Genomic DNA, 240,211 nt, shown 5'->3' on the forward strand with positions numbered 1-240,211 from the left:
TGTGTTTAATATTAACAGCTGTTATATGTTACATTTTTAGCCACTGATTCATAAATTAAATTAAATCAAAAGTGTGGAAATTAAACTAGTGTGAAATATCTGTTATTTTCTACATAATACTTCAAAATATCCCACTTCCCTACTTTTACCTCATAGGGCTGTATAATGAGATTGTTCTTTTGAAAGTGAGAATTCTCTTTCTTTGGGTCACATACTCGTTCCAAAGAGGATGAACTTAGCAATTTGAGAAAACTCAAGTTACATGCCATGCGCAGTTATCCTCTCTGCTACTCCCCACCCTTATATCCTTTCTAGAAATCTCGTAGACCATTGTCTGGGAAACGGCCAATTGCAATTCCCCGCTCGTGTGACGTCGTTACCAGCAGGACTTCTAGTTTTTCATCTCATCCTCTCGGTGTGATCGCGGAATCCACACAATTACGGTAACAGGAAACGCGGGCGGGGGGTGAAGGATGAGTTATCGCCCCTCTTCCTCCCCCATCGCACGTACTGGTTGAGCTCAGAATAAGATGGAAGGGGGGCTATCCAGGAGTAGGATTTTTTCTTCTTTTTTGTAAGCGTTTTCATTCTACAATTTCACCCTTTTCATCGATAAACCGTGGAGAGGGGGACCAAAGAAATTGATATTCTTATGAATATCAATATTCTTATGAATATCACACTCAAATCAGAAAAAAAATACATTAATATACAGGGTGTACCAGTTAAAAGTAGCCCGGCTCCGATCAACAGTTACATGACAAGGATCATGAAAAGAAATGAAGATTGTGTACTGTTGACCTTGAGTACCTACCACGGTTCACGTTACAATAGACTATTCAATTTTACTGGTGCAATATAGCCCCCTCATTTGCATCGTAGACAGACAAATCGTTGAACCGAGCTACTTTTAACTGGGACACCCAGTACTTCAGGCAGTGGCGTACGCAAGGGGGGGTTACCGGGTTTAAACCCCCCCTTGAGCTTTTGAAATATTATGGGAAATGCTGTAGAAAAAAATTAAAAATGGTTAATTTATCACAGTCAAAGATCTGCGACAGTAATAATAATAATAATAATAATAATAATAATAATAATAATAATAATAATTTGAATTATTATTCCCATGCAGCATGAAGAAAAACACAAAATTCCAAACACAATCTAAGCGGCCGCAAAGTTCAATTTTGCAATTTTTTTTGCAAAAAGTCGCGCAGTGACTCTCGCGAGAATTGTGAAAATTCCTTGCTTCGTCGCAGTGTGCCGACCTTATTGCAAACGTTCTTCCCGGTACTGATTTCACATCCCCTTGTGAACTCTCAAGTGATGCTGAGTCTACATCCACATCATTAAATAATGTCGAAGAAGTGCTTTGTGAATCACCTAGAAGTGATAAATGTGTTGGAATGTCTATAAACTTACTTTTCAACGAAAACATAGACTCGTGGAATTTAGCAACATGTATTCTCGCGCTTCATCATCATCCTGGGCGAGTTACATAGGTAAAGGTAATGTAAATTCCCCCGTGCATATAGCACCGTGCCATGAAGGCACATGTAGTGGTATGGTGGGCCCCAAAGATTCTCGAACTATTTTGTATGTGATGTGATCAGCACCATGCTCCGGCAGCCTTCATCCCCCAGGGTTGCTCTCAGGTACCCATTGCTATGAGGCTGGGTGCGGAGACAAGGCTGGATAAATTCCAACCAATTTCGGGAATCGAACCCGGATATCCCACGAAGTTGTCAGACTAGACCAGCGCGGCTCCTTGAATGAGTTTCATATTTCGATTATTTCAATAAATTTAATATATTTGCTTGTTTTTATGGATTTTCTTCACACTTAAAATGTCTCACTTATCATATACAAATAACCGTTGACTAGACAATTATTTTGTAACAAAGAAACAAAAGAAATGTAATTTTGTTCTATTTGTTTCATAAATAGCAGCTGCATTAGTAGTAATTAAACTAATTAATTAATTAATTATAAAAATTATTAATTAATTAATTATTATTAATTAAAGTATAATAAAACAATGGTAATGTGAATTTGTAGAAAGTTTTCGAAATAACACCCCCCTTGATGAAATCCTGCGTACGCTACTGACTTCAGGCATGGGTGAGTCAATCGTCTCCCCTCCTGAGACATCTAAAAAGCTAATGAACCACGTTGATATTCAAAAATTGGACATTACCCCCTCCCCCGAGACGTCTAGAAAGTCCTTGTAAGACTTTTCGAACTATACCCTGTCCCGTTTATCTCTGGAGCAAGGCCGCGAATGGCGTCAGACAAGGGGGAGAAGTGGAGTGGGCAGAGGGAAGCAGTACACGCTGTTCGAAGGCTGGTAGCTGCAGTCGCTTTCCCCCTCCACGCAATCCCATTCCCTCTCACGTGTTCATTGGTGGGGTCGTCTCGCGTCACTACTTGCGCAGAGACTTGTTTTCGTTCGCTTGCTCCAGAGACAGACATACGGCCAGAAAATGCCGAAAAGATAACGATTTGAAGGGCATGAACCATGACATCTAACATTGGTATTATACTCTTAAATACCACACAAAAATGCATTTGGGCTAAAAGTGTGGTTCCTAGACTTTCCTTCTTTTTTTTAAAAAAAAATCAAGCTACCCGGTTATCCCGTTAACAGTGCTCGGGGAAGATTTTTTCAAAGTTTGAAATTTCTGAGTCAACCTGGTACAGTTCCTGCCAGCGAGTGGCCCCTTGTTGTTTCCAAAGGTATGTTGGGTGCAAGGATGATGATTGAACGTGCTGTTCCACGAGTCTTTCGAAAGAGCAAGAAAAATTAATGAGCTTTTCACGCTTTTAGGGGAAATGCGCGTGATATATCCAGGGCTCCTCTTGTGAGGAAGTGCTCATGTGATAGCTGCCTAGGTTTTCCAGCAAACCATAGTCCACCCAGTGGCGGGAAATGTAACAGGATAAGCCTTCTGAGGTATTGAGAACTAATCTATGTAATCTTATCTTCCTGCATGTGGCCTGAAGATGGTGAAAAGAAGCCCCCTTTCTCCTCGTGGCTGGAAATCGACGAATCAGCAATCGGTTCAATGTGTTCGTCTATCGTTGTTCATTTTCGTACCCCAAAGTGCCGAACGCCGCTCGCAGTATGAAGCAAACTTGAACCGGGACACCCTATGTTGCCAAACGTATTGTAAGTGCATGCTTTCCTCCCTCATGCAGTTGTAAACGCAAGGGTTGCTAAAAGATTCGGTTGCGATGGGAGAAAATACAGGTCAAAGGGCTCATTGTACTTCAACGTATAAACACAATATCAAACCATTGCTTGACAGTGTTCCCAAGTGTAACGATCAACATTCATATCGCAACTGATATTACCACCCACTCCAGCCACAATTTCCACTCGAAGGCGAGTGCAAGATAGATACTGCACATGCCGATATATTTGCATTTAGCATAATTTGTTTTGTTCTCACTATAATATACCGAAATCACACTGTGCTTTAAATGCCTTTGGTAAACCTTGAATGTCCCTCTCATACCATTGAGCATTTATTTGTCTAGATTTTCTTCCTTGTTGGGGGCCGCAGGGCAGCTACCCCCTGCTCCCCTGTCACTCGATAGAGAAACAGCGGAAGAAAGGGAAGAATAGAAAAACTGAGAAGAAAAAGAGAAAAGAATAGACATGGAGGAAGGATGAGGATAGGAAAGAGATAGACAAATAAAGGAAGAAAGATAAAGATACAGGGTCCGGCAGAGGAGTTAGACAGTTTTGAAATGTGAATCAATAACACTTAATTTTCAAAGGTACAGAAATATATTACTACAGAAATACAGGTTATTGTATGCCATTTTTATTTACCACGACAGTTCGTGTAAAAAAAAATGATGCCTTCAATTTACTTTTATACACATTCGAAGGCCTTTTTCCTTTCCTTTTAAATGACCTACGTAAGATCTTGAGTCAGCGCTTTGTCCGTTTGAACAATTGAAAGAAATTCAAATCAACAATCGGCGATCCGGTGAGAAGTTGGTGGCCTGCTTAACTATTTGTCAGCCCAGTAAGCACGAAGCCCTGGAATGTGCAACATCGAGCGTTTGTTGTGGAGGGATTCTTCAAGACTGGAGAATCTACTGAAAACGCAGCATCTTTTTCGACGACATTTTCATGTGGCACCCCATGGGCGTGTACCAAGCCGCAACACTATCCTCAGGTGGGTGCAGAACTTCGTCGGCTTCGGCGTATGCATAGGATAAATCAGCAAGGCATAGGGTTCCAACAAGATGGAGCAACAGCTCACACATCTAGCTCCTCTATGGCTGTTGTTCGTCAACTTTTTCCAGGACATGTCATTTCCCGGTTTGGTGATATACCCTGGACTCCTCGGTCACCAGACCTTGCAATCTGTGATTTTTTCTGTGGGATTCCTAAAAAACCAAACTGTATGTGAATAAACCTCGCACATTAGACGACCTGAAGCTTGCAATTAGAGAGGAAATTGCAAACATTGACGGTGAAATATTGCAACGTGCCGTCTGCAACTTCTGGGAGAGGCTTCGAATGTGTGTACACGTAAATGGAAGTCACTTGAAGGACATCATTTTTAAGTCATACAGAATTGACATGGCAATTAGCATACAATAACTTAAAATGGCATACAATAACCTGTATTTCTGTAGTAATAAATTTCTGTACCTTTGAAAATTAGGTGTGTTATTCACATTTCAAAACCGTCTAACTCCTCTGCCGGACCCTGTACAAGGAATTAATATTCATAAAAACCATCAAAGCAGATCCACTTGTAACCATTCCGCCAATTCAAATGAAATTCTCTGGTAATACCAGTGGCGTAGCGTGATTCTATGAAAGGTGTAAGGCTTCCTTAGATAAACCTGATATGAATATTGGATAAAGAAAACCCAAAGATATTTTAACTAAATAGAATCTATTTGAATGTAAGTCATGGATGGGCATACTCAATTTCAAACACAAAATGCACACACTCTATGTTAACAATAATAGCATATGTATGTATTACTTAATGAAAATTCTCATTTATAATGTAACTCGATCCGACGATCCTTTAGTCTGAACACCTCAATCACGTCGTCGTAAAATCGGGAGTTTCTGGTCAATTTCTTTAGCAGCTCCTTTTCAATGGATATCAGTCCCAAGTCAGATTTCCTTGCCTGAGTCTGTGTGCTGTGTTGAAATGTGTGAATCCTCTTCAGTGCAGAAAACTACTTTTCCACCGACGAGCTTGAGGCAGGAACAGTGAGGAAGAATTCTGTTAGTTTGTACACTTGTTCAACAGCTTCATTCAAATGGGTAGTACGCAAGTACTCATGAAGTTCAAACACACTCTTTACTCGATATTCGGCTTCAGAATAAATTACGTGTAGCTCAACTTTCAACTGGTAGCAATTGACAAATTTCGCATACAGCTTAGTTAAGGACACAAATTCTTCTTCTGGAAAGGCCATGTCATATTTTTTTCTTATTATTCTTTTTCTTTCACTAAAAAGCCATTTGTGGGAAATGCGTAGGATACAATTTGCAAATGCATTCGAGAATATTACTCATTATCACGGTTACGATATTTGCGCACATTTTGAAAAGCATATCAAGCAACTTAGTCAAAGGAAAAGGTAAAAGAAATCTGTAAATCATAACGCTAAGTATTACGCGTATGCTTTTAACATTACGGGCAACTGGGATGCACGCGCCTAACTTTGCGGGCGCTGCCGGATCTAGGATTGCCAGACATTCCTCTTTTATCTTTAACTTCGCTGCTTCTAATTAATGTAATATCCAACATTAAACCATCTCTTTGTGAACTTAATAGTTAGTTTACACATTTAAAATGACACCCGTTTTGTTAGCTACACCTCCCGTCAAGCATTGTTGAAACAACACGGGAGTCGATTTTCTTGGTTCTCTTCTGACCGTGGCAAACAGACGCAGCGGGGACAGAAATATCGTCAGTTAGCACCCACTCGTAATGCGTCTTACAGTGCGTGAGAATCGGGGCGCCCTGTCATTGGTTGAGAAGATACTACGTAAGCAAACACACCCGCCATGGGCGAGTCGAAATCATTTCTTCCATTCACCAGCACGTAAGTCCTTTCAAGAAGCCTTACAGAGAAACAACTCGAATCAAAACAAGTCCTCAATTGTTTCGTTAAAAGTTCTACTTGAAGTCTGATATTGCTATGTGTGTTCAAGCGATAAATACGGGAATGAAATAAGTTTTCTTCAATAATTTCAACTTGTAAGATGGACTTACAAGCCTTACATGGGCACTACGCCGCTGGGTGATACCCCTGCCCCCCATCAAAACTGACAAGTTGTCAATTAACATAAGACTCCTCTGACGTTTAAAATTAAGCAATTTCCACCATAAAAAACATCCAAAATAGCAAAGCTCATTAAATTTAGTCAAGGCCATCCGAACAATAACGAAGTTGTCACTCCGCCAGTGACTTTAGGCCATAATCGACAATTATGATTGAAGCACTGGTGATGTGCTTAACAAACTGAGTGTAGTTAGGTGCGAAAAAAGTGAGTAGCAGTGGCAAACCCAGGAATATTTTTTTTAAAGGTTTGAACATGAAGCCTAATACATTGTATACATTTCTCATTCATATTTAATTAATAAATATTGTATAAGTTTGTTCCTGCAATGTTCTCTGCCTTCCAGAAATTTTGTACAATCTCAGAAATTCTAAATTAATATGCAAAATTTGATTTAAGAAACAGATGTTGTGCGTCAACAGTGGCACAATTCGAACAGGATTTTTTTTTTAGGGCGAGCAATGGATATTAAGAACAACTCTTATTTGTTTACTGTGGGTGACCTTAGAAGAGGTATCAAGAGAAGAAGCTTCATTGTACGAGTCAAGGCCATCACAAATAACTTAATGACTGTGTTTATTACTGCTTTCCTTAATTTGTGGAATGTGGTTGAGTGGGTTCCCAGTAACATTTCATAAAATGTATTTATTTATTAAACACTACAGGCAAATGCCCAGTTACAGAGCTTTGAGGTATTGTATGAAAGTACAATCTCAAGTTGGGTCCATACAAGGATTTAAGGAACAGAAAAATTAACAAGATTACAGCGTTGTACAAATAAAGGTAAAGATACCAAACCACCAGGCACATACATGTTGACAAAACAAAAGTAATTAAGAATCGGAAAGAGAAAACATAAACAATGAGAAAAGAAACTGTAAGACGGAACAGAATAATCGTTACATAACAACAATATATATGTATATCATAAACTATACAACATATTTGGTTAAAATGCTATTATACAGGGTTCACATAATATGTTTGCTTTTAGGCCTAAATAGATCAACGTCAGGGGTATCATTAGAGACTATATTGTACAACACGCACATCCTCCTCATGGGATCCGATTCGGCCATCCTGGTTCTACTGCATGGAATTTGGAAGAGGTCATTTCTGGTTCTCAATTTTGATTATGGAACATAAAAGTTTATTTTTGCGAGAAGTGCGGAGAAGTCAGTTTTTCCATTGACAAGTTTCGAAAGGAAGTTTAACTGGTGCATCTGTCTTCTTTTTTCAAGGGACGGGACACTCAGCATGTTGCTAAGATGTCACATGAAGTGAATTTTGGATAAATGCCATATAGTTTATATACTAAATACCTTAAGAATTTATTTTGGAGTTTCTCTATTTTTTTTTTTTTTATTTATTTATTTTTTTTTTTTTTGAATAACGGGTCCCAGACGACTGAGGCATATTCAAGTTTTGATCTGACAAACGTATAGTAAAGTAGCAAAAAGGTTTCTTTTCCTTAAACTGGCTACCCATTCTCATCACAAATCGTAGGTTCCTGTGTGCTTCACTGAGGATGCATGCAGGGTGTGTCTAGAAATTTAAAGCTTTGTCAAATGTGACTCCAAGATCAGTTACAGTATTCTCTCTTAGGATTTCTACTTCGGAAATGCTATACGAGTATTGAATGGGACGTTTGTTACATGTGAATGATACTACTTTGCATTTCTTGAGATTGAGATTAACCTTGTTATTCTTGCACCATTCAAGTACTTCGTTAAGTTCATCTTGTAGTTTCGTACAGTCGTGATCGCTTTTAATGTGTTTGAAAATTTTGAAAATGATGTCTACCATAATCTGCAAGAGCATTATGGCTCAGAGGGTATCATTCAAAATTTTGAATTAACTTACTTGCTCGCAGATGGACATCACTAGGAAAAGAGCATCATCCTATCAGGTACATATCTAGAAATTTGGGAGGGTCAAAACCGAGTTTCTCAATAATAATAATAATAATAATAATAATAATGTTTAAATTAAAATAATATTAATATGTAAAGTAATTAATATTGTATCATTATTACACGAATAGGACTGCTTAAGAATAGATATATTATAACCACACATATTCATGATCTACCTTACGTATAGTTAATATTGCCCAAAATTGTATAACAACAACTTCCTCTGCCAAGAAAAGTTATATTAGAGAATTAAATATGCATTCAACAACAAAGGATGATGTTAGATCCAGTTGACAAAAAGTAAAATTCCTGATTAATATTTTACACATAGTATTGTTAGTAGTAGTATGCATAACTCTTCTTTGGTATGATCGTTCAAAGCCGTGTGATCCAAATTTAATCCTTGCCTTCCAGTAAGGAAATAAATACCCTTCGATTGTGCAAAAAATGCTAAATAAGTATATTTTCATTATTTCATTTTTAGTACGTGGTACTAAGTCTTTCGGAGCCCCCGGGGACCTCTACTAAATATGTCCTTGCATCCCATAATCTTAAAAAAATGTAAATTGTCTACGGTATGAATCCAGTAGGGAGATTCAGTTGCTCAGTCAGTCTCCTAGTGAACACAAAAACTATCCAACTTGGCACTTCATAAACTTTTACAACTAATATTCATTTTACACATGGTTTTGAAATGTTAACTTCACACCAAATATTTTCTAGGCTGCCCCAAGTCTTTTTCATATCCAAATAAGAGCTACGATAAATTTCCCACATCATCCACACCTGTTATACATTTTTCTCAATTTTTAGCTACACCATGACAAGGCAATTGATTTTCTTTTTACTGTTAAAACATTTTAGTGGCTCAAAAAGTCAGTAGGAAGAGGGCCAAATGTCTTAGGTGCCAGTAGAAGTCATGTATTCCACATCCCTATTCTGTAGCAAAGGATACCTACGAGTTTAATATGTAACCATTATTTTGAGGAAATATGTGAAGTTGACTTTTCTAACCATATTGCAGTTTTGTTGGCATATCTGTAGAAAGTTGAACCAGTTTTTATTTTCCAGTGTGTTATGAGGGTTTCTATTATGCCATCAATTTTCCATTAAGCTGCTCTATTTCCTTCTACTAGATTCCAACTGACCTTGTGATTCTGGGTGAACACTGAAAATCTGAAGGTCCAGTTCAACTCCCCAAACTGAAATGGTAAATTTGCTTGAATATATTAGTTACCATTGGCATTAGTAAATTAATAAGTGTGACTTTCCATTCAATGTTGGACGGGAACAACCAATGGGATGGATTTTGGGGCTGAAGCATCATCCACTCAAAGTCCAAAAGAGGAGTGTTTACTATCCTTTAAATAAATCCTCCAAAAAGTATTTTGAATTTGTGTGTATAGTGTTTTTTTAAAAAAAAAAATATATCAAGCAAAAAATGCAAAAGATCATGCACTAAATATTGGCAGTTTGATTGATTGGGTTGGTGTTTTAAGTCCACTTTATGCACATTAAGGCTAATCGGGACTGGACCTACAGTTTAAAGTGGGATCCGAACCACTATGTGCCTCCACCGAGTAACGAACCCGGGACCCCTTGATTACAAGGCGACGATGCTACCACTGCACCTATTGGCAGAATGAAGCCTCCCACTACCTTAAGAAAGAATCCTAACTGTGTTGAAGTAAAATATATTTCCAATTTTCTCTTCTACTTAGTTACGAGGAACGTCCAATATGCTCTAATACTGACCCCCTTCCCCCACTTGGACAAGTATAAGTTTAACATTCCTGGAAACCAGATGCCTCATAATGATTTTATGCAAAAATACATGTTCTAACATGTAATGTTAGTTTTCGCAGTTTGTCGAACTAGAGCATCTGTAGGAAGGTGGTGGAAATGGACAATTGTCAATCGTCAAGTACTTGAAAATAAAAACCATAAAACCGAAAGTAATAAATGAGGACGTGGTACAAACTTTAGGACAATCTACATAATATTCTATTATTACTGGATTCAGTAGCGTACGCAGGATTTTTTATCAAGGGGGGGAGGGGTTATTTCTAAAACTTTCTCCAAATTTACATTACCATTGTTTTTTATACTTTAATTAAATAATAATACTCATAATTAATTAATAATACTTATAATTAATTAATTAGCTAAATTACTACTAATAATCCTACTAATACCACTACTACTATTAAGTATTAGAGATCTACATAGTATTTATGAAATCAATAGGATGAAATTACTTTCTAGTCATTCGATTTTTATCAAATTCTGGAAGAATTTTTTTGTATCTGTTACAAAATAATTGTGTGGTCAACGAAGTGTGAAGAAAATCCATAAAAACAAGAAAATATATTAAAATAAATTGAAATAATCAAAGTATGAAACTCATCCAAGGAGCTGCGATGGTCTGGTCGGTAGAGTGTCTGACAACCCCGCGGGAGATCCGGGTTCGATTCCTAGAATAAGTTAGGCTTCTTCCCCCCGCCAAATGTCACCGATAATTCACATCTGGATTGTCTCGCTGTTTTTACCAACAAAACATTTTGCAATAGTTAAGCTTCTTGTCGTTTTAATAATTGTATAGTCAACAAGGTGAGACATTTTAAAGAGATACATTCAAACGTGCTGTGGTAAACAATGGGAAGGCGAACTGGTGACTGTATTCTTGTCCGCCTAGCAATTGTCTATACATTAGCCACTTACAACGAACCAAGGACCTTCTTTAGTGAATTCTCATTGTTCACACAAAAGAATACATGTTCATTGAACACTGGCGTACGTAGAGGGGTGGTGATGGGGTTACAGCCCCTACCGAAATTTTGATAAAATCAGAATTTTCAAATAAAAATCCGTTAAGAACTTTAAAAAATCAAAATGTGTAAATGCGAAATCTCATTTAAAGTGAGTCCCGATTACCATTGTTTGTCTTTGAATACAATTTTAATAGACTGAAAAGCTCAAAAAATATGAAATATTTTATTATGCATCCTGCCCTCCAAAACGAAACCATGTGCTTTCCATATTTACTATTCCAGCCTGAAAAATAAAATCCTGTGTATGCCAGTGTATTGAACATTGTTGAAACTGAGATACAAAACAACTTTTCTCTTTTTTAAATTATAGTTGCCCTCATATTTTACTTTCAAGAATTCATGTTAATTTTGAAACCATTCACTCTGAAAGACGCGTGTGTTTGGAATGCTGTGCTTTTCTCCGTGCTGCATGGAAATAATAATTCAAATTATTATTAGTAGTAGTAATAGTAATAGTATTGTCCCAGAACTTTTTCTGTGATAAATTGGCCATTTAATTTTTTTTTCCCACAGCATTTTTCATATTTCACAAACTCAAGGGGGGGGTTAAACCCCGTAACCCCCCCCCCCTTGCGTACCCCACTGACTAGATTGTATCTTGAGTTCAAATGCAGCAGATGACCATGCAGGTGGCCCACCAGTGACAGTGGCCACCCAAGAAAACAATGACAAGATTCATGGCATGGTGATGTCAGACAGAGAAGAGCCGTCAGGTATTTAGTGGAGTGTACAATATTATCAATGGGCACAGCACATAACATATTAACAAAACATTTCTGCATGACGGAGTGTCAAAGATGGTCCTCTGAAGCCTGATCAGAAATGGAACAGGGTGACATGTTCAGGAAAACGTTTAAGACACCAGATCCACAGAACTTTTTGTCCAGATAGGTGACCGTGGACAAACTCAAAGTTGAAATTGAAGAAAAAAGTAAGGACAGGATTGAAACACTGAACTGAATTTTCAAATTTTGCCATTTTGTTTGTATTTTTGTTATTGCTAATGGTGACACTGAGGATGAGTAATGAGTTTGAGTTGGTGTTTTAAGTCCACTTTATGCACAACAAGGCTAATGGGGACTGGACCTATGTTTTAAAGTGGGATTTGAACCACTATGTGCCTCCACCAGATATCAAACTTGGGACCCCTTGATTACAAGGCGACGATGATACCACTGCACCATCGGGGAGGCATATGAGTAATGATTACATGAAATAGATGAAGGGACATTCACAAAGAACACCCATGGACAGGCTGGGACTTGCATCTGGGAACTTTGGTGGCAACATCGAAAGCTAACAAATTAACATGCTACCTAGCAAAACTGAATTCAAATTGTTTCATTAAGTCAACCTTTTGCAGAAAATGCAGCTGTCATTTGATATATATTTACTTTCTTTGCTTGGAATTGGCAAACCCTTAAAGATTGAAAAGGAGTAAGCATGACAGAGGAGTAGGATATTTTCCTCACTGAGAATTTAGAATTGTACAACTTTGAGAAAAAAAAATGTTGAAAGCAGGAGAGGGATACTACCAGCCTAAATCAATCAATGAATCTTATAGCCGGCCCCTGTGGCAGAGCGGTTAGCACATCGCGCTACGACGCCAGGGGTCCCGGGTTCGAATCCTGGCCTGGGCATGGATATTTGTGAGTGTCCATTCATCAATTTCATCATTTCATCACTCATCCCCATCTTCGCAAATTAGCCAAAAGTGGCACAAAAGGCAAAGTAAAATAAAGCAAATCAAATCACAAAATGAATCTTATATTTTGGACCCAATAGCTTTTATGACGTTTTTTGTCCACGAGTTCTTTCTAGAATATACATAATTGTTTTACATTTAAATTATCATTATATCTTTTCCCTCCATTATTTCACAGAAGTTATATTAAGAATTATTTAGAGTAAAAATTAATAATTTCCCTTTACAATTGCATGTTACATTTTCTTAAGAATCTTAAACTATATCCCACTCGAACATCTGGATTGGCCACCAAACTTGTCAAGTTCAAAGGATATTGAACTTTTAAATTACATAAAGTTTCATATAATGTATTTCTCTCCTATATTTTGGACATTCCAGTATTACATGATGCACATCTGCACTTTCCCAGCAAAATTCACATGTCTCATAATTTATTACTCCAATTCTGAATAAATATTGTTTAGATCTCAATTTCTTTAACACAATGAAACCATGGTTCTTGTGGCTTGAATTGAGCAACTGATCTACATGATTCATCAACTGTTACTAGTTTAAGACGACACCAATCAAACCAGTCATTCAATTTTTCTTTCCTCATTCTAGGCATTAGATCAGTATAATACAATGATAACTGCATAATATTTGGAAGACACACCCCTTTCTTTGAACACTCAACAACATGGGAATTGCCTGTAATATTACTATGTGCCTTAACCCAAGTAAGCTCGATGGTTTTTCCAGTTTTTTGTATTGATTGGACTAACTGATTACAATTTATAATATAAGGGGTTCATTTATGAAGATTCTTGTGAGAGGATTGAAGCAGCTGTAATACACTTTGGGAGTCAGTCAGTATTAAGAACTTCGTCGAATTTAATTTTTGGACATACAATAAAGATGAATTCGACGAAGTTCTTAATACTGACTGCCAATTTAACACAATCACAGCAAATGAATTACATGCAGTTTCATAGCAACTGTCTTGCCCCTAAACATTGAATTGTTAATTGAAGAATTTGACAGCATTACTACTGTTGAAGGTATGTCCAAGAAGGAATCTGAGAATGGTGTGCACAGTAATTTTAAAGTTAATGTGATATCTACGCTGCCTATCAAACAAGATGTCACTCGACCCCATTTACAACTTGAATACCCTTCCAAGATATCCTATTAGTTCAAAGTACAATCCCTGATTAATTCAGTGCATTTAGGTTTCATTGGATTTCATTTTTGTTATTTAGCATAGCTTTCCTGTCACTTTTGACTAATCGCAACAATGAGTGATGATGATAAAACTGATGAAGGGACACTCACAACAAACACCCATGCCCAGACCAGGATTTGAACCTGGGACCCCTGGTGTTGTTGTGCTAACCACTCCACCATTGAGGTTGGCACATGCATTATGGTATTTTGACATACATAGGTTTTGCAGTTTTTTAAAATTATTCATAAACTAACAGTCTATTATTAAGTTACAAACTCACCCTGTTTTATTTTTGTTTGTGGCAACATCAAAAGTAAAAAAAAATGCAACCATAAGTTTCGAAAACTAGCATGAATATTCTAGTGAGAAAAAAAAAAGACAATACTTGACTAATAATAAACACTAACAATATCCAAATACCATTAAAGCAACAATTAATCCATTTTATACCAATTTATTTAACATTAAATTAAAAAAAACATTTATAACATAATTTTTAAATACTTTTAAGCCATTGTCTTCAAGATGGTTCCATTCTTACAAAATAGGTTTCCCTTTACTGACATTTTAAGTGACAGCAAGTGGACACAGCATCCTACCAGAGTCCAATTATATGAAACTTCATACAAAAATATATTACACAAGGACACACACACACAACTGCTGAAGAATGGCTACAGGAAAGCAGTTTGACACCCCTTGTTCTTTCAAATTTTAATAAGACTGTTCTGTATGTACAAATATTAGGTTGTCAATGGAATTTTAAGTCTGACCATTTACCTTTTCTTGCAACACATATAATGTTTATTTGTTTCCCATCCCCTAAGAACACAGGTGGGTTTAAAGGATTGAGATTGTTATTTAAAGGGCATGTCTGACATTATTTCTTAAAGCTACTTGTGAAAAATTAGTACTGACTGGATACAGAATACACAAGTGGTTCTGATAATTTGCAAATAAAAATTCGAAACATACTACTTGTGTGTTCTACATTTGGTTCACTTTATTCCTTATTTTTCAATATATTGATCAGTATTTTATATATTTCCGGTAGTAGACACTAGCTTTTCAAAGTATTGGGAGTTTCGCAAGGTATGTAAAATTTCAAACAACCCACCATTCTTGAATCCCACTAACATGTGAATTTTACAAAACATGAAATGATGAAAATTTTGCACCAAAAAATTATAATTTCTTTAACAAACAGCTATTTCAATATTCTGCTTATCGTATACATGTGTCTACTTTTGCAAAATCCTGGTGTGCTAGATTGGAACAAAAGTAATGCCTTCTCAAATTTTTGGCTGTTCATTGTGTAGCCACACTGCACACTCATGCTCTTAACTTTAAAAAAAGTAATAAATAAGAGACGTCACAATATTTTGTCCCTTTTGCACAAACATTCAAACGCAGGAAAAAAATACAGAGTATCCATAAAGTTAGCAAGCTATTTCCAAATACAAAAATTTCTATTTCAAGGTATAAAAGTTCATGGAATCTTTATAAACAACAAATGAGTTTTCTCGAACAAAAGAAAGTCCTCACCACACAACAATAAATTAATAATCCACTGCAAAATGGATCTCGGAATAATAGCAGGTGCAATCTAAAAAGTAAAAACTAAAATTCAATTACTCATTGTTTTTTTGAGCATTACTCAAATATTGGAAACTGTCAGATCTTTCAAAAATATTTCAATTGCATAAAGAAAATAGTTTATCAAATAATACTTTCCTCCGTAAATTTGCAATGATAGGAAAAACATAAAAATACGTGTCCACATCATGTTGCACACGAAAGGCACTGAACAGTTCGGCAGGCAAAATGGATAAGTCCTGCACATCAAAATATGAACAAACGAACATCACACTTATATAAACTCAACATCCCTGTCTTCGTCGGATTGTCCTCGCCTAGTATGGTGGTTGTGCTCATCTTCATCGTCATCTTCCTGCACATCGTCCACCTGGCCATGGACGTCAACATCAACGTTGATCTCCAACTGCATCCGAATGTCCAACACCATGAAACCGACCGTGATGAGCACGGGCAGCCGGATTCGGGATTCCCACGCCAGCTGCAGTAAGAACATCAGCCCTTTCTGGAATGGGCCATCCAATCCCAACAGGGATGATAAGGGTGACAGACTAGATGATTTTGTCCCTATCATGTTGATGCTGCCTTGCTACGTACTGGAAGTAAAGAGGAGGTAATATTAACTATGATGAAACTGTCAAACAAAACATTAGGGCTGAGATCGGCTGATATGAATAGTATCTCTTTCAGAAAGTATTCAGCTCATATTTCATCACTGATACAGGATGATTGATTGATTAGGATATTTAATGTATTTTTCTGCCTCAGCAAAATCACCTCTCTTCTCATACTTTCACCTTACTTCACCCTTCAATCTCTATATTTGGTCACATAGCCCCTTTCTTTTACTATTTTTATTATTATTATTTACTAACTCACATTAACGGCCGCAGTGGCTCAGTCGGTAACACGTCTGACTACCATGCTAAAGGTCCCAGGTTCGATCCCCGGCCGGCTCAAATCTGGGAACTTTTCTAACGTTGGAAACGGCCCCGGTGCCCACCCAGTGTTGAATAACATGGGTACCTGGGGGAAACCCTGGGGGGTAAAGGCGGTCAGGGGCGTGATGCTGATCACATCACCCCCACTCACAACCGGATCAAGAAAGTGTGGGGCGTTACCCCCACACCCCCTATACACCTTCATGGCGTGGGGCTAAGCACAGGGGAACACTTTACCTATTTTAACTCTCACATTTTAGAGAGACTAATATCCTTCAAGAAATAACACACTTTTTATTCACCCTGTCATAACACATTACACCTTGTTCTATTACTAACATACTGACAAATATATATGTATAAATTTTATTTTATTGCACTACTAGCAAAAAAAAAACCTTAACTGTAAACCAAGCTAGTTTCTGGTATGCCGAAACAACCTTGGTCCACACTATCCATAAGACGTTAATCAGTTGTGGGTTGTCGCCTCAAACATGTAGCTATAATTGAAAGCATCAATAAAGAAGGTGGAAAAGAAGATTGGGGGAACCGAAATTCTGCAGATCTGACGCCCTGGTTTATCTTAAAAGGTACCACGGCACTAGGCACCTACCCCTGAATGTATGCAGGTGGAGGTTGGGCATCTTCAGGGGTTCTCCCCTTTCTGTTGTGTCTTTTCTGCCACTTTTGGCTAATTGTGGCAATGAGAATCCGTGGTTATATGATGAAATTGAGGAAATTATTTTTGTTTTTAATTGCATTAAGGTTCAAATAAATATAATTTGCATATTTTACCAACATAAATTATTAGTGACATTTTAATCCAATCACATGTCTAGAACCGTACATTTTACATGTAAAGTGTCAGACGAAACTCTGGAACGCTCCGGATTCAAATCTGGGGAGCCCTGGCATGTGCTAACCACTCCACCACGGAGGTTGGCCCTGATACAAGTTGATACTTTCTGGAATGCAGGCATCTCATCTCACTGTACCTGCAATAATGAGGTGCAACATTTTTGCAGAGTCTAATTTTCATGTTTTTGATTGATTTATTCATTTCACTTCACATTTCTGCTGCTGGCCCCCGTGGCGGAGTGGTTAGCACATCACGCTACGATGCCAGGGGTCAAATCCTGGCCTGGGAATGGATGTTTGTGTGTGTCCATTCGTCAATTTCATCATATCATCACTCATCCCCATCAACGCAAATTAGCCAAAAGTGGCACAAAAAGCGAGTAAAATACAGCAAACAGTAAATCAAATCAATTCACATTTCTGCCATTTTTGACTACTCATGAAGATATGGATGAAAGAAAATGAGATATAAAATGGATGAAGGGACAATCAGACACACGTAAGGACAGTGGCGGCTCCTGGTTCGGAATGTTGTTGGTTGCAGCGAATATATATATAAATTTAATTTTTATATATTTATAATGTAATTATCTATATTCATAATTTTATGTATTTATATTCGGGCTGAGCCGATGACGATGTATCGGTATCGGAAAGTATCAGTTGTATTTTGTTCACTGGTACCGGCCCTTTCGCAGGATCCGCAAAATGCCACGTGATACTTTCAAGGTGGTATAATTAATAATTATCATGCAAAATTTGAAGTTTCCATGTGTTCGGCAACAATATTGTGCAGAATTGTGTTGTTGTTTTTTTATGTAAGAAGTACTTTAAGTTCAGATTCAACTGTTGAATATTTTAAAGGAAAACTCTGATAAATCGATGCTTCTTATTGGGCTCACCCAACAATATTAATCAGTATTATGACAATAAAAGTGATGAAAAGAGAAGAAAGTGAGACTAAATATCAAGAAGACAATTCAGTCTAATCTATCTCACTAATCAATAACTTTGATAAATGTCCTCGGTTAAATATGAAGTCTTGATTGGCACATCATTTTATGAATATACCTGTCAGAATTCAAATCAATGTAATAGAACAGTAGGAAGCTACGGATATATGTTGAAAAGGAATACCAGTTTACATATGCAGATGAATAGTGTTTATTCTCAAACAATTATAAATATTTTTATGCAAATTATATTGATAAAAATAAAAAAATAACAAGTTACAAAAGCATCAAATTATTCATTTGTTTAGAAGAACATTTATAACATATAAATGTTATTTATAAGAAGAAAATATTTCTTTATTATCTCCTTTTGAGATAGAGTAAGTCTTTGTTTTTATAATTTAGCATGCATCCATTCTACAACTGAGTATGTTCAATATGCCAATTTCTTCATCCAGGTTTTCTACAATCCTGATCTTCAGTTTCCAAAACTCGGCATCTGGTTAAATCACACCCAAATGTAGAACATATGTGTGTCGCTTTAGGTAACTTTCCTCAAAGCATTCATTTGAGGAATTAATTTATAAGCTCGCTTGTTAAGGAAGGTGAAAGCAGATACCTATTAACTGCTTTAATTGAACATGGCATATTTTATACATACAGTGATGGACAAAAGTAATCATACAGTGGAACTGAAAGGAAAAAAGGACGAATTGCAGCAGCTAGGGAAACAATAAGGAAGTCAAAACTGTTAATGCTTTACCATGTATGCACCAAACGATATATTGACAACAAAAATAAATATCAGATGCTGCTTGTAGAAAAATAAAATACAAAACCTTCTCAATACCCGCTTCTTTGGCTGGACAAAGGTATTCATACACCAACATAAAAGTTCACTTTGAAGAAAAGAAAGAAACAAATACCATGTCGTCATAATTTAGTATGCATTCCTCTGTTATGGAGAACAGCTGTCAGTCTCTTTTGCATAGAATGAACAAGAGGCGTGGTTATTTCAGATGTAATATTGTGCCACTCATGCAAAATGACCTCTTTCAGTCTATTCTTGCTTGTAATGTCATGTTTTCGGAGTCTGGTTTCCAAATGGCTTCAAAGATGTTCAATGGGGTTAAGGTTGGGGGACTGAGGTGGAGTTTTGAGTGTGTGGGGAGTATTATATAACAACCAAAGGCAGACAATCTCAGCTGTATGTTTAGGGTCGTTGTCCTGCTGGAAGTAAAAATCATTCCCAAGACCCAAATGATCGATACTCTGCTGCAAATTGTTCTTCAGAATATCCAACTAGACAAATCTATCCACAGTTCCCTCAATAAGGACGAGTTCTCCAACACCTGAGGCTGACATACAGCCCCAGACCATAATGCCACCACCTCCATGTTTACCTGTGGCCAAGAGATTTCGAGGCTCAAGCTCAATATTGGGCTTTCCCCACACCAAAATTCTACCATCACTATGGATAAAATTAAATATACTCTCGTCCGTAAACAACACTTTATCCCAGAAGTCCAAACTTTTACTCACATACTCCTTTGCAAATGTTAATCTTGCCTTCTTGTTCCTCTTACTGATGTATGGCTTCCTTCTAGGTGCCCTAGCTCTGTACCCTGCTCGTTTGAAAAGCCTTCTAATACTTCTTGAGGACACTTGTTTTCCCAGTTGTTCGTGAACATGTGCCGACACTGTTGACGATGTTAATTTTGGGGTTTTTCTTGATCATTCTCAACAGTCCTTGTTTCTCTCTCGAAGTAAGTTTCTGAGGACGCCCAACCCTTTCCCTATTTATCAGCACTTTTGTGTCTTTATATCGTTTGATGACACTTTGCATAGTCGCACGACTTCTCCCAACTATATCTGCGATTTCAGAATACGAGTTCTTATTGTGGTATAATGATATCATAATTCTCCTCTCTTCGATCATGGTTTCCTTCCCTTTGCGGCCCATTTGACTTCCTGCAGCATGCCAACACCAAACCAACCACTTCCTTACACAGGTGCAACTGCAGTAAACACATATCTGGCACTGAATGATGGAAACTGTTGTTTCACGAACTTTTTGGGGGGGTTTATAACCTGGCGTATGAATACTTATGACCATCCAGAAAGCAGTTTATCTAAGGATTACCCACATTTCTCATGACAATTTCAATTGTATGCACTCAATTGCTTTGCGTTTCTATTCTTCCCATTCCAATGGAGCATATGTGCTATAGACTTGACTTGCCTTTACGGTCTTCTTTGTATAATAACATGTTTCATACAGACAATGTCTTTGTATGAATACTTATGTCCATGACTGTATGAGTGCCATTCCACAACTTTTCAATCTTTTGAAAGATTATATCATAATCAAAGTTCATTCAAGATTCATAAAAGGCTTCTATATAGCTTAAGCATCCAAGTTGTTATAAAATTGCAAAGTTTAATGCTTTAAAAGCAACAATTATTGTACAAATATATTTCCATCCCATATTGCTATATCTGTACTTATCTTTGTTCCATTTTGAGATTCCTCCCAAAGTTACAGACAACTAGTATCAGAGTAACTAGTTCAAGCCAGATATTTTAGTATGTGTTATCTTCAATTGTTTTTGTTTTATATTTTTGTCAATAAGTGCTTAACAGCTTGAATGTTTGTGTAGTAAATGTACATATTTGCTCTGTTATAGCTATTTTACAATGTATATCACAATATACTTATCTAATGATTACAATTACCATTTTTTGAATGCTGATACAAAATAACATCATATTATACATTGATCAATTTTAAAGAGTTGCCAATGCAAATGTACACAATTTCAATAAATTTAATTATAAATTTGAATGCATCATATCTTTCTTGTCTGAAAGAACACATATGATTGAAGATATTTGTTTTTCATATTGTCAGTCAAAAAAACTGTTATGAATATGAATTCAAAATATTGCACAATTTGATAATTTTGTCATGATATACAAATTGGCTTTTTTAAACATCATATTTAATAAAATTAGTTTAAATAGTAATTTCAGACACTAAATTGCATTATATGAATAAATTTTGAACAATCATATGACTAAATTATTATAACTATTGCACGAATGTGGAACTCTGAACTTAGCCTAACCATTTTCAAATGTTATGACAATGTATTAATTTTATTGCCATAGTATTTTGAACAATTTTTAATTGTTAAAATTTTCAAGCATCGGTATTGGTATCTGTTGGAACATGGCTTAACAACACGAAATATCGCAACTATAACAATAGACATTTAGTCCCAGCGCCCACACTACAACATCAGGGAAGATAACTAGCACCAATACTCCTCGCTGCAGAGATCAGGCCGTGAGGCCGTTGCTTCGGCGCTGCAACGTCGACCTATACGTCTACTCATATACTGTGAAATCTTGCAGGTTGCTTCTTTTTTTTAACGGATCGCAATGGAATTAGCTATTTTGAAGCAATCAAGGGTAATATTATTTGTTTACATTCAATATATTTAATAGGAAAACAATGAAAAAAATACTAACAAAGAGCATGAAATCTCATGGTAAAATATGCGGTCGTTGTGCAACACTGCAACAATATCAGTAATCACCCCTGCGTAAGGACAACACACAACAGGAAGTTTATAATGGTCTTGAGTCCAGATGCAAGAGAGACTCTGGTCTGCAAAATGCAGTCCAGGGAGGGAGGTTGGCATTTGGTGTCTTGCCAAAAGGTCACCCCTCTAATTATCATGTAAATTACACAAAATGTTTTTATTTAACCCTTTCTGCCCTGACGGTTACATATGTGTACGTCATTGAAATCATTTTTTTGATGCCGCCCTCTTACAACTACGATGCCGGTGGTTGATTGATGACTTCTGAAGCAGTGTTTAGAACTTGTTTTGGAACCTTGCAGGTGCCGCCACCTCATCTTTGAAATTAGATAATATATATTGTGAGAGGTTGCAGACATGGCAGGTGCTAGTGCTGGTAAGTCCTCATTTATTATTATGAAAATAATGTATTTATGCAATATAATGTGTGTATATTCTAATTTCTATGTTTGCTAATATTCATATTTTTAGAATCTTTACATAGTTTTCGGTTTCATTGTTTCTGTTGTGTGTACTCGCACAGTATTTGTTGACATACACAATTGTGCACATTAGGTCTTTAGAGATGTCCTGTGCGCTTGTAAATAGAGTAAAGAATAACTTGATTTGCCCATTTCTTATATTGCCGGGTGCTAGTAAAACCTAGTAAACACTAATTTCATTGGATTTAGTGTCTGACATTTTCGATTCAAAGGAATATGGCCACATATACACAATACCAACCCACAAGAACAATCAGATATTATTTTGTAAATTGGGATTGTTCACATGTTGGACATAAAAATGACTATTGCATTATCCTATTCTTACTGCGTGGGAGAGTCTATTAATCCTTTGCATACCGTCCAAAAATAAAAATATAAAATATAGGAAGATAAAAGTGTGCGGAGAATATTCATTTTATATTTCTCTACTTGTAAGATAAAGGTAAAGTTCACTGTGCATGAAGGCACATTTGAAGGATGTGGAGGTAGGGCCCAACACATTCTCTATGTCGGCCATTTTGAAGGTGATGTGATCAGTACCATGCTCAGGCTACCTTTATTCCCCAGGGTTGCCCCCAGGTACCCATTCATTTGAGACTGGGTGAACCCCAAAGCCACTTATGCGGGAACAAAGCCAGAAAAATTCCAACCTTAGATCAACACTGCCGGAATCGAACTTAGGTCTCCAATGTGGTAGACGCCCTACCGACTAAACCACCACATTTTTCAACTGGAGATAAAATAAGTTATAAATAAAATACATTACATATATTATTTGGATACTAATGTGGGTTAAATTTTACTTACAAAGTAAATGTATTTTTATTCCAATTTGTTATGTAAAAATCAAAAGGACACCCTGCAGTAAACTTTAACCCTAATTTGTATCTGATACTGTGTAAGGAACAAAATAAGTAAATTACATATATTTTCTTATATTTTAGGCCTTTCACATGACAAAAAATGTTGTGCCTCCCTGATGGTGAAGTGGATGCGTCATTGCCTTGTAATTGAGGAGTCCCGGATTCGATACCCGGTGGAGGCACATAGTGGTTCGGATCCCACTTTAAACTGTAGGCCCAGTCGTGATTAGCCTTACTGTGCATAAAGTGGACTTAAAACACCAACTCAATCGACCAATAAAAAAAAACATCGTGCTAAACCAAAAAACTTTCTGAAAGAGAAGGAAATCGAATGCCTCTTGAAATGCTTGGAAAATGGCAATTTATCAGACATTGATGAAGATGCTCTGTATGAAGCTATATTGAAAGACAGTGAATTGGGTAACTACGATGAAGTCGATCTGGATGGCCACATAGTGATTGAGATTATTCGCAAATATATTAACTATATTGCAAGGCTTATAATACATATAAAACCTCACTCAGAATACTACTACAAAGAATTACCATTGAGACCTGTTGTACACAAAAGTGCACGTCTTGTATTTCATGAAATAGGCTATAATACTTTGAACAAAAACTTCATCATTTTGTGTTTCCTTACCCCCCAAAAAAAGTTTTTAATTATGGTAATTTTTTTTATGAAACCAAAAAAAATCAGGGCTGAAAGGGTTAATGCTTCACCAGGAATGTGTGGCATAAGTCAATTTCATAATTAAATGATAGCTATTACAACATTCCAACTCTTACATATTTCACCAAATATTTCAAGCAAAACTTGGGTAGACTAAAGTGGTGTAATTGAAATGGTATATCGAGTCTAGGTGTCTGGCATACAATGTCATTTCTCCCAGCCAAGCTCAATTTCTAAGACAAACAGTCGACGTACCTAAAAAATTGGGTGACAAGTCGAGTTCTGGATTTGTTGGGACAGTCCTGGTTTCTCAAGAGTATCTTTGAAATACTTACTTGTCCTGGTGTTTATCCCAGAAGCTAAATATGTAACACTTTCTGAGTAATTTGATTTTTATCATTGCCATCATCTGGTAAACAAATTATTAGGTCACAGTTCTTTTCAAGCAACATTGTGCAAGAATGTAACGTGGTTTCATTTTGCTCTCGCAATATAAATTAAAAATTGTCTATAACATTTCTAAATGTGGTACTACTTTGTTTCATTTATCACTTCTAATACTAAAGATTGCAAAGTTACTGATATCTGTGTGATTATGCAGCTGCTGAACTGAAAACACAAACCGTGAATGGTCAATGGTGAAGCAAAGTATAACTGGTGTGACCATTTTTTTTTACAGGAGAATCTGGCCAGGCTGCTCAAACATTAATGTATTTTTTTTTTTTTAGGTACCTTATGGTGTTCGGATGCCTAATGCATTTGTATGTGCCAAATTTGGTTTTGCAAGGGTGAAACAAATTTAGTGTATCTGTGTGATGGACACAAGCATTTGTTAATAGTATTATATTAAGTAATATTAGGATGACCAGACATCCTGATTTTTGCAGGACAGTACTTTTTCTCCGATGCATGAAACTGTTACCTACTTTTTTTAGTCATGTCCTATGCTTTTCGATGCCACTCCAAAAAAAAAACAAATATGTCCTTGTTTCACAACAGCACCCTGCAAAATATCCAAATGAATTTTTTACCATTACATTAGTAGCGAAAATATTGTATTATTAAAAATGTATGAAATTTTAACAAAATGTATAAAATTGGGGGAAATGTAGATGGTACATAGCTCAATGGCTAAAACTAAATAAATCTTAATATATATATGTTCCACTAACTAATTATAAAATTGAATGGGTAACATTATCGTATGAGTAAAACGGATTCCTTCAAATTTCCTTCAAATTTACAGGAGAAAGTACTTACGGAAATCATTTTCTTGAGCGTTTTGGAAGTTCCTGAATGTAGATTTGATCCATTTTAATGTGAATGCGTGTTGTTTTCTGCGAAAATCTCTGTCCGACACGCTGTTTCTGCTCACGCCATTTGCTTTTTGCATGAGAGTGCAATGTTCCGTGTGTTAAGACGATGCAACCCCGTAGCCAGTGTTTCAGCCTCGCCGTGTTTTCACTAGAACCACCTGTCGAGTTCGGAACAAGCAATTTTTCCCGAATGGGTGTCACTTATCGCACAACACTGTAGCAACATTGAGTTCCGACGTCACAGGAGAGTGCAGTTTTTATAATTTTTCTTTGCATTTATGCTAATGGAACCTAACCTAACAGGCCTAACCTAACCACGTAGGCATTCCTCGTCTGAGGTCAATATTCAAGGTTGCAAGGAAGAGAATTACGAAAGAAAGATGGTTCCGACCCGAATAGGTGTCACTTATCGCACAACATTGTAGCAACATTGAGTTCCGACGTCACAGGAGAGTGCAGTTTTTATAATTTTTCTTTGTATTTATGCTAATGGAACCTAACCTAACAGGCCTAACCTAACCACGTAGGCATTCCTCGTCTGACGTCAATATTCAAGGTTGCAAGATGGTTGTGCGTAAAGGAAGAGCATTAACAAATTTCGAAGGAAAGATGGTTCCGACCCGAATGAGTGTCACTTATCGCACAACACTCTAGCAACATTGTGTCACAGGAGAGACCTTTTTCATGTTACGCAATACAAAGGTAACGCGTCTCTTAGCGAAAATATTTTATTTTTCTTTGTATTTATCTAATGGAACCTAACCTAACAGGCCTAACCTAACCACGTAGGCATTCCTCGTCTGACGTCAATATTCAAGGTTGCAAGAGTGTTGTGCGTAAAGGAAGAGCATTAACGTATCGCACAACACTCTAGCAACATTGTGTTCTGACGTCACAGGAGAGACCTTTTTCATGTTAGGCAATACAAAGGTAACGCGTCTCTTAGCGAAAATATTATTTTTTCTTTGTATTTATGCTAATGGAACCTAACCTAACAGGCCTAACCTAACCACGTAGGCATTCCTCGTCTGACGTCAATATTCAAGGTTGCAAGAGTGTTGTGCGTAAAGTAAGAGCATTAACGAATTGCGAAACAAAGATGGTTCCGAATTGCTGTGTATGGACAATGAACGTGGTAAATCGCAAGGTTATTTTACAAGTTCTACACGTAAATGCGATGTATTAGCATAATTTCAAAAAGGGGCACGAAAGTAGATATTTTCCGGTGAACGAGGTTGCACCACTGCATAAATCGACAAAACACTCTCAGAACGCCCCCTAAACCTGTATGCTATGACGGCCATAATGTGTTACAGATTCGAAACAACAAGTAACAGTAAGTACTCGTAAATAGAGAAAATAAACATTATCTTAGTTAGAAATGCATTATTTCGCCTTAAGAAATGTTCCGCAACACGTTAGCAATGTAAAGAAGTCCGAAATATATGATTCGTAGGTGTTTTACTCATACGATAATAGTACCATTGAAGGTAATAAATTTCAATTTAAACTACTATTCATTACTCGAATTTTGCTATGATCGAAACATACCTCCCGTTTTTACTTCTGTTTCCATTGCATTGACAAATCACGAACAAGAAAATCATCGAACTGTCAAAAACTAGATACATGCCAACGAGTCTCACTTATCGGACACCACATTGAACACCCTTGTCTACTGACGTCACGAAAAATATTAGTTTTGTTAAAATAGGCATGCTAGGTTTAGAGCTCTTATCATAGTAATATCTTTCTATCAAGCCGCGAAAAACTGCAGTGCATTTATGCTAAGATAAGAGAACTAAAATTAACAGACCTAAGGTAAGAACGAACGTTTTTTATGTTGACGTCATTACACGACGGTGTTCAGTACGATGTGTAACAAGTGAGAGTCCATGCAAACAGTGAACGCAAGTGTAAGTTATATCATCTTTCCCTCTTTCGATCCAAATGGGGCTGTTCATTGCCAAACTTTTCCGGTGGCGGGTGTCCCTAAAGAATTCCGTTCTTCATTTGGTTGCCCTAAGTTTTACATTGGACGGTGATGGGATGGCTCTTTAAATATTATTTTCAACGAAAGTAAGAATTTCTCGTGTAAATCGACAATAAAAATGGGTTTAGTAAAGATTTAAATAGCGCTATTCACCGGATGTTTACATTTCTGTGCTTCCTTGGCGCGGGCGAGAACTTTACTTCCGGTTTTGAAAAGAATAACATGGAATTCAAAGGAGTAAAAGCAGTGTCTTCGGAAAAGGCGACAATGTTTGTGTGGCTTTTGGTTTCAACATGAGATAGGGAAAAAGCAATTGTTCTCAGGTATCTATGCATTATTTTCAGACAGACCCGATACGGAAAAATCAGTGGATTTCAGTAAACCGAAAAGATTGGACACGAGGGAGTAGGCTCTGCAGTCGGCACTTCATCAAATCAAATGCAAATATTTTACGTGTTTCGAAAATTATGGCTCTGTCCGAAAGGTACGAAGTACGTACTTGAAGCATGGTTTTGGCGGAAGTGACGTCACCTAGTACAGTTCGAAAGCGCCAAGAACAGAAGTACGCAAGTGCATAGATAGCAGTGCAGATGGAAGCTGACTCGGTCACGTGATATCCACACTCGTTGTTCGTTTGTTTCAAATCGCGGAGATAGAAAGCCAGCAACACAGGTTAAATATACGTTATGGGTCAGCAAGTTGTTGGTTAAAGTGCTTCTAATGTGTGGAAATGTATGTGCACGAACATTTGAAAATGCAACGTGATTTATATGGTGAAAAACAAGTGTTTTAAACGCAGGGAAAAAGAACGAGTACTCAGTTTTATCCAATGACCGTATTTGGCGCTGCAGTCGAAGAGCAATTCGAAAGACTTTCACTTCCAGTCCACGACTTCAAGACCGCACTCCAAGACCATACTCGGAGGATGCTCGCTTCAAGTACGGTCTTGCACCTTTGGGACACGGCCTGAAATTGTCTAACGCATATGTGTTGACTAAATTTAAAAGTTGGAACTATTTATAATCATATTATAACGCATTTCCCTTTTGGTTGTTGATAAGCGCCCCCTCCATGGGCGTCGGTAGGTCAGTCGACCCCCTCCTCCCCACTTGGAAATTGGCATCCTTCATTTCAAGTTGCAAAAAAGCAAAAAGTTTGTTATTTTTTTGTTAATAACAGAAATAAAGTTCACTTGGTTAGTATTCGAACAAAGTAATCAATGTAAAATATGAATTAGATCGAAAAAATGAGTGAAAAATACAGGAACCAGGTTATATTTTCATATTCTACCATTTAATCCAAAGAATAAATGGTTCAACAGTCTTCGGAATTCGAATTATAATTTCAGATGAGGTCACACAATATAAACTTTGTGAGCTATTTTTTCTAACTTCTATCTAAAGTCCTTTCTTGAACGACACTTGTAAAAGTTAATAACAAAATACGATAACTGTGCATTTCAGTATTGTAACTATGAAATGTAAAAGTATTAATGGAAAATAGTTGTGCTGATATTCACTCAGCTTGTGGATCTTATAGCATGATAATAATAAACAACAATAATAATAATAATAACATTTATTTAATTAGGTATATATTATTAGTGTATAACAATAATTTTAACTATAGTAATTAGTGTTATTTATTTTATTGTTGTAATCGAAGTATTTCAATGTTTATAATTATTGTAAGCTTCATTTCAACCTGGAGAAGTATTTTCAAAAAACGAAACTGTTGGTAGAAGATCAACATTGCCTTGGGAATTATTAGCCGGGAAATTGCCAATCTTTTCTAGGCACCTTTGTTTCTCTATATCACTCAAAAATTTCAAGTGATCCATTTTGTTTGCGATCTTTTATAAGAAAATAAGCTCGGTGACGATCTGCATTCCACTTGTTTACATTGGAACATTCGCCAAACCGGAAGTTCTTTCCCCGCCATCAATAATCGAATTGTCATAAGTTTCCGAGAATTACAGTCTCCTGAACCTAAGACTTAACATATTAAAGCGCAACGGCAAGGTAGCTCAAACGGGCTAAATATAGTATGTTTAGTACAAAGAGCACTAAACTTGACTTCATTTGGGTCGTCTCTAGCTGCCATGGGTCGATAATACAAAAATCTAGATTTTTACACCACGCTTTATGTTTTTTTTCTGGTTGCGGGAGTAGGATTCAGAGAAACTCTCAAAATTATAAATTCGAATTCGAGGTTTTTACCGCAGCGGGAAATTTCGATTTTTCAGTGTAAAATAGACTGTAAGCTTACTTCAAATAATAATAATAATATTTGCTACCGTATATCTTGCAGCCTGTAAGTCACAGAAAACAATATATTTGTTTTAAAATATCGCTACAATTTCACCATTCGAATTACATTAACTCTTTCCGGAAATCTCAGGGGGGAATTGTCCCCCCGGTCCCTTCCTGCGGGCGCCCTTGGAGAGTATATATTTCTCTGTGTCTAGGAGGGCAAGCGACACCAGCAGACGTCTGTTTAGAGAGACGACATTTGCAGCGTGAAGATATTTGAGTTTTCATTTCAATAGTTATAACAACAAAAATAATATACGAAAGCGAGTTTACAATAGTACATATTGTCTATAGAAAGAGAGTGAACTGCTACTCCATTTTCTGTGGCTATATTGGAAGTTCAAAATGTATCCCAGACTCGATTAGCCTGCATCTTTTTGTTTTTCTTTTTTTTAGAATAGTATCTATTTTCTACTGAGCGACGTTCAGCCTAGGGCTGCTCTACCACCTACCATTAAAAACAATCGATTTCAAATCACTACTTGCAATTTTTGTAAATGCTTTTTAGAGCTGCTCGCATATAGAAACAAACTCTTTTACGAAATTATGTATTTTTTAAATTTTATTACTAACTTTTTCATCATCTTTATTTTATTTTTACAGTATTAGCACATATTAGATACATACTGATGTTCCGTGTAGTTATAAAAGATGCAAGAAAATAATGCTAGCATAAACTGCTTGGAATGACTGGTTCTCAAACTGACGACACAGAATTTACTTGTAATTTCAGTAGACTTCAAGTGGCCTCCGTGATGATGGTGCAGTGGTAGCGGCGTCGCCTTGTAATCTGGAGGCACACAGTGGTTCGGATCCCACTTCAAACTGTAGGTCCAGTCCCGATTAACCTTACTGTGCACAAAGTGGACTTAAAACACCAAATCAAACAAGAAACAACAACAAATAAACAGTAGACTTTGAATCTAAAATACTTAATGAGTAATTTTCCAGAAGAGTGAGCACGTTCCTAGAACGCTTAGCGTAATATTTTCGTAGCTTCATATTTTGCGTCGCTTTCTCTGATACTGTATTTCTTTATAACCGCGACGAGGTTAAATTATGATTAGATAAAACTGATGCTGGGACTCGAACCCAGGATCTCCATGGGCCAACTACTCAACGCACTCAGCCACCGAAGCATTAACGTCGTGAACTTTATGGACAGGAATTTGTCACATTCGGAGTAGCACCGAACTTTCCATCTAGGGGTGCAGGATCGTCTTCAGTAGTACCGTGCGCAGGATTTTCGTAAAAGGTGGTTATGTATACTTAATTTTCGTAGTCAGCCCTCATTTTGCCACCTTTTCCTGCCTTTGAAGTTCTTTTTTTTAGGAATACTGGGACAAAGGGGGAGGGGTTATGACCAATGGCGTCCGCAGAGGGAGCGAGGGTGCACCTGTCACCGCTGCGATATTTTGGAAGACTTTATATAATTTACATGGTGAACGTGTAGCATGAAAACACCAACAGAGACGAGAGATGCCATGAATAACAGCAGATTAAGTGCCTAAGCGAATTATCCTAGTGCTGGCGATGATTTTTGAGAATTATCTTAATTGGGGGAAAGCATCACTATATATTTCTCTTGTTATGACCTCCTTGGACACGCCACTGGGTATAAGGGCACATTTAGCGCTATTTAGACAATAAATTGAGGTTTTCAAAAAACCTTTGGAGGGTTGGAGGGATGTTGTGAAAAGTGTGAAGGGGTGTGTTGGTGGTGTGTGGATAATTTATTGATACTCTGGATAATGTGGATAATTTACTGACACTTTTATTGATAATGTTCTGTGATATTCTGATTAACTGTGTACATGTTCTGGATTTCGTTAAACGTCGTATCATTGGCGATGATTTATTATTTTATTATGTAATATCTTAAAACTGCCAGGCTTGGAAATATGACTTCATAACCCTTGATAAAGCCCTCCTTGACCTTGTATTGATACAGAGTTGCCAACCTACGCGGGCCTTCATTATTTAAACAAAAAACTCTTTTTTAGTAATTTGGAAACAATTTCTGTAAAAAAAAGTAGTATTTTAATGGTGATATAGATTGCATTTTTCATGTAAAAATTTAAATTGGATCTCCTTTATTGACACAAAATACACCTATTGTGTAGGGGTTTATCCAGAAAATTCAACTTGATGGGGGAGGGAGAAGTTGCAAAGGTTTAATATACTATTAAAATACTTAACTTTAATACTTTCTGTAAACTTAGAACAAGGTGTTAGGGAGCAAATGAACAAATCACCAGGCTCTTAGCCAGAAGTTACTGATAAATGTTGTTGACATTATAACCTCATTTCTAATATATATATATATATATATATATATATATATATATATATATATATATAAACAGAATGGGGACTTCACGTCTTCGGACAACTTTATTTCTTATAATATATTTGTCTGCAAGTGCATTTTGAACGTTGAGTGGGTAAGGCCCCTGCTTCTGAAATATTGGGAGGGGGCAGAAAGGGTCTTGCACTCCCCTCAAGTCGGCGCCTTTGTCCACCTCTCTTTTGATGTCTAAAATAAAGCCATCAAGTCTACCAGACGTCCCACCCAATTGGAACGGTCCTATCTTTTAAGTGCCCGTTTCGACCTTTCTTCTGACTGCAGGCGGGACGTGAAAATTCCCCAGTTTTCTTTAGCTAGCAGCACATCTCTTTGTTATAATAATAAGTTAATCACTGCTGACATGTAGCATTAAACCGTTTCTTATTTTAATGATCCCCAAAACGGGGAGGTGAACTAAATTTGTAGTCCGTTATTCGAATTCTATATTTATTCATCATCAGAAGCGGCGCCAGAGAGGACAGGGGTCGAACACCTCTCCCGGTTGACCCCATCAAACAAGAAAAACTAAATAAATGCTTCTTTTTTATTGTTTGTTTATTTTCGAGCCCAAATATGCATTTTGGTGTGGTAATTAGGTGCCTACTAAATGTGACCGCCCCCTCGAGAACTATTCCTGCCCTCCATCTGCCTCCCCATCCTTCTTTTCTGGCGCCGTCACTGTCGTTCATAAATTTCATATAATCGATAATAATTTATTTTCATCGTCACGATCAACCTAAAGAAAGAGACAACCGACGTAAAATGAAAATAATACATATACAAAACTATTCAGAGCTACATGGGTTCACAGTTCGTGGTTGATTAAACTCATTTTCATCTTAAGATTCGTCAATTTGTTGCATCCACTGGCGTACGCAGAAGGGAACTGATTGGGTTACAACCCCTCCCGAAATCTTGATAAAATCAAAATTTTCAAATGAAAACAGTAAAGAACTTGGTAGTGTCTGCTGCCACGTTCTTTTTCTGCTGGAACCTCAAGAGAGATGCGCGTGGCAGCAAACTCGGTCTTTGTTTTATCGTGATTTAATCATGCTATGTATGCAATTACGTCTGTAACACATACTGTGAAGTTGTAGCGATTACTTTCACATAAATGTTTTAAGATTAGGTCCCTTAGCATTCTTCTAATAATAAACCTACATGCTCTCGTAGTTAGGTTAGGTTCCGTTAGCATTAAAATAATATCGCTAAATGCTATCTAAAGAAAAAGCTTCTAAATGACCTGTATATTCATTCCCATTAATCATAAACTTGCATTTTTCTCGTCTTCATCTGTTCTTAAGATTTGTAACATCCTCTTAGCAGACGAATTACGTGGCAGGAGCAAATTTGACGCTTATTCTTACTGCTGACACGTGCGTGGCAGCAGACTCGGCCAAAGAACTTTGCAAAAAACAAAGTAAAACCCCGCCTTAAAATGACCCCTGAATGCAATTTTGTTATCTTTGAACAACCTATAAGACGAAGATTAAACATTAAACAACAGTAACTTTAGTATGCAGTCCGCAGCACTGAGTTCAGTCTGGATATTCCATTACCATAAAATTCCAAGGTCGTCTCCTATCAGCACATTCCTATTCTAATCCTTCCTCACTGCTGTGACGTGGTCGTGTCTTCTCGTTCTGTTGGCACTTCCTTTTTGGCGCGTACTTTTTCAAGAAGGAAAAAATGGAAATAAGTTTTGTGGGGAAGCGTGTGCTTGTAACAGGAGCAGGACAAGGTAAGAAACATTTTATTGCAAGTACAATGAATATCGTGTTCAAGAAGAATAGGAACACATGAGCCGGCTATGGAGAGAGCGAGGGAGAGCAGTCAAATTAACCTTGAAGGGCAAATGTACAAGTGTAGCAAACTCATTATTCAGCTTGGTAGGTGTGTCTGTGGCTGGCTAGGCTAGTGACCATTGAAAATTTAACCCAGGTAATATCGCCGAAGTAATTCAGGATTGTTCCATATTTCTGTGTATAATAATCCTAAAAATAGCTTGACATTTTAAATCCATCTTAAAGTAAACTGTTAGTTCGCTCGCTCTCCCCCCCCCCCCATCACACACGCGTTCATACAAGTTTATAGAACAACTAGTGATATAAATTTCAATAGAGCATGCTAATTATAATTACACACACTTGATTTTTTAGAGACTTTGTAGAAAGCAAAATATAAAGTTACCTTCGACCATGCTTCGACCTTGATATCACAAAATAAGATTGGAATATAAATAAGAGCGTCAAATCCGTCAAATGGGAAACTATCTACAATATATAAATATAGTACACTTGGCATCACTTCACTAAATACACATGTTAAGACAATTAAGACATAATTGATACTGCAATGCATGATGATACTGGGTAACATAAAGTATAATATGTGTATTATAATAAAATTGATAATGGTTATGAGAACTCTTCACAGGGAGAAATTCTAATATCTCAATGCTTATCAGAGATGATCTTTTTTGGTATGTTTAGACTTTCCTTAATGACCCTTGCACTATGCAATTTATTTTCTGGTAGTATTTGTTAGATATTTTTTTCTTTTTCCGTTTTCTTAAAAGACTTCTATAGGAGGTTTGTAAGGTTTTTTTATTTACAGATTCACTACAGTTTAATGGGTTTCAGACTACCATGCAGACAAGACAAGTTTGATTCGTTGGAGACGTGTGGCATTTTACCATGATTGAAATTTCATGTCAGAACATCAACCAAGTTAGCAATGAATTCATATCTTGTCCACATATTTTCACACTCTGTGAATATTATATTACTGAATTGTCTCACAGATCTAAGGTTCTTGCTTCTTTTCAGTGTTGAGTTGTACAGTAAGATTGCTGTTTAATAGTTAAACCTTTCTTCATACAGGCATTGGACGTGCTTTGGCTAAGAAGCTAGCAAAATGTGGAGCAGAAGTAATAGCACTGTCAAGAACACAAAAGCATTTGGACAGTCTTGCTGCAGAAGAGAAGAGCATCAAAACTGTACAAGTTGATTTAGAGAACTGGGATGCCAGCAGAGCTGTCATTAAAGAAATCGGGCCAATTGACTGCTTGGTGAACAATGCTGCTGCAGCTATTTTGGAACCATTTATGGAAGTGAAGCCTGAAAATTTTGACAAGTAGGTGAAGAAAATTCTGAATTCTATTACATTGTGGCACAGTTGTGAGATATACCATCACAGAAATCTAGCAAAAAATGCAAGCTTGTTGTAAACTCAAATCTAGCTGTCTGCAGTGCTTCAAAGGCAGATTCATAAACCATATTTGCTCCAATCTGTTGTTCTTCCTATGCTAGTAATGGCTTGACTGCTCCTGTGCCAGTCAGAAATTAGGAAAACATTGTCTGCTAGATGGCAAGGAATAAGTAGAAACCAGAGAAGTATACACACACTGTTGCCACTTTGTAGTTTAAGCCTCAGTTCTTTGAATTGTCAAAGAAGTTCATTTTGCAAAGTCTTTATGTGGTAGGGGTTTGTGCTGTGGGATCCATAAGTATTACCAAGCAAATTGTCCATCACCACATTTACTCACCTTGTCTTATACAGTGAGAGCTTCAAGAACTGACACAAAACACCAAACAATCTGCTTACAACCTCTGAACCACTATAAGTAAAAATACAGTCCTTAAAAATACATAGGATGATGATAAAAAGCAACGAAAATAGTCATGGACAATTTGCTGAGAAGTACTTATGGATCCCATTGTACATCTGGCCTGGCTTGCCCCAATGTTGGTGTGGCAGAAGAAAGTAACAATGCTGTATGTTTTCTGCTAGGAAGGACAACAGGTTAGGCCAAGTCAGGTGGGGGATGTTTGTATGGTTCAACAGAGTGATAATAAGCAGGTGTGGGTGCTTGATGCAAATTATTTCCCACTTCCCCCTTCAGCTGGCATACAGTGTCATTGTTCTACCAAACCAATAGTATGGCTGGTTAAGGCAATCCTCATTGGGGTACAACAAAATTGAGAAACAGCCAGGGTTGGCCCAGCTGATCAAATAGTAGACTATAACCTGCCACAAAATTAGTTTGGTATTGAGAGCTGAAGGAACACGCATCAAGGTGTTGCCATATTGTGCGGTACGGCATGGTACGCAGTGCAGCCATCTGATGCTGTGTCGAGGAAAACGTGTTATGAAAAGGAACAACAATGATGAAATGTGTTATTGTTTTTCGAGAAAAACTGAATAACAATGATGAATGCATTATTGTTTTCTCTCTTCATTTCCATCTCCCTTACAAAATGAACGAATTAACGAAACGAGCATTGTTTACAGGTTACCTTTTCAATCCATTCTGAAAATATTAAATATATACACTTGCAATAACCATTTCTTTCCGAAGTCGCCGTTAAAGTCTGCCCATCTTTCAATTATACCGCAACTGAAGTGCACAAAAGTCCAGTTGGTGGGGCATCTGACTTTCACGCAGGAGACCCACGGTGGTTTTTTCAAATATCCCAAACAGCTCCGGGGTCGGCTCAGCCTAAGTGAGTACCTGGAGCAAAACTGGGGTAAAGGTGGTCGGTGAACCACATCACCTTCATAATATGGTCTAGGTTGAGGTCGAGAGTGTGTGGAGCCCTACCTCCACATCCCCATATGCCTCCATACTTTACATTATATGCATTTGTTTAAAATATGGCTAAAAGAAAGATAAGACAAGTCAGTTACACAAGATATATAACATAAGATAAAATTGTGCTTCGTAATTTCCCTGAGGAATCTACATCACCATGCAGAAATGTATGGTTTCTCCATCAGTGTTTTGAATTCATTATTTTTTTGTATGAGAATCCCAGAGATTTTATGATTGTCCTTAAAGATGTTTCCCCACTTTGAAAAAGTCTCGAATCTTTCAACGAAACGTGCAGTATCCCAACTGTGGAATGATCTTTCCTCCTATAATAAGAGTAAATATGGCAATGAGTAGCGTCTTGCTGAAAGGTATCTAAATTTGTCACACAATTACTGATATTCCTTTTCTTTCCTGGGGTTTCCAATATTGAAGCCTCGCATTGATTTATTTCCACCACATTATATTTTTTTCCCCTATGTTAACGATAGTGTTCTTAGACACGCTGACAGCAGCAGCAGCAGTCCTGTCCAGAACTATTTACAGAAATGATTGGGCCTCCCATTGTTTTTCTCTTGCTCAAAATATTTGCATGCAGAATAAACCATCTCCCGCATTTAGCCATTGAGAGAAATTCCTTTACCGAAGGCTTTCTTTCTTTAAGTGAATGGTCTCTTTGGTACATTGTCATCTTGAGTATTGTCTCCTGTGTTTGACATTCTTCTCACAAGCACACGGACACACACCAGCAGAACACAGAAAATTATGTACAAAAAAATAATACACTAAAACAACATGCTAGATACAACAAAGAATATGCTCAATTCAGTAAACACTAAACAAACGGATCGGTTAAAACATCACAGCAACGCAACGCAACAAACAAACAACAGGTCCTCTCCCAACAACATGAAAACTTATCTCAAGAACAATCGCCCGATAAGCGGCAACACCATGATAAACATATTCTGTTGCTAGGTAACCAGACCTTGGATGAAGCACTGGGAAGATTTTGATTGGCTCGGAAGCCAGCAATCCACCCTCCCACAGTGACGTAGACCCGGTTTCGCCACGTGCTTCACAAGCGTCAATACCAAACTAATTTCGTGGCAGGTAAAATGACTTACTTTCAGAAATCCAGGTTTGAATCCTGGTGAAGCCTGTATTTTTGTCTATAATTGCTTTTGGTGGGAGTTTAGCCTATAATTATTATGCTTCTCAAAGAAGCAGGATTGCAATCTAAGGGGAAAATTATAAAGATCTAGAGTCAGATGCCCATGTCCGTCCAACTTTTGGATGATATCCAACTATTTCTGTCTATATCATCTTTTGTACAGTGGGATCCACTAGTATTGCTCAGCAAATTGCCCATGACTATTTTCATTAATTTTTCTCTTACATCCTGTGTGTTTTTAAGCGATGGATTTTTATGTATGCTGGTGCAGAAGTTATGAACAGCTTGCTACCACTGCGCCATCAGGGAGGCACTCTGTACAAAGGAGTTTAAGTGTCCAAAGTTAAGCTTTTTACTGTCTTTGCATTTGTAATAAATACATACCACAGAACATAGTTCAAAGTTCTGGAATTTTGTAATGTTTATATTACTGTATCACACAAATTATGCCAAAATATATAATATTGATATAATATTATATATTTTCTAAATTATTGCAGAGGTGGTGTATATTTTGATGTTATGCACTGCTCCAATCCAGAAATTCAAAGGTAATTGCATGAATGAAAGTATGTATAGGTAGATACATTAACAAGGGAAGTGTGTTGCTTTATACAATGCAATTTATAAAATATTAATTTGTAAATAATATTTCATATTTGCTTGGTGGTTAAATATTTTATTTTTTTGTTCATGTTCTGATAAAGATTTGGAGATGATAAGTATTTTTTTTTCTTTTCTAGGTCATTCAATATCAATGTGAAGTCTGTTATTAATGTGAGTCAAGTTGTTGCTCAGGGCATGATCGAGCGAAAGACTGGTGGATCCATTGTTAATGTTTCATCACAGGTAAGCGGACGTTAAAAAAGAATACTACCACTAACTAACTAACTAACTCCCTAGCCTTCTTAAACCCGAAGGTTCATGGCTGCAGCAACACAGGCCTTCCATCTTTCCCTATCTTGAGCAAGTTCTATATACTCTTTTCCATTCCTACCGATTTCCCTTAGGTCCATCTCAACGTTGTCCCTCCATCTTCGTCTTGGCCTTCCTACAAGTCTCTTACCATCAGGTTTCCCAACAAGAATCCTGTAAACTCCTCTTTCCTCTCCCATTCGTGCCACATGGCCTGCCTACCTAAGTCTTCTTGATTTAATTATTCTAATAATATCTGGACATGAATACAAATTATGTAGTTCTAAATTATGTAACCTTCTCCACTCACCTGTCTCCTCATCCCTTTTAGGTCCAAAGATTTTCCTAAAGATTTTATTTTCAAATACTCTCAATTTATGTTCCTCTTTCAATGTAAGGGACCAAGTTTCACATCCATATAATACTACAGGCAAAATTACTGTGTTGTATATTTTAACTTTTAGTTTCTTAGATATTAAATGAGAAGACAAAAGTTTATGAAGAGAGAAGTAACATGCATTTCCTGAATTAAGCCTACTTTTTATTTCCTGTTTAATATAATTTTCATTTGTTAATATTACTCCTAAGTATTTTAATTTGGAAACTGGTTCAAACGAGTTGTTATCAATAATTAGATTTTGATTATTACCTAACACTTGTTTTCGGCCTGTAAGCATATATTTAGTTTTCTCTTTGTTAACTTCCAAACCTATCTCTTTAGCAGTTTTGAAAAATATTTTAGCATTATTTTTAATTGTATTCACATCATCCCCCAGTAAGTCTACATCATCTGCATATGCTAACAACTGAGTCACACCATTTAATTTTAGTCCTTCTTTAGTTTCTTTTACCTTCCTTACAGCATATTCTAAGGCAAAATTAAAGAGCAATGGAGATAATGCATCCCCTTGTTTTAACCCATCATGAATTGTAAATTTCTCAGACATATTAATACCCACACGAATTTTACTTTCTGTTTCACTGGTGCATATTTTTATCATACTAACAAGCTTCTTACGTATTCCAAATTCTACTAATATATTATATAATTTATCTCTTTTGACCGAATCATATGCTTTTTTGAAATCAATGAATAGCTGATGGACATTTTGATTATATTCCCACTTTTGTTCAAGTGTCTGTCTGATGTGAAAAATCTGATCTGTAGTTGATCTGTTACGTTTAAATCCACATTGATAATCACCTATAATTTCATTAGCATATGGCGTTAGTCTTTTTAAAAGAATGTTAGATAATATTTTATATGTTGTTGGGAGTAGAGAAATTCCACGATAATTATTGCAGTTCATTTTATCACCTTTTTTAAACACAGGAACAATTATGGATTCTTTCCACTGTTGAGGGATTTCTTTATTCCATATTAAACCACATGATAGATAATTACAATCACTAACAAATGGCAGGTATATACACATTATTGGAAATATACAGGGTGTTTTTGTGACCTTGATTAAAACATGCAGGGTGGATGGAGACTGACCCAAGTACCAGAAGCGTGCGGTAAGGAAAGGTGGGGCAAGCGCCGCTTGCGTTGTTTATTGAAACACTTTTGATATTTTAAGTTCATGTTTTTCAATGCCTTTATTCACATTAGAATGGCATTTATTTACTATAAGATATTTACATTGCAGAATTTTCATTTCCTCTATTTTCTGTTCTTTTGCCTTGAAACATAAACCGGCTACACCCTTGACGACGCTGGGCGATGCGGCATGACTGACCACGTTAGAAGAAGAGGACTGCTCACCTTTCTTCCTGCTTTTCGAGTGACTTATGCAGTTCTTGCATGGACACTGTCCATCCCCGTTTACGAAGAAAAAAGGCGGAGGGCAAGCAACAACAAGACCGCATCTGTCTTTCGCAAGGGTTTTGGAAAGAATTCGTCCACACTGGCCACAGGTGTTGCTAACTTCAAGAATTTTCTGTGCATCCGTAGCACCACCTAACGCGGTACAATTTCATGTTTGAAACTCTATAGTAATCAACAAATTACATTATGAAGTTAGCCAGTGATCACCAGTCGTATGCTATTTATAAGAAATAACTAAGAAACCGAAACCCTTCCATTTATTTAAGATCGAAACTTTATGCTAATAGGATGTTTATTTTCAGGGTTAAAAAAGAACGTAATTTAATTTACCGTTACCCTCAAATATCAAGTAAATCATTATTTTCTTCATGGTTGAAATTTACAAGTGTATATCGAGAGTCTGTTTTTCTTCTTTATAAACCGTGCAGCGAAGATTTGATTTTACGGTATATACAGCCAATGTGTGTAGGCCTATATTATATTTGAAATTGTTATAATTAACTGAAATGAAATATTAACCCATCGCTTGCCTATCACGAAAGGTCACGGCACGCCCCTGCCAAGTACCAATATGAGATAAGGAAACCCAGTCCGGAAATGTGTCATTAAAAAGTTATGAGCTAAAATTTGTTGGGGCTGCCTTTTTCAGTGGAATAAGACAATTGAAAGATGCAGCTTCTAGATTGAATACAGACTTTACTGCAGTGTATCATAGCACTCTATGATGAAAACCTTATGGTAGTTGTTCAAAATGGTAGCCCCCCACGTTGATGCAGGTATGACAGAGTTGCATTCGTTTTAACATCCCTGGATTCATTCTGACCGTTTCACAAGCAGCAAGGATTCTTGGCAGAAGAGAATGTAAGGGGTGTCGTAAAGTGCTAAGATACACTGTAGTAATGTTTGTATTAAATCTAGAAATCTAGAAAAAGGTCTGATACGGTCATAAAAGCTTTTTGCTTCGATCATTCCCATTCTATCATAATTTTCATATAAATAGCTCAAGACAAGTTATACAAAATTATTTTCAATCAGTAACTCCAATATCTGTGACAAATGCCTGATTCACAAAGTTTACAAAGAAAATGCAATAAAAAGTGATATAACGCTGGAAATGTGTAATCGTTTTGAGTTATATTTGTCAGTTTTAAATATTCTTGTGCTGGAATGTGTTGACTCCAAAAATTCATAATTTACAGTTGTTTTCTATTCATTTTACTTCATGATTAAGTACCCACAAAACTGAGTTGAAAATTACATTATTGCTGCAGTGACAGGCAGGGATGGCAACACTGGTTGGCAAAGTAACCCCACAATGTTGGATCAAACAACAACCAGTATCATTGTGTGTTTGGCTGTGGTAGCGGAAAGTTGAATTTCACTGCGACTCGAATGGAGTGGGGTGTATACAAGAACCGTGTGGCAGTAATCGCACTGCACAAAGTTGGCAAATCACCATCGGACATTTTCAACACCCTGAAAAAGCTGAATATCAGTAGGATGTTCGTGCATCGGACCATCGACAGATACTGTGACAGAGGGACAGTTGAGGACCGCCCCAGGAAAGGTAGACCTCGCAGCGTGAGGAGCCAGAAGGTCGTGAAAGCAGTGGTGGCACGGATTCGATGAAATCCTGTCAGGAAACAAGCAGTGATGGCTCGAGAGATGAACATTTCGAAAATGTCGATGTCGTGTGTGCTCCAAAGTGACCTAGGACTCCGCGCTTATCGGCGAAGTACTGGTCACTTTCTCACTCCACAGCTTAAGGTCCAGAGGGAGCAGAAAACAAAAAGACTCCATCAGCATTACGCAAATGTTGGCCACAGGAGGATCCTTTTCATGGACGAAGAAATCTTCACGATTGAAGAGTCTTACAATCGTCAAAATGACCGTGTTTATGCCTCGATATCCCAGGAAGCTCGTGAAAACAGATCCTCAGAGGCCATCATCCCCCCTCAGTGATGGTTTAGTGGGGGGTTTCGTTCAATGGCACAACTGACCTCCACTTCTGTGAACATGGTGTGAAAACGTCTGCAAAAGTGTACCAAGCGACAGTGTTGGAGCCACTTGTGAAACAATGAGCCGTGGAGCTTCCAGCAGGACTCAGCACCGGCCCACAAGGCAAAGACCACACAGGAGTGGCTTCAGAGGAATGTGCCTGACTTCATTGCTCCGGCTGATTGGCCCTCCAGCAGCCCCGACCTCAGCCCATTGGACTACGGTTGTGGTCCATTTTGGAGGGCATGGTCTGTAGGAAGAGGCATACAAACCTTGTGAGTATCAAGTGTTCTCTTGTGAAAGCAGTGGCGGACTTTCCCCTCGAGACCGTGCGTGCTGCAATCGATGACTGGCCTCAAGAGATTTCGGGCCTGTGTGAAGGCTAGAGGTGAACAGTGATTGGTGCTCTGTGCTGACAAGGCCTGTACCTTTGTAACATCCAAATATTAATACATTAGCTTGCTCACTGTGCCTGTAGTTCATTATTAACTTTGTAACAGAATTTATGATATGGCTAGGTAGTCTTTATCTGAACTGCAAAGCAGCACTTGCCTTTGAAATTTTATGTTAATGATTTATAAAACAAAAATGCTATTTTTATTTGTACTTTATTCTCAACATCAAGGTCCTCCTATTGTATTGCAGGATTATTATGATTGCTTCTCAAGACACTGACATAACAGGCCAAGTAGTGTTGCCACCTATGCGCAAGAGATAGTTTTAGCTGCTGTTGTTAAAATTGTGTAAAATCAGTTAGGTGTTCCTGGCCTGTAAAATGTTGCACTGTGCATTGCACACACCCAGTAGCGTACACAGGATTTCATCAAGGGCGGTGTTATTTCTAAAACTTTTTTTCCAAATTCACATTGCCATTGTTTTATTATAATAATAACCCTTAGCTCTACAGCCCGTGAGGGCCTTGGCTTACCTACCGACTGCTTTAATTAAATAATAATAATCACAATTAATTAATAATACTTATAATTAATTAATTAGCTGAATTAATACTAATAATACTACTAATACCACTATTAAGTAGTAGAGATTACATAAATATAGTATTTATGAAAACAATAGAACGAAATTACTTTCTAGTCATTCGATTTTTAGCAAATCCTGCGAGCATTTTTTTGTTTCTTTGTTACGAAATAATTGTCTGGTCAACGAGGTGAGACATTTCAAGGGTGAAGAAGATCCATAAATACAAGAAAATATATTGCAATAAATTGAAATAATCCTTGGAACTCATCCAAGGAGCTGCAGTGATCTGGTCGATAGAGCGTCTGACAAGTGATATCACGCGGGAGATCCGGATTCGATTCCCGAAATTGGTTGGAATTTTTCCGACTTTTTACCTGCATAAATGTCCCCGATAATTCACATCTGGATTAACTCGCTGTTCTTACCAACAAAACATTTTACAATAGTTAATCTTATTGTCGTTTGAATAATTGTCTAGTCAACAAGGTGAGACATTTTAAAGAGATACATTCAAACGAGCTGTGGTAAACAATATAATGGGAAGGCGAATTCGTGACTGTATTCTTGTCCGCCTAGCCTTTGTCTATACATTAGCCTCTTACAACGTACCAATAACTTTATTTAGTTAATTCTCATTGTTCACACACAAAAAAAAATACATGTTCGTTGAACACTGGAGTACGTAGAGGGATGGCCGATGGTGTTCCAGCCCCTACCGAAATTTTGAGAAAATCAGAATTTTCAAATAAAAATCCGTTAAGAACTTTAAAAAATCAAAATTTGTCTTTGAATACAATTTTAATAGACTAAAAAGCTCCAAAAATACGAAATATTTTATTATGCATCCTGCCCTCCAAAACGAAGCCATGTGCTATCCACATTTACCATTCCAGCCCCTCCTGAAAAAAAAATCCTGCGTACGGCAGTGTATTGAACATTGTTGCAACTGAGATACAAAACAACTTTTTTCTCTTTTAAATCATAGTTACCCTAACCTAACCTCAGAAACTCGTGTTTATTTTCAAGGCATCACTCTGAAAGACGCGTGTGTTTGGAATGCTGTGCTTTTCTCCATGCTACATGGAAATAATAATTCAAATTATTATTATTATTATTATTAGTAGTAGTAGTAGTAGTAGTAGAAGAAGTAATAGTAATATTATTGTCCCAGATCTTTGACTGTGAAAAATTGGCAATTTAATTTTTTTTCCACAGCATTTTTCATAATATTTCACAAGCTCAAGGGGGGGGGTGGTTTAAACCCCGTAACCCCCCCCCCTTGCGTACGCCTCTGCACACACCTAATGCTTTCTACAGCTACTTCCTAGAACAGATTAATAAATGTTTAGTTTTTTTCCTCAGGCATCCCAGGCTGCACTAGCTGACCACACAGTGTACTGTGGCACTAAAGGAGCTCTAGATATGGTGTCACGTGTTATGGCCTTGGAGTTGGGACCCCATAATGTAAGTTTCTGTCAACTTATTTCCAGTTGACTGCATCCTACTCATAGTTATACTAATGTTTAAAATGAAAACAGGGCTACCACATTGCCAAAGTGTTTAGTGCTCTTGTGTTTGTGAACAAAAGCATTTTTTTTATGGTTGAGCTGATACCAGTGCATATCGATGATTGTATCGGTATCAGCTGATACCAGTGGTATCAGTATTTGAAAGTGTCGGTTGAAATTAATTTACTGATACCAACCGTTACCTTTCTGTCATTCTGGTCTTTCACGGGTTCCACAAAAATGCCTCTCTTCTAATTATCCCGGAAATTATGAAAAATTTGAAGTTTCTTATTATTATGTACCAGTTTTGTGTGGAAAAAAACACAAGTTTGTGATGACAACATGTAATTTAATATTCTAATGTAATTTTTATATATTTTAAAGCAAAAATCTTGGTTAATTGATGCATATAATTACAAGTGGAATGGAATACGTACGCTCTATTGTTAATGAATATTTTAATAACTTTTAATTATTACGATTTTCAAGCATTGGTATCGTTATCAGTAGGGAGAGGAAGATGCATAAAATGACCATTAAATTAGTTAGTTTCAGGTTAAAAATTGAAATGAAAAGGAAATCAAACAAAATGCAATCTGGCTTTCAAAAAAAAAAAAAAAAAAAAAGGCATCAAATGATACCACATGCACATTCAATTAAAATATGAAAAGGAAACTACCGAATAATTTTAAAACAATTTAATTAAAAAGTTGTATACACTGAATGAATTGGTGTAAAATGCATTAATTCACCTTGGTGAAAAAACTCAAGAATATTACCGAAATGAAAGAAGAGACAAAATATGATGAAACAATACACCGAATATTGCGAAAAGTGACGGGAAAATGCCGAAAATCGGGGGAAATGACTGAGAACATGAAAATTGGCAAAAATGCACTTTAAAATTACCTTTTTTGGGTTCTAGACGAAGTGTAATATTGTGTATATTTAATGGGCATCGTGTCCGAGGTGTCAGAAAAAAGATGATATTTCATCAACTTCTGCTCCCTAGTTACCAGTGGTATCGTCGTTGCCTTGTAATCAAGGGGTCCCGGGTTCGATACCCGGTGGAGGCACAAGTGGTTCGGATCCCACTTTAAACTGTAGGTCCAGTCCAGATTAGCCATATAGTGCATAAAGTGGACTTAAAACACCAACTCAACAACAACAACAACTAGTTATCAGTGAGAATCAGTGAGAGTATCGTTATCAGTTCAGCCCTAAATTTTTTTATTATTCTTTTTAAGCAAACCATAAATTTCCTTGTTGCTCTTGAAAGGTGGAGAAAGTAACTTAATTTCATTACTCGTTATGTAGCATTGCATGAATAAGTAACTGTGGCAAATACAATTAACTTATTGCTTCCCAACAATGGCAACTGAAGTAGATAGATCAATTGCAGGACTGAATGCACATATAAAAATAAAATATTTATATTTTTCTTCTTCTGTATCCCAGATAAAAGTGAACTGTGTAAATCCAACGGTAGTTATGACTGAGATGGGCAAAATAGGATGGTCAAAACCAGAGAAGGCAGATCCTATGCGAGCCAAGATACCTTTAGGACGATTTGCAGGTATTCTTCAAGTTTGTTTCTGTAGAAGTTTTTATTTGGCATTCCCAACTTAGGGAGCTTTCGGACCGAAGTGACAAACTCGAACTGGGTTGTTTCCTTAACGACATGCATTCCGTCCCCTTGGTTTCTTGTTTACACATGCATGCTGAATGTTTTGCTTTAGACTGTCGCTTGTGGCTTTGGTGTGAAATCGTCATGTTGCTTCTCGAGCTAGTCTCAAAGCTCACACAACTTATATTTATTTTATATTGTTATTTACCTTTGTTTTTATTTGCGATTCATTGTTTCTTCTTTGTTGTTTTCTTCGCTGACACTGTTTTAAGAGTTAACATAAAAAGTTATGTAATCCCAGGATCAGAAAGGCATGGAAGATTATTTTTATTTTTTCAGGCAAATACTGATTTAAGACACTTTCGACAGTTTCACTTTTGCCCATATCAGAAATGGCCTGTTTAAAACATGCTGTGAACCTTCGAAACATACACATATGTTTTACTAAATATTGCAGAAAAAAATGTGAAATTTGTGGGTCAACCAGGATCCTTAGCATTTTGTGCCAGTGTTTTATCAATGAGCTACCAAGGAAACATTTGGCCTACCCAAATACATAACTTACATACCTGTGGAAATGTATAAATTTTGCATAGCTGGAATGTACATAATAAATGTTTTATATATCCTTTGCGTGCCAAATATGCTTTCCTTTCCTTTTTCGAATTGGAAATTTTATCAATGCAAGATCATTGCATAAAAATGAGTTGTTTTTGTTTGTTTGTTACTAACATGATTTTTTTTGCCAACACTTACATATTCATTAATTAATTTTAGAGTTAGAACTTATCACTCACCTTGTGATATTTGTCGTACTTGACATTCTGACATTTTGTTTGAGAGAAATGTTCTCTGAATGTTATTGGTTATAAAGCTTGGGAGCTACTGAATTTCTTATTGCAGACAGTAAAAAAAAATGTAATAAATTCATGTTCTTTGTCAAGGAAGAAGGTTGATAATATTCACTTCATTATGCCCAATGTATACTGCAGATGTTGGAGAGTATACACCACGTTAACAAAACTAAAAAGTTGCATTGGCTTAATTAATAAAAGCACCAATCTACACTTTATTTGATTTTTGTTATTTAGCATCACTTTTCTGCCACTTTTGGCTAATCGCAAGATGAGTAATATGATGAAATTGATGAAAGTACACTTATGCTCAGCCTGGGATTCAAACAGGCAGGCCCGTAGCCAGGATTTTATTTCGGTGGGGCTCATCTCTTGTCAGCACAGGCATCGCCAGATATTTGTAGAAGGGGCTGATCACTACATTAATAGAAATTATAATGACAATAATAATTATTACCATGGTTATAATTGTCATTTACAATAATAAAATATAAGTTATTATAAATAAACCAATTTTAATTCCAAATTTATTATTATAACAACATTCATAATTATTATACATATAAATGGAGAAACTTTGCTTGTCGATCCACTGTACGAGTGAATATCCATTATTTTTCTTACATTTTGTTCAGTTAGTGTACTGAAATTCATGGTTATTGTATTTTGTTAATTTAACTTTTACACATTGCTTTAAAAGTTAGGGCCAAATTTTACTTGAAGTTTATATTGAGTGACCTCGTACAACAAAGAAAACTATACATTTTGACTTTTGAGAGCTGTGGATCCATTTATTCCTTGGATTAAATGGTAGAATATAAAAATACAACCTGGTTCCTTTGTTACAATAAACTTCTTTCGATCTAATGTTTATTTCTGCTAAGGAAGTAAAATTAATTACCACTACACACTATTTAAATTAGATATTTGTAGGATTTAGGGGGGGCTTCAACCCCCTTAGCCCTCCCACTGGCTACGGGCCTGCAACCAGGGATCCCTGGCATTGTAGTATGTGCTTGCTAACCACTCCACCATAGAGGTGGACTTACCTGAGCAGAGTTTCCAATAGGTGGTCCCAGTTGAGTGATGTCAACAGAGCACTGCATATGTTTACATGCACGACCATGAAAATAGGCAGCTGGGGCGACCTCTCTCCGGGGCACTTTTGTGTCATCCCTGACCTTTCCAGTTTCAGTTTGTATTGTATGGATTACAACGACCAACATTATCTTTCTTTCCCTTAAACCCCGAACATACAGGGTTGTGCTCCCGACGTGGCAGAGTGCAAACTTCTGTCACATGTCTAAGTTCATGGCTGTGCATATAGGAAAGTTTTATCATGTTGTTGAAATTCGAAATGATGAGTTTTGAAACTTTGACAATTCCATTGTACTTTTCCTTGCAGAGGTGGAAGAAGTTGTGGACGCCATTTTGTTTCTTCTCAGTGACAAGGCTTCAATGATAAATGGAGTAACACTGCCAATAGATGGAGGATTTCTTGCCTGTTGAATCGATTTGACTCAAACCTCAGCAGATATTTCTTCTTTGTAATAGAAAATTCCTTTCTGAAGTACATTATCAATTTCAAAGCATGCTTCTACAAATTGCTGTGTAAATCAAAAAATGTTTTAGATTGAATATTTGTGTAGTGTATACCTCTGTAGACTGTAATGAAAATACATGGTCTCTTAATCTCAAAGCTCACCAGCCCAGAAGGAATTACAATAGAATTGTTTAGAAAGGTTAATATAAAATAACCAAAATAAATGGAAAGAAGTTGCTGTCACCACATAGGAGAAAAAAGTTTGAACAGTGTCAAAACAATTTTTTTCTGATTTTCCCTACTGCCTCAATTTTTGTACCTAATCTGTACCTACAATTTTTTTCACCCTTCCTTCAAAAAGCACATTAAGAATTTCAACAAATGGAAGATTTGAATTGAAGATGTCAACTTTGGTTAATACATGCAAAATCTGGGCCCAATTTAACTGGTTTTTTTATTATTTATCTTGCAGTCATGCTTAAATGTGTGAAAAATAAAACAAAAACTTTGTAATACTGTTATGTTAAATCCTTGCTTTTTTCCTTTTGTAGAACAGAAATTATTCAAAACAGTGTCAACTTCTTAAAGTGTATAACTAATTATTTTCATACAAGCAAATTTGTCTTTGTGAATAATAAAAATACCCTGAATTGTGAAAAAATGAGAAAAAGAAGTTTCAATGTTTTCTTTATATTACACCACATGGCAGCCAAACCATTTTCTGATATGTCATTTGACAGTATATATTTCCCATGTTTTATTACCTATGTCATATGTACCATAAGTATACTCTTCACTTTGTACCAACACAATAATAAATATTAAGAATGTATTCAAACTCAATTTTGCATGGGCAACCATGACTGGAATACTCCTATTTTTTGTTACTACAGTATGTAACATTCTTATTCGTACACACGGATTTTCAAAGAAAATGCTTTAATATCTGAAAGGAAATACACTCTTTTGAAATTGTTTCTTTACAATTCAATAACTAATATCATTAGGAACATAAAATATTACGCAAATTCTGTATAACCAATGACAATAATAAATTAAATGAAACTGAAAGAGAAACATGCCATTTTTTGTACAACTTTTCTATTCGTACACTTAATAATATATAGGTAAGAAAAAAGTATATTCAGCAAATTGACTGACAGTTCTAATACTTCGAAGCATATCCTTTGACTTTAATTACTGCTTGACACCTGTTCTTCATAGAATTAACTAGTTTCCGACATGTTTCAGAGCTTATTTTATTCCACTCGGCTTGCACAACAGTTTTCAACACTTGTTTGGACTTGACGCCTGCTTTATGGACTCGCCTCTTCAAAATTGCCCATAAATGCTCAATGGGATTTAAGTGTGGACTTTGAGCTGGTGTTTGTAGTAGTTTGGGCACATTCCATATTAGCCAATTCATGTTAACTCGCGCCTTATGCTTACTGTCATTGTCTTGTTGGAATCTGTAGATAGGCGACATGTCCATTTTTTGGGCACTCTGTTTTACATTGTTCTTCAATATGTCAAAATAGATATATGCATTCATGATACCATCAATAAACTGGATGGTACCAACACCTTTGGACGACATACAGCCCCAAATCATTAATGGCCCACCACCGTGTTTAACTATTGGAACTGTGTTAATGTGATCATTGTCTTTATTTGATTTTCTCCAGACCCTATTTATCCCATCTGACCCGTATATATTAATCTTGGACTCGTCTGACCATATGACACTATCCCAAAATTCCTGGCCCTTGTGGATGTGCTCTTTCGCGAATGAAAGTTTATTCCTGCGATTCACCTTATTTGCATACGGCCTCTTTCGTGGTATTCTGCCATGATATCCATGCTTCCACAAGGCACGTCGGAGAGTTTGATCGGACATCATCTTGCCAGCAACATTTTCTACTAACGGTTGTAACTGAGGAACACTTAGTCGGGAGTTTTCTCGCACTCTTTTTAAAATAAAGCGTTCGTCACGTTTATTCAACCGTCTCTCTTTTGGTTTTCTCGGCACATTCTGTGTTGAACCTTCCTCTCTAAATTTGTTTACTGTGTATTGAACTGAGGAGTGTGATTTATTGACTGTTGTCCTATTTTTCTTAACGAATAACCTCTAAGAGCCAAATTTATAATTCAAGTTCCTTCACCTTGCACATTAGATAGATAGACGATAGGCCTACAACAATACCTACGCCAGCATTCCGTCAGCATTGACGGTGAGCGCGCCTGCATGTTCAAACTTGTTACGAAGTTGCAAACTGCACGAATTCGCTCGAATAGTGGTGACGTTGTATGCGAGGTAGGTTGAAACTCTTGCCTGTACGAATAACAATGTTGCATGAAACAGCGCGTTTTTCTCTTTTCACACAAATTATATGCTCTGTTTATACACTTTGCGCATACATTTTTATTGACATTTGTTGGTGAAACCTTCATTAACATTAATTTCCAGGTACATATGAAAATGATTATATTTACTAGTAGATATGACATTTTTTCCTCGGAAATTCTATGTGTACGAATAACAATGTTACATACTGTATATGTTAGTTATGTGTGAAATGTTCCACTGACAAAGAAATAAAAAATATTTTTCATATTATATACACTGTGGGAATTATTTTTATTTTTGTTATAACTTTCGAACTGAATCAAATTGCAGTAGAAATATGCTTTTTCTAAACCTACAATATGTTGGCCTGAAAAAGAAATTACTTCTTCATTGAGTCTAGGACCTTCGTAAATTTATCTACGAGGAGCATTCAAAAAGTAAGTTCCGAAAGTGCCCCAAGATGGCACAAGTGGTCAGAGCAGGACGTGCTTGCGCAGGATTGGAGAAGTAACACGTAGCCATAACCTGGAGAACAGTTGTGTGGAGTCAGTGGTGAGAGAACTGTGGTACGGAAAACATGGCTGTGCGCATGCAGTCTCCCGCAGAGTGCGAGGTATGCGCGGTAATCAGGTTTCTCCATGCTAAGAACCTGTCTGCGTCAGATATCCTGTGATGGTGACGCCTAAATTGGTGGAAAGCAAGCCATGCTGCAGAACCGGCAGTTTACAATGTCCGAACTCTCATGTCAGTTTCCGCAGATCTCCCGTTCCCTGCTGCATGAGATCTGTCACCCAGTGAGTGCAGTTTCTCACGTGTGAGCACGATGGGTTCCTCGTGGACATTGGTGCAGCCTGCTGTGCATTTTCTACACCATCTTCGGACAATTCCTTCACTAATGTCATTCTGTCCATACACTTCACACATCTGCCGGTGGATCTCTGATGCAGACAGCATGTGCAGAGCCATGTTTCTCTCACCACAGACTCCACACAACTGCGCTTGCGCCAGGTTATGGTTACGTGTTCCTCCTCCACAAGCGCATCCGGCCCTGACTACTCCTGCCATCTTGGGGCACTTTCTGGACGTGCCTCGTATAATCATCTTACCGTGGAAAAGTGTCTTCCTCGCTTGATTTAGTTGTCTCATTCTCCCTTTGTCCCACAATTCCCACAGAAATAATCTGCATTTTTACACAATAGCGCCTCAATTTTGTTTTTCAGGGGACCAATATGAATGAACTTCAAATCTAGGAAAATTTTACAGCATTTTGCTCTATTGGCAAGACAATTCAATGGAAAGTCATTCAGATCATCTCGCACACAGAACATGGAAAGAAGAAAGACCGGTTTGACAACATACTATTGTTTCATGGCACAACAGCCTGGAGCACTAGTCAGGAGCAAATTACTGTTGTGCGACACTTACTGAAAGACATGATGGAATTCCTACAACTTAACAACCTACCCTGAAAAAAGAAATCTTGTATTCTGAATTGCCTCATTCTTTTTATATTTTTTTTACCATTACCAGACTGTCTGGCAAGAAAACAATATAAATTGTAGCGAATTTTAGGGTGTTTTAAGAATTCCTTAACAAGGGCAAGTTTCTTATTCCTATCTCAAATGACACAAGATGACTTTGGAAGTAGCTTAGTAAACAAAAATTCTTCACACCTTGAAAAAAGTGAAAATATGCATTCATATGTTAATTAAGCACCTTAATATAATTACATTTTTCATGGTATGAATTTCTATATGTTGGGAACATATTGCCATTAATAAAAGAAAAATGCAGTCATGAAAATTCTTTGTAGAAATTTCAGTGAAAAATGCAGGGTCGACCCAGACCCGAATCTGGGTCTTTAGCACACTGTGCCATTGTTTCATCACCTGAGCTGCCGAGCCAGCTCTGGATTTTCTTCGATTTCTTAGTTCCGCTCTGTATTTTTTGCTGAAATCTCTACGCAGTACATCACCTGTGTGTGCAAAATTTATAAGGTAATACGCAGCTCCATGCTGGAAAAGACTAGATACCGTCAGTGTTTCAAAGGCAACAGATCCCGTTACAGCAGCACTGACAGAAAATTCAACAAAAGTGAAAAATGAAGCGAATCCAGGGATGGGTTTTTGCTGAAATTCTAAGTAGTGCATCACCTGTGCCAAATTACAAGGGTTGGAGATTTAATAGTGGCAAATATTTATTTACAAATGATACAAAAGAGATATGTTTATTAAACTTTTACAGCCCTTAGATGTAGTCACCAGCATTGTGTATAACATGTTGCCAGCGATGTGGAAGTCGTAGTATACCTGTAGCAGCGCCAGCTCTGTTGATAGTTTGAATGGAGAAGTCTATTGCCTGAAGAATCTGTGGAACAGTTCAGTAAGCGAATGTCCATCTTAGGGATCAAATCGAAGTCAGCCTAAGTCAAGAGAGTACGGGGGGATGGTCAAGCATCTGCCAGCCCCATTGAGCTAACAAATAAGCTACATTCAACCGAGCATTGTCCTGCAAAATGATGGAAGGATTCAGCAGAAAGTGACACCTCTTCTTTCGCAATGCAGATTTCCCGCATGCCTCACAAAGACCTTGATGACACACTCGTGCTGTATGGCTGCGGGCACATTCAATCATCATCAAAGTCTGCTGTTCCAGTTTCGAAAACATTGTTGCGACTGCTCAACTTTACACCGCCAACGATACTCTATTCCTCTAGTCACTGCAAATGTGCCTAGTGTTTGAAGGAAGAGTCCATTTACTGGTAGGTAGGTTAGGTATCAAACTAACATGTGGTATCAGCAAGAAGCACCGGTTCAGTTTCATGGCATATATACAGCAGTGTTGCCACTATAAAATCTCTCCAACCCAAGTATAACACAATGAAAATCCTTGCCCTGCACATCAGTTGTCAGAAACTGCATGATGGAAAGAAAAAAATAAACACCCATTTCTTTTCTACACAATACTGTATTTTTCATTTTTTTGTTGATACACTAAACAGTTAATATACCGTACAGTTTCTCTGCATAAACAATATACCTGTGTACATAAGTGTGATGTATTGGCCCCGTTTCCCCCCCCCCCTCCCTGCTCAATTTTTTTTATACATTAAGTCAGTACTTAAAAACAACTGCGTTAGGAAACTTGACTAACAACAGTAGTCCCACTAAACAAATTGTAACAGTCTTCCACTTAAAAATTCATTGCACACAGGGTATGTGTTTCATGTTCTGTACAATTGTAATACAGCACAATGCCTTTCACAGACAACCAAGACTTCGTTTCACCTTTTCAATACTCACAACTTGGTGAAATTTTCATACAGCAATAATAATATAAGCTTTTTTTATGTATTTATATAAAAAAAGGGAAATAAATGGCCTGTCACATTGGACTAATACAGTAAATTAAAATTATATAGCAGACTGACCATGTACGACCTCCACCCTATTACACAAGCCCACCTAAGTCTACAATAGTCAAAAGTTTCTTTGCCACTTTTTGGCCTAGCAATTATTCGAAATGATACACTTTACTGTCTGAAAAGCACATTAAAATTACATCCACTTAAAAATCTATACATTTGATAAAGTGTGAATGGAATAAAAATCCGTAGCATTACTCTTTGCTGTGGTAACTCATGTTTTTTTACAATAATTATTTTCGTACTAGATATGTCAAAAGCTCAAGTGAAGTGACAATACACACATTTGTGATAACACTGGTGACAAGTCGGGAGAAAAAAAAAAGCACCGATTTTGAGAATTACACTTGTGAAGCTGCCTTTTCTTCCACAGTACACTTGTAACATACCACACTTGCGTATTGCGGTCTCATATTCGAAAGCACAGACAAAAGTGCATGTAATTTGCTTTTTCTCAACACGTTCTCACTGGTTATAAAGTACATACTGGCAAGCAAAGTTTTTTTTTTCCTTTATGAAATTTCACCTAATTTGTATTCTGTCACAGGCACATTGCATGAAATTGGTGGGATGAGAGCAAAGATATCTGCTTGTAAGTTTTCAACAGTATTTCTCAACAATAAAATTATGCCTCAATATTGTGAAGAATAAAGAAATTCTGGACTAGAATTTTTGTATACAAAATTTGCATTGCAAATTCTTACACCTAAGGCTTCAAAGAACTGCACAATGCTTCATTGACACAAATGATCTCATATTATAAATGTGCGAGGGGAGATTTAATAATATAACACAATGTCACTCATATCTTTTATCCTGCCAAACAGGCTATATATAAAGGTTTCAATACGGCTGCATGTTTGTTCCTGAAGATATAGACTTCCCAGTAACTCAACTAATTCATAATAGTTTGTTTTTTTATATATATAAACAGTTAATTATGAACAGAAGCACTTTATTTATATTTAACAGAATATTTTGACTATCTGTAATCACCAGTTTGTATTTTCTTGCTCAATATATGTCCCTTTTTTATCTGTTTAGGAGAACTGCAATGATGATGAATAATGATAAGTGGATGAAATAGAAGAGAAAATTAAGCCCTTGGTGTTACAAAACTCAAAAAATTTTGGTTGGCTAATTTAATTAATGTCATTTATTTCAACCCTGATGTCTGTCGACACGATGGGAAGGAAAAGAAATACGAGGATATATCTGAGACTTCTTTTAATATACAGTACCTGTATTCACTGGAGTAAAAGCACAGAAAAATTATTGAAATCTTGATCTAAATGTTGAACTACTTTGACTGGCAATACTAGAAAAGAAATAAAGTCAATTGAAAATATAGATTCAGGTTTAGAGGTGCCTTTTACTACTAAAATAAAAATTTACAGCCAAGCTGATATTGAACAAAACACAATCTAGAAGATATTGTAAAACTCCCACTTTCTAGGCCTGTTTTGCAAGGAACCATCTGAAATAATATCTTCCGAGATAAACAAGGAAGATGGTATGGTAAATTTATGCACCTTTCCGATCATTCGTACTGAGAATTCTTAAATCATATTCTTGTAAAATCTTCTCAACTCAACCCTTCACTTTTGAGTCTCCTAGGTTTATTTATTTCAGAGAAAGAGAGCTTGATAATATAAACGTACAGTTACCTCAAGTCATTATTGCGTTAGTTATTTGAGGTATAAAGACATTATGCATAATTTGTAACTTGGGTGTGATTCAAATTATATTGACAAAGGATACACATTACACTCTTGGCATTTAATTGCCACCAGGCTACCCTGATGGTCTAGTGGCAACACTGTCACCTTATAACGAAATAATTCCAGGTTCACTACATGGTCTAGGCACATTGCACAACAGTTCAGATCCTACAGTGTATGTCCAGTCCCGATTAGCCTATTTGAACATGATATGAACTTAAAACAAACAAACTTTATTGTCAAAATATTGAACAAATTATGTACCGTAAGTGTAACATAAATTAAAGTGAGATAGTATTCTCAAAAAACTCTTTACTAATTTCTTGATTATCTTTCTTACACAAATTAGTACAGATTGAGAGAGATGTAGGTAAGTATGAGTTGATATGCAAATTTGTAACTGTATAAATCAATTGTTATAAGTACATACTACCGTCCTAAGGAGTGCTCAAAGTGGAAGTCTCTAAGTGGTGGAATGATTGTGCAAATTTTCTTAACTGGGAGGTTTGCATTCCACCCCAACCCCCATTTCGAACAATTGTACTAACCAATAAATGAAGCTGAAGGTAACGGTTATTTTTCTTAATATCCCAATAAAGGCATGTTCTCCCTACAAACTGTTATGTACATTTTATAATTAGATCAATGAGGATTAGGTTAAATTGTTTTTAGCACCTTTTAAGCAGACAAAGAAACAAACTATATATCCTATTAATTCACTGAAATGGAAAGCAAGATTCTGTAACTTTCAGAACAAATTTCTTTCCAATACATATTTTTATTACAGGAAAAATGGAAAAATATTGAAAAAATAAAGCTTCTGTTAACTAAAATAAACGTTCAGGGAACTACTAGCACATATGACACATAAAATAATGTACAAAAAATGTCAATTTACTAAAAACAAAAATACTCACAGGAATTTTTTACAGCAGGTTATTCATTTGTCTTCTCATCCCACTCACATACACACACTACATAGACAGGACACATGTCCCTTTCAAGTGAAATGTACGTGGCATGTTACTGAACATTTCTAGACCATCCATAATTTTTTAGAAGCTATTACAAAGCTCCAAACACTAATACTATCTAACTACAAAAAAAACTGACATTGTATAAAGTCTCCCCCCTTTTTTTTTGTCAAGAAAAAGTTCTAGAACTAATAAATATTCTTTTCTTAAATTTGCACAGATATACATTCTAAATTATATCTTTACATACACCATATGATTAGCACTAGAATAACATTTTATTTTTTTGTAAATATATGCATTTCTACTTTAGCACTTCCCTTTTAAGCATGGCAAAAGGATTTTTTATTTAAATCTACAGTTCTAAATGATTATAATGAATTTTTAATTCATTTAATTACATTAATACGGCAGGTATCAAAGTACTGTCCAATGTATGTCTTAGTTCTTGTGGTCATGTATTTTTTTTTCTATTTACATAATTGTAAACCAATGTTGATACAACATTGAAATAATGAGATGATCCCTATGTTTATTTTGTATTATAAAACACATTGTTAGTTCTAGTTGTATTTCTATTAAATGTATTCCTCTTTACTAGTTTATCTATATAAAATGTTATATATCAATTAATATTTCTCTAATACTGCCATCCTTACACTATAAAATATGATGGCTAATAGCTTGTAAGTACACCGTTGGCGGGAGGTGGTGGAATCGTTATGTTCTCTGCATGTTTTCTCATGTGACGCAGCATGTTGCCCTTTTCGACAAAGGTTTTCCCACAGTCGCCGCAGCTGTATGGGCGATCACCCGAGTGGCTTCTTTTGTGACTCACCAGGTGGCCTTTGCACATGAAATCCTTCCCGCATATGTCGCAGTTGAAGGGACGTTCACGGGAATGAGAGCGTTGGTGGAACAGCAGGTTTCCTTTCAGCGGGAAGGATTTCCCGCACTCGGAGCAGCTGTATGGCCGTTCGCCGGTGTGGCAGCGCATGTGGTTCAAGAGATGCTCCTTCCGCGTGAACGGCTTGTTGCACACGCTGCAGCAGTGCGGGGTTTCGCCCGTGTGCTGTCGCAGGTGGTTAACCAGATGCTCCTTCCGAGTGAAGGTCTTGTTGCAGAATTCGCACCTGTGCGGGGATTCCCCCGTGTGAATCCTGACGTGATTCACCAGGTGTTCCTTCCGGGTGAAGGTTTTCGAACAAAAATGGCAACGGTGTGGTGACTCCCCGGTGTGCTGCCGGACGTGGTTCACAAGGTGCTCCTTGCGTGTGAAGGTTTTCGCGCAGTACTGGCATTTGTGTGGGGATTCCCCCGTATGCTGACGTGTGTGGTTTACGAGGTGGTCTTTACGAGTAAATGCCTTGGGGCAGTACTGGCATCGGAATGGGGTCTCGCCGGTATGTTGGCGCACATGATTGATTAAGTGCTCTTTTCGCGTGAACGACTTGGCACAGTAACCGCATCTGTGTGGAGATTCTCCAGTGTGCTGTCGCACATGATTCAGTAGGTGTTCCTTGCGAGTGAACGTCTTGCTGCAGAAGTCGCAACGATGGGGCGTCTCGCCGGTATGCCACATGATGTGATTCGTGAAATGCTCTTTTCTCGTGAAGGACTTCCCGCATATCTCGCAACGGAACGGGGTGTCGTTGGTATGGCTGCGCATGTGATTGTTGAGATGTTCCTTCCTTGTGTACTTTTTCCCGCATATCGTGCAGGTATGCGGAGTCTCGCCGGTGTGCCACATGACGTGGTTCATAAAATGCTCCTTCCGGGTGAATGACTTCTTGCAGATATCGCAACGATGCGGAGTTTCGCCCGTATGCTTCCTAACGTGATTCACCATGTGCTCTTTCCTGGTGAACGTCTTGGCACAGTACTGACACCTGTATGGGGTTTCTCCGGTATGGCATCTTGTGTGGTTGTCGAGATGCTCCTTCCGAGCGAACGACTTGCCGCACACCTGGCAGCCGTACGGCTTATCACCGGAATGCCTCTTCTGATGTCGTTCCAACCCGCTGGCGCTGGCAAAAACATGGAAACAAACATTGCAAGTATACAAACTACCCCCAAGGTGGCACTTCCCATGTCTTGCAAGTTCGGCATTACATGAAAAAGCCTTCCCGCAAACTTGGCAAGTGAATGGTTTCTTCTCAGTGTGGTAGCGCCTGTGCACAATGAGCTGGTATCTGAAGGGAAATATCTTACCGCATATGTCGCAGATATGGGTACCAGTCGCGACGACCGCTGTTGTGGATTCGGCTGGTTTGTTCTGACAGGCTGCAAGTGCTGGGTTGGCATTCAACGCTATCTCACTTTGTAGCTTACCAAATACCTCATGGTAAGCTAGCAACTGATTGATATCATCTACATTCACTTTGTACATGTTTTGAACCATTTCAACACCTAAGTTCTTTGCCAGTTCCTGATCCAATATGGGAGCTGCCTTAACAATCGACCCATCTGGATTTCTTGCTTCCATCAGACCTTTCATGTCATGAATTGGAAAACTGGAAAACAGAATAAAACACAAATTTAAAATAAAATTTACAAACTTTTATAGCACAATTTACTTCATTATTGCATTTTTTTTTTATTCTGCCACTTTTGGTTAAAGATGAAGAAGAAATTGATGAAGGAACTCGCAAAGGAATGTCCAAAGACAATGCTAAGATTCAAAACTGGAACCTTCAGTGGCAAGATCATGGAATATCTTGTTAACCAAAAATAGGAATTGTAGCTCTCCTGGCGACGTGATTCGAATAAGTGTTCTCAGGTTACCAGACAGGTTAAGTCTATGTTGGCTTCAAACACATTCGTCGTTTGGCCACATGGACGACCAGCATTACATAGTTTCTTGGAATTCCTTAACAACCACCATTCAAACAGCAAGTTTACTAACTAACTAACTAACTCTCTAGCCTTCTTAAACCCGAAGGTTCATGGCTGCAGCAACACAGGCCTTCAATCTTTCCCTATCTTGAGCAAGTTCTATATACTCTTTTTCATCCCTACCGATTTCCCTTAGGTCCATCTCAACGTTGTCCCTCCATCTTCGTCTTGGCCTTCCTACAGGTCTCTTACCATCAGGTTTCCAAACAAGAATCCTGTAAACTCCTCTTTCCTCTCCCATTCGTGCCACATGGCCTGCCCACCTAAGTCTTCTTGATTTAATTATTCTAATAAAATATCTGGACATGAATAGAAATTATGTAGTTCTTCTCCACTCACCTGTCTCCTCATCCCTTTTAGGTCCAAAGATTTTCCTAAGGATCTTATTTTCAAATACTCTCAATGTATGTTCCTCTTTCAATGTAAGGGACCAAGTTTCACATACATATAATACTACAGGCAAAATTACTGTTTTGTATATTTTAACTTTTAGTTTCTTAGATATTAAACGAGAAGACAAAAGTTTATGAAGAGAGAAGTAACATGCATTTTCTGAATTAAGCCTACTTTTTATTTCCTCTTTAATATAATTTTCATTTGTTAATATTACTCCTAAGTATTTGAATTTGGAAACTGGTTTACTATGGAGATAAAATAAGATGGCTGCCTCCCTATCGTGGATATCCTAATCTGCCACAAATCAGATGGAACACTCGGACATAGTGTATATAGAAAAACAACTCTCGCATACCTCTACGTTAATGCCCATAGTTTCCACAGTAACCATTTCGGATGAAGAAAATCTACATTCAGAATTCAACCATCTTAGAATCATGCTACAACAGAATGGGTACCACATCAGTGACATCAGCAGGACAATAACCAAGGCAGTGACATCTCAATGGAGACCAACCCTGGACAACAGTGTGGCACTTACAAGGGCCGATTCGACACCACCCAGACCAGCCGAACATGGGGACATGGTCCCTTCACCGCACAGCTCCCTTGCTACCAACAACATAGGAGAAGAACGTACCATTATAACAGTTTTACCTTTTATTGGGCACACCTCTGGGAAATTAAGTAGAATTCTCGCAAGACTATCCACAGACCACCAAAGACCAAGGCTCTTCTCCGCTCAGTCACGGATAACCTGGAGTTCTGGATTCCAGGAGTATACCATATACCATGCGAGTGTGGGACACCATATATAGGTCAAACAGGATGCACATCGCATTATACACGTGTAAATACGGTACATCCCAGTTTCTGTAATTATCAGGAAGCTCACTAACAAGTTCTTTGCAGTTATTTGCCTTATGATTTCTAAGGAAATTCTTTACATCTTTTTTGAAGGATCGTTTCATTCAAACATGAGAAGGGCTGGACTATGAGGCACATCATAATATTTAATAGTGTGCCTAGTCTTCGCAGTTAACCAGAAATTTTTGTAATGCAAGAGTAGCAGTCTGTTGAGCGGTTCATTCCTTCATTTTGTGATGAGCTTATTTCAACCACATTGCACATTAGTCATTATTGTCACCATCTTGAATGGAATACTGTTGCCATATTCAGAAACTGCAGAATTTAAGCTTTACAACGGTATATAACATGATAGGGTTCCGTAAACATGAAAAATCAATGCGAGTGTCACAAAATCATGGAATAACCCTGTATGGTTTCATGTTGGCTGCTCAAATTATTCCGTGCATAATGCGCACCATAGATTTTGGGGGCAAATATTTTGGTAAAAAGTTTGCATTATACATGAGTAAATACGGTAATATGTCCCTAAAAATCCATTTCTTGGTCCCACACTTGGACTTCTCCCCCTCAAACTTCGGCAGTGTAAGAGACAAACATGGAGAACGTTTCCATCAGGAAATATCTACCATGGAAAACCGGTACCTGAAGCCTAAGTGTGTTAGCCAACTACTTCTGGACTCTCAAGAGAGGTCTTCCTCAAGCTAAATGCAGCAGAAAATCCTCAAGAAGTACATTTTAGGCTAGAATACAGAATATGTAACATATTATATATGTATATTAGTTTTAATAAAGCAGTTAGTCCCCGATAGGAAAAACACATTAAACAGATTTAAAATCAGTGGAAAAATGTAATAACAATCGCATTCTATTTTTCATTTAACAGAGAAAAAGTTAAAATTTGTTGCCCACTGAAATATGTAAGCAAGTATTTCTACAGGCCAATGTACAACTGCAACTTATTGTACTACTCACGATTTATAATTATATAAACATTTTAATAGTTTCTGCCAGTTTTCACAAAATTAAGCAATTTCTCATCAGTACACATCATACATATTACATGTGGACCTCTCCTTACTTAGATTCTTCCCAGAATATTTGGATAGTGTGTGGCACAAATCTAAGTTATTTTGAGTCATGTTGTTGCTTTATTATTGATCGATGATTGAATTAGGTTATTTCATGTCACTTTTCTGCCACTTTTGGCTAATTCTGACAATGAGTCAGATGAAGGGACACTCGCAAAGAATATCCATGCCTAGGCTGTTATTTGAACCTGGGACCCCTGGCAACAAGGTTTTGCAAATACAATATAGTAACTTAGCTAGTTATTACATGCAAAATATGCATACCTGTGACCAAATGTGCCATTGAAATGAACCAATAAGATTTCTCACATGTCACATGTACTTCTTTGAACAAACTTCATTCTTGAAGTGAACAGGAAATAGCAATTTAGTAGCAACTTAACCCTTAGACGCCGAGGCTGATTTTCCAGGTATTTGCACTAACGCCGAGCGAGTTTTCAGCAGGAAATTTGAAATTCTGCATGCTTCAAAATTAAATTTTATATTTCCGGGACTAAGAATGTTAGAGGTACAAATGATACCTCGTTTTGTTCAGTATACTTTGGGCTATAATCCTGATGGAAGAAAAAACAATCCGTAATCAGTTAGAAGAAGAAAAAAGGGGAAGTAACTATTTTCTTACACAAAATTTGAAATTCATCAGACGACTTCCGCTGAGATAAGTTCATAACGTTCGAATCGTTAATCTGTCATACCCTCCGTCGCAACTTACTTAAGTAACCACGTGATGCAAGGGGCTAAAAATATCATGACTGACGGAAACAAGGCAAATCATTCAACAAAACTTCATTTGTAATCCTACGGCGCCCATTTTTGAAACAGCAAAGAGCAGTCTGCTGTTTTCCAATCCTTTGTTGCCAGCTGGAGGCTTTTGACTTTTATTCTCTGCCGCCTCCCGGAACCCCCTCCCACCACCCGCACTCGTGCTTTTGGCACCAGGAATGCAGGAAGGTCGTACTTCTATTGCCAAAAGTGTGTTTTGAAACACCAAAATTGAGAAAGAAGGGATGTTTTCGAAACCAATGAAAATGAATCACAAAAAAAATCACAACAAATAGTAACAATGAAATTAAACTTTACTAATTGCTAATTACATACCTCTAGATTCATGCAGAATTCAAAATATGCATCTCTGATCATTATCAAAGTTACAGTATGTTAAAAAAAAAAGTAACATACTACGAGAAAAAGCTGCTTGTAACACCCATGTCACGGCCTGTCCTTTAACCCTTAGACGACCATTTGTTCCCTATAGGGTCAGCAGGTATTTACGCCAACGACCGTTCATCCCTTATAGGGGACAAAATGCTTTTGGTTGTAGTAACAGACTTTTTGGACATACTGTGACTCTGTTTTTGTTCGGATATACATGTTGTTAGTTCTGCACGAGTCTTGACGTATGTGATAAACAATCAGTAAGGTTTAATTTAATTTGGGCTATATTGGGGGGGTGCAGCACTCCGAAAAACTCGTTGCATAATTTTATTATAGTTATTTTCTCAGATCTGGGATTTGTAATGGCACTTTTACCAAGGGAAGCACTAAAATAATCTTCGAGCTTCCCTTTTCACGTGTCAGTGCTAATGGGTTAGCTGGGGGTAGCCGGGTGCCGGGGTCTAGTTCGTAGAGAGGAAAAACTGCACCTGACAAAATATTTTAGGATGCCTTTGTTATTTCCCAAACAGGCTTCAGTGGGTAGCAATGATGACTTTGCAGTCCCCCTCTAGCAACCATGCTATTTTTAGCTTCACATCCAGGTCACTGGAGGAGAGGGGTGAGGGGGAGAGGGGATGCTGCTATCTTTTGTGGAGACAGAGCATGCGTTGGTGAGCACGTTTCAGGGTGTGAATTATTGTGTCTCAAGCCTTTCAAGTGGTTGGACGTGCGGACTTAGTGATTTGTCTTTTGTGCCAGTGGCGGACTTTCTGCTTTTTTTTTGTGGAGTCAGTTGAAGCTTTCTTCCCCCTCCAACACGATTAAAGGTGTGTAAGATGGCAAAAAGACCCGGTTTGTCACCAAGTGATATTGATGTAGAGTTGCGTGTCTGAGATACGGATTCACGAACATGCCTTCAGATTGTCCCTTATACGCAGTCTCTTGGAGGAGGGAATCCCCTCCGGCCTTCCCAAGTGACCCCAGGTCCTTCCGGAACCCCCAGATGGGCCCTTCACATGCCTGTGGAATCTTCTGGGAGGCAGAGGTGCAGGTTGCGCACAGAAGGAAACATAATAAAAAGTACAACATTACGTTGCCCCAAATGCAAAGTAAACCTCTGCACACTCTGCTTCCGAAAGTTTCATTCCCGGTAGGAGAGGGCTGGAAGCAACCCTACATGGTAGCCACGCAGGGTCAAGGTAAGATGAAAATTAATATTTTTGTAGCTTATATTTTTTTTGTTTCACATTAGGATTTTTTTTTCCCCGGAAAGTATTTTGAATATGTGCGTCACTTTTTGTACGATAATGCAACACATATCAGGCAATGTGCTGGTACAATTTTGCACATTTACGTCGTGGCGTCGATGCATCTTCTTCTACCCGATTTGGTTTTTATGTCATAGGCTTATAGCCACATAAACGAGGTTATAATTTGTAACTCCAGTGTTCCTAGTTTCAGATTTAAAAAAATTAATGTACGTGCGCCGAATTTCAAATTTCCCACTCAAAAAAACACTGGTGCTTCACATTGGAAAATATATTTTTCCCAGAAAGTATCTCGAATATGTGCGTGATTTTTTGTACGATAATGCAAAACATATCAGGCAATGTGCTGGTACAATTTTGCACATTTACGTCGTAGTGTCCCGCAGATTTTCAAATTTCGGAAAAAAAAAACAAGTTCTTCTTCTTTCTTCTTCTTCTTCTACCCAATAACGGAAAATTTGGTTTTTATGTCATAGGCTTATAGCCACAACAGTACTGAACAAAACGAGGTATAATTTGTAACTCCAGCGTTCTTAGTTCCACAGATATAAAATTTTATATAAAAGCATGTGGAAATTTAAAATTCCCGCTGAAAATGCCTCGGTCGTTCGTGCGTTTACCAGGAAAACACGCTCGGTCATCTAAGGGTTAAGGGTTAAAATACAGCACAATCGTTACAAAGATCAAATTTTTCTTTCACAGTCATCGACACATTTGCAATGTGATGACCACACTGGCTTCATGGTTGTTACAATGAGGAAGTGTCCATGTCAGTAAAATCAGGAGTGCCTATTTACTATTACTATAACTATTATCTTTATTTATAATAAAGGTATGTTGAAGGTACCCTGTAGTAGTGTATAGTTTTGCAGACTAACTTGATGATTTGACAAATGAACATTAGTCTTTATCAGTTAAAATTATCTTCTAAGTAACATTGCATACTTACAAAGGTGTTAATACGTTATAGCTAAAAAAAAAAAGGTAAAAACAAAGAAACGAAGAGTGTCGTGTGGAATTTTTGCAGGCGCTGCGAAAGACTAAAATGCAGAAAAGTCACGACCAGTATCGGTAAATAAAATCCAGATACATTGTCATCGGTATTGGCTCAGCCCTAATAAAAACATAACTGTCTAGGTTTTATTTGTGCCTATAGCTTAAGGAATTACTAGGAAGAGATCATACATACCCAGTAATAATCTGCTTGCCAGCTTCCTTGCAGCCACTTGTTGTAGCTGTCACTTCTGTTTTTACTGTCTCAGGCCCCAGAGACGTTTGTTGCTGATTGTCTTTTCGAGTTTCCTGTTGCTGTTGTTGCTGTTGCTGCATGCCATCAGGGCCTGGAGTTCCTTGCTGATTCATCTGGGGCTGTGGTGGAGGCTGCGTCTGTTGCTGTTGCATCGTTGGAGGTGGTCCTATTGGAGAATGCTGGGGTTGCGGTGGCTGCTGTTGAGGACCTGGCTGCTGTTGTGGTTGTGCCGGTTGCTGTTGCACCAGCTGTTGTGGCTGCTGCTGTTGGGGTGGAATTTGTTGCTGTGGCTGGTTCTGTTGTGGTGGACCAGGTGGTTGCTGTTGCTGAGGTGGTGGCGACGACATCTGCTGCGGAGGTGGTTGCGGACCCATGGCCATCGGTTGCGGTTGTTGCTGTTGCGGCGGAGATTGCTGTTGCTGTGGAGGAGGGGGAGGTGGTTGCTGTTGCGGTGGCTGTGGTTGGGGAGTGGTCTGCTGCGGAGGCGGTTGTTGTGGTGGTTGGGGAGGAGGTGGGGGCTGCTGTAGAGGGAGCGGTTGAGGGGGACGAGCGTGAGCAGCAGCTATGGTTCCAGTCACAAGCTGAAGGTCGCACTGAACCTCACAGTGTACCAGGTTATCCCCACACCGCTCAGTGGTGCAAGTGGACTTGTCAATCTTGCTCCCTTTTGCATCAATAATGGTAGGCGGGGCGATTGCGGGGGCCAGCACATGGTTGGTTGTGGGAGGCGGGGGCAACTGAGGTATGTGCTGTTGCTGCATTAAAGGCATTGCTTCTGGCTGTGCACCTGGCATGCACTGCTGTATTTCACCCATGGGCTGCCCTGTTTTATCACACTAGAAAAAGATAATTACACAATCATAAGAATCAAATAACAATTGCTTTAATAAAAAAAAATACTTCACCATCAAGTTGATCAAGGCTCAAAGAAACCTTGACAAGGCAAATACAACTATCATAATAAACATATTTGCAAGAGGGGGAGGGGGTAACAAACCTCACGTTTCCAGATGGCAAAGCTACATAATCGGTTAATGCACTGGCATAAAACTAAACATCTAACATTCAAGAATGATTAAAAAAGCATCATAACAGTTTAAAAATAAATTAAATGGTTGCTATTGGTAAATTATATTATATTATGTTGTATTTGCATTTTCAAAATTGAAATCACCTTTCAGACTCCTTAGGCTAATCCCAACAGTGACGATGAATGATAATTAAATGTAATTGAAGAAAGGACTCACAAAGGAAGAACCAAGCCACACTAGAACTCAAACTGGGAGCATTTGTAACAAGATTGTAAGTCTAAACACTCAATTCAGTTGGTAGCCACCAAGATAACAATTTTGTATTATTGCTAGCATAGATACCACTGAAAAACAAAATTTTTGTTGCATTGATACCCGCACTTGTTCTAACATAATTTTGGTGCCCCGATTTCAAATCTGAAGTTAGTTTTTCCTTGTAAGCAATTCTTTTTTGCAATTTAACATTTTAATTTTTCATCTTGATATTCATTTTTTTAAATTCAATTCAACATTTTAAAGGTCAATGCCATCTTGGCGAAGATATTCTTCATATATTCACAAACACATGCAACTGCATCACAATAAGTATTACAGTTTTAAATAGAGCAAGATAAAACCACTTTTTGGAGTATTAAACATACGAGGGTGAATCAAATATAAACGAGCCTTGGGCGGAAAAAAATATTTATCGAAGGAAACCGAGACATTACCACATTCAATTTTTCTACATATTCTCCGCCCTTAATGATACATTTTTCCCCAACATTGTGGTAGGTTCTTGATGCCGTTCTCGTAGAATGAAGCTGGGCGGGTAGCCAACCAGTTGCGCACAAAGGTTTCCACCTGATCGTTGGTCGCAAATCACTCACCCCCAAGTTCTTCTTTGAGGGATACGAACAAGTGAAAATCACATGGTGAAAGGTCTGGGCTGTACGGTGGATACGGAAGCGGTTCCCAGTGCATTTCCACCAGTTTCTGCCACGTAACACCTGCTGTATGGAGTCTGGCGTTGTCGTGGAGGAACAAGTCCTGGCGGATGGGACAGCCTCGTCGTTTGCATCGATACTGCACCTTAACTTGATCCAGGAGGCTGCAGTAGTAGGGTGCGTTGAAGATCCGACGCTCATGTAAGAAATCCACCAGTAGGATCCCCCTCCAGTCCCAAAACACCGTGGCCAACACCTTCCCCGCAGACAACCGAACTTTGGCCTTCACGGGGTTTCCTTCGCCTTTCCTCCTCCACTCCATGCTGGCACGCTTGGATGCTGGGGTGTAATGATGCACCCATGTCTCGTCACAGTTAATGATGCGATGCAAAAATGCTTCCCCTTCCACGTCAAAACGAGTGTGAAGCTGACGAGCAATGCGAACTCTGTCATCTTTTTGAGCAACATTCAGCAGCTTGGGAACCCACCGAGCTGTGATTTTGTGAAGCCCAAGTGCTTTGTGATGATTGATTGGACACTTCCATAGCTCACACCAAGTTCTGCCGCAATTTGCTTCACAGTGACTCGGCGATCCTGTTCGACAAGCTCACGAACACGAGCCATGTTGTCATTCGTCACACGTGCGAGGACGACGGGGGTGCACTTCATTTGCAACATGTTCACGGCCTTGCTGGAATTCCTTACACCACACCTTCACTCTTGCCCACGAGAGGATACTATTCCCAAACTGGGCCTGCAGTCTCTGGTAAATTTCGGCCAGTTTGACGTTTTCCTGGGTGAGGAACTTGATGATTACGCGTTGCGCAACAGACACTGGCACACTCTGCTCACTCATCGTGAGAGCTACTAAACAAAGAATGGGACATGCCGGCTGTTCTGGTTCCTGACTCATGGCAGCCCCACCTACCAACGGCCGCACATGCCAATCATACCCTGCTACCCATTCCGACGCTTAGCCAATCAAGGCTCGTTCATATTTGATTCACTCTCGTATATTCAACATAGCAAAATATGAGTATGAACTTGGGGCTTTTTTAAAAATAAAATAACACATATGTCTACATGTAGACGGAAGGTAATGCAAGAAATTTGATGTGAATGGCACGTCAAGAATTTGCACCTGTAGCTCTTGCTTTGTGGACTTGCTCAGGGCAATCTCGCGAGCAGTAGTAGTGTGCCAATCATATTCTTGTTCTAACGTCTTTCATATGCTCTTTATGCCACTATGTTCTTCTTGCAATACACACACACGAGACTGTGCTTAGAGCTATTGAGAAATAACCGCCATTCCTTTGGACAATACGAGGTAAGACCTAAGTTGGTGAGAAGACCTGGGATATTTGGCAGTAACCAAACTGCTTGTCTTCAGAAAAGAAGTCCACTAAAATCTGGTCTCAACTTTCGGAAATATTACACTTTTGCTAACCAGTGCAATATATTTTTTTCTTGCAGTCTAGAGGCTAAAAACTCGGCTACTATTTCATGTCTAAGCAAAGAAGCCATGATCCAAAATGAAAAACTAAGAGGCATGTTTCAGCACATCACCGATGACGTAGTGGGAACGCTGTAGCCTTGTAATCAAGGGGTCCTGGGTTCGATACCCTGTGGAGGCACACAGGATCCCAGTTTAAACTGCAGGTCCAGTCCTGATTAGTCTTTGTATACACAAAGTGGACTTAAAACACACTCACCCAATCAGTCAAGGGTAATTTATTACGTGATTTCGCGGTGGCTCAGTCGGTAACGCGTCTGACTACCATGCTAAAGGTCCCGGGTTCGATCCCCGGCCGGTTCAAATCCGGGAACTTTTCTAACGATGGAAGCGACCCCAGCACCCACCCAGCGTCGAATCACATGGGTACCTGGGGGAAACCCTGGGGGGTAAAGGCGGTCAGGGGCGTGATGCTGATCACATCACCCCCACTCACGACCGGATCAAGAAAGTGTGGGGCGTTACCCCCACACCCCCTATACGCCTTCATGGTGTGGTACTATGCACAGGGGAGTACTTTACCTTCTTTTTTTGATTAGGGTAAATCTAAGCATCGTTGTCCACCTATCCCCATTGTAAATACCAATGGGTGTCCTTTTTTGCAAGATTAAAAGTTACAAATCTTATGATAACTATAGCATATAGGGGAAAACCCATTTCATATTTGAAATCAGCGTTAAAAATTACATAAAAATACTGTAGTTGAAAAATCAAATGAAATAGAAAATGGAAAAAAATTGTTCCCTTCTGTAATAATTAGGATATGGATATTTCCCTCTGACTTATTTATTCCTTTGAAGTAAGAAAAACTTTATTGTTTCATGCCTGGATGAAAAAAGGTATGTTAGGCTTTTTGTGCCCCCCTTTTTTTCTCTCTCTCTCAGGCTTTTGTCATGTGTGTGAAAGGAACAAACATGATTTAAAATAGGTCAGGATTCCAGAATTTAGAAGTTGAAAGATGCCTAAGGTCGAACTTTTATACCATCAGTGGAAGCCCTACATGTTGTAGGGGGAGGGAGGGCAGGTTGGAACCCATTTACCAGCCCCGGAAATCAATCTCTCTCTTCTGTATGCTATTTTGGGATATATATATGTCACTCGATTTTTTTGGCCTAATACTGTGGTCATGTTACTCTCAAATTCCAACAGGTACAGCAGTGCAACCCTGGATGGAAAGCCATATTTCAGGTCACCTTTGTCTTGGAAGCGGCAATTCAATGGTACACAAAATAACAGCTTACTAAATATATGCTATTTTAGTAAAAGCTAGTTTCAAATATACTATATTTAAATGAAATAAATTTTAAGAACCTTAAATGAAGAGATTCCTAATCATATGCCATGTTACAGCAACATCTTTTAACAACATTTGTCATTAAAAACCACTAGATGTATCGTCAGCCATGAAAAAGTTACGCTGGATAAGTAATTAATATTACCCATGGCATACAAAGTACACATTAAGATTCATATGTTCAGAGCTGCTTAGTTTGCAAGTATATTGGTTGTCCATGCGTGAACGTGTGAGTCAAACCTATAGATGTGTGTGTTTTATTGTATATCCCCAATATTGAATGTATGGTAAATTACCAACTCGTTCAAAACCAGGCATTGGCACAAAATAATAATAAAAAATAACCAATTAATTTAGGATATCTTACAATTATAATTATTATTGCAAAATTAATAGGAGAATCAGTAATCAGTTTTGTGTCATTTTCATTTTGTGATAAGTATAGTTTTGAATTGAATCTGAGATATTATTCTGCATTTTTAATGCTAAAATGCCATTTTACAAGCCTCTTTTGATCCTGAAATGTGCTCAAATTTTGTGCCGAAATTTCTAATCTCTTATTTACTGCAAACAAGTGTCCCTACATGTAAAAAACAAAAATAAACTTGTCTTTTGACAGACTATTTTGATGTTGCTACATACGAAACCGACTGGCTACATGCAGCATTGTATCCTACATGAGTAGAATCATGGCTCAATATTACTAGTCTTCTTGACTACCCAAAAAGGTCGTCTTGCCCATGGACACACAAATGAAATAATTAATATTAAAATTATGCTTGAATTACCACTTAAGTATAAATTACCTATGTTCACACATACCTAGTCTGGCCATAAATACTGTTACAAAGGAAAAAGTTAAAACCAACAATATTGTGAAAGGTAATTTAATATGCATAAAGGATGTTGTCTGACAACAGCTTGCACCATTCATATTTCACAATGTCCACCGTTAGCACGCACACAGGCTCGGAGTCTGGTGGGCAACTCGTCTATTGCAGCACGCACAGTCTCCAGAGGAAATGTAGCCACTGCAGCCAGTAAAGACCACTTCAAACTGTCAACTGTGGGATGACTCTTCTTGCAGGCAATGCCCTCAAGCACTGCCCACTTTGTAATCCATGGGATTAAAGTAAGGGCTGCTAGAGGGCCAGTCAGCAGTGGATATGAAGTCGGGCACATAGTGCTCCAGCCACTCCTGGGTTGATTTCTCCTTGTGGGCAGGAGCAGAATCTTGCTGGAAACTCCAATGGGGCATTCTGAACAGGGTGTTGGTCAAGGTAAAGAAAAAAAGGTAAAGTGCTCCCCTGTGCTTAGCACTATGCCATGAAGGCGTATAGGGGGTGTGGGGGTAACGCCCCACAATTTCATGATCCGGTCGTGAGTGGGGGTGATGTGATCAGCATCACGCCCCTGACTGCCTTTACCCCCCAGGGTTTCCCCCAGGTACCCATGTTATTCGATGCTGGGTGGACACCAGGGCCACTTCCAACATTAAAAAAGTTCCCGGATTTGAACTGGCCGGCGATCGAACCTGGCACCTTTAGCATGGTAGTCACACATGTTACCGACTGAGCCCCCACGGTCAAGTCCTTCACTATATATAGGCTCCAGCACAGTGTTTTGGTGCAGCCGAGCACCAGGTTTCACGCCTTTCTGACAAAAATGAAGACATGTGATGCCAGCGTAGCTCACTCCCCACCACACCATGACTGACACGGGATGATGGCCTCTCTGGATTTTCGGAACCTTGTTCCTAGCTTCCCGAGATGAATAGGCACACACCTTATCATTTTGCCGATTGAAACTCTCTTTCGATGGTGAACAGTTTCTCATCAGTGAAGAGAATCTGTCTGTGCCCATTGTTCGCGTGCCACTGAAGCAGGCGTGCACATTTATCCTTCCTTTGCACCTTTAGACGCGATGTCAGAAAGTGTCCCATTGACCGCCGGTAAGTTCGAAGACCAAGATCATCCCCGAGTAGCCTCGACATCGTTCGCCTGGAGATGTTCATATCACTGCCTGTTTCTGTACGGGATTTCTCCTCACGTGCACCGCCACCCTTTTCACAGCTTCTGGAGTCCTTGCACTTCGTGGACGGCCCTTGAATGGACCCAATATCAAGGAACCGCTGGATTGTGCGGTACACAAACATGTGACTGATTTTCAGTTCTTTTAATCATGTTGAAAATTTCACTCGCTGGTTTTCCAACTCTGGCTAGCACTATCACTGCTACCCGGTTTTCATACTCACACCATTACATTCTGCCTGTATGGGTTACGTGTCTCTCTTTGTACAGCAGCACTCACAATGAGTCATTGCACATTCAACCACCAGGTTCGTTCATTCGCCTCACAACGGACAGTGTTGCAGCCTCTGGAGCTTTGTAACAGTATTTATGGCCAGACTAGGTACATGTAGTGACACCAAATTATTGCATGCACATTATGCAAGAGGGGGAAGGGGTTCAGGCATTCTTGAAACAATTATCGAGCAACAACAAAAAGCCACATTCTCATACTTTTGATTAATGGTGGAAGAACCTATGATGTATACACAGTACAAAAAATCTCATTTAACCATAAATTTAGTGAAAACTACATTTCAAGTATACTATATGTGAGTGAAATATATTTTAAGAACCTGAGATCCTTACTCAAATGCCAAGTTAAACTTCACAGCATATGCAATTAATTTAGGCCTTGTTTCTTTGACCTAACATTCAATGCAATCTTATGTAGTTATGATTTCCTAAAACTTAGTACTCATAACGACTATTCGAAAACCTTATACTTTTCTAGTTAATATCAAGTCTTGCTTAAATGTAATTTATTATTGCGTATTTTATTAAGAGATTATCCCCCAAAAATGTACAATAAATTTAGTTTGATAGCAGAATCCAGTTCTCATTAGTATACAGCATTCTTATAATCAATGATGAAATTAGAATCTTGTTCATACGGATATTCGTGGAAGATTTTCATCAAGGCAATCAGAAAATGAACGCCATAATGAGGAACATCCATACACCTACCCCTTGGTGAACTAGTAAAGTTCGTACCCCAATGGAATTCACCGATCTTACCTGATTTACAAGCAACTGATCAATTCCCATGGTTTATAAAGTATAATATAGCAACTCCTGTCCAATATAGGGATATGATGTACTGGAAAATTATCAAAGCAATTAAAACGCAGGAGTGTAATATTTCGAGACCAGTGATAAGGCTAAAAGGTAAATGCTCCCTGTAGAATTACAACACAAAGGGTTTGTGCAGTAGGGAACCACAAATGTTTGATCTCAACCTTGCTGGTGGTAACATCGTAAGCACCATTAACATCTCCCCATAGCTACTGATTAGAGGCTTGGTGAGCAGAATTGCTTTAAGCAGGGAAAAGCATATCAGAAAAATCCCCACCCTCCCTTGTAGATCCCACGTTTCACATTTTCAAGGCATTTGACAACGTAAAATTGAAAAAAATATTTAATATGTGCAAGTGTCTATAAAATTTTTCAAAAGTATATTATTAGTGGGGATGGACCCACATCAAATTTTCATAAGAAAATATACAGAATATAAAATTGCAAATGTTCCTTGAAAGCCACGAATATAACCTTCTTAATCAATGTGCATAAGCAGACGGCTACCATGAGCATTGCTTTGAAAAATAAATTGTATATTTAGACATGTAGGATACAAAATTGGTGCATAGCATTGATTGATTGAAATGCTTTATTTTACTTCGCTTCTTGTGCCACTTTTGGCTAATTTGCGAAGATGAGTGATGATATGATGTAAAGTAAAGTGCTCCCCTGTGCTTAGCACCACGCCATGAAGGTGTATAGGGGCTGTGGGGTAACGCCCCACACTTTCTTGATCTGGTCGTGAGTGGGGGTGATGTGATCAGCATCATGCCCCTGACTGCCTTTACCCCCTCCCCCTCCAGGGTATCCTCCAGGTACCCATGTCATTCGACGCTGGGTGGAAGCCGGGGCCATTTCCAATGTTAGAAAAGTTCCCGGATTTGAACCAGCCAGGGACCGACTGAGCCACAGCGGCTATGATATGATGGAATTGTTGAATGAACACTCACAAACATCCATGACCAGGCCAGGATTCGAACTCTGGACCCCTGGCATTGTAGCGTGATAGTGCATAAGAATTATAGTTACGTCCATAAAATAAAATGGCAATTTGCACTAAATTACAGACTTTTTACAGATAAATTATATCAGTAAAATGAATGGTAATTTTATTGACATGTTAACATCAATATAGAACAGATTTATCTCCCTTTTGTATTTACAATGAAAGATGTAAATTGTTCCTTTTGTTTTAAGTCTGCAAACCATAGCACATAATCAAGGTGTGTTTGTTGTTCGAATGTTGGTTATGTATCAAAACATGACTTTATCAAGATACAACGCATGCACATTTTCATTTTTTACTGCAAAACACACATGATTTCCAGACACTTGCTTTCAACGGAATTTCAGATTTAGATATATATGTATTCAATCGCAAACAAAGGAAAAAACAAAACATTTTTCATATAAAAAAAAGCAGAATATACACCAATTCTTGTCACTTATGCTCAATGCTTACTACCATCGCATACACACACAAAATAAGCACATCAACATCTCTGTGCATTCAAAAATCTACATTGTTTGCCAAGGCTTAAAACATAACATAAAAGCTCAGTCAGGATCTCATGGAGGCAGACAAAAGTCCATCAACCATCACTGCAGTTAGTTTGCAACTAATTACGTCCTAATTAACTTAATAAATAATCTGAGTACTTAGTATAAGAAGTGTCTTTACCCTGTGCAGCCCATAAACGGACACCTGCGGAATAGGTGCAGGAAACAGGTTTGTTAGCACCCAATATTTGGCAACGCTGGAAAGAGCAACAGCCGTCCCCACTCTCAAGTCCGTTGCACCCTCCGTGTGTCGCTGCACTGAAGAGTGGGCAGGTTCCTGCAACAAGGGCTGATGTACAAATTTTGAAAACATTCACAAATATCAAGAAACAAGTGTTTGTGTTTTGTTTTTTGGCATGCTGTTAGTTTTCTTAAAGTAAATACACTTAGCAGGCATCCCAGTCTGATATGATTGAGATTCAACGGGTGACCTGTGATGAGTATATCCTAGTATATTCTTTACCAAAATAATGCAGTACACTTGTGATGCAAAATTAATTTGCATTGTTGTCATTTTATTTGGCTTTCCCACATCTCCAGTTTAATTATGGTGAAGAGAATGTCTTATGAATAAGGTAAAAGTATCTTCTAAGATTTAAATAAAGTTCATGACTTGTGCCTTTGTTCTTTCTATTTTACAATATGTTACACAAACTAACCACTTCATCATAAAGGTTGGTAAAAACGAATTAACTTATTTTAAATATTTGCCAACAAACTACAGATAACTGATACTTTACCAATCTGATGTATATTGTGAGCATTCTATGGACCAGTAACCTCCTTAATTAATGCATGTTCTTGGGAGAGTGCAATGAATTTTTCCTTCGAAAAACTGCATATTTACACTTCCCCTTTACAAAACCAGGGTATACAAATTACACTTTATATTTTAAAAAAAATAACAAAAATGGCAAAATGTTGCACAAAATTACAGATTATTAATAAACATACTAGATTTGTAACAATTATCAGCAATTTCTCTGTGCCTACATCATCATATACCAATAGGAGATCAATAATCTGTCCCATCCCAAGTAAAAATTTGAAAACAACACATCATCATTATTAATTTGAAGGCAAAGTTATATTTGAAAACTGGTCTTCAATTTTAAAGGAATTGATTTTTTTGATTTGCTTTATTTTACATTGCTTTTTGTGCCACTTACGGGTAATTTGCAAAGATGGGGATGATGATATGATGAAATTGATGAATGGACACTCACAAACATCCATGCGCAGGCCAGGATTTAAACCCGAGACTCCTGGTGTCGTAGCGCCATGTGCTAACCACTTCGGCATGGGGGTTAATTAAAGGAATTGAATATGAACTTGTAACAAAGAAATGAAATATTTATGCATAGTCCTTTGTATATTGTACAAACACTCTATGCAGAACCTGAAAGATTATTTCACCCCTTCACTCAACATTTTTGTTCGCTACTAGGAGGAATATTGCCTTAGAAAAAAAAGGGAAATCTGCACATTAGACATATACCTTATCATTATACCTCTGGATTTGTAAAATTATTGGCAATCATGCTGACAAACAAGTCTTTATCAGCACATTCCATGTAGTACCATTGACTATCCCTTCCCAAGTTGTATTACTATTATTACAATTACACAAATAAATGTGAATATCTTGGAGCAAAATGTGGTAGGTAGGCAGGTAATGTTGAAATACGTAAATTAGTCTGAGCTGATATATTGCACTCTATATATCTAAACTGTTGGTGTGAGAAAGAATCAAATTTTACTCTTTCTTTGCAACTTTATTTCTAAAGGCTGAATCACACGGAACTGGATTTCCAGTAGGAATGCCCTGGTTGGTGCTGGACTGGCAACATGGCTGCCCGGCTGTATGTGGACTAGATGTTGTGGCAAGAGCCAATCACAGCGAAAGTTTGCTCATGTAAAGATAATCTGGGAGTTTGGTGAGGAAAAGAGCTTTTTTTGAGTGTTTGTTTGCTTCTCGATAAAAAACAGTAACAGAAATTAGGTGCATTTGTGTTAATTAATATTTACGATTGATTTTTTTATGAAACCTGTCATTATATGTATTTGAATCTTGCGAATATCATTTATAAATACATATCAGAGTTGATTCAAAGCATGATGAGAACACCATGACTAACATACTTTATTTTAAGCCAATTTCTAGCACATGCTTTACTTTAATTTTGGCAATCGTAAGGGAAATAGCAGCAATAGGTATTCTCCTACAACATTCTTATTCAAGTCGCTCGTCTGTGCAATGCCTTGTGGGAACAAAAGTCTACAAGTATGGCAACGAGTATCATCGTGAAATGAAAACTAGCAGGTGAGCAAATATCACACTAGTCCAAGCACAACTTGAAAATCCCTCAAGAAATCTAGCCATGTGTGATTCAGGTATAATATTACTATATATGATAAATATGGTGGCGGTAACCATAACATTGTTTCTTTCTTCACTAATAATAACATTTTTAGATCGTAAGCCAGAATCAATTTCAAGTCTGACTGTGATGTATCATTTTGAAACTTTCCAAAATCGCATGCAATGTCACTATTTTCATTGCATGTTAAAAATTCAAATGCCTTCAACTTTCAAACCTAAAGTTGTTCTGTAACGTGAATAACTCATCCTTCATGTTTTAAGCGATGAAAAATGTGGCAATACATTACTGCACTTAAAATAAAGTTCTCAGTTTACCTGTAAAATTGATTACCTTTGCGATAGTGGGAGTACTTGGTTTGAGTGTAACAAAAACTTGCAATCGTAATGAACCAAATCAAAAGTCTACTCTGCTATCATTATCTGAATAATTATTTCAAATATAAAGAATTTCAACAAGATACATCCTTTGTTAAAACAGTTCGGACTGTCGGAAAATGAGATATTTAACTCCTTAGTCCACTTTCACTTTTAACACACCACTGCCTGTGTTTCTGGAGGTAATATAACTGGGATAAAAAAACATGGTAAAAGTTGTGCTTAAAATGCTTTAATTTCTGTGATTCCCTAACGAATGATAGAAGAACTGAAGACTTACATAATGAATATGTTATGTCCAGTTGACATGTGAAGATTGACGAAAATATCTGGAGATTTTGGGCAAAGCTCACCAGATCATTCGTCTTAACACAATATTTAGACTAAGATGCCTGAACCAAGATTTCTTGTATAGCTACATTACTAGAATTTAGAATTACACTATCATGTACTGACAAACCATCAACTGTGTTGACATCAACTCTGATATCAGAAGCCACTTTTGTCTGCCTCTATTTATTGAATTCAACACATAATGTACTAAATATAAATTATGTAAATCAATTCATACATCTCATATTTAATGCTACAAAAATAATGAATTAAAACGTTATAAAACAGAAAAGAAAATGCTACCCATAACAAAGAGATTCTCATGCTTGCAACATGCATGATGGCTGCCAAGAGATAAATATAACATACTTCGTATTTACCATGAAACTATGTTCTATACGACCAGCATTGCTGTAGTACTGTATTTTAGTTAGCTTGCACTGCATTTCCACTTTTCCACATTAATGGAATTACAAGGACATTAGTATTTTTGTTGTTTAGCGTGGCTATTCTTCCACTTTTGGCTAATGGCAATGATGAGTGATGACCAGGAAAGAGGTTTATATGCAGTAAAAATGTGCTAAATATGTTAATACATACTTAGTTATTTTGGAACGACTTGAGATGACCTGACCCCTCTCCGATTTTCTTCATATTTGGCATACTCACTAATTGAGGCTTCCTAATCACGAATCTGAAGTTAAAATTTGCCGGAAACGTCTAGAAATTGCAAAATAAGCTGAAATAAGGCGTTAGTTTTCGGAATGGAAACCATCGATTTTTGTGAAATTTTTTGTTTCACAAGCAAATATATATATTCCTGATACTACCACGACACCAAATTTTAACTATGTTTGCCTAACCTAACCACGTCCCAATGGTTCGTTGGGCTGGCGTCAATGGTTCGCAATTATTTGCAATTTCTAGATCCTGATATTACCACGACACGAAATTTTAACTATGTTTGCCTAACCTAACCGAAACTAACCTAACCACGTGCCAATGGTTCGTGGGGCTAGTGCCAATGGTTCGTGAGGCTAGCGTCAATAGTTTGCAATTTCTAGACGTTTCCGACAAATTTTAACTTCAGATTCATGATTAGGGGACCTAAATTAGTGACTATGTCAAATATGAAGAAAATCGGAGAGGGGTCCGGTCATCTCAAGGCATACCGTTATTTTCACCAAAAATATGCAGATAATATGGACTTAAAATTGTAAAAACATTAACCTTTTTAATACTTGGGCCATAGTACTGTTGCTTCTGGTGCTGCTGTCGGGCGAGGGTGGGGTTAGAAATTGGCTGCTCGACTGGAGCAACTGTTCGCTTGTAACAACCAGGAGCAGATCATGAGTATTAGTTTATCATTTGACAGCCATCATATATATACACACACCTACATACAAACATTATGCTAAACATAACCACATAGAGTATGAGTTACTATTTTTAAATATTTTAAGACTTACCTCAGACGGTCCAGCTGTTGATGTAGGTAAAGCATGTTGTTCAGCATTCATCGTGCTGACTTCAACAAATTCTCCAAGCTGGAAAATCTTGAGTGTAATCAGTCACAATGACTGATGGTAAACTTTAATTGTTAATCTAACTTGGATGTCCTGTAATAGAAAAATAATAAGTAATCAACTGATTATACACAGAGCTACTGATAACTTTAACAATTCAACACTTTAAAATATAATTAGGTACAAATTGTCCTAACGAGAGTTGGATATTTTGGACAAGAGTACATTTTTTTGACAAATAAAGCCATAAATTGATGACTCACTATGAACTACATGGTGCAAGTTGGGTAATTAAAATTCAGGAAAGAAAACTAGTTCGCAGCACTATGTGCAATGCAGGTGGATCCCAGTGTCACGTTGGTGCAAGAAAATGTTGAACCAAGTAGACGCAAAGTGATGTTTAATTTAGAAGATTCGCCAAATGCCTGTCTGCTGTTTTAAATATTTATTTGATTAGTTAGCATGCACCACGCGACCACACACATTACACTGCTCCAGAACGTATTGTAAACGATGCAAGACAACAAATCAATGAAGTAGACATGTCGGTGTTAAAGTGCGTAACGAACTAGATGTGGCTTATATTTTGAATGAGAGGGAAATGCTGTAAAACAAGCATTGGTTCACTGATTTGAGAAAATTGCAAGACAAAAAGATGAAATCTTTGCAATAAAAAAAGCCATGAAAAATAACTCAGGGTAGACAATACTCGGAAGATTCATGACCTCTAAAGTATGTGTCAAGTTGAAGTAAGACTTGAAGCTTTCCTGGCGACGAACGATGAATAGATTCTCTCGGGATATCAACCAGGTGAGTTGCAGAAAATATTCCAAGCTTTCGAGAGCTAACGCCACTCTCATCTTCAAGGTTGAAGTGTTCAACCCTGAAGATGAGAGTGACGACTCACCTGGTCGATAACCCAAGACAATCTATTCATGTGTCAGGTTACAATGCACTCTACTAATTATGATTAACACAGAGAGATAAGAGCTGGAATCGTTTTGTTGTAAGTTCAGTTTATGCACAGATAGGCTAATCAGGGATGGACCTACAGTTTAAAGTGGGATCAGAACCACTATGTGCTTCCATCACGTATTGAACCCTGGACCGCTTGATTACAAGGCAATGACATACCACTATGCCATTAGGGAGGCCTCGAGATAGATAAAGTGGCAAAACAACAATGTATGATATTTTCTGATGTTCAAAGGAGTGTTTCTGATACTTAGAAGCACACTATGGACAGGAAGTCTCTCTCATCTTTAATGTATTAATGTAACCATTGATTTATGCAGTAGAATATGGATTTACTTATTTACTCACACTTTGCAAACATGGCAGGAAATGTTACTACAAAAGGAAATATGATAAGAATGATTACACAAAGAAATAAAAAAAATACGACTTAAGACACAAACTAATTATGTCAGCTGAACTACATACTTAGTAAATATGTTAGCTATGCTCGAAACATTTCCCTTTCCATCCCTAAAATCCTCTGCACAACATTGAATGAAACAGGAAACTACAGATAAAAAGCAGTGGTTGACAATTCATTTCACTAGTTTTTGTCTGTTATTTCCTGTTTCCTTCATCTGGCATCCATTCTACATCTTTTCCCCTTCCTATGTTAATGCATACCTTTCAACTTAAAGGTCTTTTTGCTTTTAAAAAATCATAATGACCATAGCACAGAAATCTGCTTCTTCTAAGCGATATCAGGTCTACATAATGTTTTCCTAGGTACAGTCACAAAGTTGAGTTCAATGTAAAGTGGGTTCTTTATAGATAGGCTGAGCATAAATACAAAAGGTAGGATAAAAAAATGACAATAACGGTTACAATTGTTTCATGATTTATCCTATAGTAGTTTTCACGTTCAGAAGACACAATGGGCTCTTATGGACAATGCTTTTCTTATGGGAAATACGAGCGTGCTGTTGTGAAATTTCTAGATTTACAAATTTAGCTTACGTAAAATCGGTTCCTGCAGTTTCGCAGGAAATTTTGTAGAGAATACGATGGTGAGCACAAAAAAGTGGTAACTTGTTTACATATTTTTAGATAAATTAAAAACGCAAATTTTCTGTGAAAAAAAATTTTTACATTGTTTTCATTCCTAACGTTGCAACATGCCATAAAATTGAAGCATTCATTATGAAAAAAATTGACACTGTGTTTTAATTGTCATAGCTGATGGTGGTGCTCAGAATTTATAATACTTTAAAGCATAATTGCATTAAAAAATATTCAAATAAAGTATGTGGAGATTTTTTTATATTCGTGCAGTAGAAAATGTCGTCGCTGGCCATTTTTTTGTTCTGTAAAAACTTCCAGCGACGAAGTTGTGAAGAAAATAATGAAATTATCTTTTATAACCACTCAAAGGTTCCCAGAAACATTACTTCCATGCATTTGGAGTTTCTTTTTAACCCGAACCACGCACGAAGTAAGGGGACGTTGTCTGGCCATCTTGAGCAGACTCACCGCAGCATTCCAGCTAATCACCACCAAGTTTTCGAGTTATTATTTTATTTCCATTCAGTAAAAATATTAACTTCATTCAGTTTGTTATAATAGAATTGCAATTACTTAAAGTTAATAATTTACAATTATTTCCAATGCTGCTGTTGTGAGTAACATTAGTGCTGTCGCAAATACACGTTGTTTTTGTTTACATTACTGTCGACATTAATACTGAAATGAAGATCACCTTTCAGTTTCCAATGTACACATAAATTCATAGACAATAATGAATATATATATATATATATATACAGGGTGTCATTTTAATGGCACCCACGGACCACGGAAACATATAGAGGACATCAAAACAAACAACATTTCTCAGTAACATTTTTCTCGTTGGTGCGTCATTTCGGTGCTACAGTCGTTCAAAAAAGACCGTTTTGCCGCCTGAATGCTGGCAACCACACACAACATTTGATTGCATTTGTGACGTCATATCCCGTCGTGGAGCGATGCGTTCCAGGGTTGCCAGGAACACTCATATTCTCTGAAAAATGACATAGTTACAATCAGCCACATTATGTACCATAAAAGGAAATGAGAAAACACGTTCTTTAACCTAATAGGAAGTAAACAAACGATACGAAAATTGGTAGAAAGAAAATAGAATTCAAGTGGAAGTGGTCATATCGAATTTTGTCTCAGCTTACATGTCAAATATTTGCAAATCTAGTTACCGAGTTGGCATCTACAATTTAGTTTATCCACTTCGTCCTTCTGATACTAGTTGTCTGTGACACACTGAACAAATGACAAAATAGAAATGAAAGAACTCAAAATGCCAAAGTTAAGCAACACATAATATAATTCAGGACATTATGAGGCAAGTGACAAAAATGGTTGAAAATACAGGGATATAAGTAGTAGTAATACAAGCTATCCGACGACTGTGTTTATCTACTCACCGGATACACATGTAATAGTTTGCAACTGTGAACAGGGCAGTATATTAGCTACTGATTCATAATTAGATTGTTACTGTGTTGTACGTGTTTTAGCCGTAATGTAACAACGTGAACCTCGGATACATCCGTTATCAGCACAAAAGTACCACAGGGCATCTGGACACAAACCTATAGATATCAACCTTGCAACGAGATTTGCAAATATGTAGCTGGGCGTAAACAGCCACATGTAAGCTGTAAGTTCAATAAAATGTATTCTCGTTGATATTTGACACATAGACTGAGACTAAATCCGATATTGACACTTCATTTTGAATACGTTTTTACCATTTCTCATACCGTTGGTTCACTTCACCCTTCCCGTGAGATGACTGCTGATCTTCTGGCTGGTAGATTATGATGTTCGGTCTACTGGACGCATTTCTCGATTCGTTTTACATCTAATCATGTGATTGGTAGTTTGTCAATTTTCACAAAATTTGTGTGTTCCTTGCAACCCTGCCGTGCGCTGTTTCGCTGCAGGAAATGACGTCACAGTTACGATCAAATGTTGTGTTGGGTTGCCAGCATCCAGGCGGCAAAACGGTCTTTTTTGAACGACTGCAGCGTCGAATCGACGCACCAACGAGAAAAATGTTACTGAGAAAAGTTGTTTGTTTTGATGTCCTCTACACGAATATGTGGTCCGTGGGCGCCATTAAAATGACACCCTGTGTATGTATGTATATATGTATGTATACTAGAAAAACTGCAATCATGATGAGTCAGTCCAAGGCAAAATATTCCGGACGTAAACTAGCCCCCCATTCGGATGTCCGGGAGGGGGATGTCTGGGAAGGACACGTTATGACAAAGGACACTGATGGGGAAAAGAGAAGCAAACAGAAGGTAAGATTAAGGATTGGAACGTGGAATGTCAGAACTCTGTTACAGTCGGGAAAGCTAGAAAACTTGAAGGCAGAAATGAGAAGAAACAAAGTAGATGTTATGGGAATATCAGAAGTGAGGTGGGAACAAAATGGTGAAATAGTGAGTGATGAGTTCAAGATGTTTTATTCTGGAGGTGATCAACAAGGAAACCGTGGTGTGGGAATAGTGCTAGGACCACGTGTGAAACATAAAGTTATAGCAGTGCGTTATGTGGATGACAGGATTATAATGGTGAAACTTCAAGGAAAGAAGAAAGACTTAGTGTTAATTCAAGTGTATATGCCACATAGTGGGTTGTCAGAAGAAGAAGTGGAGGAAAACTATGAGAAGATAGAGGAATTGATGGAAAAAGAGAGAAAGGGTTCGTGCATTATCGTAATGGGTGATTGGAATGCTGTAGTAGGAGAAAGGCAGGATGGAAGTACAGTAGGAAGATATGGATAAGGCGAGAGAAATGAGAGAGGGGAAAGCCTGGTAAATTTCTGTAAAAGAAACTCCCTAATTGTTGGAAACACACTGTTCCAGCAACATAAGAGAAGGAGGTACACCTGGATATGTCCAAGAGATTGTAAAAGATACCAGATAGATTACATACTGGTACAAGAAAGATTTCGAAATTGTTTGAAAAATGCGAAGACATTGCCAGGAGCTGACATTAATTCAGACCACATCTTGCTAATAGGAGAAATCAATCTTACATTGAAGAAGATAACCCAAAACCAGGTGAGCAAGAAACCCCACTTAGAGAAGCTAAGGGAAGAAGACGAAAGACAAAAATTTGCAGAACATTTCCAAGGAAACTATAATAAGTTTAAAGCTAGTTGTAACAATAAGGATGAGATGTGGGATGGAATAAAAAGCTGCTTACAGACGGCAGTGGATGAAACAATAGGCTACAGGGAAAGGAAAAGTGCAAAGAAACCATGGATTACTGAAAGTATGCTGGAAAAAATGGAGGAAAGGAGAAAATGGAAGAATGTAAATACAGAAGAGGGAAGACATAATTACAAGATACTGAATAACCAGCTAAGAAGAGAAACTGACAGGGCAAAAGAACAATGGATGAAACAAAAATGTGAAGAAATTGAAGAACTGGAAAAAAGAGGAAGGTATGACTTGATGTATCGTGAAGTAAACTGCTTGGGCTTCCAAAAGAAGAAATGGAAAACAATGTGGATGATAGAAGACGAGGAAGGATGTGAAATCACAGACAAAAAAGGAATATCGAATGTGTGGGGAAAGTACATTGAAGAGCTCTACCAGAAAGAGAATCGCCCAGACAGTCTGAATGTAGAAAATGAAGACGACGTGCCTGATGATGAGAAAGGATACTATATCCTGAATGAAGAATTTGAGCAAGCACTCAAAGAAATGAGGAATGGGAAAGCAACGGGCACTGATGAAATTCCTGTTGAACTTATCAAATGCCTGGGAGATGGAAAAAGAGAAATACTGCACTTATGCAATGAAATCTATGAGAAAGGGGATTGGCCACAAGATTTCACGGAGACTGTTTTGGTACCTCTGCAGAAGAAAAGCAATGCCAGAAAATGTTCTGAGTACAGGACAATCAGCTTGATATCTCACTCGGCAAAAATTCTTCTAAGAATTCTGAACAGACGCCTATACTCGAAGGTCAGTGGCGAGTTAGAGGAAGAACAGTTTGGTTTCAGGAAAGGAAGAGGTACAAGGGATGCAATTGGTTTACTGAGGACCATTGGGGAAAGATATTTAGAGAAAGGAAAGGAGGTGTTTGTAGTATTTGTAGACCTGGAGAAAGCCTTTGATAGAGTGAATTGGGTTAAACTTTTAGACATTCTGAAGAAAATTGGTGTAGATTGGAAAGAGAGAAGACTTCTAAGCAACTTATACATGAATCAACGAGTTAAAGTGAGAACAGGAGACGAAATGACAGAAGGCTGTGAAATTGGAAGAGGAGTACGACAAGGATGCTGCCTATCGCCTACTTTGTTTAATATCTATTTAGAAGATATAGTGAAAACTTGTTTCCAGGGCACAGGAGGTGTCAAATTGGGAGGAAGAAGAATAAACTGCATAAGATTTGCTGATGACATGGCATTATTCGCTGAGGATGAAATAACCATAAATAGTATGTTAGAAGAGTTAAACAGCAGCTGTGAGCAGTATGGGATGAAGATTAATGTAAAGAAGACAAAGGCAATGGTTATAGGACGGAAACCAAGGAATATTAATGTGAGAGCAAACAGTGAAAGAATCCAGCAAGTGGATAGCTTCAAGTACCTCGGATGCACTATAAGCAGTGACATGAGCTGCAACCAAGAAGTGAAAATGAGAATCGCAATAGCAAAAGAAGCTTTCAATAGAAGAAAAAATGTTTTTTGTGGACCCATGGACATAGGTCTAAGGAAGAGATTAGTGAAATGTTTTGTGTGGAGTGTAGCACTATATGGTGCAGAAACCTGGACGTTGAGAAGAAATGAAGAGAAACGACTCGAAGCTTTTGAAATGTGGACATGGCGAAAAATGGAGCATGTAAAATGGACGGACAAGGTAAGAAACGAAGCCGTACTCAATAGAGTTGGTGAAAAAAGATCTATACTGGAGACCATCAAGAAGAGGAAAAGAAACTGGTTAGGACACTGTCTAAGAAGAAACTGCCTGCTAAGAGATGCCTTGGAGGGAATGGTTGAAGGAAGAAAAGTCCGTGGAAGAAAGAGATATCAGCTTATGGATGATATTAAAGTAACTGGGTCGTATGCTATTACGAAGCGTAAGGCAGAGAACAGGGAAAGCTGGAGATTGCAGTGAAAAACCTGCCAATTAGGCAGAAAACAATGAATGAATGAATGAATATACATATATATATGTAACACATTACCATATCTCAATGTTATTCTATGAAATAATTACAGAGAAAGGCGAATGAATATTAAATGTGCCTGTGTATTAAATTAAATCTAATGGGAAAATGACATGCTAATGAACTGTAATGTTCACAGTATAATATTAATATTAATAATTACATATAATTATCATTATAGGCTACATATAAAATATGTAACACCTACATTGTGAAGGAAGCTCATCATTTCCCGGCGACTTGAGATAGCGCTCTATTGGCAACACTGTACGGTTTCTCCATACGCGCTGTTGTGTCTTCTGAACGTGAAAACTACTTTAGCACAAAGACTAATTATCGTAGAATTTTGAAATCATTGTCACATGAAATTTGAACCTTCCTCAAAAGTAATGAGCACTGTTTGGACTCGAAATACGTTTAAAAAAAAAAAAAAAAACTTCAAAATTACCTTATGCACTTCTCATGGACAAGATATTCTCCGTCGACAAGCGACAGTAAATATTGTAGAAGCATGGGAATGAATGTAGAAGTAAATCGGAACCTTAGTAGAATGCATTTACGAACTTTATTTTAATGCTAAGGGAACCAAACCTAACCTGCTTCGGTAAAAATTTACTATCCTTCGGACACCTCTATTTTTTTGGTTTTGTCAATTTTTGACATTGATACTTACGTATCTGCTTCGCGGAACATTCCTGAAGGTGTATTAACGTTGTTTTGATTAAATTAATTGCAATTTTTCACATTACCAGAACGTCTTTCTGGTAGGTGTTTTCCCTTGCCTGAGACACAATATCGCGAGTACACCTTCCTACATAATTGCGCGCCCGGCTTCTCTTTTGCCAAATTTTTGACATTCAAACTTACGTATCTGCTTCGCGGAACATTCCTGAACGTGTATTGACGTTGGTTTCATGAAACTAAGAGCAATTTTTCACCTTACGACTACTTCTTCCTCCTACCTTTCCGTTTGCCTCACACACAACATGGCGCGCACACCTTCGTAAATAATAACGCGTAGGAATGACGCATCGGCCTTGTTTTTTCTCGATTTTCAATTGTTATGCAGTGTTTCAACCTTCGGAACCCAAGAAATGCCCGTCAACAAACTTAATCAGATCTATTTCTTTCTAACTTTATTTTTCGCGTTCTGACACCAAATTTTAACTATGTATCCCAACCTAACTCAACTAACCTATCCACGCACCAATGGTTCGTGGGGCTAGCGCCAATGGTTTGTGGGGCTAGCGCCAATGATTCGTGGGGCAAGCGCCAATGGTTCGTGGGGCTTTCTTTTTCACTATTGAAACCTTTGCGTGGCCTACTAACCTATCCACGCGCCAATGGTTCGTGGGGCTAGCGCCAATGGTTCGTGGGGCTTTCTTTTTCACTATTGAAATATTTGCGTGGCCTACTAACCTATCCACGCGCCAATGGTTCGTGGGGCTAGCGCCAATGGTTCGTGGGGCTTTCTTTTTCACTATTGAAACCTTTGCGTGGCCTACTAACCCATCCACGTGCCAATGGTTCGTGGGGCTAGCGCCAATGGTTCGTGGGGCTTTCTTTTTCACTATTGAAACCTTTGCGTGGCCTACTAACCTATCCACGTGCCAATGGTTTGTGGGGCTAGCGCCAATGGTTCGTGGGGCTTTCTTTTTCACTATTGAAACCTTTGCGTGGCCTACTAACCTATCCACGCGCCAATGGTTTGTGGGGTTAGCGCCAATGGTTCGTGGGGCTAGGGCCAATGGTTCGTGGGGCTATCTTTTTAACTATTGAAACCTTTGCGTGGCCCTACTAACCTATCCACGCGCCAATGGTTTGTCCACACCCGGCACAAACTTTACAACACACCCACCACACGTCATTCTCCAAACCCTCGATCCACAGTTCTAACTCTCGTCGCAAACGCAGGGAGTTCGAAACACTGGATACCAACAAAACACAATCACGACACGTCATGATAGTCACGACGGTGTACGAAGGTGATGGTGTACGAAGGTGTACGAACGTGATGGTGTCGGAAGATGTACGCGCCAAACGCTATCTCCGTCGGAGAATTAATTTTCAACGAAGAACATGAATTTCAGCTCTGAAACATTCCCAAATCACACAAAACACCTTCCCGATGTTCGACAATGCTACAGGAACTTATTACGGTAAGTAGTTTCTTCTCTACAAATAAATAAATGTGTCCGAAGGATAGTAAATTAGTACCCCTGCTTCATCTAACCACAAAAGCATATATTGAACAAAACCTTATTCGCAAAAAAGGAACTTGGGCCAAAATGACCACTGTAAGTGCTGTACAAGCATTGTTCTTTTACTGGGTTGAAGTGAAATTAGTAATATATAAAAGAGATGTGCAATATAATTGACGTGTGGCGAGAGGCAGAAAAATGGAATGGTAAGTATACGATGATCTAACAATGGTGCTGGATGTAGAGAGCGCAAAATTCCAATACTCCCACTATCTCCTATTGGTTCAAAATTTATAAAAAAGAATTTAAAAAAACCAACTCTCAATCAAGAAAACCACCAAAAACCAACAGTGTTTCACAACAGATGGAACATGTAGTATTTAATTTTCACTGCATTTTTGCATGTGAGCAAACTGTGTTCCTCACCAGTGACTCATGAAATGTAACAAATTCTTAGGTAATTTAGTATCTTTCCACAAGTATCTTGAATTAGAATAGCCTACCCATTTATAAAAAAGTTTGGGTAACAGTTCGTTATATAGGATACACATTAAAATCTGATATTTTGTGTTACCAAAGTTTGTCATAAAATTTAAGTGACCATTCATTAAAGTTTTCACTATTCCGCCCAATATTTGCGTAATATTTTTATTCTACAATCACAAACTATATTTTTTCGACAGATGACCTTCTCTGTAAAATACCGGGGAAGGTCAACTCGAATCATGTCTCAATTGTAACGTGCGAAAACAAACAAACCTTAGGCCTTTCAAACTCCAATCAAAACAAAATATGAATCAATTATTGGCAATTCTGACAAATTTCAGTTACACCACATTTGAGTGTCGCAGGGAAATTATTGCACACTACACACACATCTTAACAAAAGGTTTGAGACTCCTACGTACCATTAAACTGAAAAAGCAAGACTAATGTTGACCAAAACATCCCACTTCTGCACAATCACAACTACTAAACTTTGCGCTCTACGGATCAACATTAACATTCCATATCCACCTTATGTAACGTACTTGCCCGATTTCTAATTCTAGCATGTACTCAAATGTTACCTATGTACTAAATATGCCTTGTTAATAATGTCTGAATGCGTACCAATAGATATCTTGTTTCTTTATTGTATACGCAATGCAAAACAGTCATTCGGGAATTGGACAAGCCCAACGCCAAACAGGTTAGCTGTCATGGCGTAAACATTCACTTCATCTAATATCTCACATAAAAAGAGCTAAGTCACAGTTCGCAGTTCAGGTCTTTGTAAAATTTCATTGGCCATTTTTAATGTTTAAGAATATATTCCCACTGCACAGGTTTCTATCACGAATCACTAGAATAACAAAACCAAGTTATTGAAGCGAAAGCTTACACGATGCCATTAACAAAACTTCCACAACATCGACCTATTATATCGAACAAAATTCGATAGTCAAATGAAGACACAAAGAGCTTGTCATCATAAAAGGATCGAATTAGATTATACTTTAATTTATCGACCATATTAATACCAAGTAGTTTCTAGCCTATTCATTGTTATTTATGACGAGGGAACAACAAATGAAAAAAATAGAAAACTTATAATTCCATATTACAAATTGATTGACCATGTAGCCAAGAGTTGGAAGCGTCCAGAAAACCTCAACAGACGTGCAAATTTTGTGAAGTTTATTTTTGCGGAGTAGCAGCATAGAATAGGTAGCAGCACAGACGAGGTAAATCTTAGCACGGAGTGTAAGCAGCCAACAATCAGTTGTCAAATGGTAGAGTGAAATTAATTTTGAGTTGCAAAAACATAAAAAAATTGCTGCCCAAATATTTTTTAATATATTTACAAGTTAGTAGGGTGGGGCATGTTGGGTATGCAGGATCACGAAAAATTGGCCCGTATTTAAAAATATGGTCAACTCTTGATGTCAACAACCAGTGGCGGCGATTGGATTCCAAAACTGGTGGGGCAAAGACAGTATATTTCCGTTTGTAGATAAGGTTTAGCATAGTGCGGGGGCAAAAGTGACGAAAAGTGTGGAGCAATTGCCCCCCTCGCCGCCACTGTCAACAAATCAAATTCCTTGAAAATGGCAATTTCTATTCCACAAATATAGAGAAGAAGTTGGTCGGGAAATTGCGATTTCAAAAAAATCGCCTTCCATACAAACATTTATGTCCCGTACACAGCCGACCTACGCCACATATGCTTAAATCACATATGTGAAAATCCAAAGGATGTGTTTAAAAGTTATTTAATTCTTAATGTTTCATCGAGGTGTCTGAAAGTTCTTAAAATCTAATAAATTTCTTCACGTCCCGGCCACATGTTCTGAAATCCCAAGCGGTTCGGAATAGGGAGTTCTAATCGCGATTAAAATTAACCAATATGCCATCTGGTGGGATTTTCAGGAAGTACTGTAAGTAGGATACGTTGCGTTGAAGTCGTTTAAAGCATGGGGAATATGCGAGAGAGTAAGGTCTACTGTTCAGGTTTCTTTTTTGCTCTAAATCGTTTTATGGGTCAGAACAAATTAAAAGTTTTCATGTGTTCCCACCCCGTGGAATCAACAAAATGAAATTTGTTAATAAATCAGGGAAAACGAAATTAACAGAAGATTGGTATGGGGATATAATACTGTAATTCGGCAAAGAAAATTACGATGAATGCACGAGTCTGCTTCCTTTATTTTTCGAGAGATAAATATATATTACCATGAAACAGGGTTGGCAAAATTTGTGTTTTTTTAAAAAAGAACAAAACAAACTGGTTTTTTTTGTTTAAAACATGTTTTTTTTGTTTTAAACATAGTTTTAAACATGAGTTTAAAAAAACATGTTTTAAACATGTTTTAAACAAAACAAAATCAACCTTTTCCCAGTAAATGGACATTTCCACTTTGACATGAAAAACGTTTTAAATCCATTCATTTTACAGATAATGACACAAACATGAGATGTGCAAAATATCTCGGCGATATTTGTTTCGGTTCTCGAGAAACACGCCTTCAAACACCGCTGAAATTCACCTACTACGTCACGGATTTGAAAACGTCCTCTCCACAGACAGGAGGTCCTCTGACGTCATCACTTAGAAATGCGTGCAGGCGGGGCTTCTGCTCGTCCCGACAAGTTAGCATGAGCCGCGGAAGCGACAGAAAATTCACTTGTTACTGTGTAAAACAAGTATCTTACAACTTCCAGTGCAAAAATCTGTGCTCCATTTCTTGGAGATGAATTATGCCCTAGCAGTATAGTAGTATTTACTATAATTCAGCCACTCGGTAGAGGGTTTTCCCATTAGGGTGACAAAGCAAACCTTGGGACAGTCAATGGATGAACACGTGAACAGCCTTGTTCATTGCGAATACATAGTTAGTTCTGACTGGCAAGAACTTAATATTATAGGAATGCCTTTTCTGGAATTACAGTTATTTTCGTCATAATATTTTCTTCACAAATTTTAAGATAATACTTTTAGAACACACTGGTTTACACGCCAATTTCAGCAATATAAGAGGTGATACGGTATAAAAAGGTACGGTGAATTTTTCAATTTCCTGCAGTAAATGAAAGTTTTCTTCAGTTAATATATATATTGCAAATTTTTGTATTTAGCCTACTTTTACGTTGGTTTTCCGTCACTTTGTTTAACCGCAACGATGAGAACGCATGGTTAATTTATTATAATTTATTTATTAATTATCATCTCTAACATCACATTTCTTCCCACTTTTGGCTAATCGCTACAATGAAGATGAATAACTACAAGCTGTATTCGAAGTCGGGGTGCAGGAGTACATCCCCCCCACACACACAAACACTACCACCAACTACACAATCTAAGTATCACCCAACCTGCCATGATAAGAGACGAACTTTTTCTTCTGTCCCATCTCATTTCGAAAACGTTCACTTGTCCCATCTCCTTTTATGAGACGAGACGGAACATGCCTCGTCTCGTGAGCAACACTGAGGCCAAAACTTAAAAAAGGGAGGGAGTGAATCATTCGTTAATTTATTTCAGTGATCAGAGCTCCCCCAATAATTTGACAAGTCGGCGCCCGTGTCTGCAGGGACAAAAGTTGTGGGTAATAGCCCTCTTTCTCCGCCACTAGTGAAGTAGGTTAGGATTTATATTCATCTAAATTTCAAGAAACTAAATATTATAGAATTACTATCCTCGTCCTGAAAAAATCACGGTGAAATATTTCCTGCTGTATGAACAGTTTATATAGCAGAAAACAACCTGCAGTGGCATAATAGATTCTCCAGATGAATTTATCTTTCAAAGTACAAAATTATGTTACCAAAAGTAAGCATCTGCGCTTCATTCAGTTATACAGACCAATTAATCGTTTCGCAAAAGAAAAAAAAATCACGTCATGATCAAAATCACGCATTGTGCATTTAGATAATTAGTTTCCATTTCAAGCTTCCACCAGTCTCAAACTTACAGGATGATACGAAACAAGGAACTGATAGGTTTCGATTTCTACAGTGCAGGACGGGTCTTTCTTGTCGCACAACAATTTTGCGACCTTGCGCATACATAGATAGCCTGCCTAACATAACAACATAGACATTTTGCCTAAAATTAAAAAGCTTTCTCCCGCGACGTCAGAACATAAGGTTGCCCAAGTGTTGTGAGATAAGTGAGACCTGTAAAGCACGGGTTAATTGACACAGATTCAATGAAAAACAGGGTTGCCAAACAAAAAAATTATCACAGACTATAAAATATCTACCACCAAAATGTGTTTTAAACACTTGTAAAAAAAACATGTTTAAAACACATTGTTTTAAACGTTTAAAACATTTGTAAAAAAAACAAAGCCGTGTGTTTTAAACGTTTAAAACAAAGTGTTTTAAACACTTTTGTTTTAAACATGCCAACCCTGCCATGAAAGTAAAGTTTTAAATTGTACTTTATAAATAAAGCTTTTTTTTCGAAAAATCTTACCCAATGCGTCCATGTATTACCGGTATTACGTATGTGTGAAATTTGGAACAGGTGCAAGTCAATTAAGAAGGAAGATGAAAATAGTTTGAGAATGAATTAATGTCAAATGTAACCAGAAAAATGTGGATATGCTACTGTTACTGTTTCATTCAGTACGATGTCATTTTTCAGTGAGTATAGCCTGGTCATGATATCGTGAATATTATTATTAAACCAGCCTTTCTCTTTCGAGAAAGAACTGCAACGATATATTCGCAATTTTCTCCTATCCCAGATTTTCAAGTACAGGTCAATTTCAATTCCTTTATTTTAAAATAATTTCCGAGAACCTCAGTTACAACATGACGTGCAGATGATACAGCACTGCTTTGGACAACCAGTGCGTATACATAGTTTCGTCTGCATTTTCCGTGTTATTTTTGCCTAACATAGGGCCCGTTCCGAAAGTCGCACGAGTTTAACGCGTTAAACGAGTTATGGTAACTGGCCGTTCCATAAGTGCTTCCGTGCATTTCGTGAGTTTCATTATGCTGTCCCAAAAGTCGCATTCCGTGCATTTCGTGCAAGAACAAGATTCACCAAACACACGGGCCAGGATGCTGGTTTGTTCCGTGAAAATCGTCTGCTCCTTGCAGACAAAGCGCGTGCTGATGGATTCAAACTGCACTAGTTCGGAAAATGTATTATAATTTTAACAGATAGCGATATGAAGCAACATGCACAAGATAAGTATGCCTTGACCGTTCTTAGAATGTGATTAAAATGAGTAACAGTGGCCATAATAGAGTTTATTTTTGCCATAAGGACATTCCTTCCCCTATCACACGGAACTGGATTTCTAGTTGGAATGCCCTAGTTGGCGCTGAACTAAGTTTCTAGGTAGCAATCATGGCCACCTGGCTGACTGCTTGACTGGTTTGAAGGAATAGGACATGTTCTAATTCCTACTTGCTTTCCTCGACTAGATTCTGTGGAACAGCCAATCAGAGCAAAGTTTCGCCATGTGAAGATAATCTGTGAGTGTGCAAACGAGCGTTTTTGTCTCTGTTACTCCAGCAATGTATAACGTATACAGCATGAAAGGTGCGTTAGGATACACCATCTATGCCGGGTGCACGGTGTTTGCATTTGAAAGAACTAAAATATTCTTCCATACGTGTACAGTAAACGTTGTAAAGTATGTATTTAAGCAGCGCCATTGTTTTGTACCTAATAACGTTTTATACGAAACGCTATTCCTCTCGGTTGAATAGTTATCGGCTTTTAAAAATGTGAAGTGATAAATTGTTTACTTCTCACGCGGCCGCCATTACAACTTTCCTTGTATGGGAACAAAAGTCTATCGACAAGTACGCTGATAAGTATCGTGTGAGGCGAAAACTAGCAAATTGGTAGCCAGTCCAGCGCCAACTAGGGTATACCTACTGGAAATCTAGTTCCGTGTGATGCGGGCTTTAGAGTACCTGGAATTCACATCGCATTCGCAATACTTAAAAATAATGCGTAATTTAAACGTTTTCTACCATACCAATCAAGACAACAGGCTGCTTTTTTGTACTACTGCTGAATGTAAACAAAGATTTATCCTACTTAGAGCGGCCATATTGGAAGCGACACTAGCGCTCAAGTGGTAATTTTAATCGCGAAAACTGAAGAATGATTGGTGCAAATGTTATGACGTCACAGGCTCATCGGAGGTTCTGCCGTTCGTCGTCTGCTGTAAATATGTTACATTACGGATGTATTTCATTTTGAAAGAGGCAGGAGTGTACAGAAATCCTGATTTTTGGGTTTGTTAAGTTGAGCGTCATGTTTATAATTGTGAACAAGTGTCTAAGTCATAGGCATAAACCCTCTGCCAAAAAGCCTTGTTGAAAGTTTAGTCGGAGAGAGAAAGACTTCATTTCATATCACTGTTTTTGGGTATTAAACAGGGGCATATACAGTGTGGGATAGCACCCACCGAAAATCACTGGATTAGAAGAATTCCAGCTTCCGTGGCACAAAAGTTTTCTGTTCCCCTCCCATTTATTCTCCTTCTCTGTGCTTTATACTAATTTACACGTAAATATGATTTTGTACAGCAGATTCAAAACAACTACACATAATTTATTAATTTCCAATGTGTAATCAATTTATTCTGCGACCACATAGGTGTAACACATCTAAGATAACGAATAAAATGGATGAGTCTTAACAAGTAATTGCTGGAGAAGGAAATGAGATAGTCCAATTACATAGGGAGTTGAGAATATTTGTGGGTTTGAAAATAATTAATTTTTTTAAATGAAATAATATTGATTAACAACGGTAATAAAATTTCTCTACATTAGTTTGTCTAAGTTAGTATTAGGAGAGGCAACTGTCGCCCCTTGCTCCCAAGTGGTCTAAATGGCGAATTTTTAGTTTTGAAGAAAAGTAAAGTAAAATAAATTTAAATTCTACGAATAGTAAAACCTCGTAATACCAGATAATAAACGACACGGATGTGAGAGAAACGCCGATCGTAAAATAAGATTCATATTTCTGTGAGAATATACATGCAGTGTGATTATGGTGGATATCGGCTGCTTGAATTGTTAGAAATTTGAACAAATTTATGAGGAAATCGTGCAAGATTTGCTTAATTTGCATTGCTTACGTTTAGTACCGAACCATGGTATTGTAAAATCAGTATAAATGTAAAGTGGTATGGTTATAGGCGCCGATTCCTTCCGATATTTGATTGGGGGTGGGGTGGAAAAGCTAGGCAAAACATAAATACCGATCTCTTTTCGTTTGATCGGACCTTAAAATTGGTGGCAACACGATCCACGAACAAGGCATCTTGTTCGTAAAAGATGTCTATTATTGGATGGAGGGCCATTACGAGAAGAGCAAGATCTTAACACAACATGCACTTTTCAAGAATCAATGTGTGTTCGAAAGAAAAAAAATACTAAATTAGAATAAACGCACAGACATGCTGGACACTACAGAACAAAGACTCAATTGGGTGATAGACTCCACATTGTTACTATGCCCATTTCGAAAGATAGAGCTGCTAATTTACCTCCTCTTTGTATGCAAAGTTCGTGTGTGCAAAAGTCCCGTAATCTTAAATAAAATAATTAATTAGTATTAGAAATCTGAGGAAAAAAAGACTTAAAATCTTCTCACGCAGAATCCTCGATTCATTTTTGAAATTCTCATCACAGAAATAATATTTCGTTGCAAAATTAAATAATGTTGAAGGTTATACGTTGAGCCCGTTAGGCGAAATTTGGGGGGGGACTGTCCTCCTCCATGGGTCTCGGTGCCTCTGGGTATGGCTAATGGTCTTCTTAGCGGACATAAATATAAATCAAACATGTAAAAAAATGCATGTGAAGCATGATGAAAACGCAATTACACAAAAGGAACTTGCCCCGAAACTAATATCAATTTCAAGACGTACCTTTTGTCGGATGTATATTTGGTGAAAATGCAATTGCCTCTCCCTCTCAATCGTAAAATATGTGTGGGGGAGGGAGTGTACTGAAAGAACAACTTGCACGTCATAGGTGTGCGCAAGGAGGCTGGCAAGAGGGGCAGGTGTCCCCCTAATACCCTCACTTGGAAATTTAGTGTAGAGGAATATAATCACCGTTATTATATAATAGTAGCTATGCATTAAAGAATTAAATCTTTTTCAAAGCCGACGAAAGTTCTAACCAACTATGGAAGGGGTGTATTATTACCTATGTAACTGAACTACCTAACTTCATTTTCTAGCAAATTTCTTGTCATTGTTTGCATAATAAATTAACCATGCATAGGAAATCAATAGCGGCGATTGTGTGCCAAAAATTTGAAGGACAGGCACCTGTAGCCAGAATTTTATTTCGGGCGGTCATCCCTTATCAGCAGCCGCCATCAATAAGCGGAAAGGGGGGGGGGGGGCTAGAAGCCCTGAAGATGAATTTCTCAGTATACATTATAACTAATTGTATAATTGTTCGAATCCCGGCCTGGGAATTTGTCTTCTTTGTGAGTGTCCCTTCATCATATCATCACTCATCCTTATCTTCGCGATTAGACAAAAGTAGCAGGGGCGAAGTAAAATAATCCAAACCAATCAATCAATCAAGACGAGCCCCACAGAGGATTGATTATATTGAATGTGAATCCACGCGCGAATGCCTCGTTAGCCAGCAGCAGTTCAGGGTGTGCTAAGTTGAAGAGAGGTTGACATGTGAGTGCTTTCTGACCCAGATAAGATAAGATAAGATAAGATTTATTTCCATCCACTTGATCATATGAGTACAAATAGCACTATGATATGAGATAGGTCAATTACATGTATAATTTTGAGTACAAAGGAATTAACACATACTTAAGCATATTAAAAAGTATAAAGAGTATAAAATAAAATTACATGTATGATTTTGAGTACAAAGGAATTAACACATACTTATGCATATTAAAAAGTATAAGAGAGTATGGAATAACATAGAAAATATAAGAAAAATCAAAGGTTATGACTATTAGTGAACATAAAAATACAAGAAAAGTCAAAGGTTATGTGTATTAATGAAAAATATGATCTAAGTACTCCTCTGTGCTATAAAACAAATACTTCATAAGCAAGCTTTTTACTGTTATTTTAAATTTGGTTGGAATATGATTCTTGAATTCCTCCGGCAGCTTGTTATAGAGTTTTACACCTTGAAATCCTAGACCACTATGTGTTTTGGATGTGCGGACAGTAGAAAGGTGGAGGGAGTTATGCATACGAGTGCTGTACTTGTGTATGTCCAGATTTTTTGAGAAGATTTTAGAATTTGTATGAATAAAGTACAACGTTTCTAATATGTACAAACATGGAAGAGGTAATATTTGAAATTCATTGAAAATTTGTTTTGTTGGGTTTGAGAGGGATACATTCTTCATAATTTTCAATATGCGTTTTTGCCAAATAAAAATTTTCTGCATTTTTTGTGAACTGCCCCAGAAAGAGATACCATATGTGAGTACAGGTTGAATCTGTCCAAAATATACTGTCCTTAAATCATTCAAAGTTAAAACATTTCTCAAAATTCTCATCATGTAGCAGAGCCTGCTTAACTTTTGAGTTAAATTAGTAATATGCATGTCCCAAGACAGGTTTGTGTCTATCCATACTCCTAAGAATTTTATTGCATTGCATTCTTTGACAACTTCATTGTTAATAATCACATTTAAGTTTTTTATTTGTTTTGCTGGATTAAAATTTATTAGAAATGTTTTATTAACATTCAGGGAAAGCTTGTTGTTGTTTAGCCAGGTGTTTAGTTGTGTTGTTGTTAAAATGGAATTCTTTTGAAGTTGCTCATATTCTAGGCTTTTTACTATGATATTTGTATCATCCGCAAAAAGTATTGTTTGAGACTCTGATAAGGTTTCTGGAAGATCATTTATGTAGATTAAAATAAAACTGGTCCTAGAATTGAGCCTTGCGGTACACCTGTATTGAGGAACAGTTGGTCTGATTTGATTTTGTTAATATCTACATACTGATTTGATTTTGATTTGATTTAGTTTATTTTACTTCGCGTTTTGTGCCTCTTGGCTAATTTGCGAAGATGGGGATGAGTGATGAAATGATGAAATTGATGAATGGACATTAACAAACAACCAAGCCCGACCGGGATTCGAACCCGGGACACTTGGCGATCTACATACTGACATCTGCCTTTTAAATAAGAGGTGAACCATTTTTTTGCTAAACCTCTGATACCATAATGGTCCATTTTATCTAGTAAAATGTCATGCTGAACCAAATCAAATGCTTTGGTGAAATCTAAAAATAATCCATGCACATGCATTTTTTTGTCTCTCGATTTTAGTATGTTATTTGTAAATTCAAAAATAGGTTCTGATATTGACTTACTTTTTTGGTATCCAAATTGATGTTTGGATAAAATGTCGTATTTTTCTAAGAAAGTTACTAATCTATTTAGCATAATTTTCTCTATTACTTTAGAGAAGACCGATAAAAGAGAAATTGGCCTATAGTTTGAGCATTCTTCTTTGTTGCCTTTCTTGAATAATGGTCTCACTTTTGCTATTTTGTACTCACTAGGAAAAATACTTGTTTCTAAAGATGTGTTGCAAATACTTACTAGTGGTTGTAAAATACTATTCGCACAATTTTTTAGCAGAGAACTTGAAAATTCATCTGGCCCTGATGAATACTTATTTTTTAAATTTATAATTACCTTCTCGACTTCTCCTTCAGTTACTGGTGTGAGAAACATAGTGTTTGTGTTTCTGGGACTGTTGAAATATGTTCTTAATCTAGGAGTAGAGATTACTGCATTTTTATTTACGGTATTGGGAATGTTCACAAAGTATGTATTAAAAATTTGTGCTACATCAAGGGGATTGCTTATTTTCTCTCCATCAGCCATAATTTCTATCTTTTCATTCACGTTCTTTGTTTTCTTACCAGTTTCATCATTAACAATTTCCCATAATTTCTTTGATTTATTAGCAGACTTGCGTATTTTATCTGCTATGGCCAATTTCTTAGCATTGTTTATTACCTTCCTGAGAATAATTACATATTTTTTGTAGTGGTCTTTAAGTATGGGATTCTTGTTTTTCTGGATTTCTTTATATAATTTTCTTTTTGTTTCACAGGACTTTTTTATCCCTTTAGTTATCCAGGAAATTGATTTTGTTTGATTTAGGGGTTGTCTGTATGTTTTGTATGGAAATGCTACTTCAAAATGATATTTTACTGTCTTTGTGAATAAGCTTACTTTCGTACACCTTCAAAAGAACGCTCATTACAATACCAGGATTCGAACCCGGAATCATTAGTCGAACACCCTGCTAGATACTCCTTTGTTCGAACGGCGGGGTATAGGGGCTATCCACGAGTAAACAAAAACATATCGAATGGCACAATCGATTGTGGAACTGTAGCACAACTACTTCCGGTTTACGGCGGCCGGGTAATTCAAGGGCGTATACTTGTGGCATTTCTTCTTCTGGACTTTGCAGACGTCAATGGTCTGAAGAAAGTCCTTGTGTGCTGTGATTCGACCAGCGTGTTGCAGTCTCTGGATTCGCCGTATTCCCGGCATCCGGTAGCGCAACGCATATTCAGACGGCTTTTGTCCTTATCTGCCAGCACAGATGTACACTTCTGTTGGGTCCCTAGCCACGTGGGCATCCAGGGGAACGAAGCAGCTGATGCTGCCGCCAAGTCTGCTGATGCAGATGGCGACGTTCTCGTCCACCTTTTGCCAGCTAGCGACCTGCAGAATGTGTTCCGTTCTCGCCTTCTTGACACTTGGCAGATCGAGTGGGATGCGGAAACGGGGAACAAGCTTCACGCTGTTAAGCCCACCATAGGTGTTTGGCGTTCCTCGTCTCGTCCCTCTCGGCGAGAAGACGTTATTCTTACCCGCCTGCGTATAGGACACAGCCGTCTCACGCATGGTCACCTACTGCAAGGGCTGGACCCTCCGTTGTGTCGTACTTGTAATGTTATTTTAAGCATCCGACACATTCTCGTTGAATGTGTCGATCTTGCTTACCTCCGGCAGACTTTTAACCTTTCCGGCTGTTTGTCATCCCTCTTGGGAGATAACAGCAGTATTTTATCACATGCTTTTAGTTTTTTGCGAAGAGCTGGACTCTTCCACCGTCTGTAAGGAGGTTTTTAGTTTATTCTGACTTTTTAATGTGTTGTGTTTGTCTCGTGCAGGTCTTTTTACAACCTTGCACTTTTAGTTTTTCCCAAGGGGCTATCTACACCCCTTTTTTAAAATTAAGTCAGAATTTTAGATAAGGGGACATTTCCCCGTATACATAGAAGGGTGCGAAATGGCCTTAAGTGCCGACGCACCCAGAAATTTTAACTCAATTCAATTCAATTCTCGTTTTGTATACCGGATGAAATGGATCATATAAAAGCACTTGACGACGAGGAGAATAAGAGATATCAGGGCAAAGTAGAGGCCTTTACATATCAATTGGATGAGCAACTAGGAAGTAATACGGCATTATTCCAAGATGAGTTCCATTTGCTGATCGTCGTTTCATTGGCGATATTTGTAGCCTACATATTAAATAGAAAGTATTTTTTCCTACAGAGCGAGAGCGCTTAAATGCATACATTTATGTTTTAAGTGATAAAGTGCGAGATGTACGGACATATAAAAAATGTAGAGGGAAGAATTATTTTCTTCTTTCTTCAGTCAGGGCGAGTCAGAGGGATGGCGGTAATGCACACTTGCTGGTTTCTTTCCCGTTTGAACGCAGAAATACAAAACGCTTATTGTTATTTTAAGTCAATTTTCTGCTATTTGTGTTAAACATGACGATGAAGATGAATAATAAACTGAAAAAATTAATGATGGGACAAACACAATGACACACCATTGCCGCACCATGGTGTTCAAACCTAGGACCTCTTCTCTATCTATGTTGATTTGATTGATTGAGTTGGTGTTTTAAGTCCACTTTGTGCACAGTAAGGCTAATCGGGACTGAATCTACAGTTTAAAGTTGGATCAGAACCACTATATGCCTCCACCGGGAATCGAACCCGGGACACCTTGATTACAAGGCGATGAGGCTACCACTGCGCCATCGGGGAGGCACTCTATCTATCAATGTTGGATTTCCATTGCAAAAGACGACAATTAATAATAGTACCCGCACTTAATTTTCTGGCTACACAAAAAAAATATTTCCTCTGGTTGCGAAAGTCATTTTCGTGTGTGTTCCGAAAATGTTGTATATTGATATTAGCATTAGCAGTTTCACTGTAATTTTGTATGTAGGATTTGAGTGCATGCGGGTACAGAAAATAAAACCAGGTTAAAGTAATGCGTTTGATGCTTGCAAAATTGTATTAAAATGCCGTTCCAAATAAATGAATGTGTGTTTGCTGTAACATTTTTTTTCAACCAAACACAATACACGAAATGTACACCATGCATCAGTTGCTTTTTCGCAATCCTAGTAATTTGTAATCTTCAAGATTAAAACACGTGTAACATTATTCGAGTCACTTCCGTCGCCATTGGTCTGAATGTAACATTGCAAATAAACAAGTAATGTGTTGTTTCCGAATAACAACTGGCAAAGAGTGCACGTATAATATTTAGCAGTACCTACTCTTACCGTCCAGTTCATACATATGTACGTACAAGGAACAATTTCCGAATGGTGGTGTGTTTTTTACAAACACACACATTTACAATAATAACCTTGCAAGAAACTACATACCTAGTAGTACATAAGACGTAATACCAATCTTTTAAGAAACGTATACATTTTATATGTGTGATTTTGTATGTTAACTTCCAAAACTGGCAAAAAAAAAAAGTTTTCTGTTAACAAGCATCCTTACGATGTTGACATGCATGTACAAGGAACAATTTCCTACTGGTTTTGTACCTAACCTAACCAACCCTACCCTAATATTCATGGGAGAGCATAAGACGTAAATGCCAAAGTTTTTTTTTCTGTATTTACTACTTAGAGGAAACATTTTATGCGAAGTAACATATTTTTAAATACATTGTGCGAGATTTTGTACTTTAACTTTAAAACTGGCAAAGAATAATAATAATAGAGACAGGTACAGCAGTATCTTTACGGCGTTGATACGAATATACAAGGAACAATTTCCGAATGGTGTTACGTTTCGTAGATACAAAGAAAATGCACCATTGTAATAAACCTTGCACGAATCTACATGCCTGAAGATGCATAAAACGTGCACTCATGTTTTTCTGTTTTGTTTTTTTTAACATTCATATGCAATACACATGATCTTGTATTTGATTTTTCAAAATAACTGGCCTAAAAAGACGAGCGGCTAGGGGCAGCATTAGCACCTTGGGAAATACATGCTAACAACACCAAACCTGGCCTGCCTAACCTATCCACGTAAGCATATAATAGCATAAATAAGCATGTATATAACTAACTAACTCCCTAGCCTTCTTAAACCCGAAGGTTCATGGCTGCAGCAACGCAGGCCTTCCATCTTTCCCTATCTTGAGCAAGTTCTATATACTCTTTTCCATCCCTACCAATTTCCCTTAGGTCCATCTCAACGTTGTCCCTCCATCTTCGTCTTGGCCTTCCTACAGGTCTCTTACCATCAGGTTTCCCAACAAGAATCCTGTGAACTCCTCTTTCCTCTCCCATTCGTGCCACATGGCCTGCCCACCTAAGTCTTCTTGATTTAATTATTCTAATAATATCTGGACATGAATACAAATTATGTAGTTCTAAATTTTGTAACCTTCTCCACTCACCTGACTCCTCATCCCTTTAAGGTCCAAATATTTTCCTAAGGATCTTATTTTCAAATACTCTCAATTTATGTTCCTCTTTCAATGAAAGGGACCAAGTTTCACATCCATATAATACTACAGGCAAAATTACTGTTTTGTATATTTTAACTTTTAGTTTCTTAGATATTAAACGAGAAGACAAAAGTATGTATATAGGTTTGGCAAATTATAATTTGTTTATTTAAACTAGTATATACATACGTGAATACGTTAGGCAGGCCATGTTTGGTGTTGTTAACATGTATTACCCAAGGTGCTACGAGGGTCACTATTTATATTTTGAGCCTTGGCAACACTGATTGAAGTTAGGCGCGATTTGACGTTTGCACGGAATCGTCTGGCATTATTGACCATAACGTACTTCAAATGTTTTGTCAATAGCTTCATTTGTGTTGTTTATGTTGCCTTGGAGATTGCACGACAACAATAAAATGGAATTAACTCGTGAACATTTTCGTGCGATGATTTTTTACGATTTTCGACGTGGATTATCAAGACAAGAGTGCATCGATCAACTTACTTCCACATTTGGCGATGAAGCCCCATCCTTTGCCACTGTGAAACGCTGGTGTAACGAATCTAATCGTGGCCGCCATTCGCTCACCGACGAGATTCGCGAAGGTCGTCCAAAATCAGTTGTTGTTCAAGAAAACATTGATGCTGTGCAAAACCTAATACTGCAAGATCGTCATGTGACATAGTGTGAGATTGAGGCAACCATAGGCATTAGTTCCACCAGCATATATAAAATATTACATGATCATTTAGCTGTGAGAAAGGTATGTTCTCGTTGGATCCCACACAATTTGACAAAAACTCAAAAAGACGCTCGCGTCAATTGGTGCAAACAAATTCTCAATAAATACAATCGTGGTGCTTCAAAAGACGTATATAAGATTGTAACAGGTGACGAATCATGGATATATGCATATGAGCCGGAACGTAAACAGCAGTCGACTGTATGGGTGTTTCAAGATGAACCCAATCCAACAAAAGTTGTTCGCGCTCGAAGCACATCGAAACAAATGGTCGCCTGTTTTTTCGGGAAAACTGGTCATGTGGCAACTGTGCCTTTAGAGGAACGTAGAACGGTCAACTCTGAATGGTACACAACAATTTGTTTGCCAGAGGTCTTCGGTCAAATACGGAAAACAAACAAACGCCGTCGGATCATTCTTCATCAAGACAATGCCAGCTGCCACACAACAACAACCGACTTTTTGAACAGTCAAAAAATCGAATTGATGGGTCATCCGCCGCACAGTCCTGATTTGGCACCCAATGACTTTTTCTTGTTCCCGAATGTCAAGAATAAATTGCGTGGACAACGATTTTCGTCGGCGGAAGACGCCGTTGATGCGTTCAAAAACCATATTATGGAGGTGTCTCAAGAAGATTGGAAAAACTGCTTTGACAAATGGTTCGAACGAATGCAAAAGTGTATTGACCATAAAGGAGAATACTTCGAAAAACAATAAAGCAGTTTTCAATGCCAATTTCCTGTTTTTTCATTGTTAGGCTCAAAATATAAATAGTGACTCTCGTAATACTGTTCCTATCCACTTGTCTAAAAAGGACCACAGCTTGTACGTATGTACAAGGTATATTTTGCGGGGGAATATTACTGTTTTTTGTAAACAAATATATACGTTCTTGCAATGCACTAGCATATAACGTTGCACGAAACTACCTATCTGAAAGTATATACAGCCTGGAGTTTCTTCTTTTTTCTTAATAAGAATAAAACATGCGTACATACAGTACTACGGTACTTTACATACTATTTGATTCTTCCTTTTGTGCTAAGATGATAGTAATGCCCAAAATGTACCTTGTACATGGAACCGTTGATTAACGATTTTTTTTGTGTGCTATTCGAATTTGTTTTGAATACAAAAATTTAATTTTCATCTGCATCGTTATTACTCATCCAATTTTCAAAATTAATCTTGCACAAAAGCTGCGTTATAAATAAAGAAGAAACCTATAAGATGGTCAACGTTGATAATACTAATACTCGCTATTTGCTAAAGAAGGGGTTACGGATTGATAAATTATTAACATGATTGATTGATTTAGTTTATTTTACTTCGCGTTTTGTGCCTCTTGGCTAATTTGCGAAGATGGGGATGAGTGATGAAATTGATGAATGGACATTCACAAATAACCAAGCCCGACCGGGATTCGAACCCGGGACCCCTGGCGTCGCAGCACGATATGCTAACCACTCGGCCACAGGGTCGGGCTATAAATTATTAACAGAAACGAAAGATAAATTAGTAAGTGCAGAATAGAAGATTGCTCTTCTCATTCCGTATATTTACACAAACTCAGATATGTCAGCCTTGCACTAAAAATTTAATAAATGTAACTTGCATTGGTTACGACTTCGTAAAATTTTGGTCACTGTTTAGTAGTGTTTAATATTTTTTAAAAAAGTGACCGTATGTTTTACTGAAAGATAAGACGAGGAATATTCTTTTTTGCATTATGTTAATTGGAGTACGTGTAAAATAAATTGAAAATTTTGTAAGCTTCCCACTACTTCGAAAGATTACGGGTTATATTGTATCATATATAACATACATTTGATATTATATGAGAGTACGACACATGAATTACCTACTTCTATCAGCTGCTTCATTTTATTGCAATAAATATTTAGCTTTTTAAACATATTTCAGTTGAAAAAGCATGCATTTGGAATTGACAAGCAGACATTAGCACGTAATAAACAAACAAAACACAATCGAAAACACAACTTTCTCCAGTTTCTGTTGCCAGGTCGTACGGCAAGCAGGAGAAAGTTCCACCTTACAAGGCGGAGGATAAAAATGCTTGGTGCAACCCACCACCGCCTAAATCTCCCGCCTGTCGTTATCCAGCACTTTGAAAAGTGGCAGATTGAGTGGCGATGGTGCAACCGGCCCTGAAATGCTAGAACATCAAAATGTCACTCAAACAAACACAAACACACACACACACACACACTTACATTAATCTAATAGGGCATTCCTTGCTTCAACAACATTCACCACAGAGGAAATTCCAGCGAAGAGTTAGTTCACCGTAGACAAGAATCTGTCGTAAAAATTCAAGTGTAAATATTATGTACTATCATAGAGAGAGCAAATAAGGAGACATTTTTAGCACCAAATGGACTAACATCATGATCATTCCATTTGTTTCTTTCAATATGAAGCGCAAGATTTTTTTAAAAAAATTACCACTGAAGTAGACGATGGCGTCTGCTCTAACACCAGTTCAACTCTTTTACTTAGAATCTCTCAGGTGAGGGAAAGGAGAATGAAAATAGCAATGTATAATTCACCCTCTAACACTTGACACGAGTTCTACCATTTTTTTACAAGCATAACTACCATTCGATATTAATTTCCTACTTGGACTTTTGTATGTGCCAGATGCTCAGAAATGGAGGTACAGTCGTCCAAAGTGTTACAAAATAATAAATTAATGAAAATAGTCGCCAAATCATAGGGTATTTCCTGTTAGTGAAAACCTCAAGTTTCCATAAGCAATTCATGGAAGTCTGTTTTACTAAATGTGAGGTCAGCGTTCGAACTTCGAAGTCAGAGAGCCCAGGTTCGAACCCTGGTCAAGGCATGGTTGGAAAACAGTGCTGAGACTCGTATGGAATTTACATATCAGCTTATTATGTCTTTCATAACAGTAATTTGTATTAATTATTACAAGGTACTGGTAATTGCCAGTAAGACAATTGCAGGTCATTGCAAGAATGCGATAACTTCAAACTGAAGCGGTCTCTTTTGTTGGGAGTTGCCTTCATTAGTCCTACCGGGGGGGTCTCCTGTTGACGCGATGTATGTATGAAGTGTCATTGTGTTTGTCCACGGCAGTTGTATTTCCTATCATCCTTTTCATTTGTTCACCATCCCAACAGTGGTTTATACAAATTTTTCCATCTCCGGGGTGTAAAGTCGTTTTTAGGGAGAATAAGGTTACATTTAGTGCCAAAATTTACAATGAATATGGCTTTCATGAACATTGGTGTTTTTTTTTTTTGGAAAAAAAACGTTAAGGATGTGGATTAATCACTGCATCCCCATCGTCGCGATTAACCCTATAACGTGCTGAAAAGTGATGTGCAATGTACAATATAAAAAATATACCACTTTATCGTGTGGCTTGGAACTTGTGATTTTTTTATTATTTTATCTTAAATACAATCGCGGATTTTGAAGGAATTTAAATAAGTAGCTTTTAGAAAACTGTGCCTTACCATTACACACCTTTTCTTGAATATGTTTCACATCCCCTTTCTAGTTAACTCGTATATTAATATTTACACTTCCTTACAATCACGAACTTATATAAATGAATGACAATTCGTAAAGGTATGCGAAATCCAAAGTATGGGGCTTATTCCTGAGTAAACAAAAAATGACTTATCAGACAAATCGATTATTGATGGCGGGCAAAGAACTTCCGCTCTGGCGAATTTTCCAATGTAAACAAGTGGAATACAGATCGTCACCGAGCTTATTTTCTTATAAAAGATCTTATTATCATGCTATTCAATCCACAAGCCGAGTGAATATCCAGCACAACTATTTTCCACTAATACTTTTACATTTCATAGCTACTATAGACCGTGTTAAAAATGTAAACATAAACATTGGTGAGGTCTTGGCCGGTCCCCCCGGAACTTCCGGTTTAGGCCAGTCCCCGTTGTTACCAGTGCAGATTCATCGGCATACGAAGTAGAAATGGGCGCTTGTTTTCATCAGTTGTACGACGATAGTCAAGAAAGGTATTTGTTAAAGTTCTACTATGAAGGAGTGGACGTCTAGAATCCGTCGGATGATCAACTGTAGAGCAGATTAATAAAATATGACGTGTCTTTGTGGCCGCCAGTTGTATAGCATACTACATACAAGTATCTCATGTACACGCACGACGAACTCAAAACGTACGAAAGTTTAGATATATTAAATTATTTTCTCAATGGAAAAGTGAGGAAAGATAATTCTATAAAACTAGTGATATTATTATATTATAAAGTATGCTTAAGTGAATCTTTGCCAGCAAATCTGCAGAAGTAATGAAATGACAGATATCAAATACTAGTAAATATATGTGCTTTCAACGCCGCCTTTCCGCCTGAGGGATTTAGGGAAAATCTAGGATATGGCATGCCACTTTCACTTGCATGAATTTACTTCAAGCAACAAGTGAGTTTTCAGACTGAAGCGACAAGCGATATCGGTATTTCGCACAGAAGCATTCGATCTACAGCAAACCATTCACGAGTCACGCTTGCGCAAGTAACAGGCTGGGGCAACACAATGCACGGTATTGATAAAACGGCCCATTCCGAGCGTCAAACGACACCTGCAATTTGTCGTGTCTCTTTAATTCGGAAGGTGTTGTTTATTTTTGAATGTTGGTTTCCAAGAGACACATATCGCTGCAGTCTGAAAGCTTCCTTTCGAACCAATTCACCACAAGAAAATGCACGTGTCGCTTGGACTGGGCTGTTGTTTTCTCAGTACCATGCATCGTGTCGCGTCGGTCTGTTGTACTCATATGCAAGGTGAATTGTTCCCTTTAGAATAAAGGGGCTGTTGCTTGTCGCTTCGGTGCGCAATCTCCGTGCAACTTAAAAGAGACTCCTCAGTGATCAATGAAATTTTTCGAACCGAAGCGACACGACAAGCTGCACGTGTCGCTCAGATTCCCAATGATGTGTATTGTGCGGCCTGAGACTTGATTTCCCATGAGCGGTAAATACTTATTTATAGACTAAATGGGCCTGTGTCGCTTGTCACTTCGGTACGAACCACTGCTGTCGCGTGTCGCTTCGGCTTGAAACCTCACTAAGAGGCGTGCTTTTCAACACAAGACAATACGCAGATAAACGATCAACATGTTTGTAACAAAATGCAAGTCGTACAAATCCTTTCGAGATACCAATCCTTTCTTCGTTCTGCTTGTATCAACAGGTTTCGTCTCTCTACGTCCTCGGAAACCTACGAAGTGATACTTGACTAAATAAATTTGTTCCCGATCGAACTGTACAACCATATCCTACACAGCTGACACCATATTTCCTTGTGAAATAATCTCCACTTTGCCCTTTCATATTAAAGTCCATAGCACCGTAAGCGTAACCGGATGTTCGAGGGGGACCAGACGAGTGCGCATGCTCCGCAGTAGCTCCGCCTTTAACACCGTCTATACTGAAATGCACAGTTATTGTATTTTGTTATTAACTTTTGCAAGTGTCGTTCAAGAGAGAACTTTAGAAGTTAGAAAAAATACTCACAAAGTATATATTGTGTGACGTCATCTAAAATTATAATTTTTCGAATTCTGAAAACTGTGAAACCATATTTATTAATTAGGGAAAGTCGGGATCCCGAAAAGTCGAGACCGAGATCGGGAGAAAAAATTCCCGTCCGGATCCCGACTTCGAGAAATGAATTCCCGACTTTCGGGATCCCGAGTAGTCGGGAAATACCGAATGGTCATTTTTAAAAGTCGTTAATTCTCGACGTTTTTGCATTGTGAATGTCTGGAACTTGTTGAAAATTGTCCGTTTTTGTACCAGAAATACAAAAACAATCACTTATCGCGAATGGCCGATCAGAAGATAAATTCGTTTTGATGTTCCTAGATCGCGATCAAGTGTTTAACCGTCTTCGTGCAATGAAATTTACCAGTGATCCTTTCCCGATCTGAGTTTAAAATGTGATCTTCGTTCGTGCACACGGCCATTAAAGTGAAAATGACGTGTAGAATTCGAGATTTCCAGAACTTCGCACACGACATTGGACGACTCCAGAATCATTTAACATAGTAGCAGTGCTGAACCTCCTGGCTGTACTTTTTGTAGTTTTTGCTTCCAACTGTGTGCGTGCAAGCAAAGTCAAACTTCCATCATTCTGCACATGTTAATAATTTATTAAACAGAAGTCATATCCTTCTACCTATATTATACCGTCAAAACATTATATACAGGATGTTTCTCTAACTAATAAAAGACTTTTGTTTGAATCAATTGCAGCGATAGCGAGTGAGCATTACTAGTTTGTGGCTTCAACTTTTAACCGCGTTTAGCAAACTGACGGAGCACAACGATTTCGTTTTGCCATTCAGCCAGTACTCTGTGTACTTGACAATCATTCTGATCATTCTCTTTGCTGTGGACTTGACCGTTGTTTATCGATTTCAAATGCAGATCTAGGTGACAAATCACGATCGTGAAGCAAGCAGCTGAAGAGATAAACACATAGATGTTTTTACAAAGTGCACGGGAAGGTAATTCACTAGGAAAATGAAGTCGCAGGAGAATCCCAATATATATGTAAGAAAGAAGTTATGACTTTATTATAAGGTTTGTATATTTGGTGTAATTTGTTTTTGCACCTGGAAACAAAACACCTTCCTCGGATTGGCTTTGCATGTGGTATTTGAAAACAAACAATGCCATAAATAGAGGCTGTGTATGTGTGTGTTTATTGTTTTATGTTTGGATTATGAGAAATAGTGTACTGAAGTTTCGCTAAATATGGCGAATTAATATTACGTCAAAGATCTTTAAATAATAAACTTCTTACGCAAGAACTTTGAGCATGACGTACAATATTTAATCACGTTAATTTCCTCAAGTTAACAATATTACATGGTAATAGAATACTAACTACGTATATGTAAAAATTGCACATTTTTATCACTAAGAAAGAGCCAGTAAGTGCATACCTCTAGTGCCAGATCAAAAGGGCCCCCTCTACATTACATAATGTATGTGTGTGTGTGTAATTCTTTATTATCTCATGTTGACGAAGTCACATACAAGGGCCTACAGGGTGATTCAAAAGTCCCTTAACATCCCCTATAAAAAGTAAAGGAGTTAGGCTGGGTACAATTGGTCATGATAGAAACAGGTTAGGCTTAGAGGGGAACCACGCTGGTGTGTTCCAAGTGGACGTCCGCAATATTGTTGGTCGCCATATCTAATTTAATTAACAATTATTAAATGGGAAGCGGGTGATGTGCATAGGCACCGATTTCTTCAGAGATTTGGGGGGAAGACAAAGCTAAGTAAAGCATAAATACTGATTTATTTCTGTTTGTATAGGGGGGAGCAAAGTTGTTTTTTGTAGTAGGAACCTAATTCACTTGAGTTAACCTTTGAAAGATTGTAATTACAATAACTTGACAACAAAACACACACAATACCAAGGTATATCGAACTTTATTAATTAGCTGCACAAAAAATTGACTGTACTACTACTGTGATTATGAAATTATACAACATAATACTTTACATGTAATTTTTGACTGAGAATTTGACGGTAAATGTCTGTTATATCGGAGACACATTTCTTCATTTTTACAGAAGAAACTACTTACGGAAATGAGTTTCTGTAGTATTTTGAAAGTTCTTGGAGGTATTTTCTCACCGTAGAATGCTGCACAACAATAAATAAGCACTTTTGATATAATAAACTTACATTTTGTGCAAAGCGACAACATTATGCCATTGTTTCCATTGTGTACCTGCAGATGGCACGAGCGTCGAAAGTCATGCGGTCTTGCCATTGTGTCCATACGTGCCTTTTTTACCAGAATTTTTTTTTTTTTTAACTATGCTTACCTAACCTAACCTAACCTTGCCAGAAATGGTTCGTGGGGCTATTGGGAATGGTTTTTGGGGCTATCCATCAATGGTTTGTGATGACATAATGAACACGAAAGTAGGTATTTTTCGGTTAAGAAGGTTGAAACACTGCATACCCACTTCAAATCGACAAAACACAAGCACGACGCGCGATAATCAACAGCTGTGTGCACCATATTGTATGTTCCGCAACGGAAGAAAGGGCCCAAAAGAATTACTCGTAATGTGAAAGATCGAAATTATTTGGGTGTAAAAAGCATAATCCCAGTAAAGGCAGCCAGAGCATGTTGCTGATCACATCACCTCTAAGATGTCCGACATCAAAAATATGTGGGGCCCTACCCTTACACATACTCTAATTCGTGGCACGGTGCTAAATGCATAGGGAATATTAACTTAACATTTACCTGTATATATTGTATTCGTTTCTGTACCGCTGAGTAACTTTGCGAACCGTCTACTATGTTGATGACTGAGGTCCCCTTAAAGGCTTACTTGTCTTGGGGCCCCCCGCACTGCGGGATTTTGCAGCTTGTAGATCTGGCATTGCATACCTCCCTATAGAAAAGACTGTCCAGTTCATAGTAATTTATAATTTTCCCATGCAACATGAGTTTGTTTCCTTTGGCTATGTACAGTGTGCCATTGTTTGGGACTTACTGAATTTAGTACAACTTCCATCCCATCGTGCAAACAATTTTGCATTATAAATGAGCAAGAATGCTTTAGATAATGGTAAATAAAACCGCAACTTAATTTTCAAGACATCATTTCTTTCTGCATCATTACAATGCAATTAGTTCCCCTGAACGTACAGCTTAAGTTTCACATTTCAGTATTCTAAACAAACTAATTATCTCCCTTGTCCATCAGGCTGCTTAGTCATATAGACAAGTTTAGTGCTGTGCCCTTTGAGTCTAACCAAGATAGATCAATCGATGTGCTCTCCTCTTATTAGTTTCAAATTGCAATATTTGTTGTCTTGTTGAAGCCCCAGTTCATATGCAACACACTTTTTTGTGAGTTTGTCACCTCTTGGTACAATAAAGGGGCTTGCTGGAAAGAGCTACTCCAGCAACCTTTTCGACCAGTCTAAGTAGAGACTTTGGCCCACACTACCTCTTGAGAATTATGTTGTTTTTATTTATTCGACAAATTTCCATGCTTTATGTAACATAAATTTGGCTCCAGCTTGCAGAAAACTCAAATATCTGAGATGCTTGACCCCAAAGTATGACCGGTGTAAGTAAAAACCTGCCATTTCGGAGTACTTCTGCTGCTTTTTATTAGTAAAATCAGTTTGTGCACACACTCAACTAGCAAGAAAAAATGACAAAAATTACTATCAGTCCCAAACCTAACAATGTAATATTATAGCTGCTGTTGTGGAATGTCGTGTTGGGTGCTATATTCACTTGAATGATGCATTGGGCTGTTCTACTCACCCTGAAGTAACAGACATACTTTACTTCACAATAGCACATTTATTTCACTTTCTGGAGGGGTAAGGAGGGTCAAGTGTGACCTTTTTTCCAGTAATAAATGATTGTGTAACAAAAAAAACACTTGTATTTTATTAGTATTTAAATATAGTAATATTTTGCCTACAAGTACAAGAATAATCAATACATTTTGAGAAGTGTAAGTGTGGGTGAGGGGATAGTTTGTCTTGAGTGAATATGTACAATTACATTTTTGCACCCAAACCAACAATTTAGACTGGTGTTCACAACACATAGCTTTGGAGCAGAAAAATCGGTACTACTTTACTATACCGGAGACACCTATCAATGATTTATTTCGCAATTTTTTACATTGCTAACATACTCTTCTGCATTGTGGAACATTTCTTTAGGTAAAATAATGAATTTATAACGAAAATAATGTCTATTTCTTACATTAACGGGTACTTATTGTTGTTCCTTATTTCCCACAAACCATCCACGGGTAGCCCCAAAAATCATTGACCAAAAATTCACGATAGCCCCACGAACCATCACAGGGACGAGGTATGCCTACTAGGTTAGGTTAGGTTCCATTAGCACTCCTTTCGTTCAATTTAGCATATACAGACAACATCATGGCGGCAGCAGCAATAGCACATCGGAAATAGATTTTCGTGGAAAACCACATGCATTCACATTAAAATGGATCAAAACTACATTCTCGAACATCAACAACACTACAGAAAATGATTTGCGTAAGTACTTTCTCCTGTAAATTTGAAGAAATCCGTCTCCGGTATAGTAAAGTGTTACCGAGAAATCTGGTCCTCCTGCTCTGCTGAGGGTCAGAATGCACAGATTTTCCTACCTTGTTGTTGTTGAACATCTGCATTATTTTTTGGCATTATCACATTCAGGATGATAGTTGTTAATGAAGTTTTGGTGTACGTAGACACTGATGTTTCGTCTGCCAGCGAACAAAAATTAAAAACCGTTAAAAACTCACTGAAGGAACGCTTGTAAAAGGGCACCAGTGCTTACTTCCCTGTGAGTCTCTCTGATCCAAATGAAGGTAGACGGGATGGGAAGTGGAAGATTTTTTAGTTGAAGGGGTGAAACAAGAAAACAGCCTTACATGCATTATCTGCCAGATGATGCATTAGCATTCTAGGGTTAAGAAGGGTCAGGCAGTCGAAAAAGTATTTTGAATGCCATTATTGGTAGGAAGATGGGGCAAAATAATGATAATGTAAGAGTGTGTAAAAAAAGAACGTCCAGAGGGACTTTGACCTTCATAGCACTCCCTATAGTGCTCCCACAATACTTGTGTGTGTGTGTGCATGCATGCAGGAAATTGTAGCAAATGTGTTAAGAAAAATAAAAGTTAACTGTAGGTGCAATCAGAAGTTTTTTAACCAGCCGAAGTATACACCTGTATTAAGTTATTTAGCATCTCATTTGTATCTATTTATTGTTGTTTTTTTGTAACAGTTTCATACATCGGAGACACATTTCTTCAATTTTACACAAGAAACTACTAACAGGAATGAGTTTCTCCAAGGTTTACAACATTCGTCGAGGTATGATCTTTCATCGTGGAATATATTTGACCGGGAAATCATGTATTTTTCAAGAGCAATATCTCACCGACGCACAATTGCCATTACTTTTATTTGCTTGCCCTACGACAACCGGATGCTGCGTACATTTGATGACGTAAGCCCCTGTCAGTGTTTCAAGCCCCCCCTTTTTTACTATGGTTGCCTAATGTAACCTAACCTTATCGGAAATGGTTTGTGGAGCTATCCGTGAATGGTTCGTGGGGCTATCAGTCAGCTACCGTGCATAATGGTTCGTGGGGCTATCCGTATATGGTTCGTGGGGCTATCCGTCAGCTACCCGTGCATAATGTATAATTTCCACCGGTGACTAACACGATAGTAGGTACTTTTCGGTGAAGGAGGTTGAAACACTGCATACCCACAAGATGTGCCCGCCATATTGTGTGTTCCTGAAGCGAAGAAAGGAATAATAAAAAAAAAGCACTCAGAATGTGAAAAATTGGGTTTGTTTTCATGTAAAAAGCATAATGGCACCTTGAACTATGTTCTGCAATAAACAATTGGTAAGTGCCCGACCCTGTGGCCGAGTAGTTAGCACATCGCGCTGCGATGCCAAGGGTCCCGGGTTCGAATCCCGGTCGGACTTGGTTGTTTGTGAATGTCCATTCATCAATTTCATCACTCATCCCCATCTTCGCAAATTAGCCAAGAGGCACAAAACGCGAAGTAAAATAAACTAAATCAAATCAAACAATTGGTAAGTACGAACCATGCGAAACACAAAATATACAATTTTAATGTGTGTCCGATCTATGAAACTGGTACCTTGTTTTGTTTTTGTGGTGCAAATTGCATTTAGTTTTTGAAGTCAAACTTTATAGAGGATTTGCAAATTTGCAGACACTGATAAAGATAAATAAAATTCAGGTTTCGTGCTAAATTATCACTTCCATTCAAGTAACTAAACAACATTGCAATCTAGGCATTTGTGTGGTGTTTTTTTTTTATTGGGGGAAGGGGGAGGATGCAGATATACCCTTAATCAGTTGCTACACCAAGTGGCCGACATCACTGGGAGTTTTTTTTTTTTTTTTTTTTTTTGCTATATGCAAATTTCACATTTTAATCTGTGTTATTTGGTTGTGCTTAATATGTAAAGTTCTCTAATTCTGTTGGCACTTAATGTGTGGAAGTAAGAATATGAAATATTGCAGTGTATATATGAAACAGTACTACAATATTTGTCGCATGTACAACTTGTAGAGATCATTACAATTCAACAATTTAAGCAATTACCTCATTTAGTTAAAGAAAATACGTCTCTTAAAGGTTGAAATTTTTATCTAGCACTTGGTATAATAGCCAATTGGAAATGACTGTCTAAATTTGTGTCAGTATATATATTATAACTTTATACCAATGTATAAAAGTGCAATTCTAATACATTTTTTCTTATTGTTCCCAATTTTTATTTGCAGATTTTCGGGGGGAATAGTTATTTTAATCATGACAGTGTGTGAACCAAACCTTTTGGTTGGAAATTATTATTTTAGTCCAAAAGATAGATGTGATCTCACCAAAGCTTTTGTTGGATTTTCTGATGGCTACACAAAGAACACGGACAAAGAAACCTAGAGGTATGATTTTGCATAGTTTGTAATTGTACATTACTTTAGAGTGAATTTTTTGTGCTGGTTTTATTGTTGAAAAAAATAGTTGTGGAGTACTTAGCTTTCTTGGAGAGGAGGCTCGGAATGAAAGTGTGTGTATGTATTATTAAGCTAGTCTCACATGGTACTTATGTCTAGGTTTACCATACATCAGGGATTAGCCCGGACAGTTCTGGTTTTTTAGTGCTGTCCGGGATTGCAAAATGTCCGGGATTTTGAGAATCTGAACCTGAAAATAGCTATCGGTAGGGACATTGAATTTTCGCCATGCACGAAATGGCGAAATGTGAAAAAAGATTCAATTTTGAACATTCTGCACGTAACTACACCCCCAATGATAAAATATGCAGGAGTTTTATTCGCGAAGTAATGCGAAATGTGTGCTTTTCCACGAAATGAACGCTTTTTCACGAAATAACCGTGAAATATCATCAAATTAAGTAGAAAACACGCAAAAACCGGCAATCGAGGTTGCACGAGCAAACTGTCAATTTGTAACGAAACGTTTGCCTAAAGGTTCGTACCACTAGCAGCTGAAGAACATTTTATCTTCGATCACATCAGGAAGATGCTGCAAATTGGGATTTCCCATGCACGTAATCTCAGTTCGAAAACTTCGTTCCCTGTCAAGCTGCATTCCTTTCTTCCGCCGAATGTCTACTTCAACTTCCAGTTTCATTGAACTTGCTAGCTGTAGCAGCGATAAGATTAGTCTGTTCCCGCACATCAAGGGAAACAATGGTGTCATTTGTGTTCAGTCATGAATGAATTTTGTTTATCAATGTGATTTTCAACATGTGTTTGTATATGTGCAGTAGTGATTATTTTATTTGTTGGACAGCAAGGATATCCTTTACATACATACAATGAATAAATCACTTGAGATATGCAATTTAGAAATGAAGTGATTTTGTGTTGATGTTTTCTTTTTGGTTGGACAGCTAAGTACTTGTGCATGTGTATAGTATACAAAAATGAAGTAGTTTATCAATTTATAGCTCTTCTGTATGTTGTTTCCTCTCATAATGAAAAAGTGTGTGCAATTTTTTTTTTTTCACCGCTGGTATATACCGCTGATCTAAGATTTTATTTACCGCTTTCCTCAGTTTTTATTTACCATAAATTTTTGTCCCTAGCTATCGGTATTGAATATTCACAACCGGAATTTAAAACAAACAAGCCATTTCTGAAAAAAGTCATGTCTAGTGAAAAGTGCAACTGAGTCAACTAAGAGATAATGCTACCTAGAACAGAGAGGCTTCCTAAACATCAGAAAATGTATTATTCAATTAAACATTTGAAAATTAATTGATTGATTTTAGAAAATAATGTTAATATTTTTTCTTGTACAATTTATAGTTTAATGTTCCAATAAAATGTTAAGGCTTTTAAGTAATTTCAATTTATTTTTGTAAAGAAAACTAAAATTCAGCAGTAACGAGTTGATCTCAAATATGTCCTGGGTTGGACCCAAAAAATATGGTAAGCCTACTTATGTCAGTAATTGTTCAGGAGAATTTTTGCTTCCTTACTTCATGATTGTGTGAGACCTTTCCTGTCCTCAATTCAGGAAGGGTATTTTTTTCTATCCTGAACAGAATGAAGTAGTAGTTGGCCACAAATTTCCATGTGCCATTTTGATATTTCATTCAAACACACCCATACAAATTTTTTGGGCTGATCATACGCATGTATTTCTGTAATATGTAACATGCTGTGTATAACAGTGCAGGAATAGTGTTAATATGATATATGATGATTGCTTTTAAATGACATATTCTGGGTGGATAGTCATCGGGAATTTTTTGAATTCTGGGAATTATGCGTGAATTCTACTTGATTTTTTCTCCATAGACATGAAAACAACTTTTTTAATACGAATCCTATTCACATTTTATTCAAATAATTTTTTTTTCCTCGCTTTGATCGCAATTCCTCCTTTTCTTGGTCTTATCAAGTTTATAACCATACCTAGGCCCGGTGGGTGTCGGCCCTAGGCCTGGCGGGTGTCGGCCCTGCGTGCCGAACTATCTAAATGAAAAAAAAAAGTTGTAAAATTGATTGATTGATTTGTGGTTTTAAGTCCACTTTATGCACAGAAAAGATAATCGGGACTGGACCTACAGTTTAATAACGTCTTTCATACTACTACTACTACTACTACTACTACTACTACTAATAATAATAATAATAAGAACAACAATGTTGGTTTCGGCAGGTTCGAATCCCGGCTTGGGTATGGATCTTCGTGACTGTCCATTCATCAATTTCATCATATCACTCATCCCCATCTTCGCAAATTAGCCAAACGTGGTACAAGAAGCGAAGTAAAATAAAACAAATCAATAATGATAATAATGTTATAATAATAACATTATTATTAACACTATATTATTAGTAAAAATATTAGTATGTTTATCTTGGCACTTTCTCCTCGCCAGCTCAGACAAAAATTCGTGGTTGCGCCTTTGATTGTAAATAGAAACTCAAGACTTTGAATTAAATATTTTAATTATATTTCATATACCATTTTTGAATTATAATTTTTGGATGTTTGAATCACATAGACCCTTTATTTTATGAAGATATTTGTGTGTGTATGTTGAGAGGTTGTAATTTTTAAGGTTGAAATGCATAAAACATCTGCTTGAATTTTTGGAAAGTTCGCCTTGAAAACCGGGAATTATACTTGAATTTTATCGTGGTCCTAGAGAGGCCACCCTGCTTTAGCTTTTTTTTTATTGAAGGAAAAGAAAGGTGCATGGAAAATAAAACAGAATTCAATCCGTTTCCTCTGTTAGTGTCCTTTCTAGAACAATCTACCTGCCAGACAGAAGATTATAGCAAGATAAAATACGAGGGTGGATCATTAAGTATCGCACAACAAATGAAGAAATTCCTAGGTGACCAACACTTTAATTGGTGGAATCGGTTTTGCGCAGATGGCTGTATTCCCAAATGACTGAGTTCTATGAACAGGGTATATTGAAACTAGTGTCACGATGGGAAAAAATGTGTTGAGAGACTTGGCTTCTATGTCGAAAAGTAGCTAAAAGATGTGGTTTCATTGTCTATAATTTGTGTTGTCTTACCTAATAAACTTGTTTTGAAAAAAAAAAATCTGCGATACTTAATGATCCACCCTTCTCATTTTAAGTTGATTAGGTAAATTTTTGATTGAAATTGTCATGCAATTAACGATTTTTTGTAGATTAGTATATCCTTTGAAATCACACAAACCCTTTATGTTGTTAATACGAGGGTTTTTTTTAAAGTAAGGTCCGTTTTGCATTAAAAACAAAGTAAGTAAATGTTTTTCGTATATTTGTGTGTATGTCTGTGGGTGGTGAGAGGCAGTGATACGTGAGGTTGAAATAGAGATTCATCTGCTTGTACCCTTGAATTTTATCATATCGCACCCTGATATTGTAATACTTTTTAGCTTTGGATACGAATCTTACATTAAGTATTATGTATCCGAAGAGGTAAAGTAACTGCGATAAGCCTATACCGTTTTTATATTTTATTATTATTGTTGTGAAGTTTATTTGGTTAGTTTGCAATATTGAATAATTTTCACAATTGTAAGGAGAAGGAATCTATTAGAATGTGCCACATCTATCTTCCTGAACTGAAGATGCAAAAAGTATGGAAATTTCAGGCAGTGTGCTGCAATTTTTTTTTTACTCTCTTTGTACTATCCCTTAGTGTTGCGTACAAAGTGCAACACCGAGCAGTCTACTTGCTCGATTTTTTTTTACATAGTGTATTTGGTATCTGCACCATTTGCACTACATTTTGGAGCAGTGTATAGTGTCGCATATGGTCATGTGGTGCATGCTAACAAATGAAATGTACATTTACAGCAGCAGAATATTCGTCTACTTGTTTGAATGCAATTTTCTTGCAGCAGCCTGACACTCTGAAGCACCTGCACTACACCTGGTGTCAATAAATGTATCAAACTAGACAGGGCTATTAAAGATTGAATTAATTATCATGTGAGACTCAATTGAGCCGACTTTCCAAAATTTCTGTGGGTGCATCCATATCAATGGCGGTCTGTAATTATTAAGTATTGTTTCTTTAAACAACTTACATGCACAATGATTGCAAGAGGCAATGATATTATCAACACGTTACTAAAAGAAAATACCACATTCATACAAATTAAAATGAAAAAATCTTCATAAATGCAAATAATTTTAATTGTATTGCAGAAAGAACTATGCAACGATTTTGTTGTGAACAGAAACTACAAAATGACTAACTTTATGTACCAAATAATAATAATAATAATAATCATGACATGTTAACTTTCAATATAAAACACATTCCTTCTTACGTCATTTGCACTTATGAATTTGTTTGCAATTTTGGCAATGTCAATATTTTTAGTCATTTCTTTATGAACATGCAAAATTGCCAAATCATTCAATCATGTTTGGGTCATTGTTGACCGCAAAAACGTTTTCAAATTGTGAAATAAGTTCCAAAACCTTTGTTTGAAATCTACGATTTAGCGAATCCACAGCCACATCAATTATTTCAAAAAATATTTGTCTGTTGCCTTTGCACAAACACATTTGAAACAATTATGTTTTAGAGGTTAGGAATTTTAACTTCCATCTCAATGTTCTAATTGCTTATTATTTTTTGATAATGGCAAGTGAGAAATATTTATTCTATTTTGTTTTTATGAAACTAAAAATCTTGTGGGTGCCACGCACCCACAAGATTATTTATGTGGGTGCTCGAGCCCCGGAGCACCCACGTAGTCGGCGCCCATGGTGAGACTGATCTTAAAGTAGTTTAGGTAAATAAATACACCTTTTATTATGTATTCAGACAACACACGCTCTCCTTGTCAGATATTTTAAGAGATGGTTGTTATTTATTCATTGTTAACTTTATGATATGTATATGCCAGTCTGTGTAATTACATCCTCAGAGTTCTTCTGCTAATGGAAACATTGTAGCTTGTGAAGAGAGGCACTGCCAGCTTTAGAATGATAGTGTCTCTTCTTGATTACATCACTTTTGAACCCTCAATGGAAAATAAGGAGAGTAAACTTGTAGGATTTATCACACAAGAGATTACAAGTCACACAGTCAATTGAAAAGGGTATTAGAATTTTTTTGCATACAAAGACATGATGATTTTCCATCATCTGTTATAAGCTGCAGAATTTATTTAGAAGAAACAAAATTTATAAAAAATGCAGATGACTGTTGAAATTCTCTATTTCTTTCCAGCGTTTTTCTTTGGAATGATGCTAGAGGTGTTCAATATCATTTGCTATACAGTATGTATGTATTGTTTGCATTGTAGAGTTTCTGTCTTCCACGGTTGTTGCAAACAAGTTAACACTTTTCTTTATAAGGGCCTCCCTTATGGCGTAGTGGTTGCTTTGTAATCAAGGGGTCCCAGGTTTCACAGTGGCTCAGATTTCACCTTAATCTGTAGGTCCAGTCTGGATTAGCCTATCTGAGCCTACATTGGACTTAAAAACAACACTTGAGGGGTTTAAGGGTGATCTTTTCCAAAGACACCAAAATGTCAACCTGTCTTTCACATAACTACACCCTGGACTGCATTTTGCAGATTAACGAGACTTACATTTGTATTTGCAGCCAGTGTAAATCTCTGTGTGGTTTGTGTTGTGTCGGTGTGTTTGTAATGGGTCTTTCATCTTTACCATCATTCATCCTCATCTTCAGGATAGCCAATCAAACATGTTTATTTATAATTTAAAGATTGCAAATGAGTGATTAAGCAAGCATGTGTTCTGCATTAACTTGCTTGTAATAACCAGTCCTATCTGATAGCCTAGTGGTATCTGTTACTTTTAATTAAGGGTGGAGGCACATGGTGGTTCGGATCCCACTTTGAACAGTATTTCATCCCCAATTAGCATATCTGACAATGAGTTGTGCTTTAAATCAAACTCAGCTTGTAACAACTATTGGGTTGATGCATAAGTTCGTAGATTTTTTTTTTCACCATGACAAAAGTATTTTTATTTGATACTAATTTGAGATGAACAAAAGACATATATTTTCCTTCATTGTCTACTAATACTGGAGCGTTTTTCAATTCAACGCCTGAAGAAATCAGCTGTTTCGGGGTTAAAAGCATCATCAAGCCAAGTTTGAAGAGCATTTTCGTCAACAAACGAGCTTCCTTGAAGATTGATGGATTGAGAGTTGAAAAGGTAGCAATCTGAGTGTGCAAGATCAGGGGAGTAAGGAGGATGTCGATTAACTTCCCAACCAAGCTCCTGGATAGCAGCTTTTGTCATGTTAGCGGAGTGTGGGTGTGCATTATTGTGTCGCATCACTTGAGTCTTTCTGGCCTACTCGCTGATTTGGTTGTTTTCATTTAATACGTGCGGTATCCTGAACCTTACCCATGGAATGCAAATGTTGCACGATGGTTGAATGGTCACAGTTCATCACATATGCTAATTCTCGAGTCGACTGATATGGATCCTCTTGGATTAAACCATTTAAACTGTATTCATTAAAGCCCGGTGGTCTTCCTGAACGTGGAGAAACGCTTAAGTCAAAAATGCCCTATTTGTAATGACAAACCATTTTGTTGCCCTGCTTTCCCCGTGGGCATTCTACCTCTACAAGGGACAAATGTTTCAAGCTGCCTCCGCTGCATTTGCCCATCTGTTAAACTCGGACAGAAGAATATGTCTGAAATGTTTTTTTTTCCCCACTAGACAACTTATTGTTCTTCAAATCTGTAAAATTCAATGCGTATTCACAACCACAAGGCCACTCCAGATGATGAACATTAAAAGCTAAACAAACTTCTAACACCGCAGTGTTGCCATACCAAACTCAAACGCTACTAATTTATGCATCAACCCAATATATATCACAGGACATAAACTAGGCAACATACATCCACACAATATTCCAGTTCATGTCACACACAGCTGAGCTCAAAGTGGAATATGTTGTGTGCCCAGGTTGTATTGGGTTGGCCCATAAGTCCTGGCATTTTTTTTTAAAGTGAAAATTTTGCTTGAAAAATAAAATGTGTTGGCAATGCATTTTATGTTATTCGATAGAGAATTATGTGCTCTACAAAATAGTGTGTTTAGTTTTTTTATGCTGATATACTTTTTGTTCTATTTTCGACACCTGCTGCTTTTTTGCGTTGAATCGATTTGCCAAAGCCACAGAAGCTGCTAGAGAGATTTGTGAAGTGTATGGCGAAGAAGCGATGCCTCGCCGGTAACAATTCGGTAGAGGAATCGCTGCCTGTGTCCATGAGTTGACCGATGACGGGCAAGCAAACCAGCGGAGATTGTGGCTCGTTGATTTTTGTTGTTGTCGTTCAAAGCATGCGGAACCCATGCACCCAACTTTTGACCCTTTCCAATCGAGTGAAAGTGACGCTCTATGGTACTGTGGGAACATTCTATTATCTCTGCCAATTCCGTCGTCGTTTGGCGTGGATCTTCGTGAATAAGCTGATTCAGTCGCTCCTCACCGAACTGAACGGAGCGTCCTGTGCGATGCATGTCTTTGAGGTCAAAATTGCCATCTTTGAATCGATTAAACCAATTTTGAGCCATCCTAAGAGGCATCGCTTCTTCACCATACACTTCACAAATCTCTCGAGCAGCTTTTGTGGCTTTGGCACCTTGATTAAATGCAAAAAGCAGAAGGTGTCGAAAATGCTCTTTTTTGTCGACTTGACACTCCATTTTAATGACCTGAAAAGAACAAAAAGTATATCAGCATAAAAAAACTAAACACACTATTTTGTAGAGCACATAAATCTGTATCGAATAACATAAAATGCATTGCCAACACATTTTATTTTCACTTAAAAATAAAATGCCAGAACTTATGGGCCAACCCATTATAACAAACAGCTTGCAATGAAAAATACTCCCAGGGTTATTGCAAAGAAAACATTTATGCAAAAAAAAAAACCTTCTCCAGTGTCCATGATTTTGTTTTTCATTTGTCCTGAAAAGTAAACACAGGATGAAGTTTCAAAAGTGCTACTTTCTTTATGAACAGCCCTGTATATCCTTTGTGTGCAATGCCTTGTTAAGTTTGAAATGATAAGGATTTGCAGTAACGATTTTTTACCAATATCCTTTTCAGAGCGAAGAAAAAAAGGTGACCTGCTCCTCTGTAGTGGGAGTGAGGAGCCTCTTTTGTTGAGACCCCGTTTTCAGTTTCCGGCGACCTCGGAATTCCGTAGGCGATCGCATTCCGCTTCCCCATATGTCTCAGGCTCCGAAACGTCAGACAGCCAGTCCGATGTCGGAGAACCCAGGTTTTCGCCAAAGATTCGGCACTTGCCGACTGCTGTCCGTGGGTACCAGAGTGACGGGAGCCCGGTCCCCTTGCGGTCGGTGCCTCCGTTACTTCCACCTATTGGAGTATTCTGGGACATTGAGAATTGCCAGGTTAGTATCAAACGTTTTCAATATGTGGTTGAGCAGGAGAATGGGTATGTTGTGATAAACTCGCTGATATGTTTTTTTTTAGTATATTGTAGGGATGGGACACATTAATCAATACTGGATTGCAGCCATGTCAAACTCGCAAGCATCCTTTAATGCAGCCCGCCTTAGCCCCACTTACACTTCATGCTTGAAGTTCTATCTATACATTTGTAGTTATCCCGTTTTCTCTCTTTTTGTGACACGAGACCAGACTCATCCAAACTTCACCACAATGACCAATTTTCCCTACACAGGTATACATTCCATTAAAGTGTAGGTGTGGTGTCAACTAAGCAAGCTGATGGACAGGTTACTTTTGAAGTACAGATATATCTTGCCGCTGGGGGAGGGCAGTGTGCATACTTTCTGTCGCCTATGAGTCTGTTTCTTGATTTTGAAGGGTTTACCTTGAAGAAAAGTCAGTTTCATGAAAAGTTTCAGAGAGCTGTGTCACTGCCCAAACCTTGTGGGAGTAAGAAAGCGACTATAGAAGAGGAATGTAGACTTTTTCAAGTGAAATGCGTACTTTTGTTGTGAAGTGAATACTGAAAAGCGTAGAAATTTTGTACCCTGATAAAGTTAATTGATTCAGAAGTATTTCTTTGTCACGAAATAAATTTGCCCACCTCTGTGACCGAGTGATTAGCACAGTCTGTTACAACACCAGAGGTTGCAGGTTCGAATCCTGGCCTGAGCATATCATTACTCATCCTCATCGTCGCCATTAACCAAACGTGGCAGAAAAGCGACGCTAATAAAAAAATATATTTAAAAAATCAGAAATACAGTTGAGGAGAGGATTGATGACTTAGTCAACGAACAATTGAAAGTGAAAATTGTTCGTGTTGTTGCCTTTTCGCTCACAACATGTGAAAGTACGGTCGTCTGAGGTAGTACAGTTAGCTCTCTTCATTTGTGGATGCGATTCTCATCTCGATATGACAGTAAAATTACTTGAACGATTCCTCTCCATGACACAAGAGCTGATAATTGAAGGAAGTGGAGGCCATTTTGCAAATTTTACAGTCTTCCTTTATCTTATAACTTTTTTTTATAAAGATATAATTTGTCCTCCCCAACTTCTCAGGAATATTTTATTTGTCCATAGTAAAAATACTACATGATGAATTTGGAAACAGGTTTCAAGACTTCAGTTATACTTTCCTGAACTTTATTTATATTTAAATGTGAATATTAAAATGAAGAGGGGGCGGAGGGCAATATTCTTATTCACTGCTCTGCTCCCTTTTCTTTTGATGATGCGTGTGCAAGTCCTGACTTTCGAATTAAACTTATTGAATTACAGTGCAACAAAAAGTGTCAAATCTATGGTAAACAAAATTATAATTGCTCACAAACAGTTTCTTGCAAAAATGGTTCCACAATTGTAACCAATTTGTACTCGAAACTAACATGTAAAATACTATCACCATCTAAAAATATTTGTTTGATTTTATTTCAATAAAACATGCAAGGATATTAAATAAAATGAGTTTCACAACAATTACACACACACGTAATCGTGTAATCATTTAGATACAGGGTGGTATGTGAGGGAAGATGAAGCGCATTCCTCATTTTGGTTTTTGTTGCGTCGCCCTGCGATTGCTAACTTACTGCAAGGAGGGGGTTGAAGGTCTATATATAAAATTTACATATCGATACTACAATAATAATCACTGGAATCCTCTCGTTAGGGTTGAACCACTTAGTTCTGGACTTCAAGGGGTTGGGGGTGTGCAGCCCGGAGAGTTTTGACATTATCGTTATACGGCCCTACTCATGAATTAAGTTTGACATGGCTGCTCTATTCAAATCGGCTGATATAGGCATATTGGTTTTTCGGAAAAATTTCAAAAATCTTTCTACAATTTTGTGCAATACTGGCCCATTTTCTTATGTATTTTCTGGAAGTAATCACATAATGTCCGGAAACTTGTAATCTCCAGTCTGTACATTACTTTTAAAATAATTATCTAACTATGCTTTGTTATTTTAGGTTTGCATGTAGTGTAACCTTACTCACAGTGTCGCAAATAGGTTACATACGCTACCTCAATTTGCCCAAATGATTTGAAATTTTTACTGAGTTAGGGTCATGCCAAAAGTAAAGTGAAGTGCTCCCTGTGCTTTACACCATGCGATGAAGGCATATAGGTTAGGTTCATGCAGGGTTTCCTTTGTGCCAAATATTAAATTTTTTGATGACCCATGTGAGATATTTAACCTCCAAAAAGTCAAAGTTCCATAAATTGCCATGTTTGAGCTCTCACTGAAAAAAACAGGTGCATTTCTAAGCACTGATATTTTATGTGCAGACACCCTTCAGGTAGACCTACACATAAGAAAAATTCAAGCCTTAGACAAAACCCCTTCATTTAAAAAAATCTTGCTTAAGAATCCAATTTTTTTAAACTATTGTTACCCAAATTTCCACCATCATTTTCATACTTAGGATGCAATTTTGAGCAAGGCATACTTGAATATCACAGGTTCATTAGCTACAAAATAAATTTTGTTTCAGGTCTCTATCTCTAATCGTTTTTGAGATATAAAGGTTGCGTAAACTACTACGCGAGTGAAAAATGCCTTCCATCATTTTGGAAAACTTCTAACACACTCGTTTTGAAGGCTTGTCTGATAGCCGCATCATTTCCTTGTACATTGTAGAGACAGATTCAGTGTGTGGAAAATATCAGAAAGGTGTGCCAATTCGGTACAAAGACGCTATCAACATTAGCATGATTTTTTCTACAAGGTGCGTGTGCAGGTTCTGTCCCAGTTCAAAAACATGGGAGAAAGACAATACTGAGGATGAATCAACATGAGTTGCAATAATACAGAAGAAGATATTGATATTTTTTATTAGCACATTTTAAACTTTCAGAAAAAATAGATCTTTTTTCGGAAGATTTCCTGCCTACACTTCAAAACTAGCTCCATATCCCCCCATATGTGTCTTCATGACACAGTGTGTCAATTTTCCCTGACTGTATGCCACACCTCATTCTGTGCCCAGTTTTACAATGCACAAGAGAATGTACTTTCTGTCTCCTGGTTATCACAGCATGTATTTTTGTGTATGTTTGCATTTGTAGGTTCCCAAAGGACGTTCTGCCATGTCAGTGGCCCAGATGATTCGTGATATGTTCTTCACTGGCTACAGGGAAGCAGAGTTTCTTGTTGTTTGTGACGTCAAAAAAGAAAATAGCCAAGTTATTCAAGAGCTTAATGATGCTCAGGTGAGTTTTATGTTGATGCATGTTGCTTATCGTATGAATAGTTTTTACTACCTGGGCATGGGCAACCTCAGTGGCCAAGGATTTTGACTGCTCAACTGAAAACCTTCCCACGAAAGTTTCTGGGATTGAGTCCTAGGCATCACTTTTGTCAATTTTTCAGTTATTCTTGTAGCACCGATTAGCATAATGTGTCAGAAATCAGGCTGTGAAGTTTCAAAATAGAGTAAAAGTCATTAAATCAATTTTTATTCACATAATAATAGTGCCAAATTAATGAAAATAGCAATTTTATATCTCCCTCCTACCCTCTACCTCCCTCCTTCTCTTTCTCGTGCTTCATCGGTGTTGGAATAGTGGCAACACTGTCTTCTTGTAGTCACTGGATCCCGTGTTCGATTCCCGATGCATATTTCATTTTGTTGGAAACACGAAATTTAAAATAACACATTGTAGCATTAATTTTTCATGTGTTTGATAGGTGTCAGGTGCAGTTTTCTTACCATTTTGGTCACAAAACAATGTGAAATGAACTCCAAAATATATACCTTTGAACATGAAATTTTGTTTATTCACTGACATGACACTTTCTGAAGTTTGATTATCCTGCAGCTTATGCAATTCAATTGTGCTGTAAATATTTGAGAAGCACAAGTGGACTTGTTTACACAGGAATGAACTTAATGCTCTGATAACTATATAAATGCACTATTAAATGCTGATTTTGTGTATTTAGTGTAGTTTTTATATCAAATTTAGGGTGACATTCACCATTTTAACACCAAAAATGCCATTTTATACACAGCTTTTGATCCTGAAATTTGCCAAGTTTTTGTACTGAAATCTTGATCTTTTATAAATATGTGGCACTACTCTTGTTTCAGTTCCCAATTAGCCTATTTGATCATGAACCTTAATTCCTCTTCCACTTATGAGCCAGTGTCCTCTGAATGAGTGACGTCACACAAAACCCCAACACATGGTTTCGCGTGACATCTGTAGCGCTGGATACGCAGGCTGGAGGGTAACAGACATGCAAATTGAACGTTTAGTGAATTACCTAAAGAATCTTTATGCAACTCCACGAATGATATGAAGCAAAGGTCAGTTAACTCATTACTCAAACTCAATTCGAGAACTCTACGAATATCCTATGCCTGACTGATTTGGTTGTGAAAACAAAATGTTTATTCACCTTTGCTGCAATTACAACCAAATAGTATATATATCTAAATCTATCCCAATGTCTTTATGCTCATCACATTCACCCCATATTTGATATCAGATAAGCAATCTGGCTTACACCCCTTCACAAATTCTAATATAGTCTATCAACCTCTTTATGCACACAAGAATCCCCCCTCCTGAAAGGGAATTTTATGATTAGTACACACATGAGCATGCAAAACACTGTGGGTGGTATTATTTAAGTAGTTGTGGAAAGTGAACGCAGGTAAAGTTTGACAAAATGTTTTATTTGTAAACAGACACTGTGTACCTTGTATTTGTCTGGATTGTACTGGTACTGCATTATTATGAATGCTGAAATGAAATAAAAAAATAAAATTATTGGTAATAAATTTCCTTTGATAAGTCTGTATTGATAATACAGGGTAAGTTAAAATGATGGACCCGATTACAGACATTTATTCTGTGAAATCTAATAAACATATGTTATTGTGAGACATGCACTTCGAAAGGTTAACTTTCAAAGTTTAGTTTCCACACAGTGTTTCCACTTTCTACCGCTAGGAGTCAGCAGCGAGCAGGAAAATGGCGTTGACCGGAGAACAGAGATCTTTCTGTGTGCTTGATTATCATGTGAACAAGTCTGTGATTAGTGTGCAACGGCATTTCCGTACCAAATATCGGAGAGAACCACCTACGGGGAAGGTAATTCGTAAGTGGTATGAACATTTCAGAGATTCGGGCTGCATCTGTAAACGAAAATCGACTGGGGAAGAGAGAGTGGAACGAGTGCGCACATGTTTCGTGCAGAGTCCACAGAAGTCCACCTACTGGGCAGAGAGAAAATTTCAACTTCCACAGAAAACTGTGGCAGGTTCTGCGGAAACGTTTACAAATGAAACCCTACCGCTTGCAACTAGTTCAAGCCTTAAAAGACACTGATTATGCTTTGTGCGCGTCCTTCTGTGCTGATTTCCTTGCATTAATGGAAACAGATGGGTTCTCAGAGAGGTTAATTTACAGTGATGAAGCAACTTTTCACATTTCAGGGAAAGTGAATGACACAACATAAGGATTTGGGGAACTGCTAACCCCCATGAATTTGTGGAACACGAACGCGATTCTCCCAAAGTGAATGGCTTTTGTGCCATTTCCCATGAAAGGATCTGTGCTCTCTTTCTTCCATGAACGTACTGTGACAGGACTTGTTTTCCTTGATATGCTGCAACTATGGCTCCTTCCACAGCTTGCAGAGGATAGCACAGATTTCATTCTCCAATTGGATGGTGCCCCTGTGCATTACCATGGCAGCGTTCGGGAACATCTCAATGGGGCATTGGAACAACGTTGGATAGGCCGTGCATCTCCGGAGGATCGACCTCTCCTTCATTGGTCACCTCGTTCCCCTGACGTGACCCCATGTGATTTCTTCATGTGGGGTTTTGTCAAGGATCATGTTTACGTACCACCACTTCGAACAAAATTGGATGACCTGCATGCTCACATCACAGCAGCCATTGCTGATATTGACCGCAACATGCTACACAAGGTTTGGTAGGAGATAGACTATCGGCTTTATGTGTGCCGTGTTACGCGAGGTGCTCACATAGAACACTTGTGATTTGTTTGAAAAAAACTTTGACAGTTTACCTTTCTTAGCACATGTCTCACAATAACATTTGTTTATTATATTTCACAGAATAAATGTCTGAAATTGGGTCCATCATTTTGACTTGCCCTATATTGCTACCTTCAAGTGTATTATTTTAAAATTAACCTTTGTAGACTTTACGCCACAACTTCACTGGCAATATTCTTTCATTTAAGTGTACAAATATGTGATTACATCATATTAACTTAGTATCATAAGCATTCTCATAATACCGTTACATTCGAGTGTACAAACACGAGATTACAACTCAAAAGTTTGATATAAAATCTGTGTGTGTAATCTGGTTACATTTATTGAATAAATAAATTTCTATATGTATAAGTTCAGATGTACTTGAATACATTCTGGTGATTATCAAATTATCTGTAGGATCACTACGTTTTGATACAAAGTCAATCCTACTAATTATTAGTATGACCAATGAGCTACCATAACCATTCATATCACGTGGTTATTTCTTGTGTTTATTTTAAAACAACTTGCATGAAGAAACTATATTTATTCGTAATCAAAAGACCTTACATTGCATAACTTGTGTCGGATATCTTTAATCCTGTTGTATTTTTTAAAAAAAACGAGGCAAGAAGCTTGTAAACGTTATTTATAACTGTGGCAATAAAACTTTTACAAGATCATGTCAAGCTGTTGTTCTCCTTATACGTGCAAAGCACATTGTAACAAACAAGTCACTATGGCCGATCACAATGCTCTGAGCACATAGATTGAAGAAATTTCTTCCTAGTTGTGAACAACATAAATTTCTGGACGTGTGAGTGTTGTGGAACCTTCATCCATTCACGTGATACCAAATGGACAACACGTTTCCTTCCGAAACTTCTGTATTGCACTGCTACAAATATCAATTTGTTTCCGGCACATACTAACACCACACATTTCTTTGTCCATCATCTTAACAGTTGAATTTCCCTGCGTCCGGGTCTGCAAGCTTTTTTTTACGGTGCTCCAGCCTCCGGATTTACAATGGCACTTCTCACCGGCTTGCTGCACCACAGCGCTCCAGCCGTGTAGTAACATATGATGCTTCTGCATGAAGTACGTCACCAGCGCAATTTGAGTGAAGAACCTTGAAATTATTAAATTATATTTTGACATCACATTCATTGTTCGTAAAAGCTATTCCTTCGTTAATTTTAAAATCCCTTGTGTTATTTAATTAAACATTTAAAAACATGGCTTAATCCCAATTGATGGACGACATGAAAGCCACATAGCGGGACACTCTCGAACTACCTGAAGCAAATATTTTGCTAGTGCACCGTAAACATGCTCCACCAATGTGAATCCGGTAAACTACTTGGACGAGACCTTTGCAACCTTTGCGAATCTCGTGCCAACTACATTATTAATATAGTAAATAAACTTCTGATTGGTATTTAGGTGTGATTATGACAATACGTTATACCTTTTGCACCCAAAGAGACCTGGCTTCTGAGATACATACATGACAGCTAGTTGTTCTAATAGTTCAGTAAATAAAAATTAAACAATTGTATGTATTACACTGAATTCAAAGTTGTAATTATGCTTTAAGGAATGGAAGCATGCTGAGACTTGTTTTTGCCATGAATCTGATTAATTTCGTTCTGTTAAGACTCAGTTGGACCATTGGCCGATGCCAGGGCATCTGTTTTAGAAATTTCCACTCATTTCAAAAAACCACTGATATTCCAAATTCTGAAAAATTCCATATGCTTAGAATTTCTTCTAAAGTATTTACATGACTTTTTGTGTTGTTTGCTTTCGCTACTGTCTATCTATTATCAATAGTTTAATAGACTTATGTAGCCACGAAAATATTGAAAATGTCTAGGCAACAGCAGAAGCAAACAACATGAATAGTCACATGTATGCTTTTTTAGTTTTTGTTATATCATAGCAGTTTTTTGAAAGGAGCTGCCCTGGCGTAAGCCAACATTCAAACCAGGCAGTTGCCACATCCCTAGCATGGTTTTCTGTAAATTTTTGTTTTATTGTTTGTTGTCCAATCGTGTGCCAATGTCAGTTAACAGTGTGTCTTGATTTCAGGTAAACCTGATACATGTTGCATCAACATGTAAAAATGCCGCAGATGAGAAGCTCCGTCAGTCCATTCGACGATTTGCAGATATTCATGGCAGTCCAGCTGCAATAATCCTTATATCTGGCGATATCAATTTTGCTGCAGATCTTTGTGACCTGAGACACAGGTATTTCATATTCATGTTGTTTATTAAACAGAATAACGTAAGAAAAGTTCATATTTTATTGTATTCGTTAATTTATTGCCGTTTTATTTTAAATTCAATTCTAATCATTAGTTCTGTTGAGATGGATTATGTCAGCTGAGTTTTTCGAAAACTACTCATGTTTCGAAACACTATTGTTCCCAATTCTGAAAGAGGACCTCTGTGAAATTACTTTTAGAGTATTCAATTGAATTTTTGTCTAGTTGACTGACTGTAGTAACGATACGTATCTGTGTCATCCCCCATTCCGTGGTGGTGATTTCTTGCTTTGTAATCAAAAGGTCTCTAGTCTGATACCCAGTGGAGGTACATAATAGTTTGGATCCCACTTTAAGCTTTAGGTCCAGTCCCGATTAGCCTATCTGTGCATAAAGTGGACTTAAACTCTAGACACAGTGTCTGTGAGAGAATATAGTGTGTCACAAATCTGTTACATATGTCTGGACAAGAGGAAATGTAAACGACATGAAAAGTTATTTTAATGCTCCAGAACAAATTCTAATCAGATGTAATTTTTCAGGATAAGTAATACCGTATTTACTCATGTATAATGCGCACTTTTTTCGAAAATTTTTGCCCCCAAAAACTGAGGTGCGTATTATGCACGAAATAATTCAGACAGCCAACATGAAACCGTACAGGGTCATTCCATGATTTTGGGACACTTGCAATGATTTTTCATGTTTATGGAACCCTACCATGTTATATATCGTTGTAAAGCTTGAATCCTGCAGTTTCTGAATATGGAAACAGTATTCCATACAAGATAACGACACTAACGTGAAATGCGGTTGAAATAAGTTCATCAAAAAATGAAGAAACGTTCTAATTTTTATGGTACTTTGGATGAAAGAAAACATAAGAAAAAAGATAATAAAAATTAAAATGTATTACTGGCCAAATAATATGACATACATGGAGTGTGTAAATTCCTTAATGGAAGAAATCTTGTGCTTCTAACTGCTATGTGGAAGGTCCTGAATGTGCCACGTATAAATGTTACATTAGTCACGGAAAGAAAAAGTAAATATTTTGAAAAAAGAAGGAATGAACAATTGAATAGGTACGACGTCATCCACTCTTGATCAGCTTAGCAACAGCTTTACGACCTACAACTAAGAAAGCCATTTCTTGAAACTGGATTGTACTGCGCATTATATACGAGATATAATTTTGTGTCACTTTTACCCATCCAAAACCAGGGTGCACATTATACACGCACGCGCACTATACACGCGTAAATACGGTATTTTAAAACTTGAATGAAATGAGTCAATTTTGCAAAGAAAGTCTGTGTTGAGACAGACCAGTTGAGTGGCACCTCAGTAACAAACAATAAATTGTTATGCTTGAGTTGAATAATATTGTTCTTATTATAAATAATCAAGTTCTAATGTTTGGATTGAAAAGAGTTCTACATTTTTGCTTAAGTATACATGTAGTAGAGTGTAATTTAAATTTAAAAATTTCAATTAGGTAGATCAGAACTCACATCACATATTCAATTTTGGCATGTACTCTATTTTCCTCTAGCATTTGCTACACCGTGCGGCTTCATGAGGAGACGGAACAAGTTTACAAGGAAAGAAAGACGTAACCAACATTAATCTGGTCCTATTGGGTGTCCAAACACAGAATCAGTGAATCACTTTTAACATTTATGGTTTGACATAGTACATAAAGCTACCTGTTGGAGATAATGGGTCTATTTCGTTTGTCGAAAGAAAATCTGAACTCCGAAATCCATGTTAGCAATGTGATAACCTCATTGCCATTTTCCATGATTTTTCACTTTGTAACTGAACATTTTGTGACACCGAGAAAAAGTGACGCTGTTCTGGCAGAATTCAAGCATTCACCTCCCGTCACACTTCCTGAACGCTGCAAATCCAGAACATAATTTTGATCTCGCTTTCTTCTACTGCAGAATAAACAAGGTGGTTACGGAAGTGAAAGCTTTGGGCGTGGGTTGGTGACTCATTGTATACACAAGACAGTATTCTTCTCTTGGTCCACATAGCAGCAGGTTTGTTAATGAACTATATTTAAAGGCAAATCCAGCTTAGTGGTCGAGCACCTTAATTAATGTGCTTCTGACTTGGCTACCAAAGTTCCCATGTTTGAATCCTGCCCTAAGCATGGGTGTTTGTGAATGTCCCTTCATCAATTTTATCTAATCGTTCATCTCCATCATCACAGTTAGCGAAAAGTGGTAGAAAAATGATGCTAAATAACAAAACACAAATACTTTTGCATTGTACACTCCTGTTCATATAAAGCATCACTCTATAGGATTAATCAGTCGGAAGTATTTCACTCTAATAAGCTTATGATCCTCTCCACGTAACTGCTAAACAGATATATTTAGTTACAATTGAAGTATGTGCCACTTTATCTGAACAGGAGTGTACAATATACTATACAATCTCAAATTGTACAGGCAAATATTTTAGAATTTGATTTGGTGTAAGAGCCATAGTACACCCAAATGTCAACCTCACTTACACATAGTACACCCTGGACTGCATTTTGCAGACTAATGATGCTCTGGCATCTGGACTCATGGCCAGTATAATCTAACTAACTAACTAACTAACTAACTCTCTAGCCTTCTTAAACCCGAAGGTTCATGGCTGCAGCAACACAGGCCTTCCATCTTTCCCTATCTTGAGCAAGATCTATATACTCTTTTCCATCCCTACCGATTTCCTTTAGATATATCTCAACGTTGTCCCTCCATCTTCGTCTTGGCCGTCCTACAGGTCTCTTACCATCAGGTTTCCCAACAAGAATCCTGTAAACTCCTCTTTCCGCTCCCATTCGTGCCACATGGCCTGCCCACCTAAGTCTTCTTGATTTAATTATTCTAATAATATCTCGACATGAATACAAATTAACAGTTGGGTTGAAAAGTTCGTAGGCTGACTCATAGATGGCGTTACTAGAATGAAATCCATGTGATTTTTACTTAGTACTAACCTTCAAAAGATACGTGTATAAATTTCACAGCTGCCAGATAATTAGTTCGTGAGATATAGCATTGTGAGTGAAGCAGCTTTTGTTATTGTGAAAAAATGGATAAAAAAGAATTTCGTGTGTTAATAAAGCATTGCTTTTTGGCGAAAAAAAATACTGTTGAAGCCAAGGCTTCGCTTGATAAACATTATTCGGACTCTGCACCAGGAAAATCAACCGTTGAGAAGTGGTTTGCTAAATTTAAACGAGGCGAAATGAGCATCGAAGACGATGCACGCAGTGGACGCCCCAAAGAGGCTGTTACCGACGAAAACATCAAAAAAGTCCACAAAATAATTTTAAATGATCGTAAAGTGAAGTTGATCGAGATAGCTGAGACTTTAAAAATATCAAAGGAACATGTTGGACATATTGTGCATGAATATTTGAACATGCGAAAGCTGTGTGCAAAATGGGTGCCACGCGTGCTCACAATCGATCAAAAGCAACAACGTTTTGATGATTCGGAGCAATGTTTAGCGATATTCAACCGTAATAAAATTGCTTCCCCATCCACCATATTCTCCAGATCTGACCCCCAGTGACTTTTTCCTGTTTGCAGACCTTAAAAGAATGCTCGCTGGAAAGAAATTTAGCACTGATGAAGAGGTAATCGCCGAAACTGAGACCTATTTTGAGGCTAAAGAGAAATCGTACTATAAAAATGGCATCGAAAAATTGTATGACCGCTATAATCGTTGTATCGCCCTCGAAGGCAACTATATTGAATAATAAAATCGAATTTTGTGAAAAAAATATTTTTTACTATGTTAGCCTACAAACTTTTCAGCCCAACTGTTATGTAGTTCTAAATTATGTAACCTTCTCCACTCACCTGTCTCCTCATCCCTTTTAGGTCCAAAGATTTTCCTAAGGATCTTATTTTCAAATAATCTCAATTTATGTTCCTCTTTCAATGTAAGGGACCAAGTTTCACATCCATATAATACTACAGGCAAAATTACGGTTTTGTATATTTTAACTTTTAGTTTCTTAGATATTAAACGAGAAGACAAAAGTTTATGAAGAGAGAAGTAACATGCATTTCCTGAATTAAGCCTACTTTTTATTTCCTCTTTAATATAATTTTCATTTGTTAATATCACTCCTAAGTATTTGAATTTGGAAACTGGTTCAAACGAGTTGTTATCAATAATTAGATTTTGATTATTACCTAACACTTGGTTTCGGCCTGTAAGTATATACAGTATTTAGTTTTCTCTTTGTTAACTTCCAAACCTATCTCTTTAGCAGTTTTGAAAAATATTTTAGCATTATTCTTAATTGTATTCACATCATCCCCCAGTAAGTCTACATCATCTGCATATGCTAACAACTGAGTCACACCATTTAATTTTATTCCTTCTTTAGTTTCGTTTACCTTCCTAACAGAATATTCTAAGGCAAAATTAAGGAGCAATGGAGATAATGCATCTCCTTGTTTTAACCCATCATGAATTGTAAATTTGTCAGACATATTAATACCCACACGAATTTTACTTTCTGTTTCACTGGTGCATATTTTTATCATACTAACAAGCTTCTTAGGTATTCCAAACTCTACTAATATATTATATAATTTATCTCTTTTGACCGAATCATATGCTTTTTTTAAATCAATGAATAGCTGATGGACATTTTGCTTATATTCCCACTTTTTTTCAAGCGTCTGTCTGATGTGCCAGTATAATCATATGTGGGAATTGTGTGTCATTCATACATGTTTATGATTGTCTCAACTCATCGCCTTTCATCCTCATCTTCGCAATTAGCCAAAACTGGCAGAAACATGAAGTAAAATAAACCAATCAATTTAGAATGTGATTAGAACTTCACTCTTGTCCAACCTCTTGAAGCCACACAATTTGGTGAATGCTAGAGGAAATTAGAGGTACATACTTATTTTGAATGCCAATTTAGGAAACAAAAATGTGGATGGTACTAATGAAAACTTGTCTCTTTAATCTGCAGGAAAAAGATCCATGTTATTCTTCTTCATAAGAACAATACCTCAGAAGCTCTCATCTTGTGTGCGAGTGAACACTATAATTTTGCCAACCTAGTTGAAGCACTGCCACCAAGGGGAGGTTCCAAGGTACTATTACCCTTCTTATTTCCTCATATCTAAACCTATGAATCTTAAAGTATAACTAGAACTTGATATATGGTATGGTTGTAGTGGAATACTTATGTGTAGGGGCATGCATATTTTGTTTTTGACGAAAAAAATGAAATGTCAAAAAACACATTGTAGTGTTAATTTTTCATGCTTTTGAAAGGTGTGAGATCCATTTTGTGACCATGTTTTGTCACAAAACAAAGCAAAATGGACTTCAAAAAATGAAATTAACTCTTAAACACGAAATTTAGGGTTTATTCACAGACGTGACACCTCCTGAGGTCTGAATTATCCTGAGAGTTATGCAATTCCCAGAAAATTGATTAATTCTGGTGTTAATATTGGAGAAGCAAAAATTGACTCCTTTACACAGAAATAAACTTAATGCTCTGATAATTACATAAATGTGCTATTAGAAGTGAAATGTTAATTCTGTGTAATAAGTGTAGTTTTTAAATCAAATTTAGTATTATATTCACAATTTTAAAACCAAAATGTATTTTTATATACCAGTTTTCCTCCAATTTTTCACCGCTATAACACCAAAATTTAATTGTATTTACTGCTTTTGAACCCGAAATTCACTCAATTTTTGTACCGAAATTTTGCTTTTTTATTTACCAAAAATATGTGCCTCTACTTATGTGTAAATTAGAATGCTGCAATGAGAGTTTTTCACTCGATCAGCAACTAATTTGCATGGATGACACTAGATAGCATACTGAATTGACAGCTTCTTCGCTCAACCAAATAGTATGCTTGAAGCCCAGTAGTTTATTCAAATAAAAAATATATAAATAACTTACGTGAGTGAGTAGGAATGTTTCAGAACGACGTTTCGGAAGTCTGTACTACTTCCTTCATCAGGTAATAGAATAAAATACTTTAGGTGCCAAACATGGTACATGCACATGTGTTCTACCCAACACTGACGGAAGTCACTAGGGGACTGTAATGGGTCTTCGATTTTTTATTTGTTTCACTTGTTGTTTTTAACATAGGCAATTTTTAACCAGTGAAGATTTCCATCGGAGTTTTTATGCCGTCACCGTAAGTTTTTCACCTTTTTTATCCTCAACCTGAATCCTCAACTTACGATTTGACAACGCGGTACCATGTTTGGCACCTAAAGTTTTTTATTCTATTACCCGATGAAGGAAGTAGTACAGACTTCCGAAACGCCGTCGTGAAACATTCCTACTCACTCACGTAAGTTATTTATATATATTTTTATTTGAATTGATAGTGAGTAAAATGCACCATTGGAATATGCCAGTAATTTATGTATAACCGTAATTTATCTGTAGTAATGGACCCCCAAATATAGATCGTGAGGTAAAAGACTCAGTGAAATTGAAACTTAACCTTTTGCCGCCCAAGCATCTCGATCGAGATACCCAAATGTAACCCTCCCGGTACCAAGCATCTCGATCGAGACGCTGTGTCAAGGTCGTAGTTTTTACGTTATAACTTTTCTATTTTTGGCTAGAATTTCGATTTTTTTTTTATATTGTTCCCAACACATGTATTTAACAGAAATGTTTTTTTGCATTTTTTTTTGTCTTCATGAAAATGGAGGGGAAAATGCAGGAAAAGGGACTTCTCTTTTGCATCTTTTTTCAAGGTCAAATTTTTGCCGACAAAGGAAGACCAGCTTTGTTGTTCTAAATCAATGCTTTTCACTCCCTCCTGTTAACTGCATTCGAAGGAAGCTTGTTTATCAGTATCCAATGTCAAAATGAAAGTTTTCCGTGAGGTCGCAAGCAGGGGGTGGGGGTGGATGGAGGGGGAAGACTGGTTGTTGAATCTGCGTTGTGAATATGGAATTTCGAAGGAAACCTTTGTTTTTTTAGCACAAGTGTCCACAAGTAGCAACAGGGGTTACCCTGCATTGTCTAAAAATAGAATTTCAAGCATCTGCAAGAATTGGCGCTCATTTTTCACTGCGTTCTAGTTTTTCGTCCGTGAATGTTGTGCGTAGGTGTCGTTTTGTGCTCAAGTGCGAGGACATTTTTTGGGTGAAGTGACAATTTTTTAAAATAATTTTTGCCCTTCCCCCTCCATATATACGCCAAATTTGCACAAATTTTGCATTTTGTGCATTTTGACATTTTTTTTAAGAAAAGTATTTTTGATGGGATTTCCCCCCTTTCCCCCTCCATATGTACGCCGAATGTGCATAAATTATATATCGTCTGAATCTGTGATTCATTCTGCGTACAATGGTATATCTTTCATATCTCTTTAGGGCATTTAGTTTCTGAGCTGTAGTCAATTCAATGTAACTCTGCATTTCGCTGAATTCCGATGCTTGAGACAGTGGCGTACAAGCCTTTTGTTTCAGGGGTACAACTCGCGTTACATTGGTCATACGGCAATGATGCAAATATTTTTCTGTTTCTTACATGCCAGCGATAATTTCTATGTGCATTTTGAACTTTTCATATCCTTTTTTTCAGGGGGACAGGGGGGGGGGGGAGAAACCCCATTTTTTTTAAAAAAGGTATTTACAGGGGACTTCCCCCCTTTCCCCCTCCATATATACACCGAATGTGCATAAATTATATATCGTCTGAATCTGTGATTCATTCTGCGTACAACGGTATATCTTTCATATCTCCAGGGCAAATAGTCTCTGAGCTAAAGTAATTTCAAGGTACAGCTGCATTTTGAAGCTTGAATCAGTGGCATGCCGACCATTCCTTTTGGGGGTACAACTCAAGTTACATTGGTCATATGATAATAATAATGCAAATATTTTTGTGTTCCTTACATGTCAGCGATCATTTCCATGTGCATGTCGACACTGTCATGTACTTTTTTCTTGAGGGAAGGGTGGGGGAACCAAATTTTTTTCCGAAATTTTGGATTTTTGAGAGTTAGCTTCCTCCCCCCCACCACATATACGCCGAATTTGCTTAAATTTTATATAGTCTGAATCTCTGGTTCATTCCGCGTACAACGGTATATCCCTTATCTCTCTAGGGCAATTAGCCTCCGATCTACACTCATTTAATTGAAACTCTGCATTTTGCTCAAAATCGGCTTAGGCATCAAGGGGGTTACATGTGAAAATGGCCTTGGGCACCAAAAGGTTAAGTGCACATAATCATCATCCCCATGTTAAAATGTAGTTTAGTCTATCTTGCCAGTATATAGTAGGGATGGGACTGATTAATCGGTACTCTATCGGTATCAGCCGATATAGGCATATCGGTAATTTTTACTGATCCGATATATTGATAAATATCTAATAATTTAATGCAAACTTCTGCCATTTTGTTGTTATTTTTATAGATATTCTCCATGCCCTACTTTTTAAAAAATTAAATATCTAAATATGCAATTTCTTTTGCAATTTCTTTTGCACTGCAGTCACCTTGAAACACACATTTATTAAGGAGGTCAATGAACCTTTCAGCTTCTTCAAGGACCATTTCTAATTTTATATTGGATCGGTAGAATATTGGTTATCAGTATCGGTAAATTTTATATCGTTACTTTATCGGTTTCGGCCAAAATTTCATATTGGCCCATCCCTATAGTGATATATGAAAATTAATAGATGATTATGGACAAACTACCTGGGCAGATTTTTAGACACATATTTCTACATTTATTGTCACATTGAAGTGATATTTGATTGTATACACTTACGCAGGGGAGACTCGAACGAGTATTCGAGCGAAAGAGCTCCCATGCAGTAATCTAGTGTAAACAGTAGGTTGGAATTTAGTGCAACAGTAAGTGGCATCAGCTCACTCGTAGTTAACATTTATAAATAGTCTGAATTATAAGTTGTTAGTGTGGTCAAATATTGATGTTGGTTGAAATTAGTAGTGGTGTCACCATTGGTATAAGTTCACAGTAGGGATGGCCAAATCTGGATAAGCTTTTATCCAGATCTTGGATAATTTTATATCTGCATTTCACGATAGGTGCATGGCGTTCCTCGTCCCGTCCCTCTCGTTGAGAAGTTCTTATCAGACTGCGTATTGGACATGGTCACTGAAGGGCTGGACCCTCCGATGTGTCGTGTTTGTAATGTCGTTTTAAGTATTTGGCGTATTCTTGTTGAATCTGCCGATTTTGGTTTCCTCGGACAGACTTTTAATCTTCCCAGCTGTTTGTCATCCCTTTTGGACGATGACAAAAGTGTTTTTGAAAATGTTTTTAGATTTTTGCAAAGAACTGGCCTCTTCCATCTGTGAAGAAACATTTACTACATTCACACTTTTTAATGTGTCGTGTTTGTCTTGTGTAGGTCTTTTTACAACCTTGCACTCTAATTTTTTCTCAAGGGGCTCTTTTAAACCCCATGTTTAAATTTGTCAGAATTTTAGGTAATGGGATATTTCCCCGAATATATTGAAGGGTGCAAAATGGCCTAAATTGCCGACAAACCCAAAAATTTTAATTAATTCATTCAGTCATTCAGACGTTATTTTGTGATATTCAGATTATTTGAATGTGTGCATTATCCAGGCAGTTTTATCACTTACCTGTTTTATGGGCTATCCACATATTATTTTCATCATGTTCGTTTTTCGTTTGGTGGTCTTCAATTCCCCAATACAAGGGTGAACACAGCCATAAATCGTGGGGAGTAATGCAACAAGGAAAGGCTTGTTCAAAGTTGCTACTTCTCCATTAATCAGGCCCGGGGAGGGGGGAGATGGACATCCTTTCTCTCCTTGTTTCCTTGGGAATTTAATGTTTGCAAATGTTCGGTCCAATCCCTTAAAGTTTTAGACTCTACATAAAATAAGCTTTCCAACTTTGGTGTGATCATCCCTCACCCACAGACATCTTTTGGAGTAGGGATGACCACAAAATTTGGATAACTGATACCTGAATTTCAAATTATCCATTTTAGATGCAATGGATCATGTAAATATTGAAATAGTACAGATATCTGGATAGTATAGATTTGCAGAAAATCCCTACAGTGAAATATGAACATGACAGTATGATAGCTCCAAATTGGATAAACGTTAAAAATGTCCAGATAATGGACATTTCAGATAATCTGAATATCTGGATAATTCAGATAATTGCTTGGATATCTGGATAATCAAAATATCTTGGTATAAGAATATCCGATATCCAGATTTGTATCCATCCGTACTTTGGAGTGGCAGCAATACTCAAGGAAAAACAACTGCTTTATATAAAACAGCAGAGAAGATGGTGAAGTTATGTCATTGTTGTTTTGGCAGAAAGAGTGATGGACCAGGGTTGTTATACTTTGGTGCAACCTATATCAGCAATGATGTTAGTTCAAAGTGGTATCGGTTTGGTCCCATTTTGGGAATATTTTAAAATAATGGTGTGTGTTTCAGTGGGAGCAATTGCCGCATTTGCACTCTCAACTCTCAAAATGTACTGTACACAGAGTTATATTAAGTTAAAACATCACAGGTTGAAGTGGAAATATATTTCTAAAATGTTAGAGAATTTCATTTGGCAAGTGAGTTGTACTTGGACATTGGATAAGTTATGTTGAAGCTAACACTTGATTTGCTTTTACGACACAACTGATTTTTCTTTCTTTCCACAGCCTAATTGGCAAGTTGAAGTACAAGCCTCGAACTTGCCTGAAGATTTGGACCAGAATCGTATTAAGAATAGGTTGAAGCAGCTGTCCGATAACTGCGGTGGTAAAGTGGCTTCGATTATTGGTAATTTGGCGTCGATAAGGTTCCCCAGTATGGAGTCGGCTATAAGGTAGTGTCCTAGTGGCCTGTTTCTTTGTTGCATGCATGTAGATAAATAGCTTCTGTGTTGATTGATTTGCATGATGCTGGCTATCTTTTCGTATTGTTGGCACTCTGCTGTCCTGTAAAACATCAAATTGTTTTGTGTACCTTTTTACTTACGATGTGTGTTGTAATTCTTGTGAATATTGTTACTTTTTCTTTCAAGGGTATATTATTCTTTCTAGTATGCTTTGGATTTAGCGAGGAACAAGGAGAAACAGTGTATTTTGAAGGCCAAGTGTAGTTATTCACTGCACGTTTCTAGGGATGTGAGCATTTTGCATTAACTTTCAGCAGATGACCCCTTTTTACACTGTAATCCAACCTGCTGTATTTGTAAAAAAAAGTGCTCTCGTGTCCACATGTGGACCAAGCATCGTTACTGTAGCATTGTAAAATGGGTGAACGAGACCAGGTGGCTACTTGCTGCAAATTCCTTAATTTTTGGGAATTTTGCGTGAATTTGGGCTCTGGGAATTATGCGTGAATTTTTCTCCGTAGATGTGAAAAGTTCCAACTTGGTATTATTCTAAATCCCATTGAATTTATACATACGCTCGTATTTTAAATTTAATAATTTAGGTTTCATTTTTATCAAGAAAGGAAAAGAAAGCTGCATGGAAAATAAAACAGAATTCTCTCAATCCTTTTACTTTACTGGTGTCCTTTTCAGCAGAACCTATCTGACAGATCGAAGATTATTGCCATGTATAATCGTAGATTAGTATATCCTGTAACATTTATGTATTTCGCATCTGAGAATGTCAAATGGCAATGTAAAATCCGCACCTGAAAACATATATTGTAAGTACGTATATACGAGGGGAGTTCAAAAAGTTTCCAAATTCACCTAGTTCAAAATGTCTGAGAAAGTTGAAACTGGCCAGAAAGATTCTTTTCTGCATAGTCACCACCCAATGTTACACATTTTCCCCACCATTGGAAACAAATGCGAACACCATCTTTGTAAAATGTTGGAGAATGGGCATTTAGCCATGCCTCTGTTGCCGATATGACATCATTGTCATCTTGAAAATGCTTGCCCCGCCAAAACTCCTTCATATTAGAGAAGAGGAAGAAATCCGAAGGTGCAATATCCGGGGAATATGGAGGAAAGGCAAAATATCATAGCCACACTCACGTGCTTTGACGAGAACACGATGGGATGCATGGGCAGGTGCATTGTCATGCAGGATGAGCACACCTTTAGACAACATTCCTTGCCTACAAATTTAAATTTTCTCACAGAAGGTCTGTGTAATAGTCCCCAGTAATTGTGTGGTCTTTCAGAAGGTAATCCGTGAGGATAACACCACGTTCATCCCAAAAACAGATAACATCACCTTCTTGGCAGACACTTCGACCTTTGCCTTTTTAGAAAAAGGGGGGGGGGGGGAATCGCAATGCTTCCACTGTTTTGAACTTTCTTTGCTTTCAGCAACAATGCTATAGAATGGACACTCTTCACCATATACAGCAATCATTTCCTCATGGATCTGTTTGGGAGCTTTGCCTTGCAGAAAGAGGAATCTGATCACGGCTCTGTATTCCACTTTGTGCATTTTCGCACCTTCATTCATTGAAACACCTGGCACGAAAACAGTAATTATTCAACTGTATTCATATTTGGCACATAACATACACAAGGTTGTACCTATTCAACTTACACAACTGTGGGTTCCTACGTGAATTATTTCTATATGGATATGGAAACCTTTTGAACCCCCCTCGTATATATATCATTTAAGTGAATTGAACTAGAATTTTTCGATAACATGGGAATCGTACAAGCCCTTTATATTGTTATATATTTGTGTTTGTGGGGGCTGAGAGGTGGTAATGCATATAATTGAAATAGAGAAAACATCTGCTTGTATACCCTTGAATTTTTCGAAGGTCACCTTGAAAACTTGGAATTAAACTTGAATTTCATCATGGTCGTAGAGTGGCAACCCTGAAGACAGTTGCTTCGTCAGTTGCACTTGTGCAGTGCAGAATAAATCAAACACAACTGCGTGCTAAGTAGTGTGAAGTCCAGTTTGGCATGTACTTACTTTTCACTTAAGCTTTCACCACATCATGTGGCTTCTTCAGGAGATAAGACAATAAACAATACTTAGGACATACCAAGAGGAACATCTGCACAAGAATTCAAGACATAAACAAGATATTAAAGAAAATAAACAAAAATCAGGTTTACAAAGCATTTATTTGAGTGCAATAAACATAGATTTAAAGAATCTAAATTTATCAAAAGTTCAAGAGGACAAATTGAACTCAATGTAAGAGTTAAAAAACATCTGAAAACTTAAATGAACATGCAGGACCGTTAGATAAAGAATGGCAATTATTATTATTCGAAAGTACTACCAACGAAAAATGCAGTTTCTGTATGGAACCCAGATAAGTAAATGACAGCCATTTCAGAATAAACAAATGGCAAACAGGAAGTTACTTCCTGTCAACCAGGCAGCCATGTTGAATGAGAGAGTCAGTTGCCAGCCTGAGGTGGTGTAGGAAGCAGCCACAGGACCCTAGTCAACCGCTTTAGTGCTTTTTTTAAAATGGAAACAAGGCTTAACCCATCATGTGCTGCGGAGCATCTATGTGTAGATGGTATTTCAAAATTAACGGTTGTATTACAGCAAGTCATTTTTATGGACACAGTTCCGTGTATCCACACATGCGTTGAAAAGTCCTGTCAGCGTGCATCGTTCGTAGTATAGGGCAGTTGATTGAACAGCATTTTGTAGTCAACTGAACATGGCGCAGTTCGTGCCAGATAAAATGTTTTTGCGGGGTGTTCTGCTTCATTACTTTAACATGCAGAAAAGTGCTACCGAAAGTCATCGTATTTTGGTGGAAGTGTATGGTGACCATGCGCTAGCTGAGCGAACGTGTCAGAAGTGGTTTGCACGGTTTAGAAGTGGTGATTTCGGCCTGGAAGACCAAGAGCGACCTGGACAGCCAAAAAAATTTGAAGATGAAGAATTGAAAGCATTGCTCGATCAGGATTCGTGTCAAACGCAGGAAGAACTTTCAGAAGCATTAGGCGTTGATCAAACAACAGTTTCCAAACGCCTCAAAGCCATGGGAATGATTAAAAGGTGTCACATTGGGTTCCACATGAATTGAAAGACGAAAAACCATTTGCGAATTGCTGCTTCAAAGACAGAAAAGAAAGGGGTTTTTGCATCGCATTGTTACTGGCGATGAGAAGTGGATCCATTACGAGAACCCGAAATGAAAAAAGGCCTGGGTGAAGCCAGGTGAACCAGGTCCATCACAACTGAAACGAGATATTCACTGTGTAAAGGTTATGCTGTGCATATGGTGGGATATGAAAGGTGTGGTGTACTATGAGCTGCTGCAACCGGGTGAAACTATTAATGGAGAACGTTATCGATGACAATTAATGCGTTTGAAGCAAGCTCTGGCCAGGAAATGACCAGAATGGGAAAACAGACATGATAAACTTCTTTTTCAACATGATAATGCTCGCCCACATGTCGCAAAACCGGTCAAAACCTATTTAGAAAATGTCGGGAAGTTTTACCCCACCCGCCGTATTCACCAGACGTTTTGTGTTTGAACTACAGTTTCGATGTGTGCGTAACAACCGCACGAATTAATTCCTAGACCAAATATTATTTACGATATAATGATGAAACGAATTTGCGGTTGCATCTGTATATAGTTGATTTCTTTTTGGAAGCACTTCCCTTCAATGTTGCCGCAGGGAAGGGATTAATTACGTTACATTCTCTGAGGATAATTTCTTGACACTTGCAAAAGGCTGAAAACTTCCTTTCATGTGAGAAATCAATGAACTTAGCAGTTTTGATGTGTTTTTGAATCATTGTTTTCCGAGACTAATTATGCAACATTGGAGTCATTTATTTTGCACATATATTGTGTGGCAGAACTGTATTTTGTGGTTACGTAAGAGGTACTTCCATATTCTGATAGGATGTGCCATAAAAATGGGCTTTTTTTTTAAAAAAAAAGTAGAATGAAACCAATACTAAGTTTTAGTTTTTTTAAAAAAATACAAACACACGAACATCCTTACACATTGCCATTTGCGAAATATGTACACTTGTGTTCATGTTTTGAAAATTTTGTTCTGCAGGTGACCACCATTCTCTCGTTAACACTCAGATAATCTGCAATGGAAATTGCCCATGGCATATTCCAACATGCACCTTCCCAATGGCGTAGTGGTAGTGTCGTCACTATGTAATTAAGGGGTCACGTGTTTGATGCCTGGATGAGGCATATAGTGATTCAGGTACCACTTGAAACTGTAGGTACAGTCGCAATTAACCTTACAGTCCATAAAGTGGACTTAAAATTAAAACACCAACTGATTCAATCAATCAAGGCATGTTCCATCATCTGAAACCTGTCTTGTTTCTTCTTCAATGCGCTTTCTGTATCGTCAAAGTTAAAATAACGTCGATATTCTAGTCTCACAGCGGCAACAGTGTCAGCATTTTTATAAAAAGCTGCATCATATAGAGCTCCACGCCAATGATCTATGTGCCTGCCGTAGCACATCATGCTATGAAGCAAGGGGTCCCGGATTCGAAACCTGGCCTGGACATGGATGTTTGCGAGTGTCCGTTCATCAATTTTGATCCTATCATCACTCATCTTTGCACAAAGAGCGAAGTAAAATAAAGCAAATCAATCAATCAACCGATGATCCATGTCTGTAAATGATGAACATTGCTGTGCAAATGACAATCAGTAAGTGTTGAAAACACCATTACAGAAACTCTCCCAATGTAAAAAAAAAACACACCCTGCATATGGAGAGAAAACTGAAAATTGATGTTTGTAATCAGACTGGAATATTCATCCAATAAAATTAATCAGTATTTTCAAACAACTTTTGCCTGTTACAATTTTCAGGCATCGGTGTTAATGGGAATCAGAGTATTGGCATCTGTATGAGTATCAGTTCAAAGTAGTTGTAACTACGTTCATGCCTTTGCACTTTAGGAACACAGTACCTATAAATTTAGGTTTGTGGCTGCATGTTTTGTAGGTGTTAACCGGAAGATTTGGACAGATGAGAAGAAATATGAAAAAACAGCTTTAAGACTTGGCCTGACGTTTGGCCGACGTCAGGGCAGCTTTTTGTGAATCATTATGATATTCCAAAATCTGAAATATTACATCTGCTTTGAATTCCTTGTAGAACATTCACGTGAATCTTTGTGGGGCTAGCTTTCGCTGTTGTCTAGATATTATCGATAGTTTCGTGACTGCATAAGTCCATAAAACTTCCTTCATATTGTGGTTCCCGATTTTGTAGTAAAGTGATAAAAAAATCATCAGTTTCCAATGATCATGCTGGACCACTCGCAGAGTAATCAGTTTTTATTGTTGTAGTTTGATGTTTTAACCCTTTGTGTTCAGAAATCACTAATATACTAACATAGAAGCTGAAAAAAATGTAGTGTTTCATTAGTTGTTTTATACTATTACTACCATAACACTAAGTTGCACTTTACTTCAGCTATTGTCTTCAGAGCACTCTCTAGAATGTCACTAACTACTTTTGTCGAAACTGTATTTACTTTCTATTCAAACAAATATTCCTGTATTTTTCCACTCTGTACTGCCTACATAGACGCAGTCCGTTACCAATTTTAAATTCATATTGTATGTTACCTGCTGTTTCTTTTTCTTCTCTTATACTATTTTGGATTACTTACGGAACGTTCAACTTGGAGTATTACAAGGATTAAACAAAATGAATGTATTGGAAATGATTAAATGCTAAAGTGAAAATAAAAAATAGATGCTGCAACTGTAGTTTTTAATATTTTGCTAAAAATAAATATACTGAAACCACATTTACATAGTCTTCATTATTGAAATTCCTTATTTTTCATCCTGTTTTCTTTTAAAGTCTTACACAAATGTTCTTTTGATGCAACGTATAAAGTGTCTTTCTCTTTTGGCCAGGCAAATTTCTGTTATTTTATTTTTGACAGCAGTTATATCCAATCAACAATGAACACTAACCAAAACAATACATATTTATGCAGCTGGTGACAATATCCAATACTGACAGATGTGAATTTAGTTTCACTGAGTACGTGTGTTGAGTGTCCTGCATATGCAACAAAATGAAATTAATGACATTGCTTGCCATGTTAGACAACATACGAATGGAACAGCGAAACGTCAATTGCAGATCAGGTCCAGCTTACAAATGGGATGGGTTAATGAAACAATTCCAGAACAATGTAATATACATTATACAAAAAATTAACACTGTGCATTGGAGGCGTATTGTGGCTCTTTGACTGAAAACCTTGGTTTTGTTTGATTACGGTTTGTCATCATGTGTCTCAGCCTTTTCTAACATGATACAAGAATGAAATGTGCTGGACAGTAAATGCTTCCCTCTCAGACACACAGAAATGTGTGTGTTGGAGACTATTGTACATTCTGAAACATGTCACACTCCCAGCAATACTTATGGTAAGGGTGCAGTCAGCATGAAGAAACATTACCAAAGTTGCCCTCAAGATCACCTCGTGGTAATATCATCGCATTGTAATCGAGGGGTCCCGGGTTCAATACCTGGTGGAGGCACATTTCACAGTGGTTCGGATCCCACTTTAAGCTGTAGGTACAGTCCCGATTAGCCTATCTATGCTTAAAGTGGACTTAAAACATCAATTCAAACTGTTACCCTCAAGATCATTACCAGCACTTGCATTGTGATGTTGTGAAACATTCAGGAGCCACTGAAACTCTCTGTGAGCAACTAGTCATGGTCGATGGTTTTCACAATCACTGATTATGGTATAATTACAATGTAAACCATGTATGCTAACATTTATAAATGCTACAGTGGTCAGGTGTGTGGGTTGTTTGATAAGTAAGGTAAAGAGAAAAGATAAAATATGAATTAATTTGATTGTTATATTTATTTTTCAACGTACTCTCCTTTCAACTCAAAATTCTGTTATACCATTTTTATAAAATAATTTGTCAAGATCTACGAAAGCAATGTTCACAGCATTTACCACTTCATTGTCCTCAGAAATTATCTGTCCTCGGAGTCATTTTTTGAGACTTGGGAACAGATGGAAACCAGAGGGAGCCAAATCTGGCAAGTAGGCTGGATGCTTAAAAAATTCAGACTTCAGTTAATTTTAGCCGTGGAAACTGCTAATATGTGAAAAGGTTGGTTGTCCTGATTGAAGATCAAATTCAGCACACCTTGACCGCAAATGTTCATGTAAGATGTGAACATGTTCAGTCAAGGTTCATATCTATCTACTGCTTCTCTTAACTTTCAATCTTTGATCATTCAAAAATGATTTTGTGGATATTTCCTGTCATGTCTTAAGTTTCATTCTCATTTGAGAATCCACTGCACTGTTCATCTTTGGTGCACATTTGACTGCTTATTAAATTGAGGAACCTGTTACTGAATAAGATTCGCCAAGAACAGAATATTACTTAGCTTTGTTCTTTTGTTAGTTTTCACCCTTTAAATAATAAAACATTGACAGCAAAAACTTTTCCTTCAATGTTCTTTTGAAAATTTTCACAATATATTTTATTTTGATCAGCCAAATGAAAACTAGACAGCATGCAGAACTGAAACTCATCTGACGGATGGATCAAAATGGTAATGGAATGTTTCCATTCATAGTGCTACCATTTCTTTTCAAATAAAACACTAGTATTGCTGTCAGTGACAGTACTGACATCAGCAGTGGTTCAAAGAAATGTCAGCTCATTCCTTCGTGATGTTAAAAGCAGATGTGTAAGAATTGTGATGAAATCAGTAAATATCACTTCTCAAAATCGTTGGATCTGTCCAGCAATAAATGTCTTGCAATCAGTGGCGAAGCATGACATTTTTACGTAGTCATTGCAAGACTTGCCAAACATCAGGGTCAATCGTGTAGGGGGAGGGGGGGGATTTGTACATTGATAATGATGAGAACAGTGTTCATACAAACGTGAGAAGTAGAGATCGCCAAATTCATTTTCTTCTACGTTGTATATGATCGTAAAATAAGGAAGACTTAACTTTCTTAAATTCTACCTGAAAAATGGAAAAATTGTTAAACGTCTCTCTGAAATCCAGGTAGTAAAATTCCGAATCGAGATTTTAAATTTTCCAGAATCCTGATGATGTTGACCATCCCTGGTGTGAAAGTAAGATATGTTAGGGAAAAGGTTCTGTCTAAGTAAGTATGTCTGTCACCTCGAGAACAAAAATCTTGATTAGTCTTTTCATTCGTAAGCATAGTAAACGCAAAAGAACATTGAAGTACTTCGTGTTTTGTAAAGTAAGAACATCATTTTCAGAAAACGATATTTGAACCACAGGATCAAAAGAAATAAAAAAATTGAAAAGGAGAAATACTGTGAAGGAAATACAATGGATCCAGAACTGCTCCCCCCCCCCCTCACACTTTCTAGCACTAACCATAGGGAAATTTATGCTTTTGCTCACTTATGACGTCACTGAAAGCCTGCCATGTTTGTAAACAAGGGGGCTGAAAAAAGGCCTCTTATGACCAGACCTTCAAGAGTGGGGGAAAAGCGGTCGAAGGACCTTGGATTCGCATACCTGCTGCGATGAGTTGGCCCGCCTGACACCATTGCACTCAACAGGAAACGTAGCGGGACGGCTGAGCATGGGGGGTAGAACTGGGCTCTCCTTTCGATTCGCTAAACTTAGAGAAACCCTTGCGTATTTCTAGTTGTTTCATGGCGTTGAGTGACTAATTTCGCTCAAATATGAGAGTATTCTGACTTATTTTTTACTTCTTCTCTAAAATATTTAAGAAGCATTTTTTATTATTATTTTGCTTTGTCATCGCCGCATCTTCCGATGACCGGACGCTTTGCTTCTGCTTGCAATTGAGAAAAGTTTTACATAGGTAAAGGGGAGGGGAGACTTTTACCACCCAGACTGAAAGCAGCAATCCATATTCACAGGAAATGTGAAAATCATCCTCTAAAGTAAAAGTAAAAAACTGCAAAGTGTACTCTGTGTAGAATACTGCTCTGCATCTATGGGTGCTGAATTAATAACAGAATCTTTGATTTGTTTTTCATGGTTCTTATGTTCTATGTTTACTCAGATTTGTAGCAACTTGACAATGAACTTATTATTTGTCGTTTAACAAAGGGCAGGGTAATGCTACAGTGCAATAAATCAAATGTAACTTCCTCCAAAAATATGTGCACGCACCCATTTTTTTTTGGCAGTTAAGGAAAAAAAAATTTTTTTTGAATTGGCTGTTAGCATCTGGGGTCAGGGAAAACATAGATGCCTTTGCATATGTTGCACTCCGAGAGTCATAATTACAGTTTTAACCGTAAAACAATCATTTCTACAGAAAGTTTGTTCATATAAGAATTTGAAAAAGAAAAAAAATCAAGTAAGGAAATATTTCAGCAGTAACATCTAGTACATTATTTTAAGATGCGCTATAACACACTGTGGCATTATTCTTTTTAGCACGAGATACTGCCTTAGTCCTTATGCTGGAGAATAAATTTTATTTACTTTTCAGCACACTTTTCCTTAATTTTACTTGCATTAGGAATAAAAATGTGATGTTTAAGATCTTGGACAGTACTATTTTTTTTCTTCGTGTATTGCACAGCATTGGAAAACAAATATAAAGACTTACAAAAAGCCATGAAATGATTCATAAGCATCACATCTGTATTGTAATAGACTGGAATATTTACATCAGTAGAAACTACATCTCAGTATCATTATTGTTGTGCCACCATTTTAACAAAATGGGGAAGTAATTATTTTAAAACAAGATTGTGTTCATTTATTTTTTCTCTAGTACATCATGACTGAAAGGGTTATTTGGTTATCATTCTGTGTCTTCTTCAAGGAGTCCCAGGTTCACTCCCTGATGGAGACACATTACTTCAGTGAATCATAGTATAAACTGCAGTTCCGGTCCTGATTGTCTTTTTGACCATAAAGTGGACTTAAAAAAGACTGAATTTTCACAATCCTTGGCCAGTTACAGGGAATACTACGTAATTTTTCTAAACTTCAGAATTCTGCCATTTTATGCCTTAATTCCCCAAAGCGGAAAGGTAAATGGCAACTGTGGTTTTCTCTTCGGTATGAAATTCATCCTTGCATTTTGTGACTCGTTAAAGTGTGTAGATAATAGATGACATTCTCATTGCAAGCTGTCTAAGATGAAATGTGGAGGTAAAAGTGAGATTTTTTTCTGTTTTAGGACAGTGTTTTCGTGTAATAAAACTTTTGCATCTATTGTTCTTCTGCATTTTCTTCAAGTAATCTACCCTTTACGAGATATTTGATAGGGAACAATCCTTTCAAACCACCAACTACTACCTCTAGATGGCCTTGCACAATTATTTGTTGCTTTAGGGTGATATTGTATTTTAATGGAACTCAACAACCCATATATGCTTGTGATTAGGACGAACCTCAGTATACGTAGATACCATTAGTAGTTTTACAGTTTGCTCCTTTATTTGGCATTTTAGTACAAAGTGCATAACAACTGATGTTGGACAAAAGTGTTGTATAAAGAAGTGGAGTATTGCTACAAAGTAAGGCATGTGCCCCACTTATCAGAAGGTAATAGTGCCAAAGTAATCATTAATACAGGTTCATATTTCTCTGGCAATTTGATAACCTGCAGCATAGGCAAAATTTTGGCCCACACTTACCTTTGGATTTAAAATATTCTGGAAATTCTACAAAATGTGCAATTGTCATAATTTTTGTGGCAAAACTGTGTTTACTGCATAATTAACAGTTATTTTATTATTACAACAATGTCACAAATAAAGACTTCCCAAAGAAAGGACTATTTTATCTTCACCACAAATGTAAATAATTGACTTTTTTAATTTGTACAATTTTTTGACACATACACGTGTCTTTGTCAAGCGAAAATAATTATTTGACAAGGACCTGCGTATATGTGTCGAAATGTGTTGGATAAATAAATAGTATCAAACACACAGAGTACATTTTTATGTTGGTATTTAATGTAAATAACTGTGATTACACAGACATTAATAAATATCGATTAGAAATTACGAGGGTTACAGCAAGAATTACGGCAACTATTTTTTCCACGATAACGCGGGCCAGGCAAGAAATTGTAAAATATACAATTGCTAACGTTTAATGTATGAATTTCGAACAACATAGAGAAAAAGACAAAATATGTGCAGTCACAGGTCATCCTGAATGTTGCATGTCGGCAGCTGCTTCTCTTCCATGCCCACCTTGCAACAGTTTGGTATGGTAGAGCATCATTTACATTCTCTCTCATTCCTTCCACGGAGAACTGCTATTTTCACATCATGTGCTGTTCATGTGCTTCCCACTTCCCTCAGTTCAATGTCTTTGCAGCCACTGCCATCTAGTGGCATCACAATACATTGCATGTGACGTGGTCTCCACTGTTTATTTTAAAATTTCTTGCCTGACCCGTATTATCGTGGGAAAAAATGGTTTCCATGACTTTTGCTGTAACCCTCGTATATTGTTTCAAGTTGATTTGGCCATAACTGTATCGAGACCTCCCAATGTTGTCCTGGCTTGAAATCAAGGGGTTCCAGGTCGAGTGGAGCTTCATAATGTTTTGAATTCTAGTTTAAACTGTATATCCAGTCCCAATTAGCCTATCTGTGCATAAAGTAGACTTAAAACATAAATTATTAATATATCCTAGTGCTCAAAGTAAGGGGAAGCCATCTCCCTCCCCCCCTGCTGTCAGCATTCCCCTCCCTGTTTCATCTTTTTCTGTCCTGAGGCTCCAGTAAATGTGTCCCATTCTACTATTTTTCTACTTTCTTGAATGTTTGCATCACATATTATTTATAATTTTAAGAACTATGAAGGAAGTTTCTTGTACTTATCTTCACTTTAACAGTTCAGAATAGTTTCTGAATTCCTTCACTCAAACAGTTCAGAATGGTTAAAAGTAGGAGAATAAAATAAAAATATTGCTCAGGTAATATCGTCCCCTTTCGAAGGAGACTACTACCAACGGAACCTCATGGTCAACCAACTTTTACATTTAGAACTATCCTGTGTTAACATTATAATTCCTGTAATTCCCTAAGAAAGAATAAAATTACTATATGCCTCATTGCCTGCAATGTACTGCCATGGACCCCAATTTTAGTACGGGGTGATTCTTATAGAACCGGCCCGACAAAATGGGCTGTAATATGAAATATACCATACAGACATTAACATAATTTATACATGAATTACCTTGGATAATGTGCCTTTGATTGTTCATTATGATCAGAGCATGTGTTGAAAGTGTCCGCCGTTTTCAAGATGGCACGCCTCCACCCACGTTTGCATATTCACTGTGACTCCCCGCAGTGTTTCTCTGGTGATATTCCTGATTTCGGCGGAAATGTTGTCCTTTAAAGCTTGTAACGTATGCAGTTTGTTTGCATACACTCTGTCCTTCCGTAAACCTTACAGGAAAAAATCCAGGGTGGTAGGGTCTTGATGCCTGGACACTGCAAACACATTCGTACGTGCACCACTGTGTGTCCTTTAACCTTGCAGCATAAGTGCTGCCACCTATCAGATCATGTGCACACCATTCGACTTGGCACAGACCATGGATTCATCAGGCTGGTTCTATAAGAATCACCCTGTATTATCATAATACTATAATTAGGGGATGAGACAATACCACTTTGAACCAATCTGATATGATAATGTTAATGATGTGCATTTGCACTGATACCAATGCTTGAAAACTAACATTTAAAGGTTGTTAAAATATTGATAATGTTAGTGGATGAGTATTCCATGCCAATTATAACCGTCAATTTTCGCTTTTTGTTTGAAAAAATTCAAGAATTACAGATTATTGAAATAATTGTTATGCGATCACAAAATGCAACATTTCGTACAATATTGATGCAAAATAAATGAAAACTTTGAATTTTGCATAATATCCACAAAAGCATTGTGTTGCATTTTTACGGACCCTGACCAAAATGCTCTCCAGTACAGTGTGTCCGTAAAATAATGGTTGGGTTGTAAACAGTCATAGTTTTGGAACAAAGCATGGTAGAGAGATGAACTATATGTCAAAGCAAAGAGAAACTCTCCAAGTTCCTTACCTGTTCAGTAGACTTCGATGTGTGAATCCTTAGTTGCCCTGCAGATGTCCAGGCGATATTCAGTCTTCTCATACACGGCAGAGAACATCCGGCGTGATAGACAAAACAGCTTCAGTGATCGATCCTTGCTTTTAAATGGTCTAGGTGGTCAGGAAGACACTTGTGTTTTGACATAACCCCACAAATAGAAATCCATGGGTGTAAGGTCTGGAGACCACCCTCCTCATCCGACTCATGACTGAGGAAATGTTTCGTTAAGAAAATCCCGCACGATTGTGAAAAAATGTCTAGGAGCACCATCTAACTGGAAAATGGAATTCTCCGGTATTTGGAGCACTACATACCCTTGTAACATATCCAGGAAGGTGGTCCTGCTAATAACTCTGTCTCGTCCAATAGCGCACCACACATTCACTTGAAACACAATGCGCATGCACTACCACTCACGCCTGTAGGTGGCAGCGAGTAAGCTTTCGCATACATAAACTTGGAGAGTTTCTTTTTGCTTTCACGTATCGCTCATCTTTCTACCATGCTTTGTCCCAAAACTATGACTGTTTAACCTTTTGAGTCCCAAGGCCATTTTCACATGTAAGCCTCTCTGTCCCGAGCCGATTTTGAGTAAAATGCAGAGTTTCAATTAAATGAGTGTAGATCGGAGACTAATTGCCCTAGAGAGATGAGTGATATACCGTTGTACACAGAATGAATCACAGATTCAGAAGATATATAATAATCACAGATTCAGAAGATATATAATTTATGCACATTCGGCGTGTATATGGAGGGGGAAAGGGGGGAAATCCCCAGAAAATACTTTTTTTTAAAAAAATGGGGTTTGTCCCCCCGCCCCCCCCCCCCAAAAAAAAAAGGATATGAAAATTTCAAAATGCACATAGATATTATCACTGACATGTAAGGAACACAAAAATATTTGCATTATTATCATATGACCAATGTAACTTGAGTTGTACCCCCAAAAGGAATGGTCGGCACGCCACTGATTCAAGCTTCAAAATGCAGCGGTACCTTGAAATGACTTTAGCTCAGAGATTATTTGCCCTGGAGATATGAACGATATACCGTTGTACGCAGAATGAATCACAGATTCAGACGATATATAATTTATGCACATTCGGCGTACATATGGAGGGGGAAAGGGGGAAATCCCTTTCAAAAATACTTTTTTTTTAAAAAAATGGTGTTTGCCCCCGCCCCCCGAAAAAAATGTCAAAATGCAAAATTTATGCAAATTTGGCGTATATATGGAGGGGTAAGGGAGAAAACCCCCAAAAGTTATTTTAAAAAATTGTCACTTCACCCAAAAAATGTCCTCGCACTTGGGCACAAAACGACACCTATCCAGCTGCTTGAAATTCTATTTTTAGACAATACAGGGTAACCCCTGTTGCAACTTGTGGACACTTGTTCTAAAAAAAAAACAAAGGTTTCCTTCAGCGCACTTCGAAATTCCATTCTCACAATGCAGATTCAACAACCAGTCTTCCCCCTCCCCCCCTGCTTGCGCCCTCACGGAAAACTTTCATTTTGACATCGCATACTGATAAACAAGCTTCCTTCGAATGCACTTAACAGGAGGGAGTGAGAAGCATTGCTTTAGAACAACAAAGCCGGTCTTCCTTCGTCGGCAAAAATTTGACTTTGAAAGGAAGCGCAAAAAAGAAGTCCCTTATCCCGCCTTTCCCCCTCCATTTTCATGAAGACAAAAAAAATTCCAAAAAACATTTCTGTTAAATACATGTGTTAGGAACAATATAAAAAAAATCGAAATTCTAGCCAAAAATAGAAAAGTTATAACGTAAAAACTACGACCTTGACACAGCATCTTGATCAAGAGGCTTGGGACCGTGAGGGTTACATTTGGGTATCTCGATTGAGACGCTTGGGACACAAAAGGTTAAAACCCCACCATTATTTTACGGACACACTGTATTGTAAATACATAGGTAACTCAGTAAGTAGGTCACAAACGTTTATTAAAAAAAACACCAACATCGATACACTTATCCCTTTGCTTTATCAGTCCACCCAAAACCTGATTCATAAGTGTCTGCTGTCCCAGCCACAGTTGCAGCTCATGTTCAACATCATCATTCGAGAAACGCTTGCCGCCATCGTGCGCACACTTTTCAGAAATGCAAATGATCATGCATTATGCTGTAGGCTGAACCATGAGAACACCCTATTACAGTTGCCATGCTGTCTATTGCCACTCGCCTGTCAGCTTGAATCATCTCCTCGAGCACTGTCGCCATTTTGAAAGTGAGCTGCCCATGTGTGCAACTGCTAACTGAATATCATCAAGCTGGAATGTAATGACATTTGACTACTACTATTTTCAGGTGTCTCACACCAGTTTGTAATCTATTTACTGACTTCCCCTCGTATAATCCAATCAACATTGACATCATTGGTATTGGCTGAGCCCTAATAATTATAGTACAGCGCCATTACCCCTTCTTAATAACAAACATTTCCGAAGATCAAAACACATCCTGTCTGTAGTATCAGTCATGTTTGTGGACCAGTACATTAGTTGTTTGAATATTATCAGCACCATGGTGATTCAGTCAATTTATGTAGACAAAAGTGCATCGCGGCATACATTGGTATTGTACATACATGTAATGCGTTGTGAATATAATGCATGCCATCAGATGTTAGTAGAAGTCAATTTTTTAGCTTTTATATCTGATTCCAATGCATGCCAAGAAACTAGAGTTGTGTGCATTTAAATGCACTCTTGCATTTTGATTTCTAAATGAGTGTGTGATGGTAGAGTCCAGCGCAGATAATTCTGCCGTGCGATGCGCGAAACAACTAATCTGCTAATGGAGCAGATAGAAAAATCGCTGCAGTGCGCCGATGCACAGCTGTTACGTACAACAATAAAATTAGAGAATTCAGGTCTATCTAACGTTGAGTTTTAAACGTCATGCATTATACCAGGACTAGGATTAATATGTACTAACAAGTGGCTTTGTATGTAGCTACATACATATGGACTAAAAAATCGCAAAATATGAACTAACACATAAGTAAAATTACCAAAAATGCTGCAAAGAAGACTTCTTCATACGATTCCTTATTTGAGTGATTTCAAACAAAATAAAAAAAATATATATATTATTTTTCATTGCATTAATGCACTGGTGGCGTTCTAACTTTTCACTCCCAAAACCCGTATACACTGGTATGGAACTGCAACGGCAGATAATAACATGCCAACGTGTTAAACCGCTACAATTGCACCATAACACTCCTCCTGAAGCAGTATTATTATTTCCTCTCTGAGATCGGCGACAGTCGGTTGCCTTTGTTGTACATTTACAAAGGATGACGGCTTCCACAACAATAACAAGTACATATACTGCCACTAGACGATAAGCTGCGCGGCTTTTTCTTTTGTTATGAACCAGGGCCGGCGCTAGTCATTTTGTCTCCCTGGGAGGTGGCGGCAGATGCCGCTCTATTTAGACCCCCCCGGTCATTACGCAGCAACGGGAAATTGAAAATCAATATATTCCTAACTAAAACATCAAAATATAAAATAAATAATGAGACTTCTTATGCTATTTCAATACTATTCAGCGCAAAAGAATATCTCGCTCGATCACAGTTTTCAATAGTCTTATTTTTTTCTTCTCTTCAAATTTTGCCGCGATGGGACGGTTCGCCCTCCCCTTCCGCCGGCCCTGCTATGAACTTGGTCACCCATCAAAGCATGGCAATTTTAACACAGAAAACAATATGTATCGCATTAAGCAGCAAAAATGACAGCCTCCTCTATGCAATTTCTACAAGAACACGTGCCGGAGCCAGAGTTGAAATGATGTTCGAGCCACATAATTTATTTATTTTGAATAATTCCAAAATTATGAAATATGAACAATTTGTTGCTGCTGTTCGCTGCCCTCTTGCCAAAATGCTTTATTGGGATGCTAACGCCATGACTGGCTTCCTCCTTCATGAACTCATGCACGTTGCTTAGAATTTCCCGAGCTTGGCTATGCAAGGTTTTTGATTTCAACTTCGACAGAACTGGAGGCATTATGGAATGTAACGTTCATTAGCAAACACACACTTTTACATACACACACGCAATACACGCACACAACGTCAAACCGGTCAAATATTTAGTATAAAATAAAAATATGGTGCTTCCAATCCAACAAAACTCACCGCCACTTTACCTGCCTTTTCCCCTTCCGTGACAGAAATAGTGCTTCATTATTACAGTTGGCAACACTAGTTACTAGCTAGCCAATGAACATGCACTGCATAAAAGAAGCAAGCACTACGCCGTGCTATATTGCCACATTAGCGTCCCTACCGAACGGTGGGAACCGCGAGCTGGAGCGCTATTCAATTGTTTTCAATGATGTTTGCGCGAGTGTGTCCAGGAATGGAATGACAATGTGGCAACAATAGCGAAGGTTTTTATGAAATATGAACAATTTGTTGCTGCTGTTCGCTGCCCTCTTGCCAAAATGCTTTATTGGGATGCTAACGCCATGACTGGCTTCCTCCTTCATGAACTCATGCACGTTGCTTAGAATTTCCCGAGCTTGGCTATGCAAGGTTTTTGATTTCAACTTCGACAGAACTGGAGGCATTATGGAATGTAACGTTCATTAGCAAACACACACTTTTACATACACACACGCAATACACGCACACAACGTCAAACCGGTCAAATATTTAGTATAAAATAAAAATATGGTGCTTCCAATCCAACAAAACTCACCGCCACTTTACCTGCCTTTTCCCCTTCCGTGACAGAAATAGTGCTTCATTATTACAGTTGGCAACACTAGTTACTAGCTAGCCAATGAACATGCACTGCATAAAAGAAGCAAGCACTACGCCGTGCTATATTGCCACATTAGCGTCCCTACCGAACGGTGGGAACCGCGAGCTGGAGCGCTATTCAATTGTTTTCAATGATGTTTGCGCGAGTGTGTCCAGGAATGGAATGACAATGTGGCAACAATAGCGAAGGTTTTCGAGCAGGGTAGAACACATGATGCTAAGAGAGAGGGAGACGAAACGAAAATTCGTTTCTACGCAACGGCAAATTTACGTGTGTGGCACTCTATACATACATGACATTTACAGTAGTTGTATATGTACTGTGGTCAACATTTAAATGCCTGTAGTTGCTTGTGGAGTTTGCACTGGATGTACAGTTGAAGCTGAGTTGTGCGTATGTCAAGGTGAAGAGAAACTAATACGTACATAGGCGCGACTCCAAGGGGCTTTGGGGGGCTCAACCCCCCCCCCCCCCATGTTAACGATGTGGGGGCAGAGCCCCCCAAATAATTTTGCTTAAGAGTATCTAATATATTATTTTGCTTCTCTTGTAAAGTTTACTCTGAATTGTGCCACATGAACTTAACTTTAAATACACATTTGAAATGTTCTAGACAATCAACTTTGGGGGGCTGAGACCGCTAAACCATCAACTTTGGGGGGCAGCAAAACACATGACTTATTACTAGAGCCCGGAACTTCAGGCATTTATTTTCATTAAAATAGGCAGGCAAAAAGGCATTTATAATGTGGAAAATAGGCACAAAAAATGAAGAAAGAAAAAAAAAAGGCAAAATAAACCGAAAAAGGCACATTTGGAAGTCGCTTACTTTTATCTATAATTTCTGGCAAAATGTTAAGATCTACATTGGGAAGAGCATTTCAATTTTTCCATCTTGATTGCACATAACTAACTGCAAGGTGTCTTTTAAGTTCTCAACATTCATTGATAGTCGTCTGTCAGAGAGAATGTTTCTCATAATAGAAAATTATCTTTCTACTTCGACAGAAGTTATTGAAGCATACATAAAACAACCTAATGTAGCTGGACTCATTTCGGTAACAGCATTTTCACCTTTTAGAATATCACAAATTGTTTTCAATTCTTTCAAGTCCTCATTTGCACTCACTACCCGTTTGCACTTTTCCGCAACAGCTGACCCCTTTTCTCCTGGCACTTCCATCATCTGCTGCATAGATTCCTCGTAGATTTTCATGGATGCTATAATTGTAATTGTCTCTGGCAATGCACCATAATGTGCAAAAATAAACTTGAATAGCACAGGAGTTTTTTCACTTCACGAATTGAAGCCGCTTCATTTTCTGGAAGAGCATCTATCACCTCACTATTTTTTTCAAGGTTGTTAGCATAATATATAGCTGCAGATATCCAGGTTCCACATCTGGTCAAGACTGGTTGCGGAGGTAAACTAAGCTCAGATGCAACTTTATTAAATTTTCGGGTTCAAGAGGGAGATTTCAGAAATATCTTCTTTGTGTTCGAATTCAACATGTCCACTTCAGCAGTCAATCATGCACAAGCAAATGTTAACCGAAAGGCAATATCCTAACTGAGCATGAAATACATTTTTCTCACACTTTTCTCCTTCAGCAATGTTGAAACATGCATGAGTTCAATATTACTTACATAAGGCGAAAATTATTCACATAATAAACGGAAGAAAAATAAATGCCAACTACGTCTTTTGGGAGAAAAATAATTTATATACACATTTTTTAAAAAAAAATGGTCCAATTTCATTGAAAAGGCAAAAAAAGGCATTATAATTAAAAATAGGCAGTGGGGTCCCAAATAGGCAAAATAGGCAAAATGAAAAGGCTTCTAAAACATTCGAAACAACATAAAAAACGTATATCCGGAAAATTTTATCAATATATGCAGTAGATAAAAAGAGGCATTTTGCCAAACTTCCGGGCTCTACTTATTACTATATACTAAGTATGTAATTATGAGTATTGTTAAATATTTTACTAAAAATAATTTCAAAAGACGATGTGCATGAACTAGGGGAGTGGATGGTACGTTCGGGCTACAAATGGCTCTCACATGACATTCAGAACGAGATCATTGATATATTGGGGAGATCTTTGCTATTATGGTTGATGAAACTTGTGACATATCCATTTGTGAACAATTGTCATTTTGCATTCAAACTGTAAATGAAAATTTTAATATTTTTAAGGAATTCATGGACTTTTACGAGATTCTGAACACTGAGGCCAAAACTTAAAAAAGGGAGGGAGTGAGTCATTTGTTAATTTATTTCAGTGATGAGAAACCCCCCTAATAATTTTGACAAGTCGGCGCCCCTGACATACGTATAACTGAGAATTAGTTACAAATCAGATTTAGATACCGTGTCATATCATTATTAAAATACTGTAATTGTATCTATTTTGAGGAACAAGATATAATACAGGTTATTTCGGTCATAAACGAATTAACGAATCCAAAAGTTTGATTCTTAAATACACTGCATGTGCCACTTTACCAGGGCGAGTCAAAAGTTTGTTCGTTTTTGCACATGGACATTGAGACTGGAGAGACATCGGACTTTTTTGACTATTCTGTTGTACGGTTTTTTGCCAATGTTCTGTGATACCATTCGTCTGGTTTCGAGGCCAAAAACTCGCACCCCTATTTCCACAGCATCTAATGTGTTGAACTGCCGTCCTTGGAGGAAATGCGCAAAAGAGCGAAGCAAATGGTAATTGGATGGTGCGAGATCAGGACTGTTCGGGGGATGAGGTAAAAGGTAAAAAAGGTAAAGTGTTCCCCTGTGCTTAGCACCACGCCATGAAGGCGTGTATGGGGTGTGGGGGTAACGCCCCACACTTTCTTGATCTGGTCGTGAGTGGGGTGATGTGATCAGCATCATGCCCCTAACCGCCTTTACCCCCAGGGTTTCCCCCCAGGTACCCATGTTATTCGACGCTGGGTGTGCGCTGGGGCCGCTTGTAACACTTTAATTCACTCAAAGTCCTGCAGTTTCTGGGGAACAATTCATGACCGGTGACATGGGGCATTATCAAACTGCAACAAGGCTCTCTTCTGACATATCAATTTTGGGTACTTCTTGAGCATAGCATCATGAACCTGCTACAGTTGTTCAGCATAAAGGTTCTCATCGACAGCATGACCGTTTGGTACAAGTTCCCAGAACACTAAATCATCGTTATTCCACCATACGCGCAACATGAACATCTTTTCAAACCATCCCCTTTGAACAAGTGGCATTGCTTCTTGCCGTGGCTGCAACCACTACTTACCACCAGCAGAATATCGTAGTATCCACTTTTCGTCACCTATGACAATTCGATGCCAAAACCTGTCGTCCCGTGGATTTTGAAGCAATTGTTGACAGATGGAGACTCGTTGTACAGCCTGTTGTGGTGTCAACTCACGGGGAACAAGTCGAGGCCGTCCAGAGATAAAACCCAATTGGTGAAGACAGCGAACCACGGTGCTTTGGTACGTTCCAACCTGTAGTGCCAGTTGTTGTGTACAAACATTTGCATCAGCTGTCACATGCTGTGCCGGGCATCTGCATCCATGGTACTCGGTCTCCCACATGGGGACTTGTCTTCCAAACTCATGTGTCCAGACAAGAACCGCTTGAACCATTTGTGTGTTGTGCTAATGTTCACTGTGCCCTGAACTTCCATCACACAAATTTCCCTTGCAGCTTTCACCCATTTTTTCCAATAACATCGTAACAAGATACGCACGACCAATTTGTCGACCTCGATGACTGACCACCGTAATTGCAATTTTGCCTTGTCGAAATATGTTGTTCCTGTGTGAATGTATGTACCAGGTAGCATGCACATCACTTGCACACCGCAAGGTGCTTGCTTGGCTTTCCAGGCTTTTTCTCCGGATTCACTGTTTCCCACTGAAAAAACAAACGAATTTTGACTCAACCTGGTATATTAGTGAACACTTTGATACTATACAGTCTAAACTAGCATTTCTTTTACTAATGACTGTGCAAAGTGTGGTATAAGCATGGCCTAAAACTGCAGCTATTTCAGTTTTAGTTTTGTGTGGATTAGCGTTCACTCCCGTATAAATTTTACATTCTGGTCAAGCGTGTAACTTTTCCTCTTTCTGTTCTCCAAGGCCGACCAGTAGCAACTGAAAACTGTCACTTCTGTGACATTGTTGTAGCTTGGTTACGTCAAATCACTGTATTTTATGAAAATTAATACGTAAAACTCTAAATTATATTTTGCTGGGACTTACAGTAATTTACTTATAAAACAAAATTACGCAGAACTGAGTTACGTATAAAGCAGTCTCAACTGTATATCGTTTAGAGACTGCATGTTTTAAATGCTAATGCCAATAAGCATGGGTCAGAATAACAACTCTGTAAGTGAAGAAGGGTCAGACTCCTCAAAATGTGGCTGTGATTGAAACAAAAAGTGTACCCATATGAAACAAAGCTGCTATGTACACTAGTGTCCAAAATTAAAGCAACAAACAGAAATCCTTTCCTCCTGTGATTTTTTTTGTTGATAAATTTGCCAAGTTTAACCTGTTGCTATCGTGATTTTTTTGTTGATAAATCCTGGCAGGGGTGGCCACAGGGGGGTTATGGTGCAGGTTGCGCCATTAAGATTTGGGGGGGGGGGATTTTTTCCCTTCAAATAATATAAAATTCAACATTTATATCTTTTCCAAAATATATGTAAAAATTTTACACCTTAAATGCACCATATTTAATCCATAAGATGAAGAAATGAAAGTGTTTAGGGCATTATCGAAGGGGGGTATCGATCTCCTATATATTAGGCCTTAATTGACACGTGGGTTCTGAGGGGGATTCTGAATTAAACTTTGGGGGGACAGTATCCAACTCTAGGTCTTAGATTATGGCGAGTATTTTAGTTAGAGGGAAATTGAGCATTAAATTGAAGGGATATCCAATTCTTCAATATTAACAGTAAGTCTAAAATTGGCATGGAAATTTTGGTGGTAGGATTGAGTATGAAATTTATAGAGGGAGATAGAAAGCTGTTGATAAAGTGTTAAATCTTGATTGTCAAGGGATTTCTGTAGTGGAGAGAGAGTTCGAACATTACATTTTGGAGACTGTATTTAGTGATAAGGCATCCACACGTTTTCGGCCCCGAATGTGCCAAAAGAAAAGCTGGAAAGGGAAATAACTAAATATCTCGGGATCTTAAGAAAGTATTGACACCCCATTAAATTAATATTCTTCAAAGCCTGCAAAGAAATGGATGTAAAAATTTTCTTGCTCGCTTCACTCGCAATGGTTTATTGCTATGATGTGTGTTTGGCACTTTAATGAGATGAATATGAAGTTTTTATACTAAACTGCATTACAAGACAAGCAATATTCTCGATTGATTGATTTGGTTTTTTAAGTCCACTTTATGCACTCTAAGGCTAATCGGGACTGAACCTACAGTTTAAAGTGGGATCCACGTGATATTCTCGACTATGATGAACAATTTTAGGGGTGGTCTTGAGTGATGGCACCCCTGCTTAGGGAGGAGGGGCAGATCAATTATAATGTTCAGTAAAGCTAAGGAAAAAGTTAACTTTCGGTAGACAAGCTGTCATAATTAAATATTTTGTGGGGATTACGATATGGTTTAAGGGCGCGAATGATATGATTTGGGGGAAACGCATGACATGATTTTGGGGGGGATGCACCATTGGCCTTGGGGGGGAAGGGCACCCCTGATTCCTGGCACATTAAGGTTAGTTTATTTTCTATCTTAAACCAGTTGTCTGTGACATCATAAATATTACTATCACGTGATCGTATTATCTGGTCAAATGGACACACGGGAAAGATTTTCCGTTTGTTGCTTTAATTTTGGACATTAGTATAGTTTTGAATGAAAAATATCTGCTTCAAATTTTAGATAATCATCAATAAGTAATAAAACGTGGGCCGTTTAGTGCTCAGTATCCTGTTCCGTGAGAGTTGCCACTACTGATGTGAGAATTTTAGCAAACATTTGGTATTTGTATGACATGGAAGTACAGAACTAGGTTTTCAAAGTTGGAAAATGTTTTAATTTTTTAACAAGAAAAAAAAAAGACCACGAAGAATAATGTCACGGGCTTCATCATCACAGATCACATCTGAGATTTTTTTATCTAATAAAGATGATTTGTTGTACTAATTTCCCAAGGAGGAGTAACAGTTAGTAATTCCATTGCAGTAAATTGACCATTTTCCCTCTTCCCATGTATTTGATGGTATTCTGCTGTTTAACCCTAGCTTACCTTAGCCCTAGGAGAAATTTACTGTACCGGGATGGGGGGAGGGACTCAGAGGCCCAATTTTTTTTATCACTAAAAATTCAACAATCCGTTTTGTTACAGAATTGTGAAAATTCAACAATACAGTTTGTTGTTTGTACTGCTTCATTTGTTTATTATATAAGTGTAGTTATTTAGTAATTGTAATAATTACAAAAAAATACCATCATTAATGAAAAATAATTATTGCATGAGTATTATATGAATATTGTACATACCATTCACTAAAACTCACAAAAGGCATATTCATTTTGGTACCAGTTCAGTATATCGGAAACACATTAAAATCGGATATTTTGTGTTTCGCATGGTTCGTACTTACCAATTGTGTATTGCGGAACATAGTTCAAGGTGCCATTATGCTTTTTACACGAAAACAAACACATACAGTGATATTTTTGATTCCTTTCTTTGCTTCCGTAACACACATTATGGCAGCCACATCTTGACTCATGTTGTAGGTAGGCAGTGTTTCCAACCTTCTTCACTGAAAAATACCTACTATCGTGTTAGTCACCGGTGGAAATTGTACATTATACACGGGTGGCTGACGGATAGCCCCACGAACCATTTCCGATAAGGTTAGGTTTGGTTAGGCAAGCAGTGAAAAAAAAAGGGGATTGGAAACACTGACAGGGGCTTACGTCATCAAACGTATGCAGCATGCAGTTCACGTAGTGAAAGCAATGGCAATTGTGCGTCGGTGAGATATTTCTTTTGAAAAATACTTGATTTCCAGTTCTAATATATTCCACAATGAAAGAAAATACCTCGACGAACGTTAGAAAGCTTGCAGAAACTCATTTCCGTAAGTAGTTTCTCCTGTAAAAATGAAGAAATATGTTTCCGATATACCGAACTGTTACCTTAATTTTTCCCAATGTTTTTTGGTTTATATACAGTGAGTCACATAATTATTCGGACACACAGTAAATTTCTAACGTTTAAGAGCGGGAAGGGAGTGAAATCTGTGTACAGCTTTGAAGTTGATTTTCGTTTAAAAAATGTCATGTTTAGCACAAAATTGGACGATAAAAAGTTAAAAAAAGAACATCAGCAACAATATAACAAAGGATGAATCCCTACCGTTGCAAAAATAGTGCCACAAAATTATTCGGACACATAGTAAATGTTAACGTAAGTTTGCGATACAGTGACAATTTTGATTTACGGATTGATTGATACTCTGTTCATATATATTAACTCTGGTTTCCTGTAGGTTTCTATAGCAATTACGATCGCGTTTTGTTTAACAAAGTTGTGATATAAGAACAATTTCTATGTAGAAATAGGGCGAAGAGGAAAGGAAAGTTCATTTGAACAACGTCAGTTAGTGATATGGCACCACGCTAAGGGTAAAACTTACCGTGCAATTGCCTCAATGTTGAAAATGAAAAAAAGTACAGTTGCAGATATTATTAAGCAATTTAAAGATGAAGACAGGATCGAGTCCCACGGTCATACAGGGAGACCAAGAATATTTTCCCCCAGAGAAGAGACAGTAATCATGAGGAAAATTAAAAAAAAAACCAAAGATGAGTGCTCCAATGGTGTGTGCTGAGGTAGTTGAGGAGTGTGGAAAGCATAGTCATCCTGAAACTATACGAAGAGTGTTCAGAAGGGCAAACTATCATGGCCGTGTAGCTAGGAGAAAGCCATTTGTAAGTAAGCCAAACAGGACAAAAAGACTGGTGTTCGCAAAGGAACACTTAGGAAAGGATCAGACATGGTGGAATCGGGTAATTTTCACTGACGAGAGTAAATTCAATATTTGTGAGTCAGATGGGAGGGTAACAGTGTGGCGTAAACCAAATGAGGAGCTCCGAGGGAAAAATTTACAAGCAACAGTGAAGCAAGGGGGTGGTCACGTAATGGTTTGGGGCTGCATGTCGGCCCAAGGCGTTGGTAAATTGGCTTTCATCGAACAGACAATGGACAGGTACCGTTACCTTGACATTCTGAAGTCAAATCTAAAGACTAGTGCTGAAATGATGGGCATTCTTTGTAACTTTATGTTTTATCAAGATAATGACCCGAAGCACACTTCCCGCGTAGTACAAGAATGGTTATTGTACAACTGCCCAAAAGTGCTCCATCCTCCACTGCAGTCTCCAGACTTGAACGTCATTGAGCACCTCTGGTGTAAGTTGGAGAAAGAAGTGAGGAAAACACCTATAACCTCGAAGGCAGACCTCAAGGAAAGACTTCAACATGAATGGGCCAACATATCGCCAGTGTACACCAGAAAATTGGTATAAAGTATGCCAAATCGTTTATCTGAGGTGTTAAAAATGAAAGGGATGCCTACCAGATACTGACATTTCTGTTCGTTGATTTTGAAGCGTGTTTTCCTGTTTCTCCTTCCATGTGTCCGAATAATTTTGTTTAACCCACGAAAAATGTTTGTTTTGTTTAATGAAAATATTCTACTAATATATTATATTAAACGTAATTGAAGATAATTAACAGTGTGCTCATATTGTGTTTTGTTTGTTAAATAAATATTAAACATTTATCATCGTATTATATCACGACTACGTCAGTAAATATTCAGAAATCTTATCTGTCCGAATAATTATGTGACTCACCGTAGGTGGTTATATATTAATTATAATAATTACAAATATTACCATCACTGGCAACCAATTGTACACTGTCACTGGCATGAGTGTCTTAAATAACACACATGCAAAGGGACTGTGTTATAGACCCACCAAGCGTATTTTGTCTCCCATGTATGTTCACAAAAGTAATACAGAAATCTTGGAAAAACCCTAAGGAACAATGCAATTTATAATCATTTTTTTAAATAAAAATCTTCACAATTGAAAAAGCGAAAAACTAGAGATATTGGACCTGACAGAATAAGAATCTGTATAAAATCGGTTTCGTAATGTGAATTGACAATGATAATGGATTTTATAAACGGATGCAAAGAGCTTCAAAACAAGACCAATATTGTATTTGTAGGACTACCCAGTACCAAGAATAAGTTGTTTCGCGAAATTGATAAGAACAGTTTTTTTTAAAACAATTTTAGATATCTGAAAATTAAGAATTGTGTTTATAACCTTTCTGCCTGCACCATATTAAAATTTCATTACTATCGTACCACCCGTTTATTAATAGAATTTCAGAGAGCGATAGTTTGCAAAACTCGAAAAAAAAGCGGCACAGTTTTTGTTCTCACAACGGTACAAAATAGAAGGCATGCTCGAAAAAACTTGGTTAGCATACATTACCGCAGAAATTAATGAGCTAAATTTTGATGTAACTCGTTTTTATGAGGTCTACTAGTTAATCTAATTTGAGTCCAAACCAGAGTATCTATAATTTTTAATACGACAGTAGAATGTTGCTGCATCGCAACAAAGCTAACGCTCGTTTTCCTGCGTTTAGATCGGCTCTTTTCCAATAGCATTGGATTTAAAAAATAAAATTTTTATTGTCTTGATTTTACAACTACGGTCCCGAGCTAATTGTTCCAGTGCGTTTTTATGTGTATGTTATTTAACCTCGCTTTGTTTCAACACTTTTGGCTAATCGTGACGATGACGATTTGATGAATAGAAAATGTATGAGAGAATGCACGGGCTGGAACTCGATAAAATCTTATTCCGTTTCATGAAACAGGATCACGAACTTTACGATAATAGAACAAGCTTGTCCAGATATCCGCTGCATGTGGGTGGCAGCAGTGGTTGATCAGCTGACATGCATGCGTGTAAAGGAAGGATTTTAAATCAGTAAAGTTGAGCGGTTTTAACTGTTCTGTATTTGCTGTAGGATTTGGTTACAGAATGGAATTTTGATGCATGGATCTTACATCTGCGATATATTATTATTTGTATCATGTTTTCTGTTCACTTGAAGTTTGAACAGTAAGTATTTGTTTCATTATTCTGACATACGTTTAATTACACCGCACCTGCCATGATTTCGTAAGCATGTCAACGTATTTTTTTTTCTATTCGTGCGGTTTTGTGACAGTAAAACCACGATTTTGTGTAGTTAGCAGGAAGTAATAAATAGTTTTAATGCTTTGAAAATTCGTAGCTGTCTTTTTAGTTTTCTTATGTTAATTACAATTGTCCTTGCCTCGTGTGACAGTAAGAGTTACAGCTCGTGCATGAGAACTTGACAGTTCTCAATAAATAGCGGAAAATAATCACTCGGAATGCAATGCGAGAACACCTCTTTATTTATAAGACCGTCAGCCAAATTATTGTTCCTGACATATCGAGTCCTGATTGAAGTTTTATGGAACATCCCATTCCCAAATAGCCTCCGTACATAAAGTAGGATCACCATGTACATGTATGTAGCACATACGACCGAAACACTTCACATATTATTGGTTGTCATTTCTTCGTAATTCATCGTAGTAGTTTGATGACCAGCATTTTTCAATCGAGAATTCATGACTATCATTAGGTGTGACACATTAGCGAGTACGTTTGACGGTTAATAAATTTGTTTCTCAGAAATACGCAAGTGTTATGTAGTAGCAGTTTGTGTGCGATGTAGAGTGATAATAGCTTTAACACCGACATGTTCGTGCTCGCAGTATTCCAGATTGTAAGTAAGCGTGCAGCAGTTTTTTTGAGCACTGGAGATGCCGGTATCTGCGTAATTACCAATTTAAGGCAATTCCATGAAATGCTGCATCTTCCCGTTGCATGCGAAATCTTATTTAAACAGGGCGTATACAATCTGCCAATTTCTATTATTCTTCTGAATTATAGCCACATGCAATTATCCATCCAGAGCATATTAATATTTTGGGGATATACCTTTTATTTGATACACATGAAATTCTTATTTCAAACGAATTATTTAATTTGTAAGTCAGTCGATTTTTTTCCATATTTGGCATAATTTAACACTTGATAACGGTATATACCTTCTAGAGACAATATGTGAATGCTTTACGCACTAGATTTGAGTAATATTTTAACATGTAAGATCACCATAAATACCTCAGTATTTACTATTCATGGAAAATTACCGATTGTACAGAACTCATAGAAGTGAAATCAAATTGTGAATTTGTTTTAATTTTCCATAATTAAATTCTTTTCTGGAATATTTAATGAAATTGAGATGTACATAGTATATCATTCTAAATATGAGTGATACTGGTGCTCACCCAGGGTGTAAGGGGTGACCTTCCATGTAGTACACTCTGGACTGCATTTTGCAGACTAACAAGGCTCTGGCGACTTGCCCTGTGGCCAGTATAATTCTGTGTGTTGTCCTTATGTGTGCTGAGTGCCTTGTAACAGCCTCAGCTTTTAACTGGTCAGAATATTGTAATATTTTGATACAACACCACATTAGTTATGTTATTTTAGTTCTGGTAAGGGGCTAGACCCCGTATAAAGTGACGGGTGCAAAATAGCACAAGTGCTGACACACCCAACATTTTAAATTCAAATTTAAAAAAAAAACTGGGACTCACCAAGCTTCACCCTGGGTGTACCTGTGGGGTAAAGGTGGTTGGAGCATAGTGCTGATCACATCACCTCCAAAATTAGAGATTAAAAATGTGTGGGCCCTACCCCCACATCCTCTAAGTGTGCCTTCATGGCATGGTTCTACATGCATGGGGAACTTTACCATTTTCGTAACACTTCCATATAGTGGAAACTGATTTCTTCATTTTTACAGATGAAACTACTTACGGAAATCACTTTCTGTATCATTGTATAAGTTCCTCAGTGTGTTTTCTTTCGCCGTGTAATATTTTTTTTCCTATAAAAATATCTCTCCATCACACAATTCCTGTTGCTTCCATTTGCTTCCGTGCGTTTCATGACTTAACTCTGTCAATGTTTCCAAACACGCCTTTTTGTTGCAAGTTTTTTTATTTTTCGAAAATTCAAACAATGCTTGCCTAACCTAACAGAATCTGACTTAACCTTACCGGAAATGGTTTGTGGGCTAACGAGGTATTAGCATAATTTCAAATCTGGCCACAAAATTAGGTATTTTTCGGTGAAGAAGGTTGGACACACATTCACAACGCACGATGAACCAGTACGCTATCGCCACATTGTGTGTTACAGAACCAGAAAAAGGAAAAACAGTGAGTACTCGTAAATTTAAAAAAATACGTTATTTTCGTTAGAAATTCATTATTACATCTAAAGAAATGTTCCGCAATGTAGAATGTTAGCAATGTAAAAAAGTGTGAAAGAAATGATTTCTAGGTGTTTCCAGTATACGGAAGTAGTACCGTAATCAAGAGACTTCAAAATTTTATGTAATATAAATATTTTTCATAGTTTTTCTTGTATGTACGCATTGCTTGCATTATAGAATTATTTTCCTGTAGTTTACGGTTATTACAAGCATGGTGCGGAAACCACAAATAAGACATATGATCCCAAATTATGGCCTACGTAAGTAAAGAAAGCTATCTCCGAGTACTTTCACACTGTTTGTTTGTAAAAACTGGTTGCATTCATACTCAGAAAAATAATGCTGCCAAATTTAGGACACCAAAACTGAGGCATCTGACTGCCTCATGGGGGAGACTGTTCAGATTCCTGGGGTGGGTGATCTAAGATCGGGCATGTTTTCCAGGCATGTTTCTGCATAAAGGGGCTCTGGGGCTCACCCAGTCTCAAATGAGTACCTGGGAGGGAAAGGTACTCATACTTCTACAGATTCTTACCATTACTTATGCTTGAAAATTCGAACAAATGAGTTGTTTAAAATGTTCATTTATATTAGTGTGTAAAATATTTTGCTTCATTTGTATACATTTTCATCGAAACCTTAGAAGAATCATGGCTATATTTTCACACTTCTATTGTTTCAGGAGCTTGAGAACATATTCAACACCTCATGAAGTGAAAGGTGTTGAAACAACTTACAAATATACCAATATGCACCATGATGTGTAAAAAAAACAAAAAAAAACACCTTATTATTTTTCATGCATCTTAACTAGCAAGTTATAACTTTGCACAGCACGGATAGTTCCATGCAAGGCTAGTTTTTTATTCAACATTGCAGCCACAACTTTTCTAGTATGTTGCCAGCAGGTTTTTAATTGATACATCATGAGTGCCTGAATTTTACAACTGATGGAAAATAAATCGCATGCAGCAAGAGAACGTTACAAATATACTGCTGGACAAAAAAAACCGGACACTTGCATTTTTTGTGATAACGCATAAATTCTGATTCGAAGGCTAAGTAAATGTTGCAGAAATTATTGGAAATAAGAAAACCTGAATATATTCAAGAGAAAGCAAATTAAAATTTATTGTTAATAAGTTAAATTAGAACATAAACGAAAGTTACAGAAAACTACCAAAAAAAATCTTAGCAATATATTTTTTTTAATATTGTTAACTGGTACTGGTGGGGTCTAATAGCGGGTGTTACCTCCCCTGCCATCAATTACAGCTTGTAACCGCCGTGGCATACTTCGAATAAGGTTGGCAATCACTTCTTGGTCCAATTGCTCCCATTCTTCTTGAATAGCACGTCTTAGCTCTTCAATTGTTTCTGGAACTATTGCGCGGTTTCTGATATGTCATTTCAGTTGATCCCAGACGTGCTCTATCGGATTTAGGTCCGGACTTTGTGGTGGCCATTCTAATCGCGTAATCCCAACTTCGTCCAGGTACTCCGTGACAATATTCGCAATGTGAGGACGCGCATTGTCATGCATAAAAACAAAATCTGGGCCTATGAATGGTGCATATGGTACTACATGATCTGCCACACATTCTGTAATATACCTGCGAGCTGTCATTGCCCCATTCTCTACAAGAACCAATGCTGTATGTCCCTGTAAAGAGATACCTCCCAAGACCATGACACCACCGCCTCCAAAGGGTGTTATTTCAACGAAACAACATTGTGCATATCGCTCATTAGGTCTTCTATACACATGTTCACGCCCGTCTGATGAACGTAGGTTGAATTTTGACTCATCGGAGAATAAAACCTTTTCCCACTGCTCCACATTCCAATGTAAGTGTTGTGTAGCAAATTCCAGTCTTCGCTTCCGGTGACGTGCTAACAACCTGGGACCTGAAGCCAGCCTCAGAGATGATAAACCACTTTCATTCAGTCTTCTACGAACTGTTCGTGAAGAAACCACAGCTCTATGAACATTTCTCAAACGCCGTGCCACAATATTTGAAGTCGTACGACGGTCTCTCAAGACTATGATACGCATGAAACAATCTTCCCGTGCTGTTGTGCATCGTCTTCTACCATAGGAACCAGTTGCATGATACCGCCTGAGAGCGTCATGGATAGTACTTCGTGCTATATTTAGCACCCTAGCAATATAGTGCACACTACGACAATCATCGCGAAGAGCTACTGCTTTTACTACCTGTTTACGTCTCATTTTCAAGCTAGCAAACTTAGACAATACACTTGCAAGAAAAATACCAGCAATGACAATGTCAATAATATCTGTTACTATGGTTACTATGAACCAAAATTCATGGTGCTCTAGACATTAAACAAAATAACATCAACAGGAATTGAAAATCAATAAATTAAAACAAAATTGCATGAAATTGATTTTGAGCCCACTAGATGTTCCAAATAAGTAAATACGAGTAAATAAATAAATAGATAAATAATAAACGGAAAAACTATGGAAAATGTTCAATTGTTCAATACGTAACTGAGAGCGTAATTCATAAGTAATTGCAATTCAGATGTCAAATATTAAGGTGTCCGGTTTTTTTGTCCAGCAGTATATAAACGTGACAGGCAATATACAGCACAAAATATGGCTGGTTCTAATTTTGAACAAACGTTCCTGTGGAAGTTGTACTTTGTTATTTTAAAGGGGGAAAAAAAATACAATCTACTACTTATGATGATTTGTCTGTCGAGTGTTCATTTTTTTTGCTTACATTTCTACATGTGCTTTTATCATTTTTAGCAACAAAAGAAATCCCTATCCTATTCCGAATATTTCCATTTGGCATACTTTTATGTCCTGTGTGATCCTAAATGTACCAACATTGTCCTCTGCTTTGATTTTTTTCTCTTGAACCTTGTAGGTCTTCACCGATGCCGCAGTGGTAGCATCTTGACCTTGTAATCAAGGGGTCTCAAGTTTGATACACGGTGGAGGCACATAGTGGTTTGGATCCTACTTTAAATTGTAGGTCCAGTTCTGATCAGCCTTTCTGTGCATAAAGTGGACTTACAACAATAATTCAATTCTTGAATCTTGCATTACATAAAACAATGTGACCTCCTGTGATGCACAACGGGGAGAGGCGAAAGGGATGGCATGAGTCTCTTATGAAAGTTTACATAGGTGTTAACCCTTTCCCCACCTCGCCACCGTGAGCACTATAATTTGTTCATAAAAAAACCACCAGTACAATAATATTTATACAAATACTGAATTTATTATTTCTGCATTGTAAAAAAAAAATATTATTAAATGATTGTGAACATTATATGTTATATACTTTTGCTTCTTGTTGCATTTACAGTTCAGTCTTAGTTATTAGAGGCCTCTACTATTTCTTTTACTTATCCCATGCACACACACTAAGTCCCGGCACCTTCCGTTGGGGCCCTTATTCACTGCACTCTCACCTGCATATTCCTTCTAACCTAGTCCAGTCGTCTTCTTTGACACACTTTCCTTCGGCGGCTTTTTTCTTCCATACTTATATATACTCCACTCCTTTTCTGGTCATTAGTTCAATTTCACACATGAAGAAAAATTCTTATCCGCACTATTTGTACAATGCACACTCGCACACACTCTACAGGCTGTTTTACTATGTCCTTCTACTCCGCCATACTATATCTTTGTTGTCTTTCTGTAGCCTCTCTTGGACTGACTGACAGACAGACAAGAGCCCCTTTTGGTCAGTCACACGAGATGGTGCCCTCTTGCGTATTTTGTTACACTACATGTTGAAATTCCACATCTAGCTGCCCGTAATCTGTCATGGACCGTATATGAGGGTACACTGATAGTACTGGACCTCAATTAATCCCTAACTATAACCCAACCCGCACCTTCTCGCCAGAGTCCTCCTTGACTGGATCACTTATACTCCAGAGAAGAGCGTAAACTTCACACGAAACACTACAAAAAATATGTATATTATTATTGAAAAAGAAATACTAAACTGGTGGTTGCCTCACACCTCCAAATGAGGTAGTGGTTTGGATCCATTTTGAACTATAGGCCCAGTTCCAATTAGCATATCATATCATCACTCATCTTTGCGATTAGCCAACGAGGCAGAAAAGTGAAGTAAAATATATAAAATCAGCCAGGTTTTTACACTAATATTTTATGGACATAAATTTAGGTAGAACTTTAGTGCATAGAATTTTTCATATTCAATAATGAAGGCTTAAATCTGACAGGGCACAAAAGCGAATGGATGGAGAGGATGTGTTTGGGAACAAGATATCTGTGAGCTACCCAGCCAGAGTACCTGTACAAGAGAGGAAAGATGGTTCACCTGTCAGGTCTCAGTCAGGTAAGAAGGAGAACAGAGTTCTGTAGGGGAAGAGGAAAGCAGTTCAGTGGGACACAATAAAAGTATTGGAAGTGTCATTTTAGTTGATCCTAATGCACACAGTCTTCAGTCTTTATAGTATGCTTGTGTATCCAATATGATGTAAAACAGATGCACGTGAAATGGAGACGTCATAATTTTTATGGTTAATTTTCCACTTTGTACTGAGTGGGTGTTAAGGTTGAAGGAACTTAAAGATGGGATGATTCATACAAACTCTTATTACAATATTTGTGACCCTTATCACTATAATCACCCTTCAGAACTTAACACACAAAGAAAAAAGTAAATCTTCCTTAAATGTTTTACACAAGGCCAATGTGTCAACTTACTAAAACTAAACACTAACTGTGTATGAGCATTCCCAAGGATAGAGGTTAACAATCTAGATTTAAAAACTAGAAGTCTAAGATTGATTCCTGGTAGGGGAAACATTTCATAAGTTAGGATCTCAATTTTAAACTGTAGGCCCAGTCCAGATTAGCTTATCTGCATTTAGTGCACCGAAAACAAACTTTTGCAGGCAGAGTTTTAACCTTTCCAATCATTTATCCATGTTGTGAGAAGATGACAGTGTTTTAACAAATATTTTTAGTTTTTTATGAAGAGCCTTGTAAGGAAGTCTTTAACCCTAGAACACTATCATGTTCTAATATTACAGTGTAACTAGCGCTACATAAATTTTACGTACATGAGGGAATAGATTTTCAAAACAACCTATACATCATGAAACAAAATGACGATCCTTTGTAAACATTATTTTGTTTGATTTCCTTATATTGGAGTTCTATTCTTCATTGTAAAATTTTTAAACCTGGTTTTTATTAAACACAGAATATTTTAATAGATGGTCTTGATTGACAAGCCCGTACGTATATTAAGAATGAAGGCGAGAAATTCAAACAATGAAAAACAAACAATAATATTTGTAATGGTGTAAATAAGGAACGAATGTAATTTTTAAGTCTTACAAGAAAATAGTGCATGCTTCTAAACTTTTGTTTTCAAAATCTAACTGTCCAAATCGAATTTACGAATTTCAAAATTATGTGAAACATTTTTCTTGTATTACTAGAACTACGTAAAATTGACATACAGTACACAACATAGCAAACCATACAAGACGATCAGCGCTTGCACCCTCCTTACCACAGTGCTGCCTTGCGTCCAACAGACTGCTTGAGGCACTGCTAGGCAGAGTGGGTGGGAGGTAGGGGAGGGAGTTGAGTGCAAAGCATAAGTAAATTTCACGTTCGGTAGTGTTCTAGGGTTAATGTGTCAGGTCCCTTTACAGCCTTGCACTTCTAACTTTTCTCCGGGGACTCTTTACACACTTTGTTTAACTTCAAGGTAAGAGTTTGAGATAAGAGAATTTTCCTCATGTACTTAGTGTGACTGTCTTATACACTCAAAAACAACATTTATTCATTTTCTTTCTATTGGACGTATGTTTATAAATTAATAGGGAGCCATTGAGATTAAGAACGCTGTATGTATGTCAATAATTTTAATGTTGTTGATTTCGATTAGTTTCATTCACGTACCTTATGTACTGTATACCCTGTGTAATGTACAGTTGCAAGTAAAGATACAAACTCAGTTGTATTTCTTTAACACAAGACATTTTTTTTAAATCAAGGTTCCTACAAAACAAAAGAAAAAGAAACAAATTGAAATCAACAACTTTAAAATTATTGACATTCATACCATGGTCTTAATCTAAATGGGTCCCTGTTAATTTATAAACATATGTCCAATAGAAAGTGAATATGTGTTTCTGAGTGTAGAAGACAGTCACATTAGAAGGGTGCAGGATAACCATACGTGCCGATGCACCCATAAATTTAAGCTCATTCCTTCTGACTTATGTTTCAGCCAAGAGAGTTTTAAACTACCGAAGAGACTTGGAAAGTTCAGCGAGGTGCTCTGATGTTAAGCAGGGATCTCAAGTTTCAGTTTCCCAGCAGACGACTGAATCCCAGTCATTCTTCAGCACACGAGTAGCGCAGAATGGATGGAAAATGCACGATAAGTCAGATGGGTTGAATTCTTCTGGTTTCTTAGGCCATATTGCTTCGAACAAATCATCAAAGGACGTACTTTCTATCAAGGAGAATGTTCCTTCTGCTGGCCAGAGGAGCGTTCCGTTGGAGAGACAGGGCATGAGCCAGTCTGCATGGCACCCCAGCTGGCAATGGGGTGGCGATGGTGCGAGAGTTCTTCCTGGAAGCAGGAGCACCTCGGAGAGCGAGTCTGGGATGAACGAGAGGAATGGAAATTCATCTGTGCATGGGGAGACGTTCGCCGATGCTCACCGTAGGATACGTGGCACGCACAGAGGTAAGTGGTTGCAGTGCTTGCATTTATCTTTTCCATGGGTCTACACAGGGGTGTAGATGTTTTATATATTTTTTTTTGAAGCACAATGTGACATACTTTCACCGTTGTTTTGTTCCACAATAAGCCAATAAAAATAAGCAAAAGGGTGTAAGGTGTGATCTTCTGGTAAGGCACTCAGGAGTCAACCTCGCTTCCATGCAGTACACCTCAGTAACGGCTTCTCGCTGGCCAATGAGGCTCTGGTGCCTGGACGTACGACCAGGAGAATATGGAGTTGTTATCCTGTGTTTCTCCTTGTGTGTGCTGAGTGCCCCGTTACAGCCTCAGCTTTTAACCTAGTTAGAGATTATAGTCCTCAAGAGACAGTATAGTTTAAGTTCTTTTTAAATAATGAATTAATTAGTTTTAAAAATTGAGAGTAAGGGAGTTGGTAAGTTCGGAATGTTTAATATTTTTTTAAAGTTTCATGTTAGAAAGATGAAGTATTGCAAAATCCTAGAAATTATTGTTACAGTAAATTTGAACCATGGTGAAAGTAATTTCCGCTGTTTGGAGTTTTGAAAAGTGCAATTTATCAATTAAAAGACAAAGTATCTTACACAAATCTGCTCATCCCATCCACAAGGCATTTTTTATTCATAGAAGAAAGTATTGCAGAATCGTGGAAATTATTGTGAAAGTAAATTTGAAGCTTTCTTAAATTAATTAGCACTGTTTGCAGTTCTGGAAAGTCATTTATCAGTGAGCTGATGATGTAAAAGGTACTTCTTTCTCTTTCCCAAATATCTCCTTTCCCATCGACAAGACATTCCACAGACTACTACCAAGGCCCGAAGGAATGTCGTGCTTGAGACCAGCACCAACATGATGAGAAAGCATTTGGGGAAATTATTGTAATGCTTAAAGCCCTAAACCTGGCCTGCCTAACCTAACCACAAAACCATTTAGAGACGTTATTTGAATACCAAGAGCCCTAAACCTGACTCCTCTAGCCTAACTACAAAGTCCCTTCGCACTGCACACATGTGACTTAGATAATAAAGGTTGGGACAGGTTTGGTACCCCATGGAGACTTTGGTACCCCGTGGAGACTGTGGTTCGGATACTACTTTATACTGCAGCCTATATGTGAATAAAGTATACTTAAGACAAAACTCAGACTGGTAAGGGCATGAATATATCACTTCATCTCATCACCCATTGCATCTGCTCTCCAATCATTTTCATCAACACAGTTTACCAAGGATGTCGAAAAGTAACAAAAAATAAGTGATTGTGCCATAATGATGGGGTTAGACATAAAATTTAGTGTCAACATTTTTCAAACTCAAGCTGTCGATCCACATTTAAAAAATGAGATTGGGTTGAAATTGAAGAGAAATTAGGAAGTGTCTGATTTTTTGGGTACCCTGTATTGTTTTTAGAACTTATGGAAATAGTGCAGATTTAATTGGAAGATATCTTTAAATAAAATAAATACAGCTTTTGCTGATCCACTGGTATCAGTATTGGGAAGGATTGGTTGGAAGTTATTTACTGACGCTAAATTTCCAGCATTTTGGTCATAAAAATGACACTTACATGGTGTCTGATCATCCAGGAAATTATGCAAATTTCAATTTTTTTATACCAGTTTTGTGTGAAAACTTGGATTTTGTGATTACATAACATCTATTTTAATACTCTGATGTAATTCTTGAATTCAGGTGAGACTTCTTTATACATAACTCAGTTCTGCGTAATTGTTTTATACGTAAATTACTGTAGGTCCCAGCAAATTATAATTTAAAAACTAGTTAGTTAAACCTTATTTGTATGTAAGTAATGTATACGTAATTCAGTGTTACACGTATTAATTTTCATAAAGTACAGTTGATTTGTACGTAACCAAGCTACAACAATATCGCAGAAGTGACAGTTTTCAGTTGCTACAGTCTTGACCAGAAAGTAAAATTTATACGGCAAGTAGACTCTAATGCACATAAAAGTAAAACTGAAAAAGCTGCAAATTTAAGCAACTCTTATATCACACTTTACAGTCATTAGTAAAGGAAATGCTAGTTCAGACAATTTTTTTAAAAAAAATTGGGTAATAAAACTATAGTATCTACGTATGTATATCTTGTTCCTCAAAATATATACAATTGCTGTATTTTAATAATGATATGACATGGTATCTAAATCTGATTTGTAAGTTATTCTCAGTTATACATATTATTTTCTCTTCGCCTTGACATACGTATAACTCAGGCTCAACTGTATTTGAAAGCAAAATTCTTGGTAAAGTGATGCATATGATTGGAGTGAAATAAAGTTTTGAACAACTTTTAATGATTACAATTTTTGAGTGTATAAACACTTCAGCAAAGAAAACTAAACATATGCTTACAGGCCAAATCCAAGTGCTAGGTAATAATCAAAATCTAATTATTGATAACAACTCGTTTCAACCAATTTCCAAATTCAAGTACTTAGGAGTAATACTAACAAATGAAAATGATATTAAAGAGGAAAAAAAAAACAGGCTTAATTCAGGAAATGCATGTTACTTTTCTCTTCATAAACTTTTGTGTTCTCGTTTAATATCTAAGAAACCAAAAGTTAAAATATACAAAACAGTAATTTTGCCTGTAGTATTATATGCATGCGAAACTTGGTCCCTTACATTGAAAGAGGAACATAAATTGAAAGTATTTAAAAATACGAGGGTAACTATTTATATTTTGAGCCTTGGCAACACTGATTGAAGTTAGCACGATTTGATGTTTGCACGGAATCGTTGACCATAACGTACTTCAAATGTTTTGTCAATAGCTTCATTTGTGTTGTTTATGTTGCCTTGGAGATTGCGCGACAACAATAAAATGGAATTAACTTGTGAACATTTTCGTGCGATGATTTTTTATGATTTTCGACATGGATTATCAAGACAAGAGTGCATCGATCAACTTACTTCCACATTTGGCGATGAAGCCCCATCCTTTGCCACTGTGAAACGCTGGTATAACGAATTTAATCGTGGCCGCCATTCGCTCACCGACGAGATTCGCGAAGGTTGTCCAAAATCAGTTGTTGTTCAAGAAAACATTGATGCTGTGCAAAACCTAATATTGCAAGATCGTCATGTGACATACTGTGAGATTAAGGCACCATAGGCATTAGTTCCACCAGCATATATAAAATATTACATGATCATTTAGCTGTGAGAAAGGTATGTTCTCGTTGGATCCCACACAATTTGACAAAAACTCAAGAAGACGCTCACGTCAATTGGTGCAAACAAATGCTCAATAAATACAAGTGTGGTGCTTCAAAAGACGTATATAAGATTGTAACAGGTGACGAATCATGGATATATGCATATGAGCCGTAACGTAAACAGCAGTCGACTGTATGGGTGTTTCAAGATGAACCCAATCCAACAAAAGTTGTTCGCGCTCGAAGCACATCGAAACAAATGGTTGCCTGTTTTTTCGGGAAAACTGGTCATGTGGCAACTGTGCCTTTAGAGGAACGTAGAACGGTCAACTCTGAATGGTGCACAACAATTTGTTTGCCAGAGGTCTTCGGTCAAATACGGAAAACAAACAAACGCCGTCGGATCATTCTTCATCAAGACAATGCCAGCTGTCACACATCTAGTCCAACATCCGACTTTATGAACAGTCAAAAAATCGAATTGATGGGTCATCCGCCATACAGTCCTGATTTGGCACCCAATGACTTCTTCTTGTTCCCGAATGTCAAGAATAAATTGTGTGGACAACGATTTTCGTCGGCGGAAGATGCCATTGATGCGTTCAAGAACCATATTATGGAGGTGTCTCAAGAAGATTGGTAAAACTGCTTTGACAAATGGTTCGAACGAATGCAAAAGTGTATTGATCATAAAGGAGAATACTTCGAAAAACAATAAAGCAGTTTTCAATGCCAAATTCCTGTTTTTTCATTGTTAGGCTCAAAATATAAATAGTGACCCTCGTAAGATCCTTAGGAAAATATTTGGACCTAAAAATATTCAAATATCCCAGTTCAAATCCGGGAACTTTTCTAACGTTGAAAGCGGCCCCGGTGCCCACCCAGCGTCGAATAACATGGGTACCTGGGGAAACCTGGGGGGTAAAGGCAGTCAGGGGCATGGTGCTGATCACATCACCCCCACTCACGACCGGATCAAGAAAGTGTGGGGCGTTACTCCCACACCCCCTATACGCCTTCATGGCATGGTGCTAAGCACAGGGGAACACTTTACTTTTTTAAAAAAAAGATGACAGGTGAGTGGATAATTTAGAACTACATAATTTGTATTCATGTCCAGGTATTATTAGAATGATTAAATCAAGAAGACTTGGGTGGGCAGGCCATGTGGCACGAATGGGAGAGGAAAGAAGAGTTTACAGGATCCTTGTTGGGAAACCGAATGGTAAGAGACCAGTAGGAAGATGAAGATGGAGGGATAATGTTGAGAGGGACCTAAAAGAAATTGGTAGGGATGGAAAAGAGTATATAGATTTTGCTCAGGATAGGGACAGATGGAAGGCCTGTGTTGTTGGAGCCATGAACCTTCGGGTTCAAGAAGGCTAGAGAGTTAGTTAGTTTCAACATCTGTGTGTTGAAAGTAGTATTTGCTCAGTCCTAAAATTAATAGTTTGCTAAAGGGGTGTAAGGGGTAACCTTAGTACACCCAATTGTCAACTTCACTTCCACATAGTACACCCTGGACTGCATTTTGCAGACAAACGAGGCTCTGGCGATGCACTATGGCCAATATAATTTTGTGTGTGTTGTCCTGTTTTTGTCCTTGTGTGTGCTAAGTGCCCCTTTACAGCCTCAGCTTTTATCGAAAGTCAGAATATTTTAGTAACACGACACTGCAATTATGCAATTTTAGTTATGGTAAGGGGCTGGACCCCGTATAATGTGACTGGTGCAAAGTAGCCTAAGTGCTGACTCACCCAAAATTTTAAATTCTTAATAGTTTGCTGAACTAGTGTAAGCATTAATATTTCCCACTTATTTTATTCTAGGTTCACAGACTGAAGGAGGATTGCCCACAGACTCTCACCCTGCCTACCTCCCTTTCAATGATAGTACAAAAGCCAGCACAAGCTGCTTGACTCCGTTTTCACCCACAATGTTGAAGCGCCACAGAACACCTTCCCCGTTGGCAGCCACCACGGCTAAAGAGATCCAGAGGGATCAGTCCATGTGGAGCAAGCCGGTGCGGAGATGCCGCACTCCTTCTCCCTCATCGGCCCACTACGTGAGGCAGGTGTGGACGAGGCCGGGGCATCAAGATCAAAGGCACCTTCACGGGTCTCAACTGCCGGATGATGAGGTGAGTCGTCGTATGATAATGTTTCCATGAGTGGAGTTGCAGGATTAACATTTGAATCAGTTCTCATTTAAGACTTTGTATTGTTCGAGGGTCGTTCAACATTGACAGACATTTGTGAATAAGGAAGAGGTAAATAGCTGGAGAATTATGAAAATGCCAGAGGATGTACCTTCATCTTTCGTGAGTATTGCACGTTTGCCCTGACGTGGAGCATGCACAGTAGTGTTGGCAAAAATGGCAGTAAGTAGTGTGTTTGTAGCTGTGGAGCGGTGATGTATGATCCTTGTGAAGGAGAACCTGAAGCCAGCTGAAATTTTGAGAAGATTGCAAGTACAGTACGGGGATCAAACAATGTCACTGGCAAGAGTGTATAAATGACGCCAACAGTTTGGCGAAGAATGATAGTTGCTTACATAAGAACCGCACGAACACATTTGTCTGACTGGGACATGCAAGGTGTTCTTTGTGGATTTTTTGGGGGATAGGGTCATGATTAATGCTATGTATTCCTGCACATTAATGAAGGCTGCAGTATGTAATGCCATTCACAAGAAAAGACAGGGGATGTTGTCTGCAAATGTCATTCTTCACCATAATAATGCATGATCCGACATGGTCAATTTGACCACAACAAAGCAACAATTCTCCCAAAGGTGTTTTCTCAATGTTCTTACACTTCGTACTTAGCCTTCAGTGATTATCAGATTTCTTTGTGCTGCTTAAAGAGCATATCAGAGGGAAGGCATTGAAGACAGGACGTACTGACAAAAGATGTCCTGCAATGTCTACAACAGCAGTCAACATCCTTCTACGCCAAAGGACTAGGAACTGAGACTTATGGCATCAGTGCCAAGTTGCTCAAGGGGATTCTTTTGAAAAACTCGCATGGTTTGGTGCTTGTAGGAATTTCCAATTTTTTCCTAGAAATAAAAATGTCAACCTTGGATGACCCTTGTAATTTTATATTTTCAGGCAACTATACAGGGTGACAAGAAATAACCCGTACTAATGTTTTTGATCATAAATTTATTAAACCGAAACAATTGAGCAAAACAACACTGAAGAACAATGACATGGGACCTTAGGAACAAGATGTTCAGCCGGTTTCGAAGTGGCCTCCCTGGGCGGGGATACAGAGGTCCAAACGGGCTTTGAAATTTTGGGCGATGGGCCGCAGGTCCTCTGGCGACAGTCGGTTCCACTCATGACGCAGCGACTGCTTCAGCAACTCCAAACTGTGGTGGTGTTTAGCACATGCCCTGGCCTCCAAAATCGACCAGACACTGTAGTCCATTGGGTTGAGATCCGACGAGTAGGGCGGCCATTCCGTCGATGCGATGAAGTCCGGAAAATGGGTTCTGCATCACGCTTGCCTCATTTTCGCCCTGTGGGCCGGAGCGGAGTCTTGCTGGAATGTCAATTGCGTATCGCCGAAGTGCTGCTGGGGTCCCGGAAGGAGGACGTTCTCGAGAATGTTGCGACGGTACACTTCTTGGTTGGGTCTTTCCGCTTGCGGAAATTCCGCCCCACACCATGACCGACTGCGGATTTTGGCAGTGTTCGACGATGGCTGAGGTATTGGGGGCCTCTGCAGACCAGGTCCTGTTGATTTGGTGGTTGTGCGCCTGCTCCACGGTTAACAGCTTCTCTTCTGTGAAGAGAATGTGCTCCCATCGCTGACCTGTTGCCCGGTGCTTCAGAGGGCGGCATCTTTTGAGTCGCAGGCGCTTGTATTCGTCCGCGAGAAGCTGATCTTTTTGGAGCTTGTACGCCTTGAGGTTGAGGTTCTTCTTCGCCATTGGCGCACAGATTCGCGGTTGATCCCGATCTCACGGGGAACTTTTCTCATGGAGACCCTCGGATTTTGCTGAACTCGCTTTTTGATGATCTTACGGTTCTGGGACGTTGTTGACGGTAGGCTTTCTTCCTCTTACGGGATGGTCTCCTTCATGGCCGAGCTCCTTGAATTGCCGAACTGCGTCTGAGACTGTCATTTTTGGAACACCCAGCAAACGAACAATTTCACATTGACGCTTTCCTTGACGCCACAGTTCCAAAATTGCAATGTCTTTGGTTGACATTCGGAAACACAAAGAAAGTAATCGTTATGAAGCCGAAACAACAGGTACAGTTACAAAAGACTATGGAGAATCCAATAACACGACAATTATTTGGCTACGGTACAGTACATTCTTGGCAGGATATGCCAAACTTTGTACGGGTTATTTCTTGTCACCCTGTACTTACCTATAGGCAGAACTGCAGTAAGGTAGGTTGGGGTATGGAGGTTGCAATGGTTTCTCACGTGAATCCAAGACATCTGGAGAAGTATGCAGTGGCATATTCTCCCATGTTATTGGTAAACCAATTTTTTCGTGTACATAGAAATTGTTGCTGTAAACTAGTTCAAATATCCATTAATGTCAGGCAGTGCTATTACTTGTAATCAAATTATTTGACCCAGACTTGGGCATCACCATAACTTTTTCTATGGCAAGGATGGGGAGGGGGTCCTGTGATTAAAAGATAGAATAGGTATAGTTCTAATAATAATAATAATAATAAAGTATTTTTGTGAAATTCATTATATCCTTGAAGACAGGCTTGAACTAGTGATTATATTGCACAATTGTTTTATTTTTTACAGTCCATGGCATTAATACTCAAATACAGTTATTCTATTTTGCCATTAACTCTATGAAGAAATTTTCTTGGAAAGTTAGGGGGAATTTTTAGTCATGGAGTTTACATTATGTAATCAGACTCAAAAATCTAGTTTTCGGAATTTTGAACTGTTAGTTTGGATAAAGTAGGGAAATATGTAAATGCGAGGTTCTGACCTGGTTCCTGCACTTCTAAGTTTTGGTGCTAACTCATTGTTCCTATGATAGTTTTGCTGGGGCACTATTAACAGAACGTAATTTTTGTTAATTATAAAAAAAGATACTTGTTTTTATTATTTGAAATATTGATGCTAATTTTCAATGGGGAGATGACAGACCAATTCGACCACCCTCCTCCATCAGTACATCATAGAGGTATAACTCCAATGAGTATACATGTCAGCTGGCTTGGTGTCAGATTTCAATATGTTGTTTGTTGCCCCCCAAGTTACTGGGTTCGAGCCTGGCTGGTCTTCGCAATTGTCCTTTCTGAAAGAAGCTGTTTGAGGGGAAAGGCCTGCCATTGTTGAGTGATAATGTTTTTCTGAGAAGAAAGATTCAGATTTACTTTAGAAGTTAGTTTCCATAGTGACAGAAATGCTGTTAATGGGAAGTCCCATTGAAAAAATATCTCTTCTAGTCTCCCGAAGCATTACAACAAAAAATGTGGTTTCTATGCTTGCAACAGCTGTAAACGGCATTCAGATTATCCAGATGGGTTTACAACATGAAATATTTTATCAAGATTAGGTTCACCTTCATTGCAGTTATTATAGCATTCTACGAGGGATGATAAAAAAAAAGGTTACAAAGCCTATTATGGCGTGTGTGTTAGACATAGCTGGAAGATCAACACACCTGATAATGGAGGGCACTCAACACTAGTCCTCGATGTTATCACCTTTTTGTTCAAGCACTTGTCACAACGGTAGATGAGGTTTTCCATACCGGTTGCACAGAAATCCACGTCAAGTTCTCGTAGCCACCGTGAGGCAGCTCTATTGACAACATCACATGTCAGATAATGGTGGCCAGCCAACCAAATGGTAGTCCCAGCTCAGCTGATATTGAGCGTAATGTTCTTCTGTCCTACGAATACACTCATCCACAAGAGCACAGTTCACGTCAGTGGTTGAGGTACTGGGCCTACCGCTGTGTCCAGGATTGTCATTAACAGTACTGGTCCATCCTTTGAAGGCACGACATCACTTCGCTACATGTTGCCTTGAAATTGTCCCCTCCCCATACACCTCCACAATCTGCCTATGAGTGTCAGCAGGTGTAGTGTCTTTGGCCCACAGGAACCGCACCATTGCCCTCAATTCTACTCTTGACCAATTTTCTAGACGAGTCACCATTTTAAATGTCCGCTTCTCGGGTATGCATGGTCAGAATCCGAAGTCCTCAAACTCGCAACAAGACAAACATGTTATTAATTTACACATACATTTTCGTTACGTTACAGTGAATAAAACAAAAGTTATATGCTTTGTAACCTTTTTTCCCGATCATCCCTCGTACAATGCAAGCATTACGTACATATAAGAGAAATTTAAAAATATTGCAGTACATTCACACAATCTTATGTTTGCTCATATTTGTGTATATTTCTTTCACATGAACTTGTAGTCGAGCACATTAATGCTGGACTCTTGATCTCACAACTCCACATTATAATCTTAATCAGGGTTGGATGCTCTTTGAGAGTTTTCCTTCATCAGTTTTGTCTAATCATCATTCATCTTCATTGTTGTGATTTGCCTAGAGAGGCAAAAGTGATGCCAATAACAAGAATACAACACAAACATTTTGTTTTCACACATTTAAAACTGTGCCAGTGAGTAGAAAAAATACAGGGCACCTGGTTGCCTGAATTTTCAAAATCAGTTCTAAAATAAATATTATATTTCGGGCTCGCTTATGGAAATTTCCATAACCTTATTTTTAAATAACGAGTACAGTATGTATTTATTAATGTTGGTGTGTTTTCTGTATCACATGTATCATTAAATCAGAATAATAAACATGCCAGTATAATTTTGTCAGTGTTGCTAGCAGAATTTAAAAATTTGTAGCAATATGGTAGTCGGCCATGTATTAGAATGTACGATTGTTATTTTTTAAGTAAGGTCAGTTTTGCGTAGTTATTCATGCTGCTATCAGTTGAGTCTCGTTTAGGAAGGCCACTCGGATGGTAAAAATTAATTACTTTTAATCCAATCTTATATTAATTAATATATTAACTATTTTAAGATCACATTTCAAAATGTGTAGCTTTATCTTAGTTCTTAGCCCATATTTTAGTAAAGATAAATTACTGGCTCCTGAGAAACGCTGGCTGCCACCTGAATTATTTTTAGTTTTGTCTACCCATACCACTAAGTACCCTCCTCCCCTAAAAAAGTAATGGCTTTAACTGTTTTTGTCTCCGCTTGCAGCATCACTTTCACCCCATATCTGCATCACAGCCTATGCATGGAAAGCCTGGAATCTCCCAGTTTCCATATCCTGCAGCACCCCCCAACCCAGTGGAGCTTCAGGTCACCAACCTGGATCAAAATATCGATGCAAAGGACATTAAGAGAATTTTGCTTTCTGTTTTCAGTGAGCATGTCATGGTACGTACATAGCACCTAAAGATTTAGGTTCGCAGAAAAGTTTTCATAATGTCATAAAGAAATATTTCTGTGTTCTTTTGTCTTCTCTCAAGGTCAGTTATCGTCATGTTAAACATGTGAACACTAATAGTTCACCTGTCTTTCTCATCTTTTCGAACCTTGCTGCTACATGTCTGACATATTTTGCACGAAGTGACACATATTATTTGTGTTAAAACTAGGAAATGACAACATTGTTTCCACTACAGAGGTTAGGGTTCCTACGTAAATAAAATATATAATTTGCCAGGATTTCGGAATAAAAGCAAATTCCATTTTTTCTTTAAGCAATCTTTTTTTTTATGGGAGATGATTTATGTAATTAATGATTTTATTTAGGATTGAGCCAATATCCCTTTCAAGTGATACCAGTACTACTGTGGATACTCTTACAAAATCCCACAGATAATGATACTTGAAAATTGCAACTATTCAAAGTAGGTCAGAATATTTATAAATTTTAAGATATAAACTTTCCATTGGTATGACAGAACATAAGTTGTAGTAAAATGTATAAAAATTAATTTTGCACGAACTCAATTGTGACACACACATTATAACTTTTGCCCATGTGTAGAAAAGCTAAATTGACAATTACATTCTATAAAATAGTGTGTGAATTTCAGGTGGAAGGCATTTTGTAAGTTTGTGTACGCATGCTGAACATCTTTTTCCTTGAAGAATTAACTTTTTTTTTTTTCATGTCTACTAATAAAAGCTTGAATATCACTAACTTTATTCTTTTTTACAAACTTCTATGAATTATCATAATATGATAAGAGCCTGAAAGGTAAAATCAGTATGGAAGTGGATCCCTACTCAATCTGCAAGCAGTATAATGAGAATAGAAGGTGGTCATATTGAAACTGTACAATAGCAAGTATAGTGTGTGGGTGCATATACATTGCAACATACCGGGTTATCCATTTGGGTATGGATAAAATAAAACATTAATAGAAATGTAAATGTGATAGTAGGAAAATTTTCATGTTGGTGTTTTCGTGCCTGAAAAATGGGAGTTTTGCTGTAGTGTTGGCAACAATGAAGTTTGAACTGATTCGTTATTGTTATTATGCACAAACGGTTCGTGATTTTCTTGACCAACATTTCAATTGTCGTTAGTGTGGTTGTGGGGGACCAATTGCTTGGCCTCCCAACTCCCCAGATTTAACCCCAACAGACACAGTCTATTCACAGAAACCCACAGATATTGATGATTTGAAACTCAAAATCACACAGGCTTTTGACAGAATCACCCCAGAGATGTTACACCAGACGTGGAATGAATTGAATCACCGTTATGAGTAGACCTCGGATTTTTAGGTTCTAAAAAATGTGCTTTTTAGGTTCCTAAAATAGGCTCTAAAATTCCTAAAATAGGCTCTAAAAATCCTAAAATAGGCTCTAAAAATCCTAAGATAGGCTCTAAAAATCCTAAGATAGGCTCTAAAAATCCTAAGATAGGCTCTAAAAATCCTAAGATAGGCTCTAAAAATCCTAAGATGGGCTCTAAAAATCCTAAGATGGGCTCTAAAAATCCTAAGATGGGCTCTAAAAATCCTAAGATGGGCTCTAAAAATCCTAAGATGGGCTCTAAAAATCCTAAGATGGGCTCTAAAAATCCTAAGATGGGCTCTAAAAATCCTAAGATGGGCTCTAAAAATCCTAAGATGGGCTCTAAAAATCCTAAGATGGGCTCTAAAAATCCTAAGATGGGCTCTAAAAATCCTAAGATGGGCTCTAAAAATCCTAAGATGGGCTCTAAAAATCCTAAGATGGGCTCTAAAAATCCTAAGATGGGCTCTAAAAATCCTAAGATGGGCTCTAAAAATCCTAAGATGGGCTCTAAAAATCCTAAGATGGGCTCTAAAAATCCTAAGATGGGCTCTAAAAATCCTAAGATGGGCTCTAAAAATCCTAAGATGGGCTCTAAAAATCCTGAAATAGGTTGCAAAAAGACTTAATTTGGTACAAAATTTCTGAAAAATACTGATTAGATACAATCGTTAAAAACAAAATTTCACAAGAACCGTAATAACCAAATATTAATTTTATAAAGAAATTTTCATTTCTTTATATCATTTTCAAAATTATCTACAAATTATTATAATACTGCACTTGTGTTGTTAGAAATAGTTACTTGTTGATATGAAAAATGAATTATGTATGTATAATTTGCTGCACAATATCAGGGTATCAGCCAGTACCGATCATTCATTATTTTGATTCCATGTGGTGGGAATGGGTAAATGCAGTTTTATATTGCATGTAAATTTATATTGATGTACCGTATTGCGTCGAAAAACTCTGAGGATAGGTTTCGGCAAAATGAGTACAAACCCTGGAAGTGAGAAAAAACGAAGAGCATCCTGACAAAGGTGAGAGATTGCAAGGCAACCATGTGGGGTTACGGTCTCATCCAGCCTCCACCAATATTGTGACCTTTGGGTAAACTGTTTCCTTCACCTCATCCTTCAATGGGGAAAATAGTGCAAATCTGTCCAGTACTTATCTGAAAATGGAATAAATCGTGTAGCAAGAATCAACTGAATAGTAGACACTGTTGTAAATAGAGCTCATAACCAATGCAACTAATATTGATGGGTTGGTTATGATTATATTGTGTGTTTGTTACAAACATAACTGCATTTGTTTATATTGGGGCTGAGCTAGTACCCCTTTGGACCAGGTTGATATTGATAACGATTCTCTTCCCTATTCTCACCGGTAGGAATGCTTGAAAAGTGTAACACTGAAGAATTGCCCCAAACATTGATTAATATTAATGCTGGGTGATTCATAATTCCCTCCCAGGTTTTTTTTGAATGTTTATAGTACAAGAACTGTAACATGCAGCAAGAAGTGCTATCAGTACATAAAGATCTCTCAAAGTTTGGTATGTACCTTACAGGTGCTCGATATGTGTCCCTGGTGACGTGACAAACATCAACCCTAAAATCAAGTTCCTGCCACTCGCGTCCCAACATATCATTTTGCATTGTACAGGCAGTTAATCTCCTTGAACATGTTGCACCATGCATGAATTGTCTTGCCTGTAGATGTTTGTGTTCAATATTTCATACAAAATCTCCATTCGACCATCACAACAGACTAACATTTACCAAAGTTATTAGACACAGAATGCTTTGTGTTAACTGTGTTATACTGCCACCTAGCAGCTTAATCTACAATTACATGAATGGGCCAATTATGAGTGCAAACTTGGCGATATTCTTTATGTACTGATATGCACCTTTTTGCTGTATGTGTTATAGTTCTTGTACTTCAGAGCATTCCCTGGCCTTCGCTACAAGACTCGGCGGCAAGCGGCCCGGCATCAACACTTGTCTTTCCTGGTGAACGGGGTCCGCGACAGTTGCTAGTGTCAGCTATTAAAATTACAGTTTTCATATTGTGTACTAACCTTGACTACAGAAGGTGTTGAAAATGATGTCCCTCTGCTGCAACACATTCCTGGCATCTCCGAAGGAAATTGGCATTTACACGTGCAAGTTCGTCTAGTGTAATTCTCCCAATTTTCCGTACAATACTCTCTTTTAACTCGCGGATGGTGTGCGGATTGTCTTTGTATACAACGTCATCGGCAACACTTTGTAAAACCCAGTTACAATTTTTTTTTTATTCAGAACTGACCCTGTTACTCTAAACTTTTTTTTACAAGGTTTAATGTAGTGGTCCTATGTCGAACGGGAACACCAGGAAATTTCATTGCAAAACGTCGTCGCACTTCTCCACAATTCCTCTTTCCGAAGTAACACTCAACAAGATAAATCCTTTGTTGTAATGTAAACTTTTGTGGTGCCATATTAAGCCACAATCTTCAACACACGGACACGACACAACACAGCTTCCAAGGGAGGATTATACTGGCATCAGTCTGCAACGTCAAATGAAAGGGAAAGAGAGCGAGAAAAACAGACTGTAGTGTGCGACTGTGGTGGACCCCGTTCACCGGGAAAGACTAGCGCTGACGCCGGGCCACTTGCCGCAGTCTCGTAGCGAATGTCAGCGTATGCTCTGTATAAATTTTTGAAACCATGGAGGGAATTATGAGTCACCCTGTACATAAGTATCCCACTGCAGTTATATGCATTAATTTACCAGAATTTTGGTTTAAAATATTCAACAGAATTTTAAAATATAATTTAATCACAAATTAATATTTACACAATACTGATTCAACATATATGAAAAGTTTGAATTTTGCATGCTTTCTGGGAAAATTTGACTCCACAAAACTGTTGTGCAGCAATATTGTGGACTCCCAGAAATATCCACACTTCCAAAAAGAATCTGTCTATATCTGTGAATAGAGTCCACCAATGCTTTCAAATAAAGATACACTGGCATCAGTAGTGACTAGTTTATGTTAGAGAATGCTCTTTGTTTACACCCAGAACATTCGCTTGTTTCAGGTTCTTCACGTTTCAGTTTTCATTCAGGCAGATGGGAATCTTGCGGCTTCTGTGAAAGTCCCGTCAGTGCAGGATGCTCAATATGCAATTTCACAGCTTCATCGGAAGAAAATTGGTTTTAAAAGGATTTTAATTTCATACTCTCATAGCCCTGGTCCCAATCCAGTACTTCTCAGGTAAGTTGTACACAATAATGTTGTGTGATGAATTACGTTACTTACAGTGAACAATCAGGGTTGCCATTAACTTTTAGTCCTGTACTCGCCGTGGTTTCTGAATGAAAATAAACCAATTTCTTTTCTTGAACAATATATTCTATGTCATAGAGATAGGGAGGTTAATTTGTACTCTGTATTGAGCGGGAACCTGACATCTCTCCTCAAGAGCTTGTTCATGAGATTCACACAGGGTGTCCCCAATGGCATGCGGTAGTGCCATTTTCTTGTTATCAAGGGGTCCTTGGTTCGATGTAGGCACATTATGGTTCAGGTCCCACTTTAAACTAGGTACAGTCCTGATTAGCCTTCCTGTGCATAAAGTGGGCTTAAAACAAAAATTCAAATTAGATTCACATGGACATGGAAGTGACCATGTAGTAATATGTTAAATTACTAGTTTGTTATTTTTTATTAAATTTTGTGGTTATTTTCCCCAAAATTAGTATTTTTTTTCTGCCAAATGTACCTAAATTTTTCCTTCGCCGTGCTTGTAAACTAGTAATTTAAATTGTACGTCACATGTCCTATGTTTCTTCGTGACAGTTTCATGCATTGGAAATTATTTTTGAGAAACTTACTGTCCACAATTTCTCATGTGAGGAATACAGATATTATGGCTCCAGGATGATGGTAAGTGTCCCCTTGATCTCGGCCATAATTGTGCCTCTTTGGTGACAAATACGGATGTTACATATCCCATGTGATGGTAGGTACACACTCGAGCTCGCATCAGAACCCTGCCACAAAAACTGAACAAAACGTTTCCATGGAAGGTGAAAAAATCATGAAGCATACATTTGCATGTGGTTTCATGTAACTGTTGTAATTATTTCAGTGTAACACCATAATTTTCTTTTGGATAAAATTTTGGAAAAGTGCACATTATACGTTCGTAAATGTGGCACATCTTGTAAAAGAAAATGTTAAATTTTTTTGGTATTGTCAGTTTTTAAGCACAAAATGTGTTGAAATTTTCCAAGACCCACAATTTGCATCATTCACAATTTTCAATGAATGAAAAATGTGCTCAAAACATGCCACTCCACATATATCATGCTGGCCTCCATGGCGGAGTGAATAGCACATTGTGCTACGACACCAGGGGTCCCAGGTTCGAATCCTGGCCTGGGCATGGATGTTTGTGAGTGTCCATTCATCAATTCCATCATATAATAAATCACTCATCCCAATCTTCACAAATTAGCCAAAAGTGGCATAAAAAGCAAAGTAAAATAAAACAAATCAAAATAAAAAAAATACACACATCAACTTTTTTTTCTTTTTGCAGCTAATAACATTTTATGTTATTGCATTTGTGAAAAATTGGGGTCCCTATAAATAATACAGTCTTTAAAGAAAGTAATGATCATGTCATGGTGGAATCTTTACAACCAAGATATTCAATGAACATGAATAGGTGGTGTTAGGTAGATGCTTTTTATATTCTAAAGAAAAAATGGTATAATTTTTACTTAAATGCACGGTCATGATATTAGGCAGGTGGCAGAAGTTTGCACTGTTGCCAAGTCTGAGCACAACCCTGCATGTTCAGAGGTTTTAGAAGAATGAAAGATCTTGTTGTAGAGTTGGTCTTTGTAATCCATATGATACAAACTGACAGTATTTTCGAAAGGTCAGGGATGACACAAAAGTGCCTTGGAAAGGTTTGTCTGATGCTTGAACTAGGCAACTCAGCCTGGTTGACGTTGCCACACACTGCACGGGAAGCAGCGACTATTGTCCCGCACTCGCTTTGCTTTTCCCATGTGTGGTGGCACCAGCGCAATTCTGCCCTGCTGCCTACTTTTATGGCCATGCATTTAGTTTGCTATCAGTGTTAACATTAAACATAAAGTACACAGCCCTACATATATATTAGAAACTATTCCATTGGGCAAAACTTTAGAATGTGATATGAACTCCTTTTGCAGGTCTCAGATAGTAGCTTTACTCTCTGAAGTACCTGGTCGCCAGTTACCATTGTTCAAATTTCGTGAGCTCTTTGAGAGCAGGTACCTGATTTCTGTGAGTGTTTCTGATTTGTACAAAATGAGAGATGTTATCATCATTGGAGATGAGGCAACTGGGAGGATGGTCAGGCTGAATCCAGACTACAGAGGAACGCCATCGCCCGCAAACATGGCAAACGATCAGGTAGCTATTTCCCTAATTTCTTGCAGAAGTTCTTGGAAGCATTAGGAACTTGTCTTATTTTTTTAAAGGGCGAGGCAATATATTGTGCACTGTAATCGGCTGCTAATAGTGGGTTAAAAATTTTTAAAACAATATTCTAAAGTAATCTGTTCCAACACAGCATATCCTGAAGTGAGGAAAATGCTAGCAGAGGTCAGAAATTTGCGACAAAACTGTAGGAATGTGAAATTTTAAATTGTATATTGTAAACAAAAGGATGTGATGAGTTTCTGACAGATTATTTTATAATTTTGCCCATCCAATGTATACAGTGGAACCTCGATTTTACATTTTTCAGGTGATGAAGCTGAAAAACTTAAAATGCGGGAAAATGTAAAATCAGGGTTCCACTGTATAAGGGTCTGGTACAGAGCACAGCCAGCTTCAAATTCTGAGATTAAACCTGGCTCTCATAAACTAACCACATGTGCATTATTAAACCTAAGTCGTAACGTAGGTTAGTTAGGATGGCCAGGGTTAGAGTCCATAGCATTTATTTTTGGCATTTGGCGGAAGCTGCGTGTGCACTGCACCAGGCCCATATTTATGTAGCCTGCAATTTAATGCAAAATTCTGCGATTTTGTTTCTATAAATACAGACACAATTCATATGATGTAGTTTTTTAAGGAAATTTACAATTCATATGATGTAGTCTTTTAAGGAAATGTAGAAATCAAAATATTTTTATTCCTGTGTACAGGTGTCAATATTTGCTTCTCAAATTTTTAGAGCAGAATTAATCTTGTGATTTTGCATAACTCTCAGAATAATTCACATGTCGGAATATGTTGTCTATAAATAAACTCTGAATTTCATGTTTAAATGTTTATTTTGCATTTTTTGACTATACCTGGTAGGAAATGTGCCTCACACCTTTCAAAGTGTGTTTAATCTTTCGTGTTTCTGTGAAGAATGAAATGTGCATGCCTCTACTTATGTCAGAATTTGTACTTTTACTTTCAGGATGAAGAATCAGTCGAGCTTCCATATTGCACATTACACTCAAAGCTACAGCAGCCTGATAAAGGTTGGGCTGAACAGGAAATTGCAGCACTGCCAAATGTCAATATCGGCTTGAAAGTGTTCTCCTTACATATTCATTCATTGTTGCACACTCACCGTGGAAGTTTGCCATTGCCAAGGTAAGGGAAATGCCTGCCTGCAACCTGAATAGATGTGATAGTTTTTTTGTGAAATTCATGTTTACAGGTTGTCACCATAAAATGTTAAAAAAGTTTCAATGCTTCTAGAGGACATCAAGGTTAACAAGTTTTCAGTGCTTTAGTAACTTTTTTCCGGTGAGATCGTTTTTAGTTTTAAATGCTTCTGTAGCTGCTGTAATGTAAGCAACCACACGGCATTTTTTCCCTCTGACTTGCCCATATTTCATTTCTGTATTTGTGAGGTAAATCCGGTTATTGAAAGGATTGGTGTGTGATTTTGAAATTTCATATGAATATACAGATGAACAGTTTAAAAACTTCATATGCATCAATACCGTATTTACACGTGTATAATGCCCAGTTAATCCAGGTTCATGAAATGGCTTTCTTAGTTTTAGGTCGTAAAGCTGTTGCTATGCCAAACAAGAGCTAGTGACATCATACCTATTCTATGAGTCACCTGTTGCTATGTGGACCAAGAGGAGAATATCCTCTTGTGTAAACAGTAAGTCACAAACCCAAGCCACCTCCCCCCTCTCCCCCACTGTGTTTAGCATCCCAAAGCGTTCACTCTTTAACCACCTTATTTATACTGTAATAGTAGGAAGGGAGTGCATGCTCGAATTCTGCCAGAACGGCACTGCTTTTCTTGTGTTGCAGAACTTTACATAGCAAAGTGAAAATTCGTGGAATATGGCCTTTAAAATTTTATACGTGGTTTTGCTCATTTTCTCTGTACTTTTTCTAAAAAATAACCTTTCAAAATATATACTTTTTTCATGACTGATGTAACATTTATAAGAGGAATATTCAGGACCCTCAAACTAGCAGTTAGCGGAAAAAGATTTCTTTCATTAAGGCATTTACACACTCCATATGTGTCATATTATTTAGCCAGTAATACATTTTAATTATTATTTTCTTTCATCCAAAGTACCACAGAAATCGGAACGTTCCTTCATTTTGTGATGAGTTTATTTCAACCGCATTGCACATTAGTGTCGCCATCTTGAATGGAATACTGTTGCCATATTCAGAACCTACAGAACTCAAGCTTTACAACGATATATAACATGATAGGGTTCCGTAAACATGAAAAGAAAATATTCCGTGCATAATATGCACCACAGTTTTTGGGCACAAAAATTTTGAAAAAAGTGCACATTATACATGAGTAAATACGGTATTTATGTACATGTAATGGTACAGTGCGTCCATTTCAATCTTCAGCCGAGAGATCGGGAAAAGCGTGGCGGGCGGCGCTGACGGAGATGCAGACATTTGCGCCCTGTAATGCCCGCTTATTTTTATGGACATATGCAGACATTTATATAAATATTGAAAAACGAGCACTAACCTGTGTTATAATTTATCATCTGTAATTCATCCAAGTTCTGCCCTTATATACACAAATAAATACGCTTTAGAAACGATGTTAAGAGCCACAGATAATAAAGCATTTTAATCATAATTTTGACCAGTAACGTCCTGCTTAAGTTTATATCCTTGAAAGAGTTTTGTGGCGATAGGAATCGTTTGGAGGTTTCGAATGTGCAACACTGTATCAAGATTACGCTGTAGACGAAACCGTTAAAAGTCAATGGTGTTCGTGAGCTTCCTTGCAATCCGAAATCTCCGAGCTAGAGTTTTTTTGTTCCTTCGCGACTAGATGAAGACAGAGCTGTGAAAAGAGTGGCGAGCAATGTAAGCCAAGAGCATGTTAATTTCGTACTGTGCGCAAGAGTGTTATTCTTGGTTACTTGCAGTTACTTGTTTGTGTTATTGCAGTGTGTGTGTGTGTTGTCAGTTAGATGATTGGAATGCCAGCCGCAAGGTTCACGTTAGAACAAAGAATTTTTATGAATGACACTTACGTGAAAACAGACTCGTGTCGAGAAGTGTGTAGGCAATTTGTACAGAAATTCCCAGGCGTTTCACCTCCACATAGAGATACGGTTAGACATCTTGTCCTTAAATTACGAAAAACTGTATTGTTAAATTTTAAAACACCTAAGCAAAAACGACGGATTCTAACCGAAGCAAAACTCGATGATATTGGTGCAGCGTTAGAACGTTCTCCAAACAAACCTCTACGCCGTGTTTCAAAAGAGGTGGGAGTGTCAAAATCATCGGCACATACAGCTACTAAGCTAACTGAGCTACTAAAATTAAAACCGTAATCTTATAACACAGGTTAGTGCTCGTTTTGCAATATTTATATAAATGTCTGCATATGTCCATAAAAATAAGCGGGCATTACAGGGTGCAAATGTCGGCATCTCCGTCAGCGCCGCCTGCCACGCTTCTTCCGATCTCTCGGCTGAAGATCAAAATGGACGCACGGTAGAAACACAGGAACAATAGTTGTGTATCACAGCTTTCACATAGGCATTTAAGCTGGCCCGCATGGCAGAGTGGTTAGCACATGGCGCTATTATGCTAGGGGTACTGGGTTCGAATCCTGACCTTGGCATGGATGTTTGCGAGTGTCCATTCATCATATCACTTATCCCCATCTTCGCAAATTAGCCGAAAGTGGCACAAGAAGCAAAGCAAAATAAAACAAATCAATCAATCAAATATTTGATGCTTACTGTATGCTTCCTATTATGCAGGAAAGTTCAGCAACTTCTGGAATAGTGGTTATCGGTATCAGCTTGTAATAGTGTTCTCGGTAGGAGTAAAATTTAATGTGTGTTCAGACCCTGTTACCTTACCCATGCATAAAGTAGGCATCTCGTCTCTTTCCAGTTTGCCTGACTGCTATAGAGCAGAATTTCAGAGACTGGATGTGGATGAAGGAGTCGAGGGAGTTCCTCTCGAACACTTACTCACATGCGTTCCTGGGGTTGAGATCACTCAGGGAAATAGTGGTGTGAAGTTTCTTCGCTGGCATCTCAAGAAAGAGATTGAAGAAATCAATGAAGGTAAGGGCACAATGTACAAGTTTATCACTATTTTGAAACAGCTTCTAAAATTTGAATGGTGTACTTTTATTGGCTTATAATTATGGCTGAGCTTGTGCTGATGAACTGGTTCAAAGTATAGGCTAAACTTTTCTGGGAATTTCGTGAGCTCTGCCACTATTACTGAGGCAACAACATTGTGACGAGAAATGGATTGATTAAATAATTGTAAAATTACGCAGATTCCAGGGTGTCTACCAGTTAGGAAATGTCGAGGAAATTTTCTGTGAAAATCAACATTTATTGTAGTAATGCATTAGGAGGAGGATACTTTGGTAACATGTTCTTGAGTTTGCGGCACTGATTATATTTCAATAAATCAGCACACAGTTTGAGTGCTTTTGTGGTATTAAAATAATGAAATAAGCTTTTTTAGTAACTATCCACACACAATACTAGTTTCTTTGTATCTACCTTTTCTGTTTTATTCTGAGCTAAAATGTCTCACATTTTGTAGACACCCTGTACTTTACAACAATTTAATATTAGAAACAACTAGATATTGCTGCAGGGAATTAATACTGGTAGAAGATATGCAGCATATGTTGTCAGGTAATAAGTCTTGTATTCAGCAGTTTGTGCTAACTTGGGTGTTATTATTTACTTTCAGAACAGGCAAAATGTGTTAGTCCACCATTGGCTGGCCAGCTGACGTTATTCAGCAGAGAATTAGTGGACTTATTAAAGACTGCACCACACTGCCAGATTCTCTTTAATCGTTTTATTCCTGCATATCATCATCACTTCGGAAGACAGTGTCGAGTGGCTGATTATGGGTTTACAAAGCTAATAGAATTATTTGAAGCTCTTTCCCATGTTGTACAGGTATGTTGGTAATAGTCACATTGTTGAAAGATTTGAAGTTTTCTCCACTCGAGCCTTGAGTTTGGTAAGGAGCACAGTTCTACAGGAGAAATTAGTGTAGTATTGCCTGTTGCTTAGAAATTGTGCAATTTTTTTCAGGCACCTGCAGAATTGCCGATCTTTGTAATAAATAAAATTTGTTTTCAATTTCATTTTCTTGATAAATCTTCTTCATTCTTTCCATTTTGATTATTGGAAGATTTCTCTCAGCCTCTGCTTCATCTTGTACTACTTCTAAATTTATATGTAACGGTAACCCATATATTAGTCCCATTCTGTGTAAGACACTTTTCGGGATTTTGACATTTACCTTATACTTCTTCTGAAACTCTTTTTTCAAGTAAGTCATTTGCATCATTGGCCATTAAAAAGTAAACCTTTGCACGATTAGGACCCGATGCCTTAACATAATTAACCTTAATTCTAGTTTCTCTTAAGTGACTACCTAACATAATAGCACTAAAACTACCATCATTGTGCTCCATGCTTTTAACAAGAACAATATATGGGCCTTCATGCCCAGGATAGTATGTCATTTTTATTCACATATCTTTTGATTACATTGTCCACTCTAATATGTTTGCTTTGAAAATTTTTGGACCATTTATAGATTCCTCCTTTCCACTAACTTTTGCTAGATTGCATTTTGTGTTCAGAGTTTTTGGTTGCTTAGCAACCGATTCAACATCCATATTTTCTCAGTCTTTAGTTGAAGACGTATCGTTCTTTACTTCCACTATTTCATTAATTTCCATTTGGACGTCCTCTCTGTTTTGATTAATACTTTCCTCGCTAGACATTTCCCTCACTTGAATGAAATTTGTTGAATTTCTAGCCTTCCATGCTATCTAGATTTGTACTCTGATTTATCTCCTTAATCACAAGATTATTTAAAATTAATGTAAGTTTAAATAAATTCACTGTCTTGTAATAACACAGAACACTTTTACAATAAAAACGATACTTAGATCCACAATTTAAGCTTGAATTTTTCTGTAATTATATATTACACAACTAGCTAATATTTCACCACAGACTCTTTTGAGGGTTAATTCCACATGAATGTTGCTTATAAACTTGGAAATTTAACTATGGAGATTTCAATCTACAATGACCCATTGTTGTATATGTTCATTATAGTGTTTTTCCTTAAATATTATACCCAAAGGCACTATTAACCCTAATGCACAATTTTAGTATGGTTGAATGGATGCAGATCAAGACACAGTAAAGGTCTGCTTTTATCTTTTATCATTTCATAAAAAAAGTATGATAGAAGAATGGACTTTCCTGTTTTTTGAAAACTTATAAATTGAATGTATGTGATTTAATCTCTCATTTTTCATGTTGCTGTCAAAACAAATACCATAGGATGTGTATTTTCAAGTTCCCAGATCTTACATTTTCTATGAAGTTAGTTTCCTTGATCTAAATGAAATAACATGAACATCTTGACACATTTTAAGTTTTTCATTGTTGTCCCATGGAAAATGAAACTCTTAGGCCATGTACACACAGGAGAAATAATACATAAATGTTTATAAATATATACATATTCCATTGACATATGAATCTACCAGTTATATGTTTAAATATTTTCAAGTTTGCATATGAGATTCTCAACTGCCATTGTGTCATATACTTAATTCATAAAAATTACAGATTTTTCCTAATCTCAAATATATTTTGACTTGAAGGTGACGTGTGGCATTTTGCACTGGGCAATATATTTGGATTCCAGAGAAGCGTCCACTATTCTAGATCCAGTTCAAGCCAATATTTTCTGATACCACTATCTCTGCATTGCATCAGATCTACAAAATATGCTTGATCTTATTGATCGGTTAAAATTATTATAAATTTGATTGACACACCATTTCCCTGTATTATTTATGTGTTCCTGTATGTTGTAGGTGATGGGAGAAGGCAACAAGAGGACAGTCACTCTTTCACATAAGGCCCAAGTTAGACGCTTCACATCCGATCTTCTCCGAGTGTTGAAATCTCAGGCTAGCAAACAAGTGTGTCTGTCGGAATTCCCGTCCGTGTACCAGAAAGTTATGAACAGACCCTTTCAAATCACTGACTATGGGGTGTGCGAGTTCAATGATATTTTGGGTGAGGTGTCCGAGAATACAGTGGTGGTGTCGCAGGTTGGCGAGGAGACCTTCATTTCAATTCCAAAGCGTGAACAGACGTCCGAAGAGATTGAGAAGACAAGGCAGTTTTCTGTGGAGGTAAGTTGTTCCTTAGTGTTGCTTCATTGCACATTTTCTTTCCTTGTAAAATTGCAATTCAAAGTTAGAAATGGGACAAGGAATAGAAGTTTGGGAATTTTGTATTAAAAAATTCATTTCAAATACACTGTTTTTTAACTGAAAATGTATAAAGTAGGGATGGGATTGATTAATCGGTACTCTATCGGTATCGGTCGATATAGGCATATCGGTTTATCGGTAAAATTACCGATTATTTTACCGATCCAATATATCGATAAATATCTGATAATTTAGTGCAAAATTCTACCATTTTGTAATTTTTATGGATAATCTCCATGCCTTACTTGCTAAAAAATTAAATGTCTAAATATGCAATTTATTTTGCACTGCAGTCACCTGGAAACACACTTATTAAGGAGGTCAATGAAACTTTCAGGTTCTTCAAGGACCATTTCTAATTTTATATCGGATCGGTTATCGGTGTCTGTAAATTTTATATCTGTACTTTATCGGTATCGTCCAAAATTTCATATCAGCCCATCCCTAGAATAAAGCTTCACATTATTTTTCAAACAACTTTCCTACTTCTTGCTTAAAGTAATCTTGGTAATCCTAGAGATACCCAGGCAGGAGGAAGGTATCAACTGGTATTGATGGGCAAATTGTCAGATACTGTTACAGGGTGGCTACTCAGAGAATTCCGGGAATTCTTTGTGAATTTTTCTCCTTAGACGTGAAAAATTGCAACTTTTCTTAATCCAAATCCCATTGAATTTACATTTTTTAAATTCGCTGAGGCAAGTTTTTCAGTTTAGCTTTCATTTTTGTCTAGGAAGAAAAACAAAGCTGTGTGAAAAACAAAACCAAATTCTCTCAATCCATTTACTTTGGTAGTGCCCTTTGCAGAACAATCTGTCTGACAGATGGAAGATTATTGCAAGATAAGATATCTTGAATGTGATTACTTAAATTTAATGTGAGATTCTTGTACAATTCAGTTTTTCATAGATTAGTATATCCCATAACATTTGTGATTTGTGTTTTTGGATGTACAGGGTAATTCAAAATGAATGGTAGAAATGGTACAACCTGTGACTGGTGTAATGAATGTAATTCACAATTATCAATAACATGAATGGTCAACTCAAGTTACTTGGTACACAAACTACACGTTTCTACGGACATTCTTTGGCAATACAAAACTTTTGTACTTACGTGTAGTGAGTATCTATTATTTCATACGACGTTTTGGGACCAACTGTTCCCTTCTTCAAGTTCTTTTTCTCGGCTACCAGAAATATGTCATAGCCACGTCAAATCATCTCAAACGTCAGGAAAGAAGGAAACTACAATTTAGGTGAGGGTGGAATTTGGAAAACATTTCTACAACATTCACTACCCCCATATTCCCTAGTTTGTTTAAAACCATCGCTAAAAACTTCTCTTGTAGAAACCCTATAGAATTAAAATTTTAAAAAGACACCCGCCTGTTACACTTCTCGGTGCTGACTGTTGGTTTCTTCCTCGTTGTATACAGGAGGTTGTGTGTGTGTGCAGTTTCTCTCCTCACTCACTCTCTCGGCCTCACCTAAATTGTAGTTTCCTTCTTTCCTGACCTTTGAGATGATTTGACGTGGCTGACATATTTCTGGTAGCAGAGAAAAAATACCTGAAACATTCCGAAACGTCGTATGAAATAATAGGTACTCACTATACGTAAGTACAAAAGTTTTGTATTTTTGATTAATTTATTGAGAATATGAATTAATCTATATAAAGTGAGTAAGTCGCACACACATCAGAAATTATGAATGTCTGAACAGTTACCGATGAAATTTTTGCATATTCTAGCACACAATAAGCCTTTTCTTTCGCTGATGCAACCATTTTGGATGACGAGCTTGTTTTGTTTGTGTTGCCAGATGAAACCTGGAAAGGTAAACTATCTTGTTATATTGATAATTGTGAATTTAATTCATTGCAGCAGTCACAGGTATGGTTTCTTTTTGTAGCATTCATTTTGAATTACCCTGTATTTCGAGTCTGTCTAAAATTACACCTCAAATTAAATATTTTAAATGTATGCACCATTTAATTGAATTAGAATTTTTGGATATGTTGGAATCTCGCAGACCCTTTATGTTGCTAATACACTTGTGCATTTGTGTGTGGGTGTGAGAGGCGGTAATACGTAAGGTTGAAATAGAGAACACCTGCTGGAACCCTTGAATATTTGGAAAGTTCTTCTTGAAAACCAAGAATTATACTTGAACTTTATGATGCTCATTGTGTGTTATATCTATATTAGTTCAACACTATCACTATTGCATTACTAGCAGTTAATCAATACCATTCCTAATTAAGATCATAAGTTTGTATAGTTCTGTGATGTCCGTTGAATATCTTGAATTGTTGCGTAAGATGCTAAAGCAAACAATTTGGCCTCATTCAACTTTTCGTTTTTACAGGTCATAGAGTTGCTCAGACATGCTCCTCAGTGCAGCATGCTCTTCAACAAGTTCATCCCAGCGTATCACCACCATTTTGGGCACCAGTGTCGGGTTGCTGACTATGGTTTTACTAAGCTCATTGAACTTTTTGAAGCGATTCCGGACATTGCTAAGGTACCTGCTTTGGAAGCCGAACAGGATTTAGTTAGTTGTAGATTTAGTTGCTGCTGTTGAAATACATTAGTTGAATAAAACCTCAAAATTTAGATACACAAACTAAGCACGTTCCAATGCTGTATGTAAAATAGTGACTTATGTTTTCAAATTTAATTTATGGGAAAAAATACTAACACATTCCTAACCTTCACCTATGTGAAATGGAAGGAAATTAACATCGTAATCTTCTGGCTTCATGCTGTCCAACTGTATACTACTGTATGCAGAAAGTGAACATTGGACAGAGGGCTCCATATACAGTGGAACCTCCATTTTTATATTTTTCAGGGGACCAAGCTGAAAAAACTAAAAATGCAGGAAAATGTAAAATCAAGGAAAATTTTATAACATTTTGCTACGTTGGGACAATCATGATTGAATGTACAGGGGGTCCACCCTGAGACTCCATCATTTTAAACAAATATAGCAGAAAGAAAAATTTATATAGCATCATTACTGTACATAAAATGATAATGTAACTCATAAAGTTTTCAGAGTAACTCACGAAATTCAGTTCAGTACACTGGCACGAAGAATGTTTTTTGAACGATCTTACATTTTCTACAACCTCTTCCTTGATGACTGGTTCCAGCAGCGGTGCCAGGATTATCTAGAGGTGCTACCACCACACAACTTGTTCACGTTCCTTTGGAATCTCCATTTTTAGAAACAATTCATTGTTTTAGCACCACTGTGGTTCTAACGCATAGTACAGTATTACCATGTAAACTTTTTGAGTTTCTGATTCTGCTCCTATTGGAATCTCAACAGTATGACCTGATATGAAAAAGATATAAACTTTCAAAATGTTGGAGTCTCACAGTGGACACCCTGTATAATGTGCGGAAAATATAAAACTGGGGAATGTAAAATCGGGGTTTATAGCACTAAATAAAAGATAATGCAACCACAGAAAATTTTTAATGAGAAAGAAAATCACTATTTTTTCCTGAAATTAAGCTGACCAAGGATACATACAAGTTGTTATGCAATATTATCCTAGAAATCCTGCAGATGGACTTTAATATTTAGGTTCGCATAACCACTTTTTACAGATGCACAATAATCTAGAGTTGTTGTCAAGTGATGTTTCATCCTGGTTTTCCAGAACATTCTCAAGCCAAGATAATCACACACACACAACCTTACATGACTCACTCACATGACTAGACATTCCTTAGAAGTGTAGAGTGACTAGTCATGTAATGTTGTGTTTGTGTGTTTATCTTCGCTTGAGAATGTTCTGGGAAACCAGGACGAAACAGTACTTGGAAAAGACACCACTTGAAATAGATGTACGTGAATGTTGTCTTCTCACTAGAGTAGTTATCTCAGTCGTTATGCTTTTGTAACAATTAGGGCAGGGCAGATACCGATGAAATGTTTGGAACCTAATCACCAAACCGGCAGATACTCTGGATGCTGCAAACAATCCTGTGCATCACTTTTGTTGCACAACCTAAATATTTTAGAAATTATGCAAAATGCAGAATTTACTTGATTTTAGCAACAAGATTGTGAGGAGAGATGGATTTTGCGATCAAATAATCTCGCATGAACTTACGAATATTTTAAAACAAAACTGGTAGATTGCTGTGGAATAGCTCCAGTAGAAAACTTACATAATAAAATTAAAATATTCTGAACTACTTTCAGTAGTTACAATTTTTCCAGTATCTGTAGAGCCACATACGTAATGGTGAATAAAAGATCAAGATTTCGGTACAAAAACTTGGCATATTTCAGGATCAGAAGTTGTAAATAAAATGGTGAATATAAACCTAAATTTGATTAAAAAACTATACTTATTACACGAACTTAACATTTCACTTCTAATAGCACATTTATATAGATGCAAAATAATCTAATAGTGGTTTTTATCTTAGGACGTTTTGTCCTGGTTTCCCAGAAGTTTTTCAAACTTACCCTAGATACACATGCAACTCACAACCTCACGTGGCAAGTCACTCTACACTTCTCTGCGAGTTTCATGTGCATATAGGGTAAGCTTGAAAAAGTTCATGGAAACCAGGACGAAACGTCATAAAATAAAAACCACTAAAAATAACTACCAGATTATTTTGCATCTACAAAAAGTGATTATGAGAACCTTTAAGAAAAACTCATTTATATAGTTATAATAGTATCAAGTTTATTCCTGTGTAAAGGAGTTCATGTTTGCTTGTCAAATATTTACCACAGGATTAATCAATTTTCAGTGATTTTCAAAACACTCAGGATAATTCAACCTAAATTTCATATTTAAGAATGTGTCTTTTTGCAGTTCATTTCACATAATTTCATGACAAATATGGTTACAAGATGCACCTCACACCTTTCAAAAGCATGAAAAATTAACATTACAATTTTTTATTTCATATTTCCTGTTTTCATCAAAAACTAAATATGCATGCCTCTAAGTATCTTTATCTAAGAGTATCTGCCCAGTCCTGATAATAATAGTAGAAATGTATTTTCCAGCAATGATGATATACATGGTTCCATTAAAGAGAATATGCTTGTTGCAGGTTGATGATGATGGGGAAGGGGAACGGAAGGTAACGTTGATCATGAAGGAACGGCTGCGCGTGCTTGCTGACCAGGTTGTCGCTTTAATCCAATCCACCCGAAGGCAGTCTCTCACCCTGGGAGCCTTGTCCAATGCGTTCCTCCACCAGCATGGCTATGCGCTGAAACCCGAAGCTTACGAATGCAATGATCTGGAAGATCTGATGTCTAGAATTTCGCATGCTGTGAGGGTACGTAGTACTTGTCATAAATTATAGCTAAGAAGGTTTTACCTTGTCCAGTTCCACTAAGTCTTCCCTTTATGAGGGGGATTCGAACCCTTGGTTGCCATATTTACAGCAGAGGGGTCGGGAAGGCAACCAATACATTGTCTTTCAAGAGCTTAAATAGCTCACTGATATTATCAAAGGACTTGTGCAACAGCACAGTAACCATGTTTACACGAGATCTACATTTAGCAATAGACCACTTATTGGCAGGTACTGTGAGGTATGTTGATATTATCCTCATCCTCCACTTTTATAGTGTTGCCTTTCTTTATTTACAGAAGGTATTGGTGTAAACATTGTACATTTTGTGTGTATTATACACTCTAACAAAATAATTACTCCACACAGCAACACATGATGCCATTATTCATTTGTATTACACCTGTTCCTCGAAAGACGTCATTTTGTAAATTATTTGCATCACAACAATTCTCCTGTTATAAGAGACAAACACAAACTCTGTGATCTGCTGTTGAGAAAACACTACTTACATGGTGAAGTATCCTTGAATTCATATATATATGTACCTTAGTCTAAATGTTACTGTACTACAGTTACTATTACTAACAATAGCCCCCTGCAAGCAGTTATCGTAGAGAAAACCTAAAGGGTTCTTAAAACCACACAGCTATCAACTTGTAGATTTACATTTATGTGTACTCCACTCCTGATGGCTATTTGCATTATAGCAGAAGAACCACCCACAAAAAACAAACAATAAAGTATTTTTCCCCCAGGTTTTCTCAGTGGTTAGAGCAATGGCATGGTATGCCAGAGACCCGGGTTCGAATCCTGGTCGAGCCTGCATATTTTGCTGAAAAATTTCTACGTAGTACATCTCCTGTGTGTGCCTAATCTACAATAAAGTATTTGTTTGGTAGAATAGGGTGCTGGAAAGTCAGAGGATCACTGGTTTGACTACTTTCATCAATTCTTCATTCATACTCATTGTTGCAGTCAACAATGCAAAAACATATCAGTGGTTCATCCTTAAAACATATTTATTTCTCTAAGTATGGATTCATATTATACCTTTGGAAGCCTTCTGTAAAATAACCATTGACAAATGTCTTACTTCGTCATATACCACTGTTTTTTTAAATTGTGATAAATATTATGGTTCATAGTGAATTTTTGATTGCAGCTTGTTCCATCACAAAATGGACCTATTGTGACTGTTGTGGATCGAGGGTTTATACGTCAGCTGAGTTTAAAAGTACGGGGTTTGCTGATGGAAAGAGTAGACGGAAAGATGGCGGTCGAAGAGTTCCTGCAGATATTCAACCAGCGTTTTAATTTTCAGTGTAACATGGATATTGTTCGTAAAGATCTCTCAGATATTGTCCAGGTAAGAAATCTTAGTGTCAGGTTTATTTCTACAAACACCCTATGTCTCTGTGGTTACTTTGAATATGTTGCACAAGTAAGTCATATCATTTGTGCCTTGGAGTTACATACTGAAAGTTGTGTAAATGTTGCTGGATTTCAAATGTAGAGTTTGCTGGCTTGGTGGCCGAGCTTCGTCACATATGTATGGTGTATCAAGATTTTGGTAAGGAAAAACTGGGCATATTTCGGGATCAAAAGCTGTGCATAAAATGTCATTTTGATGTTAAAACTATGAATAAAACTCTAAATTTGATTTAAAAACTACACTAAATATTAGCTTTTCCTTCTAAAAGCGCATTTATGTAGTTGTCAAAGTATTAAGTTTATTCCTGCATTTTTGCTTCTCAAATATTTACAGCAAAATTAATCAATTTTCTGTAATTTGCATGACTCAGGATAATTCAGATTTCAAGAAATTTCATGTTCAAGAGTTGTTGTTTTTTTCGCATTTTGTGACAAAACATGGTTGGAAAATCCACCTCGCACCTTAGAGAAACATGAAAAGTAAGCATTACATTGTGTTAAGTATTTCACATTTCGTGTTTCCGTCAAAAACTAAATATGCATGCCTCTATAAATAACAAAAATACAAATAGTGTAACTGAAACAAATAACTTTTGCTTATGGTGTCAAGCCTTGGGGAATGTATTCTCTCCAATCACAATTTTTTTTTATGTAGAAACTATGAACCCCTTCCACGCAAAGAGGTATGTTAGTAAGAAACTTCATATAAAATTGTCACCTAGTGGACAGATTCAAGTGTTCAAGTTTTGACATGGACATGGTTATTTGTATCTCATCAACTTGATCTATTTATTATTATTCAACTTCGTCGTCATAATTAGCCTAAAGTGGCAGAAAGATAAAAAAAAAATGTTCATTATTTGTTGGATAAAAAAAGTTGAAATTCAGCAATATGCAAGGCACTACAAAATTCTACTATTATATTATAATTTATGGATAATCTCGATGCCCTGCTTTTTAAAATAGTTAATATTTAAATATGAAACTTTGTTTTTTTGCACTGTAGTCACCTGGAAACGAAACATTTATTAAGGAGGTCAATGAACCATTCAGGTTCTTCAAGTACCATTTGGAATTTTATATTGGATCGGTTAATTTTATATTTATACTTTATTTTTATCGGTATCTGCCAAAATTTCATGTCGGCCCATCCCTACCTGGTAGTAAATGGCAACGAAAAATCAGGTTAAACCAGGGCTGGCTTGGTATGAAACTGGCATGGTATGCCAGAGACCCAGGTTCGAGTCCTGCTCAAGCCTGTTTGTTTCGCTGAAACCATTGAAATTGTCACACCCGAGAAATAGAATCGAAGTGATGACTGTGAATCCTGGAGGAGCCTGGCAAAAATTTACATTGCTGTACTCAACGGGGGGCCTATTTGTAAGGTGAAGGAACGCAGGGTTTGTGACAAAATGTGTATAAATCAAGTCTCTGCCAGAAATACCAATAAGAAAAAAGTGTACATTACTTGTATGTGGGGCAGTCAAATGAAAACCTTAATTTGTGTTGTTTTTTGTCTAGTAGATTTTCTACATGTAAAGTTGTACAAGTTTGCTGCATTTTAGCACAGTCCCATTGATATATTTTCAAGTCTGAGTTAGTGCCTTCATATCTCAAGAAGAAGAATATTTGGAATGTATGTGCAGTCACTTAACCACCACGAAGGTCTTTCCACCGGACAGGCCATTGTCGAACTCCCTCCTCTATTTGTAAACTTGTGAGCATGCATAGAGATTGAGTTTTCATTTGCCGTAGAATGTCTAAAAGTTTAGGCTTCCAGAGGACAAGAAACCGCTGCTCTTCGCTGGTGCATGTGTATGCAGGAGGCACCATCTTTAATATGACAAAAGCTCACTTGATCAATGTTGCAGCCTTGAGATTGTTTTGTAAATAAGTCTATATCTCATGTAAATTTAAGCTGTGTAGTCAGTCCTGTAATTTTTCTCTGACTGTTAAAGGTTTTTATTAGACTCACCCTCGTATTGTTTATCACAAATTATGTTGGCACAAATCCAAACTTTAATTAACATGATTCTATGCCCACTCCCAGGCTTCCGAGGCAAGCGGAGAAACAATACTGCAGCTCACACCGGTTCAACTGTTCTCCAGAAATGCATATCACCTCCTGAGTGATTTAAATGGAAGGATACCATTGTCGTCTTTTGATTCTGCTTATTTCTCCAAGTATGGCATGCCCTGCCGGCCTGCGCAGTGTGGGTTTCCGAGCTTGGGAGCACTTCTTCAAGCCATTCCAGATGTCGCACTTCTACGAGGCAGGGGTCAGAAAAGGGTCGTGCTGCTGAACCAGGATGCAAAAGGTAAGTCTAGTAATGTTGCTCTGAGCAGCAGCTATCCTAGACTAATTCCAAGTTTTTCGATAATAGGTGGATGTAAGAGAGTTGCTAACTTTTCCCGTGAAACTTACATGGAGTTCTATTAATTTACCGCTTGGAAACTTTGTTGCTTAATCGCTAGATCCGTCAATGAGCATATTCAACAGCACTTTTCTGATACAAGGAAATTCCAACTAATAGACTAGCAAAGCACCTAAAGTTCAAAAAAACATCAAATAGGTTTCAGTTAGACATGCATTGCACATGCTGATTGACACCAAAATCAGTCACGCAATTATGCACCCCACATGATCTGAACATCAACAGCGGTCAGGTGCACCACATTTGGCTTCTGCTGCTACAAACCCAGTGTACACAGGAGATGAACTGGCTACGCTAGCGCTTCTGGTGGCATGCAGGAAAACTACAGGAACCAGAAGCCAGCCCAGCAGTGAAGCAACGAATACCCAAATGAATGGTGGCAGAGTCCGCCAAAATTAATAGAACTTCTACAAGTAAGTTTCGTGGAAAATGTTAGTAACTCTCTTACGTCTATTATTCTCCAAACATGAAGTAGGTAGGTCCTTCAAAAAGGGCAAGATGTTAAGTTACGTAATTATTGAAACTTGCTACGTTACTACAATTTACAGCCTCTTCCAATAGGGATGTAAGGTGCTTCCATTTTCCACTGCCACATCTTGCCTATGCTTACATCCATTAGTTGAAGATAAAGATTACAATCATATTTCAACATGATTACTCATAAGTAGGGCCCGGGACTTTGTCCTATAAAACTGTAAAATATGTATGTAATTATGTCATATAAATTGGAAAATATGTCATGAAAAATTACAAATATGTCAGAAAAATGCGGAAATATTCCCAGTAAGGCCAAAAATATGCACAACAGTACTCTCAAATTTCTCCCATACCCAATTCGCGATTAAAATTACCACCTGAGCGCTAGTGTCGCTTCCAATATGGCCGCTCTAAGTAGGATAGATCTTTGTTTACATTCAGCAGTAGTACAAAAGAGCAGCGTGTTGTCATGACTGGTATGGTAGAAAATGTTTAAATAACGCATTATTTTTAAATATTGCGAATGCGATGTGAATTCCAGGTACTCTAACAAACGTGAAGCTGTACTGAGAAGGAAGCATTTAATTATGATAGGCAAAAATAACACGGAAAATGCAGACGAAACTATGTATACGCACTGGTTGTCCAAAGCAGTGCTGTATCATCTGCACGTCATGTAACTGGGGTTCTCGGAAATTATTTGAAAATAAAGGAATTGAAATTGACCTGTACTTGAAAAGCTGGGACAGGAAAAAGTTGCGAACATATCGTTGCAGTTCTTTCTCGAAAGAGAAAGGCTGGTTTAATAATAATATTCACGATTTCATGACCAGCCTATACTCACTGAAAAAGGACATCGTACTGAATGAAACAGTAACATTAGCATGTCCACTTTTTTTCTGGTTACATTTGATATTAATTCATTCTCAAACTATTTTCATCTTCCCTCTTAATCGACTTGCACCTGTTCCAAATTTCACACATACGTAACACCGGTAATACATGGACGCATTGGTTAAGACGCTTCATGATTTTTCGGAAAAAAAAAAAGCTTTATTTATAAAGTACAATTTAAAACTTTACTTTCATGGAAATATATATTTATCTCTCGATAAATAAAGTAAGCAGAGTCGTGCATTCTTCGTAATTTCCTTGCCGAATTACAGTGTTATATCCCCCATACCAATCTTCTTCAATTACGTTTTCCCTGATTTATTAACAAATTTCATTTTGTTGATTCCACGGGGTGGAAACACATGAAAACTTTTAATTTGTTCTGACCCATAGAACTATTTAGCAAAAGAAAAAAAACCTGAACAGTAGACCTTACTTTCTCGCATATTCACCATGCTTTAAACGACTTCAACACAATGTATCCTACTTAGAGTACTTCCTGAAAATCCCGGCAGATGGCATATCGGTTAATTTTAATCGCGAATAGAGTAGAATAGGGGCTGTAATGTACCAAATGTTATTTTTACTTTTGACTGATTTTTGTGAAAGCGAAAAAGGCAAAGAAATGAGAACGAAACTTCTTTACTTCCCGTGCAACAATGAGAGAAAACATTTTTCCTCGATAGTGTTTGCATTGCTATCAGTTGTCGGCGGGATAAAAAAAAGTGAGGTATTATTGTTCTGTACCAAGAAAAGACTGCACCTTTCTTCCTCTGTAATTTCCATATCCTGTCATTGACAATATGAACTATCCGTTGTGCTAAAGCTACGGAGAAGAAATTATGAAATAACCGATTATGTGCGAAAGAATTACGAAATTATACAGAAATGTCTTTATTACAACAAAATTGAAGAAATATGTTGTAAAAATGCTAAATTGGTGAAATATGTCAAAATATGCTTTGTCAAGTTTGTCTATTTCGGCTAATTTTCATCACATATGTAAAGATCTCACCCCAATATTAGATCCGAAGCCAAATTAAAAATATGTTATAACATAAAGTCCTGGGCCCTACTCATAAGATACTAAACAGATTCAATATATTAAATAGCAAACATTCCATGATGTTGATAATATTAATAAGAACTTTGGTTTCTTCAACGGCTGAAATTCTTGAATATTCTTGATGTTTAAACATACTGCACACACTGAAAAGTGATTTCAGTCTCAGTGCAACCCAGATTTTTTATTTTCCTGGATTTCATTTTTCCACATTTCAAGTTTTTTTCAGCTTAGGTCCCCAAAAAACGTTGAATCGAAGTTCCATTGTATATAAATTTCATCGCTGTATAAGCATGTATGGGCTTGTATAATACATACATACAAGGCAAGTAAAATTAATAGCAATCACATAAAAATTGTTTACCGGCTGCTTCACGAAAAACTCTCTTATTGTTGCCTTATATTTTGTCACTGACATTTCATCTCAATAGCTGTTGAAAACTATATAGTGTTGGACTGTGAAAGATGCACCTAACTTGAGTGACAAATCCATACTAGATATGGAAGTAGATGCATGAAACTCTGCTGTGGATTTCAGATTCGCACTAAGTTGCTTTTTATCACTCACTCTTTGTATCATGATTTGTAATGAATGGCTGTCAAACAAGTCTTTTTTATTTTATTTGGTTTATTTTACTTTTCATTTCTGCCACTTTTGGCTAATCACGAAGGTGAGGATCAGTGATGGCATGATAAAATTGAAGGGGCACTCAAGCTGGGACTCAAACCTGGGACCCTTGGCATCATAGTGAACTGTTATGTTAACCAACCACTATGGATGTCTGCACACATTACTCAAAATAAACCCTTTTGAAGTTCAACAAAGATTGTTTCCATGATACCTGCTTAACCATCTGGATTGCACTTGCACCTGTCTCCCCTATTTTGCTACTGGATTCAGCCAGTTGGTGCTACTGCACTTTGTGCTGTCTAATTCTGATGATGCTACTTGCTGTAAGGCAGTCCTGATGATGACTGAGATGAAGTCGAAAGCTTGGACAGACTTCTAAGTGTCTTACTTCGTGCTGTTATTTGTTTTGGGTGGTTCTTAATAAGAATATGCATTAAGAAGTTTCTTCATTGCACCTGCATGCATGAAATTTCCAGTAAATTTTATGAGGACTTGATCAGCGCAGGCAAAGTTTTTATTTCAGCATGCCTCTCTTACATGTATTACGATGTGAAAGTTTGATTTTGTTGTAACGTAGACTTTGAATTTCAGCATATATCCCACTAGTCGTTAAATCACCTCGGCTGCCTGTTCGAAGTAGAGAAGACAGAGTGCCAAAGGAGCAGATGCAAGGTGTTCAGGAGGAAGATCCCAAACCTTCGAGAAGGCATGAGAACGAAGTGAACGGCATAAAAGGTAGGTACAGTAATTGCTTCAGAAAGTAATCCATTCCTCTCGGGTAGTTTATTTTTTTGTCTGTTCCACCTGTTCATGTTCAGAACTCTAGACCCACAGCTCTAACCTGCAGCAGAAAGAAGATATATATAATTTATATACTCTAGTAAAAATTAGTGTTTCGTGGTACACCCTGTATTGTGTGTAATGGATTGAAAGTGCTTTTATATTATTCAATCACTCAAAAATATTACGAACAACATTAGTAAATAATTACAGAGAAACTTAGTACTCATGGTGTCCACAAAGCTGTTTTTAGTTCTATTTATTTCGGTGGCCAATGCTACCATCCTCCTTGGAACTTGTTGCGTTGTTAGAATAAAAAATAAAATACATTTTCATGTTTTAATTTTTCTTTTCCATAGATGGAGACCAGGAAAATCTTCAATGGACCCACATTGAAAATTCAGCTGAAACATTCCTCAAGAGTTTAATAATGGGTTCCCCCAGGTCTTGCTCCAACGGTACAATGGGATCACCTAAACCAGATTCCCCGCCATTGGTATGTAGCGTTTTTGTATTCCTCTGCACCCTCATTCTTTTTTATAGTTTTTCATTTGTTTTGTACCAGGAATGTGAACTTGTACAAAATTGTTGAGGTAAATAGCCTGTGATGTTCTATCAGCCATTGCAATTTGCCGAACATCAGTGTCTTGTGACAACCGTAGGTGCATTCGACACCCCCTCACTTACTGAAAATAAAATTCAACGTGGGAGTATTCTTTCTGTGGTTCTGTTTCTAGTATTTTTTACACATTTATGTTCCAATTAGCATTGAGTCTTTACCAATACTAGTAAATATCTTTCTGGCATTGTGGTGTTTACAGGGTCTGCAAGATGGCACGCAACGCTTTATTTTATTATTATTATTTTTTGCAGAATATAATTATCCTAGCAGTAATACAAAATGCAGTTCCCATTTATTTTGCACCAGCATTGTGTTACAAACTGGATTTTTGTGATTACATGTATTTTAACATTCTGATGTAATCCTTAAAATGGTAAATTGGTGCTTACAATTTGTATGGGATGGTTAATATGAATCAACATTTTTAACTTTAATTGTTAAAACCACAAGATGGACTTGAAGATGAATGCAGCATCATTTAAACGTGGATCATTCTGCAGATGTGGGAACCCACTGGATTTGCTACTGGAAACAGGGCATTTGTCTTTGTGGCATGCCACAATTTTCAAGAATCTGCGTTGGTTGAAACTGGTATCATCAGCTCAGCCATAGTTCAAATGCAAGGGAGAATTATGCTGAATATATACAAACATTGCACCATTAAAATCATATTTTTGATGTATGCTTCTATGCATGTTGTAAATTTGTTGCTAACAGCATTCAAGTGATAGTGCTCTCAATGATACACAATGATAATTTATGATGTGTTAGTTTTTCTAGCCCAAATATACATTTTTGAGAATGTGCTGAACGAGAATTTACTTGGTAAATGATTGTAGAAATCTCTATAATGCAATAACGCTACTAATGTAAAAAAATCATCTGGTATATAAAAGCCCAAAATTCAATTTTTTTAGTGCAAATATGCTGTCACAATCATTTATTGAATTTGTTGTCAAATTATCTTTTCTGTCTCGCTTTCTATACTCAGTACATCTCTTCCTCCTTTTTAATCCACATGTTATTTATATTTTTTCTGGATTTATGTTACACCCCCTCCCCCCTTTCTTTCCTCTTTTTCTCTCTCGCTGTTTGTGTGAGGTGAGAGAGGGAAAGTATATTGACTTGAAGAATCAGGTGTACGGTTGCCAGACAGAGAAATGATGACAATAAAAGGCCGAGTCTGAAGTGCTGTCTGTTCAGAGTAGAGCTCTTGGAGATCCTCTAACGGAATTGTAAAATGATCACAATTCTTGGGAAGCACTCTTTCTGATCCTGATCCTGGCTTACATGTTGTTTCTTCTTTATAGTGTGATCAGTACAGGAATTACTGAATATACCGAAAGTTGGTGTTAAGTCTTGCATAAACCCTACCAAGTGTGCAAATTTCCTCATATAGGTTTTATTGCTTCAGTCACAACAGAATGTCACATGTTAGGAAAATTTAAGATACAAGCTTGAATCAAATATGTAGATAAATTGTATTTTTTCAGAAGTCCCAACGATTTGAATGAACACTGCATTTTTGTTACTTTCCTTTAAAAAATATTAAAATTACATTTGCATTTTATGTGCAATACAACTACAGTGAAACCTTGATTTTGCATTTTTTAAGGGGAACATACTGTAAAAACTTCAAATCTAGGGAAATCTTATAAAATTTTGCTATGTTGGGACCATCAAGATTGAATGTATACGAGGGTCACTATTTATATTTTGAGCCTTGGCAACACTGATTGAAGTTAGGCGCGATTTGATGTTTGCACGGAATCGTCTGGCATTATTGACCATAACGTACTTCAAATGTTTTGTCAATAGCTTCATTTGTGTTGTTTATGTTGCCTTGGAGATTGCGCGACAACAATAAAATGGAATTAACTCGTGAACATTTTTGTGCGATGATTTTTTACTATTTTAGACGTGGATTATCAAGACAAGAGTGCATTGATCAACTTACTTCCACATTTGGCGATGATGCCCCATCCTTTGCCACTGTGAAACGCTGGTATAACTAATTTAATCGTGACCGCCATTCGCTCACCGACGAGATTCGCGAAGGTCGTCCAAAATCAGTTGTTGTTCAAGAAAACATTGATGCTGTGCAAAACCTAATACTGCAAGATCGTCATGTGACATACTGTGAGATTGAGGCAACCATAGGCATTAGTTCCACCAGCATATATAAAATATTACATGATCATTTAGCTGTGAGAAAGGTATGTTCTCGTTGGATCCCACACAATTTGACAAAAACTCAAAAAGACGCTCGCGTCAATTGGTGCAAACAAATGCTCAATAAATACAATCGTGGTGCTTCAAAAGACGTATATAAGATTGTAACAGGTGACGAATCATGGATATATGCATATGAGCCGGAACGTAAACGGCAGTCGACTGTATGGGTGTTTCAAGATGAACCCAATCCAACAAAAGTTGTTCGCGCTCGAAGCACATCGAAACAAATGTGTTTTTTCGGGAAAACTGGTCATGTGGCAACTGTGCCTTTAGAGGAACGTAGAACGGTCAACTCTGAACGGTACACAACAATTTGTTTGCCAGAGGTCTTCGGTCAAATACGGAAAACAAACAAACGCCGTCGGATCATTCTTCATCAAGACAATGCCAGCTGTCACACATCTCGTCTAACAACAGACTTTATGAACAGTCAAAAAATCGAATTGATGGGTCATCCACCGTACAGTCCTGATTTGGCACCCAATGACTTCTTCTTGTTCCCGAATGTCAAGAATAAATTGCGTGGACAACGATTTTCGTCGGCGGAAGATGCCGTTGATGCGTTCAAAAACCATATTATGGAGGTGTCTCAAGAAGATTGGAAAAACTGCTTTGACAAATGGTTCGAACGAATGCAAGAGTGTATTGACCATAAAGGAGAATACTTCGAAAAACAATAAAGCAGTTTTCAATGCCAAATTCCTGTTTTTTCATTGTTAGGCTCAAAATATAAGTAGTAAGACGGTCGTAATGCAGGAAAATGAAAAATCTGGAAACTTAAAATCAAATATACTGTAATACACTACTTTCATTTCAACTGTTTCCATGAGATTCAAAGCTTTCTGGAAGTGCCTGCAACTGCTGGAAACTGTATGCAACATGTTGGTAAAAATGGACCCTTTCCATTATTATAGTATTATGGTTTTAGACCAATGAAACATCAAAATTCTATTGCAACTGTCAACATTACTAGTGTTCATTTTGTGAACTTTGATTAGTATATAGCAATAACAACATTGTTTTTTGGGTGGTATAACTTTCCTAAGATCTTGATATTTTAATGCAACTAATATACATTTTCATAAGATGCATTGGTAATATGCTTCAATATGTACACTCATGGACACTGCCAGCTTGCAATGAATACATTGACTTTCAATGGAATCGTTACAAGACTGTGGTGTCCGTGACTGTACAGACAACAATTATCATGGATATATTAGTACACACAACTTTTTTTTCTTTGTAATTAATTCACAACTATAGTAATTTTTAAACTGTTGTCTTGTTATTCCTGTTTATTTATCCTACTCTTGTGTCAATTTCGGTGACATTCGCTTTTCATTTCCAAAAAAAATTGCAGGTTTGTAGATCGAAAAGCAGAAAATGTAAAAGTTGTACCACACAAGAAATTTGTGCAAAATAATCATGCAGTCAAGTTTTCAAATTTTGTATTGAATTTTTATTTTATTTTTATTTGCGCTACCAATTTTTATGTAAGTCTTAGCTTTGCATTATGTTACAGAGCTTCATGTTTGCTTACCTGCAGGTCTGCTCTGGCAGTAGCTTTGCATCCCATTCGTTCACCTCCGGAGGCTTACCACCTTTTCCGAACCATCCGCTAGTCTGGGGGAAGATGTGGGACAGCAACATTCCCCAGGCACCTTCCTCGATGGTTTATCAACCGTTTTACCAAGCACCACCCTCTGTTCCAGGCTTCATGGTAGGTACCCTGCACCTTGAATGTATTTTATCCATTTGCGTTGCTCCTAGGTTCTTTTTCATTTCAAGAGTTCTAGCTTGCGGAACATCTTATGTTGCTTTATTCGTATAGGTTTTCTGTGAATTAATAAATATCTTGACATACACACAACCTGATTAAAACGAAGAGTAGAACAGGTGAATCCCTCCCTCTTAAGGGTTGTCAACTAACACACACCCAGCACCCTTTGACATCATGTGATCACTCGCGCAGAAGTCTAAAACTAACCATAAATCGTAAAATAGCACGAGAGAGAATGTTGTTCCCTCCTGCTTGATGCCTGAAATGAAGTGAACATGTTTGAAACATCTAAAATCGAACTGTACATCTCCAATTACAGGCCATTCGGTTTAGCTTGAGCTCTGGCCTTGAGCTGCTCAGAAGCCTGCCGTCAGTGCGACGATGTGAGAGTTCCACTGAGAGCAGAGTTGCAAACTGCCTTAACAATTACCTATATCCATAATCTGACCAGAACTTATTGGTAGGTGTGTTCGATACTTACTGCATTTATACATGCGTATATGTATTTTAAAGCAACAGTTTAAAAAGGTGATAGTTCAAGGAAAAGAATGACAGAGGATTCTTTTTGTCGGTGAAACCCCCATTGATTAAGCCCCTCGGCGAAAGGCATCTCCTTCGCTTCCTCTCGGGAAAGGGGGGGAGTAAGGTGATTGTTGACCTGTGTTTTATTCAACGGAAGCTGAGGTGACAACTGGAATGAATATTGGAGAAAGCAAAGTAATTCATAGTCAGAGTAGAGAAATTATCTTAACGTGCATAAGTTTATGAAGAAAGAAGCTGACAGTGGTCTTGCGTTGAACGTGAAACAAATGCAAAAGTGTGTTTCTGCAGCTACTGAAATAAAAATGATTGCTACAAAGTAACTGAAGGGATTAGTAACACCTAACAAACCATGCAGATGAAAGAAATTTAAAAGTGAGGCGGACGAATTTGACAAGTGTTTTATTCGTAGAACAATTGACGAATTTCACGATCATGAAGGACAGTGTGCTACTTTAGATTCGTAAGTAATTTTTTATGACACAATAGCGTATAGCCTTTGCCAGTTTCATGTCTAGTAGAATTGTAACTTCCGCGTATTGCAACACTGCTCCTATGAGTCACGTGACGTCTTCTGCAGACGACAAAAATTTCCCGCTTTGCACATGCCAGAGCTCAGGCTAAACCGAATGCGATGTAATATAAGAATAAATAGTGGGGCTGTGCCGATGTATCGATATCGGAAAGTATAGGTTGCAATTTATTTACCAACACAGACAGATAATTTTGGTCTTTCACAGGGCCTGCAAAACTGCCGCGTGACACTCATGGGGTCTAATTGTCCTGGAAATTATGCAAATTTTGTTTTCCATTTATTTTATACCAATATTGTGTGAAAACTGGATTTTGCGATTACGTAACTTGTATATTAATATCCTGATGTAATTCTTGAACATTTTAAAGGAAAAAACTTCGTAAAATTGTGTGGAATAGTTAGACTAATACGAGGGTGGTTCAATAATTATTGTCTCGGACATATAAGCAGTATTATTTTTCCACAAAGTCCCCCTTCACAGTAATGCACTTCTTCCACCTATGCTGTAAAGACACTATGCCAGCTTCAAAGAATGTCTGTGGCTGAGCCGTGAGCCATTCTTCCGCAGCGTCCATAACAGCAGCATTTGAGGGGAAAATGCGTCCCCTTGAGGTGCTCCTTCAACTTCGGGAACAAATGAAAGTCACTAGGGGCGAGGTCGGGTGAGTAGGGAGGGTGTTCCAACACATGGAAACCAGCAGCATGGATTGCGGCACCAGTAACATGGCTTCTGTGTGCTGGAGCATTATCGTGGTGAAACAGCACTTTTCGCCGCAACATCCCATGCCGTTTCTCCTTGATTGCTTCGCGTAACTTAGGGATTAGGGCTGCATAATAGTCCCCAGTAACAGTGTGTCCCACCAGGTAGTCAATAAGGAGCACACCCTTCGCATCCCAAAAAATTGTGGCCATAACCTTGCGTGCTGATGCTTGCACCCTGAATTTGCAGGGGGGGGGGGGGGGGAGGTGAATTGCTGTGCCGCCACTCCATACTCTGTCGTTTGGACTCGGGATCATAGTGATGGAGCCATGTCTCATCCACTGTCACAAATCTATCACAGAACTGCTTCAGGTCTGCCCCCATCAGCTCCAAACCAGCCCTTGAACATTGAACTCTGTCTTTCTGTTGTTCACGGGATAACATTTTGGGGACCCATCGCGCTGACACCTTTCTGAATCCGAAGTGTTCATGCACAATGGTTTCCACTGAGCCTACAGAGATGTGCATGATATCTGCTAACTGTTGCACCGTGATTCTTCTGTCAGCCATAATCATGTTATGCACAGCATCAATGTTTTCTGGGGTGGATGCTGTTGTTGAAGGACCAGCACCAAGGGCCTGTTGACAGCTTTCCCTGCCGCAACGGAAATCGCGGCTTCAGTTTTTTACCACCTGGTAGGTAGGAGCCCCATCACCCAACACGCTGACCATGTCCTCATGAATCTCCTTTGAACTTAGCCCCTTTTTCTGGAGGTACTTGATGACAGCTCGTTGTTCGGTTTTCTCCATTTTTCAAACTAAGTGCCACCTCTCACACCTAATACGAGAAAAACAAATTTACTATAGCACCTATGGTTCTGAAATTTTGCATATATGCATCTAAGACATTAGGCTACAATATCCCCATCATTCATTGCAATTCATATACTTTAAGTATGCCGGGGACAATAATTATTGAATCGCCCTCGTATTTATCAATATTTTGAACAACTTGTTATAATTTTCAACCATCTGTATTGCTGGAAATGAATAAGATACCAGTATCAGGATCTGTTCAAAATAGTATCAGCTCACCCTAGTAAATAGTGATTGTTCAGTTAGATATCTAAAACTAGAAATTAGCACTAAAACTAACAAGGAACTGAAAATGTCAAAGTAGTAATAAAAAGGTTTCGGTCATTTTACAAGCTTCCTGTTTTCATCTTCATTGACTGAGTGATCTACATGAGAAGGTAATACGATCCATTTCTCATTGGGAAAATGACAATAAGATGGGAGTGGATCCGTAACATTTCAGTTATGTATTTTAAAATACATGGTTTTGCAATTAATGTTTTAGGTGCTGAGCATGAAACATTTTTTGAAAACCTTGCATTAATAGCATAATTGATAATATTTTAGGGATGGGACAGATTAATCGGTTCTCTATAAGTATTGGCTGATATGAGCTTGTCAGTAAAATAACAATTATTTTACTGAATGTACATAAATATCTTATAATTTAGTGCAAAGTTCTATCATTTTGTTATAAGTGTTATGAATAATCTCCATACCCTACTTTTGAAAAACTAAATGTCTACATATGCAACTTCTTTTGCACTGCAGTCACCTGGAAACATATTTTATATCAGATTTGTATAGATCGACCACAAGGAAAAAACCTTGGACGAAAAGTCCCCGTGCAGCTTTCCCTTCTTCCTTTCAGCTCGGGCCATAAGGAAGCATGGTCAACTCTCCTCCTCCTCCTCCTCCCCTCATGGGAGTACGATGCACAGGAGTCACTAGCAGGTTGTTTTGCTTGTGGTTCCACTATAGAATATCGGTATCAGCAACTTTTATATCGGTACTTTATTTGTATCTGTCAAAATTTCATATCGAACCATCCCTATAATATTTGAAATCTTGATTGTTCTTTGGTGCCTATTGTACAGAATACAGAACATCATAAAAGATTGATTTTTTTTTTAAAAAAAAAAGAAGTAATAGTTTCTCAAGGAGTAGTGTTCGTCGTAATCAATTCAAGTAATTATATTTCATTGCTTGAACCAGTAGTCTACTTATTTATAGATGGCAACACTATTTTTTTTTTGTGTTGCTGTTGCATAATGCATTTTTATGATAAACTATGGTACAACTTTCAACTAACATAATTTGAGGTATATAGTTTTGCTACATTTTGCTTCTTTTTGCTTCTTTTTTCTTCAGTTTGGATTAATGTGAGTGGCCATGGGGGTTCCCTAAAAAGTGTTTTCTCAATTAAATTACCTGTATTGAGATGGAATGTTAAAGGCCTGGAGCTCTATCCAAAATAAATAAACCAATTCTATGATGAATAGTTCTCATTCTATAAATAGTTAAAAATATTTCCATGCATTTGAAAAGCCCGTGCTTTACAATTCTTGAGAAAGAAATAGAATCATCTTTGGAAAAGCTTTGTATTTGCATTGAAATCCGCGAGTCATTCCTTGGAGTAGTGCTTTTTTTCTGACGGTACGCCATACTGGTACCTTTTTATAGATGAGAATAGAAACTAATAATGTTTTATTTAAACGAAAGAAATGTGTGTGTGTGTGTGTGTGTGCATATAACTACATGGATACAAACGGTCAAAATCTTATATACATCGGCATCCTGTTTACATGTTATCATGAGAAGAGTTTCCGGGGAGATATAAACAAAAGAGATGAATGAAATAGCGGGAGAGAATAAAAGAAGCCACAGAGAGAAGGAAATGGGGAAAGAAGAGAGATGGAGAAAAATAGAGAAGTGAATGACAGAAATAGAGATGCCAGAACAAAGAGAGAGAAAATAGAAAAGTGAGAGGAATTTAAAAGAAAATAGGCAGAAATAGTGAAGGTAGAGAAGAAACAGAGAAAATGGGAAGGAAAACAGAAATGAAGTAGAGCTGTAGGGAATCTTTCCTTAGTGGAAAGATCAAGAAATTCCCCTTTGACCCTCACTGTGAACACACGAGTTTCTATGCTAGACACAATAACAAGCCAAGTTGAAGAGTACCAGAACCTTTTTTTCCCAGAAAAAAAACTGCCTTCAAACTTATGTAAAGGAACAAACAACGACAAAAACTAAAGTGATAGTGGTTTCTTTATGGAGGGGCCACAAATGGTTGACAGTCATAAAGAAGCACCAATCCGTTAGAGATTAATTTTAAGATATACCCGCATTCTACATTAGTTTTCAACTATTAGTATGATGGTTTGGCAGGTTATATTCAATATTTTAAAAGGTTGGGTAAAGCTGGTACTGGATAGAAATCTAAAATGAATCTGAGCAGCATATCGTATCTTGTATTTTAAATTTGTCAGTTTTCTTTTGTCCTCCTCCGTAGCCGAGCGGGTTAAGGCGTTCACTCGTCTTGAGATCGTTCGCTGCGGGACGGCGTAGGTTCGAATCCGGCTCTGGTCGGAATTTATTCGGTCTACGTATAGGGCCGGTGGCAACCCACCATCGTGAGGAAATTGGGGAGCTTCGAATGAGTAAGCGTAATCCGGTCACGGAAACCTACTATAACGGCTGGGGATACGTCGGGCTGACCCCCCGACTATTCCAATACTGGTTGAAGATCTCCACGCTTAGAGGTGACGAAGGAAAGCGTGGGAGGGAGACCGGCAGTCGGTAGGTACGCCTAGGCTCTTCATGGGCTGTTGCGCGACGGATTATTTATTATTATTAGTTTTCTTTTTAGTGTAATTTAAAAGGGGTCTCTCTTTTAATTTCCTTCAACTAATGCTTTAATATTTTCCTTATTTCAGGTCCCACCTCTTGGAGTTTGGCCTCAATTAGCATCTCAGCCAGGAGTGGTGTCGCCACCCCATGTACTTTCCATGGGGTCAAGCTTAGTCGATTCTTCCTTGTCCTACCCTTCGAACTGCATTGATGTTCAGCACCCATCACTCTATGAAGAAGCGGAATCTGATGGACCAAATTCCTTGAACCATCACTCAGCCTCAGGTGCCCCTTTGCCATTAGTTGTGCCGCCCGACCCAAGTGAACTTCCGTTGCCGCAACTAGTTTTGGGTACTTCCCTCTCGAAGCCAAAGTTCGATACTGTGGATCCAACGGAAGGTGACAGTGGATCGACGGCTGACAGTTTGGACTCGAGTGCAAGCCAGGATTTCGGAAGCTGCCACAGTACTCCCAGCAAGAACAAAAGTAAGTTGAATTTGATAAACTAGGGCTAAGCTGATCCAGTTAAAAACTGCATATCCCGGAACCTCTATAAGAAGGAAACCTGTAAATACGGAAAAAAAAGTCCCCAAAACAGACCGATTTTATACCTGAAAATGACCTGCTTAAGGCGGAAACCTCCTTAATGCAGAAACGGAACACCCAACAAGATGTTTTTATTGTCAGTAAGACAGAAATTTCTTCCTTTATTTTTTCGATCGTAAGAAAACAATGCAATACTGTAAGTGGAACATGCCTCTGTTGCCATTCGCTTATCGGTAACATTGTCGATATGAAAGAATGCGCTACGATACTCATAGCTGTTACGATTCAGTTTCTTTCTTTCATCTCTTACCCCTCTTTCTCCACCTTTCTTTGTCAATTTCTCCTCTGTTCTTTCGTCATGTTTCTATTTTTCTTGTTTCTTTCTTTTTTCTTCATTTTTATCTCTACCAATCTTTCTTCACCTCTCTTATTCCATCTTTCAATCTTTCTCTTTCCCTCTATGCACATCGCGCTACGATGCCAGGGGTCCCAGGTTCGGAAACATACATAAGCACGTACTGTACGTTCTTACAGTACTGTAAAAAGTGTACCAACATATTGTGTAGTTACATAATTGTAATCTCTGCTATGCTTATTGCGACTGTATCGCATTTTTCTTCATGTACGTACATGCATTAGTACTCTACATTATAAGTAATGCGAAATGTAAATCTGTCTTTCCATTATTTCCTGCAGCGCTCTATACTGTATTTAAAGTCAACCCTGTATAAGAAGGAAAACTGTTAAGACGAAAAATTTTGCTCAGAACCATCATGTTCCGGGATAGACAGGTTTTACTGTATATCAGTATCGTCCAACACCAGTGGCATCTGTATCAGAAAGTATCTGTTGAAATTTATTTACTGTTACCGACCAATACTTTTCCAACATTTTCATCCTTTCACAGGCTCCACAAGAAATGATGCAAGACACTTCAGCGGAGTGTAATTGTTCTGGAAATTATTCCTTTAAACTAAATTTTGTGATATGTAATTTAATATTCTGGTGTAATTATTGAATATTTTAAAAGAAAAACCTTGGTATATTGATGCACATAAGAACGGAATACTTCAACACTAACAGCAATCAATTTTTTTTTAACAATCTGTATTGATTCAAAGTGGTATCAGCTCAACCCTACTGAAAACTTAGAAGTCGTGAATATGGTGATTGTATGCATGTTAAATACAGTGAAACCCCGGTTTTATGTTTCATGATTTTACATTTTCCGCATTTTGTTTTTTCAGCATGGTCCCCTGAAAAACGTAAAATTGAGGTTCCACTGCATTTACAATTATTGGAAGTAGTTCAGAAAAGATAATTTTTTGGTTTGGAAACTTGTCCCCCCCCCCCTTATTTTTGTCAAATTAATGATCCCACATTAGTACAGTGGGATGCATAAGTATTACCAATCAAATTATCCATCTTTGTTTTATGCAATGAGTGCTTCAAGAATTGAAGCAGGACTCCAAACAAGCTTCTGACCTCCTCTGCACCAGCATACGTAAAAATCCATTACTTAAAGAAAAAATAAATAGTCGTGGAAACCTAATGTTACAACAACTATTCTTGTAGACCTCTGCAGATTTCAGTGTACCTGCAGTCATTTTATTGGAGCTTAAGCATACCTATATCACTTTGTCCTGATATGAGGGTCACTATTTATATTTTGAGCCTAACAATGAAAAAACAGGAATTTGGCATTGAAAACTGCTTTATTGTTTTTCGAAGTATTCTCCTTTATGGTCAATACACTTTTGCATTCGTTCGAACCATTTGTCAAAGCAGTTTTACCAATCTTCTTGAGACACCTCCATAATATGGTTCTTGAACGCATCAACGGCATCTTCCGCCGACGGAAATCGTTGTCCACGCAATTTATTCTTGACATTCGGGAACAAGAAGTCATTGGGTGCCAAATCGACTGTACGGCGGATGACCCATCAATTCGATTTTTTGACTGTTCATAAAGTCGGTTGTTAGACGAGATGTGTTACAGCTTGATGAAGAATGATCCGACGGCGTTTGTTTGTTTTCCGTATTTGACCGAAGACCTCTGGCAAACAAATTGTTGTGTACCATTCAGAGTTGACCGTTCTACATTCCTCTAAAGGCACAGTTGCCACATGACCAGTTTTCCCGAAAAAACACATTTGTTTCGATGTGCTTCGAGCGCGAACAACTTTTGTTGGATTGGGTTCATCTTGAAACACCCATACAGTCGACTGCCGTTTACGTTCCGGCTCATATGCATATATCCATGATTCGTCACCTGTTACAATCTTATATACGTCTTTTGAAGCACCACGATTGTATTTATTGAGCATTTGTTTGCACCAATTGACGCGAGCGTCTTTTTGAGTTTTTGTCAAATTGTGTGGGATCCAACGAGAACATACCTTTCTCACAGCTAAATGATCATGTAATATTTTATATGTGCTGGTGGAACTAATGCCTATGGTTGCTTCAGTCTCACAGTATGTCACATGACGATCTTGCAGTATTAGGTTTTGCACAGCATCAATGTTTTCTTGAACAACAACTGATTTTGGACGACATTCGCGAATCTCGTCGGTTAGCGAATGGCGGCCACGATTAAATTTGTTATACCAGCGTTTCACAGTGGCAAAGGATGGGGCTTCATCGCCAAATGTGGAAGTAAGTTGATCGATGCACTCTTGTCTTGATAATCCACGTCGAAAATCATAAAAAATCATCGCACGAAAATGTTCATGAGTTAATTCCATTTTATTGTTGTCGTGCGATCTCCAAGGCAACATAAACACAAATGAAGCTATTGACAAAACATTTGAAGTATGTTATGGTCAATAATGCCAGACGATTCCGTGCAAACGTCAAATCGCACCTAACTTCAATCAGTGTTGCCAAGGCTCAAAATATAAATAGTGGCCCTCGTATGAATGTTGATGTTATTGTTCATTCCCACAGATACTAATTGAACATCATAGCATTTAAAACTTTTATCAGAATATTTATTTATCAAATGTTAATATAACTATTCCATTGGAGCTATACCACATCAATCTATCAGTTCTACTTTACAGGTGCAAGAAAACTAAATGTGTGATGAGTAGAGCCTGGAAGTTCAGGCATTTATTTTCGTTAAAATAGGCAGGCAAAAAGGCATTTATAATGTGGAAAATAGGCACTAAAAATAAAAAAAGGCAAAATAAACCGAAAAAAGGCACATTTGGAAGTCGCTTACTTTTATCTATAATTTCTGGCAAAATGTTAAAATCTAAATTGGGAAGAGCATTTCAATTTTCTCCGTCTTGATTGCACATAACTACAAGGTGTTTTTTTAAGTTCTCAACATTCATTGATAGTAGTCTGTCAGAGAGAATGTTTTCATAATACAAAATGATCTTTCTACTTCGACGGAAGTTATTGGAGCATACATAAAACAAGCTAATGTAGCTGGACTCATTTCGGTAACAGCATTTTCACCTTTTAGAATATCGCAAATTGTTTTCAATTGTTTCAAGTCCTTATTTGCACTCACTACCCGTTTGCACTTTTCCGCAACAGCTGACCCCTTTTCTCCTGGCACTTCCATCATCTGCTGCATAGATTCCTTGGAAGATTTTCATGGATGCTATAATTATAATTGTCTCTGGCAATGCACCATAATGTGCTAAAATTAACCTGAATAGCACAGGTGTCTTTTCACTTCACGAATTGAAGCCGCTTCATTTTCTGGAAGAGCATCAATCACCTCACTGATTTTTTGAAGGTTGTTAGCATAATATATAGCTGCTGATATCCAGGTTCCCCATCTCGTCAAGACTGGTTGCTGAGGTAAACTAAGCTCAATCGCAACTTCCTGAAATTTTTGGGTTCGAGAGGGAGATTTCAGAAATATCTTATTTGTGTTCGAAATCAACCTGTCCACTTCAGCAGTCAATCATGCACAAGAAATGTTAACCGAAAGGCAATATCCTAGCTCAGCATGAAATACACTTTTCTCCTTCAGCAATGTTGAAACATGCGTGAGTTCAATATTACTTAAATAAGGCGAAAATTATTCACATAATAAACGGAAGAAAAATAAATGCCAACAATGTTTTTTGGGAGAAAAATAATTTATATACACATTTTTTTAAAAAAATGTCAAATTTCATTGAAAAAGTCAAAAAAGTCATTATAATCAAAAATAGGCAGTGGGGTCCCAAATAGGCAAAATGAAAAGGCTTCCAAAACATTCGAAACGACATAAGAAACGTATATCCGGAAAAAAATTATCAATAAATGCAGTAGATAAAAAGAGGCATTTTGCCAAACTTCCGGGCTCTAGTGATGAGCATTTTGTGTAGTTTCCAGGATATTTAGAGTAACAATAACATACTTGAGAGTATGGCATTTCTTGCTACTTTAGTCAGTGCTTTCAAATTTGCATTCTAAAAATATATTATAAACAATAAAAGTTGGAGCACTATAGAATGGTCAGGAAATTCATTTTAAAATACCAGGAGTGAGAACTGAAGCTCAAATTTGTTGTTTCTTGCAACTTCAGGCATTCATTTTTCATTTCCGCCTGAAGAAATGCCCAGAAATGAAATTCAATTTTTTAAAAAAACACTAAGTGTTGTTTTGAAAACTTGTAGGAAAGTGACATTTTGATGTGGTTTGGGAGAGAGGGGGGTGAATCCTGAAAATGACTGAATCTATTTATGGAAATACTGAATTAATAACACCCCGCGCTTCCTTGTTTTTTTTTTAAAACATATCTACATACTGCACAACAGCCTTCATTTAATTTGCAACAAAAGTTTACCAATAACTGTGATAAAATATAGATTGCTGATACATACCTAACAAAATGTACATTAGATATTAGTTTTTCTCATGTTACTGAAATGTGTAAAAATTGTAGTTCTGCTAGGGATCGAACTTGGGGTCTTTGTCATTCTGTGCCCAATCACTTCCATTGGGGCTCCAAGTCAAGCTCTAGCTGTCAGAACTTAACATCTGTGTAAGTTTATGATCTTCAAGGTGTCAAATAGCAACAAAATGTGGAGTACATCTGGAATGAACAGGTGAACACCAGGACTGACCCAATATCAATACTTTGCAAAGTATCTACCAGTCATGATGCAAACTTAAAGAAATTATGCTTGTGGTCAAGAATTTATGCTTTTTTCTATCACAATTACTGATTGGTTGCCACTTTTGGCTAGTCTTAAAGATGAGGATGATTGATGAAGTGATGATTACAAACATATATGGACAATGCAACACAAGTCCCACACAGGATCATACTGGCTAGAAGACTAGATGCCAGAGCCTCGCTGGTCGCAAAATGCAAAATTATGATAATTTAAGCAGTGCCTTTGTATTAAGTTGTGACTAGGATTTATTCAGCTTTTGTTTCTTAAGAATTATGATAATTACATTCGTGTACGTGTGATGTTTCTTTTTGTTTTCTTTTTTTTTTTAAATATCAAGACTTAAGCGAGTTACTAAAGATATATCCGCGAAACTTACTTGTAAATGTTCTATTAATTTCGGTGGCTTCTGCCACCATCCACTTGGGAACTAGATGCTTTACTGTTAGGTTGACTTCCGGTTCCTGTTGTTGTTTCCTCGACTACCACTATGGGTGTTGGTGTAGCCATTTCATCTGCTGCGTGCGATGGGTTTGAGCTGTTGTAATAGCAAGAGCCAAACATGATGAGCCTGACCGCTGTCAATATTCAGCTCGTGCGGAAAGTGCATAATTGCATGTATCTCATCATGTTTTGCTCCTGCTATTACAACAGCTCAAACCCATCGCATGCAGCAGACTAAATGACTACACCAGCACCCCTAGCTGTAGTCGAGGTAACAACAGGAACCGGAAGTCAACCCAACAGTAATGCATAGAGTTCCCAAGTGGATGGTGGCAGAGGCCACCAAAATTAATAGAACATTTACAAGTAAGTTTCGGGGATATATCTTTAGTAACTCGCTGAAGTCTTATATTATCAACCGCGTTGTTTATTCCCCTCAACATGAAAAATATTAAGTGAAGTAATGTGGCCATTCCCCATCCAGGATGAAGTCTGAAGCATTAGTTTTTACATGCATTAATCATTAAAACAAGTCTAAATGTCTTGCTAAAGTACAGCTTCAGATTTCTTCTTAACCAGACCTTTTGGTAGGGGTTATTAATTAAATAATAAATATTTTCTTAGTTGGTAATTTCCAATTTTATCTAACTAAGGGTCGATTAAATAAGGGTTAAGAAAAACAATAAAAGGTCAAGAAAAAGTGAAGAATTTTGTATTTGAGATTTTGGTAGACACCTGAAATATCCTGGTAATTATGCAAAATGCATTAAAAAATGGGGTTGTGGGGAGAAATGGATTTTGTGATTTTAAAACGTGGTATAGTTCCAAGAGTGCCAGTGGTATCTGGCCAGTCCTCGTGGGTACTAATAGTTCCATACGCCTACTTGTATCTATCATGTGGAAATTTGGCCGGTATTTGGTTGTGGGGGAATGATTTTGTTTTATTTGCTCTGCTCTGAAAGTCTCTTAAATTCGTCTTGTCAGTTGTTGCACCATGGCATAGGGGTGCACAACCGACAACACATGGGGCAAATGATGTACTGTAACATAAAGTTTGCAAGTATGTTATGTAAACAAATATACATACATATACGTAGGGGTAATATGTGCCGTGTAATATAATTAGGGGTGCAGGGACTTCGCGGACATCCTGTATAGCTAGCTCAATGTAATTATTTTTTCTCTTTGTGTTCTTCCAGGAAAGAGAAGATTAGCTGCACAGTTCAATACGCCCATGCAGCTGCCATAAGTGGAATAAAGACTTTCGTGCGTGCACCATGTATATTCGAAACTGCTGAAGACATTCTCTCGTCTGTACATTGATAATTGCATGTTAGGCATAATGAAATCGGGATTCATTGTTTACGGTTGAGGTAAACATTGTTTTGGGAATGAACTGTAATTTGTGGAAAAAAAAGAAGTGTTATCTTTTTTTCTTCTGATCATCATCACGGTTAATTGTGTCCATGAGAGTGACAAAGAGTGGTGTTGTTTTACTTGGGCAGATTTCCTTTATACTTGGTAGGTACCCCAAGTAAATTTAAACAAAAGTATATTTTGAGGACAAATGAATTAACTCCTGGCCACAAAAATGAAGTAATTTTTTTAACTGTTGTCAATGTACTTTGTTTTCCAGTATTATTTTCTGCTGTGGGGTTGTATTTGTGTGTGCGTGAATTGTGTGGGTGCATGTATTTTAGTATTCAGAAAGGATTTGATTATATATAATGAAGTTAGAACCTGATTGTCCTAAATGAAATATGAGGTAAACAAAAACTGGAGAGAGGCTGATTGCTACGTTTGTGATATTTGTAGAAAGACTTTTTTTCAATGGTGTGAAATGTGAGTGCATGTGATATACTGCAGCTATATGGACATAGCTGCCCTTTCGCTTCCAATACATGAGGAAGGTGTATTGGTCGCTCTTTATAAGATACTTTGTTTTTGAGCAACTTTTTTATACTGCAATTTATTTATCTTCTTTAGTAGTGTTTATGTAAGTTACAGGTATACTTATTAAAAAATTGTGTGGCCCCCGAAATGATGTTTAGGAAATCACCTCGCCTGATTTGTTAAATGTAAATAGTGTTGTAATCCATTCCTCAAAGGAAACTTTGTTTACTGGTTGTGGTTGAGCTGTGGCTGCTGCACAGTTTAAAGAAACAGAAAATGATCCACAAAAAAAAAAAAAATGTCCATATTATTTCTTAATATTGATTACTTAAGAAAGAAAAAGTCTTATTTTGGAACAAATAAATGTCATGCATGCAATTCTAGTTGTTTCATTATAAAGTATAATAAAAAATGTTTTGAATACATTGGAACCTCGATTTTATGCTTTTCAGGGAATGAAGTTGAAAAACCTTAAAATGTAGGAAAATTATATGCGTACAACCTTTTTCTATGTTAGGACCACCAAGATTGAATGTACCGGGTGATCCAATTGAGATGTCAGAAAAGTAAACGTTTATACACAAGAGATTAATGTACGTGTCTCCGAGCAGCTTGTTGTAATATAAGCAGAAAGGATACAAGTTTCGAATGAGTGGAGGTTTACAGATTTCAGTCACATAGCGGTGCTAATGTGCATGGTAACTAAGGTGGTGATCACTGCACACCAGCGCACAGTGTGTCGCATGGTATGCGAAATTTGAGTATTCCATACATGCTACTGCTGCCATGTATCTGAAGTCAGTAAACTT

At 37.5% G+C, this 240,211-nt stretch overlaps 4 protein-coding genes across 12 annotated transcripts; 2 read left to right on the forward strand and 2 right to left on the reverse strand.

Annotated features, from left to right (window-relative positions):
• Positions 1 to 12,874: 12,874 nt before the first annotated feature.
• Positions 12,875 to 26,931, reverse strand: LOC145978397 (uncharacterized). Of its 2 annotated transcripts, none has more exons than XM_083111014.1 (2): positions 26,838 to 26,931; positions 12,875 to 16,185 (listed from the first exon to the last, which is right to left on the reverse strand). In XM_083111014.1, exon 2 carries the CDS (start codon positions 16,161 to 16,163, stop codon positions 15,864 to 15,866), a length of 300 nt encoding a protein of 99 aa, XP_082967140.1. In that variant the 5' UTR covers positions 16,164 to 16,185; positions 26,838 to 26,931; the 3' UTR covers positions 12,875 to 15,863. The 2 variants fall into 2 exon arrangements, with proteins under 2 accessions (XP_082967140.1, XP_082967141.1); XM_083111015.1 differs by lacking the exon at positions 26,838 to 26,931 and adding an exon at positions 25,231 to 25,408.
• LOC145978396 (L-xylulose reductase) lies at positions 26,561 to 51,410 on the forward strand. Of its 2 annotated transcripts, none has more exons than XM_083111013.1 (6): positions 26,561 to 26,622; positions 34,821 to 35,073; positions 38,447 to 38,552; positions 44,791 to 44,892; positions 46,395 to 46,512; positions 48,823 to 51,410. In XM_083111013.1, the coding sequence occupies exons 1-6, from the start codon at positions 26,580 to 26,582 to the stop codon at positions 48,924 to 48,926; spliced, it is 726 nt and encodes a 241-aa protein (XP_082967139.1). In that variant the 5' UTR covers positions 26,561 to 26,579; the 3' UTR covers positions 48,927 to 51,410. The 2 variants fall into 2 exon arrangements, with proteins under 2 accessions (XP_082967139.1, XP_082967138.1); XM_083111012.1 differs by lacking the exon at positions 26,561 to 26,622 and adding an exon at positions 33,480 to 33,679 and having other exon boundaries at positions 48,823 to 51,409.
• Positions 51,411 to 57,485: 6,075 nt separating this feature from the next.
• LOC145978286 (uncharacterized) lies at positions 57,486 to 91,248 on the reverse strand. Of its 4 annotated transcripts, none has more exons than XM_083110812.1 (5): positions 90,955 to 91,248; positions 80,378 to 80,527; positions 75,939 to 76,094; positions 66,288 to 67,183; positions 57,486 to 59,939 (listed from the first exon to the last, which is right to left on the reverse strand). In XM_083110812.1, exons 2-5 carry the CDS (start codon positions 80,426 to 80,428, stop codon positions 58,103 to 58,105), a joined length of 2,940 nt encoding a protein of 979 aa, XP_082966938.1. In that variant the 5' UTR covers positions 80,429 to 80,527; positions 90,955 to 91,248; the 3' UTR covers positions 57,486 to 58,102. The 4 variants fall into 4 exon arrangements, with proteins under 4 accessions (XP_082966938.1, XP_082966939.1, XP_082966936.1 ...); XM_083110813.1 differs by having other exon boundaries at positions 90,912 to 91,248; XM_083110810.1 differs by having other exon boundaries at positions 90,750 to 91,248.
• Positions 91,249 to 112,344: 21,096 nt separating this feature from the next.
• Marf1 (meiosis regulator and mRNA stability factor 1-like protein) lies at positions 112,345 to 239,780 on the forward strand. 4 transcript variants are annotated; one of them, XM_083110916.1, is made up of 26 exons: positions 112,345 to 112,477; positions 118,280 to 118,438; positions 126,608 to 126,915; positions 130,053 to 130,196; positions 135,100 to 135,260; positions 140,286 to 140,409; positions 145,994 to 146,160; positions 180,904 to 181,019; positions 182,934 to 183,398; positions 188,426 to 188,736; positions 193,838 to 194,017; positions 198,493 to 198,668; positions 200,642 to 200,864; positions 201,868 to 202,046; positions 204,819 to 204,994; positions 205,644 to 205,858; positions 207,811 to 208,134; positions 210,585 to 210,740; positions 213,311 to 213,541; positions 214,725 to 214,928; positions 217,044 to 217,311; positions 221,085 to 221,228; positions 221,633 to 221,769; positions 225,680 to 225,853; positions 231,480 to 231,879; positions 238,709 to 239,780. In XM_083110916.1, exons 2-26 carry the CDS (start codon positions 118,402 to 118,404, stop codon positions 238,756 to 238,758), a joined length of 5,070 nt encoding a protein of 1,689 aa, XP_082967042.1. In that variant the 5' UTR covers positions 112,345 to 112,477; positions 118,280 to 118,401; the 3' UTR covers positions 238,759 to 239,780. The 4 variants fall into 4 exon arrangements, with proteins under 4 accessions (XP_082967042.1, XP_082967043.1, XP_082967041.1 ...); XM_083110915.1 differs by having other exon boundaries at positions 112,350 to 112,507; XM_083110917.1 differs by lacking the exon at positions 225,680 to 225,853 and having other exon boundaries at positions 112,349 to 112,507.
• Positions 239,781 to 240,211: the final 431 nt, after the last annotated feature.

This window comes from Lepisma saccharinum, chromosome 24 (genome assembly GCF_977018435.1).
Source record: "Lepisma saccharinum chromosome 24, izLepSacc3.1, whole genome shotgun sequence".
Taxonomy (NCBI): domain Eukaryota; kingdom Metazoa; phylum Arthropoda; class Insecta; order Zygentoma; family Lepismatidae; genus Lepisma; species Lepisma saccharinum.

Coding starts and splice junctions, on each gene's coding strand:
- LOC145978286 (XM_083110812.1), bottom strand. CDS start 80,428: ATGAATGCTGAACAACATGCTTTACCTACATCAACAGCTGGACCGTCT. Junction 76,095..80,377: donor CAACAGCTGGACCGTCTGAG/GTAAGTCTTAAA, acceptor CCCTTGTTGCAG/GAACCTGCCCACTCTTCAGT. Junction 67,184..75,938: donor CCGTTTATGGGCTGCACAGG/GTAAAGACACTT, acceptor ATCTTTTTCTAG/TGTGATAAAACAGGGCAGCC.
- LOC145978397 (XM_083111014.1), bottom strand. CDS start 16,163: ATGATAGGGACAAAATCATCTAGTCTGTCACCCTTATCATCCCTGTTG.
- LOC145978396 (XM_083111012.1), top strand. CDS start 33,628: ATGGAAATAAGTTTTGTGGGGAAGCGTGTGCTTGTAACAGGAGCAGGA. Junction 33,680..34,820: donor TGTAACAGGAGCAGGACAAG/GTAAGAAACATT, acceptor TTCTTCATACAG/GCATTGGACGTGCTTTGGCT. Junction 35,074..38,446: donor AAGCCTGAAAATTTTGACAA/GTAGGTGAAGAA, acceptor TTTCTTTTCTAG/GTCATTCAATATCAATGTGA.
- Marf1 (XM_083110916.1), top strand. CDS start 118,402: ATGGCTACACAAAGAACACGGACAAAGAAACCTAGAG. Junction 126,916..130,052: donor GGGACATTGAGAATTGCCAG/GTTAGTATCAAA, acceptor TTGCATTTGTAG/GTTCCCAAAGGACGTTCTGC. Junction 140,410..145,993: donor CACCAAGGGGAGGTTCCAAG/GTACTATTACCC, acceptor TTCTTTCCACAG/CCTAATTGGCAAGTTGAAGT.